Source organism: Rhineura floridana, chromosome 1, assembly GCF_030035675.1.
Source record: "Rhineura floridana isolate rRhiFlo1 chromosome 1, rRhiFlo1.hap2, whole genome shotgun sequence".
Taxonomy (NCBI): Eukaryota; Metazoa; Chordata; class Lepidosauria; order Squamata; family Rhineuridae; genus Rhineura; species Rhineura floridana.
Genome location: NC_084480.1, coordinates 129,169,821 through 129,458,178, shown reverse-complemented (window position 1 = coordinate 129,458,178; position 288,358 = coordinate 129,169,821). Strand labels below are relative to the sequence as shown.

The following is a 288,358-nucleotide window of genomic DNA, read 5'->3' as shown; positions in this document are numbered from 1 at the left end:
CCCCCGGGGTCAGTGTTGGACTATGACCTGGGAGACCAGGGTTCAAATCCCCACACAGCCATGAAGCTCCCTTGGTGAACTTGGTCCACTCACTGCCTCTCAGCCTCAGAGGAAGGCAATGGTAAAACCACCTCTGAACACTGTTTATCATGAAAACCCTATTCATAGGGTTGACATAAGTCGGGATCGCCTTGAAGGCAGTCCATTTCCATTTTCAAACATGATTGCACAGTAATAAATCCCATTGAACTCAAAAAGTATGCAAACGATCAAACGTATCCCCCCTTCTCCTCCTTCCTATCCCCTCCCCCCTGCCCCTCCCCCTCCCCTCCCCCTCCCCCTCCCCTCCCCCTCCCCCTTTCTTTGCTCCTCCCCCTTTCTTTGGTCCTCCCTCTCCATCCCCATCCCCTTCTAATACCCTCCTTCCCCTCCCCCTTCCTCCCCCCTCCCCTTTCTCCTCAGGTCAGTTTTACCTATCTTAAGCATGATTGCACAGAAGTAAATACCATTTAACTCTATAAGCATGCAAATGATCAAACCTGCCCTCTCCTCCCCCTACCTTTGCCCCCCTCCAATATGCTCCTTCCCCTTCCCCCTCCCCTTCCTCCTCCCCCGTGGTCAGTTTTTCCTATCCTAAGCATGATTGCATACGAGTAAATCCCATTGAACTCAATAAGCATGCAAATGATCAGACCTGCTTTCCCCCTCCTTCCCCTCTCTGAGTGAGTGGTGGCAACACCTGCAATCAGCCCAAATAACAGAAAGAAGACATGTGCTGTGCTGATCTTGTTTTAGCCGGGAGGAAGCAACATTATTAAGACAGTTGATATAGTTCAGATGGTCACTTTAAATATGTCTGATTTACTTTGCAATTTTAGTGAAGTTTCCTATAGGAAATCATTTTCTTTTGTTTCTGTTTCTGTGAATATGTGAAGTACAGCAACACTGCAAAATTTGCACTAAAGAAACTCCAAACAATTGTGGAATAATGGCACTGACGTCTGCAGAATAGTCTCCAGTGGACCTCAGGAGTGTCTCAATTTGCACAAGATAAAACAGTGGGAGGCGAAATATATTCTAGCAAAATGCTAGGTGTGCTCTATGTTTTTAATTGACCGTGCCCACCTTGCCTTAAATAAAGTGGTTTAAACATAGCAGGCTGAAAACATGCATCCTCTTTTTTCCAACAGCTAAGAGTCATTGCTGAAGTAGCAACATATTGGAATCAGTCTGATTTTACATCAAACTGGAGGTTTCCGGTTCCAGCCTCGATCACGGCAAGTAATCTGTTCGCCTCTCTCCACCCTTTACCCAAATAATTCTAGAGAATAACTCTAAACAGCCCTGAAGATTTCTAAAAACCTGCCGACTCTAAGGACTCCTTATCAAGGTCATAAAACAAAACAAGTGACAGCTCTTAATGTTTCCTTTCCTCCCCTGCTATACTGTGCATTCCTGAGACGCCTTGCAAGCCTAGGTGGTTTTAATTTACAGTTGGGGGAACCGCCGTGAATATTGGAACGCTGGCCGTTAATCTTTCAAACAGTATCTGTTTTATGTCCAGTAATACCACAGATAACAAGCTTCCCTACTCTAACTGACTACTTTGGCTTATTCAAGGGGCATGGTGCACACAAGAAGAAAGTGCAAAGACTTAGGGCTTGATCTTGATTCTCAAGCTATTCACGAACCCTCTAACCCTGCTTCGCAAGCAAACATCACCCAATTTTTTGCCCCTAAACAATGCAACACTCAACCTGAAATGCTGTCTCAGTTTCCTCTTCCACTGTCAGAGCCAGAGTCCGTGTGGCAATGGTCTCTGGCCCATAAATCTGTCCCCCTGGACTTAAAGGAGGATCCACCCCTGACAAGCCTAGCAGCAGAAATAGAGGCCGCAGAACTACGTCTCGCAGGCTCAGCCGCAGAGCACCCTCGAGATGATGTTGTAGCGTCCCTAGCTGGCATAAAAAGCCAGGTCAACATTGACTCAGACAAGGCAGTGGGAAATGATTTTCACCATCTTTCCTCAAACATGGACACCTCCCTCATGGGTTGGACATTACTGTTGTTGGAGGAGCTTGATCGCATCAAAACATACCTGGAGGAAACAAATAGTTTATTAACTACCCTGGTAAAGGTAAATGGACCATCAAGCGTAAGAGGAGCGATCAGAGGGGTTTCCCCTCAGACGCCCCCAACCCAAACTAATGCCGACCGTGTGAGCAAAATGCCCTGTGGCCACCATACTACAGAAGGAGTGTTCCAAAAGACTGGCCCCCTGGAGGCCCGAGGGAAAAAAAAACCCGGAAAGAAAAAAACAAAAAAAAAAAACAAAAAGAAAACCAAGAACATTAAAAATCCCAAATTTCCTCGTTACAAAAAAATGGACTTTAGACCCCTTTTCTCACTACTTACCACAATGGTTCATCAAATCCAGGGAACACAAATAACAGAATCAATGCCTGCCCCGACTCCAGAAGAGACAACAAATGGAATAAATCACATGCTTCCAATCCTGACCATAGAGTCAGCCCCACTGCCAGGTCCTCTTCCATCATGTCAACATCATCACCCCGTGACGTTGACGACAGCGGATTTTCCAACAGATACCAGCCAGAAAGATCATGTTAGCACAAATTGGAATCTTATTTTAAACTAAAAAAAACTGGTTTTTGAACAATCTGCGAAACACATGAGTAGCCCACCGCAGCTTACCTCTAAACAACACCTTGCAGACTTGATGGAAACTATCTTCCCAGGTTGGTTTCCTCTGGAAGCTATAACTCAGGTTGTCCCTCTAGCTAGTAATAACATCTGGGCACACTCTATAATTACTTTCTCAGACTCTAATCATGCCAAAATAGTTCATGACTGCAGAGAGAGCCTCCTAAACCAAGGTATCACAGTAAGGAGACTCTTTACAAACATGGCCCCACCCCAACGTCTAAGGTCAGCGTGTATGGGACCAATTTTCAAGCGCCTTGCGACACTCTTATGAGTCCCCTAGGAACACAGAGAACCAGTACTCGACCATCGTCTGCCGCTGCATACTCTTTTGTCCCAGAAGAAATTCGGCTGATTGAAGTCTTTAAAGAATTGCCAAATAACGACCAGAAGGACATAATCTCAAGACTCGATCACCTTAAATTCTATCTAAATGACACGCAGAAGGGCAGCAGCCCAGCAAGCGATGCTGGAAAATTCTCATATTTGGCTGTCGAACAGGACTTTAGACCTCCCCAGGAAGGATTAAGTATTGATGGTATATCTTGGATAACGGTGGACTCTTTAAACCCTGATGATTCATCTACATCTGCCGTCCTACCAATGAGGCCCACTTCTTTGAGCCCTCCTCAAGGCCCCACATCAGCTGACATGGCAGCTCGGCCCATGACCCCGACGCGGGCTCTCCCTGTGGTCAGCCCACCATATTGACCAAGTGTGACCTCAGCTCAACTCAACCCCACCTATGGGGGGTCCTCTCTACATTCAGTCCAGCGTGCCCGCAGCCAGTCATCTTCCTCCTTGAATTTACTCTCATGGAACATCGCCGGCTGGAGGAATAAGACAAATGACCAAGAGTTCATAGATTATCTTCACCGCTTTGAAATCCTCTGCCTACAAGAGACCTGGCTTCTGGATTCCGCCCCTCTTATTTTACATGGGTACAAAGTATGGGAAAAACCAGTTAAAAAGTTCTGTGCCAAAGGCAGAGCGAGTGGAGGATTAGCAACCTTGGTCACAACAACCATGGATAGCCGTGTAGCCTTGCCAACCGGCACACCTCCTGATGTTTGTTTGCCACTAATCTTTTATCTCCCTGGGTTACCCCCCATTATATGCCTCAATGTATATCTCCCTCCTAATCTATATTGTCGCACAGCCCCTATGTGGCTGGAAATGGAAAATTACATCGAAGGCTTGTTAAGTCGATACCCTCAACATCAGATGCTTATTTGTGGCGATTTTAACACCAGGATGGGTACATCTGCTCTGGATTCTAGTTCTCCCCACTGGCCCCTTCCTCTTTACTCAACACCACCAATGAGACAGTCATGGGATAAAACTGCCAACAGGAATGGGCAAGCCCTTGCATACTGGCTAGTTAACTTCCAGCTGATGTGCCTCAATGGCTCAGCGCTTGATGCCTCCAGGGTTTTTTTTACTTACATCTCCGACAAAGGGGTGAGCGTTGTGGACTACGTTTTGGGTTCCCTTCTCCTGGCGCCACTGATAAAGGAATTTACAGTTGACCCGAGACCAGATAGTGACCATCTACAGCTCAGGCTATCTCTCTTTAACAATCACTCCCTCACGCATGCGCCTCCAAATCCCCAGGTGGGCTGTCTCTTTGGTTCTACCCGCCTTAAATGGTCTACATGAAACATACATGAAATATACGGCCAGATTGCAGGAGATTTAAAAACTCATGTAACCACCTACGCCCAAAAAATAAGCAAGCCAAACCAAGATCATGGTATGATGCCGAATGCAGAACAAAGAAAAAAGAAATCCACGCCCACATTAGAATAGTACTACGTGACCCTTCACCTGGGACGGTAGAGTCCCTGATACAAACAAAAAAACAATATAAAGCTATGCTCCGGGATAAGAAACAAGCTTTCATTGCCGATAATTGGAGTGCCCTTGGCCTCGCTCTTTTCCAGAACAACGATGTAGATTTTTGGAAAATAATTCAAGAGGGGCTACATCAAAACTCCTATGTCAACATTCCTCCTATCCTCTCGGATGTCTGGGTGACACACTTTCATGCCATCTTTGACTCCCTTACTCCCTCTCATCATGGTCCCATTGATAATATACCACTCGATCCTCTCCCGATTTGGCCCCCGGTCACCTGCCTTGAGATCGAAGAGTTAATTGCAACTCTTCGCCCAGGCAAGGCCCCAGGGGAGGACATGCTCTCCCCGGAGATTTTTACGGTAGATCCCTCTTGGTGGACTCCCATTTTAGCTACCCTTTTCTCTGCAATTAATTCCACTGCTAACATCCCGAAAGGGTGGCGTACTAGTATCGTGTCCCAATATACAAAAAGGGCGATCCAACCGACCCTTGGAATTATAGGCCGATTAGCCTTCTTGATGTATCTTCTAAATTATACGCCCGTTACCTATTGAATAAACTAAGGTCATGGGACACCTGCAATAATGTAATCCAGGAAGAACAAGCAGGTTTTAGGCCAGGAAGAAGCACAATAGACCAAGTCTATACTTTATACCACCTAATTAGCAAGTCAGCATTGGCCCCACTGAATTCCCTATATATGGCCTTTGTGGATTTTTCAATGGCGTTTGACTCAATAGACAAAAACCTCCTTTGGACCAAGTTAGGTCAAACTAATTTGGAGAAGAGGCTTCTATGGCTTATTAGGTCATTGCATCTGGACAATTTCTTCCAAGTACGTTTAGGACTGAATGGAGCGCTGTCACACCTGATTCCTGTGGCCAGGGGAGTAAAACAGGGCTGTATATTGGCCCCTTTCTTATTTAATTTTTACCTGAATGGGTTAGTTCCTGCTCTATCTTCCCCAGCCTATTTCCCTCCTGCCATTGGTACCAGGAAAATTTCTATTCTGTTATAACCCCGCTGTTGTATCAGCTCCACTGGTTGCCCATTTGTTTCCGGGCACAATTCAAGGTGCTGGTTTTGACCTATAAAGCCTTATACGGCTTAGGTCCAGGCTATCTGTCAGAGCGCCTCTCCCTCTATGAACCTGCTCGGACTTTAAGATCCTCCAGCGAGACTCTACTTATTACCCCTTCCTTCCTGCAAGTTCATCTTGCAGAGACACAGAATAGGGCTTTTTCGGTGGCCGCCCCTAGACTGTGGAACTCTCTCCCTATTGAGGTCCGGTTGGCTTCCTCATTATCAAATTTTCGTGCACAGGTGAAGACCGTTCTATTTAGACGGGCTTTTAACCAATGTAGTTAGTTTTAACCTATGTTTATTTAATTCCATTTTAAATTGCTTAAACTGAATATCATGTTTATTAATTATTGCTGTTTTAATGTTTTAATGTAAGCCGCCCTGAGTTCCTCGGAAAAAGGGCGGGGTATAAATATTTTAAATAAATAAATAAATAAATAAATAAATAAATAAATATGCTGACGACCTCGTATTATTGTCCATAACAGAAATAGGCATGAAAAGATCATTAATGAGGTTGGCTGAGTATTGCAAGGAACATTCCCTTGTGATAAATCATTCTAAAACTAAAGTTATGATATGTGGGAAGAATAGGAGGTCTACCCCCAGATGGCTAATAAATTATCAGCGACTAGAGCAAGTCCACTCTTTTAAATACCTTGGCCTCCACCTCAGCCGTAACACCTCCTGGAAGAAGCACCTCGACGAAACCAAACTCCTGAGTGCCAGAACCTGCGCCCAAATCCGCAGATTCTTTTACTCTTGTGGGGGACAGTTGGTCAAACCCATGTTGAAAATTTACCAGGCCAAGGTTCTTCCGAAGATCCTATATGGAGCAGAGCTATGGGGTCAGGCGGTTAAGCCGAAGCTTGAGGTAATCCAAAATTCCTTAATGAGGCAGCTAACTGGTCTCCCCCCTGGTGTGCCCTCGGCCCACCTGACAGCCGAGTTAGGCCTCCCTTCCTTGGCAGCCAAAGTCGACCTGGCCACTTTGAGATTCTGGCATAAAACTCTACAAATGGACGATACTTCCATAGCCAGGCTCTGTTGGCAGGATCAGTCCAGCGTACAGAGACTAGCCCAATGCTGCCCAGCTTTATTGGCTACATACGAACTCACTTGGGACGACCTTTTAACCCTCACCCCTACTGCACTTCGGAATCTAGTCTTTGATTTTGATGCGAATCAAGACAGAGCCACAATTGCCGTATCCCCTTTTTCCCCATGGTTTCCACACCTTAAGCCTAACCATGCTGTTTCCCACTATTTCGAGACAATTACGCAAGCTCCACTCTGGAAAGCCTTCACGGAACTTCGGTTCCAAACAATGCCATCAGCCTACCTGGAAGGGAGATATAGGAAAATACCCCACTGACAGCGGCTTTGTATTTTAGGCTGTGGGGTGGTCGAGGACTTAATGCATTATTTATTATCCTGTCCATTATATGACGACCCAAGAAGGAAATTTTTAGCGCAAATCATAAACTCAAATGGGGGAAGGTCCCCCGTGAACCCGGTGCATATCCTCTTGGGAGACACGGATAGATACATCACTTCGGCTGTAGCCAACTTTGCCTACGCAGCTAGGAAACTAAGAGCTGCATATGTTAAGTCCATCTCGAGTTAACTTTGGAAAGAGTTAGGGGCCTTATATCGTGTTATCCTGTGTATGTTTTAATAATCTGTGTTTTATGTATTTTATGGTTTTATCTTACTTGCATGCCATTGCAATGGCCTAAGGCTGTAATGCAATAAACTATTGATGATGATGATGATACATCAAACTGCAGTTTCAGATTCAACTGTTAATGCACCCAAAATAGAAATAGAACACTGGATTTCACACTGGATTGGCCCATGTATCCCAATCTAGTTGCTGACCATTGCCTTACTCTACATGAAATCCCACCATGGCAAAAAAAAAAAAAAAAAAAGCATTAGGAATGTATTGATTGACTTTTTATTCACAACTATTTCTTTTCTTTACAGGACATATTTCTTGGCAGCATTTTTAGAGCCATAGAATCGCATCCTGAGATCTGAGGCTGACATGTTGTCAACAGGATTGATTCACCTTTTCCCACTCACTCATTTACTCACTTGCTCCTATACAGACATACCCCGCTTTAACGTTCGCAATGGGACAGGAGAGTATACTTTAAGTGAAAATAAACTTTAAGTCAGTGGTTCCCAACCTTTATGAGCACGGGACCCCCTTTATAAGCTGAAACTTTTTTGTGACCCCCTCCCCCCAGGAAGGAAGGCTGGCTGCCAGTAAGGAAGGGGGAAAGCAGCCTTTCTTTGCAGGCTTGCTTCTTTTTGCTTCACAAAAAGCCCTCTCCTCTCATTCTAAGTAAGGGTGTTGCCAGTAGCGGCAGTGCAAGGAGACAGGAATCAGTGATAGTAATCCCCTCTTCTTCCTGGTAGCTCCACCCTCAGCCTCCTTTGGCGTCTGCCATGTATTTTATAGGCAGATGCCTGCCCTTAGTGCACCTGAAAGATGCTCTGGAGCTTCAGAAAAGGCCTCCCCTCTTGTTTGGAGCACGGGGGAGGTGTCATCTGCAGCGCCAGTGGAAAGCAGACAGTGTCGAGGGAGTGAAGACTTTTTTAAAAAAATTAATAAATAATTCATTTCTTTACTGTTCACGGCCCCCTCTGGATTAGTTCATGGCCCCCCTGGGGGTCCCGGCCCCCAGGTTGGGAACCACTGCTTTAAGTGAAGCAATTGTCTTCACTTATACTGCACACAATCACCACTAAATGGCAGCAGCGTCATGCCAATAAAGTGTACATTATTGCGAAGTGCGCGAACGTTAAGCGGGGTATGGGGACATATGGAGCATGTACGTTATAGCGAGGCAACGTTAAGTGAAGCGACATTAAGCGGGGTATGCCTGGTACTCTCTTTATGTGTTCCCAGTACAATCCTATGCATGTTTACTCAGATGCAAGCTCTATTCTGTGGCATAAGATCAGAGGAGTAGTCGTCCAGGGATTTTTGAAGCAGGGTCCCAGCAAGGTCTCTATGTCTCCAGCATCCTATGAGCCAATCATCATGAAAGGGAAGTGTGTTAGCCATTCAAAGTGTCTTCCTTGTCCTTTCCTACTGACTGGAGCCAATCAGAGTGAAAGGAAGTGTCAGCCGCTGACTTTTCAGTAGCTAACATTCTTCCCTTTCATGATGATTGGCTCCTAAGGACATCTGTTGTTGTGGGAGAAGAATTAAGAAGGATCTAATTCTCAATCCAGCAGGAAAAAGAATGGGAGGGAGCGTGGCTGTAACTATCATGAAGAGACCCTGTACTTCTGAATTTGCCACTCTACTACTGCATAAGATTACAGCTGTGCAGTGCAATCTTGAACATGTCTAATGAGATGAAAGCCCGACTGAATTCAGTAGGACTTGCTCCCAGGTAAGTGTATAGCATTGCAGCCTTAGAGCACAATCCTAACCATGTCTGCCCTGAAGGAAGTCCTGAATTCAATGCTGTAAGCCCCAGGTGAGCAGCGTAAGGAAAACAGCCTAAGTCATTTCACTCACTTTATGAAAGTGATCATTCTCCTCTTCATCCTACTGATTTACCCACATATTTCATTCACACTCACTTTGGCTCAACCGCACCGTACATTTAAAGCAGTATTAGGTCATTTTGACAGCCATGGCTTCCCCCAAAGAATCCTGGGAATTGTAGTTCACTAAGGGTGCTGAGAGTTGTCAGGAGACCCCTATTCCCTCACAGAACAACAATCCCAAAAGTGGTTTGACAACCAATCCCTCTTCTTAGGGAACTCTGGGAATTGTAGCTCTGAGAGGGGAATAGCAATCTCCCAACAACTCTCAGCACTCTTAACAAACTACAGTTCCCAAGATTCTTTGGGGGAAGTCATGGCTGTTTAAAGTAGTTGCCTATAACTAGTAGTAGTTGCCTGCCATTACTCATTTTACTCACTTTTCTTTCTTTTCTTTCTTCTCATTTTACTTGCTTACTTTATTCGCTCTACTAACTTGCTTATGCACTATACTTTTTATTTGCCTTTCTCATTTACTGAGACAGATAATGTTTTCACTGAACTTAGCCAAAAGGCTGAGTTACGTGCTTTTTTAATTTAACCACTTTATTTTTTTCCTTGCAGATTTTCCTTGTTCACTTGCTTGTTGAATCACTAATTTTGTTTACTATGTATTTCACCTTTGAATATGTGTCACTGTCTCACCTTGTCTCTTCACCTAACCAACTGAACTGAATCAACACCTGGACAGCACCTGGATGACAAAATGTCTGAATCATCTTGGCTAATTTTTGTTCAGGTTTCATACCTTTCTACAAATATTTTGAAGGTGACATTTCACCTCCTGAAATAAAATCACTTGCATATTATTATTATTATTATTATTATTATTATTATTATTATTATTATTATTATTATTATTATTTACCAGTCCTTTCCAGGCGGGTTACAAGAGTTTTAAAATGCATCATTAAAAACAGTTAAAAACAACCTAAAATCACAACATCACAAAAAATAGGGTGGATCATAAAAATATACATCTCAAATGTCAAAGGCCACCTAAACATAATGCATATTCTATATGCAGCATTTTCAGTTATAAAGTATTTCTTTCCCTACATTGATATAAATACATTTTTTGTGAAAGACGAGAAATACCATTTTAAATACAATGATAGGAAATCATGCACTTTGAAAACTTCATCACAGGTAATAACATTTCTTTTAATGGCCTTCTTTGGATATATGGCTAAAAATGGTTTAACATCACATGGCTGAACTTAAAAAGTGTTTAATGTTATATGAATGAACCTGGGGCTTGTGAGCTCCCCTCTCATCCTCTAACGTTGCCTCTCTGTACCTTTCCTAGATTTACAATACTGTTTTTGAGACACTGCAATCAGAAAGGTACACAGTATTCCAAGGGTGTTTGCACCACTTATTTGTATAAAGGCATTATGATATCAGCGGGGAACAGGTGCGCACAGACAAAGAAACCCTTTTAAATGCAGGCTTCCTAATCCCCCCCCCCGGGGAAAATAACTGCTTTGGGAAGGTTCCTCTATGCACGTCTCTGAGGGTTAATGGGAAAAGAACCCCCTTTCCCCCTCCCGGTGGGAGGTATGACTTCTCCGTCACACAGCGTTGCAGGGAAAGAATGGGATCAGCTTTGCTTTTGCTGCATGTGCCTCTTCCCAGAGAACAGGCCCATGCAGCGAAAACCACCAGGATCTGCTGTGAACCTGCAACAGCATAGAACTGAACCCTGCCCTCCCAGCCATCAGCTGGCATCATAGGTAATATCAACTGATTGACAGGTCAGCATGGTTTGGGGAAAGTGGCCTCATGGGCCTGACTGGACCTCCTGGCAGGCCAAGACTGACCCATAGACGAGAGGTTTCCTACCCCTGCCCTAAAGAGAAAACTACCAGCATCAGTGACAGATTTTAATCGGATAAAAGGTTTTTTGGGAAAGTTAGCCAGCATTGCAGTCCTGATCCAGATTGGGAGCCCTGTAGCTGCTTTTTACAAAATGGTAAAGAGACTGGAAATCCAAATGTGGATTTTGTTTGGCACTAAAGCTCTGTCCCGTCCCCCCCGATGACCTTTTTATTTTTTTTATTTTTTTCAATAATTTTTATTCAGATTTTCATAAAACATACAAGACAAAATCATAAAACATTCAAAGACAAAAAACAAAATCAAAAATAGTTAAACAAAAAGAAAAAAACAAAAAAAAAACAAAAATAAAAAATAAAGAGTAAAATATTGACTTCCCATTTGTCAAAGATCAAATCAGTTATAAGTCTATAATATATAACAATCCTGTCTCTTAAGTCATATTATAAAATCACTTTCCTCCAGTAGTTATCTTACTTAATCATCAAATCTCATAAACATTACTTTATTCTTTCCACAAAAAGTCAAAGAGAGGTTTCAATTCTTTAAGAAATATATCTATCAATTTTTTTTCCAGATAAGCATATCGATTAATCCATCTCATTACTAATTATGATAATCTTATTGTCATAACCATAGTCAAAATAAACATTTCAATTAATCCATCACATCAGAATCTGTTAGGTTCAGTAATTTCAGTAGCCATTGTTCTATTATCCCTATTAGTTCCATTTTCCATCTTCCATCTTCAGTAGTCTTGTTAAGTCCAGTAATTTCAGTATCCAATCTTCCATTATCAGTATTCCATAATAATCTTGCTGTCAAAGCCATAGTCATATAGTAAGAGTCTGATGGGAATTACCTCTATCCCAAATATTTTCTTGCCATCCATTCTGAATAGGTTGCTGAAATACTGCTGTAAAATCATATCTCTGTTCTTTTTTTCAAAATACACTGGGTCATCTCTTGAAAGTTTTTCCATTGTCACATGGCTGCAGTTAATTCCATAGATTTTCTCTATATTGGGCTCCATCACATCATTCCAGTCCAGAAGATTATCCATGCCATTGATAACTTTATCTCTAGAATCTTCATTAATTTCTTCAGAGATAACATTGAGTTCCAAACAATAGATTTTATTTCTAAAGTCCATAGACTCCAAATCTTGTTCCTGTTCCACGTTTGTTCCAATCTCCGGGATCTCCTCTCTCACAGGGACCCCTGTTCCAGTCTCCAGGGTCTCCTCTCTCACAGGGACCCCTGTTCCAGTCTCCAGGGTCTCCTCTCTCACAAGGACCCCTATGTCTTTAATCTCCTGTGTCTCCAAACAATAGATTTTGTTTCTAAAGTCCATAGACTCCAAATCTTTTTCCTGTTCCACGTTTGTTCCAATCTCCGGGGTCTCCTCTCTCACAGGGACCCCTTCCAGGGTCACCTCTCTCACAGGGACCCCTATATCTTTAATCTCCTGCTTCATTTTACTCAATTCAATTTTCAGCTCCTTACAACCCTGTCGCAGGTTTTGTTTCGTTATCTCAATCTCATCCATTATTTTCTGAAACATAGTTATTTCCAGCTTCTCAGCCACTTTCTTAATTGCCATTTTAAAAGAAAAATATAGGAAAACCACTTCTTATTTCAGCAACAATTGGGTTAATACTCCAAACTTGGTGACATCACAGTATAAACAGAGCAGACAGCCTTATCTCTCCATGCTTAAGTAAACAAAATGCAGTTCCCAGGATCGAAACAATTAATGGCGGTCGTCAGGAAACAGATTCGTCAAAATAAAATAGACCAAAAAGAGAGTAGTCTCAGACAATATAATATTCTTCAAAATAAAAATCTGGAATAGAAATCCCTCTTCTGTGTATATCTTTAGAATGCAAATCCAGGACAGCTTTTTGCAACAAAAACAGAGATAAGCTATTAATTAGTGAGTAGCAGAGAGAAGTTATGGCTCCCCAGTGAGATGTCAAAAACCGATCAATCTGGCAAATCTCTTTTAAACAGCAACAATTTAAGTCAAGTAAAAGAAAAATATAGAAAGAAAGAAGGGTGCTTGCCTGTTAGTGCGTTCTCTCTTAGAAGATAAGATGAACGTTCGCTTTATCAGATAGAGCTTGTTGTTGAAAATCCGTCCCACCTTCGTCGGCTGGACCTCGTCCCATAAATTAATGAGATCTGGTCGTCCCAACAAAAATAGGCTTTGAGGTTAATCTCTTCGTTTCTCCCTACCCGGGAGAAGTTTAATCAGTCAAAAAAAAAAAAAAAATCTGACTGATATATCTGAATAAGCTTCTTTTGAGGCAGGAGCCCGTCTCAAAAGCAGGCACAGGCTAAGTCACCCTTCCCGGAAGTCAGCCGATGACCTTTTTATTGAGTATGCATCCTGATTTGTTCGCAGGGAGACGATGTTGGCTATTGAATGAACATTCATTCTGATTTGTTTGTGGGGAGATTAGATGATGTTGTGTCAAAGCACGTGTTATCCCACATTTTCTGGTGCATTTTCCTATCACTTTCCTTATTACTGAAAGTCAGATCTTTGGAAAAGTGGGTTTGTTATGCAAGACCTCCCAGTCACCTTTACTTGCACAACCTGAATTTGCCAGTGTGTGATCGAATCCCACCCCAAAATAGTGACAGTCTGGAAGAGCCCTGTGCTTCCTGATGTCTCTACTGTACACAGAGTAATATTGTTAAAGATTCAGGATCAATGTACTCTACTAACAGAACATATTTCTTGACATTCCTGGAGTCACAAAACCACTACAATCCCTGTAGTCTTCATCTACGACCTGGCAAAACAAACTGCACAACCTCAAAGAGTTATTTTTCACTCGTCACCCTGCCATTGCCCCAGAAACATTTTAAGAAAGATGCTCTTTGCGAGGCTAGTTTACATTACGCAGACACTTGTCCAGTAGTGAGTGCAATGAGATCAGCCCCTAACAAAGGTCACAAGCCAGCTGCAAAGCTTTGAGTCACTAAGGAAACCTCTGCCAAGTCAAAAATGAGACCTCAAAGCAACACAAGTGTGATGTCTTTTTATAGCCATCCCAAACTTTCCTGAATTGCTCTGCACTATCACGAAAGTGAACTCTTAACACGCTTCATTTTCTTGGAACATATAAAGCTGAGACAGACCATTGCTGCTATTGCTCTTCTCTGATTGCAGACGTCTCTTGGGTCTGAGGCCTTTCCCTTTACCCGCCACCTGGCCCTTTCCGCTGAAGATGTCAGGGGTTGAACCTGAGACTTTCTGCATGCAAAACAGGGGCTCTCTACCACTGAACTATGGTGACTATTCCCTGCTTCTAGTATTCAGAGGTATACCACCTGGGGCAGCGGCTCTCCAAAGACCAAGGCCTTTCCTAGCCCTGACACCCAAGATCTTTACAAGTGGAGATGCTGAGGATAGAGCCTGGGATTTATGCCTGCAGAGCATGTGCTCTGCCTCTAAACTATGCCCCACTTTTCCAGCACATTATCATATTATAATCATATACAGGAATCCCGCAGAACACTTCTGCCTCTCAACTCATCCCTGCATTGCTCAGAGCGTGGTGCTGTTGAACTTTTTTTTTTCTATCTACAGCGTTGCTTTCCAGTCTCCAGCAGTATTAGCATTTTGTCTTTCACCTACCAATTAATTCCTTAGTAAGGCTAAACCTATGCTCATAGTTTTACCCTCTCTAGTTGCTGGAATTACCAGCTAAGCATTCTGTACCAACACTGCCATCTGCTGGTTGACTTTGTGATCTACAATGGATTTGCTCAAATGGGCAGCACCCGGTGTGCAAGAGATTTGCTGTTATTAAGAAGCCCAGATTTATTTTGAACTTCTGACTGATATGGTCCCAGATACAACCACTGATGCAAGCCTCAGTTTCATCAGTTCATGTGGCTTTTTAGGCAGGTCCCAGAATCACCATGGGAGACATTTTGAAAGATAGATTAGGATTTTCAGGAATGACTTGACAAGTGAAGGTCCTGGGTTGGGTTTGTTTGCACATCTGTCTTTAATCAAGAACTAAGTGTTGATTGATATTATCACTGAGTCTATGGCTGGCTGCTTTTCTCTGATATGTGTTTCCATTTGTTAATGGAGAATGGGTGGTCTTCCATGGGCTCAGGTCATGTTTAGATGCACCATCACTCAACTCACTTGTGGGGACACACCCAGCGATGATGGAACCTCATATGACCCATTAGCTATGAGAAAGCTAAGAATCTAGTGTGAGGATTAGCCAGCCACAAGGTGAAGTGATTGTGCAAATCAGTCCAATGAAACAGCTGAATCCTAAAACTCTGGTTCTGCATTAATTCTTTTAGCTGCACCTGAGTCCCCTTCAAAATTACTAACAAGTTGTTCTCCCTAATAAACACTGACTAGGAAAACTGGTCTTGTATTATGAAGCCTTACACCTTTGGGGATCCAGTGGTAAACCAGGGATGAGAAACTGATGTTTTTTCATCTGCAATTCCCATCATTCTTGACTATTAGCCATGCTGCCTGGGGCTGATGGGAGTTGAAGTTCAACAATATCAGGAGAGCTATAGGTTCCCCACCCCAGTTGGTTATCCTAGGTTCCATCCTATCACCCCATCACCCTTAATGCAACATATTATTTGACAAATTGTGTTATATAGATAACTTGTGATGAGTCCAAAATGTCTGATGAAGGAATAACCTCAGATTAATACAGTGTTCTGCCTACAAGTGGATTTTACAAAATAAATTAGAATCCATTATGTGCAAGTTTCTGAAATCTGCAGAGTTCTGCGCATGTAGTTGTAATCTCTTTCTGGCAAATATCAGTCCAGTTCCAGCATGATGTGAGAGAGCTCTCTCCATTGCAGAGCCCTCTGTACTTCACTTCACACAGGTCATGTGATTGAGCTGAAAGGGGGTTGGAATAGGTGTCTCCCTTTGCCCCACCCCAAGAATGCTTCCTTTGTGGACTTGCACTGACATAAGCTTAGCCAGGGTGAGGGAGTTACACTGGCATATCTCAGATTTAGCTGGCTGCAGCACTGCAAACAGGGCCTCCCCTGCTGATCTTAACACCTGTACAGCTCAGCGTGGAGGAGGTGTAACTTCGGCTATTTGGAGCCCAAGTCATTTAAGGCTTCATATGTCAGCATCAGCACCTTAAACTGGGGGCCATGCTGAAATGGCAAGCCATGCAGATCTTTCAAGGCCAGTGTAATATGTGTCCAGCCAGAGATACCACATGCAGTCTCACTGCTGCATTCTGCACTAATTGCAGCTTTTGAACCATCTTCAAGGGCAACCCCAGAGGCATCGTCTCTGTTATCTCTTTGGCGCCTTTTGAAAACTTTCCTCTTTCAACAAGCCTTTTAAATTGAGACCTATCCCAGTCTGCGACTGTGTTGGAATTGCTTTTTAATATGTTTTTTTTAAAACAATATGTTTTTTAACCCTTTTAAAAAGATGATTTAAAAGCTTTTTTAAAAAAATGTTTTTAAAGTTGTTTTGGTGTATTTTAAGGTCTGTTTTTATGATGTTTTGATGTGTTTTTAGCACTTCTGTTTGCCGCCCAGGGCTCCTGCTGGAAGAAAGGGCAGGATATAAATCAAATAGTAAATAAATAACCCTACGTAGAGTGCACTGCAGCAGTCCCATCTGCAAGTTACCAGAGGTATTCAGGAAGGATTGCAGGGGGTGAACCACCTGGAGCTGCAAGCAGGCATATTTAGCTACCAAGGGATCAAGGAGTACCTCCATACCACATACCTCTTTCTTCCAAGGGAGCGCAACCCCATCCAGAACTTGCCATCTCCCTACTTCCCAGACTTGAGAACCTCCAACACACAGTAACACCATCTTGTCTGGATTCAGTTTCAGTTATTAGTCCACATCCAGCCCACTTCCTTTTCCAGTCCAATCTTCTGATGACATATTCCATTCCCATATGGCAATGTTCATAGATATATGTCTTCTGGAGGTGTGGGTGTATTAATTGGGGTGCCCCAAAAGCCCAGGGGTATAAACATCATAGTTATTCATTCTCACATATATTGGCTATTATTGGCATGTTTGAATGTGTCTGACACCCGAAAAAAGCTGGATGTGATTCTAAGCCATGTGCATTATTTGGGGAGATCCAATGTTTACTTTGGGCTGCATATTATCATGACATGTGCTCTTGGGAACCTGAGTGTGTGAATTTGCCACCCTCATGTCCCATGAAACACACCTCCTTGAGAGGAGGGGATCTTTTGCTAGGGATAAAACAAGCGCTTTGCCTTGAAATGTGCCTAAATGGTGTATCTATTTAACCCAAGAAATGCAGTTCCAAACGAGAAAGAGTAGAAAAGCATTACAGAATTACTTGGGTGCGTGGCAGCATTAATCATTAATATCCTAACCCATTAATAACTTTAAACTAAAGAAATTAAAGGACCCTATTACTATAAGAGGTGAAAGGTAGGAGAGATTACCTATCCTATGCCCGGAGTGGGCGGTTGAATACAGCTGAAGCTATGTGGAAGAGCTCTGATCCAAAACCAGGAAGGAATCTCTTGGTCTCAAGGTTTTGCACCGAGACCCAGAGTCTCCCCGGTTCTGTCCCTGCAGTCCTTGATGCATTCCTTGAGAGCGTCATACATGTGTGTGGGAGCTCTGATGTTCCTCGGTCCCCCTTCTTCTTTCTTCCTTTTCTACTAGATTCAAGCCTCGGTTTTAAAAGACTTGTTCCTCTCTCTCCCTCCTGCCAAGGAGGATGCTGAAAGTCTGGTGATTTTGTGTGTGTGTGTGTGTGTATCAAAATGTATATTTCTGACCCTGAAAAACTAAGGCTCCTAACGAACAATGGGATTCACTGTGGGTGAGGGAAATCTGCTACAGGAAGAGATAACATTTATGTAGAACATTTATGCAGTTAGTTACTTTTGTGTCTCAACAGCTGTCCTTGTTACCCTTCGCACAAAACCTCTGGAACGCATCACCAGCCATATCATTAGGTGGGGTGTGTGAGAGTGGGGGTGGGAGTTATAGTTCCTGGCCTTGCACCTCCTGGGTTCCACTTGAACCAAAATGGGGTTAGCCAAGCAATCGTAACACTCCCCCCATTGAAAGACATCTGTACATACTTATACAGATGTCCTTTCACATCTCAGACACCACAGTCTTGGCCCCGGGCTCTAATCCTGACTTCCATTTGGTGTAACTGTGCCATTTGGGACATGATCCATCTCACAAGGACCATTAAGACAAAGACCAGAATTATTTGAATTTTTAAAATCACCACAATGGGGTGCATTATAAGAGTTAAACCTCCTTTGGTGCCTTCTCCCGAGCCAAACAGAGAATCCCACCATTGATGTGCCCCTATCTTTTTAATCTTAGCTGCAATATTAGTGATTGCATGACGATCATGTGTTATCTGGAGTGTGGCTTGCTCTCCCATTTGTTTAACTGCTTCTAATTGTTTCTGTAACATAGGATGAGAAAGTAACTTCTGGAGATCAGCTAGGCCATAACCTAATGCAATGGGTTTGAGGTGTTGAAACAAATCTGGATTAACTAATATTCTCTGGATGGTCCATACAGGGACTTTAAATGAAAAATCACATCCTACTATTTCCTCAATACTACAAAAACATCTATTGATATATCTTAGCATGTTGTTGTTGTTATGTGCCTTCAAGTCGATTATGACTTATGGCGACCCTATGAATGAGCGACCTCCAGTAGCATCTGTCATGAACCACCAGATCTTGTAAGTTCAGGTCTGTGGCTTCCTTTATGGAATCAATCCATCTCTTGTTTGGTCTTCCTCTTTTTCTACTCCCTTCTGTTTTTCCCAGCATTATTGTCTTTTCTAGGGAATCATGACTTCTCATGATGTGTCCAAAATATGATAATCTCAGTTTCATCATTTTAGCTTCTAGTGATAGTTCTGGTTTAATTTGTTCTGACACCCAATTATTTGTCTTTTTTGCAGTCCATGGTATACGCAAAGCTTTCCTCCAACACCACATTTCAAATGAGTGGATTTTTCTCTTATCTGCTTTTTTCACTGTCCAACTTTCACATCCATACATAGAGATCGGGAATACCATGGTGTGAATGATCCTGACTTTAGTGTTCAGTGATACATCTTTGCATCTGAGGACCTTTTCTAGTTCTCTCATAGCTGCCCTCCCCAGTCCTAGCCTTCTTCTGATTTCTTGACTATTGTCTCCATTTTGGTTTATGACTGTGCCAAGGTATTGATAATCCTTGACTAGATCAATGTCATTGTCAACTTTAAAGCTACATAAATCTTCTGTTGTCATTACATTAGTCTTTTTGACGTTCAGCTGTAGTCCTGCTTTTGTGCTTTCCTCTTTAACTTTCATCAGCATTCGTTTCAAATCATTACTGGTTTCTGCTAGTAGTATGGTATCGTCTGCATATCTTAAATTATTGATATTTCTCTCTCCAATTTTCACACCTCCTTCATCTTGATCTAATCCCACTTTCTGTATGATATGTTCTGCATATAGATTAAACAAATAGGGTGATAAAATACACCCGTCTCACACCCTTTCCGATGGGAAATCAGTCGGTTTCTCCATATTCTGTCCTTACAGTAGCCTCTTGTCCAGAGTATAGGTTGCACATCAGGACAATCAGATGCTGTGGCACCCCCATTCTTTTTAAAGCATTCCATAATTTTTCATGATCTACACAGTCAAAGGCTTTGCTGTAATCTATAAAGCACAGGGTGATTTTCTTCTGAAATGCCTTGGTCCGTTCCATTATCCAACATATGTTTGCGATATGATCTCTGGTGCCTCTTCCCTTTCTAAATCCAGCTTGGACGTCCGACATTTCTCACTCCATATATGGTAAGAGCCTTTGTTGTAGAATCTTGAGCATTCCTTTACTTGCATGTGATATTAAGGCAATAGTTTGATAATTACTGCATTCCCTGGGCTCCCCTTTCTTTGGAACTGGGATATATGTTGAATGCTTCTAGGCTATGGGCCATTGTTTAGTTTTCCATATTTCTTGACAAATTTTTCTCAAAATTTGGACAGATTCAGTCTCATTAGCTTGTAGCAACTCTATTGGTATGCCATCTGTTCCTGGTGATTTGTTTCTTCCAAGTGTTTTAAGAGCAGCTTTCACCTCACATTCTAAAATTTCTGGTTCTTCATCATACGGTTCCTCCATGAATGAATCTGTCATCCTGGCATCTCTTTTATAGTGTTCTTCAGTGTATTGCTTCCATCTTCCTTTTATTTCATCTCGGTCAGTCAGTGTGTTTCCCTGTTGATTATTCAACATTCCTACTCTTGGTTTAAATTTCCCTTTCATTTCTCTAATCTTTTGGAATAGGGCTCTTGTTCTGCCCTTTTTGTTATCCTATTTCTATACAGTAACTATGTAATAGTTCTCTTTGCCCCTATGTACTAGTCGCTGTATTGTTGCATTTAGGTTTCTGGCTCTGTTTCTATCTCCTTTTCCTTTTGCTTTCCTTCTCTCTTTAACCATTTTAAGAGTTTTTTCAGTCATTCATTGAGTTCTTTTTCTCTTTTTAACTAGAGGTATTGTCTTTTTGCATTCTTCCCTGATAATGTCTCTGACTTCACTCCATAGTTCTTCTGGTTCTCTGTCACCTAACTTTTAACTCATATTATTAATGTATAATTCATATCCATGTTTATATGCAATGACCATTATTGAGTGCCTCATGCCCAATCAAATTTTGGGCTAGATGAAATGATATAGCTTGTTGTAGAAGCCCCTCTCCTGAAGCTAAGGGTGTATGATTTTGGGTAGCCCAAAGCTTATTGTTGGGTGCACACACTCCGTTCCTGCCTCATTTCTATATACATTAGCTAGTATTGACATGGGGGCACCATGCTTGACAGTGGCTTGTATTGTCAACAGGTCACTTCCTGTTTGGAGTATAGCCTCTCCCCTTCTCAGAACTCAGGAACATAAGAACATATGAGGAGCCTGCTGGATCAGGCAGCATCCTGTTCTCACAGTGGCCAACCAGAAGCCCATGGGAAATAAGCACTCAAGCAGGACCTGAGTGCAAAGAGCACTCTCCCTTCCTGCGTTTTTCAGCAGCTGGTATTCAGAAGCATATTGCCTCCGACTGTGGAGGCAGAGCATAGCCATCATGGCTAGTAGCCACGGATAGCCTTATTCTCCATGAATTTGTCTAATCCTTTTTAAAAGCCATCCAAGTTGATGACCATCACTGCCTCTTGTAGGAGTGAATTCCATAGTTTAACTCTGTGCTGTGTGAAGAAGTACTTTGTTTTGTCCACTCCTGAATCTTCCAACATTCAGCTTCACTGGATGTCTGTGAGTTCTGGTGATATGAAAGATGGAGAAAAACTTTTCTCTATCCACTTTCTCCATGCCATGTATCATTTTATATATTTCTTTTTATGTCACCTCTTACTTGCCTTTTCTCTAACCTTAAAAGCCCCAAATGCTTCAACCTTTTCTCATAGGGGAGTCGCTTCATCCCTTGATCACTTTGGTTGTTCTTTTCTGCAACCTTTTCCAGCTCTACAATAACTTTTTTGAGGTGAGGTGACAAGAACTTTTATTTATTTATTATTATTATTATTATTATTATTATTATTATTATTATTGCCATTTATAGGCCTCTTACTATCTAAAAGATCTCAAAGCAGTTTACAATAGAATACACAAGGTACAATAAAAACATATCAAATTAATTTACAAAGCAAAATACATAAACAATATCCATTGTTTATGTACAGTATGTACATTGTTTATGTACTGTACACAGTAGTCCCATTGCAGCCTCACCATAGCTTTAATTGCATTATTTATTTATTTCTTACATTTATATACCACCTTTCCTCCAGCAAGCTCAAAGTGGTCTACATGGTTCTCCCCTCTCCATTTTATCCTCACAACAACCCTGTGAGGTAGGTTAGGCTGAGAGACAGTGACTGGCCTAAGGTCACCCAGTGAGCTTCATGGCTGAGTAGGGACGCGAACCCTGATCTCCCATGATATCAGCAGTTTTATTTTCATTACTGTTCCTAACAATCCATAGCGTGATATTTGTCTTTTTCACAGCTGCCACACCCTGGGTTGACATCTTCATCAAAGAGGTCTCAGCAATAAAATGGAGCCATTAAAGATCCCACAGGAGAGTGGTCCATATGCCCACCTAATAACTGGAGATGAAAAAGATCCATTTGCATTGAGACAGAGATGGCAACTTTTATATGCTAGTCTGATAGTCCTTGAAAAAAATGAATTCTTTTGTAGGAATTCTAACTTTTGCATGCATTTTGTTTTGCTGTCTTTATTGGGCTATAATGTAAGAAAGAGGTTATGTTTGAGTTTGGAGGGGTTTTTTTCTGAGGGATTCTTTTATGGTTACAGCTTACATATTTGCATGAAACTACCATTGGAGGGCAGCAAGAACCCAGTACTTGATCCTCATTGCTGGCTACAGGGTTGGTTGGTTGGCTGGTTTTAAGACTCCAAACCTGGTCTAGTATCTTTGAATGCTTCTTAGAATTACTGAGTCAGTGAACAATTTTAGAATGAATTAAGATTTCAAGCCTGCCTATATCTGAATGAGCATTAATCGATTAATTAATATTTTACACACAAATAGGAATTTATTAAGCCCCAGTATAGTACAGGCCACACTATATGCAGTACAATGATTTCTTAGTAAACGTAACAGCCCCAATTTTTTGCTCAGTGCCTGAATAAAAAGTGTATTTGCAAGCTATTTAGGAACACTTCCCTACAAGCAATCCCCACTGAACATAGTGGGATTTACACCTGAGTAAAAAAAAATGCATAGGATTGCACTGCACAAGGCATACAAGGATATGTCATGTCTGTTGTTTGCCTCAGAATCAGACAACTGCTAGCTGTCATCTGAACAAATCCACTTATTAACTTTAATAGCATTTAAAAATGACATCTGTCATCTAAACACACACCATTCAATAGCTATGTCTAAATAGGTAGCACTCCAGTCTTAAAATGTACTATTAAAACGTTTATGGACCCTCATAAACCAGTGATGATTGTTGTAATCCTTACCTGTTGTTCAGCTGTTAATCTCATGTGATCCACTACCTCATTCTGTCTTTGTCAATCAACTCAAAGAAAGAAAAAAAGAAAGAAAGAAAGAAAGAAAGAAAAAAAGAAAGAAAGAAAGAAAGAAAGAAAGAAAGAAAGAAAGAAAGAAAGAAAGAAAGAAAGAAAGAAAGAAAGAAAGAAAGAAAGAAAAAGAAAAATCCAACCCTGATCCCACTTTAATCCCATATGAAACATTTTTGGCAAGAGATGTCGATACCCATCACTATACAGCGGGACTATAGGTCTGCAGACTCAGTGGCTGTATAAGATTCAGTGCTAACTGCCAGAAACAACACTCGTGCCCTACAGCGTTAAATGCCCATAATATCAACCATGTATAAGAAGAAGACCTGCCCTGGGAGTGAGTACTTGAGCATCTGGGTGCTTGCTTGCTCACTCCTCTGTGTTGTTGTCTCTCAAGACAGCTGAGGTTCCTGGTAAGTGCTGCAAGGACTGCACCCTGACACCCTGCCTGACCCTGAATCCAGAGAGAGGCTGCAGTCAATAGTGCTAGAAAAAAAAGTATGTTAGTCAAAACTGCCTACAAAAATATGTTTATTAGGAGAAATTTGCACTAAAATGCTGGAGAATTTTCATAAGGATTTTTCACTCGCAAATTGCTGCAGAAATGCAGAGAACTGAATTTAAGACTGGGGAAAAAAGAGAAGATTGACAGCTCTTTCCTTCCCTGTTCCCTGCCTAGCATGAGTGGCAGCACTGCGGATGTGGCCCCAGTTCTCTGTTATGCCTTGCCAGGCAGCGGCCAACATTTGGATTGCACTGTACATGGTGAAGTACGAGCATTCCATCCATTCTCATATTAGGTATTCTCTTCTTTACTTCACCGAGAGCCAGTGTGGTGTACTGGTTAAGGTGCTGGACTACGACCTGGGAGACCAGGGTTGGAATCCCCACACAGCCATGAAGCTCACTGGGTGACCTTGGGCCAGTCACTGCCTCTCAGCCTCAGAGGAAGGCAAAGGTAAACCCTCTCTGAATATACCGCTTACCATGAAAACCCTATTCATAGGGTCACCCATAAGTCGGAATTGACTTGAAGGCAGTCCATTTCCATTTCCATTTCTTTACTTCATCACTTCCAAAAGATAGCCCAGTATCAAATTAAGCCCTGTATATATAGGTGCTGATGATGAACAGCCTATATACATATATATGTGTGTGTGAGTGTGTGGGCACAGGTACATATATAAGCTAGTATATGATAACTTGAATTTAATTAGGAAAAGACCATATCCATTATTAGAAAGGCCTTATTTTCTTCTTCATTCTCTATTTCCTTTTGCACAGAGTTGCTCTGATCATTTAATCTCTTTGCTGGCCGGAAGATTGCTCAAAACAGCGTTTTATTCTACTCTTATGTTTCGTCTAGGCATTTTGGCCTGACTTAAGCCGCTTGTAGAGCTACAACAAACAATTTTGTGCACACTCCTTCCGCCGCCTGCTCCTTACCTTTGCTAAGAGCCCTCGCGTCCCGCCTTCGTTTTTCCTGCTCGAGCCCTTCGGAGAGACGGAGAAAGGGAAGAGAACACGAGGAGCCGCTGCCGCCGACAACACTGTTTGCCGTGGCCGTCTGGGACGCACAGGACGGGTGAATACCAGCCCTGCAGGGTCCCATCCCAGCTCATACCACTTTGGCGGCGGCCCCACTGGCGCTTTCCGCCTGTGCTTCCCATCGCGGTCCTCCAGCCTTGGCGGCCTTGGGGCGCCTTCGGCTTGGGCGGAGTAGCTGGCTGGCTGGCTGGGGTGTGGAGTGGCGGGCCTGGGCCGCGGCTCGGGTGCGGCGGCGCCACCCGCGTCGCACATTTCGTTCTCCTGTGGCCCTTAGGGCCTCGCCCGCAGTGGAGGAGCAGGGAAGGGCCGCAGTACCATCAGCGCAGCACAGTACGCCCTCCGCGAGCTGCTTCGGAGGAGGAGCGGGACACGGGAGAAGGACGACAAGGCGCTTCGGCCTCAATGAGAAAGAGGAGCTACTGGGCATGTCGGGAAGGCAGCGACGAGTGGAGATAGTGCTGCTGTGTAGACCAGGAGAGAGCCGTTCTGGAGGCTCAGGAGCAGCAGGAGACGAGAGGCCCACCGGCTGCAAGCGAGCCAACCCCACCTCGTGGAGCAAGAGAGGGCTGCTCTTGCTAGATCCGCAGCTCAGGCCCAACTCGAGATCTGCGAGTGGGAGCTGCAACTGAACTTGTAGCATCCCTCCGCATGCTGCCTGCACCTCCAATTGCCCTACGCTGTGTATAAGGACAGCGACCGGGCTGCGTTTAACATCTTTAAAAAGCAGCAGAGTTTGTTGGTTTTGGGCTATTTTGGTGTTGTTTTAAGGGTGGGGGGGCCTGCCTGATTGGCGGACAAGGAGTGGGGCATGTGCAGACCGGAGGGGGGTACCATGGGGAGGGTGGGGAGCCATGATATTAAAAGGCTAGGTGGCAGATCCTGGAGAGGTGCGGGTGGCAGGCCATATCAGTTGAGGGGAACAAGGGATAGATGCATAATATCCATCCCCTGTTCCAGGCCTGTCCAAAACCAGAAGATAACTGGGGGACGCAGGACTCCATCCGACCTCCGACTGCTGTTGTGTAACGCCAGGTCTGTGGCGCATAAGACAACGCTCATCCATGATATGATCCTGGATGAGGGCGCAGACCTGGTATGTATTACAGAGACCTGGCTGGATGAGGCCTCAGCTCCTATGCTTGAGGCCATGTGCCCAGCCGGTTTCCAATACACACAGCAGCCGTGGGTGGGTAGGCGGGGAGGGGGAGTGACAGTAATCTATCAGGGGTCCTTGGTTTTCACCAGACCCCCTCTCCATGAGACCAAGTTTGTTGACTGCATGTACTGGAGGTTGGGCACAAAGGGCAGTTTAGGGATTCTACTTGTGTACCGCCCACCCCGCTGCACAGCAGACTCCCTGACCGAGGTGCTTGAGGTGATCGCGGGTGTACAGATGCTCTCCCCCAACCTATTGGTTTTGGGGGACTTCAACGTGCACGCCGAGACCGTCCTCACTGGAACCCCTCGGGATTTCATGGAAACCATGACTTCCTGGGAACTGCACCTTAGTAATACAGGGCCCACCCATGTAGCCGGTCATGCTCTTGACCTTGTGTTTGTCTCAGGAGGGGAGGGAAGTGCTCTGAAAATGGGGGCGGTTTTCTCTAACCCCGTGTCATGGTCAGATCACTATCTGGTGAATATAGACCTCTCAATGCCACACACCCTCCGTAGGGGACAAGGACCTATTAGGATGGTCCGCCCCAGACGCCTGATGGATCCTATAGGATTCCTGAATGCGCTGAGGGATTTGGAGCCTGCTGAAGGATGCCCGGTCAAAGCCCTGGTGATGGAGTGGAATAGGGAGATCACTAGGGCAGTAGACCGGGTGGCTCCGAAACGTCCTCTCCCCCTGAATAGAACTCAGATAGCACCCTGGTATACACCACAGTTGCGGGGTCTGAGACAGGAGGTGAGACGACTAGAGCGCCGGTGGCGGAAATCTCGCTCTGAAGATGATCGGACACTGGTTAGAGCAGCAATAGCTGCCTACGAGGTGGCAACAAAGGCAACAAAGAGGGAATTCTTTGCTGCCTCTATTGCATCTGCAGAGTGTTGTCCCAGGAGGTTGTTCCAAGTGGTCCGAAGCCTGGTCAGTCCAGTTGCCCAGGAACCCATGGAGCAATCTAAAGCCTCTTGTGACATATTTGCTAAACACTTTGCTGATAAAATTGAGCGCCTGAAGAGCACGATTCCGTACGCCGTGGACACAGGAAGTGAGCCAGAGTCGGCCAGTTGCATTCCGGTCTGGTGGGATCGATTTCAGCCTCTTCCTTCTGAGGAAGTGGACAAGGTGCTCTCTACTGTGAAGCCAACCATCTGTCTATTGGACCCTTGCCCATCATGGCTCATTATGAGCTGCAAAGAGAGGCTGAACGAAAGGATCAAGGCAGTGTTAAATGCATCCTTGGAAGAGGGTGCATTGCCATCAGCCCTCAAGGAGGCAGTAATAAAGCCCATCTTGAAAAAGTCCTCCTTGGATCCTCAAGAGTTAAATAACTTCCGCCCAGTCTCTAATTTACCATTCTTGGGCAAGGTGATTTGAACGAGTGGTGGCCAAACAGTTACAGACGCACTTGGATGAAGCAGATTATCTAGACCCATTCCAATCGGGCTTCAGGACTGGACATGGAACTGAAACAGCCTTGGTCGCCCTGGTGGATGATATGTGGAGGGCGTTGGATAGGGGAGAATACACCTTCCTTGTCCTCCTGGATCTCTCAGCGGCTTTCGATACTGTCGACCATGGTATCCTTTTAGATCGCCTGGAGGGATTAGGAATAGGGGGCACAGTTTTATGGTGACTCCGTTCCTATCTTTCAGACAGGCATCAACGGGTGGCATTGGGGGATGAGGTTTCAGACCCTTGGCCTCTCAATTGTGGAGTGCCACAGGGTTCTATCCTCTCCCCCATGCTATTCAACATCTATGTAAAGCCGCTGGGGGCCATCATCAGGAGATTTGGGCTGCAGTGTCACCAATATGCAGATGACACTCAGCTCTATCTCTCGTTTAAGTCCTCACCAGAGTTGGCTGTGGATACCGTGTCCAAGTGCCTGGAATCCGTAAGTGGATGGATGGGAAGGAATAGACTGAAGCTAAACCCTGATAAGACCGAGGTATTGCTCGTGGGAGATAATAGAAGGTTAGGAGATATAGACCTGGTGTTCAATGGGGTAAGATTACCCCTGAAGGACCAGGTCCGCAGCCTTGGGGTCGTTCTTGACTCCCAGCTGTCCATGAAGGCTCAGGTTTCGGCAGTGAGCCGGGCAGCTTGGTATCAACTCCATCTGATACGGAGGCTGCAACCCTACCTTCCTGCCCATCTGCTCCCACGGGTGATACATGCCCTGGTCTCCTCTCACCTAGACTACTGTAATGCGCTCTATGTGGGGTTACCCTTGAAAACGGTCCGGAAATTACAGCTGGTACAGAATGCGGCGTCACGCTTGATTAAGAACAGCCGTCGCTGTGATCATATCACCCCGGTGTTAGTGGATCTACACTGGTTACCAGTTGTTTACTGGGCCCAATTCAAGGTGTTGGTATTGACCTTTAAAACCCTATACGGCCCAGTTTAACTGAAGAAGCACCTCCAGCATCACTAATTATGCCGCCTGACAAGATCAGCCACACAAGACCTTCTCTCGGTCCCACCAGCTAAAACAGCTAGGTTGGTGCAGACCAGAGAGAGGGCATTTTCGATTGTGGCCCCCACCCTCTGGAATTTCCTTCCTTTCGACCTTCGCCATGCCCCCTCCTTGATAGGTTTCTGCCGAGCCTTGAAGACCTGGCTGTTCAGGCAGGCCTACGGGATCGCTGGGGTGGGTTAGTTTTTAACATTGTTGCTTAAATGTATGAGGGGTGATTAGTTTAATTATTGAGTGTGGTTGTATTGGTTTTATATTGTATTTTTATTTTATTATGTTGATGTACGTCGCCTAGAGTGGCCGTTAATTCGGCCAGATAGGCGACTCACAAATAAAATTTTATTATTATTATTTTATTATATTACACTAACATAACAGAGCCAAAATAGCCTCAAAGAGAAAATATGTATCTTAAACCTCACAGCGCTATGATTACCATTTTGTTGTTGTTATGTGCCTTCAAATTGATTACAGTTTATGGCGATCCTATGAATCAGTGACCTCCAACAGCATCTGTCATGAACCACCCTGTTCAGATCTTGTATGTTCAGGTCTGTGGCTTCCTTTATGGAATCAATCCGTCTCTTGTTTGGTCTCTTCTTTTTCTACTCCCTTCTGTTTTTCCCAGCATTATGGTCTTTTCTAGTGAATCATGTCTTCTCATTATGTGTCCAAAGGATGATAACCTCTGTTTCATCATTTTAGCTTCTAATCATAGTTCTGGTTTAATTTGTTCTAACACCAATTATCTGTCTTTTTTGCAGTCCATGGTATGTGCAAACTTTCCTCCAACACCACATTTCAAATAAGTTGATTTTTCTCTTATCCACTTTTTTCACTGTCCAGCTTTCACATCCATACATAAAGATCAGGAATATCATGGTCTAAATGATCCTGACTTTAGTGTTAAGTGATACATTTTTCATACTTCATCTTGATCTAATCCCGCTTTCCGTATATGTTCTGCGTATAGACTAAACAAATAGGTTGCTAAAATACATCCCTGTCTCACACCCTTTCCGATGGGGAACCATTCGGTTTCTCCATATTCTGTCCTTACAGTAGCCTCTTGTCCAGAGTATAGGACAATCAGATGCTGTGGCACCCGCATTCCTTTTAAAACATTCCACAGTTTTTCATGATCTACACAGTCAAAGGCTTTGCTGTAATCTATAAAGCACAGGGTGATTTTCTTCTGAAATGCCTTGGTCCGTTCCATTATGCAACATATGTTTGCGATATGATCTCTGGTGCCTCTTCCCTTTCTAAATCCAGCTTGGATGTCTGGCATTTCTCGCTCCATATATGGTAAGAGCTCTTGTAGAATCTTGAGCATTACTTTACTTGCATGGGATATTAAGACAATAGTTCAATAATTACTGCATTCCCTGGGCTCCCCTTTCTTTAGAATTGGGATGTATGTTGAACGCTTCCAGTCTGTGGCCCATTGTTTTCTTTTCCATGTTTGTTGACAAATTTTTGTCAAACTTTGGACAGATTCAGTCTCAGTAGCTTGTAGCAACTCTATTGGTATGCCATCTGTTCCTAATGATTTGCTTCTTCCAAGTATTTTAAGAGCAGCTTTCACCTCACATTCTAAAATTTCTGGTTCTTTATCGTACGGTTCCTCCATGAATGAATCTGTCATCCTGGCATGTCTTTTATAGTGTTCTTCAGTGTATTGCTTCCATCTTCCTTTTATTTCATCTTGGTCAGTCAGTGTGTTCCCCTGTTGATTATTTAGCATCCCTACTCTTGGTTTAAATTTCCCTTTCATTTCTCTAAACGTTTGGAATAGGGCTCTTGTCTGACCCTTTTTGTTGTCCTCTTCTATTTCTGTACAATAACTATTGTAATAGTTCTCTTTGTCCCTACGTACTAGTCGCTGTATGGTTGCATTTAGGTTTCTGACTGTGTTTCTATCTCCTTTTGCTTTTGCTTTCCTTCTCTCTTTAACCATTTTAAGAGTTTCTTCAGTCATCCGTTGAGGTCTTTCTCTCTTTTTAACTAGAGGTTTTGTCTTTTTGCATTCTTCCCTGATAATGTCTCTGAGTTCACTCAGTAGTTCTTCTGGTTCTCTGTCAACTAAGTTAAAAGCCTCAAATCTGTTCCTTATTTGATCTTTATATTCTTATATTGTTATTTAAATTGTATTTTGGCATTATGATTGCTTTGTTGTTCTTCTTTAGCTTTACTCTGGTTTTCGATATTACCAGTTCATGATCTGTACCACAGTCTGCTCCTGGTCTTGTTTTCGCAGAAAGTATGGAACTTCTCCATCTGCTGCTACCAATTATATAATCAATTTGATTCCTATATCGACCATTTGGTGATGTCCACGTGTAAGTCGTCTTTTCAGTTGCTCAAAAAATGGGTTTACAAGAAACAAATTATTGGCTTCACAGAATTCAATAAGTCTTTCTCCTGCTTCATTTCTATCTCCTAAGCCCCATTTTCCCACAATTCCTAGTTCTTTTCTGTTCCCTACTTTTGCATTCCAGTCCCCCATGATTATCAGCACATCTTGATTTGGTGTGTGATCAATTTCTTCCTGTACTTCTGTGTACAATCTCTCCAATTCCTCTTCATCTGAGTTTGCCATTGGAGCGTAGACTTGGATGATGGTTATGTTAATAGGTTTCCTGTTAAATCTCATTGATATCACTCACTCAGACCTTACGTTATAGCTCCTAATTGCTTTTGCTATATCATTTCTCACTATTAAAGCAACCCCGTTTCTTCTTAATTTCTCATTTCCTGCATAAAATATTTTATAGTTGCCTGATTGAAAATGTCCCATTTCCTCCCATTTTAACTCACTCATGCCAAGCATTGTAGTGTTGATACATTTAATTTCTTGCTTGACAATTTCTAACTTTCCCTAGTTCATGCTCCTTCCATTCCATGTTCCTATTGTGAAAGGAGAGTCCGGAGTTGTACGACACACACATCTGTGAGCATCAGCCTCTCGGCTTCCTTTCGGCTTTGACCCAGCTGCGTCATTAGGCACAGTGCTATTTGTACTTGTCCCTTGTTCTTCCCCAGTAGCTTGGTGAGTGACTTCTGACCTGGGGGTCTCATCTTCCAGCACTATGTTGTGTTGCATTTTGGATACTCTGTTCATAGGGTTTTTGTGGTAAGAGGTATTCAGAGGTGGTTTACCATTGCCTTCCTCTGAGTTTGGATGCATCTTAGTCAGGTGTCTCAGCTTTGACCATTCCACCTTGGTTGCCCCTGCTAGAAGTCTAGCCTCTTGGTCTAGACTCCTGACAGCATTGCTCTCAACTTCTTCAACACTCTCAAACCCCCTCGCCATATTAAGGTGTACATCTGAGAGGGGGTGATTACCATTTACTCTCAGCTATTAAAGTTGCTCCTCATCAATTCATTGCTGAGAAGTAAGAGTAATCAACAGGACTGGTGCTCTCCTGTTGTTGCTAGATTCCAACTCCCATCAGCCCCAGCCAGCATTGCCAATGGTCAGGGATGATGGGGCTTGTGATCCAGCAACAACTGGAGGGCACCCTGGCCTAAAGGTTTAGTTAATTAATCTACTGTTTATACCAACTAAGGCTGCAATCCAACAGATGTCTACTCAGAAGTAAACTACATTGGGTTCAATAGGACTTACTCCCAGGTAAGTGTGTATTGGATTGCAGTCTAAAGCTCATAGGCCTAATTCCAATCCCACCCACCATTCTTGGCTTCATAGTTTTCTGTATGTGGTTTGACAGACTACAACTGATGGTGATTTTATTTTTCAAGCCAAAGCATTTTGAGGTGGTTTCTTGATACAAGAAATATAACAACAAATCTGTGTGAAATGCCTGGCTCCTTATCCACTAGAGCAAGGGTTCCCAAACTGTGGTCCGTGGACCACCAATCACTCACAAGCTTCATTCAGGTGGTCTATGACATGTCTGTAAAAATACAATTAAAAATCATAAAGCATTTAACACAGTGAGGTACAATGGCTATAACAGGCAGAAAAAGCATTAAGTGGTCTGCCAAGACCTTCAGCAGTTTTCAGGTGGTCCATGGGGAAAAATGTTTGGGAACCACTATTCCAGAAAACAAAATGACTTTGAAGTTGATGACAGAATTTTGACAAGACAGTGGGTCTAGCTCTGAGGAAAACTCAAGTACTTCAGCCACAGATGTGTGGTTTACTTAAAATAGGGGCCTGGATACCCATGTAAGGCCAAATGTTTCTTCTGTTGATCAAGGAAGACATAATGTCAGCAAAAGCAGCGTGAAGCCAAGAGACTAGGGTAATCCCCCTGAAATACTGTTTGATGGTTATGAAACAAATAAGTGTCCAGTCGCCAATATTTGGTTAAAGTTCCAATTATGGTTCTTCTTTGAACGGGTTTCTCACTAACATTATCAGTCTAAATCAGATTCTAAATCAGATTCTAAATCTCTAATAAAATCACAGCGCACGGGGCTGGTTCCATAGAGCAGGAACCAAAGGCCAGCAAAGGATGACTGAATCTTTCTCCATTCAAGCACAATCTCTGCATGGAGAAATCAACCACGTGAGGGGGAAGGTTAGGCTAGAACCCTTCTCCCTAATATGCTAGTTTTTTTATGTGGAGGGATGAATGACTGGTTGGTTTTGCAATGGAATAACATTCTATCAAGTGATTTTCCCCACCTGCAACAACCTAGATGTGGTGTAGTGGTTAAAGTGTTGGACTGGGACCTGGGAGACCAGGGTCTGAATCCCTACTCAGCCATGAAGCTCACAGGGTGACCTTGGGCCAGTCACTGTCTCTCAGCCTAACCTACCTCACAGAGTTGCTGTGAGGATAAAATGGGGAGGGGGAGAACCATGCTTGAATGCCACCTTGAGCTCCTTGGAGGAAAAATGGGATATAAATGTAATAAATTCATTGGTGATCCCGTGGCTGAGTAAGATTGTCTTCCAAGATAATTTGGTTGGAAGACGCCTGTACGTGAATTTGTTTTATGTGGGGAGATTGGTGCAGAACAATCAATACACAAGTCTTTTGTCTGCTGCAGCCTTCATCAGCCTTCACAGCTGTTGTAACATATACATGGTTATCTTCTGCCTGTTCTGCCATTGAGGACATTCTTGCATCGTTCTTTGTCTGGTTCCTCTCCCTTGACCTTACCACCATGAGTGACCCTGCTGGGAGCACATGACTCCCGATGTCACCGCTCATAGGGTTCATTGGAATACACAAGCCCACTCAACTACAAGGTGACAATACAGCCAGATGTGTAAATATGTCAATTTCAGTTTCTTATTTTTCCTGTCTTAAGTTCAGTTCTCCACATTTCCACATCAGGTTGCAATTTTAAAAAAATTCTCATGAAAATTCATCAGCATTTTTGTCTAAATTTCTCCTACTATACACATATTATATGCAGTTTTCCCTAATATACACATTCCTGCAAAGTGGTTTCCCTAATTCAATGCATTTTCCCATGTTATTTTCACTAATATATGCATTTTAATGCAAACTTTCATATACACCTATTTGTACACATTACCTGGCTGGTGAACCACACACACTGCAAAATTTGTATAAGTATGAGTTTCAAGGGTTGGCTGTCTTTTAGTTTGCATATTGTGTCAGAAAGTGTGAATTTGGTAAGGTCACCTTTAAATGCAAACTGAATGAAATTTCTTCCCCATCCCTAAATACAACCCAGACAAAGGGGTTTTGCCACCTCAGTGAAGCCCTATTTGGGTGTTGTAAAAAGCAAATCATGTTGGGGCTGTGGAGCTGAGCACAGTGGTCCCCACCCCACCCCCAATGTTGCTGCATTCAGCAGCAAAGTCTGAAAGGGGGCTTGTAAGCATGCTTAAAACTCTTCCCACAATTTTGGGAACCCTGCAGAATGAGGGCTCCTAATCATAGACCCTGGATGACTATGCCACTGATTAGCATTTTCAAGCCAGCACAACTCCAGTCCCCTTCAGGCCTTACAGTTGAATGTAACAAGGCTGGGAGTGGAATGGAGGGTGCGTGTGCATGCAGCCCCATCCTTTCAATGCATTTTGCTTTTTTAAAAACACCTGAATAGGGCTGGAGAACTAGGCTAATCGCAGCAACTGAACTCTGTGATCCTGCGGAAGTGGGGTGATGGCAACCACTGGACACAACACTACAGGCAAAAATGTCTAATAGTGATAATCTGCCTCTGAAACCCATTCCTGAAATAGCATCACCATGACTCACCCAAGGCCCAAACTGCTCAAGCACCAGTAGTAATGAAGTCAAGACAATCTTGGCCTGGCAACGTGCATCAGAAACCAGACACCAAACAGACAACATAGCAACAGCAAAGGAAGCCAGAGCAGCTGCGTGCTCAGCAGAAGAAAAAATGTTATTTTACAAAGTTCTTTTTTTAAAAAAACATAAAATAAATTTGAGGAGAGAAGACAAGTTACTTGCCGTTTTGTAAACATAAAGCAGGCTTGTTCTGGTTGCCTGACTGTCACATGCAAGGAGTAATTCAATTATTTCTTCACGTTTAAAGACATGACCATGCTAAACAGGCTTAGCATCTACGCAGTGAGACAAATGCTGGGGGCCCTGGAGGGCCCAACCCTGTTGAGGATGGTCTCTCTGTAGCCATTTATTTTTAAATTAAACCGTCTCTCTTTTTAATTACTTTTTTTAAAGGACCAAATGCTCTGAATAGAAGCACTGGGCAAGGTGGCTTCAACCTCCCATCACCATCTTAATATCCCCAGAATATCTCTAGGCCCCGAGGCATCCTGAGGATATTATGATGGCGGCAACCGCTGCAGCCACTTCACTCGGTGCTTCTCTTCAGAGTGTCAGGCTTCACGCCACTGCCCACTGCTGCCCACCCCACCACCACTACCTAATAAATCACTGTAAGGGGCCACCAGGGTGGCCCTTACCCAGGGTCCCCTCAAATCTGGTCCCAGCTTTGAACTTAAAGAAGGTCTGTGCATGAATTGGCATAGTTGCTATTGCCTGACACCCAGGAGAGCAATGTGGAGGCTGGTCCTTTAGGGCAAATGTGGCACAGCCCCACTAACCTCAGTCTGCCCTCAGCCAGCCCCCACCTGTCTGCCTCTACTTATAACCAGTCCAAGGGTGCCACCACCTGTCAGCTTCCTCAGTCTCAGTGTTGCCCTTGTAGAACTCAGCTGGGAGGAAGGTGGGGAAAAATTAGCATTAGTTGGCTCTGCCTGCCATTGGCACTGTCTCCACCTACTGTTGGCCTCCCTGCCCTACCAGTCCCAATGGGGACCAGCCACCAATGATTACAATGACTGTCATCTCATCAGTGAAAAATATGGTGAACTGGCTGTGGATGGAGGAGATGCACAGAGTCCTGTGGCACCTTAAAGCCTAACAAATGGATGGCATTCACTTTCGTGGACTGCAGTTGACGGAACCTTATGCCATCATGAATTTATTTGACTTTAACTGTGCCGCAGGACTCTTTGTTGGTTTTGCTAGAAGAGGCTAACATGGCTACCCCTCTTGAATCTGTACAACAATAAATGTGTCTGTTATCCCAGCCTCCCAAATCATTCATCTGGAAGCCTTTTAATTTAGTCTACTTTCTACAACAGTGGCAATCCTATGCACTTTTTTCTTGTTCTTTAGGGTGTCTATTTCTATGCCACACACTCTGCCAAAAATAAAATAAAATAATGCACCCAACCCGAGATGGCAAATGACAATCAACAACTCAATATATAAAAACCATTTAAACCATACTAATAAAACACCCGTCAGTTCAGTGAGATAGAAACTCAGTAAAACTGATTTATTAAATTTCAATATAAAACAACAACAACAACATCAATACAGGGCAGCTAAAATCATCATTCCAGAAGTAAAGGGTTCAAACACGTTCAGCAATCAGGAACTGTTTTTGTTAAATGAAGACCTTTATTCCCTGAGGTAGGAATCATAAGAACGTAGGAAGCTGCCTTCTACCATTGATCTATCTAGCTCAGTATTGTCTATACTGACTGGCAGTGACTGTCCACTCCAGGATTTTACATGTAGGTCTTCCCAAGCCCTCCTTGGAGATGCTAGGGACTGAACCTGGGACTTGCTGCACGCAAAGTAGGCTCTCTAGTACTGAACTAGGGGTCTTCCCTTTGATCCTGTGGTTCTTGACACTTTCACTTGATTCTGAAAGGTCCCATAGTACCTTGATGAGTATGGAGTGCTTAGCCTGTGCTTCAGCTGAACAAACCTACCTAGATATGGAGACACAGAACAAGGTCTCATCCACAGATTCGGGAAGAACATATGGCAGCAAGTTTGTGTGTGGATAATGTCCTTATATGGTCTGGTCCTGGGATAGCCAACAAGGTGCCCTCCAGATGTTGCTGGACTACAAGTCACATCATCCCCAACCACTGGTCATGCTGGCTGGGACTGATGGGAGTTGGAGTCTAACAACATATGGAGGGCATTATGTAGACTACCTCTGGTCAAGTCAGTAGGTGGTATGGGATTGGACTAGTTGTATCAGGGTAGAGTGTGCGTCTGTTCTTGTTTGAGGGAGATAATAAAGTTCTTGTCTAGCTCCCTGATTGGCATGACCTCTATGCCACAACAGCTTAAGAGTAAGCCCCACTGAAATTAATGGGCTTTATTTCTCAATAAACATGTTTAGGATTGGCCTGCATATATAAACATCAATTTTTAATTCCAAGGATCCTGGTAAATGGATGAAGCCAGGTGGCTGAACCTCAGACAGTTCAGGGCCAGAACTAACAGCAAAAGAGTTTTGGTTTCTTCCTTGAGTTGATGCTGGCAGACACTGAGGGTTGAACATCTGCTTGAATGAGCAAAGATGTGTACAGATGCAAGAGCAATCCCCACACCTGCCACTGCCAAATTGCTACTCTGTTCAACCACTGCCAACTCTGCCTCCTTTGGCTCAAAAGAACCTGTGTGGAGGGAGGCAGCAGGTACAGAAGAAGGCAGAGTATAGACTTGCTGTCTGTCATATTTATGCAGCTGTGCGTGCATAGAAACTGGGGGGGGGGCTGAGCTCAACAACCTTGCTCCTGTGTAGCATGGGCATCATCAAGGATGGGGAACCTGTGGCCTTCTGGATGTTGTTAGACTACAGTCACCATCATCTCTGACTCTTGGTCTTGCTAGGAAAGGATGGTGGGAACTGGAGTTCAACAACATCTGGAAGTAGTGGAGACTGGTGGCTCCAATGTCAATGGGGCAGTGAATCTACTCCAGGTTTTAGTCTGATCTTTCAAGGAACTCTCTATTAGATCCTAGCACCTTGGACAGCTAATTGAAGGTTGGGCCTAAAACCTGGAGCGGATTCACTGTCCCACTCACATTGGAGCCCCTCCACTGTCTGGAGGGCTACCAGTTCCTCATCCCTGGGCTACACAGATCAGCCTTGTGTGCACTAAGTGAAACTGCTGCTGTTACTCTAAAAAATATATTTTGACAACCAGCCCCAAATCTCTACCTTTAAAAAACAAAAACCCAGTTCTGGAAACTGGCTCTTAAGAAAACAAATCAACACATAGATGGGCTAGGTTTTTCTTTTGTTTTTTTCTGGCCAGGTGGCAACTCTAATGGCAGGACGTGGCTTAAAATGCAAAATAGCATATTACTCTGCTGGTGCCAAAAGCTTCTGGTTCATTAATGTGACCATGAAGAAAGATTAACTAACTATAAATGTATGGAAATATTGATCAGTATAATTGATGTTTTAGAAAACTAGAACTTGTGGCTAACTGAAATTCATTGTCTGTACTTGTGAGTGTATGATCTTGGCAACACTGACACATGACTTAACTTTAAAAGACAATTATTCTTATTAGCTTATCACATTTGTATCTTGCTCTTTCTTCTTCTAAGGAGCTCAGGGCAGGGTGTATGGGCTTTCCCATTTTATCCTCACAAAAACCTTGTGAGGTAGGTGAAGCTTAGAGACAGTGATTAGCATAAGGAAATCAAATAAGCTTTGTGGCTTACGTGAGTTCTTTGGCCTTCCCACTTCAAGTTTGACATCATCCACTATATCACACTGTCTGTCTTGTTGACTTACATAAAAAGCCCATTCATTTCCAAACCTATGGGGATAAGATTGCAGTAAAGTATGTGAAATCGCTTGTCTTGTGTCTCGTTTGGATGCCTAGCAGGAGGGTATAAAATAATTGTACAAAATATTATCATTTTGTACTTCATGAGCAGAGGCAGCTGTTCTCTTACATGTCAGCAGCTTGCACGCATATGCCCAAAGCATTCCTCCACTGATTAATCGCCACTGATTAAAACATGGCAGCCCTTAATTCTTGTGCATTGCATGCACTTAGGGCTGCTGTGCTGCAGCCAAAGTATATAGAATTCTAAATATTGGCTTTACTTTTTCTTATTATTACAAAAAGGATTTCATCAGTTTAAGAGCACAAGCTACAGGTCAGAGTTCAAGACTCCCCTCACCAGGACCTCACTTTAGGCAAGCTATTATCTCTCTGCATTAAGGTGGGTTTGCTTTGCTATAGCATAATAAATAAATGAAATCTCCTGGTTCAGATGCAGTGAACTTCTGAATACTAGGGGTTGGTGCCAAAAGATGAGAGGGAGCTGTTACCTTCATTCTTCTGCAGGGCATCTGGCTGGACATAATTGGAAAGAGGACAGACCCTTAGATTGGTCCAGCAGGGGTCTTCCTTTGTGGTATATATATATTTATTTGTACAGTGTACATGGCATGGCTCTTTACCAAGTTCCATTATAAGCAAATGTAGACAGGTCCCTGCCCCCAAGGAGCTTACAATCAAAACTAGACCATGAAGACAACAGCAGAGGAAGACCAGGGAGAAGTACGGGTAGTGAGGAATGAATGTGGACCACATCAGTTACATGTGCTTAAAACATCATTGCAGTTGGGAATGAAGATCAAGGGGACAAGCAACCCAAGCAGGTTTGTAAGCGATATTCATAAAAGTCCAAGCAAAGCAGTACAGTCTGCACCCCATGATCCCTTTCAGTGCTAGATATGCACAAGATGCACATGGGCTTACTTTTAGTTGCACCTTAGTGTGATGCTGCAAGAGATCTTGGGACACACCTCTCAATGTTGTGATTATGGGGAGGCAAATACCCCTTGAACTGCCTCAACTCAGCCTCCCCCATGTGACATATGGGAATAATAACATTAACCTACTCTACAAGGTTTAATATAAGGATTGCTTATGTAAGTACTCAGAAAAAGCACTGTATAGATATTAGATATCATTGCCATTATTTTTGAATTAAATATCTGAAATAAATTAATTAAACCTATGTTTCTAGAGATAACTTCAAAACATGAGACACAGTCTTCTTGGTATCTCTTCTGGGTAAACCCCACTGAAATGAATTGACCAAAGCTGCACAAGAAGACAACAGCTGAGTTCTTGTACAAATCCTATTTAATTTTGTGGGCTTGGCACAGGTGAGATTCTTAGAGAAACCCAAAGACTCCAAAGTTAACATTCAAGCAAAATGGATATGGGCTTTATGTCATGAATTTAAGAATGTTGCTCATGATTTGAGAGTAATCAGAAGGGCCCAATCACTGTTAAAAAAAGAGGGGATATACATTCCTGTTTTTAAAAAGGCAACAAAAATATATGTTATTATGTGAACAGTAAATGGATTTGATGCAAATTATGAAGCCAGTCAATCATAAGTTTACACAAATCATGAACAAGTCAAACTGTAAACATGTCAGGGAAACAGAAAAATCCAAAAACCCACATTTGGCACACAGAATGGTTTAAACTATGCTGAATGCTATACAGGCATGCTTCTTTCCATTTTAAGAGTCTAGCAATAAGAACACACTGTTAGAATTCATGTGTGGTTTACCAGCCTAGGCAGCAGCATGACTCAGGACAATTTCTGAGGTTGGTTTTCTTAAGATGCTTAGAAATGATGATGATGGTTTTTATGTCCCATCTTTCCTCCAAGGAGCTTAAGGTGAAGTATATGGTTCTCCTTCTCCCCATTTTATCCTCGCAACAACCCTGTGAGGTATGTTAGGCTGAAAGACAAACGGTAACCGGTCCAAGATCACCCAGTGAGCTTCATGGCCAAGCAGGGATGTGAACCTTGGTCTCCTAGGTCCTCGTTCAACACTCTAGCCACCACACCACACTGGCTGTCATAAGCATATCATTTATCCAAAAATGTTCATTTTAAAACATATTTTTGCTCAAAACACAAATGTCTAAACATATTTTTAAATGCCTTTTTGAGCTCTCTTTTGCCTTTATTCTCCATTGTTTTTCTGTACTGAGCTTAGTCTGAGACAGAAGCTCAACACAGACATTATAAAACTGTTGCAACCATTCTAAGTACTGTAACAGAGCAACTCTGTTGCACATCTTCTCAGATGTAAGTTGTACTGAACTCGGTGGTTCTTAGTCCTAGCTAAGGGTGTGTAAGATTGCAGCCTCACTTTAATTATATAAGTTAGTTTACTATTAGTTAGAGATTGTCACTCTCAGACACATATCTATATTTGGCCCACTATTATACTGAATTTCATTAGAAAACATCAGAAATAATAAGCTTTGAAACTAGTTAGGAAACTGAGTTCCTTGTGGACCTTCATAATAACTGGGTCACAAAAAGTCATCTCACTGCACACGCATACCAACCCACACCCTCACAGCTCTTTATCTTAAGGAGGGTCTGTCACTATTTTTGCAACAACCAAGGTAGCAGAGAGGTCAACAGAAATATTAATCTTGTTTTCCCTTTCAAGCACTGAAAAGCTTTCAGAAATGTCTGGACTGGTACTGAAACAATATTTTAACCCCCCCCCCTTTCAAAATGGTATTTTGCCATTTCAAAGTGATCCTCATGCAGTCACCCCACTCCCAAATTAACTGAAGCCATATGGCACAACAGGAATTGCCATGTTTAGGCACCAAGTATGAAGATGTGAAGAGCAACCCTTAGCAATTCTGGTACCAGGGAAGTGAGTCACAAACTCATTTGCATTTTAGGAATTACAGTACATAATTTCTCTGGGGTGCTGTTTTGAAATAGATTCAACATCGTATTTGCAACCCAGCACAAACAGAAATTTTAAGGTCTGTTGCAGCTTTGAAAACAAAGCACATATTTTTTAGTAAAGCTCCAAATAAATGCACTTTATATTGTTGCTGAAAATAACTAATCTTTCCCATGTAAGAACAAGCTTGCAGTTTTGTAATTTTCAATTGCATACAAGAGCATCTGCAAAATATTTCAGGAGGGGGGAGATATATGAATTGTTACCACAGGTCATTGGCAACCCACCCCACCCACATTACATTTAGAATTCTATTTCGAATGTCTCCTGTGGATGTCCTTGATTGCATGAACAGAAAATGGGAGGTCACTGGTTAGTTTGATGACCAGTTTAATTAAAATGTCTTTCAAAAATCCCAACTGGCATAGGTTCTGTTTTTGAAGTTCAGGCCTTGTGAATACACAGAAGTCTGACTTTATGTGTTTTTTGTTCATTCCACTAGGATCTCTAAGGGCCAAACTACATGCAAATACATTTTAAACTTCTCGTGGCTGCTTTATGGGGAGAAAACACTTTGAGGAGACTCAGTTTAGAGTGGAGAAGCAGCATGAGGGAGGAGGGGGTGTTTTAATCCTTCCTCCATTTAACATTTTCCCAGTGCTCTCCTCCACCCCACCCCCCAGTTGCCCCCCACTTCCCCGCGGAAGGATTCCAGATTTCATCTTTTGTTTCTGACACTATTTGGCATATACACATTTAACCATGTTCATAGTTGCCCTCAGATAGTTGGTCTGCTGCAATATCCTGCTGTACCTATCTTACCACTCCATGTGTCTCTCACTCACTCACTCACTCACACTCACTCACACACACACACACACACGCACGCACACACTTTACAAATTGGAAGGGATCAAAAGCCTATTGAATCTAGCACCTGTCACAGTGCAGAGCCTTTCACCCATCCCCAGAAATGTTTTCGTTCTAGTTTGCTACATTACTCCTATGGCAGCATCAGAACTAACTGTTTGAGCCCTGCTCCCCACTCCTTTCCTGCACTGCTGGGGTATTTGAAAAGTTCCAGCAGCCGTTCCCAACTTTGAGTCCCTGGGTATTGTCCTGCAACCCCAGCCGGAGGATCAATGGTCAGGGATGGTGGGAGTTGTAGTCCAACCACATCAAGAGACCCTAGGTTGGGGAAAGCTGCTCCAAACTATACAGGAGGGGGTTCACACTAGGTCTTTCCCTATGCAGGAATTAACCCAGTTTCCAGATGATTGATGCTAATGTAGGAAGCCCCCATAGCACAGGCTTCTCCTACGGTGGCTTGGAACTTCTCACATTACCCCTAGTGACACAGAAAGGAGTGTGGCAGCTTCCACAACTCAAGAATCCACACTTACTTATTTTTGTTTGTTATTGATTTATATCCCACTTTTTCCCCCAAGGTGGCATACATGGTTCTCCCTCTGTCCATGTTATCCTCACAACAACCCTGCAAGGTCGATTGAGAGATGGTGACTGGCCCAAGGTCACCCAGTGGGCTTCATGGATGAGTGGGGATTTGAACCCTGGTCTTCTAGATTTCAACCGTGGTCTCCCACCATATCCTAGTCCAACACACTAGCCACCACACTGGCTTAGACACTGGCTCAGTTTCTAAACATCATGTAATACTGTTCTCTTATAAGTTCCAAACTTTTTTGATTGGAAGTAGTTGTCATTGGATCTAGTAAAACTTGCTTCCAAGTAAGTGAGCTTTGAAACACACTCTTTAAAGTTTCTTCCAGATGGAGGATGTTTCTGTTGTCACCACACTGATTTATTGCACCCAATACATGTAAGAGAATCTGGAATTTAATAAGCCTTTAGGAACAATATGATTTGTTAGTATGTTGTTTGTGGGGGAACTCAGTGCATTTTGAAGGAGTTAGAAAATCAAGTATTCACAGTCTGTTATTTAGATACATTGTCCAGTAAATTATGATCATTATTTTGCCATATCATTGTCTTCTCCAACCTCTAGTTTGGCTTTTTCCCCAGAATGTGTAAAACTCAAAAATATTACTATACAAAAATCTTATATTAAACAGTTATATACCTAAACATGTGTAACTAAATCCATTGTGATTGAGTGACATTTAGCAAAACATCACTGATATCCTATAGACACCAATCCTAATGTCAAACTACAAGTGATGGTAGTAGATCTCTGTGATTAAACCTCATTCTAATGCAATCGCTCACTAAACAGAGGTTGGGACTTTATTTATTAAAAGTATTTTTGGCCACCTTTCAGAGTAAGTACCCTTACAAGGCAGCTTGCAAAACAGAAAATATAAAACCATAAACATTTATAAAATAAAATGAAAACAACAATTTTAGACAAAACAAACTAACATCAGATGAAACAGTATCTATTTATTATTTATTTATTGAATGTCAGTCACTTTTCTACACATATATGTGCACTCAAAGCAACTTAATAAAAAATTAAAACAAAAATAAAGTAAAAGATTAAAAAAATTAAAAATGTCATTATGCCCAGCTAAAATTAAAATAATTTAACTCAAAGCATCCTAAAACCAATTTTTAAAAAACCAAGCTGGAGTAGAGGACTTTTTAAAAGCCCATTTAAAAAAAATTGAATTAAAGGTACCTTGGAGGGAAGAGTTCCAGTGGTGTGGAGCCATCACTGAAAAGGCCCTCTATCTTGTGAATGCCAACTTTAATGATGCTACTGATGGGCATATGAGAATGGCCTCTGCAGGTGATCCCAATACACAGACAACTTCATATGGGTGAAGGCAGTTCTTCCAGTAACTTGGTCCCAAACCAATTAGGGCTTTAAAGGTCAAAACCAGCAATTAAAATTGGGCACAGAAACATACTAGCAACCAGCACAATTGATACAATATTGGTGTCACATATCCTGACCTTCTGGTTCCTACCAACATTTAGGTACCTATATTTTGTACCAGCTGAAGTTTCTGAAATATCTTAACAGCAGCCCCCCCAAGTAGTCTACTCTAGTCTAGTCTAGTGCATGAGTAAATGAAGCAAGATATATAAAGAGCAAAAGGAGTGCATGGACGAGGGGTACAGAACTCCCCATCCACCTACCACTTACTTCCCTGCAGTATCTCTCTTGCCAAGTTCATTTCTGGTAGCACAGCCAGGCTGCAAGAAAAGTGGCATAATGGGACAGTGTGCAACAGGTAAGCCATAGATAAGGGGAGGGTTTGGTACCTACTGCTCCTTCTCTCATAAGACTTTCATCCCCCACTTTCAATGTGAATGGGGCAGATCTAGGTTTAAAACAAGCACAGACCTTCTGCCTTGGGTATTCCACCCATGCTGAACTAATACAAGCAGGGCCGGCACCAGAGGGTGGCCAGGCCAGGCCCTAGCCAAGGGCTCCTTTGGCCCAGAGTAGCCCCTGAAGGGCCCCTCCTTAGGGTGGGAGGGTAGCACTCCAGTTCAGCAATCTGCAGCAGCATCGACTCCCAACCCTGCCGCAGATCGCAGAGAGGGAGATCCCAGGCACCTCCCCATACAGACCGTGTGGGCTTCAATAAGCCCACATGCACGCCCCACCTACCTCTCCCATTGCTGGGAATGGTGTGCACGCTGCGCACGCATGCCTACCATCAACCAAGATGGCGGTAGAGGCTTCCCTAAGGGGCTGATGCCCATCACCATCATGGTTGCTGGCAGGCATGTGCACAAGTGTAGCACGCATGCATGCCATCAACTAAGATGGTGGCGGGTGCATCAGCCCCCTTAGGGAAGCTCCTGCAACTATCTTGGTTGATGGCATTCATGTGCACACAGTGCGCAAGCAGTTAACGTGAGGTGATAGAAGTTGGGTGGGTGTGGGTGTAGAGTGCTGCAGGTCCAGGGCAGTCTGGTGCCCTATGGCCCAGTCATGCCTGGTGCAGGCCCTGAACACAAATCACGGAAGTATTGTTTGAAATAGTGATCAACAAGGCAATGAGCACATTTCCAAACACAATCAAGAAGGACTATGATTTGTTGCAGGCTTCTATCATTCTTTTATACACCAATTACTCCCTATAAAAAAAAATAGTTCTCCCTCATCTCTTTTAACTGCCTTGGTGTTTTCTTTGTTTCAGATCCATGCCTTTGTGACACTGTAGTTGTCAATTTCAGCAGAATTCCTCATTCCTTAATCCTTCAGAATTACGTACACTGTTTTACAATTCAATCTATTTTTAAAGGATAAATTGCCTTTAGCCTAACTAATCATGCATATACATATAAATTACATTTTGTCTTATGGCCTACTGAGCCATCAGCCTTTTGACATAGAGTCCTATTGGGCTGAAGAGGGAAGCACTGAATGTATGATGACAGTAGGATCAGGGAGACAGGAATCCTGTCATTCAGCAAAATATGAATTTTTATTAATCTCTGTATGAGAAGGCTTAACGTATAATTGTCTCCTAGATTTTTAGCTTCACACATGTGCAGAGGTTGCTGAGATTAAAATAAACCACCACATTTTCAGTTAGTAGTTCTCAGCACTAGCTTGTCATGTTTTGACAGTAAGAAATTGCAGAACTTGTAAGTTATAATGAGTGAAACTGTTTAATAATGTGGCACATTTGTTTCATCTGACTAATAAATGGCCCAATAGTCTGGAAACTTCTGTGCAACTGCCACTAATATGAACAGTAGTTGTACAAAAGCATATTAAGGCTGGGTACAGATGGCAGTTTTTCCAGAGACCTGGAGGCTGTATTGTAGAGCTGTCATTGTTTGTGGACATTAATTTTTTGTGTGTCATGCCATAGTGAAACTTGTTCTATGGGTTTTCTTAATGCATTAAACAGAAAAAGGGGTCCAGACCAGAAGCATGATCAGTGAGTACTGTTGCAATGGAGATATGCACATTTTGGTGTGATTTTTCATAGTTGCCTATCGATGCGCATGTATAGCGCAAACACTGCATTTTCCTGCATAATCTTTTGGAAAGATTAAGCATTTTGTTGTTTTAGAATGTGTGAAAGGATGGATGCTTATCCACATACATGCTCATATGACCCTTTAAAAAGATGTAAAATTTTCTATAGAAATTACCTAGACCAAAAGCTGTTTATAATCTGGTCTAGTCAATTTCACCATTCCATTACCTGCTTGGGACTAAAGGAAGTGGCTGCATTTAGGAAAACTAAGTCAGGCTTCCCTTCCCTCAAGAATCCATCCTCTCACTGTATGTACAAGGCTTCTTCATGCTAGCTAGGGCCAATGAGAGTTATAGTCCAAAACATCTGGAGGGCACTAGGTTAAGGCTGGTATATACAGTTAAGCAAGTTATCAATGAGACGCTTAGGTTTCAGATGGAGATTTTTTTGCAAGTGATGGATGCAATGAACCCGCATCCCCAACACTTTAAAGTTACACAGGGACAGTGGCAACTCCCAAGTGTGTCACTGCTAACGCAAATAGATAGAGATAAGGAATGTGGATAAACAGTTATTAGCAGTGGGAGAACAGTGACCACAACACCAACCCTTTGCACTAGTAGACGGGAAGTCCTACTTTGTGATAGTGTGCCCACTCTGCTATCTCCCATAAAAGTTGTGGATATGCTAATTTACCCATCTCAAATTTATTTATTTATTTATTTTATTTAATTTATATACCGCCCTAAGCCCGAAGGCTCTCTGGGCGGTGTACAAAAAGATAAAAAAACAAGCAATGTATAAATACAATAAATACAATAAATCAAGAAAACAAAACAAACAAACAATAAAAGAACCAAACAACATCCAAAATACAAATAATGATGAAAATGCTATTAAAACACACTTTAAAATGCCTGGAAGTATAAAAAGGTTTTCACCTGGCGCCAAAAATTTGGCACTGCACACTCCCAGTCACTGGAAAAAAGTGTTGACTGGAAACAGATTCATAGTAATTCTGCATGGGGAAGCCCTGCCCTTTGATCACAACTTAGGCTGCAATCCAGTACATGTCTGCTCAGAAGTAAGCTCCATTGGATTCAATGGGACTTACTCCCAGGTAAGTGTGTATTGGACTGGAGCCTTAGATACTCCAGAGTGGGTTGCAGAGGTGAAAAGAATGTACTTTGCACTTACTCAGAGGCATGTGTTGTAATAATAAAAAACAGAATGCCTCCGAGCATGTTCTTTCTTTGCCAGGCCTGAGTGCTGGCGTGGCATGCAGGTTCCAGGCAAAGGTCCATAAATGTTGAAAGAAAAAAGAAAAGGGACCCTGGTTCAAATATAACTTTTTAAAAATAAAAGTTAAAATCCTTAAATATGCAGTAAGAGCTGCAATGATGGTTAAAACCTTTTGGGCTGATCATTGAACTGAACTGGACTTCTAGAAAACCCTGAACTTCTGGGAAAATATAACTACCTTATGGGATATCGGGAAACAGAAGAGAATGATAGGAGATTCATAGAAGTCGAAGGTGGAATTCCTCCCAGCACACTATCCCAGCCACACACCCCTCCAGAGTCTCCTGCTGTGCCTGATTGTTGTACAAAGTGTTTCCAATTACCGCAGCACTCCTGGTATCTGGATCCGTCCACAAATCCTCTTAACTCCCCGCCCCTCCTCCTCCTCTCGTCCCCCTCCCTCTCTCCGTCCGGTGCTGCCTGCCAGACATATGGGATCAATCAGAGCTTAAGCCTCGGTGCCGATGTGTTTGCGTTGGGAATGTTGACAGCCTGGCAGACACCGAAGGGGCTCTGGTGACAAGGAATCTGAAGTCAGCAACAACTTCAGCAAAAAGAGAGAGAGGGGGTGGGGGAGGAGAGGCAGTCGTATCTCTCGACTCTGCCCCCCTTTTCCTTTCAAACACTTCAGGGAAGGGCTGGGGGGGCGGCGGCGGCGAGCGAGCGAGCGAGGGAAGGGTTTTATTTCTAGCAGAGCAAGTCTCCGAACTGAGGCGACACAGACGCTCTCGAAAGCGTGCAGGGAGCCTCTCCACGTGCGCACCAAAAGAGAGAGCCGCTGGTTTTGAGCGCGCAGCTCAGCTGCTTGGGGGGAAAGGCCACAGTAAAAGGGGGGGAAGTGTGTCAGGGACGTCAGGTTGGAACTAAGGGGGAGGTAACAAGAGGACTCCTTGCCGTTAGGCGGGTGGGTGCTCCGAGGGATGTGGCCCCTCCTAGGTGTGTACTTGTGGGGCGGCGTGTCCCTGGTGTGGGGCTGGACGCCTTTGCAGCCCATCAGCTTTTATCGCCCCCTGAATTTGAGCTCCTTAGCGGCGGTGGCGTCGTCTTCTTCCGGACCCGCCGTCGGGGCGGCGCTGCAGTCGCCGGGGTCGGCGACGGAGAGCAAAGTGGATAAACTCGGGCGGGTTTTCAAGCGGCAGGTGAGGAGGCTGCGGGACAAGAGCGGGCGCCTGGAGCTGGTCTTCCTGGTGGACGAGTCGTCGAGCGTGGGCCAGGCCAACTTCCTCAGCGAGCTGCGCTTCGTCAAGAAGCTGCTCTCCGACTTCCCGGTGGTGCCCACGGCCACGCGCGTCACCATTGTCACCTTCTCGTCCAAGAACAACGTGGTGCCCCGCGTGGACTACATCTCCCCTCCGGCCCGGCCGCAGCAACAGCAGCACAAGTGCGCCCTGCTCAGCCGTGAGATCCCGGCCATCGGCTACCGAGGGGGCGGCACCTACACCAAGGGCGCTTTCCAGCAGGCGGCGGTGAGTGAGTGATAAATTGCGCCAGGGTGCGTGCCGTATCGTAACGCCTCTTCAGTCAATCCGAAGCAGCCGGGCTCTCCCCTTGATTCGGAACTCACAGTCCTTTGAAGGCCTGTTTTGGAGAGCTGATGTGGTATGGTGAAGTGTGAAGGACTAGGACTCTGGAGCCCTCGGTTCAAATGTCTCCTTAGCCTTAATTCATTGTGTGACCTTGGCTAAGTCACTTTATTTCAGTCTAAGCAAGAATAAGGCTGCAATCCAATACATGTCTGTTTAGAAGTAAAAGTAGTTCTTGTAAACCGCCCAGAGAGCTTTGGCTATGGGGCAGTATATAAATACAATAAATAAATAAACAAGCAAACTCTATTGGGTTCAATGGGACTTACTCCCAGGTAAGTGTGTATAGGATGGCAGCCTTAGTGTATTGTTTTCCTAAATGCACCTCCCTCACAGGCTTGTTGAGAGGATAAAGCAGATAGGGGAAGAGTCATGTACAGCACTCCTTAGAGTAGGTAGAGCATCTGCTCAGCATGCAGAAGTTCCAGGTTCAATCCGTGGCATCACCAGGTAGGGCTGGAAGAGACTCCTGCCTGAACACCTAGAGAGGCACTGCCAGTTAATGCAAACAGTGCTGAACTTGATGGGTCAGTGGTCTGACTCTGCAGCTTCCTATCCTCCTGTGAAAGGGAGGATAAAGATTTGATCCTTAAATGTTCATTGAAGAGTGGGTAAGAAAAATCCCTCCCTTGAACTATTGTTGAGTCTGACACATTCACAGGCATACATGGACTGTTCTTAACTACCATGTTCTTGTGGCTGGTCTCCACTTGCCTGTTCATCACTTGACAACAAAAGTATCAAAGGATGGCTTGCATGTTTGAATGGGTCATCTATTATCTTCTTACGTCTTTCTTTTATGCTAAAAGCAGTGGGTATGGGGCTTGTTTTTACTGGGGCCACAAAGCTAGGGAAATCAGTCCCCCCTCTCCATGCACACCACACACTAGCTGTGAAGAAAAAGAAAGACAGGTACAATGTAGGTACCTGTCTTTTTTTCTTCCCCTGTGGTTAATACCAGTTTTGGAAGGGCAATTTCCTTTGAGGAAATGTTGCCAGTAGAAAGGATTTTACACACACACATCCCCTTTCTCCTTTGCCCCTTCTCCACAGCCCCTTTCTGGATAACAGGCTACAGGTCATTATGTGTAGCTCTAGGGTAATATGTATTGGCCCTCAGGTGCTTGTCATAAAGTGTAGAGAAATGATAATGTACGTGCATGTGTGAACCAGGGGTAGTATTCAACATAGTGCTAAGCAAATCCTTGTGCAAGAGGGATGACTTTTCTCTCCCCCCCCCAATTCATTCTGGAAGTCCCTCCAACAATCCAGAGCAGATCTGGGGACTGTACAGGGTGTGCAAGACAGGAGAAAGCGGGAGGCGAGTCCTGTTGCACAATTGGAAGACATTATGTTTGTGCAAGGATTCAGCTGAATACCACCTCAGGCTCTGAAGTCTGGCAGCTGAATGTGTGAACTGACCATGTTAAAGTCAAGTGATGAACATTCATGTCTACATCCAAGGTGTAGTCGTCCAGGGTCTTGGGGGTCTTTTTTTGGGAGTAGAGTAACAGCAGAGTCCCTATGTCTCCAGCATCCTATGAGGCAATCAGCATGAAAGGGAAGCATGTTAGCCACTGAGAAGAGTCTTCTAGCATGCTTCCTACTGATTGAAGCCAATCGGAGTGAAAGTAGATGAGTCGGCTACTGAGAAGACTCTTCTCAGCATCTAACACTCTCCCTTTTTGTGCTTATTAGTTCCTAGGCATATATGTATTGTTGTGGGAGAAGGAACTAACAAGGATCTCTGTCTCAGCCCAGCAGCAAAAAAAAAAAAAAAGGGAGGGGGAAACGTGGCTGTGACTAACGTGAAGGGACCCAGCACTTCTGAATTTGCCACTACGCAACTGTCTGCATCAAACCTGAGGCCTCAAATCTTGAGGGCAAGTTTGGTTAAGGATTAACTAATTGCCCATTGAGCATGTTTCAAGGGATGACACCTTTGAGTACCTTTTGTGAACATTGTTAACACAGGACAGAAACTAGAAGACATAAATTTTAAATTCTTTGTGCACAGAAGCCAATGGAAGATTTGCATTCAGATTAGATTATGTTTTCACACTCTCACTTGCACTATATGTGTGGATGTCAGAAATGCAGGATAGAATGTGGAAGAGTTAGACATTTTCAGTGCTAAAAATATTGTTCAGTATTGTACCAATAGCTTGCAGAAACTTTCCCAAGTTGCTCACACTTAGACAAAATACTCACAAGTACTGTAAACCCATTTATACTCCAAAATACCTGATTTCCACTTTTGTACCCATAGTTACACTCCCAAAGATGAATTACAGTAAGGCATAGTATTGAAGCCACCACATATGTTCTGAGGTGTTTTTTTGGGTGGGTGGGTGGGTGGGTTAAAGTCTTCCCGGGACTGTAAACACTGAAATAGTCACAATCATCATGAGTTTGGCTTTGAAATTATCATACATTTGGCTTTGAAATTAATTTGAAATTATGAGGAGAAATATCTAAGGATACATCTTGTTAGCTTCTGAGCCTCAAAGATGTCAAATTGTCACATTTTACTGCATTAAAGAGAGGTACATGTTTCAGCATGTAACAATTCTTTCTATGTGTATATGCATTTCTCTTGCCTAATGTGTTAATGACACCAATAATTGCACAAACTATATACCAAACACTTGGTAAGCCTTTATTTATTGTGGAAAGGTTTTATATGTATATAAAGAATGAAGAGTCTTGTGGCATCTTAAAGGCTAACAAATTTATTATCCCATAAGATAAATACACAGTATATACTGTAGAAGATCTCTGGAAATCTGTTTGGTAGTTGTCACGTGCCGAAGTGTGGAATGCGGCAACGTGAGAAGAGTTCTGAAAAAGTTATTTAAAATATGTCTCTTTATTTAGGTATTTGTACACCACCTTTCATAAAAAATCCCAAGGTGGTGCACAACAGAAAAAAAAATTGACTAAATAAATGAAAACATTAAAACAGTGAGGGGGGGTCAGTCTTGATGTTCTTTTACCACCTCATAATTGTAGAGTAAAGCTAATGCTTCTGTCTTTGCTCTGTGAGGTAGAAATTATTCATAGTCTCTTGCTTTGGGGCATTAAAATTACCATATTTTTATTGAATTGAATTGAAACTTTATTTTTACCCCGCCCTTTTTCCAAACTGGAACTCAGGGCAGCTTACAAATAAAACTATGTGTAGTTAAAAACATAGAAAAATTAAAATGCAATTAAACTATGCACAACCTAAAAACCATAAAAGGCACTTAAAAATCTAAAAACAATTTAAAATAATACAGATAATAATATAAAACATTAAAACAAGCCTTGTAAAGCCCAATCCAAAACACCTTCTATCCCAAAAGCCTGTCGGAATAAAAAAGTCTTTACTTGCCGACGGAAGGATGGCAAGGAGGGGGCCATTCGTGCCTCCCCAGGAAGGGAGTTCCAAAACTTAGGAGCAGCCATCGAGAAGGCCCTATCTTGTGTCCCGACCAATCGCACTTGCGAGGGTGTTGGGACTGAGAGAAGGGCCTCTCCTGAAGATCTCAGGGCCCGGGCAGGCTCATATAGGGAGATACGGTCTGACAGATAGCCTGGACATGGGCCGTATAGGGCTTTAAAGGTCAAAACCAGCACTTTGAATTGTGACCGGAAACAAATTCTATTTTTATGCTGTAACTTTTTTAAAAAAACACCCTATATAATATAACATGCTATCTGTCCTACACAAATAAATTTATTATTAATATAGGGCTTTCATATCTCATTGAAATCAAGTAGCATAGCCCAGCTGCAGTCTTACACCTGGGAGTAAATCCCATTGAACTCAATGGGGCTTATTTCTGAGCAGACATGGATTTCACTGTTAGAATGCTTAATGTTGCATGGGTCATGTCTAGGGAGTTTTATATGCAAAAGGTAAGGTATTTGTTTATGTAAATGTACAAACATTTTTATTTAAATAGGAATAGATAAAAGATACTGGCTATTCTTAAGAATATTATTTATTTATTATTTAATTTGTATCCCGCCCTTCCTCCCAGCAGGAGCCCAGGGCAGTAAACAAAGCGCTAAAAACCACTTTAAAACATCATAAAAACAGATCTTAAAATACATTAAAACAAAACAGCGTTAAAAACGTTTAAAAAAAACTTTTTAAAAGGGTTAAAAACATTATTAAAAAAGATATTAAGCAATTCTAACACAGATGCAGACTGGGATAGGTCTCAACCTAAAAGGCTTGTTGAAAGAGGAAAGTCTTCAAAAGGCGCCAAAAAGATAGTAGAGATGGCACAGGGTAGGTGCCGCCACACTAAAGGTCCGTTTCCTATATTGTGCAGAATGAACCTCCTGATAAGATGGTATCTGCAGGAGGCCCTCACCTGCAGAGTGCAGTGATCGACTGGGTATATAAGGGGTAAAATGGTCTTTCAGGTATCCTGGTCCCGAGCTATATAGGGCTTTGTACACCAAAACTAGAATCTTGAACCTTGAATTTTTTTTATATAAATTTATGTTTAAATTATGCATTTCCCGAACATCAAATGCAAAATAATTTCTGGCTTGAGCATAGATTTACTTGTAAAATGTCTCATTTGCTTTCTACCCTATACTAACAAAATTCACAAGTAAATTCACAAATTGCAGATGAGTATAGCTGGAATCCTATGCATACTTGGTAGGAAATAAGTCCCATTGAAGACTGTGGGACTTAATTATAACTCAACAAAGCACTCGACACCACTACTTTGTTTGCTCATTTCTCTTAGGTTGCAATCCTGTGCACGCTTTTCTAGTAAGTTCCATTGAACACTGTGATTCTTTTTTTTGAGCAAACATGCATAGGATTCTGCTGTTAGCATTCATACATGTTCAGAATTTTTCATTTTTTTCATATACCTCTGCAGTTCTTAGCACAAAGTGATGCATTAAATCTGTGAAGTGGCCTCTAATTTGCTGTGTTAAAACAAACAAACATAAAAAGGGTTCTTTTTTTCCCAACACATGGGACTAAGTCCCATTGAATTCAATGGGGCTTATTTCTAAGTAAAGAGAAGAGTCACACATTTATTATGACATAACCTTATGCCACAATAAATTTGTTAGCTTGTTGCAGTTAAAATAATTAAATCTAACATGGATACTCCTCTGGAAGTAACTTTTAATAACCTTTGTATCTTCAGTATTTTTAATTGCATGTTCTGTTCCTAAGAATCAATCATTTTTTCATAGAACTGCATTCTTTACTATCAACCTACTCCTAAGCACATGCAGTAAAAGTCACTTTAATTGAAACCATGTGGGTGCCCCAAGACATTATGCTGCCTGAGGTGAAGGTCAAGATGGCGGCAGCAGGGTTGGTGGGGAGGCAGAACTTCTCCCACTTCCCATCACTGCAGCTTACCTGGGAGGGTGTGGGGTCAGATGGGCAAAGTGCAAATGTACTGGTGGAGCAAGGCTGGCACTCCCACTGGTGCATTAGCACCACACAGCCCTCACCACCACCTCAAACCTCTCCTCAGTAAACTGCAATGATGCTGGTGACAGGAGGTCAGATAAGCACTGTCAGCCACTACTACAAGATGGTGTTCTCTCCCATACTATATACAGAAACTGATTGGCCTGGCAGTGGAATATTATTTCAACACTTGTGATGAGAAAGTATTCTCCGCTGCACCTGAGCAGTGAGCAAAGTTGTGGGACAGAGGAAGGATAAGATGTGTAACCTACACAGTTCTCTCCTCCAACATATGGGAGTGGCTGGGGGGAGGGAAGACTTAGGAGGAAGAACCTTGGGGCTGCCTTTGCTATGCTGCCTGAGCTGCTTGCCTCACCTTGTGTATGGTAGGGCCGGCCCATTTCTCAGTCCTCTTCCCACTTCAGTTCCTTGTAACCACCCCCCTCCCTGCACATGCCAAAGACGCTTCTGTGTGCGCATGGGGAGGTTGAGGATTTCTCCTTCTGGCTGAAGTTTCTCACACCACACTGAATGCCATTGTCGGGACACCATTTACTTTTTAGGATAACTTTTGGGTCAGGGGTGGGGAATGGTGGAGGAACTAAGTGGGAGGTGGACTTAGAAGTCTTGGTCCTTGTGTAGAGCAATGCGATTGACTCTTTAAGAATCCCATCCAGTGTAAACCGAAGAAAAGCCACAGTCCAAAGAAGAGAAAAAAACTGTATGGGCAGCCAGAACTTTGCTTCCTGGTTTTATAGCAGAGATTTTGCGCTGCTGAAGAAAGAAACCAACTTAAAGCAGAATGCAAGCTTGTCTCTTTGGCAGTAGGAGCTGCCATGTAAAATCAGGAAGCAAGGCTTCAGCTCTTTGCTAAATTCTCTTCCGAAAGCACATATGTATCTTTGATCCTGGCCAAAGGCAGATTTATCTAAATACCTTTTGAATCAAGTTAGGTCTACTAGATGTTCTTTGCCCAGTGTGGTTAGGGTTAAGAAATTGATTTAAATGCATGTGAAGCACCAATTGTATGTGATATATTATAAAAAAAATGGAAAATGGACTGCCTTCAAGTTGATTTTGACTTCTGGCTACCCTACAAATAGGGTTTTCATGGTAAGCGGTATTCAGAGGGGGTTTACCATTGCCTCCCTCCGAGACTAGTCCTCCCCAGTTGGCTAGGGCCTGCTCAGCTTGCCACAGCTGCACAAGCCAGCCCCTTCCTTGTCCGCAACTGCCAGCTGGGGGGCAACTGGGCTTCTTGGGACTATGCAGCTTGCCCACGGCTGCACAGGTGGCAGGGCACGTAACCCCTGAGCCACTCACTGTGGGGTGATCTTTAGCTGGCCCTTTACACCCAGGAGACACGAGCGGGGATTTGAACTCACAGACTCTGGACTCCCAGCCAGGCTCTCTTCCCCACTGTGCTATATCAGCTGTATATATTATCAAAGGGTATGGTATAATCTCTAGGACATTTTGTCCCTGACTCCTTTTAAAAGTTCATTTTAATTAGAATTTCATGAACACATTTCCAAAATCACTTTGAACATCAATATAAACAACAACAATTGGAGTATATTATATTTAGACATAGACATATCCTCAGCAATGGAATAGTATTTCCAGAAGTATATAATCTATTCATTTCATCCTGACACCTGTGGGCATAGATCTGTCTAAAAGGATCTTTGACAACCTGGAGGAATTTCCACTGATTTCAGTATTACAGAGCTTAACACACTGGTCCAAATCCAAAGCAAATTAGGCACACTAAAGTCCCACTGAAGTTAAATGGACATAAATTAGTCATAACTAACTTGACATATTGATTTCAGGGGGACAGTCGGAGTAATTCGAACTATAGGGAAGACTGCAAGGCATAGGTTGGCTTAATTTGCATAAATTATCCTATTAACTGGCATAAATTATCCTATTCCAAATAGTTCAGGAGCTCTGGGAGTGGCTACTGTCAGCTGAGCTTGCTGGTGACTGTGGGCCTGAGTTTTGAGGATTGGGCCCTAGGTCACTTGACTAAGCTGAACAGGGTGTGCCCTGTCCTGTTGCCGCCATTCCCCCAGAACACATCTTTTTGGGACTGACCCCAGCATAAATTCCACCAGTTTGAGTTCTGCCAGCTGAGTCCTGGTTGAGCCAGCAGTGTCCCCACTGTGTTGGGGTGAGGGACTTATACAACCGTAGCCCTGGCTTAGCTGGGAAAGGCCAAGATTGCAGAATCCGAACTCTGTCATCCTGGCAGATCTTTGTTTTGGATTGTGCTTGTTAAGCACAACTAATTTTGTCTTGATTGGGCCACAGTTTTTTTTTAAAGATCTGCTTAATATGATTTGTTAGCATGGTACAATTACTCCCAGTTTAATACATTGATCCACTAAAATGAGGGTGCTAGAATCATCATCTTCTTGGAATGATATATTGTGTGCCATATATTGATTCAGCCAGACATAATTCTTTCTTAATTTTTAATATATCTAGGCATTTTGCTAAGGATCTCTATATTTTGAATCTTCTCAGCAGACAAATTACAATTTAGAGACTAAGCATACTATACTGTCCTAGCAGGGATTATAAAAGACTCCTTTTATGTTAAAATGCCATTACTGGAATGAATAGAGGAATTTGCACTTCAGGGTAACAATCACCTTTCTTCTCTTCCTGCGAACTATTATGCCTCTGTCCTCTATTTTTAAAGTCTATTGTATTATACCTATGTTTTTAACTAATGTCCTTGTGGTTCTTTTGTGGTATTTCTTTACTAACTTTAATAATGCACCAATCTTTACTTCCTTTCCTAAATTTAAAAACAATTATTTCATTATGTTACACAAAAAGACTCAAATCCTTTATCAAAATGCTCTCAGAAATATACCTGAAATCTTTATGAAAGTGCATTACAGAACACTGAAATAAACTATTGTGTGCCATAAGCCACCTCTGGAACAAAAAGGGAGACTAATGTGGTAGTACCTTTGAGTATTGTTGTCATAATCCATTGACTTCCAGTGCACTCCTACACATCAAACTATGTCCCACTGAGTTTAATGGAGCTTCTGCTGCAAACGATCCTATTCTTGGCATGCAGAGTTTAGAGCACAGATTCTATATTTTGGATATCTTTCATTTTATAAAGCTGGGGCTGGCAACTTGAATAGTTACTGATAGTGACTGGCCCAAGATTACCCAGTAGCTTCATGGCGGAATGGGGCTTTAAACCCAGGTTTCCTGAGTCAAGTCAATACTCTGCCCACTACACTACTACTTCGAGCTGGGGGGATGGCTGGTTAGGATGGCTGGATAAAAAAAAGGACAGGGCTCCTACACCTTTTAATAATTGTGAAGCAGAGAGATTTCATTGGGGTACCTTGCATGACAAGCTGCACTTGCTGAAATGCCCTGTTCTGCGCAACAACAACAACAACAACAACAATTATTATTATTATTATTATTATTATTCCTTCGCTTAATGTCAAAATAGGCTTTCAACTATTTTGCAATAGGGACAAGGGGAGTAGACCTATTCACACAATGCTGTGTTTTGATTTTATTAGAGGAGGGCAAAAAATGTCACATGCTGCCGTTACAGCTGTGTTTCCTAGCTGAAATTAACAATATAAGGTTGTTCCTGGATCTGGTAGTAGTACAAGAAATTTGGAGAAAGACAAGTATTTTGGGTGACTAAATGCCCAAATTCAATATTTGTAAGGTGGTACCAAGGATATGAAAATTAATTAAATGCAACTGAGTTTACAGGCTAGTCACTGCTCTGTGGTTTACAATACAGTTAGAATCTAGTTTTCAGTTATCCACTTTTGCTCTAAAATATTATTTTAATTTGAAGACTCCTTGGTCTTTCAAGAAATCTTTCGCTATCTTCTCTCTGGGGTGTACAATTACTCGCTATGATAGAAGAAACAAAGGCAGTCATATTACTGTTGGTAGCTGAGCCAAAGGAAGGAATGCAATTAGTTATCTTACTAAGTGGTGTGAGAAAGAAAAATAGCTGAGTTTTTCCTAGTGGAGTTAAGAAAAACATTTACTGAAAAAACAGACCTTGAACTGACAGGTTAATAAATTACAAGATGTTAAGGTACCTAATTGCATGGTTAATTATAAGAGAGTTAAAGGAATTTTTTGAATTGTCTGTGATTAAATTTCAAACCTTGGTTCAGCATTTAAATAATATTTTACTATTATCTATGGGGCATATTTATTCTAAATCCTTCTACTGTGGGGTGTGTTTTCTGCCAATTGTAAGAGACAGAAGACTTAGCCTAGCAGACTCAATATTATGTTAGCAACTACATTATCTTGTATGTCATTATCACACTGTAGATATTCAGTTACAAAAATATCTTGCCCATACTACCACAATGTAAGTATATTCATTAATGCCTCTTAATTAGAGAGACTCTAACATGTATCCTTTGTTATTGTGGGCATGTCTTTTTGAATAATCACGTGCTTTTCTTACCCTTGGAACAGTCTCTCCCCTTGGAACAGTCTCTCACATTTCATGTTGCTGACATACCCTTGAAAAAAATGACATGAAATACAGGAAAAGGGGGAGTGGTGTTCTCCAGATGTGTAAGATGGTGGTAGATAATCTCAGTAGGAAAGTTTATATCAGCAATGGTGAACCTGTGACCCTCTAGATTTTATGCAACTCCAGCTTCGATCACTTCTAGCCAGTGTAGCCAGTGACAAGGTATGATGGGAGTTGTAGTCCAGCAAAATCTGGAGGCTCACAGACTCCCCATCCCTGGTTAGTACCCAGCCAGTCACTAGACCTATGATCTGCAAACAAATGGTGCATTATCAGCATGGGTGTTAAAATTATTTTGTTATTTTAACATTTTTGTTTAAAACATTCTACAGTAAATGGCTTTTGTATTTGATATATCCAAGGACTAACTGCTCATCTTTCCTCTCAGTCCTTCTCTCCCTTTGTTGCTTTCTATTTCTGTTGAAAGTACCATTATACACAACCCTGTTTTATTTCTTATTTTTCTGTTTCTTGCCTCTCTCTCTACCCCACCTCTGTATTCAATCAGTTTTCAAGTCATGTAACTTCTCCCTGTGGGCCATTTCTTTCAGCTTCCTCAACCAAAACACTGCCTCATGCTTTGGATGACTTCCACCATGATAGCTGCAACTTTATTCTGGCTAGCCTTCCGCACTCTTCTCACCTCTATCCAGAACTCACCTCTCCACTGCCAAATAATTCACTTCTCTCAGTAGTCACATCATCTGATGGTCTCCTTAAAAACCTGATGCTTGGCATCTCATCTTCTCCTACATCCAGCACAAACTCCTCTTCCTTACCTTCCAGGCTCCTCACAGTTTTACCTGACCCTGCCTTTCTGCCATCTTCCAACATGTCCCTACAAATTACCCTTACTTCTGCAATTCTGCCATTTTCAGTAAATGCCTTACTTTCTCTGCTGCCTTTTGTGCCTGGAATTGCCTCCCTACCCTTTCTGACTGTCTGATCCATTCTCAAAGCCAGGGGCGTCACTAGGGCAGTGCGGTAGGTGCGGGCCGCACCGGGTGACACCACCAGATGGGGGTGACACCCAGAGCCACCCCCCCAGGCACTGCCTAGGCACCGACGAGAGCCTTCGCGTGGTGCGCCGGCTGCCTTCCTCGGCTGTTAGAAGGTGGAAGTGGCGGCAGCGAGGCGGCGGTGCACTCCCGGGCCCTGTCATTCGGCCGCGCGCTTGTAGAGGGTGTGTGCGAGCTGTGCGCGCGCGATCGCTCACAGTCTCAGAGAGAAGGCACTGCGGGCCACACCGGGTGACACCAACCCTAGTGACACCACTGCTCAAAACTCAGATTTTCCTTGAAGTCTTTGGCTTAATCTCATGCCTGGTTTAACTTCAGCTGCATTCAAGATTGAATCATAAACTTGGAAGGGTCTTCACAGGTCATCTAATGCAACTCCCTACCAATGCAGAAAACCTGTATAGTTCTTGGGTCAAGGGAAGTACTTGAGAGGAGGGAGAGGAGCAAAAGAAAAGGAGGAAGGCCTAGAGGGGAAGGGGGAGTTGGGCTCCTGGTATAATGAGACATAAATAAAGCTGTCCTAGTTTGAGCTTATCTCAGGTGCTTGGAGTTGTTTCTAAGAAAGGCAGTCTTATTAGGTGATAACACATGGTGACAGTTCAATGGATTCCTGACACCCACAGCTTGGTGAAGGAAAAGATAAAGGAAAAGAAAAATAGCCACGGAGCTTCATTTCCTTGAGGCCAAGGTGGCGGACCTGGAAAAGCTGAGAGAGGCAGAGAGGTGTGTGGAGGAGGCCTTCAGGGACGTTATAGCTGTGTCCCACTCCAACGATGATAGCTCTCCTGCTATCATGGACAACGATGGTCTCGGGGAAGGAGAGCATCCAGCTGAGGAAGAGGGAAACGATCCCTTAGAAGGGACCCATTCCTTGGGGGATGAGCAGCTATCCTCTCGTGCCGAGGATATATCTCCAGGGGGTGGAGGGATCCTTGTAGTGGGTGATTCGATCATTAGGAACATAGACAGTGGGGTGTGTGATGGGCGTGTAGACCGCAAGGTGTTTTGCCTGCCTGGTGCGAAGGTTGCGGATATCGCCCGTCGTTTAGATAGTTTGGTAGACAGTGCTGGGAAGGAGTCAGTGGTCGTGGTGCACGTTGGCACCAACGACATGGGGAAATGCAGCCGTGAGGTCCTGGAAGCAAAATTTAGGTTGCTAGGTAGGATGCTGAAAGCCAGGACCTCCAAGGTGGCTTTCTCTGAAATGCTACCGGTTCCACGCGCAGGACCAGCCAGACAGGCCCAGCTTCGCAGTCTCAATGTGTGGATGAGACGATGGTGTCGGATGGAAGGGTTTGGATTTGTTAGGCACTGGGGAACATTTTGGGACAAGCCGGGCCTGTACAAAAGGGACGGGCTCCACTTGAACCAGAATGGAACCAGACTGCTGGCACTTAAAATTAAAAAGGTGGCAGAGCAGCTTTTAAACTGACTGAGGGGGGAAACCCGACAGGAGCTGAGAAAGGTCCAGTTCGGAATAAACCTCCCCCCTGGGATAAAAACCAAAGAAATGATGAAATTTTAAAAGGGGTAGGCCTAGAAGTAGGCATTGTGAGAGCAGGGGCACAGGATATAAATTCAGAAGAGCAAAATTACCACAGGCCTAACCACAAGTGCCAAAGACACTTGAAGAGAGATACTGCTTACAAGTGCCTGTACGCTAATGCTAGGAGCCTCCGAACCAAGATGGGAGAACTGGAGTGCTTGGTCTTAGAGGAGAGCTTTGATATAGTGAGCATAACGGAGACCTGGTGGAATGGAGAAAACCAGTGGGATACGGTTATCCCTGGATATAAACTATATCGGAAGGACAGGGAAGGACATATTGGTGGCGGAGTCGCTCTATACGTGAAAGAAGGCATTGAATCCAGCAAGCTCGAAACCCCAAAAGAGGCAGACTCCTCCACAGAATCGTTGTGGGTGGTGATACCATGCCCCAGGAGGGACTTAATACTGGGAACGATCTATCGTCCCCCTGATCAAAATGCTCAGGGAGACCTTGAGATGAGATATGAAATTGAGGAAGCATCCAAACTAGGAAATGTGGTAGTAATGGGTGACTTCAACTACCCGGACATAGACTGGCTGCATATGTGTTCCAGTCATGACAAAGAAGCAAAATTTCTAGATATTCTAAATGACTATTCCCTAGACCAGTTGGTCATGGAACCGACCAGAGGGACGGCAACCCTGGACTTAATCCTCAGTGGGGACCAGGACCTGGTGCAAGATGTAAGTGTTGTTGAACCGATTGGGAGCAGTGACCACAGTGCTATTAAATTAAACATACATGTAACTGGCCAATTGCCAAGAAAATCCAACACGGTCACATTTGACTTCAAAAGAGGAAACTTCACAAAAATGAGGGGATTGGTAAAAAGAAAGCTGAAAAACAAAGTCCAGAGGGTCACATCACTCGAAAATGCTTGGAAGTTGTTTAAAAACACTATATTAGAAGCTCAACTGGAGTGCATACCGCAGATCAGAAAAGGTACCGCCAGGGCCAAGAAGATGCCAGCATGGTTAACGAGCAAAGTCAAGGAAGCTCTTAGAGGCAAAAAGTCTTCCTTCAAAAAATGGAAGTCTTGTCCAAATGAAGAAAATAAAAAAGAACACAAACTCTGGCAAAAGAAATGCAAGAAGACAATAAGGGATGCTAAAAAAGAATTTGAGGAGCACATTGCTAAGAACATAAAAACCAACAACAAAAAATTCTATAAATACATTCAAAGCAGGAGACCATCTAGGGAGACGATTGGACCCTTGGATGATAAGGGAGTCAAAGGTGTACTAAAGGACGATAAGGAGATTGCAGAGAAGCTAAATGAATTCTTTGCATCTGTCTTCACAGTGGAAGATATAGGGCAGATCCCTGAACCTGAACTAACATTTGCAGGAAGGGATTCTGAGGAACTGAGACAAATAGTGGTAACGAGAGAGGAAGTTCTAAGCTTAATGGACAATATAAAAACTGACAAATCACCGGGCCCGGATGGCATCCACCCGAGAGTTCTCAAAGAACTCAAAGGTGAAATTGCTGATCTGCTAACTAAAATATGTAACTTGTCCCTTGGGTCCTCCTCCGTGTCTGAGGACTGGAAAGTGGCAAATGTAACGCCAATCTTCAAAAAGGGATCCAGAGGGGATCCCGGAAATTACAGGCCAGTTAGCTTAACTTCTGTCCCTGGAAAACTGGTAGAAAGTATTATTAAAGCTAGATTAACTAAGCACATAGAAGAACAAGCCTTGCTGAAGCAGAGCCAGCATGGCTTCTGCAAGGGAAAGTCCTGTCTCAGTAACCTATTAGAATTCTTTGAGAGTGTCAACAAGCATATAGATAGAGGTGATCCAGTGGACATAGTGTACTTAGACTTTCAAAAAGCGTTTGACAAGGTACCTCACCAAAGGCTTCTGAGGAAGCTTAGCAGTCATGGAATAAGAGGAGAGGTCCTCTTGTGGATAAGAAATTGGTTAAGAAGCAGAAAGCAGAGAGTAGGAATAAACGGACAGTTCTCCCAATGGAGGGCTGTAGAAAGTGGAGTCCCTCAAGGATCGGTATTGGGACCTGTACTTTTCAACTTGTTCATTAATGACCTAGAATTAGGAGTGAGCAGTGAAGTGGCCAAGTTTGCTGATGACACTAAATTGTTCAGGGTTGTTAAAACAAAAAGGGATTGCGAAGAGCTCCAAAAAGACCTCTCCAAACTGAGTGAATGGGCAGAAAAATGGCAAATGCAATTCAATATAAACAAGTGTAAAATTATGCATATTGGAGCAAAAAATCTGAATTTCACATATACGCTCATGGGGTCTGAACTGGTGGTGACCGACCAGGAGAGAGACCTCGGGGTTGTAGTGGACAGCACGATGAAAATGTCGACCCAGTGTGCGGCAGCTGTGAAAAAGGCAAATTCCATGCTAGCGATAATTAGGAAAGGTATTGAAAATAAAACAGCCGATATCATAATGCCATTGTATAAATCTATGGTGCGGCCGCATTTGGAATACTGTGTACAGTTCTGGTCGCCTCATCTCAAAAAGGATATTATAGAGTTGGAAAAGCTTCAGAAGAGGGCAACCAGAATGATCAAGGGGATGGAGCGACTCCCTTACGAGGAAAGGTTGCAGCATTTGGGGCTTTTTAGTTTAGAGAAAAGGCGGGTCAGAGGAGACATGATAGAAGTGTATAAAATTATGCATGGCATTGAGAAAGTGGATAGAGAAAGGTTCTTCTCCCTCTCTCATAATACTAGAACTCGTGGACATTCAAAGAAGCTGAATGTTGGAAGATTCAGGACAGACAAAAGGAAGTACTTCTTTACTCAGCGCATAGTTAAACTATGGAATTTGCTCCCACAAGATGCAGTAATGGCCACCAGCTTGGACGGCTTTAAAAGAAGATTAGACAAATTCATGGAGGACAGGGCTATCAATGGCTACTAGCCATGATGGCTGTGCTGTGCCACCCTAGTCAGAGGCAGCATGCTTCTGAAAACCAGTTGCCGGAAGCCTCAGGAGGGGAGAGTGTTCTTGCACTCGGGTCCTGCTTGCGGGCTTCCCCCAGGCACCTGGTTGGCCACTGTGAGAACAGGATGCTGGACTAGATGGGCCACTGGCCTGATCCAGCAGGCTCTTCTTATGTTCTTATGTTCTTGGATCTGCTGCATCCTGCTAAGATTGGAGGTGAGAGAGAACATCACTGTCTGTGGCAAAAGCGAAATGACAGCAGCTTCTTTTCAGGTTCCGTCTCCTGAGCCTTTTGCATTTGTAACCCCAATAGAGTGGCCTAGATGGAGGTACAGGTTTGAGCATTTCAGGATGGCCTCGGGACTAAATACTGTAATAAACCTGAAGAACAGCAAATGAATACCCTGATTTACTTAATGGGAGACCAAGCAGATTATATTCTGCTTTCATTCCAGATGATCTAAAAAATATGACATCGTGATGGGAAGATTTGGGAGGCATTTTGTTGTGAGACTCAACGTAATATATGAGAGAGCTAAGTTTAATTCATGTGGGCAAAAGGAGGGAGAGCCTGTTGATGACTTTATTACCTCTCTGTACTCACTAGCCGAACATTGTGAATATGGCGTGCTGTACCATGAAATGATCAGGGACAGGATTGTTGTGGAAGTACAGATCTCAAACTGTCTGAACGCTTACAGTTGGATGAGGGGCTAACCCTGGAAAAAGCAGTGAATATAGTGAGGCAACAGGAGAGTGTGAAGAAACAGCAATTGGACATCCATGGGGGCAACAGCATCCATCAAGTGGATAGAATTCAGACCCAGAGGGAGCAAATGAAGGACCCATGGGATAGTCCAAAAGGTTAGTACTCCAAGCCATGAGGACAGATGCCTGTGGTGTAAAGGGAAGAGACAGAGAAAGGACAATTGACCAGCTATTGCCATAATTGCAATAAAAAGGGATACTTTGCAAAGGCATGTTTTGCAGACTCAATTGTGAGACAAATTTCAACACACCAAGTTGGCTTCCTGGGGTCCCTGACAGCATCACACAACCAGAACTAAAACCTGGATGGCACAAATCAAGGTCGATGGACAACTATAGAGTTTAAACTGGATCCAGGAGCAGATGTTATAGCAATCCCATTAACTCTATTTAAATCAAAGTTCAAGGAAAGCCTCTTTGCATCTGACAAAACTCTTAGTGGACCTTCAAAAAAAGACTTGACAACTGTGGGAATGTTCAGCACTGTTTTGCAGAGTAAGGGCACTCACAGAAAAGAAATAATTTATGTGGTAAATGGACTTGAACGTCCCTTGTTGGGACTCAGAGCATGTCAAGACTTAGGATTAGTCAAATGCCTGGAACAAGTTGTATCAACCACAAAATCAAGGATAAACCTGTATGCAGACTACCACACACTTTTCCAGGGGCTGGGTCTGATGAACGCTCCATATGAGATCCAGCTGAAAGAGGATCCAAAACCCTTTTCTGTCAGTGTGCCACAACGTGTGCCCATTCCACTTCTGGACAAAGTCAGGCAGAAACTGGAGGAAATGATGGAAACAGGAGTTATTGAGCCAGTTGATGAGCCCGCTGATTGGTGTGCTCCTGTAGTGGTTATTAAGAAGCCCAGTGGAGATGTGCGCATTTGCGTGGACTTCACCCAGTTGATTAAAAGTGTGAAAAGAGAATTGCATCCAATTCCAAGTGTGAAACAGACCCTTGGGCAGTTGGGGGAAGCAAAATTTGTCTCTAAACTGGACACAAACAGTGAATTTTGGCAAATCTCATTAGCACAATATTCCATGAAATTAACAACATTTGTGACTTCTTTTGGGTGATATTGCTTCAAGCAACTGCCCTTCAGGATCACCTCAGCTCTAGAGCACTTTCAGAAGAGGATGAGCTATCTCTTCAGGCGTTGAGGGAGTGCTATGCCACATGCATTACTGGGATTGCTATGGAACAACATGATGTAAGATTACGACAGGCCCTACAGCAACAGGCAGAGGCAAATGTCACTCTTAACCATGAAAAATGTGAGTTCGGGGTTCAACAAGTGTGCTTCCTAGGGCATGTTGTTGATGGTGATGGGATACATCCAGACCCTGAGAAGATCACAGCAATTAGAAAATTCCAGTTCCCAAGTCTACCACAGAGGTCCGTCAATTTCTGGGTATGGTTAACTTTTTGGGGTGATTTTTGCTCTGCCTATCCGATCTTACTGGCCCGCTTAATCAACTGTTAAAAGTGGACAGTGTGTTTGTCTGGAGCCCATGTCAAGAATAATCCTTTGAAACAATCAAAGAGGCCCTGATGACAGTGCTTGTTTTAGTGACATTTGACCCTTTGAAAAAAAAACTGTTGTTTCTGCCCATGCTTCATCCTATGGCTTGGGAGCTGTACTGCTACAATTCCAGGACCATGGGGACATCTGTCCAGTTGCCTTTGCTTCAAGGATCTTGTCAGCATCAGAAAAATGATATGCTCAAATTGAAAAGAAGGCTTTGGTCATCACCTGGGCATATGAACTCAACTGGACTTTGTTACAGGACTACATTTAATGGTTGAGACAGACTACAAACCCCTTGTTCCCAGTTTCACTACTAAGAGATTGGGTGATCTGATCCCTTAGTTACAAAGGTTCTGGATGAGAATGATGAGATACACCTTTGATATTACTTATGTACCAGGGAAGGAATTGACTGTTGCAGATGCACTTTCTAGACATCCTCTGGTGGAATGTGGAAATGGGGAACTAGAACAGGAAGTTGTGGAATATATCCAGTCCATTGTGGCAGGCCTTCCAACCTCAGACACACTCTTGCAGGAAACCTGGAAGGCCCAACAGACTGATCCCATTTTATTACTTAAAAAAGGTATTTATTAGATTTTGTGTGAGATTGCACAGTACAGTGCAGAGGGATGGCCAGAGAAATGCTTACTTGACTGGGAGTATCTGAAAATCTGGCAGGTGTGCAATGATATTACTGTTCAAGATGGACTGTTAATGAGGGGGGCTTGCCTGGTCATCCCAATGAAGTTGCGAGAAGAAATCCTTTCCAGAATCCATACTGGACATCAGGGTATAGTTAAGTGTGAGGCTTGGCAAGGGAATCAGTTTGGTGGTCAGGACTCTCAACAAAAATAGAAGAGATGGTGAAGAGATGCCAGGTTTGCATTCAGGAGGGTGGCACCTGCCATGAACCATTGATGCCCTTGGAATTTCCCAAGAGGCCCTGGCAAAAAGTTGCACTGGATCTGTTTCATTGCCAGGAAACTGATACCTTCTGCTCACAAACTATTATTCCCAGTTCCCTGAAATAGACAATTTATCCACTCTGAATTCCCATACAATTATCCAACATTGCAAGTACATATTTGCCAGAAATGGGGTCCCAGAGCTGGTCAGGAGTGACAATAGACCTCAGTTTTTCCCTCTTAAGACTTCAGAATTCCAGAGATTTGTGGAAGAATATGGGTTTCAGCACTAGACATCTAATCCCAGGTTCCCTCAAAGCAATGGGTTTGTGGAAGCAGCTGTTAAAATAGTAAAGATGCAATTGAAAAAGAATGCTGACCCATGTAAGCCACAGATCGAATATAGGACCTGTTCTCTCACAAATGGATGCAGCTCATCAGAGTTGCTTATGAGCCACCTTATCAGAATGTTACCAATGGTTCCACAGCAGTTGCTTCCCCAACAGGTGGATATGGAGGAAACTGACTAACTGGGAAAGAAGGCAGAGACAAAAAAGATCTATGATAACTGCCATGAAGTCCAACCCCATGATGAAATTGAGCCTGGTGAAGTAGTTTGGGTTTGTGATAAAAGAAACTGGGGGAAGGTAACTGAAAAGGCTCATACTCCAAGAACATATTGGGTAGTTATCCCAAAGGGTAAGCTTAGAAGGTACAGCTTCTATTTGGCAAGTTCCTATAGAAACATTCCCCCTGAGTCTCATGAAGCCAGGCTACAGCATAGTCCACTGTCAGAGGATGAGGAGACTCATCCATTGGTACATGGTCAACTGCATGAGGAAGAACCATAGAGACCTTGTGAACTGGAATCTCCAACACCATCATACTGAACCAGGAGTGTTTGGGAAGTTAGGCCCCCACAGCAGATGGATTTGTAAATCTGGAAGGTGCCAAAGGAGAGGAACCAAATTAGAACTTAAAAGAAAAGGAGGGTGATGTGCATTTAATTCCTGGATCAAGGGGAAGTACTTGAGAGAGGAGAGAGGAGCAAAAGGAAAAGAGGGAGACATAAATAAAGCTGTTCTAGTTTGAGTTTCTCAGGTCCTTGGAGTTGTTTCTAGGAAAGGCAGCCTTATTAGATAACAACACAAAACCTATTGGTACAGCAAAAATGTGTCTGCACTGGCTCATATTTGTCATTGGTCCCTTCTCCTTCCTCTCTTAACGTCCCCACTGTCAACATTTAGGGTGTAAGCTCTGTGTGTCTAAGACCCTATCTGGGGAATTGTAGTAGTTGTTGTTGTTATGAAACACGGTAAAGCTCCATCTGCATTGTTGGTGCTGTATAAAGAATTGTTGCCAGATCATCTTATTCATGTTGCCAGTAGCTGCAATTATAGGAAACTGACTCTTTGAGGTTCACAAGACATATAGAGAGGGAGCATGGACTGGTAAAGAGTAGGGTAACAATCAGGAATGTGAGATATAAGAAAGACAGTGAGAATTATAATTATTATATTGTATTTATTTATTTATTTATTGTATTTATATACCGCCCCATAGCCGAAGCTCTCTGGGCGGTTTACAGTAATGAAAAACATTAAAAACAAATATACAAATTTAAAACACATCTTTTAAAACACAATTTAAAACACAATTTAAAAATTTAAAACAATTTAGAAACACATGCTAAAATGCCTGGGAGAAGAGGAAAGTCTTGACCTGGTACCGAAAAGATAACAGTGTGGGCGCCAGGCGCACCTCGTCAGGAAAATCATTCCATAATTTGGGGGCCACCACTGAGAAGGCCCTTGTTGCCATCCTCCAAGCTTCCCTTGGAGTAGGCACCTGGAGGAGGGCCTTGGATGTTGATCTTGAGCGTAGTGTACGGGTGGGTTCATATCGGGAGAGGCGTTCCACCAGGTATTGTGGTCCCAAGCCATGTAATCTGATACTTTAAAGAAATGGGATATAAATATATTTATAGATAGGGCATACTGTAGTACTGGCACAGCTACCAGGATGTCAAATGGGATTAACTGAATGTGGAATGCTGTCCATGTTAGTGGCAGGCACGGACAATTCCACGGTACTTAGGAAGTATGTCTTTGCTAGAGTGAAGTATGCAAAGTGTATAATCCACTGCATTTTTATTAAACATCCATTTTGTTGTACTGGACAGCCCATATTATGACAAACCTTAGACAGCTCCTACATTGTTCATTGATTTTAAAGATTCTTTATTGATTCTTTATTCAATGTAACAGATACCTAGCAAATCTAGGGATAATAAAATTGCATGATAGCAAATGGCATAGAGCAGTGCTAGGAAGCGAGTGTTCATTCTTTCAATGGAAATGGTTTTCTTCTACTCCAGAACTGCTGCATCCATTGTTTCTTTCCCCTTGCCATATGCAAAAAAAGCTGGAGTAGCTGCTCAGCTGAAGGAGAACCAGACTAGGAGTAACAATTCTGTGCCATAGCTGAGCTTGGCTCCTCCCATCATCATGGGCCTAAGAAAATTGGCTAGCTGCCTCAGTAAAGCCAGAACCCCTTCCTCCATCTTGGGCCTAAGAGCATGGGCTGCCAGTCCACCTGAGAGAACTTCTGAAAGAAGCACAGACCCAGGCCAGGAACAACACCAGCATCATTAGGCCTGTGCTTTAACTGGACTAGGCTCCTCCCACCGTCTTGGTCCTTAACAGAATTGATGTGATGTAAGCTATTGCTTGATCAATGTTTGAGATTTTATATTCAGACCTTAGTGTCAGCCACTTCAAATAGTATTTAGAAAAGCAGGTTATATGCAAAAATAGTATAGCTAACCGGATAATAATTTGTATGTTCTGTTTTTTAAAAAATATTGTTTCTATTTTAATTTCTGAGATCAGACGTAATTTTGGACTGCAGGCTTGCTAGGCAATGTCACTTTTAAGTTGCTTTATTAATTCAAGTTGCTTGAATGTCATATCTGTATGACTACATTTTAAAGCAGGGGTGGGAGACCTGTTGCCCTCCAGATGTACTTGGACTGCAACTAGCATAACTAATGGTCGGGTGATGGGATCTGTAGTCCAACATCTGGAGATTCCTCATTCCCGTTTTAAAGCTCAGTTCTTTCTGGGGCAGATTGGGTGGCTATGGGAGTAAATGTGATGCATCTTACTTCATTGATTACTTTTTCTGTCCCGTGAGGGCAAGTAGCACACACGTGGTTGAGAATTCTTGTTCACGTGCATCAAAGAATAGCGGTCTAAGTACAGAGGCTGCTCAGTATTTGCATTAGTTCTTTTCCTTGGAAAGTAAAACTATATAGAATATAGAATCTATTCAGATTTATTGGCAAGTATAGGGCTCTCTGGTATAACAAAAAGGAATAACTAAAAACGTATATTATTCTGTACTTCTTGTGACCTTTTCATAGTGCAATATCAAACTTGTTTAATGAATGTTAGAAGACATTCATCACACCCAAGCCCATGCATCTGCTTTATATGTTTTGGACACAGTGGTTTCAGCTGCAATATTGCAATTCTTGGAATGAAACCACAGTCTGTTGTTTTCCTTCAACGCCCACACCCCCATCCACCTTGTGGGTCCATTATTTGGAGCCTGTGGAGACATGCCAGGACTGTCTGACTCTTCTACAGCTGGAGCTAAATTGGAATTTTCTGCTGAGGAAGTAACTAAACATGTGAACATGACCTGAAAGTTTAAAAATGTAGGACCTGAAAGTTTAAACATATAGGACATATATGTAATCTCCATTGCTTGTGATAGGAATAGTTTGATCCATTAATTAATTGAATTGAATTGAATTGATTGGATTTCTTAGTCGCCCATCTGGCTGGCCATCCAGCCACTCTGGGCGACGTACAAAATGAACAAAATAACACAAAATGACACACCAATACAATAACATTAAAATCTAAAAGCGATAATGATAAAATCTAACCCACCCCAAAGGCCTGCCTGAAGAGCCAGGTCTTCACGGCCCGGCGGAAACTCATTGTAGAGGGGGCCTGGCGGAGATCATTTGGAAGGGAGTTCCATAGGGTGGGGGCCACAATTGAAAAAGCCCTCTCTCTAGTCCTCCCCAGTCTAGCTGTTTAGACTGGTGGGATAGAGAGAAGGTCTTCTGAGGCCAATCTTGTTAGGCGGCATAGCTGATGATCCAACAGCAAGGTTGCCCACAAGTTACTCCTAAAGTTGACTTCTGGGCAAATTTTAGGATAAAGTGACGCTGTGTGTTAGATTTTGGAGGAGTTTAGAGTTGGGGCCAAAGCAGACAAGCAGAACTATGTTTAAACCTAGGTCTGTCTGGGAGCAGGAGGTGGCCTGATTTTTACAGCAGAAAGGGTGTACAATCAGAAGGGGTGGAATTCTTCCCTTCCTCATGGCATTATTGCCCCACATTCTGACTTCCCAGTGCTTTTCTCCACAGCTGAGTGCCATCACTGGAAATGAACTCAGATGGGACAAAAGTATTTGTGCGTGCAGCCCTCTTCAAGAATTCTACTTGTCTGTACACTCCAATGAACAAGTGGAGAGAATGGGGACGAGCAAGCTAACTCAGTCACCCTCCATGAGCTGGAGGGCAAACTTCTGAAAGCAACTCATGAAGGTTCTGTGCACAATTTAGATCTGGGTTCTAAATAGCACAGGAAGCCTCCACAAGTACAGGAAGCTCCCCATTTCAAAGGTTTGCCCTCCAACTTGCGAAGGGGACAGAGCTTAGTTTATCTGCACTCTCTGCTAATGTTTTGGTTTTACATATGTATGTTCCCCAGATTTTTTCCACATACATATGTCAATCATAGTTGTATTAAATCTAGTTACCCCATAATACAGTGCAGTTGTTCAAAGGGCAGATCTAACTCTATTAATTAACTAATTTAACTAAACTAATGTAATCGACTTCATTTGATACCACTGGGTAGCCTACTGTGATGCTCTTATATCATCTATTGCAACATTTACAAGTTAGAGCTTTTGAAGTACTGAAGTACTGATTTGTACTCCACTGAATGGTGAATGTCAGAATATTGTGCCTGCGTTTTCTTTTTATCAATGTGTGCCTTTGCTTCTCATTATAAGCTGTCTGTAAGACTAGTTGATGAACTCATAGCATATGTATTGTGGTTGAATCTGAGTGTGCAAAGTGTGAGTCAGTAGTACTTGGCTTTTTTTAACTACACTGTCTGCTGAAAGATTGTTGATCTTGCGGTGTTAATCCTGGGTGGTCCTGCAAAAGCTAAATGGTCTAAGTAAAAGGGAATGTACCCTGGCTGAAAAGACCATGAGTAGGTCATCAGAGTGCTAGTTCTTGGGCTTGAAATGTTTTTTTTCCTTCTAGGAAATACTACTTCATTCCCGTGCAAATGCTTCCAAGGTGATATTCCTTATTACGGATGGATATTCCAATGGAGGAGATCCCAGGCCCATTGCAGCATCTTTGCGTGAATTCGGTGTAGAGATCTTCACATTTGGGATCTGGCAAGGCAACATCCGAGAGCTGAATGACATGGCTTCTCACCCAAAGGAGGAACATTGCTACTTGCTTCACAGTTTTGCAGAGTTTGAGGCTTTAGCTCGCAGAGCCCTCCATGAAGGTATTGCCTCCAGTTCTGTCTTTTGTTTAATTTATTTTCTGATAAAACAGAAAACATCGTGCTCTGTATGGAACACATTTGTGACCTTTATAGATACTGTCATTTAAAAAAATGCATTGAAATTTTATTTATTTGAATTATACATTCATCATGAGGTCCTGAGTCAAATAGCTGTTTAAATAAAAAACTAGGCACTGAAGGAAACCATCTTCTTGAATGTACAAATGCAGCACAGCTAAATCCAAACTAACAAAAAACAAGGGTGAGACTTGTGAATGCCATGACACTTCTAAAAATAAGAGTAGCTTTAAGTCTGGGATGCCTAACTTCTTTTGGTCCGAGGTCCATATTGATGGTCAAGCACCATTCTGAGGGCCACATTCCAGCACTGGGTGTGACCAATGCACATTTGTGCAGGTGTGTGTCACTAGACTAATTTCCTGGCAGATGGCTCATTGTTGCTTACTGGGAGAGAGAGGGGGTTGGGTGAGCTGGTGAGAAGGTTAGTGTGGTGCAAATGCACCTACAGGAGCACCAGATTGGCTCTGCCAGTACATTTACACTGCACCAACTGCCTCACCCATCTCCCTCCAAGTAAGCAACTGTGACCTACCTGCCGAGGAGCTAGTGTAGCGGCACCACCCCATTCAGTGAGCCACTTCTGCACACATACATTCACTACACATACAAAATCAACACACATACAGGCACACAGTAACCTCTTTTTTATCACACATACATACACACATGCAGTCATACACATACATTCACTTACACATGCACATGCAAGGGCACCTCTCTCCCTCTCTGTCACACTCACACACACACCACTCTCTCTCTCTCTCTCTGAGACAGCATTTTAGAGAGACAGAGTTAGTGTCCCCCTCGTGTCACATACCATCTCCACAGTGCTTCTGATCAACACTGGAAAAGTTCTTAGTTTTGTTTTTTTTTATTAAAACAGGAGTGGTAAATGTGTGATCTGCATCTGGCCTGCAAAGCCTGCATCAACCTCTCCCTTGATCTTCAGGGAGCTCCTGAGATCCCTTAGACAGCATTCCAGAGAGACAGAGACAGTGTTCACCCCTCACCCATTGAAGCACTGCAGTGGGGAGGAGTGGAAATGCCTCCTGCTTGTCAGAGAATGACCTCTGAAGAGCCAAGGACGGCATTTCCACTTCTCCCATTGCAGTGCTGCAATGGATGGGGGGGGTAAACACTGTCTCTATCTCTCTGGAATGCTGTCTCTGGGATCTCAGGTATTGTTTCCTGAAGATCAAAGGAGAGGAGAGAATGCTGCCTCCTGATCTTCCAGGAACCTTTCTTCCCAGATTAGCAAAGTCATGGGGAGGAAAGCCTCCAATTTATTTCCAAAAGTGTATCTTCTCCCTCTGCCGCCTAAGGACTATTTATTTATTTATTTGTGGTTTTTATTTATTTATTATCAATCAATCAATCAATGGCCTATGGCTAAACGCAAATAAAGCAATTGATTGATTGATTGATATTTATTTATTAAGATTATCACGCCCTTCCTCCTGGTGTTGATCAGAAGCATGATGGAGACTGTGTAGAAAAGAATGTGATGAGTGTGAGAAAATCAAAATCACATCTGCTAGCCCTGCCCTTGACCTCTGCATGTTCTGGGGTTGTTTGCACATGGAGCCCCCTCGCTGGATCGTCACCTTGTGAGTGGGCTTGCATGTTCCAGTGAACCCTGTGAGCGATGCCGTCGGGAGTCATGCACTCCCAGAAGGGTCACCCATGGCGGTAAGGTCAAGGGAGAGGAACCAGACAAAGAACGATCCAAGAAAGTCCTCAACGGCAGAACAGGCGGAGGATAACTATGTGTACATTACAACGGCTGTGAAGGCGGATGAAGGCTGCAGCAGATAAAAGACTTCCAGTCACTGTGGTATCCATGCCATTGGATCAAAGCCTTTTTCTGTCAAGATTGTGTGTTAATCATCATGTGCCGATCTCCCCACATAAAACAAATTCACGCACAGGCATCTTCCAACCAAACCAAGCCAAACCAAATGTCCCTTGGCAAATGGCATTGGGGGCAGGACTGTGAAATCTGGAAGCCCCTAGTCATGGACTGGCATGTGGGTGGTGGATACAGACTCAGTCATCCTGACTCAAGGATCGAGGCAGTTGAGTAGTTCGGCAGCTATATCCATGACTGAGCAGTCCTATTCAGGAACCACTCTGCTCACCCTGTATGGGAAGGGGGCTAGAAAAGGTGCCCTAAACATAGTCTGCCTCATCTCTCTCCCTGACTGGATTACTGCATCCAGTGGGGTCACCACTTAGTGGTCGCAAAAGACAATTGATTTTTGGAACATGGAATATACGGACATTACTGGACAATACAGACAGTGAACGTCCTGAACGCAGGACTGCCATCATTGTGAGGGAGTTGAGACATTTTAATATTGACATAGCAGCACTCCAAGAAACCCGAAGAGCAGGAGAAGGACAACTGAAGGAAGAAAAAGGAGGTTATATAGAAGAATTACTCAGTGGATTTGGTTCATATAAATTAACACACAGGCGTAGGGTCTTAAAGGCTGAGGAGGAAATGCATCAGTGGATCAATGGAAAATTGATCGACCTCTTCTTACCCTGCCACCAAATTCCTGCTTTGCAGCCAGTTAAAGATTTGTCTCAATAAGATTTGAGCAAGGAACATGGCTTAAATTTTTAAAAAATCCTTAGGATTTGTTTTAGTTTTGCACCCTAAATGAAAATTCTGCTAATTAAAAAAATATTTTCACTATAGTTATGAGCATTATCTCTAATTTGTTTATTTCTTTGCTTGGAATCCCCCTCATCTCCCCCAAACCCTCTGTGTGGTTTCAGATTTGCCTTCTGGTAGTTACATTCAAGAAGACATATCTTACTGCTCTTATCTTTGCGATGGGAGTGAAAATTGCTGTGATGTCATGGCAAGCTGCAAATGTGGTACCCACACGGGGCAGTTTGAGTGCATCTGTGAAAAAGGATACTATGGTAAAGGGCTGCAGCATGAATGTACAGGTCAGTATCTGTTTTCTTCTTTTGTGCAAATATGACTGGATATCTCTCTTCTGTTTGGGCAACTTTTTTCAAAGATTCAGGGGCTTCTTCTGCCAATAATATAAAATGTGCTATTATGTATAAACAGGTTGAATGAATGGTTTTATTTGCTCTTCACATGCAAAGGATGGCTGAAAAGGTCTTAAGTGCAAACCCATGTATTTTAGCCAGCCGAGTGCTTGATAACGTCCTTGTTTTTGAAGTTCCAGGTAGGCAGCAGCCAGGCTCAAAGTTTTCATATAATAAAAAACTTAGGAATTTATATGTAGGTATTTTAAAAGACTTGTCATACACACACACACACTCATCAGGGGCTGGAATTGGCTGTGGGTTCCTATTGAGAACATGCTGAAGGAGATGGTGATGTTATCTGACTCAGATGGCGGGCTATCGCAAAACTTTCTCTGCAACCTGGTCAGAAATGGTAGAAAACTTGAATCTATATCAAGCAACAGCCTCTGAGAATGGAGCATCCTACTGGACATGAGCCAGGGGTTTTAGAGTGTGAAAGAAAGACACCTGAAAACATATTCTGAGGTCTGAGAGATGCACTCAAACTCAGGAGCTGAAGACAACGACAGTGGACCTACAATAGGGCCCAAAGTAGCATGTCTTGGTAAGAAAGATGTAGAAATTTCAGCAGGAACTATCTGAGGGTGGTCCATTGCAATACAACCCATAAAAGAGGAACTAGCAGGAATGTCCACTAAATTGGCAGACGTTACAGCCGTGGTTAACAAAGAGACAAATGTGGGCCTGAACCAAGCTGGCCATTAAAGCCCTTTTGTACTCACAAGTTAATATCTGACTCTGTCTGGAGGATTGTAGCTGCGACCAAAATATTCATGTGAGAGAGATCCAGGAATTATTGGAAAAACAAGACTTTTCTTCTTTGTGGAGTGGTTAAAGAGCTTATTTCCTGTCTTAAATCTAACAATCCAAGACATAGAGAGGGTCCTTTGGACCTTAAAGCTGAAGTTGATAGCAGGGGAGAGGCCTTGGGACATAATCATGTGGTTTGCCCACTATGCCATGAAAGCTCCCCACTCCAGCTAGAATGAGAGAAATTTCATTGAATGTTATGCATAGATGATGGTACCTGTCCCCTCACACCATGAGCAAAATTTACTAGAACATGCAATCCTGACTGAGTGCTGGGGCGGGGGTGGAGAGAAACATATTTCATATGTTGTGGATCTGCCCATTAATTCAAGAATTTTGAGATACAATTTTCAAGGAAACAGATTCAATCAATTCAATTTATTGTACTAGCCAAAGGCCATGACAAATACATTAAAAACATAAAAACATACAGAGCTATGTAAAAGTATACAGAGAACAAATTGTTGCAACCGATAAAATACAAGAATTTCAGAGTTACCATCAGCGAGCTCAGTTTAAGACTCTGAATCTCCCAAACAATTGTAGCAATTTTATCTAGTTCTTTCTTTCTAATCTTTTTCGCAGCAAGAGCAAAAAGAGTCACTTTGTATGTCACGTAACCATTATTATCGCTCAGGAGGAATTGTACTGATTCAGGAAACAGATTCATCAAACAACACCGCATGATTTTAATCACCTTTCTTTCCATATATGATGGAGAGGGGAAAGATGTACTTCATAAAAGTTTGCTTGCCTTGTTATTTATAGTGGCCAAGCTTACCATAGAACAGAGTTAAGTTACAATTATAAATTACATAAACATAAATTTTCCACAGTATAAAATAAACAGTGTGAATACATGTAAGGAAAACATTTTTATTTTCTTTTGTGTAAACTTACCATAGTCAAGAACTGGAAGGCACATATGTTTATTTGAGGACTGGTATCAACAAATTTTGTCAATAGCCCTAATAGAAAAACTAATTAAACAAGTGAGAGCAGTGAGAGATCAAACAACAGAGGACAATTTTCACAATTGTTTTATTTCATATATAACAAAGAAAGAACATGACTGCCAGCCACCATTGACACATGGACTCTTAAGGAAGGATACTCTGGGGTCATTGTGCAATTAAATTGGACTATCTGAAGTAAACGCAGAGAAGCAGTTCCTTGATAGCCTTGATAATGTACCAGATATTGTGAACTGTGACCTCACAGTTCCAGTTTATTTTACCTCTTGAAAATAAATTAAAAATATTTTAAAAGTGATTTTAAAAGGTAGGGGGAAGGAGTGCATGCTCAGTTAAAAAAATGGATTTGCTGCTTTTGGTATAAACTTTTCAGCAACTCTTTGTTAGTCTAACAATGTAGCCAAATCACTATCAAGACACAATTTTTAAATTCAGCTTGGCTTAACAATTGATGCCTTGTGTTAGTTAATTTTTTATTGTGTTTTGACTGAGCACTAAACTAGGGCTTTTACCATACCTCGGTGGTAGAACATATGCCTCAGGTTCCATCCTTGGCTTTTCCAATTAAAAGGATTGGGTAGCAGCTGACTGTGATCCTCAAGAGCCTTTACAGGTCAGAGTAGACAATACTGGGCTGGGTGGACAAATCGGGTGATATCCAATTGTGGTGTCCCACTTGCACCACAGACTTTTCCTTGCACAAGCAAGATTTACCCTTCCTCTCCTCCCCCACTGCAGCCTCTTGCACGCCCCAAAATCTGATCCAGAAGGCTAAATGTCCCATTGCATCCACTGGATCTTGCCCATAGTTTGCTGGGGCATAAGACACCTCCCTAAGTCAAAATAATGAGGAAAGCCAGATTCAGTGAAGATGAAAAGGGGTCAGGGTGATGGGAATGAATAAAAGAATACTAGGAAAGGACATCACAACAGGGTGTGCATATTGTCCTAGAATCCTACTTTCTTGTCAATAACCTTTGACAGAAAAGCTTCCTCAACAGCTTCCAGGAATGTTGGCCATTTATAAGCATATATAGCATGTAGTCTTTGCAGAAGTGTGAGTGTCTGTGAATGTATTCCAGAGACTCTTCTTTGCAGAAAGAGATTGCTATACATAGTTCTTTGAAGAGTTTAGTTGGCTGTTTTCACTAATTGTAATGACGCATCTGCCCTAGCTTAGGCTCTAGAGCAGCCTTTCCCAACCAGTGTGCCTCCAGATGTTGTTGGACCACAATTCCCATCTTTCCTGACCATTGGCAATGCTGGCTGAGGCTGATGGGAGTTGTGGTCCAACAACATCTGGAGGCACACTGGTTGGGAAAGGCTGCTCTAGAGTAAAGATGGCTGATTTATGCAAATCAAATTTTCTAATGTGAAATTTGTGCATTTATCTGAGTTTACAAGTAAAATGATATTTGGACTCGTTGCAACTCTGGATACTACTATAGTCAAAGCATATTAATCGTTATGTTCAGCACAGTCTGTGACTATTATCTGTTTTTGAATATGCACAATATAAAACCATAAGGTTTTATGACTCCATTTGGCAGTTGGTTATTTTTTGGTTATTTTGTAAAAATATCAGCAATGCATCAACAACCAGACATTTTTAAAAGGTGGCATATATTACCTGATGCATGTGAATGTCTACCATCTGCTGCACATGTGCTTATTGGGTGGGGAACTCAGTTGAAGCTGTGCACAACACATCATAACATTTGCCCTGAGGGATTTTGTTTTTCCTTGTAAACATAACTTAATCTTAAGTCTTGCTTCATTTCTTTTTTAAAAAATTTAAAAAGCGTAAAAGACCACATGTGTCCCTTGCAAGTGAAGAAAATAGAAAACTGTTTCGAAACCTTGTTTTTTTAGAGTTTGGCTCTCTTTTTTTAAACATTTCCCAGCTAAACATATCTGCAGATTTGTAAAGCATGAGGAATTTGTAGAGTATACACGGACTCCTTTCCATCCAAAGTATAATGAACGGGGGGGGGGTGCTGCAGGCAAGTTTAGAATGAAGAATTTTATGGTTAGTGGTGTTTTAACAGTGCTATGTTTGGTTTTTAAGTTACTAAAATTTATTGCAAAGTATGCTAATATACTGTGGCTGAGATCAAAGAACTTGTTGGGCACAAGCCTACTGGGTTTATTTCTTCAACCACAGAGTCTCCCCTCTTTCCAATCTCTCTCCATCACAGAAGTGGGGAAGCTGTGTCCTCCAGTTGTTGCTGGACTACAGCTCCCATCATCCATGACCATTAGCCATGCTGGGGTTGATGAAAGTTAATGTCCTACAACATCTGGAGGGCCACAGGTTCCCCACTCCTGATTGTAGCCAAGTTTTCTGATTATTGCATCTGTATAATATACAAGGTTGTCTTGTTTATACTTTTCCTATTCAAGTATACAAAAGTGAAATGTGTGACGTGTCCTAGGTTGCATACACGCTTTATTCTAGAATCATTGGAGACTGAGCACTTGTTTCTTCTACATAGTCCACACACAATCTATATCTGTTGTAACTTTATGCCCCTGAAAAGTGTTTGACAAACTGGTTTCTTTCTGAAAATAAAAGCTCATTGCAGATTGATTCTGCATTAGCCTGCAGTGTGTCCATTTGAAAACAAATGAAAAAGATGTAGGCAGTCATGGCAATGGTGGGTGTATCAACACCTGTCCAATGACATTGTGGGTGGGGGTATACCAAGATCTCAATCACTATGTCCTCCTTCATTCACATGGGGCATGCACAGGGAGGAAAAGGTGTGGATAACCTAATCAAGGGGAGGGTTTTCAAATGTGTATCAAGGAACCACACCCACCATTAGGGACAGCAGGATGTAGAATCAATCTAGATTGAAAGCAGCATGTTGAGAACAAGCATGAACAATTCCAGATTGAGAAAAACTACATGTATCCACTATAAGTGGGTTAGTGCGTACACAGGCCTAAGGAGCAGCTCTAGAAGATCACAAGCGCTGAGGCGATAGTTCTTCAGATTAGTAGAATTTAAAAACTTATGTAAGTGAAAACCAGCATCTGTGATTATGTATTCAGAGGCATAATATGTGTGCTGTGACTGGTTCACCATTAAGGGAAGAATCATTGATTTCCTCATTAGTTGAAGTTTTTGATCACTTTTTTATGGTAACCCCCAAAGAACAATACAGTAGTCTATTTTTGAAATTACAACCACCTGAATGATAGGTTCTAGGACTGGATGAGATAGAAATGGTTGTAGTTTCCATATCAGTTGTAAGTAACTAATAAAAATGGAGTAGGGCTGCATGTGTTCTGTGCTTGCCCAGTCACAGAATACACACAAAGACATTATTTTGTACTGGGTATAGAATTCAGGATCTTGAACCTCAGAAGGGGGACAAAGTTGGATTTTCAGTTATTGGGATAGGGCTTCAGAATTCCACACAACTCTTCTGTGTAGGATTAATGTGAAATTTATATGTATATGTGGTTATCAGTAGTGGCTGATATGCTGGGGCGGAACTATCCTCATAACACTGGGGTCACTGGAGTTTCCCTGGACCATGATGGGGCAAGGCTGTGCTGACAGTAGCACTGCATGGATGCCTATCCCACCCCAGTGTTGTCCAGGTAATTTGCAGTAATGCCAGTGTCAGGAAGGCAGCTCTGCATCTCTGTCCCACCAAACCAGACACTAGTGGTTATGTATATATGGAAATGTATATGTATACTTGCTAGAGATGGAAATATATGTTCTCTTGGTTTCTCATTTTTCTTATCTTTAATTCACATTTCTGCAGCAATTTGCGATTTTTTTTAAAAAAAATCCTTATGAAAATTTGCCAGCATGAATTTCTCCTAATAAACACATTTTTGTAGGCAGTTTTGACTAATGTACACATTTTGCAAGGCATTTCTCATCATATAATACACTTTTTGCATGTTTTCACTCATATATTCATTTTCATGCATTTTCTCCTAACATATGCATTTTTGTAAAGATTGGTTGGCAAACTACATCGCAACATTCAAGTAAGTGCATATTTTGAAGGATGGCTGTGTTTTGGTTCACATATTGTTTCAGAAAGTATGAATTCTATAGATTCAGCTTAAAATGCAAACTGACTCAAAATTCTCACTCATCCCTAATACTTGCACAGGGCAGTTGTGGTCAGTTATTGCAGTCTGGTGTGCCCCAAAACCAGGGCCAGCGCCAGACATGCCAGGGCCCTTGGGCACCAGCTTGCCCTGGCGTGCATGTGCATGTGCACACATACACGCATGCGCACGCCCAGGGCCAGCCCCAGACACGCTGGAGCCCTTGGGCAAAAGTCTGCCCCAGGCCCCAGCGCACCCCTTCCGCGATTCGCGTGTGGCGAGAGCTTCGGGGCTCTGCCATTCCCTTGCTTAGCTTACCTTGTTCTGCGGTTGTGCATGCAGCGGTGCCCTTAAGAAAGATGGTGGCTGAGGTTTCCCTAAGGAGCTGAAGCCTCTGCCGCCATCTTGATTCATGGCAGGGATGCGAGCGGGCAGCATGCTTGCGTGCCATCAGCGAAGATGGCGGCAGAGGCTTCAGCCTCTTAGGAAAACCTCAGCCACCATCTTTCTTAAGGGCACCACTGCGTGAGCAACTGCAGAACAAAGTAAGTTAAGGAAGGGAATGGCGGAGCACCGAAGCTCTCGCCGTGCGATCCACGGCAGCGATCCTGCTGTGAATTGTGGAAGAGGAGCAGAGGGGCCCCTCAGGGGCTCCTGTAGCCTCAGGGGCCCTCGGGCCAGTGCCCCACCTGGCCGCCCCTTGGAACCGGCCCTGCCCAAAACCTCCATATGTAATTGCTTCATGTTTTGCATGCTAATTTCACATTAATTCCTGTATGGAATTGGTCTTCCATGTGGATTTTTATAATGTGTGAAGCAGTCACCTGAGCATGGGAAGAAAAGGTAGTCTTCAGCTGCAGCTCTCTTCTCAAGAACTCATTTTAAAGACACCAAATGAGTTGTTTGTACTAGTTAATAAGGGGAGAAATTGATAGCTGAACTTATTCTGGTGTCTCCACACATTGTTTTGGGGATATAGAAGTCTGTAACTTTTCTCTCACACGCAAATTGGCTGATTGAGCTTTTTGCTATTACGAAGAGATTTTAAAGTTTGCTAAAATAAAACAGAGATGGTCTCTTAAAAAGATTTGCTGGGGTGAGTCTGATGGGTGAGTGCATGTACCTGGATAGAAACCAGTAATTATCTTGAACTTTTGATGACTTTTACAGTGCTTCTTTTTTGTAATATGGTAAAGTATCAAATAATATTCCAGTATCTTATCCAAAGTGTCATCATCTAGCTACTTTGCTGCATGGAAATTGTTTTTCTTGCTTCTTTGTTTTTGTTCCAGGGTGGCTTATGATCTAGATTGTTAGTAATAACCCTTTTTATGTCTGGCCTGGTTTCCAAGAAGAGATTCTAGAATTTTATTTCTTATAAAACCAGATAATGATGGGACACTCACTTTCTATTGTATGCTTCTCATTCTCTATCATAAAAATGCCACCCTGGGCCCCTATTTGGAGGAAGGGTGGAATATACATTTAATAAATAAATACTTCTAAATAGTTACTTGTCGGATTTGCCTCTGATAAATATTAGTGTTTGTGTGTTTAGGTAACATGGTTATCATATGCATATTAAATTAAGATGAATAAACTATAAATCAATATAAGACCAATGTGGATTTTTGCGGTAGGGAATGCTAGACAATTGAGCAGGCTAATTCTCATTTTTACCTAGTGACCCATTTTTTCCAGAAACTTAACTTTAAAACAACTAGTAAACACCAGGCAAGTGAAACCCTTTTAATGTTCTGAAGCTATAGGTTGAAGATAGTAAACTAATCTTTCCAATTTTTAGAATATTGGAAGCAAAAATGTCCTCCCAAATCCTGTTAGAATGGCTTTGTTGACTTTGAAAGCTTCTTGAAAAGAATGTTTAGGTCTGTCTTGGCTATCCTTAAGAGCACCCCACAATCATTCAAGATCTGCTTCTACAATTTTATTTTTTGTGAAGATCTATGATCAGAACAAATTGTATGTAACCTACTCTTTGGAACAGCTTTAAATTATAGTGTGAGCATGAGCCACTAAATATGATAATATGTAAAAAATATATATTTGTTGCCATAAAATTTTAAGCCTTTTATTGTACAGGTACAATATGTTATCCTTTTCCCTTTAATTTTTTAGATAAAGTATTTTCTTATAATAGAAGTAACTTTATGATTGGTTTTTTGCTAAAGAATCAAAATGTCAGAGAGCATGAAGAACAGCCCACAAAAATGGGCCCTATTTATCTAATATCTATATTCAAGAGTTATTAGCAAGAGTGTGGAGGGCTGCATTGCTCCTTATCCAAGGTAAGAACCAGACCAGCCTCGCTGTGACCCTCGCTGCCCATGCTGTGCTGTAATGTTACCATGTAGCATAAAGAGCTTGCTGCTCAAAGTGGGTAGAGTAGGGTTGCCAGATCAGAAGCATCCCAAACCCTGAGAATTCACGGGTGGACCCTAGTGATGTCATGGGGTGGGCCCTAGTGATGTCATTAAGCATGATACATTAAGCATCAACCACAGTTGCTTGGAGCATACCACTCAAACAAAAAAAAATTCTCTGATTGGAAATTAAGATAGACATCTTAGCTAAATGAGGGTGTTTCCAGGTCCAGCTGAACTGATGGCATCATTCCTTCTCACCTACTTAGAGAGCCTGAGTAAGGAGCATTTAATCTAGTCTAGTTGCTTCTGGCAAGAAGGTTTTTGTGCCCTCAGGCCAGTACAGTCCAGTCACCAGAGGCCATTGTAGGAAGAAGGCTATTGAGTCCAACCTCCTGCTCAATGCAGGAATCCAAATTAAAGCTTACCCGACAGGTGGCTGTCCAGCTGCCTCTTGAGTGCCTCCAGTGTTGGAGAGCCCACCACCTCCCTAGGTAATTGGTTCCATTGTCGTACTGCTCTAACAGTTAGGACGTTTTTCCTGATGTTCAGTTGAAATCCGGTTTCCTGTGAGTCCATTATTCCGTGCCCTGCACTCTCCAACAATTAAGAAGAGATTGTGGCCCTCCTCTGTGTGGCAACCTTTCATGTACTTGAAGAGTGCTATCATTATCTCCCCTCAGTCTTCTCTTCTCAAGGCCAAACATGCCCAGTTCTTTCAGTCTCTCATCGGGCTTTGTTTTCAGTCCCCTGATATCCTCGTTGCCCTCCTCTAAACCCATTCCAATTTGTCTGGAACCCAGAAACCCTTTTTTCCTTGATGGAATTGTTTGCCCTTGTGCCTTTAAAATTTCCTCTTTTAGAAACTCCCACCCATCTTGTACTCCTTTTCTCATTAGGGTTGCTTTCCATAGAACCTTACCTACCATTGTTCTGAGTTTATTAAAACTGGCTTTCCTGAAGTCCAGGATACACATATGGCTGTTCTCAGCCTTTGCTTCCTTTAAAATCAAGAACTCTAGTATAGCGTGGTCACTTTCCCACAGAGTTCTCATAACTACCACTTCATCCACCAGATGGCTAGAATCAAGTCAAGGATAGCTGATCCTCTAGTTGCTTCCTCCACTTTCTGTAGGAGAAAGATATCTCCAACATAAGTCAGAAATTTCTTAGTGGGCCGTGTTTGGCAGAATTTATCTCCCAACAGATATTGGTGTAAGTGAAGTCCCCCATTACTACTACATCATGCCTCCTGGAAACATTGGCAGTTTGCTTTACAAAGGTTTCATCCTCATCTTCTCCTTGATTGGGTGGCCTGTAGTAGACTCCAACTACCATGTTCCTTTTATTCCTTGCCCCTCCCCCCGCTGGATCGTCACCTTGCAGTGGTGAGTGGGCTTGCGTGTTCCAATGAACCCTGTGAGCGATGCCATCGGGAGTCATGTACTCCCAGAAGGGTCACCCATGGCGGTAAGGTCAAGGGAGAGGAACCAGACAAAGAATGATCCAAGAAAGTCCTCAATGGCAGAACAGGCGGAGGATAACAATGTGTATGTTACCACTGCTGTGAAGGCGGATGAAGGCTGCAGCAGATAAAAGACTACCAATCGTTGTGGTATCCATGCCACTGGATCAAAGCCTTTTTCTGTCAAGCTTGTGTGTTGATCGTCATGCACCGATCTCCCCACATAAAACAAATTCATGCACAGGCGTCTTCCAACCAAACCAAACCAAAAGTCCCATGGCGATCGGTGAATGGCAACGGGGGCAGCACTGTGAATTCCGGAAGCTCCTACTCATAGATTGGCACATGGGCGGTGGATACAGACTCAGTCATCCTGGCTCAAGGATCGAGGCAGTTGAGTAGTTCGGCAGCTGTATCTATGACTGAGCAGTCCTATTCAGGATCCATCCTGCTCACCCTGTATGGGAAGGGGTCTAGAAAAGGTGCCCTAAACATAGTCTGACTCATCTCTCTCCCTGACAGGATTACCGCGTCCAGTGGGGTCACCACTTAGCGGTCGCAAAAGACAAATGAACTTTGGAACGTGGAATATATGGGCATTGCTGGACAATACAGACAGTGAACGTCCTGAACGCAGGACTGCCATCATTTCAAGGGAGTTGAGACATTTTGATATTGGCATAGCAGCATTCCAAGAAACTCAAAGAGCAGGAGAAGGACAATTGAAGGAAGAAAAAGGAGCTTATACCTCCTTCTGGAAAGGGCTGCCTGAACAAGAACGACAAATACATGGAGTAGGCTTTGCTATTAAAAATGATCTTGTGAAGCTCTTGTCAGAAGTTCCTACTGGCATTAATGAATGACTCTCAACTCTCTGATTAAAACTCGCCAAAAACCAGCAGGCAACTATTCTAAGTGCTTATGCACCAACATTAGATGCTGATGAAGACATCAAGGAAAACTTTTATACCCAACTGGACACCATCTTATCAGAGATACCTAAGGAGGATAAAATTATCTTCCTGGGTGATTTCAATGAAAGAGTTGGGTGTGATTTCGATTTATGGCCAGGAACCATTGGGAAAGAAGGAGTTGGCAATAGCAACCTGAATGGAATTCTACTGACTAAATGTGCAGAGCATAATCTTGTTATCACAAACACACTCTTTCACCAGAAAGATAAATTTAAGACATCATGGAAGCACCCTCGGTCGAAGTACTGGCATCTCCTGGATTACATAATTGTCCGTGCCAGAGATCATTGTGATGTACTCCTCACCAGGGCCATGACGAGTGCTGATGACTGCTGGACAGATCACCGATTAATTCAATACACTATGGCCATTAATATTGTTCCTCAACTTAGGCTGTAAGGAAGAAAACCAAGGCGTAAAATGAACTTCCACGCCCTTCAAGATCCTATTAAGCGAGTTTCCTTTCAAACAACTCTCAAGAAACATCTACCTATGGAACTCCCTGAAAACGTTGAGGAACACTGGATTAAACTGAAGACTTCCATTATTGCAGCATGTGAATAAACTATTGGATACCAAACTAAGAAACATCAGGACTGGTTTGATGAGAATGATAGTGAGATTGAACATATCATTGACAAGAAAAGGAAAGCCTTCCAGATTTGGCAGAAAGACATTAACTGTGCTGCTAAGAAAAACATCTATGCCAGTGCAAAGGCTGAGGTCCAAAGAAGAACTGGAGAACTTAAGAAAGCCTGGTGGATAAAGAAAGTTCAAGAAATCCAGCATCTTTGCAGATGCTCATGATACACAGGGCTTTTTTTAATGCCACAAAGGCCATCTACGGACCAACAAATTATGGCACAAATCCCTTACGTTCAATAAATGGTACCAAACTTCTAAAGGACAAAGAGTCTATTGCACTCCTTAATCGTAACTCTGTTGTGGCTGATGAGGTCTTCTCGCAAATATTACAACAACAAATTAGAGATGAGCTTGCAGTATCCCCTAATTTGGATGAAGTCAGTAAAGCCATCAATCAAATGAAGAACAACAAAGCTAATTGACCTGATGGGATTCCTACTGAAGTCTAAAGAAGGTGGGCTTGAATTTACAGAACAACTCCATAAGATCATCAAAAAAATCTGGATGAGGGAGGAGATCCTGGAAGGGTGATAGAACAGATTGTGGAAACTATTGAGGTATCTTTCTTCTTGCTACCGCAGATAAAAGCCTTGCAAGGATCTTCGCAAATCGCCTCCTGCCGATCTCAGAGGATGTCCTCCCCGAATCTCAAAATGGTTTCTGCCCTTCCAGGGGGACAGTGGACATGATCTTCACTGCACAACAGTGTCAAGAAAAATGCCGGGAGCAGAATCAACGTTTATATATGGTGTTTATTGATCTGACTAAGGCCTTTGATACTGTGAATTGAACTGCTCTCTGGACCATCCTTCTGAAAACTGGATGCCCGGATACATTTGTAAATATTTTGTGACCCCCTTCATGACAACAGGACAGTGACAATTTTGGATAACAATGGCTTTCAGAGCAATCGATTCCAGGTGTGACGCTGGAGAACGTTGATCACTTCCCCTATCTTGGCAGCCATCTCTCTGTAAAAGCTGACATTGATGCTGAAATTCAACATCATCTGAGCTCTCCGAGTGCCGCATTCTCCCGAATGAAGCGTAGAGTGTTCGAGGACCGGGATATTTCCAGGGAGACCAAAATGCTTATTTACAAAGCCATTGTACTACTGACCTTACTGTACGCCTGTGAAACATGGATCATTTATAAACGCCACTCCCAACTTCATGAAAGATTCCACCAACGCTGCCTCCGGAAAATTCTGCAAATTACTTGGGAAGATAGGCGGACTAATGTTAGCATATTGGAAGATGCAAAGACCACCAGTGTTGAAACAATGATCCTTCAACATCAACTTTGCTGGACCGGACATGTTTTTCAAATGCCTGATCACCATCTTCCAAAGCAGCTACCTTACTCCCAACTTAAGGATGGAAAACGGAATATTGGTGGACAGCAAAAGAGGTTTAAAGATGTTCTCAAAGCTAATCTAAAAAAATGTAACATAAGCATTGGAAACTGGGAAGCGTTGGCCCATGAGCGTCCCAATTGGAGGCCAGCTATTATCAAAGGTGCTATGGACTTTGAAGAAGCACGAGTACAGGGCGAAAGGGACAAACAAGCTAAGCGGAAAGCACATCAAGCAAATCCTCATCGTGACCATCTTCCATCTGGAAACTTATGTCCTCACTGTGGGAGGCTGTGTGGATCCAGAATTGGCCTCCACAGTCACGTACGGACCCATGGTTAAAGACCTTACCCGGGAAGACAATCTTACTTGGCCATGAGTGATCACCAATGATTCCTTGCCCCATTTATTGTAATCCAGATATTCTCTGTGGAGATACCAAGGTCATCCTCCAGTATTTCTGTGCAGGGATATATATATTTAACATATAGAGCGACTCCACCTCCCTTTCTATTGTTTCTGTTCTTTTTGAACAAGTTATGTCCTTCAGTTGCTGTATTCCAGTCATGGGACTCATCCCACCAAATTTCAGTTATACCTATCACTTTGTATTTACTCTCCTGTATTAAGAGTACACAGCTGGTATAGCACAGTGGGGAGGAAAGCCTGGCTGGGAGTTCAGAGTCTGTGAGTTCTAATCCCCACTCGTGTCTCCTGGGTGTAAAGGGCCGGCTAAAGATCACCCCACAGTGAGTGGCTCAGGGGTTGCGTGCTCTGCCACCTGTGCAGCCGTGGGCAAGCTGCATAGTCCCAAGGAGCCCAGTTGCCCACCAGCTGGCAGTTGCGGACAAGGAAGGGGCTGGCTTGTGCAGCTGTGGCAAGCTGAGCAGTCCCTAGCCAGCTGGGGAGGACTAGGAGGGAGTCAACGGTGAACCCCCTCTGAATACCGCTTACCATGAAAACCCTATTCAGAGGGTAGCCATAAGTCGGGATCGACTTGAAGGCAGTCCATTTCCATTAATAGTTCAAGTTCATCCTGTTTGTTTCCCATACTCTGGCCATTAGTAGAGACATTAAAGACCATATGATTTACAGCCTAGCTTCCCTCCTACATTTTTATGAAGACTATTAGGGACCCATTAGAGCCATTCCCTCAGTTCCTCTTACTGTGCACAAGCCTTTGTTAGTCGTTACTGCCAAGTTTACATCTCCCTCCCCCTTAAGGATCAGTTTAAAGCTCTCCTGATGAATTTCTCCATGCTGTGGCCAAACACATTTTTCCCAGTCTTTGTGAGGTGCAACCCATCACTTGCCAGCAGTCCATCTTCCAGGAAGCATAGCCTGTGGTCCTAGAATCCAAATCTCTTGTGTGGACACCACCTTCGTATCCAGTCATTCAACTGTATTTTTCTTTCCCTTTCTACTCCTTTTCTAAGTACCAGAAGGATGGTTGTGAAAACTATTCTGGACCCAAAGTCCTTGAGTTTCCTTCCGAGTGCTTCAAAGTCTGACTTGATTTCTTCATAGCTCCGCTTGGCAGTATCGTTCGTTCCCACATGGATGAGAAGAGATATCTGTCAGTAGGCTTTATGAGTGATGGCAACCTTTTTGTCACATCTTTAATCTATCCTGCAGGGAGGCAGCACACTTGGCGAGTCCATGGATCTTCTCGTCATACTTGGGTTTCAATTCCACACAGTAGGAAGTCTCCCATGACTACTATTCTTCTCTTCTTCTTGTCATAGGGCATGGTGTCATTACCTCTGATTGACTGAGCTTCAGCCTCTCGCTTGCTGTCACGTGGGGTCTCCTGTAATTCTTCCCCTGCAGACTGTCCTCTAGTCTCATCCTGAAGTGCCTGGAAGCGGTTCTGTAGTTCCACCGGTGAAGGGTGTCTTCTCGCTCTTCTTCTCCTGTCACCCTTTTCCATGGAGTTTCCTCCACTTCACTGTTGCTGTCCACAATAGTCCCCTCTTCTCCTTCAACATGCTGCTGTTCTTCCATCCCATTGTCCTTCTCTTTGCTGTTGCTGTTCCAGCATTCTATCTAAGAACTCTTCATCTTCTCTTATACTCTTCAGTGTGGCCGCCCACTGTTCCAGGCCCCTCGTCTTTTCTTCCAATATCACCACCAGCTTGAAGTTGTTGCACGTGTATGCCATGTTGTTCTCTGGCAAGAAAGCAAATGTTGAACACACCTTGCAGGTCACCACCACTGGAGTGTCTTTCCTGTCCATAGTACTACCTTTTGTTTCTTCTTTCTGCTTGTATTGGAATGGCCTGTGTTTTGTCCTGTCCTCTTTCAGGGTACATAGGAGAGTCCCACTGGTATGTGGTGCACCATAGAAGGGAAAAAATATTTTTAGGTACCTCGCCTGCTGAATTCCTCTGACAAACTCCTGTTAGCTAGCTCTGTTCACTTGCTCCCTGAGAGCTGGCTTGCTTGTATTTCCTCTGAACCAGCTGACACAGCTCCCTCTGCTCTGCTCAGCTAGGAGTCAGGAAACAGAATGAAAACTCCCAGCAGACACAGCTGCTCCTAGTTACACTCAGCAGCTATCAGGCCCTCAACCAGCAGCTATCAGGCCACACTGCTTCCAGTCAAGCTGCTATGGAGCCCTTCAGAGCAGATGGTCAGAGCACACCATACACTCAGAGCACATGGCTTCAGAGCCATTGTTGACTTTGTCTGTCTCTTCCTCTCTACACCTCCTCTGCTAAACCCCTGTTTCCTTCCTCCTTGAGAGCTGGATCTCTTGTATCTCCTCTGGACCAGCTGATACAGCTCTCCCTGTTAGGAGTCAGGAAACAGAACCTGATATATTTACATCAGATGACACATTTTTGCCTGCCAGGTTTGAAATCAAATAGTACGGGCAAAAGCACAGTCCTGCGCTTCACAAGCACCAACAATCTCAGGCCTTGCAAAGTGCCATGCATAGGGCTTCGCAGGCCCCAACAATCAGTTGATAGTTGGCACTTTTGAAGGGCTGTGCACAGCATTTTGCAGGCCAGAAAGCACATACAAGAGACAGTATGTTTCAGCTGTACTGTCAGGGGGATTTACATACAGCAGGAAAGGCTGTAGTTGAATTCACTATGGGATTGGGATTTTATTCAAGATAGTTACTAAACTGTGACCATAATAATATATATGTTGTTCAACAATGTGTTTACTTAGCCTTGCAGCTGATGTAGCTCCATATTGTTTTAAATCATGAAAAAGATCAGAAATAGGCTTCAGTAGTCTGTCTTTACAATACTGAATGAATCTCCCTGCACACAAGCCTGCATCTCTTATTAACTGATCTATTTTATATTCTATAAAAAGAGGTCTCACTTTAAACTAATAAAATAGAGAGTTTTTGGAATAAAATAAGAATGAAAAAGAACATAATTGGGATAACATGCTGGGACAAATGTTTCATTCAAATCAATAGGGTTTCTTTCTAAGGAAATGTGTTGATTTATAGCCCAATCCTATGCATGTTTCTTCAAAAGATGCCCCACTGGATTCAGTGGGGTATGCTCCTCCATAACTGTGCAAAGAACTTCAGCCCTAGAATGTTACACTTTTTTGAATCAATTAAAGCTTAATTTTCCACAATCTCACCCTAGCCAGCTGTCTGATTCTTAGGTGGGGAATCTTTTTCATCTTTTTCAGCCCAAGGACCGCACTCTCTGATGGGTGGAATCATCCAGGGGCTTCTTGACAGTAGTGGTCAGGGCCAGAGGCAACAAGTCACAGACTAGTAGATCTTACCTTTGTATAATAGGCTACATTCCAACCATGCAAAAGTCAGAAGTTTCTAAAAAGTGACACATACCTCTCTCCATCTAGATAACCCAGAGGCATTATCACAGTTCATTCCAGCCAGGCAAAAGCAGTTGAGGAGGGTGTGGAGAAGGGCTGGTGAGGCTGTGACCCTGGGAAGAGGTGTGCCTGGGGGAATTCCCAGGGGCCAGACAGAGAGGCCTGGAGGGCTGCATTAAGACCCTAAGCCTGAGGTTCCTCACCCCGCTCTCATTTCTTCTGGTTTCTACAAGTTCCTTGTGTCATCTGTTTCCTTCTTAATGTGAGTCTGATCTACATAGCAACCTTGCCCTTAAGCTTTCCAAACTCTTTCATTTAGCACACTTTCCCAATTTGGAGTGTTTAGTTATTGAGAGCCATAGAAAATTGGTCTGAAATAAAGGAAGATTGTTCTTTAGTTATTAGTGGAGGTTGGTGGAGTGTTGTTCGCTGTCCAGGAAATAGCCAATAGTACCATTCACTGCAATATCTACAATCTGCAATCATTACAAATATTTGTTGCCCTCGCTCACATTATTGCAATATTGGCAAATGTATGTATATTCAGTTAATAACATGGTAAATTGTACTCGTTGATTGAAACTATTCGGCATGCAATGTTAAGCTCCACAAATACCCAAACGATACAGCCCTTGCAGGCCTTTAGTGCAGCTCATGCTATGCCCGCTGCCAAATCCCCCTGACTCACATTGAATTTTGCTGGTGGGTGGGTGGAATAGACCATGATTATGATGGAGAAGACGGTATTTGGAAGAGTCATCCCCATGCATCTTTTCCCCCATATAAATCATACTCCCTGCAGACTACAAACAACTAGCGGGCTGGGGCAGTATGATTGTGATGGGGAGGAAGGTACTTGGAGAGACTCACTCTCCTCATGCAACTTCTGCCTTATCAGAATCATGTGTGAGAGAGAATGAGTACATGTGAGAGAATGAGTATGTTTTTATGCATGAATAAAAAGAAATAATAAGAGTGAGTGTGAGAGAGTGTGTGTTTGAATAAGTGGAAATACATTTTTGAATCGCTCTGGCCACCATTGGTACCAGCCACACTCACTGGCGTGTAGCCCGAAATGGGCCATCCTCTACCACATGTGTCCTGTGGGAAGGGAAGGTTGCTCACTTTTGTTTTACTGGATTAGTTGCCTTTTAGATGAGACAACTGGACATTTGAAGTGCTTTCTGTTATGAACTGGGCCTTTTAGCAGTACCTCTTGGAGCAAAACATCCAGAAGCGTTTTCCAGCTAGGCTGCCCCCCCCCTTTTAAAGCTCTCCTGTCATATACACTTTTTTTCTTGGACAGAGCACTTTGCTTAAAGGTATGACTTCAGGTAGTGCCTTTCTGTGTCTGCTTTAAGACACTGTTTTAGTGATCATTGTGGAAAATTGTTTTTTCCCATAAATTGATAGCCTTCCAGGTTCTTAAATAGTCTGACTTCAGCTGTACCTCAAAGAAGAATAGAAATGCTCTGGAAATGTGGCATATTTACAGCATAGAAGTATTAATTATCTCACTAGCGTTACTAATTGGAAGCAAATGTAGATTAAAGTGGGTTTTTAGCTTAATGTCACTAGCTAGGAAATTGTGAATATTGAGTTTTTAAAGCCTGTTAAATCAACATTTGATTCATAAAGATATTCATAAATTGTGCAGTAAGAAACATGTTTTTACTCTTCCATTTCTACAGATAATAAGCATTTTTGGCAAAACAAATAACTCTCCTAGTCTCAGCAGCTAAGTTTAATGATCCAACACAGCAGCTATTTGTTGTCTTGTAACCACAGAGTTGTATCAAATTGGTGTCCCTCCAATGATGGGAGGCTGTTTGATATAGGAGACCCTTCTGGGAGCAGAACAGAGACCAAGGTGATCTCTGCATTTTTTTCCTCTGCCCCTGCGGCATCCCTGTCACCTTTCATGCTGTTCTGAACAATTCCCCAATCTCCTGAACAGATTTTGATAGGTGTGAAGGTCTGAGAAGGGAGGGAGAATTGCTGAAGATGGCATCAGCCCCTGTTCCACTGACAAAAGGCTCTGCTGGATTAAAGAATCTTCTCTGTTATCTAATTGGATAGAAATCATAAAGACACAGAAATGTAGCAATCTATCTTGTACCGCGTCAGACCAATGTTCCATGAAGCTCAAGTGTTATCTATACTGACAGGCAGTGGCTCTCTTGGGTTTCGTATAGGTAATCTTTCACAACTATATCTGGAGATGCCAGGGATTGAACCTGGGATCTTTGCATGCAAAGCATGTGCTCTACCATTGAGCTATGGACCTATCCCACAGTGGGGAAGACAATGAGTGTTGAACCCACAAAGCAATATTACTGTTTGGCCACATTCTGTTCTTCATTTCTTGGAACAGATAAAGACTCTGATATGGTGAGGCAATATGAAGCAGTAAAAGTGTTCTCTCTCACATATGCAATTCATAGTGATGTTTATGGGAATATTTTTTCCATATCAGATCCATCCCCATCTGTTCTTTAAGATCAGCAGGAGCCTAGGGTGGCAAACAAAAGCACTGAAAACACTTTAAAACATCATAAAAACAGACTTTAAAATACATTAAAACAAAACATCTTTAAAAACATTTTTAAAAAGCTTTGAAGACATATTTTTTTAAAAAAATTAAAAACATTGTTTTTTTAAAAAGGTTTAAAAACATATTAAAAAGCAGTTCTAGCACAGACGCAGACTGGGATAAGGTCTCAGCTTAAAAGGCTTGTTGAAAGAGCTGACTTTATCAAATTTGCAATTTCTGCAGCACTATGAGAACTGAAACACAGCCATTCTTCAAAATTCACATCTGAATTTTGAGATGTGGTTCAATACATGCATATATTGGGGGAAAGTGTACACAAAATGCACATACTGGTGAAAATAACATACAAAAATGCATTATATTATAATGCATTTATAATTATATATTATATTATATATTATAATTCTATATTATAATTTCTAACACCTTGGCTCCTACTGGGAGGAAGTGTGGGATATAAATCAAATAATAAATAAATAAATATTAATATAAATTGTTTGCAAAAATGTGTACATTAGTTAAAACTGCATACAAAATGTGGTTATTAGGAGAAATTCGCATTAAAATGCTGAAGAATTTTCATGAGGATTTTTATTTAAACATTTGCAGATTGCTGTAGAAATGCTAAGAACCAAATTTAAGATTAGAAAAATGAGAAACTGAGAGAACAAAAATTTACAGATCATTCCATCCCTAGTCTTGCATACTCTAGTTTTTATTGTTTTTAGTTAGAATCCCTATGTTCTGGCATTTTATTTTGTATATTTTTTGAAAACAACAATGTGGTATACTCCTCTACCAGGTAATCTGAGTTAGGTGAGCATGTGTTTGCACTCTCTTTTAAAATATAAGAAATGTCTTGCAGGATCAGACCAAGGTTCACTTAGTACAGCAGTAGCCTTTTTTTCTAGTTTATTTGTTCATATACATCCTGCTTTTCCTCCAAGGAGCTCAAGGTGGCATACTTGGTTCTATCCCTCTCTCCATTTTATCGTCACAACAACCCTGTGTGATAAGTTAGGCTGAGACAGAGAGCTTCATGGCCAAGTGGGGATTTGGACCTCTCATCCCAACTTTTTAACTACCTTGACAGCACAGTTCTAATCACTTCGCTAGCTGCATTCTCCAGCAATGTTTTCCCCCATGGCCAGGAGGAAGTAAATTCTATTCAGCCAAGGGCTTTTCTTTCTTTTTTTACAATAATTTTTATTCAAATTTTCATAAAACATAGAAAACAAAATCATAAAACATTCAAAGACAAAAAACAAAACAAAACAAAAATGATTAAACAAAAAATAAAAATAAAATGTTGACTTCCCATTTGTCACATATCAAATCAGTTATAGGTCTACAATATATAACAATCCTGTCTCTTAAATCATATTATAAAATCACTTTCCTCCAGTAGTTATCTTAATTAATCATCAAATCTCATAAACATTACTTTATTCTTTCCACAAAAAGTCAAAGAGAGGTTTCAATTCTTTAAGAAATATATCTATCAATTTTTCTCCAAATAAACATGTCAATTAATCCATCTCGTTAATAATTATAATAATCTTATTGTCATAACCATAGTCCAAATAAACATTTCGATTAATCCATCTCATCAGAATCTGTTAGGTCCAATAATTTCAATAGCCATTATTCCATTATCCCTATTAGTTCCATCTTCCATCTTCAATAGTCCTGTTAAGTCCAGTAATTTCAGTGTCCAATCTTCCATTATCAGTATTCCATAATAATCTTGCTGTTGTAGCCATAGTCATATAATAAGAGTCTGATGGGAATTTCCTCTATCCCAAATATTTTCTTGCCATCCATTCTGAATAAGTTGCTGAAATACTGTTGTAAAGTCATATCTGTGTTCTTCTTTTTTACAAAATGCACTGGCTCATCTCTTAAGAGTTTTTCCATTGTCACATGGCTGCAGTTAATTCCATAGATTTTCTCTATATCAAGCTCCATCACATCATTCCAGTCCAGAAGATTATCCAAGCCATTGATAACTTTATCTCTAATATCTTCATTAATTTCTTCAGAGATAACGTTAAATTCCAAACAGTAGATTTTATTTCTAAAATCCATAAACTCCAGATCTTTTTCCAATTCCACATTTGTTCCAATCTCCAGGACTTGTATCTTCCCTTTATTTTTTCTTTTCTCATCTCTGATCTCATTCTCCTCTCTCACAGGATCCCCTAATTCTTTAAGCTCCTGCGTCATTTTGCTCAGTTCAATTTTCAGCTCCTTACTACCCTGTCGCAGGGTTTGTTTCGTTATCTCAATCTCATCCATTATTTTCTGAAACATAATTACTTCCAGATTCTCAGCCACTTTCTTGATTGCCATTTTTAAAACCACGAAAACAAAGCAAAACAAAAATAAAGAAGAACCACTTCTTATTTCAGCAACAATTGGGTTAATATTCCAGGCTTGATGACATCACAGTATAAACAGAGCAACCTGCCTTATCTCTCTATGTTCAAGAATGCAAAACAAATTTAGTTCCCAGCATCAAAACAGTTAGTGGCGTCGTGAAGAAGCAGATTCGTCAAAATAAAATAGACCAAAAAGAGAATAGTCCCAGACAATATAATATTCCTCGGAATAGAAATCAGGAATAGAAATCCCTCTTCTGTTTATTATCTTTAGAATGCACTTCCAGGACAGCTTTTTGCGACAGAAACAGAGATAAGCTGTTAATTTCGTGAATAACAGAGAAGAGCTATATCTCACCCAGAAGTTGTCCAAAGCCGATCAATCTGACAAATCTCCTTTTGCTGCAACAATTTAAACCAAGTAAAAAAAATAATAGAAAGAAGGGTGCTTGCCTGTTAGTCCGTTCTCTCTTTAAAGAAAAGATAAACGTATCGCTTAAGCAGATAGAGCTTGTTAGGAAGTCCGTCCGGCATTGTTGGCTGGACCTTATCTCATAAATTAATGAAATCCAGTCCTCCCAACAAAAACAGGCTTTTGAGGTTGATCTCTACGTTTCTCCCTGCCCGGGAGAAATTTCATCAGTCAAAAAAAAAATGTTCTGACTGATTTATATCTGAATAAGCTTCTTTTGAGGCGGGAGCCCGTCCCAAAAGCAGGCACAAGCGAAGTCACCCTTCCCGGAAGTCAGCCAAGGGCTTTTCTAATGTAATTGAAAGCCTCCTGTTTTCGAGTTGAACCTACTACTTCCTGTTGATCCAGGCTAGGGGATTATAGTGCAGTCCTAACCATGTCTACTCAGAAGTAAGTTCTATTGAATTCAGTGGGGCTTATCCCCAGATCAGTGGGGTTTAAGATGGCAGCCTCAGTGGTTAATGGCCTCTGATTTGCCCCATGAATAAGCCACTCTGAATTGCCCCAGTGTGAGTTTATCTTCCCATGGAGGGAGGGCTTTTATTTCTGGTATCTTCATTTTTTCAATGTAAAGGCACAGGAGCTCTGAAAAACCTTAGCAGTTCTTGCAGTTGTACTAATTACACACAAAGTTGCCACAGGAGGACTTTTCAGAAAACACTGGGAATGAAATAGGCTAACGATGGTAGCATGTGGCTGCTCCATAAATAGGGAGTGAACCAAGATGGCAATTCCAGAGAAAGAGCTAGTGTGGAAGCAACCATAGTTATGGGATGACTCGCAGCGCTTAGGATCCCTTGCAGTTGTGCTGGAAGCTTTAAGCATTGCAATAGATCGCACAATCAGACTTTCAGGATTTGAATAGGAACCTGATTTGCACAAAGAGGCACCAGTGGAACATAGGAAACTGCCTTGTACTTATTCAGATCATTGGTCTGTCTAGCTCAGTATTGTCTACACTGCCTGGCAGCAGCTCTTCAGGATTTCAGACAGAGGTCTCTCCCAGCCCTACCTGGAGATGGCAGGGATTGAACCTGGGACCTGCTGCATTGTAAGGCAGATGCTCTGCCACTGGCTTGTGGTGTAGTTTTGCTTCATTCAAGTAAAAACATCAATTTGCATGTAATCCTCTGTTCTTGGAACTTTTCTTCTTTTTATCTGTTGGAAGACATACTGAAAAACAAGAATTGTATAGAAATTGTAAAAAGCAGTTGCAAATAATGTTGAGTTACTTTATGAGTGTTTGAAAATGTAAGTTTTAACATTTGCCTAGGTGAATTATTTATTTATTAGATGTAGTCAAAATGAAATTATTCAAAATGAAAATATGACAGGCACAGTAAGCTGTGCTGTGAAATGTCTAGCTTCTCTAGGATTTCCTTGATTGCATAATTGTGCTCCTCAACAAAAATATTTATATTGCTTTGAACCAGCATTCCCAGTCACTAGAGACACACAGTGCATGAAACAGCTGACATAATGCTGGAGAACATGTGCCATTTAAAATGTTTATTTACTTATCAGCCATGGGTCAGATGGTTTAAGTTAACTTGACAGAGCTGAGGCACACATGTTCAGGCAATAGAATACATAGAACATAAAGGGATGCTTACTCCTTTTGTTTTTAATGTATTATGAAAGAATGCAGTTTTATTTTTCTTTCCCAGTCCTTGTCTATATGTCTGTATATGAACATGCCGTTCTAATTTTATAATTTCCTCTAAAAGTTCACAGTTAAAGCTAGCATAAAATGGGAAAGCACATCCATAAATTTCTCAAACCAATGCTTCTTCTAAATAGAAAATTGCAACACTTTCCCCCCTTCATTTAAATAAACAATTTGGAAAATGTGAAATTCAGAAGCAAAATATTTTCCAAACTTTTTGAAAATCTACTCATTGAGACTTGGAGAGAACTAGCTGCGTAACTGACCTACAAAATTGGGCCTACACTCTTGAACTGATTAGGGAATATGTCATTTAGATCAGTGACAGTAAAGATTCAACAGGAAATGCAATGGGAAGGACCTCAGAGATTAAAAGTTGTTTTAATGCAGTGATAATTTTGTCAGCTGTACTGATACGGTGGTCTCTTGATTACCACCAGTCAAATGGGCATTGTACCTCTGAAAGTATGGATTGTGGGTGATCTATCTCTGATTCACAGCACTAATAATCCCCAAATCTATTTCTGTGGAAGCACTCATTTGCTTCTAGTAAGCCTAATGCTTGAAAATAAGGGATGCCAGTTTTGTGAAATGTTAGTTCAATCTCCCATAGTTTTAGCCTTTTCAGTTTCAATGAAATTACATAGTAGCCATGTTATGGTGATTCAAATAAAGTGCCAGATGTCCAGGCTGGATTTAGAAAGGGAAGAGGTACCAGAGATCATATCGCAAACATGTCGGATAATGGAACGAACCAAGGAATTTCAGAAGGAAATCACCCTGTGCTGTATAGATTACAGCAAAGCCTTTGACTGTGTAGATCATGAAAAACTATGGAATGCTTTAAAAGAAATAGGGGTGCTACAGCAACTGATTGTCCTGATGCACAATCTATACTCTGGACAAGAGGCTACTGTAAGGACAGCATATGGAGAAACCGATTGGTTCCCAGTCGGAAAGGGTGTGAGACAGGGGTGCATTTTATCACCCTATTTGTTTAATCTATATGCAGAACATATCATACGGAAAGCATAAGAACATAAGAAGTGCCTGCTGGATCAGGCCAGTGGCCCATCTAGTCCAGCATCCTGTTCTCACAGTGGCCAACCAGGCGCCTGGGGGAAGCCAGGATTGGACCAAGCAGGATTGGACCAAGACGAAGGAGGCGTGAAAATTGGAGGGAGAAATATCAATAATTTAAGATATGCAGATGATACCATACTACTAGCAGAAACCAGTAATGATTTGAAACGAATGCTGTTGAAAGTTAAAGAGGAAAGCACAAAAGCAGGACTACAGCTGAACGTCAAGAAGACTAAAGTAATGACAACAGAAGATTTATGTAACTTCAAAATCGACAACGAGAACATTGAGCTTGTCAAGGATTATCAATACCTTGGCACAGTCATTAACCAAAATGGAGACAATAGTCAAGAAATCAGAGGAAGGCTAGGACTGGGGAGGGCAGCTATGAGAGAACTAGAAAAGATCCTCAGATGCAAAGATGTATCACTGAACACTAAAGTTAGGATCATTCAGATCATGGTATTCCCGATATCTATGCATGGATGTGAAAGTTAGACAGTGAAAAAAGCGGATAGGAGAAATATCAACTCATTTGTTGGATGACAGCTTTGCACATATCATGGACTGCGAAAAAGACAAATAATTGGGTGTTAGAACAAATTAAACCAGAACTATCACCAGAAGCTAAAATGATGAAACTGAGGTTATCATCCTTTGGACACATAATGGGAAGGCATGATTCCCTAGAAAAGACAATAGTGTTGGGAAAAACAGAAGGGAGCAGAAAAAGAGGAAGACCAAAAGAGATAGATTGATTCCATAAAGGAAGCCACAGACCTGAACTTACAAGATCTGAACAGGGTGCTTTATAAGAGATGCTAATGGAGGTAACTGATTCATAGGGTCGCTATAAGTCGTAATCGACTTGAAGCCATATAACAACAAATGCCTGCCATCAACCAAGATGGAAGCAGAGGCTTCCCCTGCTGCCATCTTGGTTGCTGGCAGGCATGTGCACACATGCTTACATAATTCACAGGAACGGGAGAGGTAGGTGAGGCATGCGAGCAGGCTTATTGAAGCCCGTACTGACTGTATTGGAAGGGTTGCCTGGGAGCTCCCTCTCCGTGATCAACAGCAGGAGTGCTATCCTCTCATCTTAAGGAGGGGCCCTCAGCCAAGGCCTGACCTAGCCACCCTCTGGCACCATCCCTGCTTCTATCTATAACTAGCTGCCACTTTTGCATAGTTATAGTAAAAGGATTGTTTTTTCAACTTTTATCTTAATGATTTACAATTTATATTTTAACACCTAGAGTTATATATTTTTTCTTTTACTCTGAGGTAAGCACTGAACAAAATGGGTATGCAGAAATTGAGCTGCATAATAAATAATGTTATTTATTTATTTATTTATTATTTAATTTATATCCCGCCCTTCCTCCCAGCAGGAGCCCAGGGCGGCAAACAAAACCACTAAAAATACTTTAAAACATCATAAAAACAGACCTTAAAATACATTAAAACAAAAAAACTTTAAAAACATTCTTTAAAAAAGCTTTAAAAACATCTTAAATAAAAAGGGTTAAAAAAACATTGTTTGGGGGGGGGAAGTTAAACATATTAAAAGCATTTCCAACACAGACGCAGACTGGGATAAGTCTTAACTTAAAAGGCTTGTTGAAAGAGGAAAGTCTTCAATAGGTGCCGAAAAGATAACAGAGATGGTGCCTGCCTAATATTTAAGGGGAGGGAATTCCACAGGGTAGGTGCCACCACACTAAAGATCCGTTTCCTATGTTGTGCAGAACGGACCTCCTGATAAGATGGTATCTGCAGCAGGCCCTCACCTGCAGAGAGCAGTGATCGACTGGGTATATAAGGGGTAAGATGGTCTTTCAGGTATCCTGGTCCCAAACTGTATAGGGCTTTGTACACCAAAACTAGAACCTTGAACTTGGCCCAGTAGCAAATGGGCAGCCAGTGCAATTCTTTCAGCAGCAGGGTGACATGTTGGTGATACCCTGCCGCCGCATTATGCACCAGTTGCAACTTCCGGACCAACCTCAAGGGCAGCCCCACATAGAGCACATTACAGTAATCCAGCTTGGCGGTTACCAGTGCGTGGACAACAGTGGTCAGGCTATCCCAGTCCAGAAACGGCTGCAGCTATCTTACCAGCCGAAGCTGGTAAAAGGCACTCCTAGCCATGAAGGTCACCTGGGCCTCTATCGACAAAGATGGATCTAAGAGCAACCCCAGACTATGGATCTGCTCTTTTAGAGGGAGTATGACCATATCCAAAGCAGGCAACTATTATCCAAACTTGGGAACCACCAACCCACAGCGCCTCTGTGTTGCTAGGATTCAGACTCAGTTTATTGGCCCTCATCCAGCCCACCACCAAGTCGAGGCAGCAGTCTAGGGCTTGCACGGCCTCTCCCGATTCAGATGTTATAGAGAAATAGACCATACTGCTGACACCTTGCCCCAAATCTCCTGATGACCACCCGAAGGGCTTTATATAGATGTTAAACAGCATGGGGGACAAGATGGTACCCTGTGGCACTCCACAGCACAACTGTCAGGGGGCTGAAAGACAATCACCAATGCTATTCTCTGAAAGCGACCAGTGTCTCCAATACCCATCTCACCAAGTCAGCCCTGAAGGATAGCATGGTCAATGGTATCAAAAGCCGCTGAGAAATCAGGTATGAATAATAGGGTCGCACTCCTCCTGTCCTTCTTCTGATAAAGGTCATCCATCAGTGCAACCAAGGCCAATTCAGTCCCATAACCAGGCCTGAACCCAGACTGGGATGGATTAAGATAATCTGTTTCATCCAAGAGTACTTGCAATTGCTGTGCCACAACTCTCTCCATCACCTTCCCAAAAAAGGGGGTATTTGAACCAGTCGGTAGTTGTCACAAACCAATGGGTCCAGGATGGGCTTTTTCAGGAGTGGTCAGATCACTGCCTCTTTCAAGTGGCTGGAACCACTTCCTCCTGCAATGATGCATTGACCACACTCTGAATCCACTCGGTCAACCCCCCTTTGCAAGCTTTATAAGCCAAGAAGGGCAAGGGTTCTAGAGGACATGATGCTGGCCACATCATCGCAAGCACCTTGTCTATGTCATCAGGCTGCATCAACTGAAACCTTTCCCAAGAAATTGCAGCAGACGTTGCACTGGGCACCTCATTGGGGACTACAGTAGATATGGAGGGGGCATCAAGACTGCTACGGAGGTGAGCAACTTTACCCTCAAAGTGCCTTGCAAACAATTCACAGTGTGCCTCTGAAGGGTGTAAAACTCCATTTCCTGGAGTTGATGTCAACAGACTCCTGACAATACCAAAAAGCTCCACTGGATGGTTACTTGAGGATGCGATGGAGGCAGAGAAGTGGGCCTTCTTCGTCGCCCTCACCACCACACAGTAGCATGGTTATGATGTTTTACTTGTGCCCGATCAGCCTCACAGCACATCTTTCGCCACTTGCACTCTAGCCAGTTGCTTCATTGCCCTTAGCTCACTGGTGTACCAAGGTGCAAACCGGGCTCCACAATGCCAGAGAGGGTGCTCGGGGGCAACCGTGTCAAGAGCCCGACCCACCTCACTGTTCCACAGTGTGACAAGGGCTTCAAAAGGGTCACCTGTTCTATCTACTGGGAACTCCCCCGGGGCATTCAGGAATCCTGTGGATTCCATTAGGCTCTGGGGGCAGACCATCTTAATCTGTCCACCACCCCTGCAGGGAAGGATCGGAGGCATAAGTTTAAACTTCACCAGGAAGTGGTCTGACCACCCTCCCTATCTCCAGACCACCCCTTCCTCCATCTGGAGCAAAAACCAAGTCGAGGGTGTGCCCTGCCGTATGTGTTGGGCCAGGACAGCTTGAGACCATGAAGTCCCGAGCTGGAACACTAGAGGCAGCCTCAGCATGCCAGAGCTTGGAAAAGTTACTTTTTTGAACTACAACTCCCATCAGCCCAATCCAGTGGCCATGCTGGCTGGGGCTGATGGGAGTTGTAGTTCAAAAAAGTAACTTTTCCAAACTCTGGCATGGACATAATGTTCATGACACATTATGTTGAAACTACTTATAAGTGAATAATAATTGTATTTTATTCTACCCTATGACCCAACAGGCCTACCTATTGCTCTCCAGACATTTTGGACTGCAGCTGCCGTCAGCCCCAGCCAGAATGGCCAATGGTCAGGGATGCTTGGAGTTGTAGTCCAACATGACCTTGAGGTCATCAGGTTGAGAAGGTTGCAATAGGCCCTCAGAGTGGCTTTGGACTTTGTAATTTGAACATTCAGTCTGACTAGGCCTTCTGTAGAATGCTGCAAAGCAATGTAATCTCTCTAATATAATAGGTATAAAGCCAAATTTGAGCCCTGTATGTAGTTTGTAGTTTCATAATACAGTAACGTTATTGCTGCACACAGTTTCTTAACAATAAAAAATAGCAGTGTCTGAAATAAATGCAGAGCATCTGTTGATTGTAATGGGAAGTGTGCAAGAGTTATAGTACATGCTGGGATTTAGCATTTTCCTGATCCCTACAGACATGTTAGATGTTTCATTTGAAGTGCTGTACAATATGTATATATTAAATATTTAACTAGATTCACGAGTTGCATAGTTCTGCAATCCTAGTAACCTTCTCTCTGATCATTCCTTCATCATTATTTATTCTGTTTTATCCTGTGCTTTATTCTGTTCATGCCATCTATAGAGTGGGGACTGATAGGATACAAAAACAACAAAGGCTTGCTTTCCCCAATTTTTAAAAAAAGATTTTTTCAAAAACATTTGTAAGATGTTCTGGAGATCACTTGCAATATTAAGAATGTATCAAAGTTTTCTTTATTGAATTACTCCCTTTTCATATGTAGTATAAGAAATACCCCTTTTCAGAATGAAAACGGAAGCCTTTTAAAGCCAAAAGTCATGCACATGTCATTTAAGAACATAAGAACATAAGAAGAGCCTGCTGGATCAGGCCAGTGGCCCATCTAGTCCAGCATCCTGTTCTCACAGAGGCCAACCAGGTGCCTGGGGGAAGCCCACAAGCAGGACCTGAGTGCAAGAACACTCTCCCCTCCTGAGGCTTCCGGCAACCGGTTTTTAGAAGCATTTGAAGGGGAGGGGGTCAAATATTTCAGTGAAAAGAGGAGTCTCAGCAAGGTTTAGGTACCTCTTCTTAGATTCTTTGGATATATTCAGGATTCATGGGCAAAATAACAAAATATTTTAATACAATTTATTGTAGTTACTTTTTATACCCCATAATAACTATGGCAATATCATCAACACAGGTAAAAACAGACACCCTTTCTTTATGGCAATGCATTTGTACTTTTTGTGTGCATACCTAGAAAATTGGTCCACAATTCTTTATTGCAACAGCTGGTTAAAACATGAGATCTCCTGAGAAATAATTGCATGTGGTTAAAAATGCTGGGATAGAAATAGAGGTGGTGGCACCCCTGCCAAAAGCAATGCAAAACTGAAGTCAAAACCTGGGACTCATGGGCTGTATTCGCAGTCACACATAACCATGCCTGGTGAATGGTCACCTAGTTGCTCCCACTTTGCATTTCCCTTGGCATGAGCAGGATAAACCAAGAAGGCTTGGCTTCCTGTTATGTTCAAACCAGGGACTGGGGTTTGTTACTCCCGAATAAGCCACAATCTGTAAACTCATAACAAACCACAACTTAAGGTTAACTAGCAATTGTAGCTTGTTAGGAAACAAGAAAGAATGATCCTTGGTGCAGACATAACAGGAAGCCAAGACTTCCTAGTTTGTTTTTCCTGCTAGCACCAGGGAGGAGTGAAGTGGGCTACCAGAAGCCAGTGAATATGGTACACGTTTGGCTCACAGAGTTGTGTTTTCACATTTCAAGAAATAGCTTGTATACCTGGACCAGTTCATGGCATTCACTGTTCGTTGGCAATCGCTGACTCTGTATCAACATGCCACAAATACATTGTGTCACATTCTAAGTTCACGTTCATGTACGACAACTTGGAATTGAAATGTAAACATGAAAATGCTAAAAAGTTAGAATTGCTGGACTTTTTTCCCAAGGTTATGCCTCCTATTTACAGAAGTACAACTGAAGCATGAAGTCAGGCTTCTTTGTACAGTCCAGCTGCTTGAAATGTGTATTTGCTTCAAAGCCAAATATTACAGAATATTGGTCCACTTTACCATTTTCTAATTTCTAATTTTATTGAAGACACTATGTTATGTAGAATTTTTCACTTTCTGATTTAGTGCTATAGTTCAATGTGGCTTTGAATTGCTTTTTGTTCCTGAAACCTCCAAAGAGAAACAGAAAGCTAAGTAATAGTGTGTGGTTGCTTAAAATAACATTGAGAGTTTACAAAAGCAGTTATCAAGGGAGTATAAATATACTTTTACAATTCTTCCATGTCCTCTCATTGACCCCATTGACTGTACTTGGGATGAGTGTTCCTTTATCTGTCTTGTAAAAGGGGTGCTGGGGGAAGGAACCAGGTTCAGTTTCAAAGAAAACAAACCACCAAGTGATTTCAAGGAACTTGTCAGCAGGCATATAGGCCATAATTCCATAAATGAACCACTCATGCACTCAAGAACTCAAGTACTGTATAGCGTGGTCACTTTCTCACAGAGTTCCTGTAACTGCCACTTCATCCACCAAGTCATATCTATTGGCTAGAATCAAGTCAAGGATAGCTGATCCTCTAGTTGCTTCCTCCACTTTCTGTAGGAGGAAGTTATCTCCAACACAAGTCAAGAATTTCTTGGATGGGCTGTGTTTGGCAGAATTTGTCTCCCAACAGATATCGCTGTAATTGAAGTCCCTCATTACTACTACATCATGCCTCCTGGAAACATTGGCAATTTGCTTTGCAAAGGTTTCATCCTCATCTTCTCCTTGATTGGGTGGTCTGTAGTAGACTCCAACTACCATGTTCCTTTTATTCCTTGCCCCATTTATTGTAATCCAGATACTCTCAGTGGAGCTACCAAGGTCATCCTCCTGTGTTTCTGTGCAGGGATATATATTTTTAACATATAGAGTGGCTCTGCCTCCCTTTCTATTCTTTCTGTTCTTTTTGAACAAGTTATGTCCTTCAATTGCTGTACTCCAGTTACGGGACTCATCCCGCCAAATTTCAGTTATACTTATCAAGTTGTATTTACTCTCCTGTATTAAGAGTTCATGTTCGTCTTGTTTGTTTCCCATACTCTGGGCATTAGTAAAGGGATATTAAAGACCATGTGATTTACAGCCTAGCTTTCTTCCTACATTTTTATGAAGACTATTACTGGGCCCCATTAGAGCCTTCCCCTCAGTTCCTCTTACTGTGCACAAGCCTTTGTTAGTTGTTACAGCCAAGTTTACGCCTCCCTCCCCCTTAGGATTCAGTTTAAAGCTCTCCTGATGAATCTCTCCATGCTGTGGCCAAACACATTCTTCCCAATCCTTGTGAGGTGCAACCCATCACTTGCCAGCAGTCCATCTTCCAGAAAGCATAGCTCATGGTCCCAGAATACAAATCTCTCTCATGGGCACCAATTTCGTAGCCAGTGATTCATCCGGAGTATTTTTCTTTCCCTTTCCACTCCTCTCCTAAGTACCAGAAAGGTGGACGAGAAAATTATCTGTGCCCCAAAGTCCTTGAGTTTCCTTCAGAGTGCTTCAAAGTCTGACGTGATTTCTTTGTCGCTCTGCTTAGCAGTATCGTTCGTTCCCACATGGATGAGAAGAACGGGATATCTGTCAGTAGGCTTTATGAATGATGGCAACCTTTTCATCACATCTTTAATCTATCCTTCAGGGAGGCAGCACACTTGGCACGTCCATGGATCTTCTCATCATACTTGGGTTTCAATTCCACACAGTAGGAAGTCTCCCATGACTACTGCTCTTCTTCTTGTTGTAGGGCATGGTTTCATTACTTCTGGTTGACTGAGCTTCAGCCTCTCGCTTGCTGTCACGTGGGGTCTCCTGTAATTCTTCCCCTGCAGACTGTCCTCTAGTCTCATCCTCAAGTGCCTGGAAGTGGTTCTGTAGTTCCACTGCTGAAGGGTGTCTTCTCGCTGTTCTTCTCCTGTCACCCTTTTCCATGGAATTTCCTCTGCTTCATTGTTTCTGTCCACAACAGTCTTCTCTTCTGCTTCAACATGCTGTTGTTCTTCCATCTCCTGTACTTCTTTGTTGTTTTTGTTCCAGCACTCTATCAAAGAACTCTTCATCTTCTCTTATACTCCTTATTGTGGCCATCTGCCGTTCCAGATCCTTCTCTTTTTTTTCCACCAGCGCCACCAGCTTGCAGTTGTTGCATGTGTATGCCATGTTATTCTTGGGCAAGAAAACATATGTTGAACACACTTTGCAGGTCACCACCACTGGAGTGTCTTTCCTGTCCATAGTCTCTACTGCCTTTTGTTTCTTTCCGCTTGTATTGGAATGGCCTGTGCTTTGTCCTGACCTCCTTCAGGGTAAATAGGAGAGTTCCACTGATATTTAGTTTACAGCAATATAATATAATATAATATAATATAATATAATATAATATAATATAATATAATATAATATAATATATGACTAAAACCCTATGCTGGAAACACACAACACTGAGTGTGTCCAGAGGCCACAGAGTGTTTTTTGCAGGGATGATGCCGGAAGAAAAACAGGAAGAGGGAATAGAAATGAAGTGTCCTGGTGAACAGGAGCGTTCCCCACGGCAATGTTTTGTTGCAAGTCCAATTCTGAATGTAATGTGGGCACCATAATTTGAATACTTTGCTATGAGTTCTCAAGAATCTTTTGTAAACCTATGACAGGTCAGTTATAAAACACCTAAACATTAAGGGTCAGTTTAGGAGTTTATGCCTTTTGATTCTGGATCCATTAATCTGGAATACTACCATTTTTATATTAATAATTACAATCAGATGATTGTATTAAAAGTGAGTTCTACTTAGAGTAGGCCTATTGAAATGAATAAACCTAAGTTAGTCATGGCTATTCACTTCAATGGGTCTACTCTGAGTAGGGGTAGCATTGAATACTGCCCATAGTTTCTCCTTTCTGGTATGCAGTGAAAAAGTGAAATTGGCCCTAGAATTTAGAGCCATTCTTCCCTGACTTCCATTAATTATGCATTAAAGAGGGTTAGCTGAATTGTGTTAAGAAGTAACTAATGCATGTTAAGTAAACTTCCTTAGATGAAAGCTTGCTGCCTCTGCCTTTAAATTAGTGTAAATCAGATAGAGACATCTGGAAGTAAAAATACTGATTTTTGTTTTGTTCTCTGATAGGAAATAAGGGTGTAAAAAGTTGTCAATATTGAGGCCACAAGATACTATTATTTTTATTGTAATAGTTGTGTATTGTTTAGATTTTTATTTTCATGTGTAAAAGGTTTTTTTTTAGAGAGATTACTTCTCTGCTCAGTGCTATTTGTTATTGTTGCCTTTTTATTTTGTAACTCACCGAGCCTTCTTGGTAGAGCAGCAGAAGAATAGGTTATGCTTCCTCCCCTCCTTGCAACTCGGTGTGGAGATTTGATCTGGTGACACCACTCCCAGAAAGAACTCAGCCCATGCTGTAGGTCTCCTGAAGTTTTTCAGTGTGCAGGTTTATTCTGTGCACGTTTGTAGGCTTCTAAAGATCTATAGCAGTGCAAAAGAGATCATGAACTCCTTAATCTTACTAGTTATTAGCATCTGTGGAGGAATTCACTCTGAGGCAATTTGCAGAGAAGCAGATCTAAAGTTTATTCTGAATACAGCGCTGGGGAATTGCATAGAAACCTAGAAATCTAATACAGACCCTGAATGTCAATGTCTAATGCAAGCATTTGTTGTGTTTCAGTAGTAGAACCTAACAAAGAGAAACTTACATTCATACATTTGGTACAAGTGTATAGCTAAAGCAAGAACCAAAGGGATTGCTTTGATCCTCAGTCTCTTATCAGTAGATTACCATGGCAACCATGTTAGGGAGTTGGTGTCATCTGGCAGAAGTTGCACCTAGAAAGTTGATACTTCAAGGATGAGAGAACTAACAGAGACAGGCCAGTGTAGTTAATTGTGCTGGTTTGCTTGTTTTTTCCCTAGCTTTGCAGTTTATTGCTTTCTTCTTGCATACACTGACCTTCTGTATACAGCCACAACAAGAACCAAAGATTTAGGTACCCATAATCCTCTGCTTCCATACATCAGGTATGGAAAATTCGATGTAAGGCTTATTTCCCCATGTAATTAAGTTCACTGAATAAATGCATTTTTAATATGTAGTTTCTAGTATTTTAACTTCTTAAATGAGTTCTGTATACATTGCCTATCTCTTTGCACTGGAGCAGTTTATACAAATGTTACTGAGAAAAGGATAAGGGCAGCACTTTGTGGATGTAGCAGGTAAGAAACCTGGCCAGATGACAGAATCAAGTAGAAAAATAAAGCTGTATGCTTAAGATATCTTGCCCTCCACTTTGGTAAGTAGAAGACAGGAGCACCGAAAGATTACCGTAACATGAACATACGAAGCACACATTTTAGTAAGGTTTCACTTGAAAGGCTGTATTTTTGCTGAAGTGCATCATAAACATAATGCTATAGCAAGGGAGGCTAACCTGTGGCCTTCCAGATGTTGCTGGACTTCAACTCCCATCAGCCCCTCACAGCATCAGCAGTAGTCAAGGATGATGTGAATTGGAGTCCAGCAACATCTGGAGGTCTAAAAGTCAGCTTTCCCAATGCTATAGACTGTGGATAAAGGGTTGGTGAACTATGGCATTGCACCATATTTTGGTAACCTGATCCTGACTTGAATTTTATTCTTCTTACTTTGCTTTTTAGCCTGCCCATCAGGGACCTACAAGCCTGAAGGTTCTCCAGGTGGAATAAGCACCTGCATCTCATGTCCTGATGAGAATCACACCTCTCTACCAGGAAGTACGTCTGTCGAAGACTGTGTATGCAAGGAAGGATATCGCTCTAGGAGCCAGACTTGTGAAGGTAATCTGTTCCTAAAAGAAACAAGTCAAACAAAATTTAACATCATAGTGAATCATTCTTTAAACTAGCAGGTATGGTTTCTTGGTTTGTTTGTTTTCCAAATTCCCTACAAAAAATCCTTTACAAACTAATTTATCTGACAAGGATCCCCTTCATATCTCCGTAAAACCCATGTACCTTAGAGAGAAATCATGACAGAATGCACTCACAGTTCATTTCAAGTGCTAGTCAAACCTAGAATGCTGAATACACATTGAATACTGTCTTAAATAGGAAAACTGCCTGGATTGTTATAACTGTGTAGGGTTTTTTTTGGCTTGTATATGAATTTCGTTGAAAAATGGCAGTAGTGCAAATTAATAAAGGTAATGTTTTATTTTATTTTGAAATATCCTACTTAGGAATGACATGGAAAGACAACAAGGGTGTAATCCTACACACGCTTACCCGAGCTAAAGCTTCATTGACACAATGGGGTTTACTTCTGTAAGACATGTATAGGATTTCACTGCAAGTCATTATAACCCATTTCTAATTATTATTTATTCTAATTAGTGGTTCACTGCCCTCAACTGTACCCTCCTGAAAATGGCTATTTTATTCAGAATGTCTGCAACAATTATTTTGATGCTGCATGTGGAATCCGATGTAAAACAGGATTTGACCTCGTGGGAAGCAGCATACGTCTTTGCCAGGAAAATGGCTTATGGTCTGGTTCAGAAACAACATGCAGAGGTAGGAAGCTTTTAATATGAACTTAATAGCTGCCTGTCTGATGCTGGCTTGGTTTCAATGTTATTCTCTCCCAATCTCTGTCCTATATGATGGAAGAAAGGGAAGATTGCACTTTCCTGCTTTGTCTACTGGGCATACCTATCCCTTCGCAACATGGGCCAGAGTACCTTAAGAACCACCTGATTCCTTATAAACCTGCATGATCGCTGAGTCTTTGGGAGAGTTATTGTTAGTGGTTTCCCATGAATCAGATGCACGGCCTGTATCCACTAGGAGCCGTGTGTGCAATATCACGTGCCCAATTCTGTGGCTGAGATAGACAGGCCCCCTCCCTGTTCAACTTACAGTGCTTGGTAAAGACCTTTTTATTTCAGCAGGCATTCTAAGTCAGTTTTTAACTAATGCTTATGTCTCTATTGTATTGTTTTTGCAGCCTTATTATATACACCAATTAGAAACTACAGTTTATAAATTGTTGGAATAAAAAAAAATCGAATATCCATGTGTGAATGAAATGCTTGAATACATGTAAAATCCAATGTATGTAGGCTTGAACAGTGAAACTGATGTCATAGATAAAATTCAGGAATCAGTTACATGATCTGGTCCTACTACTGTTAAATTTAATGCATGTACATTTTAGCCAGACGTTACAAACGCATGTGGCCACCCAGCATGCTCAGAGACAGGACAGGCATTCCAGATGGGCAAGGAGAAAAAGCACCCTCTGCTTCCTCCACCATGAGTTTGGGATACAGCAATATCTGAACAGTGTTCAAATATCTAACTGGGCAGTGGAAATTATTGTTGTTTAATTCAGGGATATTTTAAAACATATGTTTTCTGTTTTTTATTTTGTTTTTGTTGGCTGCAAAAACAGAACATAGACTATTCAAATATTTTTTTAAAAAAGTGTAAATGATTGTATACCTCAAGTGAAATATGATATATATGCCCATTTCATCTTTTAATGTTAATTGATAGAATTTTTTAAAAGCAGAAAATTAAAGGTATTGTTTTTACTGAGAAACTAACCGATAGCAATCAATTCTGCATTTATCTAATCTTTCATGTCTTTCCACAAATTCTGCTGTCAAAATTTGAATTGAATATATAACTAACTCCTTATATTACTCAGCAAATTCTGGCAGTCTTATTGATATCAGAAATGTTTTGTAGAATTTGATGGTGTTCATCACAGATTTTTTTTATGCTATTGTTACACTCATTCTGTATTTTTAAAAAAATAAATCATGCCAGACTGTCTTCTTTAATTCAATCTGTAAATGCTAGAAGAACAGGTTATAGTGTGTCCTCAAGCAAATATGCATGCACAGCAATATCCAGGACCTGTATGTAAGCATCATGTAACAGAAAATCAAGCCAGATAATACTGCAAATTAATAATTGGCTGGCTGATATGTTTGGGTAGCTGCTACTTTTTCTTTCCGCATGTGCTACACCTGGAAATCATATTTTCTGCTTATTGACTTGAGAGGTGGGTGATTTGGTTTAGGGAGAAATGGGTTGGTAAAGATTTCACATGTTTTTACTCTTAGGGAAATACTGGTTTTAAATGGCAAATGGAGCTAACCCAGTGTCTTGTGCTGTGGTCTTCATATTCTGTAGTTCTGTTTGAAGGGTCTGGAAGATATCTGTTTTGATTAATTTCTGTTTGTTTTCTGCCAATGTATGTGGTTCTTAATAGAGCTATTTTCAACTTAAGCATGATCTCTGGGCGGTATTCTCCATTCATACACAAATAAGGCATGTTGTAAGCAAATGGGAGATCAAAGGAGCAGTTTTGTGGGCCATGACTTTAATCCCAATGCTAAACCACAAGTCCAGGTCTGGATGACACGCTAAACCAAATTGTGACGTAGCACAACACAACAGCAAAATGACCAGGGAGGAGCAAAGTGGCCTCAGGCTCCTCTCCCACAGCTTCATGGTTTGCCCTAGCATGACGTGCGAACCAGGCCAATAATTAGACTCGTGTGCTTGTGCACACACGTTCAGGTGTGTGCGTGTGTTTGGAGAGAAGAAGGAAAAAGCAGGAAAACTGAAGGGTGTCTCTGAATTGGATCTCATTTCACTTCAGCATTCATGAGGACCGAGACAAACTGTTCTGATTTTGGCTTACTACATCGATCTGTGCAGAAAGCTTGAAATACTAGCACAAATGCACTATATGTTTTTTTAAAAAATCCACTGCAGAGTTTCTCCCACTTAATCTCTTTTCCTTTGGGTGCGGAAAGAGTAATTGATTCAGCAAAGTGAGAAGAATAATTTCCAGCACATGCAGATATTTGGCATCTAATCTTTATGATAGATGAAATAGCCACAGGCCCTTGGCTTGAAGAAACAACAGTCAAAAGAGAATAGACAGTTATGGCCCTTTGTAATCTGTTGGATGTACTGGGTATTGTTCCACAGGATCTTATAAAGGCATTATAATTACCCTGGGAGGTGTTGAAGGTGGGTAGAATCTGATGATCACCCTTAAATCTGCCATAGATTTTTATAACCTGGCACCAAAGCCCGAACATATAATCCAAGAATTCTAGATGCTTTTCCTTTTTCTTATGAAGGTGTGATCCAGAAATAAGCAAGCCTGCCAAATTAAACATAGAGGACCATGCTTCTTAAAACATATTTAATACATTTTCTATAGGCTTTAAATACACACACAGAGAGAGACAGAGAGAGAGTGAGAGTGGTGCACAGATATGAGATGGATATTTGGGTTGCCACTTGGTTTTCTCTTCTTTTGCTCAATCGTTTAAAAGTTCTTAGCAAATCTTCATATAATACACTCCCTGAATATGAAAAGCTGCTGCTGCTGTTGGAGCAATGGCTGTGAGTAATAGATATGCAACCATGTGTTTGTACATCTGACTTAACTTGATTGGTATCTCAGAGGATGTAATTTGCTTATTAGTTTTAGAAAGGTCTGAATTTCTCTAGATGAATACAGCTGCATGCTTGCACTACTGTAAGTTCATATTTGACAGTCTCTTGATGAAATAGATAAATAAAGTATGTCAAATATTCTTAGCCTTGTAATTTTATTTAAAGGAAGGCTTAAAGTTGCTTCATAGGATCCCTTCAGACATTGCCTCATGGATTCCTTCTAGGATGTGGCAGAAAACAGGTTTTGAAAGCTTCTCCCTCACTATAGATAGCCTCCTTTGAAAGTATCCCAAGAACACAATGTATTAAATGTTGTAAGTCAAAGACTATCATTTGATGCATCCTTTTTGTGTCTTGTCATTTTCCAGTGGGATCCTGTGGCAGATGCTCTTGGAGGAAGGGCTTGCAAAGAATTGCTAAACTGTCTTTGTAGTTTTAAACTGCAAGGAAGAGTAGAAGCAGGGGAGAGAAGAGCTTACACTAGAGCTAGGTAAAAGAAGGTGACTAGGAAGAGCTGAAAAGAAGAGGGGCTTGAAAATTTTCCTGAAATACTTAATATGGTAGAGAGTGGGATAATGAGGACTGAGGGAAAGGATGAAAAAGGAAAGATGGAATTTGGTCTCATTACCCTGGTATTAGAATAGAGGGGTGTAAGTGGGCTTGTGAAAGGCATTTGAAGGTAAGATGTTTGTCCTGTTTGGTTTTCTGAGATTCCCAAGTGAATAATGGCTAATAGACAGAGAGTTAGAGATAAGCTCTTGAGCTATATAGTGCTGTTACTGTCCAACTCAGAAGAAGATAATAACATGTTTATAGCTTCAGGTTCCAAGAAATGCCTGTTTGTTTGTTTGTTTTTCTTGCTTAGGGTTGCATTTGTTCAAGGCTTGAGATCAGTCACAGAAATTAGGGTTTTAAGTGGCAGGAGCTCTTGTGTCCTTAAATTTACAGACCAAAACCTCTAGATGACTTTTGTAAATGAGCCAAGGTTACAAGCCATTTGGACTTGGCAGAAAGCTGTTCCTGCCCCGATTAGACCCCTATGCATGGATAACCCTTGTTTGCTGAGTCATCTTAAGGAAATATTGTTGGGTTCAGCTTCTTGCTACCTAATATTCTGTTTCTAATTGTGACAATCCTGGATGCCCATTTGATGGGTCAGATCTCAAAATATTCCTGTGTGTGCATTTTCTGATCCTTAAAATGTATGCAATCCAACAAACCAAATCTGAACACACTTTTGAAAGTCTTGGCACCTATTGTTGCATATAGTTTCATTTGCAGGAGAGGGCATGATTACCAAGAGAAATGAACACTATGTGCTTGTCTTGTTCAGCTGTTTTCCAGAAAAAAGTGTTAATATACTTGTTTCAACTTCTGCAGTTCGCACATGCCCCAAACTCTTGACCCCTCAGAATGGACATGTTAACTGCTCACTAAATGAGATCTCATATAAGACTGTGTGCTTGGTGACATGCAATGAGGGCTATGAAGTGGAAGGTAACTCCAAGCTCACCTGTCAAGGCAACTCACAGTGGGATGGGAAAGAACCAAAGTGTGTGGGTATGTTTTTATTATAATGCTGTCCGTTGTCACACTACTTATAACAAACATTTATCACTTTAATGAACAAAATGCTTACCACAAAACTATCAACAGTTGCAAAAACAACCAAAACATCCCCTAGATACAAAGGAATGCAAAACATAAATGCACATGTTTTAGTTAACTGTACTTGCTTCAACCAAGTTTGTTCACAGTTTTTACACAGCTTGTCATCCAACTTGTTAGATCTATTTCATTTGATTCTCCAACAACTATTTTTTAAAAAGTCTGGATTACATAGCTAAGGCATGAGAACAATAGGCAGGTGGACGCTTATTAGAACTGTAAAATTCAGAAACAAACAAGTGGTTTGCAGTTTCCAGAAATGCAGGCGAAAACTTGAAAAACATACTATATATATTGTGAAGGCTCAGAAGCGGAAACAAGGTAAAATTAATTCTTGAAATTTAAAGGTTTTGTACGTTTCAATTAACAAGTTCAGAATATTAAAAGAAAATAAAACCCCAGAATTAGTGAAAAGTACTAGGTATTGTACATTAAGTCCATATGCCTAAAATAATATTGAGTCTTAACTCTTAGGGCATGTGGCCACTTTCATTGTCTCATTAGCACTAAACAAACAGCACAATTGATTTAAATGCAATGTCTTTCATTCCTGTTGTTCTTCCTGGCAGCAATCTGATAATTGCTGGACTTCAGATTTATCTATAGAACTTGCTACGTCCTGTGCGGCTGCAGTCAACCACTTAGCCACACTTGCAAAAACTTTTTTCACTTGTTCAACTAATGAGCATATGAGATGTGTCAAAAGATGAGTGTATTTGACATAAAGCAGCATTTAATGCTATTGGCTGACAGAATATTAAACATGTTGTTTTTGTCCATTGATATTCATGTGCTTTCCTCCTCTAGAACTGCATTGCCCTGTCTTCCAGAAACCAAAAGATGTGACCGTTCATCCACGTGTCTGTGGCCTTGAGCCATCCAAGTATGGAACTGTGTGCAGGTTCAGTTGTCCCAATGGATTCCTTTTGTCTGGGATTAGAGAAGAGCTAAGGTGTTTAACCACTGGGAGGTGGAGTGAAAATGTCCAGAGGGCTTTCTGTAAAGGTAAGGATTTTGATAATATTTTCGTCTTACTAAAAACACAAGGGAAAAATTTTGCACAGAGAGATTAGTGAGATAATGAGTGCTAAGTTTGAGATTGGAGGAACCAAAATTGAGATAATTGCTTAAAAACACTGTATTAGTACAAATAAGAAGCTATTTTCTCATATCTGAAATAAATGTGGAGGTTTGGAAATATTTATAATGCCCCATAATCTACCATTATTTGGGGAAATAAACTGAAAGTATGAAAGCTAGAAGTATGAAAGCTAGAAGTAGTTAAGCCTCATCAATGCACAATATGAATATCAGCGGAAAAATGTGGCTTTACAATAGCACTTTTTCAGCTAAAAGATTAGCTACATAAATATTTTGGCTCCAACACTGGCTTTCTGCAGACTTAGGGGAGGGCTGTCAGAGTTAGGGGTGAGTGGCACTGCTTTGGTGCTTGGGGAGTGTTACTCGAGCCTGCGGAGCCTTCAGTGTGGGGTCCCAGAGCATTCAGTTCTATTCTGCATGCTATTTAGCATCTACATGAAACCACTAAGTGCGGTCAACTGGAGTTTTGGAATGTGTTGTCAGCAATATGGTGATGATACGCAGCTCTATCTCTTCTTTACATCTGCAGTTGTGGCAGTCAATGTGCTAGACTGATGTCTGGCCTTGGCAATGGATTGGATCATATAATAATAGAAACATAGAATAGTAAAGTTGGAAGAGGCCTACAAGGCCATCGAGTCCAACCCCCTGCTCTATGCAAGACCCATGAGAGAGCCAACAAACTGAAACTTCATCCAGACAAGACTGAGACACTGTTAGTGGGTGGTTCCCTAGACCAGATGTGCAGGTCATGGCCTGCTGTGTTACCCTCTCTATGAAGGGGCAGATGCATAACTTGGGGGTACTTCTAGATGCACTACTGTCACTTGAGGCCCAGTGGCTTCGTTGGTGCGATGTGCCTTCCATCAGGTTTGGCTTGTGACCCAGCTACATCCTTATCTGGACAGGGGTAGCCTAACTTCTGTTGTCTATGCTCTGGTAACCTCTAGGTTAGATTACTACAATGCATAATATGTGGGGCTGCCTTTGAAGGTTGTTCAGAAACTGCAGTTGGTTGAAACTTTTTTTTTTTATAGAAACTTTATTTTTACCCCGCCCTTTTTCCAAACTGGAACTCAGTTGGTGCAGAATTCAGCACCAGATTGCTGATCAGGGCAACATAACGCCATTTCTGGCATGAGGGAGGTGTGGAGGGTGGTGATACGAGAATGGGTCATTACAGTGGTGGCTTCCCATTTGTGGAATGCTCTCCGCAGGGAGGCACACCTGGTGCCCTCACTACCTGTTTTTAGGCGCCAAGCAAAAACATTGTGTATTGATTGTGTTTATGTGTTTTGTGAGTATTTTAGAATGTTTTCATTGTTTTTAAAACTGTTTTTAATGTTCGTTTTTTTGTTTCATTTTGGAAAAAAGTGATTAATATAATAAAATGATGATGATGATGATAATAATAATAACATTTTCTGATCTCATACCATGATTTGGGAGTGCTTCATGGGTTGGCAAGCTCTCTCCTCTCTCCTTTCCTTTTAATCATTAACCATTATGTAAGATTGCATTTGGAGCAGGGTTATACATTTAGAGCAGGGTAAATTATAATCATGATTAGCTTTTAAACCAACTTGAAACCAGGAGTTGAAGCCCTATTGTACAGTGTCAGTATGGTAGAGTGGCTCAAGAGAGGGCAGTTTCTGATTTTTACTGATTTTAATATTGTATATTTAAATTCTTGCTCTGGGACCTCATGGTGAGGGTAAGAAAATATTAATATTGTTATTATATGCTGAAGCCCATTGATTTCACTGGGTGTAAATGCACTAAATTCTGTGGATTGTGGCCATGCAGAAATGCAGAGAGTTGCAATCAAAGTATTTCATCCTGGCATAAACATCACCAGTTCTGGGACAAAGGATTATGATTATCAAGCATATTATACCAGTATTATACAACAACTTACGGCAAAAAATGGAGAATGCCAATATCCCTTTTTCTGGAAGGAGACAGCAGTGATTTGTGATAGCCTTTCAGTCCCATGTTTTGCTACAACCTCTTAAGCATCCAGATCTGGTCTTGATGCAGAAAGGATGCTTAGCTTAATGGGCCACACAATGTGACTCAATATGATTATTATTCTGCTCTAGTTTTCTTAGGAGAAAATTGTAAACAAAATGGAACAAGAAACATTTAATCAAAGATCTCACTGATTAGTTTAAAATCGGTCCCACCACTATAATTGTAACAGCCATAACTTGTCTGGGAAGAAGGGTGGAATAGAAATCTCATAAATCATCATCACCACTACCACCACAATGACCATTACTTCTTGGCCCTCATTGTCCCCTTAGGGTAGGGATAGGAAGGATTCTGTTGAATTCAGATTTAGCACCAGATTTTTCAGTGGTCTGCATCTTTGCAGAGCAATCATGTTAGCTCTGAACTTCAGTGACTTTCCCCCAACACAGTTTTTCCTCCTTGAATATTCCCTTGAATATATTGTTCTTTTACTGTGTTTACACACAGCACAGTAGTATCTCTCCCTCTCTCTCCCTCTCTCTCTCTCTCTGCCACCCCCTACCACTCAAATAATCCAAACTCTACACAGGAGGGAAAAAGCCATGTCTCACCCACATTAACTATAGGAGGGTGGGTGCACTGAAAACTGCTTTCCTCTTTTCCTTTCCAAAAGAAAAATAGCCAGTCTCTGTGTGCTCGCTAACATGAAAACTAACTGGATATCTGGAGGGCATCAGGTTTGGGAAGGCTGCTCTAAACCTAGCAACAAAATGTACCTTGGCTCTCCTTAGCCTACCCTCTTTCTTAGTTGTAGTGGTGCACAATCCCTTTAGTCCCTACATGCCATTTTGCCCTGTATGGGAGGGATAATACCTTACTGGCAGAGCATATGCTTTGTATGGGAAGGTCCCAGGTTCCATCCCTGATGTCTCCTGTTTTTTTTTTAAAAAAAGGATCTTGGGTACAGAGCAAAGAAGGACCTGTGTCTGAGACCTTGAAGAGCCACTTCCGATCAAAATCCACCATACTTAACTAGATATACCAGTGGTGTGTCTGACTTGGTATCAGGCAGCTTCAAGTGTGCTTTCTTCTAGGCTCCTCCTTTCTTCAACTGCATATCTTCCTGATCCATTATTTCCTTTGGTCTTGCTTTTCAGGCCACTGCCTACTCCTTTCAGCCACCCTAATTCTTGAGTAGCCTCTCCAGAACTCTTCTCCTCAAAGCATGCAGCCTCTTCTTGTCTTATGAACTGTGCAGTTTCTTCGCAGCTCTTTCTTTTGTTGATTAGCCTCCCTTTGATTCAATTCCTTACCTTCCCAACTGTTTTCCTGAAGCCTCCACTATATTCCTTTTCTCAGGTTGTTGTTGTTTTATCTGTCCTTTGTCTGCTCTGCACCCTTTCTTCAGCCTCCTTGGCTGTTGCCTCCCAATCCCCTAGCTTCCTTGCCTCCTGGGACCTTTTCTCAGTTCTCAGCCATCCCATGTCAGGTTTTAAATACCAGCCAGACTGAGAACTTTCCCTTCTCTTACAGAAGCTCTGTTCCTTAGGCAACTAAACAATCTGGGCTGTTTTCAACTAACTTTTGGTGTTTCGGGTTAGTGCAATGGGGATCCTCCTTTCTTTCCTCTGTATGTGCCTCATGCTATCCCCAAATCTGCTCTGGAGGATTGGGGGAAACCCTGAACAGATGAAGGGGAGTGCACGTGGGGAAGAGAGAGGATTGTTCTATTACACAAGGAGAAATCCTTGCACATTGAATACAACCCTCTGAGCCACCACTCCTGTTAAGCCAGTCAATATTGATACTCTCGTCACAAGCACAAAATACTCTTAAATTAAATTCATATGTGTTCTTTCTCTGCTGCTTGTGGAAATATGATTGCTAGACTCACATATCATTATAGGTGTTGCTAGATGTTTTGAATCATACATATATAGTGGTGGTATTGAACATGAAGTTAATGTAAGGACTTCAAGGCGTGAACCACTTCAGAGTTGAATGATGTTGTTCTTGCCTAAATAAAATGGAGAGTTAGGCTGAGAGACAGTGACTGGCCCAAGGTTACCCAATAAGTTTCATGATCTAGTGGGGATTTGAACTATGGTGTTCCAGGTCCTGCTGCAACACTCTAACCACTATACCATACTGTCTTTTTTAAAATGGAGAATCAGCCACTGACTGTCTCTGAGCAGAATCTTGCTCATTGAAGTTATGTTTCAAGTCACGTAATGTTCCTGCAGGATTTTTTTTAAAAAAAACACCTGTTGATTAATATGAAGATAGTAATTACTAAGTAATTTTTGACAATAGTAGGCTTTTATAAAGAGATACCAACAGTTTTTGTCAGCATTGTGTTTCAAAAGTAAATGAATGTAAAATGGTGGATTCTATAACCCTGCTGAATTTTATTATTGTAAACTAGTGATTGATTATTCAACAGATAGCAGGGAAAGATTTAATATCTGGAGGGAAATAAAAGTGTATGTGCTTGTGTGTGCATTTTAAATAAAACAGGATATCTACATACTGTTTCATTAAAATCAAATGTTTGGATGCGAGTATCAAAAACCTCTGTTCACATTCGTAACTATGGATTGTGGGTAGTTTTTCAATTTGAGACAAAAAATTCTGTATTCAATGTGGATGAAGAAATGTTGCTGCCTTAGATTGCAAGTCATTGTATCCTTGATCTATGCCATTCTTCTTGGAACAGCATTTTAAACACATGTTCAAAACAAGTTCTTTTCTGATACAGACATTGAAGCACCCAAAATTAGCTGCCCTGATGACATTGAAACTTCTACCCTTGAACATCAAAACTCTGCAAATATTAGCTGGCACGTTCCAGATACAGATGATAATTCTAGAGATGAGGTAAGCAAAAATCAGGATTTTTTGTCTTGATGCAAACTTTTTTTCTTTGGTCATATCATATGAACTACTTAGATTGTGGGTATGAAGTGACCTAAACTCTCAAAATCAGCTATATAAGTGTAAAGTATTATTCATTGGCCCAGGCATAACTGACTATCTTTTAGGTCCTAGTAAATGTGCTCATGCTGCACCTTCCCTACGTGGTAGTTGAAGAGGTCTGCTGGTGTTAGAGTTGCCAGATCAAAAGCATCTTAAACCCTGAGATTTCGGGGGCATGCCCTAGTGGTGTCATGGGGCAGGCCCTAGTGATGTCATAGGGGGCAGGCCCTAGTGATGTCATTAAGCATCATACATTAAGCATCAAACACAGTTGCTTGGAGCATACCATTCAAAAAAAAAAATTCTGATTGGAAATTAAGAGAGAAATCTTAGCTAAATGATGGTATTTCCAGGCCCAGCTGAAGTGATGGGATCATTCCTTCTCACCAGCTTAGAGAGCTTGGGTAAGGAACATTTAAACTAGCCTACTTGCTTCTGGCAAAAAGGGTTTATGAATGAACTTCACTCACCCAATCCAAAATTCAGAATCATGCCACTTTGAGCTGTTTTGCAACTGTTTTATACTTGTTTTATGGTTATTGGATTTTTAAGGGATTTATTCCTTGTTGTGAGCTGCCTTGGTTTCCAACTCTACCTCACAGGGTTGTTGGAAATATTCTATATACATACACACTGGAGATGTAAAAATACATACATCCCATATAATAGTTAATTGTCAAAACCAGTTGGCCATTGCAGAACTTTTTTAAAAAAAAAAATTAGTTTCCTGCTGAATAAAAGCAATGACAAGTTAGCCCTGCCTAACTGCTTTTAAAAAAAAGCAATGGGGGGGGCAGGGCCGGTTCTAAAGGGCGGCCAGGTTGGGCACTGGCCTGAGGGCCCCAGAGCTACAGGAGCCCTGAGGGGCCCCTGAGGGGCCCTCCGCCCCCCCATAATCTGCGCCCCCCCACTTACCTGTCAGACGGCTTTTTAGTATTGCCCTTAATGAAGATGGCAGCCGCAGCTTCCCTAAGGTACTGAAGCCGCTGCCGCCATCTTAGTTGATGGCAGAGATGTGTGCGAGTAGCACGCACGTGTGCAATCAACAAAGATGGCGGTGGAGGCTTCATTCCCCTTAGGGAAGCCACTGCCGCCATCTTCATTAAGGGCAGTGCTAAAACAGACCTTCATTAAGGGCAATGCTAATGCCCAGACAGGTAGGGGGGCGCAGGGGGGGCCACGGGGGGTGGGGCAAGCTGATGCCCAAGGGCCCCCGCATGCCTGGAGCCGGCCCTGGGGGGGGTGAGTGAGAGAAAGATTGACAACACAATCCTTTTATATGTTCACTCAAAGGTCTCAAAGATTTTCCGCACAATCCTAACCATGTCTACTCAAAAGTAAGTCCTACTGAATTCAGTGGGGTTAACTCCCAGGGATGTGTAATTAGCATTGCAGCTTTACTCCCAGAAAAGCTTCATATTGGGAAGGTTTTCAAAACAGGCTATGAATAAGACAAATAAATTGCCCTCTTCAACAGTCCAGTAAAATTTAAACTTGTTTGATTCCTTAATTAGAAAAGTATAGCACGGCAGCATTTACACTTTTTAAAACTTCTGTTCAAAAATTATTTGAAAGATAAAATGTATAATATGCCATTGTTGCAAGTAATTGAAAAACCTGCATGTACACTTTTATTATAATTATAACTAAAATTGTTTACTGTGTAGGCCCACCAAGATCCTGCAGTGATCTTCTTTTGTAGTACAATCTGTACAGAGAAAGTACTCTTTATGCTGTTGAAAGCTATGTATTTACTGAATTCCTGAAGTGAAACAAGCAGGAAAAGGAAACTGTTCTCAGAACTTGAAGTGGGGTTTAGATATTGCCTGGGGGTCAGCAGATCTTGTCAGTCACAACCCTGACTTAATTATTGGCTAAAAACCTGACAGGGCAAGGATTAGGGAAGCAGGTACTAAAAGAAGTTGGGGGGTGGGGCGGCTGACATTTTAGTTTATATCTTTTGAACCAGACCACCTAGAAACTTAATTTGTTTAAAAAATAAAAGCTAATAGTCCAGAGATTAGTGTGACTCACCCGGAGACCCAGAGAGGACCCCCAAAAACTGGAGTCTTCAGGCGAAAACCAGAGACCTGACAACCCTAGCTGGTGTGCCCCAGGAATTTTGAGGGAAACTTCAGAGAGAACCAAAATACATCAACAAATGATAAAACAACATGATAATATTTTCACTGTTATTGGTGTGTATATGTGGAAATTTCCAAATTTTGGTGAGTTCTTACTAAAAATAAATAAATAGTAGCATGGATTTGCTTCACCAGTCTACATAGGATTTATTGCCCTGTGTGTGTGCAGGAGGGTTCAGTGCATGAATGGCATAGCATGTCTTTTTATTTATGTTCAGCAGGATCTTGTGGGATTTCCAGTGGGAGTTTAGTGTGGAGGAACATCTTAGCCTTTTCTCATTAACTCTGCAGGGAAAATAAACCCTTAACTCCCCTCCCCCGATGGCTAAAAGCAGTTGAGGGGATAGCAGTTAACTAACAGAAAGGAAGGGTTCAAATTTCCCCCTTCTTGGTGCCATCCTCCTACTGTAGATGCAGTCTGAGCAGCTGCATTAAGTAAAGTAAAACAAAAACTACATGCAGTGTGGTTGACACCATGCAGCACTTGAGTATAAGTACTCAGGATGCTCAAAAGTAAAGCACCAGTATTTTCAGAGTAATCGAAGTTGAGACTGCTATTGAAAAGAAAGGAAGGCAGAGCAAAAGTTGATGTGAAGAAAACATTTGGAATTGACAATGAGGTGGTACATTCATAAATACAGATTTAAACCCAAAAGCTAAAATATAAATGCACAAAGGACAAATGCATTCAGTTTCGTATATGACTATGCTGGTAATTCTATTGGACAGAACTGGACCTGATTCTTTTTTTTCCCCTTAAAAAAAAACCTGCATGTTGATTCAGCCAACCAGTTTCAAGTTCCTTTGCATAATCATTTTAGCTCTGAAAGTAGCTACTGATAACTATTTCCTAGCATTTAATTTTAGTCTTGCCTCAGAATTATTTCATGTCCTATATGCCTCTAAAAAGTTTGTTCCCATTGCAGGTTTCAATCCATGTTACTCCAGCTTTTATACCACCTTACCTTTTTCCAGTTGGAGAAGTTGACATCACATATACGGCAACTGACAGAACTGGCAACCAAGCAAGCTGCACTTTCAGCATCAAAGTTATTGGTGAGTTCTACTGAGAAATTATACACAATCCAACAGAGAAAGTCTACACATCCCAACAAGGACTCTAGCAGCTTAGCAAATATGGAAATGGACTGCCTTCAAGTCGATCCTGACTTATGGCGACCGTATGAATAGGGTTTTCATGGTAAGCAGTATTCAGAGGGTATTTACCATTGCCTTCCTCTGAGGCTGAGAGGCAGTGACTGGCCCAAGGTCACCCAGTGAGCTTCATGGCTGTGTGAGGATTCGAACCCTGGTCTCCCAGGTCGTAGTCCAACACTGTAACCACTATGCCACACTGGCTCTCACAGCAGCTTAGTAGAATAAATCAAAAGAGAGAGAGGGTCTTACATGAGTTCTGAATGGATGTTCAGGCTTGCGTTTTGGTGAGTTTTTACGGCAAGGCACTTTCACATTTGTGGGGTGCTGTCTTGTGTTAGTGATAAATGGTAGAGAGTTGTTCGGGAAACCTTTCTCCCTTTTAAATAATGACACAGCCAAGAAGCTATCCACATGGGGTTGCCTTTAAAAATAGCTCAGAAATTTTGGTCTAAATTGGTGTAAAATGTGGCAGCAGCCTGACTGTTGTCTGATGATTAGGGCATGTAATTCTGATCCCATTTCAATTTCCTTGGTTACCTGTTTGCTTTCAGGCTCAGTTTTAATGTGCTGGCTTGGCCTTTAAAGCCATAAATTGTCTTGAACCTGGTTACCTTAAAGACAATCTGTCCTCATTTAGACCTACTTGCCTTGAAGACCCTGTTCTCTGTGCCACCATCTTGGGCCATTAGGCAACTGAGCATTACAGACAAACAGGGTTTTCTCAGTGGTGGTGCCATGGCTTCAGCCCATTTCGGACAAAAATGACTTAGCCACGGTGCTGCATGCTGTGGTAACTTCCAGACTGTATTATTGCAATGTGCTGTACATGGGGCTGTCCTTGAAGACAACTCGGAAACTTCAACTGGTCAAAAATGCAATAGCCAGATTACTGGCTGGGGCTGCTTTTAGATCTCATATAACCCGTTTTAAAAACAGCTGCATTGGTTGTCATTTGGTTTCCGGGCCCAATTCAAGGTGCTCATGTTAGTTTTAAATTCCTAAACAACTTAGGCCCCAAATACCTGAAAGACCACCTCCTTCCCTACAGAATCTCTCAGGTGTTGACATCAGCAGAGGGGGCCATTTGGTAGTTCTTCCACCCTCAGAAGATGGGGGGGGAATGGCCCAGGTGAGGGCAATCTCTGTGGTGGCGCCTAAATTGTGGAACTTCCTCCCCACTGAGGTGTGGCAGGCACCTTCATTGTAAAATTTTACTCAAAGACCTCTTTACCCTGGGCATTGACACCTGAGATGTATATTTTTAGGACCACCCTATTTTTGATTTTAGGTTGTTTTTAATTGTCTTTAATGCCATGTTTTAAAATTGTTGTAACCTGCCCTGGGACCTCTGGGTGAAGGGCGGGTAATAGATGAAGACAATGATGATGATAATAGTTCTGAAATTGCCTTCTGGTGGAAATTTGCTGTCTTTTTGACAGAACTTGAAATAATTCTTATTTCAGGAGGCATTTAATGTATAGCTGTGCTGCTTTTTTTAATTTGATAGCTGCTTCTACATTTGCTTTTTGTAATTGTTTCTGGTTGATGTAAGGTGCCCTGCATGTTTTATGAACAGAAGAGTGGGGTAAAAGAAGATGCCTCCCTCTTCCTCTTTGATCTCATCTCCCACTCTCAACCCTGCCATCTCAAAAGTAGAATCCTGCTTGCCCCAGCAAGCCCACACAGTAAGGGAAAGTGAGAGTACATTCTTAATGTTTATATAAAGGTCCCAGATTCAGTCCTTTGCATTTGCATTTGCATTTTATTTATTTATTTATTATTTGATTTATATCCCACCCTTCCTCCCAACAGGAGCCCAGGGTTGCAAACAAAAGCACTAAAAACACTTTAAAACATCATAAAAACAGACATTAAAATACATTAAACCAGAACAACTTTAAAAACATTTTTTTAAAAAAGTTTGGAAGAGATCTTAAAAAAAGGTTTAAAAGCATATTAAAAAGCAGTTCCAAAACAGAAGCAGACTGTGATAAGGTCTCAACTTAAAAGGCTTGTTGAAAGAGAAAGCTCTTCAGTAGGCACCGAAAAGATTACAGAGATGGCGCCTGTCTAAGGGGAAATAATTCCGATGGGTAGGTGCCACTACACTAAAGGTCCATTTCCTGTGTTGTGCAGAACGGACCTCCTGATAAGATGATATCTTCAGGAGGCCCTCACCTGCAGAGTGCAGTGATCAACTGGGTATATAAGGGATAAGAGGGTCTTTCAGGTATCCTGGCCCCAAGCTGTATAGGGCTTTGTACACCAAAACAACCTTGAACTTGGTCCGGTAGCGAACGGGCAGCTAGTGCAATTCTTTCAGCAGTGGGGTGACACGTTGGCAGTACCCTGCCCCAGTGAGCACTCTTGCTGCTGCATATTGCACCAGCTGCAGCTTCCAGACCAACTTCAAGGGCAGACCCACATAAAGAGCATTACAGTAATCCAGCCTGGAGGTTACCAGTGCATGGACAACAGTGGTCAGGCTATCCCAGTCCAGAAACGGCTGCAGCTGCCTTACCAGCCGAAGCTGGTAAAAGGCACTCCTAGCCACTGAGGTCACCTGAGCCCCTAATGACAAAGATGGATCCAGGAGCACCCCCAGACTATGAACCTGCTCTTTCAGAGGGAGTATGACCCCATCCAAAGCAGGCAACTGACCAATTATCCGAACTCGGGAACCACCAACCCACAGCGCCTCCGTCTTGCCAGGATTCAGACTCAGTTTATTGGCCCTCAGCCAGCCTACCACCTAGTCCACGCACTGGTCCAGGGCTTGCACGGCCTCTCCCGATTCAGATGTTACAGAGAAATAGAGCTGGGTATCATCAGCATACCGCTGACACCTCCCCCCAAATCTCCTGATGACCGCTCCCAAGGGCTTTATATAGATGTTAAAAAGCATGGGGGACAAGATGGTACCCGGTGGCAAGCACCTTGTCTACGACATCAGGCTGCATCAACTGAAACCATTCCCAAGAAGTTGCAGAAGACGTTGCACTGGACACCTCATTGGGGACTACGGTAAATGTGGATGGGGCATCAAGACTGCTATGGAGGCGAGTAACTTTACCCTCAAAGTGCCTTGCAAACAATTCACAGTGGACCTCCAAAGGATCTAAAACTCCATTTCCTGGAGTTGATGTCAACAGACTCCTGACAATATGGAAAAGCTCCACTGGACGGTTACTTGAGGATGCGATGGAGGCAGAGAAGTGGGCCTTCTTCACCGCCCTCACCACCACACAGTAGGCACGGTTATGATGTTCTACTCGTGCCCGATCAGCCTCACAGCATGTATTTCACCACTTGTGCTCTAGCTATCGTCCAGCCTGTTTCATTGCCCTTAGCTCACTGGTGTACCAGTTAAAAGATCTTTTGTTATGGCATTGAGAAATAACCCATACTAGGGAGAGATGCTGCCTGTCATTCAAAGCAGCCAATGCTAGATTAGAGGGACTGACTCAGTAAAATCAGGCTCATATAGGAGAGGAGGCTTTTGATATTAACAGTGAAATTGACAAAGTACCCTTTAGAACTTTTGATGGGGAAATGTGTGCCATCTTTCCAGCACTGGACGTACATGCCCAGTCTCCCCTTTTTAAAAGGAACTTACAGCAGCTTGATAACACCACTGGAAAACAAGGGTTTCTTCTCTGGTATAAAGCATTTCCCTCTCATTTGTCAGTCCTTGTTGGCCAGGTGTAAAGGACAGTTGTGGCTCACTTTGTAGGATTTTGTGGATAAGGTCTTGTAAGATTGCAGTGAGACATAAGTGAGGATGTGGCTTCATGGCTATGTTGAGATCCTAGTTGTTAGATATGGAAAGGAATCTGGCAGTGGTCCAGCTGCTTATGTTTCTGCAGAGAAGACCCAATATCCACGCTGTTAAAGCACTCTTCAGATTCTTATCAGAATAATCTTATTAAATGCACATGTCTGAAGTTTAAAGCTCACATCAGTGAACTTATATTCTCCATTAATTTCATGGGGCTTCTTGCCAGTGCACATATGCCTAGGATCTTCAGACATGGCCTGCACAGTATCTGGTAGTTGAGAGCCAGCGGGGAACCACTAAATGTCTGTTTTAGTGGAATTTCAGCTCTTTAAATGCTTTTATTGCAGTCTTAAACATGATGTATCCATGCTGCATTTATTGACACAAAATGGTTTATGTTTCCTCTTCTAATGATTCTCAAGTCTATGGGGAGCTCTTATCTCAAACTTGCATGGCATCTCAAGAGTTTGACTTGATGTTCTTGTTTTTTTTCTGCTGCTGCTTTTTGATTAAGTTTCTTTCTGTGCCTTCACATTATTTAGACAATGAACCCCCGGTAATTGATAAATGCAGATCACCACTGCCAGTTCAGGGAGCTGAGAAGGAGTACAGAATAACGTGGGATGAACCACAGTTTTCTGATAACTCAGGTAAGCTATTATGACAGGAAAAAAATATATGTGAAAATGCCCCAAGAAATCATTTTACAGGTTTCTGTGATGGGGATTGTTAGTTTGGTTTATGATGCATTTTGGCCATTAGACTTAGAGCACATTTCTAATCATGATAAGTATTAAAAAATGAAGGTTCTCAAGATAAAGCCTTTCTTATGCAGTAGTAATTGATAAAGAATGAATGCTACTTTATGGCTTTTATTCTCACCCTTGCTACCATAAGAATAGAACATTTGGGATAATAGCTTGCATGTTGCCTGGATTCCACTGGTGGGGGAATCCTCTGGGCAGAGTTCTGTTCATGAGTCACTCCCACCAGCAAAAGGAGTGGAAGGTGACTTTCATCAGTGCCTCCCTCCTGCTGGAGTCTTGTGTGCTCCCTGAAAATCTGCTCCAGAGAACTGAGGGACTCTCCAGTGTAACATCAGAGGGGGCTGCAGAGGGAAGGGGAAATTTTCAAAACTTTTCTCCCCCTTCTGGCAGGATCCTCCATTAGATCTTGGTTCCATGATTCAGTGGAAGGAGCCCTTCTGTTTGCAATCTCCTACTTAAGATACAAGTAGTTATAATTTAGTACTAGTTAACCTAGTACTAAAATAGCATAATAAAACATTCTTAGAAGAGTAGAATTTCCCATTATTTTAATACACAGAGCAGTGATTTTAATCCATGATAGTTTACATATTTTCATTCAAATGATAAATAAGCAATTATTACAGTGATGGTGGTTTATTATTGTTGTGTTTATTATTAGACACATCAGTTCTACTCAATTCACACAGAATAGCATAGGATTGTGGGAAATGGACTATAAATATGGTTTGGAAGAGTGGGAGAAGTCATTTCATCCACACAACATAGTGGATGAAATGACCTCTTCTGCTCTTCCAAACCATGCTTATACATTCCCACATTCCTATGCTATTCTTGTGAATCTATTAAATTAGAGGCTTGGTGAAATCATATTAAGGCTGGGGTGTGCATAATGTTCCCTCCAAAACCATTTTCCAGTGCTCCATAGATTTCATTGGGATTGAGCAAAACCAGAATCCTAGTGGATTGTACTTCAGGGACTTAAAGCCCAGAACAATGATTTGGGGGTCCAGGCTTGTAGGTTGGTAGAGCTACAGGTTTGTAGAGCAGAAGCACTGGAATGGCTTCTACTTCCTTTTTCCCCTCTCTGGTTATTCTAGGAGCAGCCATAAAAATAACTAAAAGTCACTCATCTGGAGATCTCTTTCCCAAAGGAGAAACAGTGGTTCAGTATACAGCCACCGACTCATCTGGAAATAACAGGACCTGTGAGCTCCACATAGTCATCAGAGGTTTGTTTTGCTGGTGCTTACATTTAAAATAACTTCCACAATTTAGGAACTTCCAAAATTCTCTGAATTTCTCTTCAGCTCTCAGAATTCCAAATTTTTAATTCATCTGCTGTTGCTGCTGCTGCTGCTTCCAGTTTCTGAATTATGCACAGAGTGTAGTCTGCCAGAGTTTTAAGTTCCTTTGGTTAATTTGTATCTTTTCTCTCCATGAGCAAAAAACAATATTGATATGATCATATGTACAGCTGTATCCAGAGGTTTGTGTGGGGTGCTTTACCAATGTGCAGGTGTCCTTGTGCACATCAGTAAAACACTGCACAAAAAGGCTCTTGCTGCAATAATATATATGATCACATCAAGATTCCTTTATTGCAGTGTTTAGAAATGAGCATATACACACTGATAACACAAAGGGAGAGGGACATGAAAGTTGTGGGAAGTTTCATATGGTATTAATTTTGGAAATCAAACTGAAATTCAGGAGGAGTTAAACTGAGAGAAGACACAGAACAATAAAAGGTGCAGGTGGGGAAATTAGCAGGAAATCTGCTAATCCTTGTGGACCACAGGTTCAATATCCAGAATCAGGAAGATTTGCATTTTACACACAGAGAGGAAGCATGAAAGCTTTTCTCAGGTTTCTTTCTTTTTTCAGGCTCTCCTTGTGAAATTCCCTTCACCCCAGTAAATGGGGATTTTGTATGCACAGAAGATGAAAGAGGTGTTAACTGCACGTTACGCTGCATGGATGGCTATGACTTCACATCAGGTTCCAGTGAAAACTATTATTGTTCCTATGAAGATGGTATCTGGAATCCGCCTTATTCTACTGAGTGGCCAGACTGTTCTTGTAAGGTTTATTATATATCTTTCAAGCATCTGGTGTGTTCTTTGTCTAAGCGATAAAGGAATAGGAACTGTGCATTATAGCTACACAAATAGCTTTGGTTCATCGGTCCAAAGCACATGAATCAATAGCCATTTGGGTTGCAACTGCCAGAACATTTGGTTAATAATCAGAAGTGTAGAAGTGCATGTTACACCATATTTATTTATTTATTATTTGATTTATATTCCGCCCTTCCTCCCAGCAGGAGCCCAGGGCGGCAAACAAAAGCACTAAAAACACTTTAAAACATCATAAAAACAGACTTTAAAATACATTAAAACAAAACATCTTTAAAAAGATTTTTTAAAAAAGCTTTCAAGACTTTTTTTTTAAAAGGTTAAAAACATTGGGTTTTTTAAAAAAAGTTTAAAAAACATATTAAAAAGCAATTCCAACGCAGATGCAGACTGGGGTAAGGTCTCAATTTAAAAGGCTTGTTGAAAGAGGAAACTCTTCAATAGGTGCTGAAAAGATAACAGAGATGGCTCCTGTCTAATATTTAAGGGGAGGGAATTCCACAGAGTAGGTGTAGGCACATTAAAGGTCTGTTTCCTATGTTGTGCAGAACAGACCTCCTGACAAGATGGTATCTGCAGGAGGCCCTCACCTGCAGAGCGCAGTGATTGACTGGGTATATAAGGGGTAAGATGGTCTTTCAGGTATCCTGATCCCAAGCTGTATAGGGCTTTGTACACCAAAACTAGAACCTTGAACTTGGCCCAGTAGCAAATGGGCAGCCAATGCCCATATTGGATAGTGTTGTACAGTTGAAATACTGTATACATCTAGTGCCATACAGAGCTCCATTTTAAACTGAGTCATAAAAGCTGCTCCATGTTCTAAACAGTTTTCATGTCACAGTGAGTTACTGCATTCCTTTTTTGAATAGTGTTGCCGTGGCCTGGATAAATCAGCTATATCAGAACATTTTGCAATTGTATACAAGTTCCTTGGCATGTGGGACTGTAACTCTGGGAATTGGGGAGTAAGTTGAAGGGGCTTCCATGCTATATACCTTCCCTCCCTCCCTCCCTTTTTATTCTCCTAAAGCTATTACTGAAGCTACAATTTCTAGTTTCTACATGGTTCTACCACCAATTTGTAATAATAATAATTGTTTTTATAGTGTATTTTAAACAGTATCTTATTATTGTTATATTTTGATGTTGCTTGGTTTTTGTTGCTTGTTGTTTTGATTTTTGATTCTGTTATATTTACTGTATTTATATATCTTGCTTGTTTTATCTTTTATGTACACCGCCCAGAGAGCCTTTTTGGCTTAGGGCGGTATATAAATAAAATAAAATAAATAAAAATAAATAATAAAAATTTGTGCCATCAACAACCCTTAGATTCCTAGCTGTCCAAAGAAATGCTATGTAACATTTTTGAAATCAACGCTAGGACCATTGCAGGTGTCATTTTAGTGCAGGCCATGGGATCAAGTGCAGTCTCACCTCCTCCCTTCCCTCTTGTGCCTCCCTAATCTCTGGTTATTGAACATCGGCACCAGTCTTACGCAATTCTCATTTATCTGTATCTGAACTTCTGATTATCCAAATATCTGGAACATCTTAGAAGTCATTTGAACAAAAGCTGATACTCCTTCTTATGCAACCCAGGCTTCAGTCTATGGCCTCAATCTCCTTGTCGTAATGAAACTGGTGGTACTTTTCTCCAAGTAACCACAGCTAGGATTGAAGTATTAACTATTGAGAAATGTTTGGAATTGTTTTTGTCTGAATAATAAAAAAGACGATGCTGTGTTATTTAACAGAGATTCCAGGCACCTGGGAGAATTTTTATCTCGCCTTCCTGCTGACCTCTTCAGTGACACACACAGGGGAGGAACTGGATTAGATCTGTAGTGATTAAGTAAATACTGAAATGTCAGCAAGATACTTTTCTTCATCAATTGTTCAAAATAGAACTCCTAATTTGAGGCACATTTATCTGGAATAAAGTCTTCTAGATTTCATGTTGGGGTTTTTTTTATTTTAATAAATGCATTTACCCATTCCTGCCTCCCAGGAAGTATGTTTAGGATTGCAGACTCCTTCATACTGGCCTGGTTCGCATGTCATGGTAAGTCAGAGTGTGGCTTACCATAATTGCAGGGACATCCTGGCTCCTGGGGAGGAGCTTGCACCCACGTTGCTCTTCCTCCTGGGTTTTTTAGGTTAGGGTTTAGCTTAGTCATCCAAACCCAGATTGTACCATGACCTGTAACCATAGGACAAGCCTTAGCTACAAATCACGGCTAAAACGTTGGCTGCCATGGTGTCCTGACCTAAAAAGCCCAGGGAATGAAAAAGCGGCTGCAATGCCCATGTTCATGTGTTGTTTGGCTTAGCATGATGTGTGAACACACCAAAATGTGTTGTTGGAATAACCAGTTGCTATCCATATACACTTGCTGAGAGTAGTCAGATACATTTTGTCATAACAGTTATGATCCTTACTTTCTTAAACCTCTTGCTTATGCAAATTGCACCAGGACGTTCTCCATTTTAATGTAACATATCTTAACATAATCTAGTACAAACCAGGCTAACATATTTTCCAGACAGTCTCCCTCCCTGCTGAACTACACGCACCTGGTGAATACTTGTATTTTAGCAGACCTTTTAGTAAGTGTTTTTGATTCTGTGGTTAATTTTAACTGATTTTATCTTTTGACTTTGTTGTAGCCTTGTTGTACACTGTTTAGAAATGATGATGTAGAGCAGTATATAAATTGTTAAATAAAGAATCTTTCCCACAATTTTTCAGTGAATCGCTTGGCAAATCATGGTTTCAAATCTTTTGAGATGCTGTACAAAGCAACACGATGTGATGACAGCAACCTTCTTAAAAATTTTGTGGAGGCTTTTCAGAGTGCACTTGGTAAAATGGTATGTTACTAATACATCATATATTTTTTAAAAAATAATCATTTAATAAATGAATTGCTTGTCCCCAAAATGTTGAGCATGGAATGTGTGAAGCAGAAAAAAAAATTAATTTCAGAAGTAAAGTTTCTCTTCTATAGCTCAAATAAGTTTAATTATTATAATAGTTCATACCTTTTTAATAAAATACATTTATATTCCCAAATCAAGCTTGTTTATTTCTGATTTGGAATAAAGTATTTAAATTACTTGATACTAGGGAAGTTAAAGCTTTGTATCTAAAGTACAGAAGCAGGTATGTTGAATAAATGTTTTTGTCTTACTTTTAAATTTTGGTTTACAGGTTCCGTCGTTTTGCAGTGATGTTGAAGACATTGACTGCAGACTGGAGGATTTGCCACAGAAACATTGCTTAGAATATAATTATGACTATGAAAATGGCTTTGCAATTGGTAGGTTAATTATTTTGTTATTCACTAGCTCTAAATCTGCTGTGTAACCAAAATAGGAAGGGAATTTACAGTAATCTTGAAGGATGTATTTGTCCAGCTATCAAATCTAGATAAATGCATGTGTCAGCCCTGGATAAAGAAAGCTTCAGAGAGTGTGGAGGTGATTCAGAGTGGAGAAATGGTGGGTGGGAAAAGGGTTAGACACATATACACATCAACAAGTGTTTATTCACTTCAAATTCCCACTTTCCTGAAGCTGCTTTTCTTACTTATTTAACAAACTTTGTATACTACTTGATTGTAAAAAACCTCTAAGTGTTTTGGAGAATAGCATTGGTGCTCTTTTACATTTGTTTGAGTGTAATATATAGTAAGGCCTATGTATGATTACCTGTGCCATGTGTTAAGGTTGGGATCTAATATTTGCATCCATGTGAGAAGTGTAAGGTCAGATTTCTACATGCATTTTCATTCTCTTCTTTTAACAGTTTAGCAATGTTTTATGTGTATACTGGCATCCATGGGAGTTGTTGCTTTATTATCATTGTGATATTTTCTCTTTATACTAATGACTGCCAGGTCCTGGTGGCTGGGGTGCAGCAAATCGGCTAGATTATTCATATGACGACTTCCTAGAAGCAGTTCCTGAAGAAGAACAATTTAAACCACTGTCTGGTTCTGTGGCACACTCTCGGGTTAAAAGACACAAAAAAATGAATGTGCCTACATCAGATCACAAAATAAAGTTAATTTTTAATATCACTGGTAAGGAAGATCCTCCTTTTTATTATTTTAAAACTATTTATGAACTGAAATATTTCATACTGTGCATGATACAAAAATAGAGATTTTTGAGCGAGCGTTGAGTTGCATTTTTTTATTGCCACTATATGTAGGAGTTGTGCCTAACAATGTGTATACTGCAGGATTTCCTTATACTCTCTTGCTCTATGTGCTCTTATGGTACATTGTGGTAGCCCTCCAAAGCCTTTGTGTATGTGTGTAAGGTTTGTTTGTTTTTTCCTAATCCCAGCTAGTGTACCATTGCCTGATGAACGAAATGATACATTGGAATCAGAAAACCAACAACGCCTTCTAAAAACACTTGAGACTATCACAAACAGGCTGAAAAGGACTCTCAATAAGGATCCAATGTATTCTTTTCAGTTTTCTTCTGAACTGCTTGTGGCGGACACCAACTCGCTGGAAGCCAAAAAGTCCTTCCTCTTTTGCAGGCCAGGCTCGGTTTTAAGAGGCCGGATGTGTGGTAAGCAAAATTAATTTATAAGTCTTGCTTTATTCCATACTTTTGGGTTTTTTAAAGGAATCTAACCCTTTTCAAAAGGTTACTGAGATAGCATCATGGAATCTTAATAATTGAGGCTTTCAGTTTATGCTCTTTCTGCTTTAAAAGGAATAATGTGAAACCGGCAAATTCCCTTAATTTCTGGGCATGGACTTAGACTTGGATGATTCAGTGCTATGTCCTATGTACCATTTCATAGTACAGTAGGATTTTATTTTCAGTGCTGCTTTGTGTGATCTCAAACATTTATTGTCTGTATTGTGGCACATCCTCAGGTCAACTGAAATTGATGAGTTCCTCATTCTTCAGCCTAGTTCATGTGGATTTTCTACACGTAGAAAATTTTGTATGGAAGAGTTTTCAGCTATGTAAACCCCCACCTGCAATCTGATTGGTCTGTCTGGACACAGGTTTTCTTTGCCTCCTGTTGCTTGTGAGACCTGGTAAACAGCTAGTGTGGACAAGATCTTCATTACATGTTTCATGTTATGACTTTTATTTCATCTTATTAAATCATAGTTAACTGCCCGCTGGGAACTTATTACTCTCTGGAACACCATGCATGTGAGAGTTGCTGGATTGGATCTTACCAAGATGAGGAAGGGCAGCTAGAATGTAAGAATTGCCCATCTGCTAGCTACACTGAATATCTCCATGCGAGAAGTGCATCAGAATGTAAAGGTGAGATGTTAGCAGTCATGTAATGCCTTTTTTTTTTTAAATCAACTAAAGGCTGTTTTTCATTTTGACACTTGAACACTTCTAAGTGTGTGTGTGTGTGTGTGTGTGTTGTTTTTAATCATATTTATAAGCTGTTTTAAATGGTCAGAGAAACTATAACTAAATATTTTAAAATAAAGGTCTCATATCCATATCTAGAAGAGTGCAGCAAAATGCTAAATTTGTATTGTTATTTTAGAAATGTATAATAATGGTGCATAGAGGAAGAGGAGAGACTTGCGTATTACAGCTTACCATGTTCTGTGCTGTTTGCTACTACTTTATTTATAAAACGACAGCAACTGATAAGAAATGTGTGAGATAGAAACTTCAATAATTCCCTACACTTCAGAGAATGAAGTGTCCTGTTTCACAAACAAAATAGAAATAACACATGATGATGGAGCTGAGAGTACTGAACTGCATTTTCACATATGGAGAAGAACCACTTGGCTGAAGCTGACTGCTGGTTGCTGGAAAAAGAAAACTAATGCAAACAAAAACCATTACGTAAAACAAAAAACATTATTCCTTTGTTGTAGTCCCATAATAAGTTGCAAAATTGCAAAGGCAGTATTAAAAATTCAACCTTTTTGTAGAAGTTAATATAGACGCTTCTTAATATATTTATTCCATAACATCCTTCAACCAAATGTTTCCAAGGCAGCTCACAACAATGGGTGATAACCAGCATTGTATGAGCAGAAGTCCACTCATGCAGCAGGACCTCCCCTTCCCCTCCACCCCTGTACCCTTCCCAAATCAGCTTAGAAGTGTCCCCCAACTTCTGGAGCAGATTTTGGGGGCACATGATGGCTACAGGGAGGAGGAAAAGAAGGGAAATCATAGAATAGTAGAGTTGGATGGGCCTATAAGACTATTGAGGCCAACCTCCTGTTCAATGAAGGAATCCAAGTTTTCAATTAATATTTCATTTTAAATTAATGTTCTTTTTTAAAACAAACAAACAAACTTTGGTTCTCAAACTAGAATGCATGAAAACATAACACCCACTCACCAGCAGAAACCTGCAGGAAGATCTGCTGCACCAGCAAAAAATCATTTTTAGGTACCCACAGTTGCATATCATTCAATAAAAATAACAATAAAATCTTCAAAATTGTTAGAAGAGCAAGCATAAAACAAATGATAAAAAACAACAGTAAGAACAGCTGATTAAAACAATTTTAACTTCAAGTCAGTTTAAGTGGCTCACGACCTTTTATCTTTTCCTCAACTATTTATCCAATGTCATTGGTCTTTTCAGTGGAGTCTTCACATCAACCGCACAGTGCCAATCTTCAAGTGGGCTTCTTTATTCTGTGGGTGACATTTTGCGTAAATGCTCAGCTGTCACAGTAAGCACATTTGTACTGGTGGCAGATGCTCTCTGTTAATTGTATTTGGCAAACGGTTGTGGTATGTAGATCCTTTGGACTTATAAATGGTCAGTTACAGTTTGTTTTAGAGGTTTTTCTGCCCTTGGTTTACTAGGTTATTGGCTATTGGCCTTGATGCATATTTGAAGCTAGGTATTGCTTAATTCTGATGTATTGTTCTTGCATAACTAGCTCAGTGCAAACCAGGAACCTATTCTCCGAATGGCCTTGAGATCTGTGAATCATGTGCTCTTGGCAAATATCAGCCTATAGCTGGATCTAAGCACTGTATTTCTTGCCCAGAAAACATGTCAACGGTCAAAAGAGGAGCCATGGAGATATCAGCATGTGGAGGTTTGTGACATCTACATTCCGGGAAACAGCATGTTGCTAAACTGTGCAGTATAACTTTCCTGATCTTTGCATAACTGAAATATTTTTGAATAGCACTGTGCACTGTATTGTTAATCTATTCTGTTTGTGAAGCCCTTAATTTTCAGAACAAAGTAAAAGATGGGGTTGAACTGAATCCATACTTTTTGAGCTAAGAAGTAAACCACTTTTTGGAGAGGTGTGTAATTTTTTTGCCAGTGGCAAATATATCATGGTGATTTCTAGCAGATAACACCAGTACTATAGCAGATCACTCCTATGTGTCATTGGTGCCTTTTTTCACTTTTTACGATAAAAGAAACTTGGGGGGAAGTTAGCATTTTATCTATGTTGCTTCCTGCCAGGCCTGCACAAATTATGACCCACCATCCAAGTAAGGTGACCCACCAGTAGTCTGATAAATCTCCTGCTTGGGTCTCCATTCAATTTAATAAAATGTGCCAGATGTCTAGACTGGCCTTGAATTCTGAATATTCTTATCTTCTTCCATCTTACACAAACTCCATCTTACTCCAATATTTTATAAAAGGACTATTTAAAGATGGTATAGCAGTTGCTGAAAGAGTTTTGTTTGCACTTCGTAGTACCTTGTCCATCTGGAGAATTCTCTCGTTCTGGTTTAATGCCCTGCCACCCCTGCCCCAGGGACTATTATCAGCCTGACCCAGGAAAGTCCTACTGCCTGTCCTGTCCATTTTATGGGACTACTACAGTGACTGGTGCCAGGTCTATAATGGACTGTTCAAGTAAGTTACCTTCTTTGAAAGATATGAAAATCTGGCAGTAGCAGATAGAGTCTCTCTCTCTCTCTCTCTCTCTCTCTCTCTCTCACTCACTCACTCACTCACTCTCACACTCACTCACTCACTCACTCACTCACTCTCTCTCTCTCTCTCTCTCTCTCTCTCCACACACACACACACATTTTTACTAATGGTTGTATCCAAGAAAAAGCTAGGTGTTGTTTTTACTAGAAAAGGGTACAGTGGGGAATCAGCTGCCCAGGTTGTGTAACACTTTTTCACATAGGGCAGAAATAAAGGGGGTAAGACAACAATGAACAGAAAAGGGTCTCTTCATAAGGCTTCAGGGTATTCATGACCATCCTGTGACCAGATGGATTAGCAGCCTTCTCCCTTAGAAGTATGGCTAAAGTTAACAGTAATTGGCCTGCATTATTCTCTAAGACCATTTCTCTCATAGCCTCTACCCAGCTGATAGGCTGGGCAGGCACTAGCAAATTATGAGTCGCTGCTGCCTGCCCCCCAGGCCAAATAATTTGGATTATTGTTTAATAGGCTGCTCACAAACGTTTCAGCCTGTTTTTCTTTCACATGTTCTTTCCCCTATTGCCATTATAGGCATAGTCCATATTTTCTCTGGCATTCATCAGCAGTGGTTTTAAATATTTAGGAAATAGTTTCAATTCAGTGCAAGTTAATGTATAAAACCAGGATGTGGATGGCAGGGATGTGTTATAAATTTACTGGGAAATCTAGCAGGAATTAAGGCAATTAAAGAGCCATGGCTCCATCATGGCCTCTTCTTATTTAGATCAGTGGTTCCCAACCTTTATGAGCACGGGACCCCCTTTATAAGCTGAAATGTTTTTGTGACCCCCTCCCCCCAGGGAGGCAGGCTGGCTGCCAGGAAGGAAGGGGGAAAGCAGCCTTTCTTTGCAGGCTTGCTTCTTTTTGCTTCACAAAAAGCCCTCTCCTCTCATTCTAAGTAAGGGTGTTGCCAGTAGCGGCAGTGCAAGGAGACAGGAATCAGTGATAGTAATCCCCTCTTCTTCTGGTAGCTCCACCCTCAGCCTCCTTTGGCATCTACCATGTATTTTGTAGGCAGATGCCTGCCCTTAGTGTGCCTGAAAGACGCTCTGGCGCTTCAGAAAAGGCCTCCCCTCTCGTTTGGAGCAAAGGGGAGGTGTCATCTGCAGCGGCAGTGGAAAGCAGACAGTGTAGAAGGAGTGAAGACTTTTTTAAAAAATTAATAAATAATTCATTTCTTTACCGTTCACGGCCCCCTCTGGATTACTTCGCGACCCCCTGGGGGTCCTGGCCCCCAGATTGGGAACCACTGATTTAGATAATGCCAAATCTCTGTAGTGGCACATGACCCATTCATTTTGACCTTGAGATTGATGAAGTTATTTGCAAACTAAGATGCTCAGCCTCCCAACTGAAATATTATCTTAAGTTTGGGTGTTGAACTAAGGCCAAACTAGAAGTAACAGTAACAGATCCATGTATCTGAACACAGATCTTTCCAAAATCACATAGACTGAGAAAAAGAGGCATGCATGTAAGAATGGAAACTTCTCTCCATTCTTAGCTTACCTCCAGAAGGATGCTAGTCTGCAAGAAAAGTGCTTGGGGAGAGGTACTGTGGGGAAGTAAGCAGCTAGTGTGGGTAAGGATGCTTGAGGATCCTATTTAGTCCATGTTTTTAACTAGACCAACCTGCTTCCCAGACCGATACTTAGATCAGAACACAGTTATCCTTTGGTGTTCACGCTTCTTTGAATTTTTCAATACAGTTCTTGGCACAAACAAATTGTAAGATATATACAAAAATGTATATTTTTGGATGAAATGCATACAAACATTTGTTTTTAGGATAAAATGGATATAGAATACTTTGGTTTTTTTGGTGAAAGGATACATCTTAATAAATACAGATTTTCATGTTTTTTAAATCAGGATTGTATTCAATGCTGCATAAGTAGAGTTCTATTACAGGACTTCCCTTTTTTCTCCTCTGCCGCTGTGCTGCTGGAGCAGATTTTGAGGGTACACAGGGGGCTGCAGGGGAGAGGACAGGAGGGTTATGTTGTGCAAGTTACGTTGTGCAAGTAGAAGTCTGTTGCGTGAGCAGAATAGCAGCACTGGATACAACCCTCACAGATTGATGTGGAAACAAGATAGAATGGATTTATGAATAAACAAATGTGAAACTGACCCAAACCACAAATAGTACTATTCAACTGTATTTATGGGAGGAGGCTGTTTCATCTTGTGTGGCCTTTAATAACCTGTTAGTTCCATGATCTACGCTTCAACTCAAATACAACAATGGTTTGAGTCTAGCCAACTAGCCGAGTCTAGCCAAGGCAGTGTCACACATTTGCAGTTGCCAGGGTCTCATGCTGTAATTGAGTATCTATAGCCCCACACAAACTAAAGGTGATCCTTTTTCCATTGCTGTATCATTGATTGTGTCACAACCTTGACCCGGAAGACCTTGTCAGTGGAATTTTTACAGCTGCTTTCATGTCAATCCCATTTAGGTTTTGGCTCTACTTTCTCTGCAGCAGAAGAGAGTGTAGCACTGCCAGTCTCTCCGGAAAATATCAGGAACAAATACCAAATCAGCAGCCAGGCAAGAACAAACAAGCATAATTGTCTAAAGTCAGCATAAGTATTAAAAATGAAAACATATTGCATGAATACTAAATTATTGTTGTCTCCTGTAATATTATTGTTTTTTATTTCATTTATATCCCACCTTTCTCCAAGAGAGTTCAAGGCTACATCTTAAATTATATTTTATTGTATATTTGTAATGTAGCTTGTAAATTGCTCTGGGAAGATTTTTTTCCTTGAAAAGTTGTACACAAATCTATTACATGAAAATAGTTTAAAAAATAGAATACATGGCTCTTCCCCAACCCCATTTTATCCTCAGAACACCTCTGTGAATTAGGTTAAGCTGAGACAGAGTGGTTGGTCCAGGGTTACCCAGTGAGATTCATAGCTAAGTGAAGTTTTGAATCTGGGTCTCCCCTGTTCAGCTCCTTTAACCATTGAACTATACTTGCTCTCTACAATTCTGGTTACAATTTGAAATTGCAGAGATGAGCCAAAACTACATGCAAATACATGTGGGTTTTTTTTCAGTGATACTGTTCCTTGTGCTGTTTTGTTCTATTTCTTTACACTCATTGTCCTCAAAATCCTTTTCCATCATTGCCATTTAATCCAATTGGATGGTGAAAACCCAGGTGCCACAGGTGTCACAATGCCGCATCCATCCATTAGTAAAAGTTGCTGAAGGTGTGCATAGGAACAACAGAGCAATTCTCACTGCCCAATCAGTGTATCATGAATTTCCACCGAAGCAGGTGAAAATATTTCAGGCCTTGCAAAATGCTAGATTTATCCCAAAATCCAAATTGGTTAATGCCCTACAAAGCCCTCAAGCACATGAAAGAATAATCTTATGTGACTAAATGGGACTTACTTACGATCATGAAGTTCATTTAATTATTTAAATAACTACACTGGCTTATATATGGAGGGCTGCTGGGAAGGATGAACCAGTTTGCTGCTTGCATGGTTTTCTTTGCTTGCATTTTTGCTTTCTTTATAAATTGTGTTATTTCCATTCACGAACAGGTATTCCATGAGTGTTTCCTGGAACCATGTAAAAATGGAACTTGCAAGCAAGTTCGTAGTGGGTATATTTGCATATGCTTCCCTGGATATGAAGGTAAATAATAGTATTGATGGACATATTTTACAACACATTTTGATGAACACATTAATTAGATATAAATAATTGAGAATGGAAGGAGAAAATGCATTAGTGTTGTTTTTTGAGCTCTTACATTGATGACTCCAGTACAGCTAAAGTTATTTTTGATTAAAACCTACTTAAAGCAATGAAAAGTGGTAGTCATGACTAACTTAGTGTTAAAAGGATGCACAGCTGATCTTCTGGATGTATACTCAGAAGTGGGTCCCACCAAGGTTATTGGTGCTTATTCCCAGGTAAGTTGTATAGTGGAGAATCTCTGGCCCTTCAGATGCTGCTGGACTACAGCTTCCATCATCCCCGACTATTGGCTGTGCTGGCTGTGGGGCTGATGAGAACAATAGTCCAAAAACATTTGGAGGGCACCAGGATCTTCATCCCTGATGCATAGGGGTTGCTGGCATAGGCTGCAATAGACTGGAGTAAATGATAATAAATTCAGTGGGAACCACTTCTGATAAGACACAGATAGGACCAGGCTGCACATATTCTGTAACGTTAGCCAGATAGTGTGAATTGTTCTCATATCGCCTATTTTAATATTACATTTAAATAGCATCTTGTTTTAGTAGAGAAAAATATTTATTTAAATTTCATTTATGAATCGCTTCCCATGAAGCATCTTGAAGAGATTTAACAATAAAAGCATGCATAAAAATAATGTCTAATAAATGCAGATACAGACTGGGATAAAAATCTCCACTTAAAAAAATGTAGGTCTTAAAACAGTTGCTGGAAACATGTCACCTGTCTGATATGTAACTGGAGGGACATATAATGCTTTGATACATTTAGCAATCCAGGCAAATGGCAATATAAACCACATTTTATATTTATTGTATATTTATTTGGAGTTTTAGTTTGATGCTTCTTTTTTTTTTTCCCCTTAGTAATCCAAATATATTTCTTTTCTTTCGGGTTGTATTTAGGCTTAAAATGTGAAACAGATATTGATGAGTGCAAGTCATCCCCCTGTTTCAACAAAGGGATTTGCAAGGATGGCAATGCAACATTCATTTGCCAGTGCCAGCCAGGCTACACAGGTGACAAATTATGAACTAAGACACCAATTCCAGGTTGCATACTTTAAAAAACAACTGTGGATCATATTTGCTTCATCTTTGCCTTCTAAGGATTTTCTTTTTACAAAATTGAACCTCTTCGGTTGACTGATGAATATACTTTCAGTCATCTTTAATATATGTTTTATTGTTGCAATGCAGAGGATGTAAACAATGCATGTTTAAAATGTTTTGAGTAAACAAAATGATCTCCGTAATTGACTGTGGCTCATTTAAGTGTCAGAGGCTTCAACCTGAAGCATATTTATCTCAAAACATGTCCCATTGTAATTGTTTATTGCGTTTAATACCTTGCTTTTCCTTTCAAAAGGTTAGAGTAACTTATGTATGGTTTCTTGTATCCTAGCAGCTGTTGGGAACAGACTTGCTTAGCTTCAGTAGCAGACCTGTGTCATAATAAGTAGAAATAGTTGGGCTTGTGCTGACAGTCTTTAGTACTTGTATTTGGGGAGGCAGGGAACCGCTGGTGGAAAAATCTTGAAGTTTTATTTTAGAATTCATTCTTCTTGCATATGAAGCTGCCTTTTACTGTGTCGGACCAGTACTGACTAGCTACTCTGACTGTTAATGGCTCTCCAGGGCCTCAGGTACAGCTCTTACTCAGTTCTTCTACTCTGTGATACTTTTAGCTAGACATGACAAGGCTTGAACCCGGTACCTTCTTCATACAAAAGCATGTGATCTACCATATAGTTGTGGTCCTTCACCTGATGGAATCGCTATGCTTACTACTTTTTATGGGTTTAACATACCAGGATTGCCACTCTTGAACAGGTACTAGGAATAAATATGAGCAAGATTTACAGAGTGATTTGGCAAAAAATAAAATACACCGAATCCAGAATAAAATTCTTAGTGTGTAATGATGTGGTAAATGAAAGTTCAGATGAAGCATTGGTAGGTAATCACAAGACACACATTAGACTAAATGGAAGGAGCATGTCTTGCAAAAGCTAGCAATGTTCTCGTTTCTTATGGAAAGAGGAGAACTGCACCTAGGTTGTAAATGACTCTCTGGCCTGTTCCTCTCTAGGCCTCCCAGCATCCAGCATTTTTGTGGGGTAGCCTGTACGCTGGGAGTCTGGAGAACAATGGGTTACTGGATACTATACGTGACATGTGGGAGATACTCACCTTATGAAGTATGCCTGAACACATTGCCGTGAGATTGCAGTGCAGCATCACGCCTAGCAAAGGCCTCAAGGGGAAGTAAAGTGAGAAACCAATGGGAATTTGTTCTGTATGAGTGGGAGGGAATGGATCATGCCACCATTTGGTCAATGTGGTACACAGTTAGAATTTCAAGACTTGAATACATAAGTGTGGGAGTTGATCAGCAATGTATCACCACTGATTGGCCAGAAACAGGGATGGAGGAGAAATTAGATTCAGTTCACATTTAAAGCCAAAACTATCAACTTTGCACTTTCCAAAACAATATGAAAACTGAAACGCAGCCCTCCTTCAAAATTCGCACTGACTCAAATTTTGCAATGCAATTTGCCAACCAAAAAATGTTTACAAAAATGTATACGTTAGGGGAAAGTGTGCATAAGAATGAATATATGAGTGAAAATAACGCAAAAATGCATTACATGATGAGATATGGCTTGCAAAAATGTGTACATTAATCAAAACTGACTTTAAAATGTGTTTCTTAGGAGAAATTAGTGCTAAAATGCTGGAGAATTTTCATGAGGTTTTTAAAAAAAAAAAATCACAAATTGCTGCAGAAATGTGGAGAATTGAATTTAAGATTGGAAAAGTGAGAAACGGAGAGAACCAAATTTAACAGATCTTTCCATCCTTACCCAGAACACAAAGAGATATGCAGCTAATGCCAAATGCATGCTTGAGGGGAATTTGTTGCTGTGTTTGTCAAACAGCAGATCACTCCACATGTTAGACGGCAATTTGCTTTTCAAAAGCTGTTGTGATATAGCGTGATGGTATACTGTTAACCTTTCAACATGCAAGTCCTTGTGTTCTGATGGCAGCTCTACAGATCCTTTCAAGACACACATGTTGTGTACATCTGTAATAATATATGGGCACCTGACTTTTTCACGGCTGAGCCTGTACTGCCGAAATAAAATAAATACAACTTCCATGTGGAGACAAAAGCTGCATCTTTTGAATTTGTGCCTGTTGTGCAGCTATTACATCTGAACTGCTGCACTAGCTCAAATAAAGTCCTCTTGCAGAAAACAAAGAAGTAATCTTAAAGCTATTTCCTAAAGTTTATGTTGTTGCATGCCATAGAGCAGCTCTGCATAACTTGTGACTAACCAATTCAAATGCAGTCCATCAGGGGCTCAATAAAATCTCCTGTTTTTAAAATCTCCTGTTTCCCCCCCTTCATTGGCACTGCAAAAGCAAGAAGATTGTAAAATTCCTAGTGATGCTGGATAACAGTACACATTTGGCTTAATTTGGGGTGTCCGAGATTAGGAAGGCTTGCCACAGAGTAATGGCCATATTGACCCACTATGAAACTTGGAAACTCTTGGTGTGGAAGGAAAAACATGAGGGATCACATAATACACAAAAAAGTGGCAAACAAAATGTGAGTGCTTATGCCTCATGAGTAGGTTTAAAAACTATTATTGACCACCTCCTGGGAGTATATGCTCAGTCTTTTTAGGATTGCATGTGTCTGACCTTGTGAGGACATTTGTGTAAGCTGCTAACATGCTCTGTAATCATTATTCCTTGAAGGCTTACAGTGTGAAGAAAATATAAATGAATGCAGTTCAAATCCATGCCTGAATGAAGCCGTTTGCATTGATGGGATCAATTCTTACCAGTGTTCATGTGCAGAAGGGTTCACAGGTAAAACATTAACAGTTGCCGACTTCTTTTCCCCCAGGCAGGAATGCATGGGAGTCAAGACTTCTGATGCCCCTTCCAGTGGGATCCCAGTCCATTCCTGCCTTTGTCCTAGGTTGGATCCTTTGCCTTAGCTCTCTTGTGAGTCTTTGCTGCAGTGTCTCTTTTCTTGCCTTCCTTCTGGTTCTGTTTTTTCTGTTTAACTCCTTTTTGGATTCTTTCTGTTTTTTCTCCAAAAAAACCCCAACCTTTTTCTTTCGGCGGCCCCAGTTGGAGGTTGGGGAGGGTCTTTTCTCTTGGTATTTCCCCCTCTCCCCTTCTAGTCTTCTCGGCATTGCAGCTCCTTACCCCCCTTGCTGCTTCTTTTTTCCTCTCCCGCGGATTGAGCCTGGGCTTGATCGTGGACTTGGGCCAGAGATCACCAGCTGGTGCCATGGCCAGCTGCTTGCCCGCCCTGGCAGCTTCCAATCTGGAGCTCGTGGCTGTGGCTCTGGTCCTGTCTCTCCCCCAATTGCAGCTCTGATCACGCACCCCCGCTGATTACTGCGGCCCTGGTTCAGGATTCACCAGCAGCTGGACTATCCCTACAGATTCTGCGCTTGGGTTCCTAGATGAGGCTGGTCTTCTCTCTGACCACCATTTTGGCTTCTTGGCATTCTCTCCCTCCCAGTTGCCATTTTTCCTTGCCTTTTTCCCGCTATTGCAGCTCTCCGACCCCCATTTTGTTCTAGTTTCTTCCTGCCATTATTAGTTCCTTGTTTTTTCATTCAGTTTGGGCAAAGTCCTAGTTTTGCTCTCAAATAAAAAAAAATTAATTGTTCTTTCCTTAACTGTCCTGTCTTTGGAAGTGGCATCTGCGCCTGTGGCATCTGCGCCTCTCCTCCTCTGACAAGGCAAAACAAAATGACACATTTTTATTTTTGGTTTCTTGGCTGCCTTAGAGTTCAAACCATTCCCCACCACCACTTGGGAGGGGTTAAATTTGCTTGGCTGCAATCGGCTGCAATTAGAGGTCTGACCACTCCTCTCTACTGTGCGGTTCATTTTGGCCTTGCTAATCCACTTCACCCCCCTACCTGTGCATGTGTTGATTAATTGGGGCTCTATCCAGCTGATGCCTGGTACCGCTCCCCTCTACCATGTTCGTGTAACCGTGGTGGGGTCATCACAGGATACTCCTTTCAACATGCCTACTGAACAACAGCAGCAATCTGATATACAGCAGCAGTCATCCCAGCAGCAGCAGCCACAGCAGCCACCTCAGCAGCCATCCACCTCGGCTGCATCTAAGTCACACAAGCACAACGTTTCCAAGACCTCTAAGCATTCAAAATGCTCTACAAAGTCAGTGCTCTCAGCCAAGCAGAAGGCTTCACGGAGGGCTCGCTATGTCAGCACCCCAACTCCTGAGGTGACTCTTCGTAGGCTTTGATGCAGGAGAAGCTTCACAACCAACACTGGCTAGAGGCACTTTTTCAATCACCTGTGGACTGCTCCGATGAGGAACTCGAGGGGTTTCCGGATCAGACTTCTGGGAAGACTCCTGCACCTGCTCACCGCCAGTTGGCCTCCAAGGCTCTGCATACAGCCCACACCTCTACTCAGCCCCCTACTCAATCTCTACAGTCTTCTGACCCACAGGCATTTCTGGATCCTCTGTCACCTTATGCTCCCCTGCAAGGGCTTCTTCTGGATCAGGCCTTCCTTTCTCAGTTCAGGGAGGCTCTGCTGGGGTCTTTGTCAACTGATCTTCAGAGACCTCTGGTGTCTGCACCCCAGCTTCTTACACTATCTCCTAATTTCTGTGGTGTTCCTCAGGGCAGGGCCCAACATCCCACTGACACAGAGGTCGAAGCACTGGATCCCTTCATCACACCTGCAGAGGTGGCTGCTGAATGGAGTGGTGAGTCAGGTGGAGAGGCGGACCTTTCACATTGTCTTTTTCAGGCCTCTGATTACCATGTGGTATTCCGCAAGGCCCTGGCTATGTTGGGGTTGGACAGTTCAGAACCTAAGCCCTCTCCCATCCCTGTCAAGGACACCAGAGTGTTAAAAGCCCCCAAGTCTACTGTCCTCACTTTTCCAGTTCCAGACCCCCTTGACAGACTGGCTTGTGAGGAATGGGACCATCCTCTACAAACCTGGCACATGATGGCCTCTGCTACTAAGTTCTATTCCTTAGCTCCAGCTTTTATGGATTTCTTGAAAGTCCCTGCTGTGGATGAGCCCACTGCAAATCTAGTTTCCAAATCCCTTCTCCCCAAAGAAGGGAATTCTCAATTCAAGGATGCCTCTGAGTGCAGGCTGGACTTTACATTCAGAAAGACCCATGATGCCACCGCATATTCAATCCAGGCCTCCTGCCCTGCCTTCTTGATTACTAGGGCCTCCATGATGTGGTTGGATGAACTTCTGGAGGACCCACAGCCCGATCCAGTTTGGTTCCAAAAGACTCTAGTCAAGCTACACAAGGCTGCTGTGTTTGTGGCAGATGTGACACTAGATGCTATGCAGTTTGCGGCCAGAGCTATGTCCACTGGGAAGGTGGCTCGTGAGGCATTTGGCTACACCACTGGGATGCTGACAACACTGTGCAGATTAACCTTTCCACAGCTCCTTATTCCAGATCCATGCTCTTTGGGAATGAAGCCCTCAAGGCTATTCTAGTACATCTAAGGATAAGAGCAAGCCAGTGTTGGCCACTACTAAGAGAGAGGACCGTTGAGCTGTGCACAGGTCTTCTTTGTACCCCTACCAGCAGTCCTTTCAGGCCCCACGGTCCAGCAGTAAGGGCTGGGACTTTTGCCCCGCTCAAGGCTATTGGAACAAGCAGAGCTTCCCCATGTCCTCTCAATACCAATTCTCTGCACGTCAGAGGCACCCCCCAGCTCCTAGTTGGGGTGGATGCCAACAATGTCATTACTGACGCCATTCCTATTATGGGCAGGCTTCTGCACTTTGCCAACACTTGCAGACACATAACCATGATGCCTGGGTGACAAGACTCTGTTTTTCACGGCTTTTCCATAGAATTTCAGGAACTCCCTCCCCACAGATTCCTTCCCCCACTGTCCAAATTGCCAGAAAGGCTCTCCATGATGGCAGAAGTCGTACGTCACCTGCTCTCCATAAAAGCAATAGAACCAGTGGACCCCGAGGATTGCTACTCAGGTGTTTTACTTCATGGTCAAAAAAGACCACTTGTGGAGGGCAATTTTAGACCTCAAGTTCTTCAATACCTATCTCAGACGCTGGCATTTCAACATGGAGTCCCTTGCATCCATCGTGGAGGCCCTCCATGAAGAGGAATTCCTCACCTCCGTCTACCTAAAGGAGGCTTATCTTCATGTCCCCATCCTGCCTGTCCAGTGGGGCTTTCTGTGGTTTGCTTATGGCCAACACCATTTCCAGTACCAGGCCTTACCGTTCGGTCTCTCCTCAGCCCCAAGAATGTTTATGAAGCTGGTAGTGACCCTGGTAGCACACCTCTGGCTCCAGGGTATACACATATATCCCTACCTGGATGACTTGTTGGTAAGGGCGCCTACCAGGGCACAGGCGCAGGAGCATGTGTGTCGCACGCTAGCAGCTTTGAGACACCATGGCTTCCTTGCCAACCTGGACAAGAGCCACCTGTATCCAGTGCAAAGTATTTAGCATTTCGGGGCCATCTTGGACACAGTTCACACAATGGTTTTTCTGTCTCCAGAAAGAATAAGGAATACCATCCACACTGCTCAGCCACCTTCAGTCGCGGAGAGTGGCGGATGTCATGGTTCTTGCCAAGGCACTGGGGCTGTTTGTCTCTGCCATCCACATTATTCCCTGGGCTCGGCACCACACCTGACCTCTCCAGTGGGCCCTCTTACCATTTCAACTGGACATTGCCAACTCCAGGCGCAGAAAGCTACCACTTTCCCCACACCTGCAGGTGTCTCTCCATCGGTGGATGCTGAGAGCCAAACTAAGAATTATTATTATTATTATTATTATTACTCTTTATTTTTACCCCACTCTTTTCCCAAAACTGGAACTCAGGGCGGCTTACAAATAAAAACTACACATAGGTAAAAAACATACAAAAATATACAATTAAAATAGAATTAAACTATTTGTAACATTAAAACCATGAAACATACACTTAAAATACTAAGACAATTTAAAACATTAAGAATAGGACCATAGAACAATACAACAGACCTTATGAGGTCCTATCTTAAACATCTTCTAGTCCAAAAGTCTGTCAGAATAAAAAAGTCTTTGCCTGCCGACGGAAGGATAGCAAGGAAGAGGCCATTCGTGCTTCCCTAGGAAGAGAGTTCCAGAACCTGGGGGCAGCCACCAAGAAGGCCCTATCTCGCGTCCCCACCAATCGCGCTTGCGAAGGTGTTGGGACTGAGAGAAGGGCCTCTCCTGAGGATCTCAACGCCCGGGCAGGCTCATATGGGGAGATACCGTCTGACAAATACCCTGGACCTAGGCCGTATAGAGCTTTATAGGTCAAAACCAGCACTTTGAATTGTGACCAGAAACAAACTGGCAGCCAGTGGAGCTGTTGCAACAAGGGGGTTGTATGGTCCCTGTAACCAGCTCCAGTTAGCACTCTGGCTGCAGCTCTTTGTACCAGTTTAAGTTTCCGAACAGTCTTCAAAGGCAGCCCCACATAGAGCACTTTACAGTAATCTAAACGGGATGTAACTAAGGCATGCATCACTGTAGTCAAATCAAGAACATAAGAAGAGCCTGCTGGATCAGGCCAGTGGCTCATCTAGGCCAGCATCCTGTTCTCACAGTGGCCAACCAGGTGCCTTGGGGAAGCCTGCAAGCAGGAAGCTGATGAGGGGCACTCCATTCTGGGAACCCAAGAGGATGCTAATCACAACAGATGCCAGTCTGCTGGCATGGGGTGCCCACTGCAACTCCCTATTTATTCAGGGAACTTGGACCACAGCAGAACAATGCCTGAGTATCAACCTGCTGGAGCTACGAGCGGTGCAGCTAGCTCTCCTGCATTTTTATCAGAAGTTTCCACTGATGAACGTCTTCATCCAGACTGACAATGTCAGTGTGAAGGCACATTTAAACCCTGCACATGTTCAAGGGTGCTACAAGTGGAATTGAACTACATCTTCAATTGGGCCGAGTGTCACCTACTTTCCCTGAGGGCTGAGAACCTCAGTGGAGAACTAAACATCGCTGCAGACTGGCTCATCAGACAACAGGTTCGGCCTTGGGAGTGGAGACGCCATCCCAAAGTGTTCCTTCAGCTGCATCACTGGTTCGGACCCTTCACAGTGGACCGCTTTGCCTCACCTTGGAATGCACAGCTCCCACGTTTCTTTGCAAGGTACCATCAAGCGGGATCAGAGGCAGATGATGCCCTATCAGCTTCATGGCCAAAGGGGATCCTTGACACTTTCCTTCCGGTCCCTTTGCTGGGACGGACCATCCAGAAGTTTTGTCAAGAACATGCTCAGGTGATTCTGTTGGCACCCTTTTGGCCACGCAGGCCATGGTTCTCAGAGCTACGAACCCTCTCTGTTCAAGATCCGTGGCATCTCCCTCTGTGACTGGATCTTCTCTCCCAGGGGTTGATATTCCATCCAGATCACAAGTGGTTGAGTATGACAGCCTGGACATTGAGAGGCGTCACCTGACACTTTCAGGGCTGTCTCATTGCAACTATATTGGCTTCCCGACGTCTCTCTACTATTCATGTTTACCAAGGGATGTGGTCAGCCTTCACCAAGTGGTACCCTAAGCAGCAGGTTCGTCCATCCAGCTGTACAGTTCACCACCTACTGGATTTCCTCCATGAGGGACTTTCCATGTGGTTGTGGCCAAATACCCTGTGCAGACAGGCCTCAGCCATCTCATCCATCTTGTCAGTGTGTCCTGGCCAGACTCCTCTCAGATCTCATCCCCTGGTCAAGCGCTTTCTGAAGGGGGCATCTCTTCTCTCACCACCGGTAGCTCATCGATTCCCATCCTGGAGTCTTCGTAAGGTCCTACAGACTCTGCAGCGTCCCCTGTTTGAGCCCCTGTGATCCATTCCACTGTACCTGCTATCCTTCAAAGTGCTTTTTCCGCAGAGTTTCCGATCTGGAAGCCTTATCCACTGCCAGTCAGCTATGTATTTTTCACAAGCTCAATAGTGCTATGCACAGTTCCCTCCTTCTATCCTAAGGTATCTTCTGTCTTCCATTGCAGTCAGGACATTGTGTTACCTTCCTTCTGCCCTCGTCCAAGCGATCTGCTTGAAAAAGCCTGGCACTTTCTGGATGTTTGTCAAGCCGTTAAGGTGTACCTACCCAGGACCAGGGGCATTCGCCTGACGGAATCTCTGTTCGTCTCTTTTCATCTGAGGACATTGGGCAAAAAAGTTTCCAGTTCAATGCTGTCACGTTGGCTGCGGGCCTGTATCACCCAGGCCTATGTCCCTTAATGTTCAGGTACACCAGAACATCACAGCTCATTCCACTAGGTCAGCGGCCACTACAGCTTCCTTTGCAACCAATGCCCCCATTTTTAATATCTGTAGAGCTGCGGTTTGGTCTACTCCAAACTCGTTAATTAGACACTACAAAGTTAGATGGTTATACATCTGCAGATTCCTCCTTTGGTAGGTGCATTTTACAGCAGGTATTGTCTTCCTTGGCAGCCTGAGCCCACGCTACTAGGACTGCTTTGGTACATCCCTCCTAATGGCATGCTACCTAGGGAAAACAGACAGTTGGTCTCACCTGAAAGGTGGTTTTACCAGATATCATGCCATCAGGACCGTCCCTTGTTGGAGGGGCTGCCTATTTTCTGGGATGAGATATGAGTTACCTATGTTTTTTTCTGTAGTTTTTTCACTGTAGTTAAGGCTATTTTCTAAAGTTTCTGTTTAATTGGTAGTCAAGTGGAGTTTTCCAGTTTCTCCTTCTGACTAACTTTTATTCTGAGTTGTTATTCCAAGTTAACTGTAGATCCTGAATGCCAGTCGTCCAGAATGGACTGGGATCCCATTAGATGGGGCATCAGAAGTCTTGACTCCCGTGCATTCCTGCCTTGGACACTAGGTGGTACTAATACCCTCCTGATGGCATGATACCTGGGAAAACCACCTTTAAGGTGATACCAACAGTCTGTTTTAATGGTCCTTGTTCTCCTATGCTTTTAACAACAGCTTTATATACAAACATTAGCAGGAGACAATAACATACCAGGCCATTTTTGTCTTGTTCATTTGGAGGCCCTACTTCACATATATCTACTGAAATACAGCCTCAATGCATTCTGTACTTAACTGCCTGCAGAATCTTGAAAGAACTGGAAATATATCATTTTAGATTTTTGTAGTCCCTTGACATAAATGGCAGCTCTGTTATGTGAAAAAAATTAAGGTTTTAAATATTAATTTAATATGCTAGCAAAATGTATTCCTGCATCTTCTACATAACTTTACCTAATGTATTATGCTGATGAAGAAAAGACTGGTTAATATTGTGTTTAATGTAACTAATTAATCTGTTGAGGTTTTTTTCAGTTTTGAAAATATTCGTTAGTTTCTTTTCATCTCTATTCTTTTTAATATGTCAGAATTTCTGAAATCTACAAACTGTCTGATGATAATTTCATGCTTCTATTTTTTTCCTAATTGTCTAAAGTTTCACTTGATGCCTTTCTTCTCAGGTACTCATTGTGAAGCAGAGATAAATGAATGTCTTTCAAACCCCTGTTTAAACAAAGCTACCTGTGAAGATCGGATTGGAGGTTTCCACTGCGAGTGCCCTTCTGGGTTTATTGGTGCCCTTTGTGAAAAAAACATTAATGAATGTCTCAGTAGACCTTGTAAAAATGGAGCCACATGCAAAGATGGTATCAATAGCTATAGGTAAAAAACTATAAGCATGAACCTCATTTACAGTGCATTTCTATACATGATTACTCAAGTATAAGTCCTGCTGTGTGTAATGGTGCTTACTCTGATTGGAAGCCCATGGCCCTCAAGATGATGTTGGACAACTCCCATCAGTTCCAGCCAGAATGGCAAATGGTCAGAGATGATGGGATTTGTAGTCCAATAACATTTGGAGGCCACAGTTTCTCTATCCCTGGGCTAAATCATTTGAAGAGCCCAGTGCAAATCCATGGTGGGCCAGACCTGGACACTTTAGGCCTTGGATTCACAGGGAACAGACTCCTTATCATCTGTGTTTTAAAAAATCTGAGAGTAACAGAATGCCAGCAGTATTAGTTTAGATGTTTTAGTTAACTGTTGCTTTTTTCCCCCAACTTGTCATCTGCTCAGGTGACTTTGAACTCTTATCGCTTCTGTTTTGGTCCCTCATTTACTTGAATCACCAGCATTATATTGTAAGCATACCTGATTTTAGTTATTTGAACTGCTGTAATAGTGTGTTTGGTTTTTGATCACAGATGTCACTGTGTCACAGGATACACGGGGCCACAGTGTGAAGTGAACATCAATGAGTGTGAATCCAATCCATGTGCAAACCAAGCAACCTGTTTGGATGCCTTGAACTCGTACGTTTGTAAATGTCCCCCTGGCTTTACAGGCAGCAGGTGTGAAACAGGTACACAGGACCAAAGTATGAGCAAAAGCAGTGCTCAGCAAAGTTTCATGACAATCCTTGTGGAGGCTTGACTAGATGGCTGCCATGAATGTAGCAAATTTTGCAAAGGGCAGTGTAAATGGTCATAATGGTAATTAAAAAGAGGAATACTTAGCATATGGGAAAATGTTTAGAATTCTTACCTTTCCCCAAAGTGCAGTTTCATTTTTTATGAAATTACAGAACTTCATTAAGTTTGGATTTCCTCCAAATGCTTGGGGTTACATCCAACCAGTCATTGCCCGAGCAGAACCATTTCTGAGCACACAACAGAAGTTCCCCACCCTCTCCATCCCCCAGGGTTTCCCCCAGTGCTCTAGAGCAGATTTTTGGGGTGCATGGGGAAAAGAGATAGGGGAAATCCCATGGAAGTAGATCCTCTCATTCAATGTATTCAGTTCTTGTTATGTAGGAAGGATTTTCTTCGTACACTTATTTATGTTATGCTGGTGTGCTATAGCACACACATGTAAAGTAGCTTTTGTCTTGCAATCAAACATGCTGTACCTGCACTTTGTGGAAAAGTTGACTCTGTCGTTAACGTTTTTGCTCCCTAACAAATTTCTCTTCACCAAAGCTTTGCAATTTGCATACCATTACACTTCCTCTACCCATCAGTGTAGCACCTTGAATGGAAAAGTATGTTCTGATCTGCTGCCATTAAATACTTTGACACCTTTACAGGTCAATGGGAATTTTTTTAATTGTAACTATATTTTTCCTTAGGATTGCAGCTGGGAAAGGAAGGGTTACGTCTCCCCTCCCTACAGTCTCCCTGCAGAGATGTAGTTGCTAGCTATGCATGTAGCATAATGTCTAGTTTGATCCTGAGAGAGACTGCGCTGTTCATCTCCTAAATGTAAGATGAACTGATTACAAGTTCAAAGCAGATACTTGTCTACAGTTGGGATTAACTTTCTAAATTTATGACCTGCTACTTTAGGCTCATAGTCCTTTAAAAAGGAGAATGTCTTGGGACTCAGTGGGGTTGTGGGTTAGGGTGCTTCTATACAGGAGCTTTTGACAGGGACCAGGTATCTTGGGATTGCCTTAGGATCGACCTCCATAGTCCATTAACATGGGAAACGTGTGGAAAGGCCCCTCCAAGTCCTCTCTTGCTCAGTTTGAAGACAACCATATTTCCATGCAAGCCACTGAAACAGAGAAACTTTTTTCTGTCTGTTGCAGAACAGTCTTCCAGATTTAACCTGGATTTTGAAGTATCTGGGATCTATGGCTATGTTATGCTGGACAGTGTCCTTCCCTCGCTAAGCGAAATCACCTGTGCATTCTGGATGAAATCCACAGATACAACTAATTATGGGACTCCAATTTCTTATGCAGTAGAAAATGGAAGTGACAATGCATTTCTGCTTACAGATTACAATGGGTATGTGTGAAGTAGCAACAGTACTATCTTGCAATCTAGACCATCTTCAGTATAACAGCTTAGCTTCAGGGTATCTTAGGGACCGCCTGAACCCTTATATCCCAACTCGATCACTGGGATCTTCTGCAGGAGCCGCTCTTGTTGTCTTCCGAGTTGGTGAGGCTCATTTAATATCAACACAAAATTGAGCCTTTGGTGTCATCGGCCTAGTTCTCTGGAAGGCTATGCCAACAGAGATATAGTAGGCACCTTCTGTTTTAACTTTTAAGTGCCTGGTGAAAACCTTTCTGTTTTATCAGGCTTGTGCAGACAATTAAGAATGTGCTTTTTCAGCAACAATTGACATTTGTTTTTATTGTATTTTTAATGTTTTTTTTAATTCTGTGGTGCTTATTCTTGTTTTAAACATGTTGTAAACAACGTTGATGTTTTGATGAAACAGCAGTATACAAATATTTTTATAAATAAATAATAAATAAATAATAAGTACAATCTTCAGTGTAATTTGCTGCACACACAAACTAAGCTTTTCTCAGGTAATCAGGCTCTCTAATGAAGTTGACATGAACAAACAGTAAGGGCTTCTCTATTAATGAAACACATTCCCCAGGTGTGGTTGGGCTATTTGATAAAAAGTGAAATAGAGATCCAGCACTAAAGCAACAGCAACATTTCTGTCAGTACGGGTGAAACCATGGGCAAATTTTTATCATGCCTTGATGGACAATTCAGTAGATTTACCAAGGAGACAGATAAAATGACTTTACAGGTTTATAATTCTGGTTCTAGAATATAATTTATCTGAGTTTATAGATATGGTCCAAAATTATTTTTAAAAATAAAACCAGTAACTTATAAGGTTTTCTAGCTTTGTTGTCTTTTGTATTTAAACTCAAGCTAACACTTTGTTCATACTGTTGGGATATACTGGTTCAGGCATTACTGTCTTCATAAGTCTGTGTCCCTGGGCACAGCTGAATAATGCACTTCATTCATTCATTCATTAACTCTCCCTCTTTCTCTTAATTAATGTAGATGGGTTCTTTATGTCAATGGGAAGGAGAGTATTACGGATTGCCCATCTGTGAATGATGGCAATTGGCATCATATTGCTGTCACCTGGACAAGCATTGATGGAGCCTGGAGAGTGTACATTGATGGAAAGTTATCTGATGGAGGCAGTGGCTTATCTATAGGATCAGAAATCCCCGGTATGGGTCCTTTCACATTTAGCTGATTATATTACTTATTATGCATTTTGATTGAGAGGGTTTTTTCGGGCTTTCCAATTACAGTGTAAAAGATGGGGCCCAATTCAGCTATTTCTAGGCACTCTACATAAATCAAAATAAAGAGACAGATGCTCTACATATAAATATAAGAAACTGCCTTAATATAAAATGAGATCATTGCTCAGCCTGGTCTAGCTCTGTCTACCCCAGCTGGCACAGAGCATGTGCCCTAACACTAAGCAACAGGACTTCTATTAACATGATTCCCTTACTTTGCACTTTAGGGCCAGTTAGGTTGATGAGACTCTGGTATAGTGTAGTGCAGGTAAACATTGAAAGGGTGACCATCTGAAGCAACTGTGGATGTGGAATTTGACTGTGGGACAGGGGCAAGGATGTATGGCTGCCACCTGCCTGCATGGGAATCTAAAGATTTTGTTGTTGTTACTTTAAAAGAAAAACATGATCAGCTACAAGGGGCAGAAGTTCAGAGTGCTATGAACAAACCTGTCTCCCTTCCCATGCTTTTTTTTATTAAAAAAAATTGCAAAGATCATTCACTCAGGCCTGATTTGTGGCTTGAGAGCTGCTGGTTCAATATCACTGCAAGACAGGAAACAGATGGGATAGGCTTGAGGATATGGCTACTTGCATGCCAATACTGCCCATTTCTCGGCTGTGTGAAGTGGCTCCCATGCTACAGAGTTAATATATGATTTGGGCTGTGCTATCCTCTTCTGGTCACACACATATTGGAGGGGAATAGTGTTTGTCACCCGCCCCAAATGGTGGTGACAATCCCATCAACTGTATTCCAGATTGCAGCCCATTTACTTTATGCCACACAGTTCAGTGGGTGCCTTTGCGAACCAAGTCCACTCTAATCTGCATAGCTCCACCTCTTAGCTCTGCCTCCTCAGCAGTCTGTCTAGTTGGCTGAAGTCGCTAATAGAGTAATGGTAAGTTGCATTCCAGTTTTCATTAATTAGGTGCACTAGCTGCTTCTTTTGCTGTTTTCCTTTTTGAATAGGTGGCGGTGCATTAGTGCTTGGACAGGAGCAAGACCAAAGAGGAGAAGGATTTAATCCAGCTGAGTCTTTTGTTGGCTCAATTAGCCAACTCAACATTTGGGGTTATGTTCTGTCCCAGGAACAGGTACTGTATATAACATTTAATTTGGTTTCTTTTAAGTTTGCCAGAGTATTGTCAGAGGAATTAAAATATATTAAAAAATCCCATATTCTGGATCTGGTCCCTTGCTCTGTCTCTCATCAACTGTCAGAAAAGTTCAGAACTGTTTTCTGTGTGTATATGTCTCTGTGAATAATAATGAGCCAAGCCTCCCCCAGGCCCACTCATCCCACTGTGGCATTTTATATTAACCACAGTTTACCGTGTCATCCAAATCTTAAACTGTGCTTAATCTTACCAGTGGAAACAATCCCAATTTATAAACCATGGCTTGAAGTGCCTCAATACTCTTTTTGTGTTTGCTGTAGCAGACTAATGTGGCTACCCCTCTGGGGTGGAGAAAATCTCCAGCCTTACTTTAAGCAAGAAATTTCCCTGAGAGTGTGTCTTGCTGTTTTGTATTAGGAGGCTGGAAGTTCTTTATAATTTAACTCTTTGTGTGTTTATGTATCCCTGTGGATCATACATCACTTTAAACAAGTTCTTAGTTGGAAGCTATTAGTAGTATGTTGTAGACTTGGTTAGAGTGCTAGAATTATCATATAACTGTTTTCCCCAGGTATCATGCCATCATGTGGGTTGTAGCACTTCCTAGCATCCAAAGGCAAGAATGCAAGGAGTCAAGACCCAAGCTTCTCCATCTGGTCCCACTTCAGTTCATTCTTGCCTTCATCCGAGGCTGTTCCCTTTATCCTTGTCTTCCTTCGTGTAGTGAGTTTTGGGTCTGTGTGCTTAGGATTGTGTGGGGAGTTAGTGGTGTGTGGAGTTGTGTGAGAGCGTTTGGTTTTGTGGGGGTGATTTTTTCTTTCTATTGGGTCCTGCTGAAGCTGGGCAGTTTCCCAGCCCCAGCAGCCCTCTCCTCCTCCTTCATGGGGCTCGCGGATGCAGCCCCACAGATCTCACCTTTTGACCTCCAGCCCTCCCCTCCTCCTTTGCGGGACTCATGGCTGCAGCCCTGCAGATCCTTCAATTTGCTCCTAGACCCACCTTGATTACCTTGGGGGGCTCATGGCTGCAGCCCCGCAGGTCTCCTGGCCTGAACCCAGACCCAGCTTTCTTCCTTGTGGGGTCCTTCTGGCTGCAGCCCTGGAGGTCCTTTAGCATTTCCCTCTCTAACCGGAGCTCCAGCCAGCAATTGGGGTGGTGGCGCAGCATTGTGTTTCCGCCACACCATCTCAATCCGACATGAGGACCAAGGCACCAAAGCACAAGGCCTCCAAGCACCTCTCCTCCAAGATCCATTCTAAGGCTGCTGCCAAAACCAAGCACTCCTCTATGCAGCTGGCTGCCAGGCGGGCATGATATGTGTCTCTTCCAAGCTCGCTGGAAGAGTCTATTATTGCTGTGGACGAGGCTTGTTTAGCAGCCCCTGCTGTAGGTCAAGAGAGACTGGCAGCCCTATTTCACTCTCCAGCTGTGTCATCAAAGGGGGACTTAGATGGGTTTCCAGTGCAGCCTTCCATTGCTCACCAACCTCCTGCGCTTGCACTGCCAGTTCACCAGTCGCTGGTTTTGCTTTCCACTGCTGTTGAGTCCCCTGGAACTGCTAGGATGGGACCCTCCTCAGCATCCATTTGCCAGGTTGATGCTGCTGTCATGTCTCTGGCTCAGCAGGTACATCTAACGACTACAGAGCCCCAATGTCCTTCTCTGCCAACCATACAAGTACCCTTGCTGGGGTTACAGTTGACTTCTGAATTTGTTTCTCAACTGAAAGATGAGCAAGTTCAACTGCCGGTGCAGTCACAGGGCCATTTGTTTCCAAATTCTCAAGTCCTGCCTCAACTTCACAACAGGACCATTACTCTTCATGGCCATTCAGATGAAGGTCAAGTGGTGTCTCTGAATCCCTTTGATGTTGCCAGAGGCAGAGCTATAGGCGATGTTGTAGACCCAGTGGACCCCTCCATTCCACTTGAAGCTGAAGGGGATGATTGGAGTGGCGAATCAGAGGTGGAGGAGGATACCTCTCACCATCTCTTTGACTCAGCTGATTTTTTGCCACTTTTTTTGCAGAACACTGGAAACCTTGGGCCTCCAGTGTGCTCCATTTGAACCTACTCCTGCAGTTAAGGGCACCATGGTTCTGAGAACTCCAAAGTCTGTGGTACATTCTCTTCCTCCTTCTGGACCTTTTTGACAAGTTGGCAAAGGAGGAGTGGACTCGCCCTCTGCATGACAGACAGGATTCAGCCTTGGCTAATAAACACTATTCCTTGGCTACAGACTTTATGAATTATCTGTAGATTCCGGCAGTGGACAAGCCAATTTCAGGTTAGGTTTGATTACCAAGTCTCTTCTCCCTAAAGAAGGGGACTCCCAAATTAAGGATCCATCTGGAGACTGGATTTTGCACTTAATAAGAACCATGATGCAATGGCATATTCTCTCCGTGCTTCTTGCATAGTGACCATACTCGCTAGAGCTTCCATGATGTGGTTGGACTAGCTCCTGGATGACCCCAATTCTGACCCTGCCAAGATCAGAAAGGCTCTGGTGAAGCTCCACAAGTCAGCAGCATTTGCGGCCGATGCCACCCTGGATGTGACATGGTTTGCTGCACATGCTGTGTTGGTAGGTATGGTAGCATGGAGGACTATCTGGCTCCAGCATTGGGATGCTGATACTACGGCCTGAGTCATCCTCTCAACAGCGCCTTAAATGGGCACAATGCTATTTGAAGAAGAGGCTCTCAAATCCATTTGGGTAGATCCTAAGGATAAACAGAAGCCAGTCTTAGCCACAAATAAAAAAGGACCAGAGGCTGTTTAGAAGATTTGCCGCATACCATTCCTTTCAGCCATTTTGAGGAACATGACCTTGGGGGAGGGGGCATGATTTTTGATCCTCCAAAGACTCTTGGTCCAAGCAGTGCTTCCAAGGTCATTCTCAACATCAAAGCAGGCCAGGTCCCTCTTCCTTCTCTTCTGGAAAGGGAGGCTGTCAACAGAGGCAATACTGACACCATTCCTGTTGCAGACAGATTGCTCCATTTTGCAACAAATTAGCAATGCATGACAATGGACTCTTGGGTAAAAGACCTCATGTCTTACGGCTACACAATAGAGCTTTGGCTACTTTCCCTGAACAGGTTTCTCCCCTACCCCCTGCCACACTCTCCAGGGAGATGGAGTGTAATGGAGGAAACCATATGGCATCTTCAGGACATAGCAGTCATAGAACCAGTGCCACCAGCTGAATGTAATGCGGGGTCTACTCTGTTCTGTTTGCAGTTCCCAAGAGAGAACTTTCATGGAGGGCTGTTCTAGACCTCAAGTTTGTGAACAGGTTTGGGAGATATTGTCACTTCAAAATAGAGTCCCTAGCCTCGATCATAGAGGCCATACAGGAAGGGGACTTCCTGGCATCCATTGATCTCAATGAGGCGTATCTCCATGTTCCCATCTGCCCTGCCCACAGATACTTCCTGAGGTTTACATTCGGCCAGCACCATTTTCAATGCCAGGCCCTGCCATTTGGTCTCATCTGCTCCGAGAGTGTTCACAAAGGTGATGGTCACTCTGGTCGCTCACCTCTGCCTCCAGGGTATCCACATTCATCATATCTGGGCAACCTGCTGGTCTGGGCAGAATCCATGGACCAGGCTGTAATTCATGTTTGTCGCACTCTCACAGCCCTGAGGGACCACGGGGTTTTAGTCAACTTGAAAAAAGTCATCTATCTCCTTCTCAACACCTTCAGCACCTAGGAGCTATTATTTTTATTTATTTATTTATTTATTATTTAATTTGTATCCCGCCCTTCCTCCCAGCAGGAGCCCAGGGCGGCAAACAAAGCGCTAAAAACACTTTAAAACATAATAAAAACAGATCTTAAAATACATTAAAACAAAACAGCATTAAAAACATTTTAAAACAGACAACTTTTTAAAAGGGTTAAAAACGTTATTAAACAACATATTAAGCTATTCTCGACACAGCTCAATTCATGGTCTTCCTATTGCTGGAGCAGATCTCAGCAATCAAGGACATGGCATGGCTCCTGATGCACCCCACAGCGGCCAACGTTATGTTACAGGCAAAAGCCCTGGGCACGCTCGTATCAACAATTCATATTGTCCCTTGGGCTCAACATCACATTCGTCCACTCCAATGGGCCTTATTGCTGTTTCAGTCTGATATTGCCAGCTCCATGCACTGGGAGATTCGTCTTTTCCCTTCACTGCGGTCTTCCTTCCAGTGATGGTCTTCAACTTGGAATCTCCAGAGTGGGTCTCCATTCCAAGAGCTGGACAGGACTGTAATTACAATGGGTGCCAGTTTGATTGGCTGGGGAGCCCTGTCATCGGCCCACCTTCTCTGTGTACTTCATAAAGACAACCTTTTTACAACCTGATCCATCCTTCCAACCCAAAGTAAAACTCTGTGTTTCACTGTAACCAGGACATTGTGCTTCCATCCTTTTGTCTTAATTCCGTTCATCTGCTCGAAAGAGCCTTGCATTCTCTAGACGTACTTAGAGCCCTCAAAATCTACCTGTTCCATACCCAAGACATATAGCTAACTGAATTCTTGTTTGTATCCCTTCACCCAAGAACCTTGAGGGGGGGAGTGGCAAAATCCACCTTATCTTGTTGGTTGCGCACCTGCATTGCTCTGGCCTACAAGTCTTTCAAGCTTCCGGTGCCTCACAATATCACAGCACATTCTACATGGTTTGCAGCTACTGTGGCTGTATTTGCAACTAATGCACCTCTTGCAGATATTTGCAGGGTAGCTGTATGGTCTATTCCATACTCATTGATCAGGCACTATAAGATAGACTGCTATGCCTCTGCTGATGCTTCATTTGGGAGGCATGTTCTGCAACAGGTTGTTTATCATGTTTAGACAGCAGGTAACCCTCCCTACTGCTTTGGTACATCCCATGTGATGGCATGCTACCTGGGGAAAACGGATTGTTGGTCTCATCTGAAAGGTGGTTTCCCCAGGTATCATGCCATCATGGCCCTCCCTGATGAAGACTGCCAGGGTGTAATATTTTGTTGCAATTTTTAATACATGTATTTAGTGGTAAGTTTATAATGTTTATTGAGTCAAGACCTTTGTGTTCTGGGTGTTGCTGCTCCTTTCTTTGTGCAATTACTCTTTTCCTTGCTGTTCTGCCTGTTCTGTATATTACTGCTGTCAATTTGTCTCACTTCGGCCTCGTCTTGAATGAACTCACTCTTTGCATTCTTGCATTCAGATGCTAAGCGGTGCTATAATCCATGTGATGGCATGATACCTGGGAAAACCACCTTTCAGGTGAGACCAACGGTCTATTTTAATGTTATATTGGCTCTTCTAAGACCTCTCTTATTCCCTGGTAAAAATGTTCTGAGCCAGCTCTTACACTGCATTTTCTAAAATGGATATTAATACCCATTAGTGTCTTTTTTTGTACCTGGTAGATGTTTCAGGAAACTAAATTTCTTTTGCATGCATTAACACATTATGTGGTTTTTTCCCCCTTGAAATAAATATCTCTCGGGATCACTGGAGATCCTGCATTCAAATAAAGATAGGTTGCTCAGCTTGATCATAGTCTGATCATTGTGGTGAGAAGGGACAGAGATAATTAACTAATCAACAAGCTTCAATCTGTCCCTTTCTTTGGAATTTGAATTACAAGCTTCTATCTGTTTTGAATTTTCAGGTGAAATCCTTGGCTACTTCTTGTCCGGATGACCTCCAAAAGGGCAATGTATTGGCCTGGCCAGATTTCCTTCCTGGGGTTGTTGGAAGAGTGAAGATAGATTCCAAGAGCATATTCTGTGCTGGTCAGAACTTCTGCCTCTTAAAAGCATTGCTATAATATAATGCAGTGGTTTTCAAACTCTGTCCAGGAAAATCCTGGCATACATTGGAAGCTTATCAGAGGTGCCTCATTGGCTTTATTTGCATGTAATGCTCAGCCAGACTATGGCTTAGCACAAATGTGCTGGGTCCCAGAGAGGAAATCACTGTTGCTTTGCTCCTCCTCCTCCTCCAGTCCTGTTGCTACTACCCTATGGTGAGCTAAGCTGTGGTTCAGCTTAGTGTGCCATCCGAAACTGGGCTTATAGTTTGCCTGGAGGAGACAAGCCACAAGCTTCAGTTCAGACAACAAGCTAAACTAAACCATGGCTTAGCTCATGGCAGCAACAAGATCGGGGAGGTGAAGTCAATCTTCTCTCTGGGAGTCCACACATTTGCGGTAAAGCAGGGATAAGGAACCCTTTCAGCCCGGAGGACCAAACCTTTTATCTCCCTGACCCTGGGGGCTGCTCACCCGTCAATCACCTGACATCATTGTGCCAAGATTGACAGGTAGGCATCCCTCCCCACCTGTCACATTTATCTCTGAGATATATCTATAGCTGATTGGGACTTCAGACCACTATGCAAGACTTACAAATAGCCATTTATGGAGTTTTAAAATGCTTCTGAAGCTTGGAGTTACTGCCTATCAGCTGAGCACAGGAAGTGGAAAGTGCTTTGTGCAGTGCTCCGAAGTGCCTGACAACCAGCTGATTGTTTGGTACTTGGGAAGCACTGTAGTTGGGGTTTGGCAGGCACTGCTGTTTGGTGTCATATATGATAGGTGTAGGCCAAAATAGACTTGCGGGCAAAATGGGGAAGCCTGGTGGGCTTGATTGGGCCCACAGGTCAGAGGTTCCCCATCCCTGTGCTAATACATTGTTTGGCTTAAGGTTACGTGTGAACCTGGTCGGTGAAACAATCAGGAACAGCAGACATAGTTTCCTGAAAAATAGCTTGCTTACCACTGCTGATATTCCCATGCAAGGTATATGCTAGCATGTGCTCCCAGTTCATGGGGTTTAATGATGAAGCCTAATAATGGCCAGCATTCGTGCAAACAGAAGGAGAGCCACACGCCACAGCAGAAGAATGGAGAAGAGGTGAATCCATTAGGGGCAAGGAGAATTTATTAAGAAATTGATCATCAGATTCCCATGATGTTTCAAACATCTGTGTTCTTCCTCTGAGGAAAGTTTAAGCATCTTAGTAATAGAGTAGTTGAAATAATCAGCATTTTAATTTAATTTAATTTACTCCTTAGCAAAGCATCTTGTAAATAATTCTCTATATTCAATATTTTTGTAGTTAAGTATTTATTTTTTATTTATTTATTTTAAAAGTTTATATCCCGCTTCAGTTCCAAAGAATTCTAATCGGCAAAAACAATAACATAATATAAACACCTTATACAATATACAATATACACCTTATACAATATACATAAACAGCTAGTTGAGTACATAAATGTTGAACAAGATTATCTGTTTCATATAAGCTTTATAGGAAATAGGTCTGGGTTGCACAAAATGCTAGACCATGGTTTGTTTAAATGTGGCTTGTTTAACAAGCCATGATTTAACCACGTATTGTCCCACAGATGACCAAACAGGTTATGGCTGGTTTCAAAAAAGGTTGGTTGGTTTCCCAGTTGCTCTTGCTTTGTGCTTTTATAGCTTAACAAAAAAGAGTGGGGTGGCCAAACAAACCATGGTTAAGGAAGGGTGCTGGGTCCATGTCTGCATGTAGCACCAAGCCATAGTTTAAAAAAGTAAAGGTTTGAAGGCTGGCAACAAACCATGGGTTCTTTAGATCAAGGTTTATTGACAGTAAACAAGCCATATTTGTGCAGACAAACTGTTTTCATGAACTGTGGTTTAATAAAACATGGATCTGCATTATGTGTGAACCAGGCCATTGAATTACACCCGTGCTGGTTTTCCTTGTTGTATTTCTATCTGCTTTCATATCATAAAAACACACACCAGGAATCCTGATAAACAATATGGAATCCTGATAAACAATATGGAATCTGTTAGTAAATCTTCTTGTGCCTCTTAGTTTCACCTTTTCTTCATTTTTCAGCACCCCTCATAAAGGCTGTGCATCACAGACAATAAGCCAGAACCTTCTGTAATGTACAAATGCCCCATAGTATACAACTTAGTGCAGCAAGAGGTTTCTGAAAGCAGAAAAATTGAAAATCAGTGGTATTTTCAGTGGTATTTATTGGTGTTCCTTATGAGGCATAAAACGTATGATACAATTATCCCTCTGGCTTGCACAGATACAATTGATCATTTAATGACTGGAACATTCAGTCTTCATTCTTCAAATTCCAGTGTTGTGTAATAAACGTTCATTGGGACCTCAAGCAAAATATTTATGGTTTCCTGGATTCATATGTTGAAAGAGTAAAGTTTAGGATTGGGTCAAATGGGAGAGATTTCCAGTGATTCATTGGAACTGAAATTTAAATCTCTTTTGGCTCCCTATTGTGTTGTTTTGTTTGTGTTTTACTTGTAAAAATGGTTTTAAGATTAGCATTGAAATAGAGAATGCCTTATGATTTTCTTAAAGTGAGCCTGGAAAACATTTAAATATGTCTCCCAGATCTCCTTGCATAGTAGCAAAGACTAGAGTGATTAGAGTAGAGTATTGGGAATTAAAGTTTGAGAATGTCTGTAACTGTTATGCTTCTAGGTCTTAAAACCCATGCATCTACTCTCTGTATCACAAATATACAAATGAAGGGTAAATAGATGAAGTATAATCCCCTCAGAGCCTTGCACACCTGAATAATAAAATAATGATGTGGCAGTAGTGTGATGAACTTCAACTACTTAATGGAGATGTTGATTTAATTTTAATAGCCGGCGCTAAATGTTATTTATCTACATTTATCTGAACTGTTTTTTGCATTTTTCTTTGTTATCAGATTGCCAACCTTTAGAAGGCTCCATACTGCACCTGAGAACTTCGTCAACTGCTTTAAAGCCAGGATCAAACGTTTCCCTCTTTTGTGACCCAGGTTTCCACATAGAAGGGAATTCTGTCCAGCAATGTCTAAATTTAGGACAGTGGACACAACCTCTTCCACATTGTGAAAGTAAGTGGATACTCTTAGCAGTTTTAACTTTAGGAGATACTGCAGTACTTTAGATGGAAGATTCTAGGTCTAAACCAGCAGTCACTGGTAAGCAAGCCACTTAGTCCCTTCTAATGCTGTTGTGATAAAATCTAAATGGTTTAAGTTAGGTTGGTATAACAGACTAGTTGCATATGTATACATCTGGCTTGCAAATGCAGTCCACATAAATTACAAGCCCACCAAAAGATGTACTAGCCCACCTGCCTATGCCAACCTGTGTTAGCCATTTGCGTCACATAGGGATGAGACAGAAACTAGATTCCATTTGCACTTAAAGGCAAATTTACCAAATTTTCACTTTCCAAAACATTATGCAAACCGAAACACAGCTGTCCTTCAGATTTGCACTTATTTAAATGTTATGATGCAGCCCTCTGACCATGGTTTACAAAAATGCATATATTAGAGGAAAGTGTGCATAAAAATGAATATATTAGTGAAAATAACATACAAATGCATTCTATTATGGGAAATTGCTTGCAAAAATGTGTACATTAGTCAAAACTGAGTATAAAAATGTTATTAGGAGAAACCTGCAGTAAAATTGATGAATTTTCATGAGAAATGTGAAGAGCCAAATTTAAGATAGGAAAAATAAGAGAACTGAAATGGACAGATCCTTCCATCCCTAGTATTACATATGGCTTAAATGAAGAAAAAAAATGTAATTTTTATTTACAAAAGCTTTATCTCCCTTCTGTGTTCATGAGGTGCTGTCTTCATCTGCGATGGCACCTTCTTCACGGTCTGTATGCAGGTCCAGCTTCTGATTCCACCAGGAGGAAGGACTTTCCAAGATTGCTTTTTATTAATGTTTACTGAACTGTTTGTTTTGATAGTTGTAAACTAGAATGTTATTGTTATATATATCAATGGATTTATCCCAAGTGTCTTGGGAATCTAATTGTTGGAAGGTGGATGGGTGGCTGTCCTTTGGGCTGGCTATCCCCAGTGGACCCCCAGCAGTGCTGGCAGGGTCCTGGTGGTGCCGTGGCTCAGCCGTGGCGGGGGACTTCTGCTGGCGGAGCCTGGGGTCTGCTGCATCTAACTCTCCCCAGCCCGGTGAAAATATGAGTTAAATTGTGCCCCAAGTCTAGAAAACAAATTCTTAGGATAACTACTAGAAATAAAAACATCTATCTAAAAATGCCCTTCATCCTTCATTTTATGAAATGTTGTACTGGATTGGAAATAGGATGACACATAGTTATGAGAACACTATTAAAATGATAGGACCTGGCAACATTCTAGTTACAGTTAAACATTAGGGTCATGGAAACATACAGAAGTACACACATTGTGCTAATGCACTCTTTTTCAAGATGTTGGCTGTCTCCTCTTGTCTCACTTTGCATTCATGCCATTGCAAGCTACTTTTTGAATTCATTCAAGAAGCAGTCATTGTGGTGGCTTGGCGGGGCTGCATTTTCAAAAGTGATAAGTAAAAAAGATCCCTTTCACATACTTCTCTAAACTATTGACTTCTGTAGACTAAACACAAGTCTGAATTAAATTCTCTCCAGGAGTAACAATTTTAAATCATGACAACTGTATCAAGAACAGAGTAAGTGAAGATGACTCATCTCCCAATACTTTTATAAATATATTGTCTGGCTGCAGGGATTAGTTGTGGAGAGCCTCAACTGTTAGAAAATGGATTCTACTCTGCTGAGGACTTCTTTGCTGGAAGCACCATCACCTATCAGTGCAACAGTGGCTATTACTTATTGGGAGACTCAAGGATGCTTTGTACAGACAGCGGAAGCTGGAGTGTCATTTCACCATCTTGCCTTGGTGAGTTCATGAGCACATTTGACCACATTGTTAATACAATGAAAAATTCCTTGCTCACCTCTCTACCCCCTTGTTCCTGTTGACTCTATGAACTAAGCTTGGCTGGATAAGAATGTAGATCAGATCCCAAAGAATGACTTTAGGCACGTTTGAGATCTTGCATCCATCAGTGGAATTTTTTAAACCTATTTTCCCTTCAAAGAGTAGACCCCTCCCATGCCATATTGCAAACTGTTTTTTGAAAATCCCCTCCATATCAAAGGTAATTTGCTGTACAGCATGAAGAACTGCTGTTCAAGATACATAAGCCCCAAGCCCCTTCAGGGACACAGAACTGTGGATGTAGATCTTTGGGTCTTCGCTATGTGACTCACCATTCTTTCCCTTCCAAATATGTTGGTTTATACATTTTAATAAACCATTCAGCTTACATAATGTACAAGGCATTGCTTACAATACCAAGAGAACATGTTTGCATTTTTGTCATCACACAACATCTGTTTCACTTAGTAGTTTCTGATAAGTTTTGTTATGTCTTTACAGAGCAACAGTGTATGTAAAGAAAGAAATGTTTTTAATACCTCTTGGCGATATGAAAGTTACTGTATTTGTACAATACAACTAAGACAGATTGAGAGTCCCTGAGGCAGTAGCAATTTCTGGATCACCAAGGGTATTAGTATGACTAATTAGTATTATGATTAATAATAATTTAGCACCATCAGTGAATGTGGCATTTTGTTGAGAAACAAGCAAAAGATGTGTCATCATTGCCTTGCAATCTAAATTTAAATCAGGCTGGGGGTAGGAAAGAAAAAACAACAGAGGGAGGGAAGGAAAAGAGAGGCAAAGATAGGAGAAATAAGAGCAAATGCAGACATATGTTTTCATTTCAGTTGGAGATGAGCCACACAGAAGGGTTGGGGTATGGAGAAAGAAATTGCACCACTTTGGTGTCCTGGGAGGAAATTCCAGGCAAAGAGACAGCAAGGGAGAATGGGAAGAGATCAGGAAATCTTCGGGATGTCTTTGGATGGGAAATTTAACAAGGAAAGTCACAAGCAGAGACAGAGCAGAACATGAGAGCAGAAAGACAGAAAACTGTTATTCATAGCAACCCCCTCTTCTATTTGTTTTGTAGATGTTGATGAATGTGCAGTTGGCTCGGACTGTGACTCACATGCCTCCTGCCTTAACACAAATGGGTCCTACATATGCACCTGCATTCACCCTTATACTGGAGATGGCAAGAAATGTGCAGGTAAAGGGGAAGGAACATAAAGTAGAGGGGGAGGGGTTACTAAAGGAGACTTGTCTAGCCTGAATATGGTAAACATATCAGAATTATATTTTTGCTGTATTTCAATTCAATTTGCTGAGGTCCCAAGATACCTCCCTCACACAGTGAATAGTAAAAATCAACATGAATCTGAATTGAGACATAGTGGAGTTTTTCTTGACTAATGTCATTTTTTCCCAAGAAGCACATATTGCTCTCAAAAAGTATGTTTATCATCAATTTGTTTAGCAGCAGCAGCAAGATGATGATTTTAACAAAACAAATATATAGCTCTCTTGAAACTAATCAAGATTTTTTAAAGACACTGCTTATTTAAGTATATACACTTTGGCAACAATCTGTATACTTTTAGATCAATAACATGAGGAAACTGCTAAAGAGAAGAAAATCAGGATGCAATTACACTTTACTAGAAACATGGGACTGCTGCTGAAAATGGCAGCTTCTTGAACAGTTCCTTCCCTCTACTTCCGTAACGGGTACTAGAGTTTACCTGTGTCTTGATTTCATCACCAGGGATGAATAAATCCAGTTTCCATGTGCACCTAAAATGCCCAGTTTCCATGTGCACCTAGAAATTAAGCCTGACATCTGGTTCCAGGATTTATTTATTTTATTTACTTATTTCATAATCTGTACCCTCTAAACTAGTTCACAGCATATTGAAAAACCCAGGATTTATTATAACTTAATTCTGTAGAATCACAGCTATTTCACAACCAGGTTAAGACATTTTCATTAGTCCAGGCATGCATTTTGTATGAAGGTTTGGTTGTCTCCAGTCTCCTTCATAGTTTTATAGTTTTACTTCGTCACAGTTTCCTTTTTATATTAACTTTGTTACTTTTACTATATTGCATTCATATGAACAATTTTTATTAAGGCCTGTTGTACACCACCCTGAAATCTTTTTTGGATGAAGGATGTCCTAGAAATATTTTAAGTAAATAAACTAAATATCTAGAAATATTATATCAGGAGTAATTCATACTGATAATATGAAACAGTATATATACTGTTTATATGGAAGACTAAAATAGCAGCAGTTAAACACAGAGCACTAAAATGTCAGGAAAAAACAGCTTGAACAGAAAAGTCTTCAAGGCCCATTTAAAAACCAATAGGTAAGGTTATACTTAGTATGCCTAGGAAGGGAGCTCCATGAACATGGGGCCAGCAACAAAAGGGCCCTGTTTCTAATGCCTACCATTCTTACTAATTGATGATGAGCCCACAAGCAGAGCTCATAGGCCAGTCTTAAGGCCCAGGCAGATCCTTCAAATAATTTTAGAAGAAGTCAGGAAGATTGTTTCTTTGCCTCCCCTGTGCCCTGCTCTGTGGGCGTGCTGCCTCCTCTAACTTCCTTAGTCCCTCATCTCAACTTCTGCGGGAAGGGCTTCCAAGTCAGACACAATTATTTCCAAGTTGGCTTCAGTCCAGTCAACCTTTCAGTTGAGCATTGCCTGGAAGAAAAGTAGAGTGGGGGAAAGACCAGAATACGTTAGCCAGGAACAGGGTATTTCTACCTGTTGGCATGCTTCAAAATTGGCACCTAAAAAATAAGGCTGGCTCTTCATTTTTACCAAAAAAATTGTACCCAGCTTATCATGCTGTACGTTCCTCCAGCCCACCAGCAACAGCTGATAATGTGGAAAAGAGAAAAGTACAGTGTGTTGATGTCAGGACATAGGTACGTTTTTTGCACCATGTTAATAGAAAGGGAGAACTTGGCAGAGTGCTGCTATTATTGGTGGCAGCCCCAAGTTCATTGTAACATAGTTCTGTTCTCAACATGGAAAAGTAAAATAGGGTAGAGACACACTTACTGTTCTGCCACTTCTAGTGCATCTCCACCTCTCTTTTCAGAAAATGGGGGTACATGACGCCAGTCAAACTCCATCCCTTTTTACTGTAAAACCTGGTGGGATCAGTTCAAGTGTGTTTTTTTAATTCAGCTTCAGACAGATTTTGCAACGGATTGGCAGATCAACCTGTTGTCCCTACAGGTGTGCCCAATGCAAACACTTTGCTATAGGCATCTAGTGTGCTCACAGCCATAGAAAGATCAGTGTCTTTTTCACTAAGTTTCTCTCAAAACTTACTTCATCACAGCTAAGCATTTCCATTTTTAAAAAAATAAATAAATACTTGAAATAATACTATTTCCCTAGCAAAGCAAATATAGTCAAGACACAGTTAAGTAGGAACCCTGTTTCCATTTCTGTAGGTTCATTCCATGGAAGAGAGCTGCAACACATACGCAGAAAAAGAAATGTTTAAATGGATGTGCCTCAAGATGGATTGCTTGCAGCATTGGCCACTTTTCCACAAAACACTAAAACAAATTTTGTATGTTTGTGCACAAGCTGTGTGCTGGATACATGCAGCTTAAGCATTATTCTAAACCTGGGCTCATGGTTTGTTGCTCCCCACAGTCTGAAGGCAGGCTTTCCAATGATGGTTTGTTTGGAAGAAACAAACTACAAGCACTGGTTCAGATGTAAAGCTAAGCCAGGTGCTCTGTGGTTTTGTTTCTCTGCTGACTAAGGGAGGAGCAAAGCAGGAGCATTCGAGATACATGCACTAGCACATTGTGGTTAAAACAAGCCACACAGCTTGGCTTAGCATTACATGCCACCATGACCATCATTTTGCTTTGTTGCAAAAATTAAACCCCAAGTTATATCCATGGTGCAATGGCAAAAAAGGGGTTGGCATGTGACCAGAATTTTGGCTTCCAGGTTTATATCCCAGTGCGTTGCACACTAGACAATTTAGAAGCAAATAAAATAAAAATAAAAAATGAAATATTGTTGGACCTGGAAAGGAAACAAATTTCTCTAAGTGGAAGGTGACCCAACTGCAGTATTGGTGAAGCCTCTGCAAAGAAAAAATGTGGTTAGAAATGTTCATTGAAGTGTTTTGTTTTTAAGTGTTTTATTTGTATATTCCCATGCTTTTGTGACTGGGCCTGTTTTCTTCCCAAGGTGCCTGCTTAAATGTTGCATGATTTGTTTTCATTTTTAAGCACATGAGCCACACCTGATGTCAGTAAGCTCTGTTTTACCTTGTGTCTGATTCCAAAGAACCAGTAAAATGCAAACGCCCAGGAGATCCTGAACATGGCCATTCGCATGGTGTAAACTACAGTGTTGGTAGTGAAATCAGTTTCTCATGTGATAAGGGCTACCAGCTGAAAGGAGTGAATAAAGTTACTTGTTTAGAGTTGGGAGAATGGAATCACCTGATACCATACTGTGAAGGTATTTTCTGCATGCATACTTTTCTGCTGTCCTGGGCTCCTGCTGGGAAGAAGGGCGGGATATAAATCAAATGACTGAATGAATGAAAGAAAATGTCAGGCACTTGAATGGCTGGTTGACTGGAATTTATTTATTTACTTATTTATTAGCAAGATTTATATACTGCTTAATAAAAAAAATTCTGAGTGGTTTATATAAGTTATCCTTGGAAAAAACCCCAAAGGTTACTATTTTTAGTTGATAAACCTCCTTTCACAGATGCCGGTACAGGTTGCTTACTTGAGGATATAACCGTGATGGGGGAGCCTTCTTGATCTCTTCAGATGGGGTTATTCAGTTAATCTCTGTGATGGCATTGAGGGGGCAGCTATGGAATGCCCTCTCCCGGGAAGTAAACCTGGCGCTGACACTTTGGCTCCAGGTTAAGACCTACCTATCTGCCTCAGCTTTTTTGAGTTGCTAGCATTAGTTTCTGTTTTTGTAAGGAGCTGGGGTTGCTCCCTAAGGTGTTTTTATGATTGAGCGTCTGTTGGTTTTAAGTATGTTTATTTGCTGTATCTGTTTCTTGGGTTGTTTTTTAATTGATCTGTAACTTGTCTTAAGATCATAAGATGAAGGGCAGGGTAAAAGTATACTAAGTAAATACATGAATAAAATGTTAAGGGCATAACTATATTACTGGCTTAAGATGATTGAGCAGTCATTCCCCCTAACAAAGGAATCCTGGGAACCCAGAGTCCTGTGAGAAGAGAATTTTCAGCACATTCACCAAACTACAATTCCCAGGATTCTTTGCTTGTGTGTGTATCAGTTTGTAGTGTAGATGTGACCTGAGAGGGTGTGAGATGCAGTGACTTTCTCTGTTGTACCTTCTTTGCAGAGTTTAGTGGCAGGATCCAGAAGTGCAGCAGAGGTGGAACTTATTTTGCATCTCTGCCCGTCATCCAATGCTTTCTGTTCCGCACTGAACCTATGTGTCCCTCTTGCTGTGACAGTATAAGAGCTAAGATTTTTCTGTCCTTCTACTATCCCAAAATAAAGGAAAGGAAAGCCTTACTAGATGTTAATATGAAGTGTTACATTTACACAAAACTAACAGTACAATTCTGTGCATGTCTACTGATTCGTTCACTGAGTTAAATTATGTTATTTAATCAGGATATTTTTTTAATCTTGTTTTTTTACCTAAGCTGTTTCCTGTGGCACACCAGTTGTTCCAGAAAATGGTGGCATCACTGGCTCAAATTTTACTTATGGTAGCAAAATAATCTACAGGTAGGAGGATTATTCTATGTTCTGTATTGAGAAAAGATAAAACTAAACTAAACTGCACATCAAAGAAATTGCTGAAAGAATTCTAGTCCTAAATGTGAAGTTGCCTGTTTCATGAGTTGCTTACTTCAGGATATAACCAAGATGAGGGAGCCTTTTTGGTCTCTCTTCTCTTCAGATGGGGTTATTAATTAATCTCCGTGATGGCACTGAGGGGGCAGCTGTGCAATACCCTCTCCTGGAAAGTAAACCTGGCACATTTGGGGGTTTGGGAGAGGGCAGGGTTTGGAAAAGGGCATTTGTTGTTGCTAAGAATAATGATGATGAAGAAGAAGAAAATGTAATATTAATATGGGGTTCACTGAGGTTTTGTACAAGCTAGAAAATGACTGTTGTGTGATGCAATACATATAGCTGCCAATTGGTATGAAATACTTTAAATGCTAGTCATAAATGGCAGGCACTGTTAAAATACAAATATGCTGCATTTGACACAAAAAGAGGCAGAATATGTTTTAACTGCACTACATATGATTATGTAATGTGTATATTGTTTTTGAATTGCATGCGCTATGTATGATTAATGCATTTATTATTTATTCCCTGCTAATATTGAGCTAACAGAGATGGTGGGAAAGAGCCATGTTCTTGTCCATATTTTTATTTGCTGTCTTGTCTAAATACAGGTGCAATAAAGGATACATTTTAGTAGGTGAAGAAGAAACAGTGTGTCTTGCCAGTGGCACATGGAATCATTCTTCTCCATTGTGTGAATTAGTAAAATGTCCCCTCCCAAAGGAAATAAGCAATGGAAAATATATAATGAGTGGCGTGACGTACCTTTCTAATATATCATACATCTGTGACATAGGCTATAGGTAATCAAGAAACCAAGATGCATTTAGTGTATTTTGTGATTTTGTTAAAAATGTAGAAATGATCTGAGTGGAAGTGCATATGCAAAATGATTCATCTGGATTTTAAAAAAATCTTTAATATGTTCTGTGTTTTATGTAAAATGTTGATGCTTCAGGAAAGGCCATATAGAATTATCTTGCTAACCTTTAATTCATTCTTCTTAGCACTAATCTTAAGTATGTTTAAAAAGCTTCACTAGGCAAAATCTCCAAATTACCTTATGACCAAAAAAGTTCTTATTTGTACCTTAAAGCCCACTAAAGGCTTAATAGCCTGTAATTAATTTAAAAAAAACTCTAGATAACTCAAAATTTTCCATTAAATATAGTGACTGAGAGCGGCTTGGATGTTACACTGGTATGAAGGGAACAGAAAATGCATATTTAGACTGTGATTGCAGAATTTATATCACATTTAACATGAGACATATTCCTTCTTCCACCTTGAATTAAAAATTTGGAAACTGAATTTGATCTAGATATTTTATATTTTTTGTTTATTTACGGACCATTACAGCCATATCTCTGCAGTTGGAATGCCTATCTACCTTTGTCAAATTTAAGGAAAAATCCTTATCAATGGCTACCAACTGTATAGCAGCAAACACCCACCACTACAATATCTGTTTCATGTACTCTCTTTTTTAAGTAATGTAAATCTTTTTCAAATAAAATATGTGCCATACCCCTCTTCAGTACTGGAGCAAAATGCTGAAAACCTAACCACAGTTCAGCTCACTTTCTATACCATGAAAAAAGGGTGTGTGGGATGTCACTGCTAGAGGTGGTGGTGGGAGTCTGCTGAATCAAGCCAGTGGCCCATCTAGTCCAGCATTCTGTTCTCACAGTGGCCAGTCAGATGCCTATGGGAAGCCCAGAAGCAGGATCAGAGTGCAGTCATACTCTCCCCATCTACAATTTCCAGAAACTGGCATTCAGAGGTATATTGCCTCTGACAATGGTGGTAGAACATTGTGGCTAGTAGCCATCAATAGCCTTATCTGCCATAAGATTAAGAATTACATTTGTCTAACCCTCTTTTAAAGCTATCCAAGTTGGTGAACATGGCTGCCTCTTGTGGGAGCAAATGTAATAGTTTAACTCTGCGCTGTGCGATGAAGTGCTTTCTTTTGTCTGTCCTGCATATTCCAACATTCAGCTTCCTTGGATGCCCACGAGTTCTTGTGTTATGAGAGACCAAGAAGAGCTTTTTTCTATCCACTTTTTCAACACCCTGCATCATTTTATACACCTCTATCATGTCTCCTCTTGCTCACCTTTTCTCTAAACTAAAAAGCCCCAAATGTTGTAACCTTTCCTCATAGGGGAATTGCTCCATCCCTTTAATTGTGTGTATGTGTGTATCCGCTGGATGTTGCATAATATACAAAAGCAAGTGTCCCCCTTTTTTAAAGGATTTTGTATCTGGCAAAGCTATACCTGTGGGAACCTTTAAACATGTTCCCTTGAACTGATAGTTGATTAAAGTTCAACATTTTCAAGGAAAGAAATGAGAGTTCTTTCTTTGATCTTATCATCTCCCATCATTTCCTCAAATCACTGTATGTTTGTATGTTTGTTTCATAGTCTTCAAGGAGCTTCCATACTTGTGTGTGAAGATTCGGCTAACTGGAGCAGCTTCCCTCCAGACTGTGAAATTGTTTCTTGTGGTCTGCCTCCTGTTATTAAAGATGCTGTTGTTACTGGAAGCAACTTTACCTTTGGAAACACCATCACCTATATGTGTAAGGAAGGGTATGTAAATGAGCTCTACTAGATTGGAATTCTTAAATAATACAAGTTGCCATCCTGTAAAGCAGGGGTGGGCAACCTGGGGCTCTTCAGCTACTGTTGGACTCCAGCTCCCATCAGCCCCAGTCAGCATGGCCAGTGGTCAGGGATGATGGGAGTTATAGGCCAACAGCATCTGGAGGACCACAGGTTTCCCATTCCCCTTATAATGTGTGGTGATTACTGGGAAACTCCTATATCACATCACTGAAAGGTAGTCTAGAGCAGGGGTGGGAAGCCTCAGGCCTGGTGGGCTAAATGCAGCCCTCTAGGCTTCTCTGTCTGGCTCCCAGACCTCTCCCCAGGCCACACCCTTCACTGACCCTCTTTTGCATCCTGAATGGTTTTGCCTGACTGAAAAGTGTCCTTGGACTCTGATAATGCATCTTGCTTGTATGCATGAGGATGTGGGGTTGTGAGTATGTATAGGGACTAGTCTACTGTACAAAAGCAACCATTTATATTGATTGTTTCACCTCCTTTTGCCTCTGGCTCCATCTACCAAGTGGCCCCTAGAAGGTTGCCTAGAAGAGAATGTGGCCCTCAGGCTGAAAAAGGTCTAGAGGATTCATTAATATTCATCCAATAAAACCTCAGCTACACTTAAATAGGAAAGATTATGTTTAAAGTTCATGAACAAATTTTTTTAGACCTAGCAATGCCATAAATATTTGACAAGTAAGTAACATGCATGATAAATGATACAGCCAAAACAAAGATAGCACTCATAAGTAGGTGGTTCTGCTTCCCCGCGTGATTGCACCCAATGAATTTTATTGGGGGGCGGAAATATTCCAGACATGTCAAAATGTTGTTGTAGCTGTAGCTTGTTTTATCTAGGGGCCCAGTGCATTTTTACAACTTTTTTTTTTACATAATGCGTACGTATTTATTTCAAGGCTCTTGTCAGACAGTAGAAGTCCATTGCATTATTAAGTCTAATGTTGCTATTCTTTTCCAATCCATAGCTACACATTAATTGGCCCTGAAACTGTGGAATGCTTGGCAAATGGCAAATGGAGCATGAATCACCAGCAGTGTGTTGCTGTTTCCTGTGATGAACCACCCCCTGTGGAACATGCTTCTCCGGAGAGTGGCCATCGGCTCTTTGGTGATGTAGCTATCTACTACTGTTCTGATGGGTACAGTTTATCTGGCAATTCCCAGTTACTATGTAATGCCCTGGGGAAATGGGTGCCCCCAGCTGGCAAACACATTCCAGAATGCATAGCTGACTTCTGTGAGAGACCAGTGTCTGTGTCATACAGCATCTTGGAAGCATCAAACAAGGCCAGATTTGTAGCTGGATCAGTTGTGAGCTTCAAGTGCATGGAGGGCTTTGTCTTGAACACTTCTGCTAGGATTGAATGTGTCCGGGGAGGCCAGTGGAAACCTTCCCCATCGACTATACAGTGTATTCCTGTTCGCTGTGGAGAACCACCAAGCATTAGAAATGGCTATGCGATTGGCACAAATTACAGCTTTGGGGCAATTGTGGCTTACAGCTGCGATAAGGGATACTATATTAAAGGAGAAAAGAAGAGGACATGTGAAGCAACAGGAACTTGGAGTGATACTATGCCTACTTGTCATCCAGTGTCCTGTGGAGAACCACCCAAACTTGCAAATGGAGTTATTGAGGTACTGCAAAGGCCTTGAACATATGCAACATTAACATTTGGAAGGTCCATTTGGTTAAAAATGCAGGCAAATGAACTTGAAAAATAATTAAAAACAGAATAGTTGATTATGGGAATGCATTAGTGTCAGAATTAGACTTCTAAAAATCAGATATGTGCAACTTAATCTGGTAAGTGCACTGCTTTTAAGGACACTGAGAAATCCAGAAAACATTTCACTGGCTGAGTTTTCTAAAACTCTTCCTGTACAGATGGTGGGCAGATTTGTACTGATACCAAGATGTATCTAATAACAGTGTTTTGTTTTCATTCATCCTCCATAAAAATGCTGGACACTGTTCTGGTGTACACACATGTAAATACACCTTTCACTTGAAATTTGTATGCTGTTGATAATGTATTCAGTATTTAGATTTTGGTGTTTCTGTTCATCTAGTCCAAAGAAATTGACTACAGAGCCAATGCATCTCATTAAGGCAAAAGCCTGGATTTGCTAGAATCTTTAAATATTTAAATGAATGAAATTAAAGTAGTTGTTCTTGCAATCAAACCCTTAACATTTTTGAATTATCAAAACTGTTATCCACTAGGTTTGTTACATTTTATGAGATGTAACATTTGCCCTGGCCCATTTTACAGGTTGCAACAGGACGTTTCTTTGGGAGTGAAGTGAGATATCGGTGCAATGCTGGTTACCAGCTGAATGGAAGTTCAACATTCTTTTGCCAAGCCAACCGCCAGTGGCATAGTGAAGCACCTCCCTCCTGCCTGCTCCTCAGCTGTGGAAAACCACCTCCTCTCCAGCATGGATTTAGCAAGGGAGAGAGTTTTAAAGTGGGAGCCAAGGTCAGGTTTTCTTGTGAGGAAGGCTATGTGCTGATAGGAGATGACTCCTGGACATGTCAGAACTCTGGAATGTGGACCAAAAAACAAAACCCCAAATGCGTCCCAACAAAGTGCTCAGAGCCACCGTTAATTGAGAATCAACTTGTCATGAAGGAGATGGCTGAACAAGTAGGTGTGGTGCAGTTTTCCTGCAAAGAGGGCTTCGTTTTGCATGGTGCCTCTGTACTTAAATGTTTGACTTCACAACAGTGGAATGATTCTTTCCCCGTCTGCCAAGTGGTACTGTGCCATAGGCCTCCTTACATTCCATTTGGGGATCCTGTGGTGTCTTCTCTCCATTTTGGCAGCAGAGTGAGCTACATGTGCATGGATGGATTTTTGCTGAAGGGAATTTCTACCATCAGTTGCCAAGCAGATGGTACATGGAGTTTCCCGCTGCCAGAATGTATTCCGGTGGAGTGCCCGCAGCCAGAGGAAGTTCAGAATGGCATTGTAGATGTGCAAGGCCTTACCTACCTCAGCACTGCACTATATAATTGTAAACCAGGCTTTGAGTTAGTGGGAAACATGACAATTCTTTGTGGAGAGGATGGCCATTGGCTTGGAAGGAAGCCTGTTTGCAAGCCTATTGAGTGTTCCAAGCCCAAGGACATTCAGAATGGCCAATATTCGTATGTTGACCTGCACTACAGACAGACCGTTACCTACTCATGTGACAGAGGATTCCAGCTTGAAGGGAAGAGTGTCATGAGCTGCTTAGAAACAAGGGAGTGGGATGCAGAAGTTCCATCTTGTAGAGCTATCAACTGTGATCCTCCACAGCCCATTGAGAATGGCTTTGTAGAAGGTGCAGATTACAGCTATGGTGCCATGGTAATATACAGCTGTATCCCAGGGTTCCAGCTCTCAGGTCTTGCTATGCAGACCTGTGAAGAATCAGGATGGTCTAGTGTTAGCCCAGTGTGCCTCCCAACAGATTGTGGCCTTCCTCCCCATATAGACTTTGGCGGATATGTAACTATTAGCAGCGATGAAAAGCTTTTTGACCATGAAAGAATGTTAGAAGAGGGGTTCCATACTGCTAGCCCACCTCTTTACTCTCTAATACTTGATAACCAAAAAGACATGCAAAGTTCTTCAAAGGCCGTTAATACTCTGCCATTCTCAGGCTACTTATATGGGACTACAGTATTGTATAGTTGCTACCCTGGCTATGAACTCTTGGGGAATTCCAAGCTAGCTTGCCAAGAGGATGGAATATGGAATGGCAGTGCTCCTATATGCATTTCCATACAGTGTGAATTTCTATCACCTCCAGAAAATGGCTTTGTACATTTCAGTGAGAACACCCTTGGTAGTTCAGTGAAGTATACCTGTAAACTAGGGTACATGCTGATTGGCTCAGACACAAGGCATTGTATGTCCAACAGGCAATGGAGTAATACAGCACCAACCTGTGAGATAGTTTCATGCACAGTGCCTAGCAGGCCCATGAATGGCACAGTAAAAGGGGAAGCTTATACTTATGGGAGTGTGATCCAATACGATTGTGACCCTGGGTTTCAGTTAAATGGTTCAGATAAGAGAACATGCCAAGCTGATCAAAAGTGGGATGGAAATGAGCCAATCTGCATTCCCATTTCCTGTGGCCAAATCCTCAATTTAGAGAATGGCCAAGTGATAGGAGAAGAATATACGTTCCAAAAATATATTGAGTACAGCTGTGAAGAAGGTTTCCTGCTGGAAGGGGACCAGAAGAGAGTCTGTCTTGCAGATGGAAGCTGGAGTGGGAGCTCTCCGCTTTGCAGAATGATCCAGTGTGCTGCCCCACTGACGATGCTTCATGGGCAAATTGCCGGGTCAGAATTTGGCTTTGGGAAGAGAATCGAGTATCACTGTGATGAAGGGTACATCCTGCGTGGTACATCTGTACTTATCTGTCAGGCTAATGGTAACTGGGATAGAGAAGCTCCATTCTGTGAGCCTGTCAACTGTGGGCCTCCTGATGACATCTCTCATGGCTTTCTGAACGGTTCAGCCTTCAGTTATGGGAAATATACAGAGTATGTCTGCTTCCCTGGTTATGAGTTACAGGGAAACCCAATGAGGCAGTGTATGTCTAATGGTCTGTGGAGTGGAAGAACCCCCTCTTGCCTCCCTTGTGAATGCCCTGTGCCAGTGATAAAGAATGGGGTAGTTAAAGGTAACAATTTTGGATGCGGTAAAAGCGCAGAGTTCCTGTGCCTGGAAGGTTTCAAACTGCTAGGACCTACAGAAATCACCTGTGAAGGTGCCGGCAGATGGAGCTCTGGATTTCCACACTGTGGGCAGATCTCATGCGGCTCTCCACCAGCAATCCCCAATGCATTCATCAATGGGAGCAGCTCTGTGGACCAGAATACCATAATTTATCATTGCGAACAGGGCTATGTGATACAAGGGAGCTCAGAATTGACATGTACAGACAAAGGAGTCTGGAGCAAGCCATATCCAAGCTGCACCTTACTGACTTGTGGACCACCACCGTCTGTGCTTCATGCAGTTGCAGTTGGAGAGTCACAAGCTTATGGGAGTAAAGTCCAGTACAGGTAGGAAGAACTTCTACATCTGTCTAAAAGTGTCTTTCTAAGAGTGCCTAATATTACATACAATACATGCGTACATACATATATTTAATAGGTGCTTCCCTGTGGTTGGCATACAGGAGGCTTCGAGGACAGTGATAAGTTAGCATCTCCTTCCACCCAGGATAGGCAGGGTCACATGATCAAGACAGAATTACACAGCCAGCCCCATATGCCCCTCCTAGTAGGGATGGAAAGATCTGTCAGTTTCGGTTCTCTCTCATTTTTCCAGTCTTAAATTCAATTCTCCACATTTCTGCTGCAATCTGCTGGGTTTTTTTAATTGACAATTCTCCAGCATTTTAGTGCATGTTATTATATATACATTTTTGTATGCATTGCTTGGTGAACTGCATCTCAAAATTTGAATAAGTAACAAATTTTGAAGGTTAGTTGTGTTTCAATTCTCATATTGTTTCGGAAAGTGCAAATTTGGTAGATTCTCGCCCATCCCTACTCTCCAGTTCCTTTTCCTACCTCATTTAGGACAGGGCATCCGTCCAGCTTCTGCTGCAATTCTGTCTAAAGGACTTTCTCTGTTGCTATTGTTTTCATCCAGCTTCTTCTTTCCTTTTCCCTATTTACTTTTCATCATTTTCTTGCCTTGTTTTAAAAACAAACAAAAAGACCTCTTGCCTCTCAGTCTGTTGTCTGTTCTTCTCCTGCTTCAACAGGAAAAGTCTGTAGTCTGCAAGAAAAAGGCAAATGCCGTATCAGAGTACTAAGATCTAAATCACGGACTGCATCTCTGGCAAAAGGACTCCCATTTCTAGAGAGAGACAGGAATCATGGCCCCAGAAGCCTCTTTTCATTCTAGAGCTTCTCCCCTCCCCTCCCTAGTGCCTTGTCCAGTCAGAAAGCTATAGCGAAGGCTGTGATCTTCACATACATACAAGTGGTCTCCTATATGAAGATTATTATTGTTTATTTATAAATTACATTTATACATTGCTTTCCACAGGAAAATATCTTAGAGCAATTTGCAAATAGGTAAAAAGCAAACCAGCATGACTTAAAACCAAATATATACAAAAAATAGAAACAATAGAACAAAATTCCTAAAAGTGTTCATCCAACAATAACTATAAGAAGGATGTATCTCCACCCCACTAAAAGATGAACACCATAAATTATAAAACAGTACAGTCTAAATTAACAACCAAAAGCTTGGGTAAACAGTAATAGCAGGGGCACATCTTGTTTTTTGTGGGCGAGGGGAGTGGTTCCCACCTTTTCCTCAGAGCACCAAATGTTATGGGCATTACCTTGGATGGACAATCTTATTGTGCTGCCCTCCACTAACCACCATGGGCATCTGCAGGGGGACCAAGGGGGGAGTTGCCCCCCCTGCATGAACCATAATCCCCAGATTCTCATATTTTATTTTTTAAAAGAGAAAGTTCCTGGCATTTGTTGAACGCGACATACGAGACAAAATGTGCAAGCACTAAATTTTTTAATTTTTTTTGAGAAACTTGCCTTCCCCACATTCAGTGTTTTACTTTGCCCTTTTTCCAAGAAAAAAATCCTGCAGACACCTGTGCTAGCCACCAGAGGGCTCCTGCTTCTGAGGAGCAACATGCCTCGGTCTGAGACCTGGATAATGCAAATAACGGAGGGCCAATGCAGCCGGCTCCCATTCCTCCCTCACTGTAGGTGGGATTGTTAAGCCATCAGACACATGTGGCCTTAGCAGACATGCCTTAGGATTTATTTCAGCAGATCAGAGTATGTAAGATGTTCTATCGCTTGTGACAAGAGTGTGTGTTGTATGTTACAGATGTCTGGAGGGTTACATGATGGAGACAGAAATGGATACATGTACCTGTCAGGAAGATGGACACTGGTCTTCTAATAGTATTTCCTGTTGCCTCAGAAAATGCCCCCTGCCCACAAATATAACCAATGTAATTATTTCTGGCAATGAATTCACTGTGAATAAGAGCATAGCCTTATCATGTCAAGAAGGGTATCTTTTGATTGGAAAAAGCATTTCCACATGCCAGGTAAAGATTTATCTTCCATGTGCTGTTTTAGCTTGAAAGTCCTTGTCTGAATATTCATATCTGTTCTTACTGAAGTCATTCCAAAAAGGCAAAAATTTCTTCTGTTTACACACCATATTGTTATCCTGCTAAATGTAAACCTAGCTGTACTGTTCTTTTAAAAATTGATCAATCTGAAAATAATCCTCCCCATAACCTCTTTATAACAGCACCATATTTGGCTGATAGCACAATCCTATACATGTCAGCTCTGAAGTAAGTTCCTGTGTTGTCATGTGAACTATTCCTGGGGATGTGTATATACGCTTGCTAGATGTTACTTTTAGATCAAGTTAATTCTGTTATTAGAACGGCCGGGCATTCCACACTATATCAACAACATTTGGCTCATTGGGATTGTGCCAAATTATCCTTATAGGAAGATAAGGCTATTAGTGGCTGCTACCTGAATACCAGTTGCTGGGAATCACAAGTGGGAGAGCATTGTTGCACTCAGAACCTGTTTGTGGGCTTCCCATAAGCACTTGCTTGTCCACTGTGAGAACAGGATGCTGAACTAGATGAGCCTTTGGCTCTTATGTGTCATAGCCACAAATTTTGTTGAAATTTTGCAGAGACATTCTACAGAAATGTATCCACAGCCATTTTTTAAAAAATCTTATCAATGGGGGCAAAGCCACATCCCTCTGAAAATGTGTTCAGTATCACATTTGTCATTAAACTAGTGCACATTCTTTTTGCTCATGAGATGAGATGCAGTTTTTGGAGGGGTGTGACCCCAGCGCTCGTGAGTGAGAGATGATGATAATGATGGTTTTGCTGTAGATATGTTTCAACATGTATAATTACTGCAAATTGTAGAATGAATTGATTACTATGACGTAAATATCATTTGTTAATTTGGCATGGAATGGCCTAGACAGTTTTTGTCTTCAGAATTCTGAATATTTAAAATAAAAAATGTGATTAATTAAGAAGAAGCACTTGCTCCTACATAAAGAACGGCTGAGCAGAAGTTATTTACCCTTATTATTCAAATTGTATTTGCTATGTGAAATAACACCTTTCTGCTAGCCACCAGATATTTTGCTTTTCACTTGTCTTACTCAAAAAATACAAATTGCAATCCAGGGAATTGCAGTACATGCATACCTTCACCCCATTCTAAAGCCCTGTATGCATTCTGTTTCGCATACAGAGTCTCTGCACTTCTGTAAAATTATGCATATGCATTGCAGAGTTGCTGCTTCTACAAAAGATGCAAATATGTGCCCCTTCAATGAAAAAAACAGAGAAGCTGTTGGCACCAGGGAAGCCATCAATGGGCATCACATTGCCTGTTGGAAATCAGTGGCTGGGGTTTTGCACCAAATTGCAAGCGGCTTTTGAAACTCATGAGTATTTTTATAGCAATTTTCAATTAACACTGGGGCACTGCTCTATTGAAAAGGAAAACAAAAGCCTTACTCTGACATACTATCCTTGCATGCATGTTAAGAAGTTAGCTATCCTTAAAGCTGTTTATACTTCATATATGTTGTTGATAGTTAAATTGCTTTAATGTTGCTTAGCAAGCCAATGAGATACTTTCCCCCCTCTTTCTAGAATAATGGTAACTGGATGCCATTATTTTCAAGTGATATCTGTGCACCTGTGTCCTGTGGAGAGCCTGAAGCTCCAGAATATGGAATAACAATTGGCAACAGATACAGTTACAGAGACAAGGTCCTTTATAAATGCAGTTCTGGTTATGAGCTGGAAGTAAGTCCATTAAATCTCTTCTACATTCTAGAAGCTAGCATGTTAGATCTAGATCAGGAAGTTAATCCAGATCCCTTGCACTAGTTATTCTTTGTTAGGATAGTTTCTCACACTGTCATTTGATCTTGGGTAGAGGAACCTGAGAATAAAATGCAGATGTGCCACATCTGTTATGAAGGGTATACATGTATCTTATGTGCCAATTTTCTCATTAAAATACAGGAAGTAGCAAGCCTATTTTTTAAAGAATTAAGAGCCAAATTGTGTGCATGCACCTTTCAAAACTGGGGCAGCATATGTGTATTTTGTACTTGGATAACTGAACCCAAGTAGAATTACCGTTTGGGAACCTTCTGTTAGTTATAGCTGAGTCTGCAAACAGGAACTATGGCTGGATATGTAACACATTGAGATGCAAATGAGCTGGTAGTTCTGAGATGAGAGAATGGACTGTAGCACTTCAGACTGTAGGTAGAAAAAACAACAACCCTGCAAGTAGGGAACTAGCATATTAGGGAAAGGGCTAGGTCACCTTTCATCCTGATGTGCTAATTTTCTACTTGTTCAGAGTTATTTACATAAGGAAGCATTGGAAAATAATATTCCCCACTTGCAGTTTGAAAGTGATACAGTCTGCTCTGCCTCCTCAGGATTCTGTCATCTCTTTCTGTTGCTTGTGCAGATCAGTCCATTAACAATGTATGCTATGGGGCTGCCTTAATGATTCTACCTACTCTAACACACCAAAAATGCTGTACATTTACTGTTAGTAATAAAAATGTAATACTTTGGGAGAGGGTTTATTTATCATTGTGTATGCTCCCCTTGTATAAACAAACTTCCAATAATAATAAAAACTCACTATAATAATAAAATATAAAATACATTGAAACTCAGTGACAAAAGATGAATACAGCAGTATCAAGAAGAAAAGCTGACAGACTAGTTTAGATGACACAAGTGGGATCTGCAACAAAATGTTACAGTGGAGAGTACTCCCATTCATGATTTTAGTCAGCCAGACCATACTCTTTTCCAGAATACTCCATTCCTTCTCCCACATACTCAATATTCCATGCCCATTGCTCAGTCCTCATTGAGCTGTTTGGGGGGTACTCCACTCTTCATTTTTTCCGTAAAGATTTTTGCACGTACTCAAACCTTGGGGTTCCTCCCAAACTTGCTGATCTCTCTCTCTTTTTAGGATAAGCACTCAAAGAATGAGTTCACTATATTAATATATAGGGTGTTGGAAGGCCTGGCACCCAAAAGACATAAAAATTTGGCACCAGGTGAGCCTCCTGCATTCTGCATGTGGGGTGCCAAAACTGAAAAGGCTGCCTCTCTATCCACTAACCATCTCTCTTCAGAAGGGACCAGTTATCATAACACACGGACAGGCTCACAAGAGAATACTTTCTTTTCCATAGCGCTTTTATACTACTGTTATTCCTTGACTTGTATCTAGTGGCAGCTTGGTACAATCAGTCTTACTTTCCCTTCCTATCCCTCTGCAGTTCCAGAGGCTGGTGTCCTCCTGAACAGTGTGGGCTTTGTAATATGGGGTTTCAGTGAGAGAGATGAATCTCCTAAGTGGCAGAACCTTGTGCAAATTTAACCCCATTGGTATAAGATTCCTCCACTTGATTTCAGATATGAGAAAAAATGATGTATATTTGCTGCTGTTTTCTGAATTGTTCTCTTTGCCTGGTAGGGTGATGCAGAACGTATTTGTCAAGCAGATGAACTCTGGAGTGGAGCAACACCAGTATGCAGAAGTGAGCATTCATTTTATCAGATGTCAAACACAGTTTGAATATGGCTTTTTAAAGAAAAATAGGAATATATTATGTTGCTTTTGCCAGGGAAGCTCAGTTTCTTTCGAATATCAGTTAAATATCATTTAATTCTAAGAGAGAAGAATAAATGACAGAATTTGTAGGAGTATCTTGTAATTGGCTCTGGTACCTACTTTTTAGAAAGTTCCAGTTTTCAAATCTCAGATTGTATAAATCACTGGAATTTCAACTGATCACCTTACCCAGCAATTTTCTGGAGTCACACATGGGATAAAATACAGACATGAAGCTCACCTTGCTACCCATTTACATTGTTGGTAGGCTTTATGAATCCTTTCAAATATTGTTGGACTACAACCCCAGTCATCCATTATGACTGGCTATGTGGACTGGGCGAATGGGAATTGTAGTCCACTACATATGGAGGGCACCACATTGCCTACCCTGCTTTATACTACCCACAAAAGCTGCAGAATTTACTCAGTGGGAGAGGCAGCAATATAATCAGGAGTCTGCATAATCAGGTGACTGCCAAAAAATATTATATCCAGGCATTCAGCACATACCTCCAAGTTAGATACCTCCTTGTAGTATTTGGTGGTTTTTACATTTATTTTATTTTGTGGTTAGGGGTTTTTTTGCCCTTAACAAAGGCTGAGTCTGAACTTCAGTATCTTAAAACATATTAAAATGAGGCTTAATTGCATGGGACATAAACCATCCCCATTCCATAAGGCGGGGTGGGGATCCTGTGGCCCTCCAGATGTTGCTGATCATCTCTGCCCATTGGCCATGTTGGCTAGGACTGATGGTCATTGAAGTTCAGCAACATCTGAAGAGCCACAGGTTACCCATCTCTGCCATAGGGCATAATTTAACATCATTTGTCTACTGGATGTAATATTTTTTTTTGGAAGCCAGTCACTTTGATGCAGAGCCCTAAGTGCATCACTGCCTCCTCCACAAATGAATTCTGCAGCTTTTGTGGACAGTGGAAAGCAGCCAGCTGTGTATTGGGTTGGATGTAGTGTTATACATCTTGCCATTATCTTGAATGAGTTCCTTTCGGTTCCATACTGAGATGCCGTGATGCTGACCCAATCATGCTCCCAGTTATTAATCAGCTGCAAACACATTCATGAGGATCATCCACAAACCCATTCATATCAGAGAAGTAAACAAAGCTAAGAAGTATGTGTGTTGGTTAGCTTCTTTCTGTAAATAAACAAGAATAAAAAGATCATGTGTGTGTTCACATTCAGAGATATCCTGTGGCCCTCCCGAAGTGGTAGATAATGGATCTGTTATCAGCAAAGATTTTTTGTTTGGAGATGAAGTTCTGTACAATTGTGATCCAGGATATGAGTTACAAGGGCCAGCTCGAAGGATCTGCCACGTTAACAAGAAGTGGAGCCCCTCAGCCCCTGCATGTGTGAGTAAGTAAAGATCAGTGCTTATGGACAACAGTTTTTCAACAGAGATGTATAGCACGTTAGCTAAATGGCAGTGGAAGCATATAGCCCTCTCCTGCCAGTGGCTACCAAAAGTAAAGCTATGCTGACAGTCATGCAACAAGGGAGATGGGAAATATATCTCTTAGTTTTTTTAAAAAAAATATTATAACTATTATTTTGTATATTATTTATTGCATTTATGAATCACCTTCCTCCAAATGGAGCACAGGGCAATGTACAACAAAAGATAAAACAACAAAATACATCAAATAACCAAAAATAGCTATGCAATAACAGAGTCATTTTCCATAGGAGGTGGGCCATCACTGTGGGAAATAGTTCCACCTATCGTGCGAAGGCAAGAATGTTTTTGAAGTCAAGACTAGGGACGTCATGCCCCTCCCACTCTCCAGTTCATTCTTGCCTTCGTACGAACAAGATTGGAATTTCACATAGCATTTAGCTAAGTCTCGTATTTGTTTGTCTATTTGTCTTTAAAGCCTTTTTTCCGTTTTTGTGTCTAGCATACTGAGGGTCCCCTTTGAGACCGCGGCTGCGGCTCTCTTCGCCCTTTCCTCAGAGCTATTCCATTTATTTTATTTCCTTGACTGGGGGCTCCCTCTGAGACCGCGGTTGCGGATCTCTTTGTTTTGGCAGTTTCAAGCCCCCTCCCCCCCCCCGGCTCTGTCGTATCCGTAGCCAGGGGGCTCCCTCAGTGACCGCGGCTGCGGTTCTCTTTTTTGATCGCTTTTGAGCGCTTTTGACCCTCTCTCCCCCCCCTGATCTGTTGCCGCGGCTGCGGCTTATCCGATCTCAGCGGGAGCTTGCAGCTGCGGCTCCCGCTGTTACTCCTTTGCCTCAGATCGCCCTCGCTACGTGGCTTAAATCCCACTGCAAAGGGCTTTACAGACCGCGACGGCGGCTCTCTCTGCGGCGGCTGCCGTTTTTTCCCCTACCTGCTTCCTTCCGGGGATTTTCCAGAGCCGCTACTGCGGTTTTCGGCGAGACCGTGCTGGGCAGCCCTTCCCCCAGTTCACTTCCGACGGCCGCCATTGCTTCTTCCCTCTCCGCCATTTTTTCCCGCTCTTTTTTTCCGGGCGCCATTTTTTCCTTTTGATTTTGAATTTCCCGCCCTTTTTGTTCTCCTTATTATCGGATACCTCCCCTGCAGGCTATCTATCCGTACGTTTGTGTATATGTGCTGCTGACAAATTTACACGGCTGATTTACACACATTACTGTGGCTGTAATCATAGTGGCTGAATTATATTATCAAGGCTGGAGCTCCAATCCTAGTGGGCTGGATTGTATTATCAAGGCTGGAGCTTTAATCCTAGTGGCTGGATTACATTATCAAGGCTGGAGCTTTAATCCTAGTGGCTGGATTATATTATCAAGGCTGGAGCTTTATATCAGTGGCTGACTTGTACTAAACCTGATTTATATTGTATATCCTGCCCCCTCTGGGGCCGTGAACAAGCCAATAACCCAGCCTACAGCACTAATCTGAGTGTGCCAACTCTAAAACAGCCTATATTATATTAACGCTGAGACCTCAGTGCATTCTGCCCCCTCTGTGGCAGTGCATTTCGCCATCTGCCAGTGTATCCTACCCCCTCCGTGGTAGTACGCTATGCCAGTTCGGGTCTTTACATCCTGCCCCCTCCGTGGCAGTGTACTGCACCCAGGTTTATATAAGATGGCAGAACAGCCAGGCATGTCACTATCAACACACATGGTGCCAGATCAGCCAGACATGCCACAATCAGCCAAGCCACAACATCATAACACGTCTAAGACCAGACATGCCAAAGCACTGGCTAAGACAAAACATCTTTCCAGCCATAGTAAACCAAAGCGCCCTCGTTATGTCTCTGTGCCAACCACCACCACAGCACAGACACACGTAAGTGATATTTTCCATTCTCCTGCTACTGCCTCTGACGAGGAAGAGTTTGTTGGCTTTCCCGCTCACTGTTCGCCTAACGAACCTACCGCTGGCTTACCGCCTCAGACATCTGTTCCAACAGTTCACCAGGCACATACATCTCCCACATCTGGTCTGCAGCTGTCTCCTGATTTCCTCTCCCAACTCCAAGCCATGCTGGCTTTTTTCACACGAATGCAGTCACTACCACAAGTTCCTGCCATACCCCCACTCAACATGGACCAACGTGCGTGCCATGAAGCTCATCCTTCCTGCTCACCAGATCCCTTTGATGTAGCCAGAGGCAGATGTACGGACGAAGCCTCGTATGCGGAGGAGTCAACTTTCACTGACCATGTTGAAGGAGACGACTGGAGCGACTATTCAGATCATGAGGAGGATACATCGTATCGCTTGTTCAATACCTCAGATTATCAACCGCTAGCACGTAGGGTACTTCATACCCTTGGTCTCCAGACTGCGCCTTCAACTTCGTCCGCCCCAGCTATCAAAGGAGCCAAGGTCCTCAAATCCCCTGCACCTACTGAACACTACATCCCGGTGCCGGACCCAATTGCCAAATTAGCCTCCGAAGAATGGGCCCACCCACTCAAAGCTCGACGCTTCAAGAACCTGGCTGACAGACTTTACGCCCTAGCCCCAGACTTTGCCACCAAGTTAGATGTCCCTGGCATAGATGAACCAATCGCTCGCCTTGTTTCACGATCTCTTTTGCCCAGGGAAGGGGAATCCCACCTAAAAGATACTACTGAGCGTCGAATAGACTTCGCCCTCCGCAAGAATCACGAGGCCACTGCCCTAGCCATGCGTGCCTCCGCTTCAGCCTCCATCTTCTCCAGAGCATCTATGATGTGGATGGATGACCTTCTAGAGGATGCTAACCCTGATCCTGTCGCCTTCAAAAGAGCACTATTGAAATTACGTAAGACAGCAGCTTTTGTGGCCGATGCCACTTTGGATGCCACCCAATTAGGGGCACGAGCCATGACGACTCAAATAGTCGCTCGTCGCACCCTCTGGCTTCGCCACTGGCAAGCTGATTCAGCGGCCAGACTGAACCTGTCCAAGGCTCCTTACTCCGGATCTCTACTCTTCGGTGAGGAAGCTCTAAAGGCAGTTCTGGTTGATCCAAAAGATGCCCACAAACCGGTTCTGGCCACAGTCAAGAACGTCGACCACAGGCCCTTCAGGCGATTTTCCTCCTTTCGTTCCAACCAGTCCTTTCGAGGAACACGGCCAGGAGGACGAGGCCGCGACTTCAGACCCTATGACCCCAACGCATTCAGGGGCTCCTGGAACCGACGCTTCCAAGGCAGAGGTCAGTACCAAGGGCGCAGGGGCAACTCATCATCCTCATATAAGGGAGGCCCCCGCCTACTCAAGTAGTATTAACGTCCTCCCCATAGGCGGCAGATTACTTAATTTTGGAGATCGATGGCTACGCCTTACTACGGTCTCCTGGATCAGGGACCTTTTCACTCATGGCTATAACATAGAGTTCTGGGCAACCCCACCAGACAGATTCCATCCTTCTCCTTGCCCAAGGGCACCAGCCAGGCACAACATCATGCAGACAGCTATACATCACCTCATGGACATAGCGGCGATAGAGCCAGTTCCCACAACTGAGAGGTCGGAAGGGGTGTACTCCCTCCTATTTGCTGTGCCAAAACGAGATTTATCTTGGAGGGCGGTATTGGACCTCAAGTTTGTCAACCGTTTTGTAACATACCGCAGGTTCAAAATGGAATCTCTCCATTCCATTACCGAGAGTCTGCATGAAGGAGACTTCCTGGCTTCTATCGACCTTAAGGAAGCGTATCTCCATGTGCCCATTTGCATAGCCCACAGAAAGTTTCTTCGGTTTGCCTTTGGCCACCAACATTTTCGATATAGAGCGATGCCATTTGGCCTCTCCTCTGCTCCAAGAGTATTTACCAAGGTGCTACTCATCCTAGTGGCTTACCTTCGGACCCAAGGGGTTCATATCTACCCATATTTGGATGATCTGCTAATACGGTCCAAGTCTGAAGAGCTGGCTCATCATCATTTAATGATCACCCTCAATGTTTTGCAGACCTACGGCTGGCTTGTCAACTTCGACAAAAGCCATCTCCAACCAACCCAACGCCTACTACATCTTGGGGCAATGTTGGACACCCTGCAGGCAATGGTCTTCCTGGCTCCAGATCGCATCACTGCCATCACAAGCATCGCAATGTCCCTGATGCAACAAACATCCGCAGACATCATGCTTCTCGCCAGAGCGCTCGGGATGTTTATCTCCACAATCCACATTGTGCCCTGGGCTCGAGCCCACACTCGGCCCCTTCAGTGGACTCTGTTGCCTTTTCAAAAAGACATTGCCAGCTCCAACCATCGCAAAGTTCGTTTGAGCCCCACTCTGTGCCTCTCCTTCCGCTGGTGGACCAAGGTTCAACACCTCTCCAAGGGCACGTCGTTCAGAGAACCCCGCAGAACCATCGTGACCACAGACGCCAGCCTCATAGGTTGGGGAGCCCACTGTAACTCCCAGTACGTTCAGGGGGTTTGGCCCAACGCAGAGCAATCTCGAAGCATCAACTGGCTGGAACTAAAGGCTGTCCACTTGGCTTTATGTCATTTTCAGTCTCTGTTCCCTTTGCATCATGTGCTCATTCGAACAGACAACACGTGTGTAAAATCACATTTGAACAGACAGGGGGGCACCAGGTCTCGTCCTCTGCAGGACTTAGCCTCCCTCATCTTTGTCTGGGCAGAACAACATCTACAATCCCTGAAAGCAGAGCACCTCAGAGGGATTTGGAATGTGACAGCAGACTGGCTCAGCAGACAACAGGTCTTTCCGGGAGAATGGAAACTTCATCCAGCCATGTTCCATCGTCTCCAGTGTCGGTTCGGCGCCCTCTCAGTCGACCTGTTTGCTTCCAGTCGCAATTGCCAGCTTCCCAGGTACTTTGCCCGATACCTGGACTCAACAGCAGAAGCAGTGGATGCTCTGACAACACCGTGGCCAGACGGTCTATTGTACGCCTTTCCTCCCATACCATTGTTAGCCAAAACCTTGAGGAAGGCACGAACCGAAAGGGCACAGCTGGTTCTGATAGCACCATTTTGGCCACGCCGACCGTGGTTCTCAGATCTTCTGGCAATGTCAATGATGGATCCTTGGACACTTCCAGTAACGCCAGACCTCCTATCCCAGGGTCCAGTACTGCACCAGGACCCTACTTGGCTCAATCTAACAGCGTGGCGTTTGAACGGAGACATTTGAGGTCAGCTGGACTGTCTGACGCTGTGATTGATATTATTTTGGCCTCGAGAAGACCATCTACCACTTGCATTTATCAACATACCTGGGTGGCTTTCTCCAAGTGGTGTCAGTCCCACCACCACGATCCATCCCAGGCCAATGTGCACCAGGTGCTCCAATTTCTCCATAGTGGCTTTATGATGGGACTTCGACCCAACACTCTACGTCGACATGCGTCTACTCTGTCATCCATTCTCTCAGTGTCCTCTCCTGGAGATCATATTTCCTCACATCCGTTCATCAAACGTTTTTTGAGGGGAGTCGCCCTACGCTCTCCGGCTGTTGTCCACCGGTTCCCCTCATGGAGTTTGCCGAAAGTTCTGCAGGCTTTGCAACGCCCTCCGTTTGAACCCATCAGGCTGTGCCCCTACGTATACTGTCCTTCAAGGTCCTGTTTCTGATCGCAATCACTTCTGCCAGACGCGTTTCGGAGTTGGGCGCATTGTCTTCTGCTCGACACCTCTGCGTCTTCCATAAGGACTCTGTTGTGCTGAAGACTGATCCTTCCTTCCGTCCCAAGGTCGATTCAGTTTTTCATTGCAACCAGGACATTGTGTTGCCTTCCTTTTGCCCGGATCCTACCCATCCTCTTGAAAAGGCTTGGCATTCGTTAGATGTCCGGAGGGCTCTCAAGACCTACCTGTCTAGGACCCAAGAGATTCGACGAACGGAGTCTCTGTTTGTATCCTTTCATCCAAGGTCTATGGGGCATAAAGTATCCAATTCTACCTTATCCCGTTGGTTAAAGGCATGCATTACTTTAGCATATGAGTCCCTGAAGCTGTCAGTTCCAGCTAGTATAACGGCTCATTCTACCAGGTCAGCTGCCACCTCGGCTGCTTTTGCCACTAATGCTCCTGTTGCTGATATTTGTAGGGCTGCAGTCTGGTCTTCCCCACACTCATTTATAAGGCATTATAAAATTGATCGTTATGCCTCTGCTGATGCATCTTTTGGCAGACGAGTGTTGCAACAGGTTCTTAATGAGGATTAACATGTGGGTGGTCCCTCCCTATATGGGTTGCTTTGGTACATCCCACAGTGATGGCCCACCTCCTATGGAAAATGTACCATTGGTCTCACCTGAAAGGTGATTTTCATAGGAGTGGGCCATCACGACCCTCCCAGTTGGAGGATGACTAGAGATTTTATCAATGGGTTACATGTTATTGTTACGCTATTATATTTAAATGTAAGAGTGAAGTCAAGACTTTTACCTCTGTTATGTTATGTAGTTATGTTAGAGTCATGTTGTTATGCATGTGACTATTATGTTATTTTCCTGGCGGGCCTGTTGGCCTTGTTCTTGTATTTTTAGATATCTCTTTTTAGACTCGCTGCGAATGAACTGGAGAGTGGGAGGGGCATGACGTCCCTAGTCTTGACTTCAAAAACATTCTTGCCTTCGCACGATAGGTGGAACTATTTCCCACAGTGATGGCCCACTCCTATGAAAATCACCTTTCAGGTGAGACCAATGGTACATTTCTTTTTATTTGATTCAGTTTATGAATTTAAAGTATCTCAAAGTGATTTCACAAAAGGCAATTCCATGTGTAAAACAATATAGTTCCACATATAAAAACCACTGAAAACAATTCCATGTATAAAACAATACCAACAATTAAAAAAAATTCCATATTGAAACTGAAAATAATTTCAAAGTTTGGCTTAGCATACTGTTCATACTTGGGCTCATGGTTAAGCTCTTTCCTTACTAATCATAAGCTTTCATCTTCTAGGCATAATATGTGAACCACCTCCAACAGTGGAAAATGCATTGTCTATAGTCGCAGAAAATACATATAGAAGTAATGTATCATTTGTATGCAATTTTGGATATCACCTGCTTGGACCTGAGAATATCACCTGCTTGGCCAATGGATCCTGGAGTAAACCCCTCCCATCCTGTGAAGGTGATTATTGGGTTGTGTTTTGTGTTTCTAAGTTGTTCTGCTAGTTTTCTTCTGTCCAGAGACATTGGTGATCCAGTGTGAGTTTGCACACTGTTCTCTTATTTCAAACTAGTGAGAGGAATAGAATATCTTCACAGAAATCTACGTCTATAAAGGGTGATTGGAGAAGTGTTGGGTGAGCCCTGATAGACACACAGAAGGCTGACCGTTCTACTGATCCTTCTGTTGTTATATGATTGATTGGAAAATAATTGTCTTCACTAACATATCATTTTTTTAGAAACCAGATGTGAAAATCCAGAATTTATTGAGAATGGGAACGCTCTCTATGGAAACAACACTGTCGGCAGCAGGGCTGCATATTATTGCAACCGAGGTTACAGCTTGGAAGGGGAGCCTATTGCAGAGTGCACAGAAGCTGGAACATGGAGCCACCCCATACCTCTGTGTAAACGTAAGTTCCTTTTTAATAATGGCTTTACTTTAAATCATCCAAAAGCTGGAGTCTCCGTGAAGCTTATCCAGATTTACCCAGCATAAATAAAAAAAGTATCTAATGATGTTCTACATTCCTTTAAAGAATTGTACCACATTATATGTTGCTGCATGTTTGAATCTGGGTACAGATATACAGAGTAGCCACTAACAGGCTTGTTTTATTATCCTGTAGTCTATGTGTAATCCTGTACATTTTATCTGTCTAATGCTCCTGACCATTTTGGCATAGCCTTTCCATAATCAATAGGGATAGAAGAATTTGTCAGTTTTGGTTCTCTCAGTTTCTCATTTTTCCAATCTTAAATTCAGTTCTCCACATTTCTGCAATTTGCAATTTTTTAAAATTTTGTTTGTTGTTTACCCATTCAAGTAAAATGATCAATACAGCATCAAAATAGTTAAAATACAGGAATATAAAAGTACAGCATAAAAGAAGTATCAGTTGACAGTTAAGAAAAAAGAATCCTCTTAGAACTCCTTTGGGCAGAAAGGAGGAACTTGGCCACTGTCTCTGTTCTAGACTTGTTAGAATCAGCCAAGAAATATTTCAGAAACCAGTCCAGCAACCTACCAGGAAAGTTCCTCATAATAGGGCCAAGTAATCTATTACAATCCTCCCTATAAAAGTTACATACAAAAAACATGTAATACAGTGATTCTTCATCACAGGGACACAGCCAATCTGCATAAGGGGCACCTTGGTACCGCCCTTCCAGTAGAGCAGAAGAGAAACAATTAAACCTGGCTCTGGAAAAGTCATGGCGATACTTAGGGATAGTTAAATTCTCCAAATAATTAGCGTGTTTGGGACATATCTTACATGCATTTGATACAGAAAATTGAAAATCAATATCCTTAATTCTTTGATCTAAAATGAATGTAATAGTCCTGAAGTCTTGTGTGTGAATGAAATAAAAAGAAAAACCTAATGCAATTTAACAACAAAAAAATTAAACCAAGAACTGGTATAAATATCGTTCAAAAGAAGATTTAAATATCCTAAAGAATGATCGCTAAAAACAACCTTGAGCCAATATCTAAAAGCAAGGGACCATTCAGTGGAAACAAGGCCGGCCTCAAGTCGTAAACCCACAGCTGTAACACACCTTGGCATTTCAAGTAAAGATCTCAGGAATTTTGAGAGGACACTTTCCACAACTGGATTAAATCCCTGGATCCAAATTGGAACACTGTACAATAACTGGGGCAGAATTTTAGCCTTAAATACCTGAATGGCTGCTGGAATATATTGGGCCCCCTTTGTATAGAAAAAGAGAAAGACTGTCTTGGTAGTATTCTCAGCTACCTGCACTGTATATTTTCTGTGGGTAGCCCAAGAAAGAGTAGAAAAAAATGCAATACCCATGTATTTAAATTGCTTGACTTGATCTATATGTTGCCCGTCAATTATCCACTTATTTGACTGAACACGCCTAGAAAAAACCATAATCTTAGTTTTACTAAAATTGATTGTTAGAAAATTATCCTTATAATAGGCCATAAAAACACGTAGTAAACACTTAAGTCCTATTTTTGATAGGGACATAAGCACAGCATCATCCGCATATAATAATAGAGCATTTGGTCTCTGCCAACTTTGGGGGATGAAAATCAGATGCTAAACAATATCCAGTCAAATCATTTAGGTAAAGATTGAATAAAGAAGGGGCTAATATGCAACCTTGATGAACTAACTCCCTTAGTAACAGAAATAGCATTTGTCAGATTACCTTCTAATCCACACCTTACTCAAAGTGAAGTGCGTTGATAGAGACATTTAATAAGATAAAACAATCTCTTATCAATAGAAGAATGAAGCAATTTAGCCCACAATTTATCTCTTGGGATTGAATCAAAAGCAGACTTCAAATCTATGAATGCAGTAAACAATCCATTTCCAAATGAATTCATATATTTCTCGGCCAAATGATTTAAGACTACACAATGATCGATAGTAGATCTACCCTTTCTGAAGCCTGCCTGTTCATTTCCCAAAATATCCTCATCCTCTATCCAAGAGGCAAGCCACAAATTCAAATAACTAACATAAAACTTACCCACTATCGATAACAGACTGATAGGTCTAGTTTGATGGATCTTCCCTGTCCCCTTTTTTAAAGATTGGTATCATGATGGCCTCTAGCCATGCTAAAGGAAAAAGACCAGTATTGTTAATATGCGTAGACTTGCCAAGAGGTGAGCCCACCAGGCTATATTTGCCTTCAAGATTTCAAGGACTGTTAAATTGGTTCCCGGAGCCTTTCCTGATCTGAGATGGATAATGAGAGATTTTATATCAGACTGTGTAACTGGAGACCTTGTTAGCAAATTGTTAAGATCTTTAAAAAAAAGAACCAACTGTTGAGTGTTCCCTAACTTCCACAAACATTTCAGAAAAGTACCGCTCCCAAATGTCAGCAGGGATATTACAGCTAACTGAGCTTGATGTGGTGCCCAAGGCACCAGTACCAAAGCCCAAAAAAGTTTAGAGTTGTTATTTAATGAAGAATCAATCAGTGCCTTCCACCCATTTTGGATTCCTTGTTTTTTCTTTTGGGTTAGCAGTAATTATTATTATTGTTGTTGTTGTTGTTGTTGTTATTATCCCACTCTTTTTCCAAGGACTGGAACTCAAGGCGGCTTCCAAATATAAAAGTACATATAACTTATAAGCATACAAAAAAGCTACATTAGACTACAATTAAACTATGCACAATCATAAAACCATTTAAATATACAATTGGAGTAATTCAAACTCAATTTAAAATAGTATAGATAAAACAGTAAAACAATACAACACCCTCTTCAACCCCATCCTTAGGAACCAACAATTCCAAAAGCCTTTCGGAATAAAAAAGTTTTCACCTGCTGACGGAAGGAGCTTTACGTTGCTTTTTAAGCAGATATTTTTGGGCTAGGACTTTAAAATTTTCCTTCCTATATTGAATATACACATCTCTCAGTTGTTTTTTTACTACCTGGCACTCCTTGTCGAACCACTTAGGGACACTGTTGTACTATATAGGTCTAGAGGTGAACTGTTTCAGACTTAAAACAGGTTTCAGAAGGGAAATCAGTAACAGGTAAGAATTTAGAGCAGAAGAAATTTCTGTAGTTCTGAAGATGGAACTTTTCAGTTCTTCCCCCTCAGGAGAGTTTAATAAACTAATAACCTTAGTATTTATTTCTTCAGACCAATATAGTCTCTTATGCCTAAGTTTTAAAAATTACAATAGTAAGACTAAGGAGTAAATGATCAATATCAAGCCTATCTCCTATCAAAAAGTCTTTAACCAGGCTAGAAAGAGAATGGGAAATCAACACATAATCAACCGCACTACTTCCATGCCCAGATACATATGTAAATTCAGCACAATCATCGAAAATATGATTTCCATTCATGATTGAGAGCGCGAGTCGCCCCAGCATTTGTGTCAAGCATATACCACCAAAATTCACTTTAAGATATTTGGTGCTTCTGTCATAGCTAAAGATGTAATTCTTCATATCAATTTCCTCCCAAATACCAGATGAAAAAAGTATGTTATTATTAGGTTGAATTCTTGCATTAAAACCCCCCATTAAGATTATATGACCTCTAGGAGATTTAGATTCTAATTCTATAATATATGACTCCAGCTCTTCCCAAACCTGTTTTATACCAATCCTAGTGTGAAGAGGGGGGGATATAAACATTAACGAGCAAAAGGGACAGAGATCTAAACTCAAGTAAAAAACACATTGCAATTTTTCCACAAGGCCGTGGCTGGTTGGTGAAAACATATCTCACTGGTTCTGAAAGAACTTGACTGTCCCCTGGTCCATTTCTGAGCACAATTCAAAGTGCTGGTGGTTACCTTTAAAGCCCTGTATGGCTGAAGGAATGCCTGCTTCCATAGCAACCTGCTTTAAGGTCATATTTAGGGCCGTCTGCTGGTGGTGGGAGCATCTGGGGGTCAAGCAGGTAGGGACACAGCCTCTGAGTGGAGGCAACTTGTTTGTGGTATTCCTCCCCAAAGAGGCCCACCAGGTTCTGGTATTGTTATCCTTTTAGTGCCAGGCAAAGGCATTTTCCCTCTACCAGGCATTTTAATGTATTTTTCTTTTCTTAGTGCTGTTTTATTTGTGCATTTATCTTGGTTTTTGTAAACTATTCTGGAAACTTTGCTAAAGGGTGGTATCTAAATCTTTTAAGTTAATTAATTTTTATATTCTTCCGGAGCTGATTTTGTTCCTAGGGGGAAAAGCCTGTCTCTTTTTTTCCCAGTGGGCTCACAGGAAGTTTGGGGTTAGGTGCGATTTCCCTCAGCCACCTGGCTCATATTGCAGCTGTTTTTAAGTCTTAAAAATGTCTTCAGGAGATCTGCTTTTGCATCAGCAAAAGGCGAATTCCATGCACGGTGCCACCTCTCTTGTTGGCAGGAAAGGTGAGGCCATTTCTTGTTGACATATACAGCACCTTGCAAAAGTACTCGGACCCCTGACCAATGCTGTGATATTACATGATGTTCACTAGTTTTCCCAGACACCCTTTTTTTTCAACAAAATGCAGCTGCAGAATTTTCAGTCTTCAGCAGAAACCCTGTGCAAAAAGAGAGGCAATCTTAACTCTTTTGCCTCTGGTGTTTTTTCTTTTAAAAACTGCTTCCTCTTCAAGCTGCTGTTTCCCTTTCAGGGAAAAAGATGCAGGTACCAATATATTTTCTGTTTTCACTTACAGAGGGAAAAACAGCTGGAGGGATTTTTAGCAGAGAAAGGGCTATTACAGGAGAAAGGTGAAGGAGCTCTTCCCTGCTCCTGTCTTTTGCTGCAGATTTTCTTAAAATATAGCTGCATTTTGTTGAGAAAGAAAGAAAAGCATTTGAGGAAGACTGTATGGAACTGACAATTGCAGGTAGTTTACGTTAAATAATGGAGTAAACAGAAATATTATTTCCTATGGCAGTGTAATTTAATTAAGTAAGGAAAGAAGTTTGATGTCAGTTTTTTTTAAATACCTATCTTTTTTTTTCTCTTCATATGATTAAACAGCAAATCCATGCCCTATGCCTTTTATCATCCCAGAAAATGCTCTCTTATCAGAGACAACTTTTTATGTTGGGCAAAAAGTCTTTATAAAATGCAGACAGGGCTATCAACTTCGAGGGCAATCTGTCATTACCTGTAATTCTGATGAGGCATGGACTCCAACTAGAGCTAAATGTGAAAGTAAGTACGGTAAATGAAAAGTACTTTCGACTGAAAATGGCTTTCACTATCAAGCTAGTCTTTGCAATGAAGCCAGAACACAGAACCAAGTAAAAGATTTTGTAGGCTACTCTGTATTGATTCCTGTTTGCATAATAAAAGTGCTGATTATCAATTATCAATTGGTGTCAATAGTGATCTGAGTGACAGCCTGTGATGGCTCAGCTTTGCATTTTGGTTATTATGCAAGTGAAATTAATATTGTTTTGTATCCTCTTGTATCATTGGAACCTGGTCTTGGTCTCTACACTTCCATCAGGACCATAATCTTCCTTATTAGGGCCAGATTTGACATATATATAAAGGGCCAGCCCAGCCCAACGAACAGTAGAAATAGTTGCCAGAAGTGGCAGAACTCCAGGAGCTCTGGGCTAAAGTTCTGTATTACAGGGGTGGGAAACCTCCAGCCTGCAGGCCTAGTAAGGGGCTTCAAAAGTGCCATGTCCCACCTGTCAAATTTGTCGTGTGGCAAGTAGGGGAGATAAGGATCTGGCCCACTGACTAGATCCAATTTCCCAGTCTTACTCTATAGGAAAGATTCCTGCCTCCCAGATTTGTGGAGCAATGGCTGCATACACACCAAACGTTTAAATCACCCTCCAAAAGAATAATTGGAACTGTTATTTGTTAAGGGTGCTGGGAATTCTAGGTCTTTGAGGGGTAAACTATAGTTCCCAGAATTCTTGGGCTGGGAATGTGATTTAAAGGTCTGGTGTGTATGCAGCCAATATTAGTCAGAGCCTGGCATAGATTCAAGTGTTCATCTGTCTCCCATTGTGCTGAATGCATCCTCCTTTATCTTCATTCCCTCCCCTTCACTTCTTTCAGTTTTATAGAATAGGAAAAGGGAACTGTAACTGAAAAATCATTGAGGATAAAACAAAATCCCCCCCCCCGCCTCCATACACAACAAGATGTCAGGTTGGTTGATTTCTGCCTAGACAAAAAAATAGTATGTCAGACATGCTTGTATGTTCACACGCTGAAGTCTTTGCGCAGATTCAAAGATTGTATTTAGAGTTACCAGTGACTGTTTTTCCAGCTCTCAAGCCCTGAATATGTTTTTCAGTGTCAAATTGTGAACCAGTTTACCATTTAATCACAGCTTTGTTACTGTTTCTGTGTAGAGATATCTTGTGGGCCACCTCCTCATGTAGAAAATGCTTTGGTCCGTGGAACATTTTATCAATATGGAGACGTGGTGACCTACTCGTGCTATAGCGGGTACATGCTGGAGGGCTCCCTTAGAAGTGTTTGTTTAGAGAATGCAACCTGGACGACACCACCAGCTTGCAAAGGTAAACAGGCATTTGCTATAACAACTGTGTAAGGGAGGGGCATTCTGCACATGTAGCTGTTGTGTTATAGCTGTCCTCTGAAAAGAATTTCCCATATGATTTCCCTATCTAATACAGTCATTATTATTAATAATAATAATAGTGTTGCATAGTTTGGCCTAGGCTCTGAAACCAGATTGTTAGACATTGCTTTACTAGATATGTCACTCCAGCCTAAAACTTCCCCCCCTTCACTGTTGTGTTGCTTATTCCTTAAAATGAAAAGGGGGAGAACCATTTGAGGTCCTTGGATGAAAAGTGTGATATAAACTTAATAATAGAATAATTTCCCCCCTCTATTTAGCTATGGGTCTAGCTAAAACTGGGAGCTGCCACTGTACCTCCAAACCAATGTCTAAGTTACACCTAAAGCAACATGTAATATGACATTATGTGTGTGTTCCTTTCCATCCTTGCCTAATTGGCTGGCTGGGTGGCTGCAGCTAACACACAGCTTGATTACATGATGTCACATGTTGTTTTCACCTAGACATTACTGGAAGCTGGGAAGAAGATGTATGGAACTGCAGTCATGTTTCAGTTTTGTCAGGATAGCTCAGGAAAATCACCATGGCACTCCAGCTCAGTGTGTCTCAAATGTTTGGGGCAGGGGGCAGCTTCCAGACCAGTATTCCTCTTCCTTATGTACACACACAAACACCCAACAAACCCATGCCAACCACCAGTTTGGTTGCTGAGTGCGTGGAGATTCTTGGACACAACTGCTTATATATCCTGCTGCGGTACCCAAGAATCTGTGGATCAGGGTGAAGAGACTAACTAATGTATGGCTCTATCAACTTTGGTGAAACTGCTTCATCAGATGCACAAAAGCCCATGACAGTATACCATGGTTAATACATCTAGATATGTGTATTCCAAATTGTGTTTGCTAGAACATACTAAAACAGCTACCCCCCTGGAATTCAGCAATCTGCTACCCGCATCCTTTCACCCTCCCTCCACTTCCTTGCCTAGGAACAGGGCTTGCTTGGCTGTTTTCAGACAGGAACTGAGCAGCTGCTTCCTCCAGCTGCTGCTTGCATGGTGCTTGTTTTGGTTTGAGAGAATGTGAAAACGGCCACCCTCTGCTTGTCTTCCAGCAGTTCTGTCCCAGAGTAGCACCACTTCCAACCCCTGCAGGTGATTTGTTGTCTTCTCCCTTTGCAAGGAATTCCAAACCAGTTGTAGGAACCAGGTTCTACAATAAACGAAATGGTTCAGCTCATCAGAATGGTTGAGCATCTTACATTTAGCATATATCCAAATATACACATCTAGCCCACCATTTATTAGTATCCCAGAAATGCAAACTATGAATCCCAAAGTTAACTCTTGCCATCATTGTTGTTGCTCTGAAATAGTTAGATGCTTAGAAGAGTATTTTTTAAAAAAAAATTTAAAAAAATTTAACCATTAATCTAGAGGAGATTGGTAACGGGGAGGGTGTATGGCACATGTGTAGTTCCTGCACAGGGTGAGAGCCTGTGCAGTGAACTGAACAATAGGAGAAAGTTGCCAGATGCCTGCAGAGTGACAGTCTGTAAGTGGCAGAAGGCTGGCCCTCCCTGGGTGTGAGACGGGGGGGGGAGTAGATGTGCCCTGTGTAAAAGATATTGAATGGGTCTGACAGTTCCCAATTCTTGCAGAAGCCTACTGGGATAATTGGCTCAGGTAGGTTTTGATGGTGGGGTCTTGTTGGGTCCATATCAGGTGTTAAGGAGAAGTCTTAGTAAGGAGGAATATGGGTGATGCCACCCCAATTTCAGTGATCATGGGTAGAGGCAGGTATGCCCATGGGGAGGTGGTGAACTACCACAGAAGACAAGGGTAAGGCTATCTATGCCTTGTTCCTCGCTCCCACTCCTCTCATAGATGGGTTCCTCGCTGCTCATCTGCTGTGCCCACTGGGCTGTGTGTGCTGCTGTTTAATGCCAGATTGGTGCACAATAAGACCACACTCATCCATGATTCGATCATGGATGCAAGTGCCGATTTGGTGTGCATTACTGAGACCTGGGTGGGTGAGCTGGGAGGAGTTGATTTGACCCAGCTTTGTCCACCTGGATACTCGGTGCAACACCAGCACAGGCTGCAGGGACTGGGGGGGGGGTTGCTGTGGTCTAGAGAACTTCCTTCTCTATCGCCAGGAAACCACTCTGTCTTGGAGCTGGCTGTGAGGGCCTTCTCTTGATGTTGGGCCAAGGAGACAGGAAACTAGGGTTGCTGCTGGCATACTGTCCACCCTGCTGCTCGGCAGTTTTTCTGATCGAGCTGGCAGAGGCCATCTCTGCTGTGGTATTGGAGGAGCCCAGAACAATAGTGCTGGGTAATTTCAATGTCCATGCTGAGGCTGCCTCTAGTGTTCTGGCTTGGGATTTCATGGCCTCCATGACAACCATGGGGCTGTCTCAAGTTGTCACCGGCCCGACTCATAGGGCAGGGCACATTCTCGACTTGGATTTTGCTCCACACCCTTGACTTGGATTTTGCTCCAGATGGAGGAAGGGGTGGTCTGGAGATGGGGGGGGGATGTCATCCCACTGTCATGGTCAGACCACTTCCTGGTGAAGTTTGGACTTATGGCTCCGATCCTTCCCTGCAGCTATGGTGGACAGATGAAGATGGTCCGTCCCCGGAGACTAATGGAATCCACAGGATTCTTGAATGCCCTGGTGGAGTTCCCAGTGTATAGAGCAGGTGACCCTGTTGAAGCCCTTGTCACACTGTGGAACAGCGAGGTGCATCGGGCTCTTGACACGGTTGCCCCTGAGCCCCCTCACCGGCATTGTGGACCCTGGTTTGTGCCTTGGTACACCAGTGAGCTAAGGGCAATGAAACAGGCTGGATGAAGGCTAGAATGCAAGTGGCAAAAGACGTGCTGTGAGGCTGATCGGGCACACGTAAAACATCATTACTGTGCGGCAGTGAGGGCAACAATGAAGGCCTACTTATCTGCCACTATCAAATCCTCAAGTAGCCATCCAGTGGAACTTTTCCATATTGTTAGGGTCTGTTGACATCAGCTCCAGGAAACTGAGTTTTAGGCCCTTCAGAGGCCCACTGTGAATTGTCTGCAAGGCACTTTGAGAGTAAAGTTTTTCGCCTCCATAGCAAATTTGATGCCCCATTCACATCTGCTGTAGTCCCCATTGAGGTGTCCAGTGTGACATCTTCTTTGGAATGGTTTCAGTTGATGCTGATGACGTGGACAAGGTGCTTGTGACGGTGCACCAGCAACGTGTCCTCTCGACCCTTGCCCTTCTTGGCTTATTAAAGCTTGCTGAGGGGAGTTGACCGAGTGGATCCAGGGTGTGGTCAACTAATCATTGTGGGAGGGAGTGGTTCCAGCTGCTCTGAAAGAGGCAGTGATCTGACCGCTCCTGAAAAAGCCCACCCTGGACCCATTGGTTTGTGACAACTACTGACCAGTTCTAAATACCCCCTTCCTAGGGAAGGTGATTGAGAGGGTTGTGGTGCAGCAATTGCAAGTACTCTTGGATGAAACAGATTATCTTGACCCATTCCAATCTGGGTTCAGGCCTGGTTATGGGACTGAATTTTCCTTGGTCGCCCTGATGGATGACCTTTATCGGGAGAAGGACAGGGGAGTGTGACCCTGTTATTCTTACTTGATCTCTCGGTGGCTTTTGATACCATTGACCAGGTTATCCTTCTGGGCCGACTTGGTGAGATGGGTATTGGAGACACTGTTTTACAGTGGTTCCAATCCTATCTCCAGGGTTGTTTTCAGAGAACAGGATTGGGTGATTGTCTTTCGGTACCCTGGCATTGTGCTGTGGGGTGCCGCAGGGTACTGTCTTGGCCCCCATGCTGTTTAAATCTATATGAAGCCCTTGGGAGTGGTCATCAAGAGATCTGGGGCAAGGTGTCAGCAGTACGCTGATGATACCCAGCTCTGTTTCTCTGTAACATCTGAATCAGGAAAGGCTGTGCAAGCCCTGGACTTGGTGGTGGGCTGGCTGAGGGCCAATAAACTGAGTCTGAATCCTGGCAAGACGGAGGCGCTGTGGGTTGGTGGTTCCCGAGTTTGGATAATTGGTCAGTTGCCTGCTTTGGATGGGGTCGTACTCCCTCTGAAAGAGCAGGTCCGTAGTCTGGGCGTGCTCCTCTATTCATCTTTTTCGCTCGAGGCCCAGGTGCCTTTTACCAGCTTCGGCTGGTAAGTCAGTTGCGCCTGTTTCTGGACTGGGATAGCCTGACCACTGTTGCCCATACACTGGTAATCTCCAGGCTGGATTACTGTAATGCACTCTATGTGGGGCTGCCCTTGAGGTTGATCCAGAAGCTGCAGTTGGTGCAAAATCCGGCAGTGCATCTGCTCATTGGGCAGGGAACCAACATGTCACCCCTCTTCTGATAGAATTGCACTGGCTACCTGTTAGCTACTGGGCTAAGTTCAAGGTTCTAGTTTTGGTGTACAAAGCCCTATACAGTTTGGGACCAGGAAACCTGAAAGACTGTCTTATCCCTTATATACCCAGTCGATCACTGCGCTCTGCAGGTGAGGGCCTCCTGCAGATACCATCTTATCAGGAGGTCCTTTCCACACAACATAGGAAATGGACCTTTAGTGTAGTAGCACCTATCCTGTGTAATTATCTCCCCTTAAATATTAGACAGGTACCATCTCTGTTATCTTTTTGCTGCCTGCTGAAGACTTTCCTCTTTCAACAAGCCTTTTAAGCTGTCCCAGTCTGCGTCCGTGTTGGAATTCCTTTTTACTATGTCTTTAAACCTTTCTCTTTTATAAAATATGTTTTTAAAGCTTTTTTAAAGAAATGTTTTTAAATATGTTTTATTTTAATGTATTTTAAGTCTGTTTTTATGATGTTTTAAAATGTTTATAGTGCTTTTGTTTACCGCCCTGGGCTCCTATTGAGAGGAAGGGTGGGATATAAATCTAATAATAATAAAATAAATAAATAAATAATCTCACAGCCATTTTGTCTAATAGACATTTTAGGGAGTTCTGAATGAAACACTGAAGAACAAGAGACAAGCCTGAAGTGAGGGACCCATTTGCTTTCCACATTTTAATCTTGCCCTAGCCTTTCCCTGTCATCATCCATATGTTTGGAATGTTGCTATATTGCTCCTGTATTTGCAAGCTGACATATATAAGCAGGTTCTCTGGCATAATTATTTAATTTTATGCATATTGGGCAATTTTCTCATGAGGATGAAGGATCAGCAACAAAAAAAGCATGCACCATGTGCTTCAAGTGATGCTGTGGCATCTCTAGTTGCTATACCAACATTACTGCATTTACTGCATGTAAAATAGGAAGACCTGTAACCAGAAAACTTTCATGACTTCAACACAAAAATATTTTTGCATGCACCCTAGGGATAGGTGAGAATTCTGCTAAATTCGGATTTAGCACCAGATTTTTCAATGGTCCGCCTATCCTCCATCTTTGTGGAGAGATCCTGTTTACTCCAAACTTCAGTGGCTTTCCTCCAACACTGGTTTCCCCCCCCCGTTGAATATTCCCTCAAATATATTGTTCTTTTACTGTTTTCTCTCTCTCTCACACACACACACACTCACACACACACACTCACACACACACACTCCAATCCAATCTTCCAAGCAGGAGGGAAAAAGCCTGAAAAAAGTCTCACCCACATTAACTCGGGGGGGGGGGGCACTGAAAGCTGCTTTCCTCTTTTCCTTTCCTTTGCTTGCTAACATGAAAACTGACCAGCTTCAGTCACAGTGGGGAAACTGCTTTCCTTTCCTTTATCAATATTTTTTTTCAAATTACCAATTATTTTCTTTCAAAATCTATTTGGAAAGAAAATATCTATATTAATATCAATATTTTTGGAGAAGGGGAAAATCAGACCAGTAAAAGCAGCAGAAAGCAGACAAAGAATGAACACGAATCAATAACTGTCTGTTAGGTTGATGGAATCCTTTTGAAGTAGCACCTGCTAATGGATCCCATCGCTAGTGCACCATGATCTCTGAGCAGTGTGAAGCTTCCAGGGGTGCCAGTGCTTATCCAGGGTTTGGTTTTCTTGGAAAGAAGGTCAGCAGAGACAGGTGTCTTTATGATATATGGTTTATTTACACATATTCATAGCCTGAGTGTAAGGTGGAGGGGTTCTCCACATTAACAGTCCATTAGATCTTGCTCTGCATCACCCATAGCTTTCCTATAACAATATGGGTCAGTAGGGTTACAACATGTGATGAGAAGGTGATTGGTGAAAACTCCACACACAGAGTAATCCTATGCATGTTTAGTCAGAAGTAAGTCTACTGAATTCAGTGGGGCTTACTCCCAAGTAAGTGTATAGTACCACTGTAGATCTCATTGCAGGCTTTTACTGTGCTGGGATAGGTACAAAGAAAGAGCTAACAAGGATGAGGCCTGAGCATCACCACAATCCATCTGCATTCTACAATTTGGGAGTATGTAGGATTATCCAGCAAACATTGAGCATGTACAAAATAAATTATAGTAATCTTTTTTTGCATAATTAACAACTCTGTATCTGTTAATATTGGGCATTGTTCATCCAAAAAATGGGTAATAGAAAAAGGACTAAAGGTGTAAGTGGCAGAAAAGGTCTGTGTTTTCCTGATTCATGTCACAGAAAGCTTTTTTTTTTTAATTTTAGAAGTGTATTATAAATAATGTAGGCTATTTGCATAACAAAAACACCTCCACCACTGAAGCCTTTCAGCTACATCAGAAGCTGCATGAAAGCAGTCAGCATCTATGATTCACATGGATCGTCTAAAGCTTTAGCTTCAATAGGAGTATTAAGAAATACCCCAGCTCTGCGAAAATAATATATTCTAACCCAATTAATGACATATTATTTAATATGAATGTTATAAATAAAAACATAGTTTTCTTTCTTAAGTGCAAGTACTTTAATCTAGGAATGATTCTGAGCAAAGATTATGTGCCAAATTCGTACTACTATTTAGCTCAATATAAATCAGAAGTTGTACAGTGGGTTCATAAAAGTAAGGCTGTGTATACATCAGACATTTAAAGCATATATAAAACAAATTATGTTCACCAAAGAATCCTGGGAGGTGGAGTTTAAGGATGCTGGGAAGTTTAGGTCTGTGAGGGATAAACTACAGTTCCCAGGATTCTTGCAGGGTTGTTGTAAGGATGAAATGGAGACGGGGGGAGCCATGCATACCACTTTGAGCTCCTTGGAGGAGAGGTGGTATAAAAATGCAATAAATACTGTAAATAAACAAATTCTTTTGGGGGTGTCATGTGCTTTAAATACTCTTTAAGTGCTTGAAATGTATGGAGTGTGTGCAGCGTGAGACTTAGGGTGCAATCCAACTCACTTTTGCGCCAGGCTGGGGTGAGTTGGATGCTGCAGATTCCTGGCTGTGCCAGCAGCAGCTGTTCACCACAGCTGAGCCCTGGTGCTGCTAGGAGCCTGCCAGCACTATCTGGTGGAAGCTCTGAAAATAGGGCTTTCTGGGGGCATGGTGGGGGAGGAGTCACAAGGGGGACTTATACAAGATCCTCCTCACTTTCAGAGCCCTCCCTCAGGTCCCGATCCACCTGGAAATTCTCCCTAGTCCGAATCAGAGTAGGACCCTTGCTAGAAAAAACTATATAGTACGCAACAGTTCAACTGCAATTTTTCAGGCAAACATCAGGAGTTCTTAGTTTTGGCACGGGTGTAAGTTTGGTTACAAGGTTGTTTTTTTTAATAAACTACTGAAAATGATTGAAGTAAGTCAAACATTGTACCCACCAGAGGGCAGCATTGTATATGCATGTGCACCTGTATACATATTTATGGCATGTTTCAGCAAATGTAGGACCTGCTGTTCCTAATTGCTCTAAGCACTGCACCTACATTATTTCAGTAATCCTGAACTGAACCTACAACAGCTCTGTAAAAGAAGCCAGTATTATTCCCACTGTGGTGTAGTGGTTAGAGCAGGCTGGCTTGATATTTGTTGGACTACATCTCCCATCAGCCCCTGCCAGATTGGTCAATGGTCAGGGATGATGGGAGTTGTAGTTCATTAACATGTGGAGCATACCACATCAGCTACCACAGGTTAGAGTATTGTTCTAGGGCCTGGGAGACCCTACTTAGCCATGAAACTCACTGGGTAACTTTGGGCCAGTCACCTTCTCTCAGCCTAACAAACATCACAGGGTTGTTGTGATGATAAAATGGGGAGAGGAAAACAAAGTACCCTACCTTGAGCTCCTTGTGGGAAAAGAAGGATATAAATGTAATAAATGGGAAAGAATTCTGTATTGAGAGGGGAGCTCAGGCTGATACTGTAACCTGACAAAGTGAATTCAGTGGCTGAGGACTTTCTGGCTACTAATTTAGGGTCTCAGCCAATATACTATTCCAGACGTAATCCTTACAAGCAGGGAAAGTTTTATATGTCTGTGCTGCTTAGACATCTCCTAGTACTAAGAATGCTTTGAATTCAGTTTAGAACAATCTGTTTTAACTGCCTCATGTTCTCTACCTTGATGCTGTTCCCCTTTCCAGCTATTTGTCGGTTCCCATGCCAGAATGGAGGCATCTGTGAGCAACCAAATGTGTGCTCTTGCCCAGAGGGTTGGATGGGGCGTCTCTGTGAAGAGCGTATGTACATTTTTTATTTATCTAACCATACTACATTGGCTTACTACCTTTGTTTGTCTGAGGAGTTCTGAGTGTCATTCTTGTCTGGGAAGGGTGGCTTATGTTAGTCTTGACAGTGAGAAAATGAGAGGCTACCCTGGCTACCCAGTTGAAACTTCATACCTGGTTGGGATTTTGAACATGTGTTTCCATAGGCAGTTACTCTCTGCCCATGCCACACTGGGTGTCTCATTTATACTACACTAGCTATACCGGTCGAGTTAATTAGTCAAAAGTAATTTGACTAAGAAGCACTAAATAAAAAGTAACTCAGATCAGCAAACTGAAAGCATAATTTTGTTTAGATGTACAGGATTAAAGCACTGAACTTAAAAATAGCATGGATCAGTCTACTTCTAGTTCACAAGTGTTCATTCATAAGGCCCTTTCAACCTTATAGCATCTTTTTTCTGCATTTTTATAAAAGCATTAAAATTTGCAGTTTGTCCTATTTTTCACATACTTTGTACATACTTTAACCTAAAATATACATTTTTGTATGCAGTTTGGCATGCTGTTTGCGCAAAACAATTGTATGGAAAAGTTCAGAGAAGTGCAAAATTTGAAGGATAAATGTGTATTAGTCTGGGAAGTGTGAAACAGATTGATTCGCTTAGAAAAGTGGACCAGATGAAATCCTTGCGGATCCCTGTTTAGAAATTATGGAGGCACAGCAGCCAAAGTGGTGAGCACACTTGACTAAATTCCCAAACATTGTAGGCCCAATTAAAAAGCTTCCTTTTTAAAAATCATCTTCCATGGCACTGAAAGCATAGTGCTTGAGCTTTGAAAAAAGAAGCAGCACAGGCATTATTGAGAATTTCTAGGCATGTACAGGCATACCAGGAAATAGGAAGTGGGGGCAGGTTTTTCTGTGTATGCCGAGTACTGCTTTCTCTTGTCTTCGTGCCTCAAAGAGCACGCATACAGTCTCCAGATCAAATTCTGAGCACCTCTTACCACCCAAGCTTCAGGCATGTTGCCTACTTTGGCATTCCCCACCCTCCTCAATCATCTTGCATTTTGCTGATCAAACATTTGGTAGGCACTTTGAGTGTTAACATTTTTAGCCGGGCTTTTACTTTTGAAAAAGTGTTCTGAGGAGTGGGAAAGTGGCGTTATGGTTATCACAAGGACAATCTATTCAGCAGTCTCCAAATCCAACTTCCGTTGCAAGCCAGAAAAACAGGTTTCCCCTGAACTTGATTCTGGGGTGAAATTCCTTGTAAACATACAAGGAGCATGAGGTGCACATTTACCCTCATTTGCTAGTATTTTTGTAACCAGGGGTGAACTGATTATGCACAAAAGATAAAAGGGTCTAAAAACTTGAACCTGAATTTGCACTTCAGAGAATGAAACACAAGCAGTTGAAAGAGAGCAGTCAGGTGCATCCAGTGTTCCAGCTGCAAAAGCAAATGGAGATGACATGCCCTCATTCAAGGATTCATCTGCTATATTGTACTGGAAATGCAATGAGCCTTTCCCCCCTACACATACAAATGTATGCCTTCATTTTTACTGTTAAATGTAACAATTTCCATTAAAACAATTCTCAATATTTAGAAGCCATTTGGTGTTTGCAATCCAAATAAAGCAGGCAAATTTCTTCAGACTTCAATAATCTGTTCTAACCACATGATTTGCCTTTTCTAATGGGAGTTTCTAAAGTGCGATTCTAGGTCTCTTTTGTGCTTAAGCATTTCAGCCAGAGGTGAGGCAGACACACACCTCCTTGCAGAGTCTGGCCTTTCACTTGATGTGTCACAGCTCATTTCCTTACCTTACTGTTGGCAGAGATGGTAAACCTATTTAGGGACTACTTTTATGCTCCTGGTCGTTTTAATCTGCACTCCAATTCACATCCCAATTCCCTTTTATACTCAAAAGAAGAGACAGCTGTCTAGATCCATCTAAGTTCACATTTTCTTTTTTCCTTTGCTCAAAATCGTAATAACATCCTTGGAGGGAGGTTAAGACCTGCCTTATATAATGTCATCATGGTTCGTTAAGGGGCTAATGTTGAGGATGCTGCAGCAGCTGAGATTTCATGGTACCTCTAATTCAAAAGAGTGAAAGGTTGCCAATGAAAGGGCAATTCTGAATTGTAAAAAGACAACACAATATATCAAAGTGACGTAGAGTAGTAGCTAGTCAACACTAGCATGTTGTCGCTTATTTATTCATATAGCATGTGTGTTACAGCTTACATATATATGCATCAATACAAACATACACACCTCTTCACCCTGACTTTTGGCACTTGAGAGATACATATTTTAAAACCCTCTCTAGTTGTGAATGTAACTAGTTTTAAACTGATTTTAATAATGTATTTTATATTGTGATTCACCCTGGGACCTACTGGTGAAGGTGGGTAATACATTTAATAATAATTAGTAGTAGTAAAGGTGATGGTGGTAGTGGTGGTGGTGGTAGTAGTAGTATATACATAACTACTTTACTAAAGGTTGGTGTGGCTCTAAACCAACAGCAACCAGCTGGGAAACACCACTGTCACAAGCTAAGACGTTGTGCATTTGAATCAGCCTAAGATGTTTTCTTATGGAATGCTTTAAAAGAAATGGGGGTGCCACAGCATCTGATTGTCCTGATGCGCAACCTATACTCTGGACAAGAGGCTACTGTAAGGACAGAATATGGAGAAACCTATTAGTTTTCCATAGGAGGTATGCCATCAAGCGGGTAACAGCTCCACCTATCGTCCGAAGGCAAGAATGTTTCTGAAGTCAAGACTAGGGGCGTCAGGCCCCTCCCGCTCCCCAGTTCATTCTTGCCTTCGTCTGTACAAGATATATTGCCATAGTGTCTAGATAAGTTATTTGTATGGTATGACAGAGTGCGGAGGATTTTCCTTTGTTGTGTGTATACTCACCTTGTTCCCTTCCCTCTGTCTTGTCTAATCATTGTGTGTCGCCGTTACTGGGGATTTTCGCGGGGGAGTTTTTTCGCCCTTGCCTGGGCCGTTCCTTTTTCCCCCAGCTTTTCTCCTAACGGCTTTTTAGAGAGACCGCGGCGGCAGTTCTCTTTCTCTTAGGCAGTGGTCGCACAGGAGCTTGCGACTGCAGCTCCCTGCTTACCCTGCCGTTTTTTTGCGGGCCCAGCCTTTGCCTTAACGGCTTTTTCAAGACCCCGCGGCTGCGGGTCTCTCTGTCCTCAGCGGCGGTCGAACGGGAGCTTGCGTCTGCAGCTCCCTGATTTACCCCGCCATCCCTTTTGTGACCAGTTTTAGGCTATGGCCTTTTTGAGACGCCGCGGCTGCGGTTCTGTCTGACTCAGGCGACGGTCTCAGTATTTACGGAGCTTGCGGCAGCAGCAGCTCCAAGAGCCTGCGGCTGCGGCTCTCCTCCCTCGTCTGAGGACCTTAGTCGTTGGACTGCTCTGCCTTCCCGACCATTTCGTGGCTTTAGATCTCGCCGCGGCGGTCTCTGCAGTCTGCAGCTTGACCCTTATATCGACTCTGTTAGCGGAGTATTCCTTGCCTTATTCTACAACCGCAACTAAGTTCTCAGCCCCGCGGTTTGTAGAACGTCTTACGGCCGCCCCATTTTTGAATTTAAATTTCATTGCTCCTGCCTCGTTCTACAGTTGTTATTGTACAACGTACCCGCCATTTTGATTGATAATTTTCCCGCTCTTACCACGGGCGCCATTTTGTTTGCTCTCTTTTTCCCTTATTGTTTGGTCTCTCCCGATTTAACAGCGGACCTAGCTCTAAGAGCTGTGGCTAGCAGTTATATTAAAGTCTCAACGCTACCTTCCCTGTGTGTGTGTGCATGCTGCAGATAGACTTATAGTACACAGAAATCTCTCCTGTTCCAAGACTGTGGCTGTTAACCAGGTTGCCCCAATTGTACATTCTGCCCCACTCGCGGCCGTGTACTAAGCCTTGGGAGTGTGCACCGCTGCTTGATCTGTACATTCTGCCCCATCTGTGGCCGTGTACCAAGCCTGTTGATACTGTGCCAAGCTATCTGGACGTGCATTCTGCCCCATCTGTGGCCGTGTACTAAGACTGTTCATAGTGTACATTCTGCCCCATCGTGGCAGTGTACTTAGCCATCAGCCAGTGCATTCTGCCCCAGTCGTGTGCCGTGTACTGCGCCTGTTCGGGTCTGTGCATTCTGCCCCAGTCGTGTGCCGTGTACTGCTACCCTTTAAAATATATGATGGCAGAACAGCCAGAGACAACTCAGGCAACCAAGCCGAAACAACAGCCAGAGACAAACCAGACGACCAAGCCTAAACCACCTAAGGCGGTCAAACATAAGCACTCTAAAGCGGTTGCCAAAACTAAGCACCTTTCCAGCCACAGCACAACTAAAAGGCCCTGCTATGTCTCTGTTCCAGTTCCAGAGGGGTCAACCCATGCACAGTTAACTACTCTTTTTCATTCTCCTGCTGCTTCCTCTGATGAGGAGGACTTTCCTGGTTTTCCCGAACAACCAACGGTCACCCAACCCGGCGCTTATTCTTATTCACTGCCTGTGGGCCCATCCGCACTTCCGCTTACCCAAGAGCAACCGTCTACATCTCCGGGACTGCAGCTGTCCCATGAGTTCATTTCACAACTTCAGGGCATGCTGTCGTTTTTCACTCAGAGACAGTCACCATCACAAGTTCCCGCTATTCCCCACCATAGCGGGGACCAATTTGTACACAGTGAGATGAACTCATCCTGCTCTCCTAATCCGTTTGACATTGCCAGGGGCAGGTTTGTTGATGACATCTCTTGTGAGGAGGACTCCGCATTCACGCTGCAAGATGAAGGAGACGCATGGAGTGACCATTCTGAACATGAGCAGGATACAACTTATCGCCTCTTCAATGCCTCAGATTACCAGCCCCTTGCGCGCAGAGTGTTGAACACCCTTGGCCTTCAATCCACGCCAACTGCAGCTACCACTCCTGCTTTAAAGGGGGCCAGGGTCTTGAAATCCCCCCCCAGCAGAAAACTATCTTCCTGTGCCAGATCCCATCGCTAAACTGGCCAAAGATGAATGGTCTCACCCTTTACAAGCACGCCGATTTAATAACATTGCAGACAGACTTTATCCTTTGGCCTTGGACTTTACTACCAAACTGGCCGTCCCTGGCATAGACAAGCCAATTTCCAGCTTAGTTTCCAGATCCCTTTTGCCAAGAGAAGGAGGATCTCATTTAAACGATGCCACTGAGCGGAGACTGGACTTTGCCTTACGCAAGACTCATGAGGCCATTGCCTTTTCTATGCGTGCATCTACATCAGCCTCTATTTTCGCCAGGGCAGCGATGATGTGGTTGGACGACCTCATCGACGATTCCAATCCAGATCCTGTTTCCCTGCGAAGATCGCTAATAAAATTGTGCAAAACAGCAGCTTTCATAGCCGACGCCACGGTGGCTCAGGTTGTGGCCCGACGGACCCTCTGGCTTCGTCACTGGCAGGCTGACTCGACTGCCAGAGTTAATCTATCACGGGCACCTTATGCCGGGTCATTACTTTTCGGCGAGGAGGCACTAAAGGCAGTGCTTGTTGACCCTAAGGACACTCAAAAGCCTGTCTTGGCCACCGTCAGAAACGTCGAGCGCAGACCTTTTCGACGTTTCACTTCGTACTGCACGTCTCAGCCCTTTCGAGGAACACGGCCCGGGGGACGAGGCTGCGAGTTCCCAACATATGATTTCCGCTCCTCCAGAGGAGGCTGGAATAGACGCTTCCCGGGTAGAGGTCAGTACCAGGGCCGCAGAGGCTCCTCAACGTACTCATACAGGGGAGGGTCTCGCCAGCGCAGACAGTACTAATCCAATACCAGTTGGGGGCAGACTGCTTCTGTTCGGCGAACATTGGCTACGCCTGACTCAGGTTTCCTGGATCAGAGATCTTTTTTGTTATGGATATGCAATTGAGTTTTGGACTATACCTCCAGACAAGTTTCATCCCTCCCCTTGTCCCAGGGCACCAGCCAGGCACTGCATCATGCAGACTGCGATACGTCACCTCTTAGACATAGCGGCGATAGAGCCAGTCCCCACTGCTGAGAGGTCGGAAGGGGTGTACTCCCTCCTATTTGCCGTGCCCAAACGAGATCTCTCATGGAGGGCAGTATTGGACCTCAAGTTCATTAACCGTTTTGTAAAGTATCACAGGTTCAAAATGGAATCCCTCGATTCCATCACAGACAGCCTGCACGAAGGTGACTTCCTGGCTTCTATCAACCTAAAGGAAGCGTATCTCCATGTACCTATTTGCATAGCCCACAGAAAATTTCTTCGTTTTGCCTTCAGCACCCAGCACTTCCAATATCAAGCGATGCCATTCGGCCTCTCATCTGCCCCGAGAGTATTTACCAAGGTGCTACTTATACTAGTGGCCTACCTCAGGCTTCAAGGGGTCCATATCTACCCCTATCTGGACGATCTTCTAATAAGGGCGAGTTCTAGGGAGCTGGCTCATCGTCATCTAACGCTCACGCTCCATGTCTTACAGGCCCACGGTTGGCTAGTCAACTTCGACAAAAGCCATCTACAACCAACTCAACGTCTACAGCATCTAGGGACAATGTTGGACACCCTGCAAGCGACTGTGTTCCTGTCCCCAGATTGCATAACTGCCATCACAGACATCGCAAGATCTCTGATGCACAAAACATCTGCAGACGTCATGCTTCTCGCCAGGGCTCTCGGAATGTTGGTGTCCACCATCCATATTGTGCCATGGGCTCGAGCTCATACTCGCCAGCTACAGTGGGCCTTGCTGCCATTCCAGCACGACATTGCCAGTTCAAACCATCGAGCAATCCCCTTGAGACCCACACTACGCTTGTCATTCCACTGGTGGACAAGGGTACAACATCTCACCCAGGGCACTCCGTTCAGAGAACCCCACAGGACTGTCATTACCACAGATGCCAGTCTCCTGGGCTGGTGAGCTCACTGCAACTCCCAGTTCGTTCAGGGAGTTTGGAACACAGCAGAGCAAACTCAGAGCATCAACTGGCTGGAGCTAAAGGCTGTCTACTTTGCTCTGCTCCATTTTCAGTCTCTGTTCCCCTTGGACCATGTTCTCATTCGAACAGACAACACGTGTGCCAAATCACATTTAAACAGACGGGGGAACGAGGCCCCGTTCCCTGCAGAATTTAGCTCACCTCATCTTCGACTGGGCAGAACAAAATCTACAATCCCTGAAAGCAGAACATCTCAGGGGAATTTGGAATGTGACAGCAGACTGGTTCAGCAGACAACAAGTCTTCCCAGGAGAATGGAAACTTCATCCGACTGTTTTCCATCTTCTCCAGAGTCGGTTCGGCGCATTCTCAGTCGACCTGTTCGCCTCCAGTTGCAATTGCCAGCTACCCATGTACTTCGCACGATACCTGGACACGACAGCGGAAGCGGTGGATGCTTTGTCACTACCGTGGCCAGCTGGCCTATTGTACGCCTTCCCTCCAATTCCACTGTTAGCCAGAACCTTGAGGAAGGCGCAACGCTAGCGGGCACAGCTGGTTCTGATAGCACCATATTGGCCCCGTCGACCGTGGTTCTCGGATCTCCTTACAATGTCGGTGATGGATCCTTGGCCACTTCCAGTCAGGCCAGACCTCCTATCCCAGGGCCCTGTATGGCATCAGGACCCCACTTGGCTCAACCTAACAGCGTGGCTTTTGAACGGGGACATTTGAGATTGGCAGGCCTGTCTGATGCTGTTATTGACATTATCCTAGCCTCGAGACGACCATCCACCACCCGTATATATCAACATACTTGGGTGGCATTTTCCAGGTGGTGTCAGACTCAGCACCTAGATCCTTCACAGGCTACAATACAGCAAGTGCTGCAATATCTTCATAGGGGCCTCATGATGGGACTCAGACCCAACACATTGCGTCGACATGCATCCACTCTGTCGTCTGTTCTTTCAGTGTCTTCTACTGGTGCCCCAATTGCCTCACATCCGTTCATCAAACGCTTCCTCAGGGGCACTGCTCTACGCTCACCAGCTGTAGCTCACCGTTTTCCCTCATGGAGTTTGTCAAAGGTGCTGCAGGCCTTACAACGACCTCCGTTTGAGCCCCTCAGGACTGTGCCTTTACGTCTGTTGTCATTCAAGGTCCTGTTCCTGATCGCGATCACTTCTGCGAGACGTGTTTCGGAACTGGGCGCATTGTCTTCTGCCCGTCACCTCTGTGTCTTTCACAAGGACTCTGTTGTGCTGAGAACTGATCCTTCCTTCCGTCCCAAGATCAATTCAGTGTTCCACTGCAACCAGGACATTGTTCTGCCATCATTTTGTCCGAATCCCACTCATCCTCTCGAGAAGGCTTGGCATTCGTTGTCTAGGACTCAGGATATACGACAGACCGAGTCTTTGTTTGTATCCTTTCATCCAAGGTCTATGGGGCATAAAGTAACTAATTCCACCTTATCCCGCTGGTTGTGGGCATGTATTACCTTAGCCTATGAGTCCCTCAAGCTTCCAATTCCACCTAGCATTACCGCTCATTCCACCAGGTCAGCGGCCACTATGGCTGCTTTTGCTACCAATGCTCCTGTTGCCGATATTTGCAGAGCTGCTGTTTGGTCTACCCCACATCATTTATAAGGCATTATAAAATAGACCGTTATGCCTCTGCCGATGCCTCTTTTGGCAGACGAGTGTTGCAACAGGTTCTTAATGAGGATTAGGTTGTGGGTGGTCCCTCCCTGTTATGGGCTGCTTTGGTACATCCTGCTTGATGGCATACCTCCTATGGAAAATGGACCATTGGTCTCACCTGAAGGGTGATTTTCATAGGAGGTATGCCATCATGACCCTCCCAGTTGGAGGAAACCTGGATGACTAGATAGTCTTGGGGATTGTTTTATATATTCCTGTTATGTTTTATATTTAATGTTTTAGAAATTTTATATATACCTATTACGCTATTTTGTTACTTTTATTAGTGAAGTCAAGACTCCTATTACGGTTACGTTAGAGTTATATTAGTATGAATGTTGCTATTATGTTATGTTCTTGCCGGTAGGCCCGTTGGCCTTTTTTCCTGTATCTTTAGATATCTCTCCCTGGACTAGCTGTGAATGAACTGGAGAGTGGGAGGGGCCTGACGCCCCTAGTCTTGACTTCAGAAACATTCTTGCCTTCGGACGATAGGTGGAGCTGTTACCCGCTTGATGGCATACCTCCTATGAAAATCACCCTTCAGGTGAGACCAATGGTCCATTCCCCATCGGAAAGGGTGTGAGACAGGGGTGTATTTTATCACCCTATTTGTTTAATCTGTACGCAGAACATATCATATGGAAAGCGGGATTGGACCAAGATGAAGGAGGTGTGAAAATTGGAGGGAGAAACATCAATAATTTAAGATATGCAGACAATACCATACTCTTAGCAGAAACCAGTAATGATTTGAAATGAATGCTGATGAAAGTTGAAGAGGAAAGCACAAACGCAGGACTACAGCTGAACGTCAAAAAGACTCAAGTAATAACAGAAGATTTATGTAACTGTAAAGTTGACAATGAGGACATTGAACATATCAAGGATTATCAATACCTCAGCACAGTCATTAACCAAAATGGAGACAATAGTCAAGAAATCAGAAGAAGGCTAGGACTGGGTAGGGCAGCTGTGACAGAACTAGAAAAGGTCCTCAAATGCAAAGATGTGTCACTGAACACCAAAGTCAGGATCATTCAGACCATGGTATTCCCGATCTCTATGTATGGATGTGAAAGTTGGACAGTGAAAAAGGCGGATAAGAGAAAAATCAACTCATTTGAAATGTGGTGCTGGAGGAGAGCTTTGCGCATACCATGGACTGCGAAAAAGACAAATAATTGGGTGTTAGAACAAATTAAACCAGAACTGTCACTAGAAGCTAAAATGATGAAACTGAGGTTATCCTACTTTGGACACCTAATGAGAAGACATGATTCACTAGAAAAGACAATAATGCTGGGAAAAACAGAAGGGAGTAGAAAAAGAGGAAGGCCAAACAGGAGATGGATTTATTCCATAAAGGAAGCCACAGACGTGAACTGACAAGATCTGAACAGGGTGGTTCATGACAGATGCTCTTGGAGGTCGCTGATTCATAGGGTCGCCATAAGTCGTAATAGACCTGAAGGCAGATAACAACAAGAAGAAGAAGATGTTTTCTATGAAGGAATCCCATCTGTGCATAAATTTATTCTGTCTGTTAACCATTCTGGTGGTATATTTAGCGAATGCATTCAGATATTTAAGCCTTTTTCTTCCTTTTTTTGCCATTATATTTTGTTCCCCCACTTCCCTCTCTACTGCCATGCTGCTGGCTGATCTGCAGTATAAACCCATTTGTAACTAATTCACCAATCCACAAAATCTCCTTTTTTCCACTGAGTGCAAAATTTTACACTGCTGTAGCATTATACTAACGAAATTTTGGTTTTATGGTGAAATGTTTGTCTCTGTAGATAATAAAAAATAGCTTGGGCATTGTAGTTTAAATCATTCCACTCCTTGGGGTGTGCACTCTGTTGTAATATGCATGAATTTATTTTTTTCTGATTTTTGTTTGTCTCCCCTCTTCCCTTTAGCAATCTGTATCCTGCATTGTCTGAATGGAGGTCGCTGTGTAGCTCCATACAGGTGTGATTGCCCAGCAGGATGGACTGGATCACGATGCCATCAGGGTAAGCCTCTTTAACCGTGTGCCTCCCACAATCTAGCAGCAACATCTAGCAAAGCAAGAGACGTCTGTTACAATGATATGCAGTTGTTCCTGGGAAACTTTGAAGGACAATATTGCAATCTTATTTTGTAAATAAATGTTTTTCTTGGTCTGGCAATGCCAGTTTTCTAGCAAGGATGTTTCCACAGATACTCTTATCAACTTTAATATTAACAAAGACCACTTAACTCTAAAATCTGTGTACAATGTTACCCAGTTGATACAGTATATCAAATCGCACTGCTGTGTGCATCAAAAAAAATTTTACATTTACCTTCAAAAATATATATTTTTTTATCATTGTCCATTGTAAGGTCATATGTCCTTCAAGGCTGTTTTTCGGGAACATATGTAAGGTTTTTTTTTAATATAGAGATGTCACAAGAAAACTACTATTCCCATCATTCCTGGGAGAAAACACCAGTAGCTGGGGTGATGCAAGTTGTAATTATTAGAATCATAGAATAGTAAAGTTGGAAGGGGCCTATGAGGCCATTGAGTCCAACCCCCTGCTCAATGCAGGAATACAACTTAAAGCATCCCCAACAGGTGGCTGCCCAACTGCTTCTTGAATGCCTCCACTGTTGGAGAGCCCACCACCTCCCTAGGTAATTGGTTCCATTGTCACATGGCTCTAACAGTTAGGAAGCTTTTCCTGATGTTCAGTCGGAATCTGGCTTCCTATAACTTGAGCCCACTATTCTGTGTCCTGCACTCTGGGACAATAGAGAAAAGATCCTAGCCCTTCTCTGTGTGACATACTTTCAAGAACTTGAAGAGAGCTATCATATCTCCACTCAGTATTATCTTCTCAAGGCCAAACATGCCCGGTTTTTTCAGTCTCTCTTCATAGGGCTTTGTTTCCAGTCTCTGGATCATCCTTATTGCCCTCTTCTGAACTAGTTCCAGATTGTCTGCATCCTTCTTAAAGTGTGGTGTCCAGAAATGGACGCAGTACTCAAGATGAAGCCTAACCAGTGCTGAATAGAGGAAAACTAGTACATCACGTGATTTGGAAATTATACTTCTGTTTAATGCAGCCTAAAATAGCATTTGCCTTTTTTGCAGCCACATCACACTGTTGGCTCATATTCAGCTTGTGATCAACAACAATCTCAAGATTGTAGTATTGCTGAGCCAGTTATCCCCCATCTTATACCTGTGCACTTGGTTTCTTTTTCCTATGTCTAGAACTTCGCTCTTATCCCTGTTAAATTTCATTCTGTTGTTTTCAGCTCGATGCTCCAGCCTATCAAGATCACTTTGATTTTTTTTTCTGTCCTTCAGGGTATTGGCTATCCCTCCCAATTTTGTGTCATCTGCAAATTTGATAAGCATTTCTCACATGTCCAAGTTATTAATAAAAATGTTGAAGAGCACTGGGCCCAAACAGGGTGGCAAACAAAAGCACTAAAGACACTGTGAATCATCATAAAAACAGACTAAAATATATTAAAACAACACATCTTTAAAAACATTTTGAAAACATAGATAGATAGATAGATAGATAGATAGATAGATAGATAGATAGATAGATAGATAGATAGATAGATAGATAGATAGATAGATATAAAAGATTCATCTGGAAGGTTTTGTTCATTTTGGTCATTTCTGGATAATTAAATAACTAACACAGTGAAACCATTGCTGTTTGGGCACTTTTCCTACCGAGTCAAAATTCTGAAGCAGATTATAAAGTGGTCAGTCTGTAAGTACCTTGAAAACAATGCAGCGATTACCAGAACCCAACATGGATTTATCATGTCTTTTCTAGTGAATCATGTCTTCTCATGATGTGTCCAAAGTATGATAACCTCAGTTTCATCATTTTAGCTAGTCTGTGTTTAGTCTCCCTTGTACCTATAGAAGAAGAGTTGGTTAAAGCACGTATGTTTGTTTCTAGTAACAAAAAAGCTGTTTTTTCCTCTCATAGTCCCTTAATGTCTATACATTGAAACAGGTGCATTTAAGTTCTATCCAAATCTGCACTATATTGTTGGTTCCCAAGAAACAAAACAGGATGAAATGGCAGGGATTCTGGAATTTCTTAGGGAAGACAGATATCTCCTTGAAGTTTAAGGCTGTCTCTGTCATGGTTTCTGACATACTTTTTTGAACAAACAGTTTGAGGAAATGGTGGATGGGCGATTGCTTTTTTTTCCCCAGTGGCAAAAAGAGAATTTAGCCAATGATGTGAAACAGTAGAGAGGAAGGCTGAGGCCTATGAGGCATGAAGGAAATGTACGCATGGGAAGGAAGGAGCAGGAATAGAGAAGCAGAGCTGTGAAGGGCAGAATAGTCCCTTCCACTGGCTATTGAAAGTTGCTCCCCAGAGCTCCACTTGTACCATTTGGCTTTTAAATGTTTTGTTATCTACCTTGAGGACTAGAAGCATACATCTTAAACAAAACAGAAAACGCTGAAGTTCTCAGAATGTACTGAATTTTTTTAAAAGACACCTGTTTGCTTTTATAATTGTGTCCATGCAGTAAAACCAGCTGAAACTTGTTCACAGTTAATATTTTTTATATATGAGCAATTTTACTAGCTATAAATTATACTATATATAATATAAGCTGGGGTGGCTAAACTGTGGCCACTCAGCTGCTGTTGGACTAGAACTCCCATCAGCCCCAGCCAGCATGGCCCTTCTGGCTGGAGCTGATGAGAGCTGTAGCCCAACAGCATCGGGAGAGCCACAGGTTGGCCACCATTTATGCAAACAAACGGTAATGTGCATTTCTGGCCTTCTAATACAGCTGTCTGTCAATCTCCATGCTTAAATGGTGGGAAATGCATACGACCAAATCGGTGCCACTGCACTTCACCTTGGACTGGACATGACTGCTCTAGGTAAGTTTACAGTTTCTCATATCAATAGTTTTGATTTGAGAGGAAAATGTTTTCCCCAATTCTTCTCTCTCTGCCCTTTGAAAGATATATACACAACCACTTACAACAGGGGCATGGAGAGAACCTCAGGCCTTGGGGCCAAATGGGGCCTCCTGCCTCTCTATCTGACCTGATCTGAATTCTTCCCCAGGCTGCTCCCCCTCCCCAGGCCCACTCTTCAGTGGCCCAGAAGGGAATGTGGCCCTTGAGCTGAATAAAGATTCCACAACCTTAACTAAACTTACAATGTGACCTGCCATCACAGTTATCTTTTGAGTAGTGCAATGGACCCACTTTAATCTATGTCACATTGATAATTTCAATAGTAGTGCATGCTAGCCTCAGTCCAATTTATATATACCCACTGCAGCATAACGGTACTCATGTGACTCTCTAAAAGCCAGCCAAATTATCAGCAATGGCATCAATCATTTGTTTGGGGAGAGCAGGGGAAAGGTAAATCCAACCCCCTGAACACATGCAGTCCAACATATATATTATGAACAGTTTATCAGCACTATTGCAAATAATCTGATAGGAGCTGTGAATGTACTCTTGTTTTTCCAAGAGTGTATGGCCCTAGCTCAGAAATGGGGAACCTTGTGGCCCTCCAGATGTTGTTGGACTCCAACCTCCACCAGCCCAAGACAACATGGCCAATGTCAAGGGATGATGGGAGCTGTAGTCCAACAATAGCTGGAGAGCTACAGGTTCCTCATCCCTGCCCTAGCTGAATCAGGGCAGACATCTTCCTGATACAGTACATCCTGCTTTCTTCTCATGCTTAATGATCTGCAATTAACAATTAACCCCTTTTTGTCTCTTTGCTTGTGTGCCAATCTAGGAAAAGGAAAACTGGATCCCACCACTTTTAACATTAGAGCAACCACTATGAACATTCCAGTTCTGATCCAGTGAGCCCTGGTAGTACAGCCATTGTAAAAAATTATGTGTTTGAGTTTTTTTTAATTTTGTATTATATTTTCTTATATTTTTTATATTTTGAAAGGAATCACCTTTTTCACATGCAGAAGTATTATCATTTATGCTGTATATGCTGCTGTCAATGCACACAAATGTACAAACAGTGTTATCCCAAGAAACTTGCAGTAGTATTAATTGTTGCAAATCTTTGAGCATACTTTGTGCTCCATTGTTCCCTCCCCTTCCAAATAAAAGTTTCAAAAATAGTTTTTCATATAGTATTGGAAGGCTACTATTTGAAAGAGACAAGCCTACCACCACCCCTTGGCAGCATAGAATGAATTATACCAGTCTTTGAGACTTGATCATAATGATAATAAATAGGAGACCTAATTTTGTATATGCACCATTGGATGGATACAGATTTCCGTACATAGGAGGGCTGCCCCCAAGGGAAAGTGGACTGATAATAGGGAACTCCTGTGAGAGGGAAGGTGGTGGTAGGGAACTGAAGTGTCTTGTAGTTTTTTTAAATATATATATATATATATATATATATATATATATATATATTATTAAAGCAGTTGTACTGTGAAGCAGGCCCTCTCAATGGTCCAGAGAAACCTGGGACACTTTCAACGTTTGAGGCCCTGGCCATAATAAAAATAAAAAATGGCAACACATGAAAACAAAATAGGGCACAAAAAAAGAGAGTGACTGGTTTGTTTGTATAATCAGCTGATATGAAAGGACATGTTCATCAGGGTCTAATTGTGTGCCATCAGAACCTATATGTTTTTATTAATATTTATGAACATTTTAAACTCTTTGATATGACAAAATCTATACCAGTTCTAAGTTGAAAAAGTGTCATATTGTGGTCCAGTGTAAATAAAAAGCAAATTGCAAAACTTATCAAATGCCAAAAAATTAACAAGTGTCTAAATTTGAGCCCCCCTTTGAGCTTGAGGCCCAAGCCAAATGAGCCTCCTAATGTGATTAGTCCTGCTGTGAAGTGACACCTGGTTATTTTACTGTAGATGTATTGCTTATATATTTAAAACGCACAATGTTCTTTTCGGGTTTGGTTGCTATTGAGTTCAAAATTAAATAAGCAAAACAGTAGTTGCCCTTTTCATAAAACAAATGGAAATCAGGCTTCTTATTTGCCTATTACTAGTTTGCAGTTCACCCTCCCCACCTGAGTGAGGGAAATAGTTTTCCATTTCCACTCAGAGCTAGTAACTAGTAGGCAGTTGCCCTGGGTCAAAATGGGATACTTCTTTTCCAAGTGCTACTGCTTAATATATTTATCTCTGAAAGTGTGTTTACTGTTACGTCCCAGTTCAAATTATCTTAACAGTTACCCTAGTGATCCAAAACAATACAAAGGACTTGTGGTTAAGTACTGTAACAGTCATTACCAGAGAGCTCAACCACAAAGATTTAGTCACTGCTAAAATTAAAAGATGATCAGGAACAAAGAGGGAAGGACAGCGTTTCTACTAGTGCTAATTCTGCTGTATATATATATTACTATATCACTACTTTCCAGCCTGAATGTTTTCCATATAACAATGGGAGCTTCTTTTACACTACCCCCTCTCTACAAAATCTCTACATTTACTTATTCTGGAGAATTTAGACACATAACTCCCAGACCATTGTATTACAATGTATTCTCTACAGGCCTGTAATTCCCCACCCCCAAGTGCTCATTTGTGGCAATTTATTTTTGGCTTCAAAAATCATTGCAGCTTACTCCTTGGATGTAAAGGTGGGGGGAGCATTGCTAACTTCCCTTCTGCAGAGGAGTATTCCATGACACATAGACTGATGTGACTGGTAACTTTTCCTTTCCCACACTTTTCTGCTTCTATGGCTGCATGTACACTACACATTTAAAGCACATCCCCCCCCCAATAATCCTGGGCACTGTAGTCTATTCTTCACAGAGCTATAGTTCCCAGCACCCTGAACAAACTACAGTTCCTAGGATTTGGCGCGCGCATGTGTGTGTATGTATGTGTGGTTTGAACGTGTTTTAAATTGTGTATGCAGACCCATATTGCATTGCTTGCTCATACTTCTGCCATTAGCTTTTACACAACACAACTTACCCTGCCATCAGTATTTGCAGTTAGGATTCAAAGACTCACAGCAGCACAGCACAAAAATAATTAATTATTTATAAACATCTTAAAGCATAGTTGTCCATAAGTGACAAACTTTTATGGTGGTGGTCAACTGCTGCTTTTGTAAGTTTCTTTGGAAAAGTGTGGGTGGGAACAATGGCTGCATACATTAAAGAGTTTTTAGGAGGTTTGTATTAGGGCTATGCATAATCTATGTTAAATAAAATGATCAGATTGTGAATCTGCCCATGTTTCTGTTTTTTAAAAAACTTTTGCAGAGCTTCACTACAAATGTTAACAGATGGATGTGAAAAAGGGGGATGAGATTATTGCCCATCTGTAATGTACTAGAAATACTCACCAGCACTGTGCTACCCACTTAAATATTTGTAGTGTGGACAGATGCGGATGTTAGCAGAGAAAATAGCTCAGTGTCTGGAACCACAGTTATAATTCCACTTCCACCTGACTAGCTAGTACTAAAAGGCTGTAACATGGAAGCGCCGAGTGTGTCTGATATAGCTTTTAGTAAGCTACATTCCAAAAGAGAAGGAAATAATTGTTGTCATGTATAATCTCACTGTTCATTAATCCACAGCCCTTTCTGGACACAGGCAGGCTCTCCCTCTCATGCATATGCTCACACACATACAGGGATTTTATTTTTAGGATTTTGCAAGAGAAATGGCTATTTAAAAGAAAAAGACAACGCACTGTAATCCTTTTACCTAGAAACTTTAAAAATTAAGATTATAAGATGACAAAAGAATAAAAATGTATTTCTAAGATACATTTACTGCTATCTAGTTTTGAGCAGAAAGCAAAATATTAGTCTCAGCTGCTAAGAGAGAGCTATTTGTTTATTATAATAACAGCTATTTGTTTGTTATAATAACAGCATTGTGAATAAACTATACACAAGTCCAGTAAAGTTAGTTTTGCACAGTTTTTTAAAAAGTTATCTGCTCCTGTTATGGCAGCAGCAGGCAACAATCTCCAGAACATAATGCATGTGGAAACTGAGATGCACACAACCTAATTCACACTGTGCTGGAAAACACATCACTAACACTAATGATAAGCTTATCTTCATTCAGTGACTTTTAACAGGGCTTACAATTCTGCAAGACTTACAGTGTGATACATGCAGAGCTTGGAAGATTACTTTTAAAAAGGAATAAATTACAATTACTGTTACATGGCCCCAAAAAGGAATAAATTACCATTACAATTGTTCTGAAAGGAATTGATTAATTTACCATTACTCAAAAGTAGTCACACAATTACACTTAAGTTACTTTTTTTTAAAAATAGAGTGCCTACAAGGTGCTGGCATTGTCTGCTGCACACCTAAGATGCCTAAAACAACATTAAAAATACACACACAGAGAGGTAGTAGAATAATTATTTTTATCTATAAGACAGCTGTGGTGGTCTCTCCGCTGGTAAGGGAGGTGGGGAGGGAGGCAGAGGCCACTACTCAGATCTTTGCACGTCAAACCAAGTGCAACCCCCCCTCAGCCAGCAAGCATAATCTCTCTCACTTAACCACCTCCCAGACCCTGCCCTGCCACCAACTAAGGGTCACCCACCTAAGCAAACATTTTCCCCTAAGATGCAAAAATGTTTAAACACTGCAAATCCAGCAACGTAGCCAGGGAGGGTGGCAGAGGCCGCTTTGCGTGCCAAGTGCAAAGACAGTACACACGTACACACACACACAGTTCTTTATCTCCATTCTGCTGCTGCTTCCTTCTCCTTTATCCATGTTCTTGCCCTCTGGCTCCTTTTTCCTTACACTCCATTCGTCTCCACCACCATCCAATTGTTAAAGTAAACAATTGTTTTCTCCACACCACCCGTCTCGCTCTCCACCTCTTCCCTCGTCACCTCCTACCCACCCACAGAGCATGAGGGAAGAGTGACACTGCACAGAAGCCCAGTTTGAGGCACATGATTTTCATCCACAAATCAGAGGAGCAGAAGACTTCCCCTGCTCCCTCCCCCCAGTAATGCCCCCAAATAATGCTGGAAACATTATAATTACTCCTCAAAAGAAATAAAATTACTCCTCGTTCTATTACAATCAAAATGTAAAGGAATTACCTGCTCTTTCCTCAAAAAAGTAATGCATTACAAGTAATTCGTTTTTTGTAACTTATTACTTCCATGCTCTGGATACATGCAGGCCAAACCCTATGCATGTTTATTCAGAAGTAAGTCCCACTGAGTTCAATGAGGAGTTTCATCCAAGTGAGTGTATATAAGATTTCCACCTTAGAAAACAGTCATGAAATAGGTAGAATAGGAAATTAAAACTGTTGTTTCTTCACTTGCTGTAAAATTGCCCTGTTTTCTATTGTGTTCAAGTATTCTGTGTGTTTTTTATCTTGATGACATCCTGAATCATACCTTCCCCTAAAAAGGGTGTATTGTGAGAGCTAAAACACTTTTTATCTGGGATGTGGGGGCAGGGCTGGCACCAGGCATGACTGGGCCCTTGAGCACCAGCCTGCCCTGGGCCTACAGCACCTGCCCGCACCTACCTTTCCCGTTGGGGTGAATGCTGCTGCGCTGTGCGCATGCCTGACATCAACCAAGATGGCGATTGAGGCTTCCCTAAGGGGCTGATGCCTCCGCTGCCATCGTGGTTGATGGCACTCATGTGCACAGTGCAGCCAGCATTCACCCCAATGGGAGAGGTTGGTGGGGCTTGCAGGCAGGCGTTGCAGGCCTGCACAGTTGTGGGGGGGTGCCTGGGAGCTCCTTTCTGTGATCCGCAGCAGCGTTGGGAGCTGACACGGATCACGGAAAGGGACTGCTACCCACCCACCCTAAGGAGGAGCCCTGCAGGGGTCCTTGGCCAGGGCCCAACCTGGCCACCCTCTGGCACCAGCCCTGTTGGGGAATATTGGAGAGGGATAATAAAGCCTGGCCTATTTTTTAGTTCTAGTGGCTCATACATTTTCCAGTCTATATGGTGAACAAACAGGGTTCAAAAGTTAATGACTCCAAAAGAACCCTTAAGAACAGCACTGCTGGTATGATGTAGTGCCTAGAGGTAAAAGGCCGGATGGTAAAATTAGATGTTTGCCATACTAAATTCTCAGATGAATTCCCTTTTTAAAAACAAAAACAAAAAAAACTTTTTAAATGCAAGTAATGTATTGTCATATATGTCACTGCTTGTTATCTGTTTGAACAATTTCTGTGTGATGCACTTTACATTGTAAATAAAGCTGCACCCCATTTATTTTCTGTAATGCTAATTTGTATTTCTTTTCATTAATGCCTAGTGACCGCTTTGTTATGAAACCAACAAAAGGGGATCTGTTTGTTAGCCTAGGCTAGGGGTGGGTAACTTCAGGCCTAGGGGCCAAATGTGGCCCTTCAGGCCTATTTGGTCCTAAGAGCTCCCCCCAGGCCACACCCCTCACTGTCCCTGCTTCACACTCCAAGTGTTTATGGCTGGCTGGAATGTGTCCTTGAACTATGATGATGCCTCTTCTCTACATGGAGGGTACAGAGGGTGTGTGTGTCTAAACCAGTTTACTGTACACAGGTAACATTTACATTAGTTGCTCCACCCACTAGTTGCTCCGCCTGCCAGTACCAAGTGACCCTCTGAAGGTTGCCCAGAAGGAAATGCAGCCCTCAGGCTGAAAAAGATTCCCAAATCCTGAAGGTAGAAGCTACTTCAAGTTGTTCTAGCCCATGAACTTTCACTAGGTGTCCTTACACAAGCTGCTGTGGCTTAGCCCCCACCCCCCACATATGTAATGTAGAGATAACCCTTTTACAGAGCTGTGGTACAATTACCAAGATGATGTTTGTTGAGTCTTGAACACCCTAAAGCACTATAGACATGCTGGATATTATTATCACTGACGGCGCCATGTACACTCACGATACAATTGTTTAGGGAAAAACTACTAAATGTTCTGAGTGGTAATGCTGTATACTAATAGTGAACTCAGTCTCTGAGTGCCAATCCTTATGTAGCCAAAACCACCATCCATGCACAAGAGGGAGGAAGGTATTGGCAGACTCGTGGAACCCCAGGATTTGCAGCACTATATATACAAAAAATTGGGTGAAGTCAGAAAAAATAGTCCAATAAGGACAGCATGGTTAGTGGCCATAGAATCCTCACAGAGGGTAGAGACACACTTACTATTCTGCCAGCTCCAATGTGTCTTTCCACCTCTCTTTTCTGAAAATGGGGGCACACAACACTAGTCACCCTTTTTTTACTGTAAAACCTGGTGGGATCAGCTCGAGAGAGTTTTATTTTTTTAAATTCAGCTTCAAAGAGATTTCACAACTGATTGGCAAATCAATCCATTGCCTCTCCAGGTGTGGATAAGGCTATTAATGGCTACTAGCTAATCAAATGCAGTATACCTTAGAAAACCAGTTGCTGCAGAAGGGGAGAGTGATCTTGCACTTAGGTCCTGCTTGTGGGCTTCCCATGGGCATCTGGTTGGCCCATGTGAGAACAGGAGGCTGGACTAGATGGACCACTGGCTTGATCCAGCATGCTCTTCTCATGACCAATGGAAAAGTTTTGCTGTAGGCGACTGGTGTGCCTACAGCCTAAGATGAAAAAAACTGAAAACCAGGTAGGGAATGGAATAGGGTATCCTAGAAGATAGGGTGGCTGGCAGGAACCCTGAGCAAGAGCACTCCATGTTGCAGTATTAATTTGCAGGTCCCAGCACCCTACAGCTAAAATAAGCAATCAAAGCAAGGCAGTATTTTTGTCAGTCTCGGCACCTGCAAACGTGTTTAGGATAGAGCACAGTGACCAATGTGGTGATATGCTATCATGAACTGTTGCACCAGGTGATTTTGTACACTTCCTTAGAACAGCATAGTTGATTCTGTTGCACTGTGGCAGGAATCACCACTCTATTGAAGATGCCAAGCTGTGGTTTTAACAGAGAAATGATTCCCTTCCAGACTACCTGAGCTGTCCTTGTAATTGACATGGGTTTGTTCTCAGCTGACTTTTCAACATTAAAAAATCCCAAAACTCTCTTACTGAAACATTTTCACTTTCTAGACCTATTACACACACACATATCTGTCACATGCAAACTTGACAAACACTTTCAAAAAGTGAATCATGGTCATATGCGAGGGGGCCTGAGTCAAATTAACTACAGAGCATTGTATACCGTGGGTTTGGCTGAACATCATGCGTTTATCTGGAGTCTGGTTTCAGTACTTTAACCTCCATACAAACAGCAGCAGTGTGACACAGAAACAGATGATGTTTGGCAGGTGTTGTCAAAATGGAAGAAGATGCTCGTCCCAAATACACACCACCACCTTGAGGCACTTGCTCATCAGAGCTGGATTAAAATGATTACCACCATCAGTAGGACATCAAGCACTGAACCTCCCCAGCAGTAATTACAGAAACCATTAAATAGGGTGTGTGATGTTCACCCTCCATAGCACATGCCTATAACCATTTAATGGTGCAGGAGGGCTGGCCACACCTAGGCATGCTTCTTTTTCAACTGCTGCCAGAACCTTAATGAGTTGCTTTTCTAAGTACAAGAGTATTGCTGCACCTGATAGGGTCTCAAAGGAGTACCTTGCAATCCCCCCTTTTGAAGGGGGAGGAGAATGGTGGAGCCCGATTCAATGGGTCACTCTAGAAATGTCCACTAAGGGGCTAGGAAAAATGTAAATCTCATTTTACTCAGACCCCAAGTTGAAGAGAGACTACTTGAGAGCGGCAAAACAAAAAGGAAGAGCCTCAACAATGGCTGCATGGTGGGCCTGCAGGGGACACAGGAACTGGGGGAAGGGGTTAGTATTGGAGGGGAGGGAAACTGGGAAACTAGAAGCAGAGATTGGGAAGTTCATTTTTAAAAGGAACTAGTTCAAGTTTGACATGTCCAAAAAGAACTAATGCCAGTTCACATTCGTTCCTTTACAAAATGAACTACTTAGGTTCACGTTCAATTCAAGTTGATCCTCGACAATCTTTTTCAACATTCAGAATGTTACAAGCTGCTATGCTGAAGTATAAAATATACTTAAGAACACAGCATTATTGCTAGCAGTATTATACTATCCTTATTAGCTTTAGGTGATTAACCAGCATATTACAGAATCACAGCACATCATTTCATCACGTAAGAACAGCTAACAAGCTGCCAACGTGTTCATGTGGTACCTTTAAGCAAAGAGTAGGTTACTGTGGAAGTAAATTCAGTTGCTTATCCCATACATTTTGTTTGGTGTGCTTGCACACTTAAGGGGCGGGCGGGGGGCATCCCAGGTCATTCAGAATAACATCATTGCAAAAGTTACTCATTTGTCTTGTGAACGTTTAGTTCATTTTCTACCATGAAGCTTGTTTGAAAGCCTTGTGTATTGCCTCCATTTCCTGAAGTGGAAGGTTTTGGATTTCCCCAGACAATGACATGTTAAATGGTATCAACCACATACATGAAAATGTTGTAAATTAACTGTTTTCATTGTAATCAAATTATGAAACCAGAGCTAGAGAAAACACCTCTTAAGAGGAACTATCTTTTCTGAAAATCAACTGTCATCCTTGATTTACTTCAAACTAGAGTGTAATAGTCTGAAACATACACTGTATCACTACCCATTCAGAAGCCACATCTCTCTTAAACTAAATACTAGCTCTTTTGCAACCTAATGATACAATCGGGCAAATCACAGGGTGCAGCTGTTACTAGACTGCTCAGACTGCAGACAGAGGTGCCTGTCAGAAAAAAAGTTCTGCCTAGTCCTTCTCTTTGATATGCTAATTTTCCACATTATGGTATTGTATTAATGTGGCATAACCTCAAACATGAAATTAATTCCCAACCTGAGAGCAACAGTTGTACAGTTGAAGTGGTACATGAAGAGGTTACACCGTGTGATTCTACTATGTGTATAGCTTGATTTAAGGCCACTACATATACCACTATCTAGTATGGAGGTAGCTACTCCATAGCGTCTTCCCACAACATCATGGAACATTTGAAAACAGGAGCTGCATGGGAGTTTTTGGACTAAAACTCCCATCATTCCTTCCTATTGGCCATGCTGCCTGGGGTTGATGGGAATTGCAGTCAACAACATCTGGAAGGTACCAAGTTGGCTACCTCTGGGTTAGCCCAAACATACAGGCCTTTCACATCCAATAATAGCCTGGGTGGATGGAAAAACACTTGGTTGGGAAGGATACCTGTGAATGCGCTGCTGACATGGTTCTGGCTTTCAATTTTATCGTGGTGGTGTGGGAAGAAGCCTTTGCTAACATGAAGAGGGTTGTGAAATCATTACCAAGCAAGCAACATATGCCAGTGACCTGGATTGCCAAACTTATTAGAAAAAGGGCCAGGCCTGCTCTTGAGCTTTTAAAGAAGTCCAGTCTGCAGACATCAGTAGGTGAAGTTTTTCACAGCATGGAGATCAACAGGATCATCTGATCATGGCTGCAAATCAAGCCACTGTTAAAGAAACAGAACAAGCCATCCTGGGCTCCTCTGGGAGGAAGGGCAGGAAACAAATTTAACAAACAAATAAATAAATAAATTAGTAAAAAGAAAGTTGTCTGGCCTAGAGATCTCCAGTCAGATTCTAGAAACCTTACTTCCAGGCTAGGGATGGAAAGATCTATCAGCTTTGGTTCTCCACATTTCTGCAGCAATTTGCTTATATATATATATATATATATATCCCCCCTGAAAATTCATCATTTTAGTACGTCTTTCTCCTAATATATGCAGTTTTCACTGTTTACATTTTTGCAAGCAATTTCTCCTAATATAATGCATTTTTGCATGTTATTTTCACTAACATATGCATTTTATGCCCACATTCCCCGAATATATTGTTGCATGCATCCCCAATCTCTGAGCAGTGAGATTTCAGAGGTCCCTCGCTCATCCTGGGCTTGGTTTCCTTTGGGAAGAAGATCAGCAGAGACTGTTGTATCTTTATGAAATATGGTTCATTTATTTACACACATTCCAACCTGAGCTTAGGATGGAGGGGTTCAAGGCATCAGCAGTCCAATATCCAGCTTTTCCATCTGAGTTACAGGAGGCATCTTAAAGCCATGGTGCAGAGAGCCAATCTGCCTGCCTGCCTTCAGTCCCCAGCCTTTCTCTAGACCACTCTAAACACACTCAAACCACAAACCTCTGCTAGCCGCCAGGAGTGGGGGAGGCTCTCTTGAAGAGTTTAAATGACAAAAGGATCTTCCTGGCCCATTCACCAGTTGCTGGGCACCTAATAGACCCATTAACAGCCTGGCCACTCTATTAGCTTAACAAAAGAAACTCCAGCAGAGCCAGCCCCTCACCCCAAGGCACATGATTCCAAATCAGAGGCTGGAAGGGGACTCACAGGGATCATCCATTCCAACCCCCAAACACACAACACTATAAATTTTTGTAAACATTGCTTGGTTGGAGAACTGCTTCACAAAATTTGAATAAATGCAAATTTCAAAGGATGGCTGTGTTTGGGGTTTTGTATTGTTTCGGAAGGGCGAATTGAGTCAAATGTCTTGCCCATCCCTATTCTAGGCAGTTCTTATCATCACATGGTTTAAGCTAAGAGTTTGACATCACTCCCCCTTCTCCATCTCCTCACCCTCCCTATGTAGAGGATTAGTATTACCTCTGAACATGTACTACCTAGTGCAAGAAAGCAGCTGCATAGGTACTTACCACACTCGGAAGACTCACTTTTGCTCTGTTCAACCCAAGACAGGAAAATTCACTCCCCCTGGCTGACCAATGCACTGATGCACCTCAACAACCGTCATGTAACTATACCTGGTTTAAGGAAAGGAAAAAAAAAAGTCACACACCAAAACTAGAAGGCTGCTCTGGTTGTGGAGAAATCCAATGGCATGCTTGTTCCAAATGGTCCTGTCTTTCTTTTCAAACTACATTTCCACAACATGTTACCATATTAAACCAGCACAAAACAGGTTTGTGTCAGCACAATGAAACCCTTATCTGACTAGAGCTGTGCCCCCTGGAAATAAAACTCTTTGACACTGAAAAACAAATAATACAAATACTAAAATGGGGCGTGTTGTTGCTTTTGATAATAAGAATAAGGAAAAATACTTCTGGGGGAGTTACAGTCTCTGTAAACAACCCACAGGTTTCATTCTGACACCTGATAAATGTGCTGTGAGGCACAGCGTTTCCATATTGGCTGACTCAAATTACCAGTGAATAAGACACACTAGATAGAACTGCAGTGCTTCCTTTGGGGAAAATTGCAACAGAGACCTAGCTCTCATCAACCTGGCAAACCTATGTCAGGCTGCACTTCTTGAGACTGCAAGGGAGCCTCCCATGTTTGAATGTGTTTAGGGTGAATATAAAAAACAAACAAACCACACCTTCCACATAGAAACTTACATGTTAGGTAGTAGGCTTTAATTCTTCTCCTTAATATTCTATCTGGAGAAGGTTTTGTTTTGTTTTGTTTTGTTTTGTAAATGGAGGTGCAAAAAGGCCACACCTGTAGTCTCAAGTGGTATAGTCCAGGACAGGAGGCACAAGTTCACTGCCTCAGTGAGCCTCCTAGGTCATAGAATCACAGTCCTAGAAGGTATTTGTTTGACCTACAAATACTCAGTCCAGTACTGTGAACCAACCTTCAAAATGATATAGGCTGCATACACACTAGAGTTGCCAGATGTCGTTTTTGTCCACAGACTCTGGATTTTTGGGGTGCTCTCCGGGTCTCTGGGTGAATCACCTTAATATCCGGACTCTAAGCTTTCTTTTTTCTTTTCTTTTTTTAAAATAAGTTTCTAGGTGGTCTGCTTCATGAGATACACACAAAAATGTCAACCGCCCCCCCCACAACTTCAGTTAAATGAGCTCATAGCTAGCTACTCTAATCCCGCCCTTTCAGGTTTGTAGCCAATAAGTGAAGTCGGGGTTGTGATTGACAAGGTGGTACCCAGACCCCCTTGCAAGTCAGAAAACTTGTTTTTTCCTGCTTATCTGAACATCTCATAAATTGAATAAATATATAGCTTTCAGTCTTTTTCGCTCTTATGTACAGGAGTCAAACAAGTTTAAATTTTCCTGGGAGGTTGAAGAGGGCAACGTTTTGAACCTTCCCAATATCCAGCGTTAATCCAATACTTGCTTTTTGGGAAGTAAAATTGCAATGCTAATCCCACATACCCGGAGTAAACCCCATTGAATTCAATAGGACTTACTTTTGAGTAGACATGGTTAGGATTGTGCTGTAAATTGATGGGACTTTTGAATGAACATAGCAAGAAACTGTGTTTGTGTTGTAAATCTTTCTCTCCCCCTCCAATGCTACTTTTAAAAGCAATTAGGCAGGGCTTACTTAGGTATCACTGTTTTTATTATGTAGGAACTAATACTGATTTTTTAAAAAAATGTTCTGCAGTAACCAACTGGTTTTGACAATAAACTATTATATGGGGTGTATATATATTTACATCTCGTGTGTGTGTGTGTGTGTGTGTGTGTGTGTGTGCTGTCTTTCCAACAAACCTGTGAGGTAGGGTTGCAGATTAGAAAACAAGGCAGCTCACAATAAGAAATAAATCCCTTTAAAATCCATTAAACATAAAAACAAGTATAAACAAGTATAAACAAGCAAAACAGCTTAAAGTGGCATGAATCTGAATTTTGGGTAGGGTGAATGAAGTTCCTTAGTGGGGAGAAAAGCCTGGCTGGGAGTCCAGAGTCTATGAGTTCAAATCCCTGTTCGTATCTCCTGGGTGTCAAGGGCCAGCCAAAGATCACCCCCACAGTGAGTGGCTCAGGGGTTACGTGCCCTGCCACCTGTGCAGCCGTGGGCAAGCTGCATAGTCCCAAGGAGCCCAGTTGCCCCCTAGCTGGCAGTTGCAGACAAGGAAGGGGCTGGCTTGTGTAGCTGTGGCAAGCTGAGCAGGCCCTAGCCAACTGGGGAGGACTTAGCCTCAGAGGGAGGCAATGGTAAACCCCCTCTGAATACTGCTTACCATGAAAACTCTATTCATAAGGTAGCCATAAGTCGGGATCGACTTGAAGACAGTCCATTTCCATTTCATCACTTGAAGCTGCAGTTCTGTGCACGCTTCCCTGTTTGAGTAAGCCCCCTTGAATACATTGAGACTTGCTTCTGAGTAAACAAACGTAGGATTGCACTATAAATATCTTTACAGGTTGTGTAAATAATAAACATATTTCATAATCATGCTTATATCAATATTTCTTCATACTATGTCCCAATAAGTATCTGATTTCACACTATGGTTGTACATGATTATTTCCTCTACATTTTCAGCGTGCCCTTCTTTCTTGGGGTGGTCATGGTTCCCCTCTGTTGTTTTCATCCTGAGGGGCAGATTAGGCTGAGAGATGGTGAGTAGCTCACCACCCTTAACAAACTACAGTTCCCATGATTCTGTGGTGTGAGTCATGTGTGTCAAATATGTGTTGAAAGTGCTTTAAACGTATGGTGTGGATCTGCACAAGTTATGATGTGCATTCACTAGTGAATTGAAATGAACAATTTTAAAATATCTTTTCTTAAAACAGGGGAAGGGTTGTAGCTCAGTGGTAGGACAAATGCTTTGCATGCAAAGGTCCAAAATTCAAATTCTGGAAAAGACTATTGCCTGGAATCCTGGAGAGCCAATGCTAGTCCATGTCATCAGTACTCAGCTAGGTGGCACCAAATGGCCTGAGTCGGTATAAGGCAGATTCCTTTGATCCTAAAAAAGGAAATACAACAAAGGGCCACAGTGACTCTATATTTTTATTTATTTATTTATTTATTTCTTTGATTCATTATTTGATTTATATCCCGCCCTTCCTCCCAGCAGGAGCCCATACATTTTATTTATGTATTTTATTTGTAAAAAATCTCAAGTTTACAGAAAGAATTAAAACAATAACATTATAGGCAAAAACAGTTAAAGTCAGGTATTTAAAAATATTTAAAATAATAAAAAATAATAAAACCAACAATAAAAACAGATAAAAAACATAATAGCTTCTACATGCCTGGGTAGGGTAGGCGATAGCTGAAAAGACTACAATGAAGCCATCTGCCTAAGTCAATAGGCAGGAAGTTCCAAAGTGTAGGTGCCGCCACACTAAAGGACTGATTTCTTACAAGAGCAGAACAAGTACTATGTGGCACCAGTAACATGGAAAGCACACCTTGAACTTGACCTGGTAGCAATTTGGCAACCAGTGCAGATTTCCGAACAGACGTATTATGTGCTGATAGGGTCTCACTCATGTCTGTAATTGTGCCACAGCATTCTGTATGAACTTTAGCCCCCAGGTCAGGTTGTGCTGCATAGGGATTTCTGTGACCTTGGTTGACTGGCTGACAGGATTTTTTTGGTTTTGGTTTTTGGTGAGGAATCCTGACTGGTTGTGGGATGCTGAGTTTTCTGCTTTACTCATAGGAATCTTGATGTGGTTGATATGGGATTGCATTTAGGAAATCATTACTGTCTTTTCTTTTTCTTTTTCTATTTGCATTTCATTTACCTTTAACCTCACTCCCTTTCATCCATAGAAGCAACAACAGTGATTCCCTACGTTCCGCTCAACCCCCTTAAACCCACTGATGATGCACCTTGTTGGTTGCATGATGGTTTGTTTCTTGCCCAATAGCAGTAAAAGAGAATTCACATACTGGACAGCATGGCTGCAATTGTTGTTGTTCCGAAGCTGCTACCTGTGAAGGTAGACCTGGGCTCCTGCTGGGAGGAAGGGTGGGATATAAATCAAATAATAAATAAATAAAATAAATAAATAGACCAAACCATGTGTGTTTTCTCTCTGTCATTTATTATTCACTGGAATTTGGTTGGCTGTCAAAGTGAGTTTATAGCAGCCCACAGGGGAGACAGAAAAGGGTAGAGAATCTTCTTACTCTTACTCATTTCTCAGAACTCTTTCTGAAGTGAAGGGTCAAATCTGTAAAGAAATTTGAAGCAGCCATGTTAAAAGGTAGGGGCAGGGCATTCCAGCCCGGGGGTTGCCAACCCTACTTGGATATGGATATCTTTGCAGAGGATCCCTAGACAAGCTTTACCAACAACACAATCCAAACCATATCTATAAGTCAGTCCTACTGAGTTCTATGGGGCTTAGTCCCTTAGTAACTGTGTTTAGAATTGCAGCCTTTGGGGGCATCCATATTTACTCCCGAGAGCTCCCATCTAACATTTCTACAACATTAGGCTCCTTTTTTCCTACAGTGGCCTTCTGGTGACTGGCCTAGCCTAAGGACATTTAAACCCCTTTTCCCAGAAGTAAGTTGGCTAGATTAAATGTTCCCTACCCAGGATCCATCTTTTATTATTTATTTATTTATTGCATTTTTATACCTCCTCATAGCTGAAGCTCTCTGGGCAGTTTACAACAATTAAAAACATTAAAAACAAGCATACAAATTTAAACCATACCAAATTAAAACCCATAAAAACTGATAGGCAAGTTAAAACACATGCTGTTAAATGCTGTTAAAAATGCCTGGGAGAAGAGGAAAGTCTTGACCTGGCACCAAAAAGGTAACTGTGTTGGTGCCAGGCGCACCTCATCGAGGAGATCATTCCATAATTTGGGGGCCACCACTAAGAAGGCCCTTTCCCTTGTTGCCAGCCTCCCAGCTTCCCTCCGAGTAGGCACCCAGAGGAAGGCCTTGGATGTTGAGCGTAGTGTATGGGTGGGTTCGTGTCGGGAGAGGCATTCCATCAGGTATTGTGGTCCTAAGTCGTGTAAGGCTTTATAGGTTAAAACCAGCACCTTGAATCGAGCTCGGAAACATACAGGCAGCCAAAGCAAGTGGGCCAGAATCGGCTTTATATGTTCGAACAGTCTGGTCCCTGTTGCCAATCTGGCCGCTGCATTTTGCACAAGCTGCAGCTTCCAAACCATCTTCAAAGGCAGACCCATATACAGGGCATTGCAGTAATCTAATTTGGAGGTTACCAGAGCATGGACAACTGAAGCCAGGTTATCCCTGTCCAGATAGGGGCATAGCTGGGCCACCAACTGGAGTTGTTAGAAGGCACTCCGTGCCACCGAGGCTACCTGAGCCTCAAGTGACAGAGATGGTTCTAGGAGAACCCCCAAGCTATGTACCTGCTCCTTCAGAGGGAGTGCAACCCCATTGAGGACAGGTTGGACATCCACCAGAAGAACCACCCACTAGCAGCATCTGAGTTTTGTCTGGATTGAGCCTGTTTATTAACCCTCATCCAGTCCATTTAACAGCCAGGCACTGGTTCAGCACATTGACAGACTCACCTGAAGAGGATGAGAAGGAGAAATAGAGCTGTGTGTCATCAGCATACTGATGGCAAAGCACTCCAAAACTCCAGATGACCGCACCCAACGGTTTCATGTAGATGTTCAACAGCATGGGGGACAGGGTTGACCCCTGTGGAACCCCACACTGGAGAATCCATGGGGCTGAGCAATGTTCCCCAACCACCACCTTCTGGAGCTGACCCGCCAAGTAGGAGCGGAACCACTGCCATGCAGTCCTTCCCACTCCCAACTCAGCCAGTCGTCCCAGAAGGTTACCATGGTCGATGGTATCGAAAGCCACTGAGAGATCAAGGAGAATCAACAGACTCACACTCCCCCTGTCTCTCTCCTGACAGAACCAGGCCTGAAACCCGACTGAAATGGATCCAGATAATCGGGCTCATCCAAGAGTGTCTGGAGCTGGCCTGCAACCACTCGTTCAAGGACCTTGCCCAGGAAAGGAACATTTGCCATAGGCCTATAGTTATTAAGATTTTCTGGGTCCATGAAGGCTCTCTTCAGGAGTGATCTCACTACCACCTCTTTCAGGCAGCCAGGGACCACTCCCTCTCGCAGAGAGGCATTAATCACTTCCTTGGCCCAGCTGGCTGTTCCATCCCTGCTAGTTTTTATTAGCCAAGAAGGGCAAGGATTCAGCACAGAAGTGGTTGCATGAACCTGTCCAAGCACCTTGTCAACATCCTCAAGCTGTACCAACTGAAACTCATCCAAGAAATCAGGACAAGGCTGTGCTCTGGATACCTCACTTGATTCACCTGTTATAACACTGAAGTCTAAGTCCTGGTGGATGCTAAAGATTTTACCCTGGAAGTGCCTAGCAAATTCATTACAGCGGGCCTCAGATGGTTCTACCATGTCCTTGGGGCCAGCATGTAATAGCCCCCGGACAATTCTGAAGAGCTCCACTGGGCAGGAGACTGAATATTTGATAGTGGCAGCAAAGTATTGTTTTATTTTAGCTAAGATTTCTATCTCAATTTCCAATCAGAGAAATGTTTTTGACTGAATTGTATGTGCCAAGCAACTGTGGTTGATGCTTAATGTATCATACTTAATGACATCACTTGGGCCCACCCCGTGACATCACTCGGGCCCACCCTGTGACATCACTCAGGCCTGCCCCCGAAATCTCAGAATTTGGGATGCTTCTGACTTAGCAACCCTAATACAAACCATCATTTAAAGCACATTATGACTCCCAATGAATCCTAGGAACTGTAGTTTACTCCTCACCGAGCTACAGTTCCCAGCACTTTAACAAACTATAGTTCCTAGGATTCCTTGGGGAAATAATGTGCTTAAATGTATGGTGTGTACACAGCCACAGTGCAAGACAGAATTGCAAAGGGTGAAGAGCAGCACTGGTCTTCTGTGCCATATCACAACACACTGGTTCTCTCCAGACTGACCACTCAAAAGTTTCTTTTTCTTGAGCACAAATATGATGAAAGCCCCATCCCAGAGAGGTCACACGGTTCTGATTTTTCCAGGGTTCCTAATCACACGGGAGCCTTCACTGGCGCGAAAGGCTCCCCTCTGCAAATGTTCACCTTAAACACATGAGGGGCTGTCAAGAACCACAGGGGTGGGGCTAAAAGCACAGCCCCACTGTATCCACATCCTTCTTTGGGTGAGTGATGCCTGAATAGAGGTAACTGTTGTGATGATGCAATGGCAACATTAAATGGCAACATAGAAAAGCATTACCTAGTCAAAGACAACAGCTATGATTCCCTTACTGCCCTTTAACAAAACAGGTAAATCTTTAAAAACCAGTCACATGAGCAACCATTTCAAGCCCCTTGTCGGTGCTTCTGTACCTGTATCAGATGTTGCTGAACAGGGAATTTCCGCCTGTGCAGCTTTTCTCACCCTTGCATGACAAGGAGCAGCTGCCAAGATTTCCACCTCTATGAAGTCATGAGAGGCACAAGACCCTCCTTTCCACCAGGTCATCCAAGTTCATATGCATCCCAAATCATGGGAGCAAGCATCAGGCAGTGAGGCCTTCTGAACGTGCCTTTTCTGGTGAGACCTGGAGAAAAAAAAACTGCAACAGAGCCAGCCTGGGGCATTTTTTTTTTTTTTGCCAGAGGCAAATGACAAAATGAAACCCAGCCACCCACCTCATTCCATGCACAGAATCCAGCCAGATTGACAGCTGAATCTTACTGCAACCCTAACAAATAGGATAGGTCCCTTCAGCACACCCAAGGGCAGCAGGGTTGCTTAGGGAGCTCAGCATCGAATGGGGAGGCTGCTGCCACCTGAAATGGCTGTCTCATTCTACCCAATGGTAGGCCCAGCCCTGTGTACATAACGGAGTCCCAGAGCGTAGTCTGAAGGCACATGATGCAGTAGCCCTGCTGAAGGTAAGCAAGTCTAGACATGGTCAATGACTGGAAAGGAGACTGACTGGGACCTAGAGATGGAAGGATCTATCAGTTTTGCTTCTCTCGGCTTCTCGTTTTCCCCGTCTTAAATTCAGTTGTCTACATTTTTGCAGCAATGTGCAATTATTGTTATTATTTAAAAGCCTCATGAAAATTCATAAGCGTTTTAGTGAGGATTTCTCCTAATAAGAACATTTTTGTATGCAGCTTTGATTAATGTACACATCTTTTTGCAATCAGTTTTCCCAAATATAATGCATTTTATATTTTCTTTTCAGTAATATGTTCATTTTAACGCACACTTTCCCTTACTATATGCACTTTGTAAGCATTGTCTGGCTGGAAAACTGCACTGCAAAATCTGGATAAGTGTGAATTTGGAAGGATGGTTGTGCTTCAGTTCTCATGCTGTTGCAGAAAGTGCAAATTTGATAGGTCCATTTTTAAATGCAACCTGAATTTAAGTTCGCCCCTATCCCTACAGGGAATTCTGTGTACACCACATGGCATGGAAGAATGTGTGATTCCAATCAAAGTTGGGTCAAGAGCCAGCAACCTGCAGTTTCTGTCCTCCGGGTGGGCATCAGCTTATGTGGAACCATTTGGGGAAAGGTTATCTTTATTTATTTATTTATTTTGTTTCATTTATAAACCGCCCATAGCAAGTAGCTCTCTGGGCGGTGTACAAAAAGGTTAAAGTACAAAAATAACACATTAAAATCAGATTACAAACGATAATACAATCAACAAAACAAAATAATATATTAAACAAAATATAAAAGTTTAAAAGTCATGAACATTAAACATTAAAATGCCTGGGAGCATAGCCAGATCTTAACCTGGCGCCGGAATGATAGTAACGTAGGCGCCAGGCGTACCTCTTCGGGGAGGCTGTTCCACAATTCGGGGGCCACTACAGAAAAGGCCCTAGATCTAGTAACTGTCCTCCGGGCTTCTCGGTGAGTTGGTACCCGGAGGAGGGCCTTAGATGCTGAGCGAAGTGACCGGGTAGGTTCGTAGCAGGAGAGGCGTTCCACAAGGTATTGCGGTCCCACACCATATAAGGCTTTATAGGTCAAAACCAGCAACTTGAATCTGGCCCGGAAACAGATAGGTAGCCAGTGCAAACGGGCCAGAACAGGTGTTATATGCGCGGACCGGCTGGTCCTCGTCAATAGTCTGGCTGCTGCGTTTTGCACTAGCTGAAGTTTCTGAACTGTCTTCAAGGGCAGCCCTACGTAGAGCGCATTACAGTAATCCAATCTAGAAGTTACCAGAGCATGAACAACTGAGGCGAGGTCGTCCCTGTCCAGATAGGGGCGTAGCTGGGCTACCAGCCGAAGGTGGTAGAACGTGTTCCGTGCCACTGAGGCCACTTGAGCCTCGAGAGACAAGGAAGGATCGAAAAGAACCCCCAAACTACGAACCTGTTCCTTCAAGGGGAGTGTAACCCCATCTAGAACAGGATAAACATCCACCATCTGGGCAGGGAAGGCACTCACCAACAGTGTCTCAGTCTTGTCTGGATTGAGTCTCAGTTTATTAGCTCTCATCCAGTCCATTTAACAGCCAGGCAACGGTTCAGCACATCAACAGCCTCACCTGAAGAAGATGAAAAGGAGAAATAGAGCTGCGTGTCATCAGCATACTGATGACAACACACTCCAAAACTCCTGATGACCGCACCGGGAGGCTGCATGTAGATGTTAAAAAGCATGGGGGACAAAACCGACCCCTGAGGGACTCCACAATGGAGAGTCCAGGGTGTCGAGCAATGTTCCCCAAGTACTACCTTCTGGCGACGATCCGCCAAGTAGGAGCGGAGACACTGCCAAACAGTGCCCCCAACTCCCAACTCCGCGAGTCTTCCCAGAAGGATACCATGGTCGATGGTATCAAACGCCGCTGAGAGATCAAGGAGAATCAACAGAGTCACACTCCCTCTGTCCCTCTCCCGACAAAGGTCATCATACAGGGCGACCAAGGCTGTTTCAGTGCCAAAACCGGGCCTAAAACCGGATTGAAACGGATCCAGATAATCGGTTTCATCCAAGAGCACCTGGAGCTGGCCGGCAACCACCCGCTCCAAAACCTTGCCCAAAAAGGGGACATTCGCCACCGGTCTATAATTGTTCAAGTTATCTGGGTCCAAGGAAGGTTTCTTTAACAGAGGTCTCACTACTGCCTCCTTGAGGCTACTAGGGACTACTCCCTCCCTCAAGGAGGCATTTATCACTTCCTTGGCCCAGCCGGTGGTACCAGCCCTGCTAGCCTTCACTAGCCAAGATGGACAAGGATCCAGAGCAGACGTGGTCGCCCGGACCATTCCAAGCACCTTGTCCACTTCCTCAAGCTGCACCAACTGAAACTCATCCAATAATGAAGGGCAAGACCGCGTTCTGGACACTTCAATGGATTCATCTGTCATAACATCGGAGTCTAAGTCCCTACGGATGCATGCGATTTTATTTTGGAAGTGCCCCGCAATGTCGTTGCAGCGGGCTTCAGATGTTTCTATGGTATATTGAGGACCAGAATGTAAAAGCCCTCGTACAACCCTAAAAAGCTCCACTGGACGGCAAAGAGATGTCCTAATAGAGGCAGCAAAATAAGACTTTTTCGCCGCCCTTACTGCTTTTATATACAGCTTAGTGGAGGCACTTACCAAAGCATAACTGCATCCGTCTGGAGTTCGTCTCCATCTGCACTCCAGCCTCCTTCTCTCTTGCTTCATCACTCTCAGCTCCGGGGTATACCACGGAGCTGTATGAGCTCTACACTGAAGGGGGCGCGCAGGAGCGATCGTGTCAATAGCCCGGGCCATCTCCGTATTCCACAGTTCGACCAGGGCCTCGGCAGGAGCGCCAGTACTATCAGCTGGAAAAACTCCCAGAGCCTTCTGAAAACCCACAGGATCCATAAGCCTCCGGGAGCGGACCAACTTAATAGGTCCCCCACCTTTGCAGAGGGAAAGGGTCGCTGTGAGTCTAAAGCTCAGCAAGCGGTGATCTGTCCATGACAATGGAGTAGATGAAAAACACCCCACCACCAGATCACCATCTCCATGACCAGTGGCGAAGATCAAATCAAGGGTGTGACCTGACACATGTGTTGGGCCCGTGGCAAATTGAGACAGCCCCATGGTTGTCATGGAGGCCATGAAGTCCTGAGCCGCTCCAGATAAGACAGTCTCGGCATGAATGTTGATATTCCCCAGCACCACAAGTCTGGGGGACCTCAACAGTACCTCCAAGACTATCTCTGTCAGCTCAGCTAGGGAAGCTGTTGAGCAGCAAGGTGGGCGGTACACCAACAGGATTCCCAGTCTGTCTCCTTGGCCCAGCACAAGGTGGAGGCACTCTAGACCAGTCGCCATCTGGACAGGGTGCTTGGTGAGAGAAAAAGAACTCCTATAGACCACAGCAACCCCGCCTCCCCGGCCCTCAGATCTACCACAGTGCTGCACCATATACCCAGGTGGGCAAAGCTGGGAAAGAGCAACTCCTCCCTGCTCACCCACCCAGGTCTCGGTTATACAAGCCAGGTCGGCACCCTCATCCACAATTAAATCGTGGACAAGGGAGATTTTATTATATACCGACCTGGCATTCAAAAGCAGCACCTGGAGATCCAAGGACTGGCTGATAGAACAACCAACAGTCCTGTGGCTATGAGGAGAACCGGAACAAGGCACAGACACAACTTGTCTGGGACGAGTTCCCCTTACCTGGCACGTTCTCCTCCTAACACCATACCTCCCATTACCCGTCACTACGCTAATTGGGGCCCCCGAAAGCTCCCCCATTAGGCACAAAGTATGCTCTCCCACCCTCTGTTTGTTAGTGAAGTGATGGAACCCAGAATTTGACTAAATGCCATTCAATGAGGCACATTGAATGAGGTTTTAATATTCTGGACTGTACCATTTCAGACTTGGGGGAGGGGGGGAGAGTCACATTTTTGAATGCTTCCTAACCAAAACAAACAACCAAATTGTCCCTACATTTAGAAAAATTGCACATCAGGAAGAAAGTCTCATCATAGCTCTCTCCTAGATGTGCCAGTTAACTACATGGAAGGCCTTTTTATGGGGGGGGGTATATTCAAGAAAACATCCCCTCACCTACATTCTGACATGGGATGATCTAGAATTCTGCCACCTCATTCTATGTTATTGGTAGAATTACTGCTATCTCTCACCGATCTGCCACACCCACATTCCAGCACTGTTCCTGCTCTGGAGCCTTCAATAGTACTGTATAGCCTTGATTGCCAAATTAGACATTTAAGAGAGCCTGTTCTGACTCGTATTGACACAAATGGAACTCCAAGTGCTCCACTCTCACATATTGTACAGCTACAGCAAATGTTAGGTGATAGTATCTGCCCTGTTCAGTTGCTCAATAGGAGTTCTATTCATGATACTACATCTTCTAAATGAATCAGTCAAAAGCAATGAAGCCGGCTGGACAGAACAATTCCTCCAGCCTCATCATCACTCAGCCCATAAATAGCATGCGAGGCCTTATATATAACTATGTGGAGACTCAAGAGTTTCAGTCTACAATCCAGAAACTGGCATGAACAGCCAGTTATGCAGGTATTCAATATTGGCCTTAAAAAAAAGAGGCAAGGACAGGTAGTTTTCCAGGATGCTTCCCTGTGAAGGAATTAAACTGTTCAGCCATTTGGGGTTTTGTTCTTAGCTGTAAAATGGCAGTTTTCTGTTTTGATGTGCTTTTCCGTGTTTTTTCCATATACTAATTGTGCTTATGATTAACTGCTCAAAAGAATCTCTGTCCCCCTTCCCCATGCACACAAAATATCATTATAACAATTGTTTGCTGGTTTTCAAAATCTTTAGCAAAACATCTTCATTTGTTGTTGGTTAAACCTTAGCCTGATGCCTTGATTTTTCACCCCATGCCTAATTTCCTTTCCACACTACCCAGTACAGTGAGTTGTCTGGGTCAGTAAGAAAGCCCACGGGAGAACAAAATCAAGGTTACAGCAGTATTTCAGTGAAGGTATCCAGGAAATAAAAACTTCCACTTGCTGGCAGTAATGAAGATCACAGCAGGGGTTTAGCTTACCTGGCTTGCTGTCCTCCGTTTCACAGTACAGGTTACACACTCAATTGATTTTCTCCTTTAGCCCCATCTATATTAGTGATAGTGAGAATATTTCAAAATGAGTGAGAAATAAGAATTGCAGCTGGAAAATACAAAGAGTATTTGAAAGATGCCATGTGAAAATGCCCCTGGAAACAATGGGGCTTATAGTGGACTGGGCCTGGCTTCAGTCTTTTCATCCTTTTACTAGGGTTGCTGTGGTCCACTGCTATATTCTAAATTCACAGACCGAGAGTGCATATGCAGGATCTCTTAAAATAGGATGAGGGTGAATTTTTAGTAGGGTGTGAAGACTGAGGAGTTTAGTTTGAATACACACTCTTGCTTAAGATCATCAGGATGTAAAACATGCCTTGCCAGATCAAGTCAAGGTGAACTTCACCATACTGACTCAGTCAGCTGTCACAGCTTGGAAACATCAGTTGATAACAAACAACTTAGTACTTGTGATATCACAGTTTCCCATCACTACTCCAGCATTCTTTGCATGACTCCCAGCATGCAGAAGTTGATCCATTAGATTTTGGATCATGGTCCTCCAGTAGATCACGATCTACTCCCCCCCAGCACATTATATTTCTATGAGTTAATGCAACTGGTACTAACCAGGACTCTATGTACTCAGTGCTAAAAAATTGAAATCCTGGGCCCAAACATGCCAAATTATGCACCAATAAAATATTAATGTTGCAACCTGTTCTTATTATGCAAATCTGCACGATTCTATCTTAAATTGTTCTGCTTTTTTTAAAAACTGACTTACATAATTGATTCTAGTCTTACTAGCCATGTCAGAAAGTATGCAAGACTCTGAAGGCCCATTCACAATCACTGGAAATAGTATTCAGTTATCTGTCTAGCTTCTGAGATTCCAGTAGGCAACATCTACACACTTCCAATTTATGTTCACAGTGTAAGGTCTAGCAATTTGCCTTTCAAAACAAAACAAAAAAAGCTGAAATTCCCAGGAAGCCAAATTCTTCATCCAGTAATATTCTACAGTCTTGTAAAATGTTAGAATCTACTAGTCCCTGGCAGAAAGTTATCATTATAATTTGAAACACTTGGAGGCATTTAAACAACAGGGAATGACTGGCACTAGTCACTGAAAGAAGAAATGTGCTAAGCAGATCACTATCCGCAGAAGAATATTAAAAGTTTCAGTGCATTTACTGTGTGACCTATGGTGATTTGTTTACTGCAAGCTACAATGTGAGAAAACGAGCATAAAAAAAATAGGCAAAATTGAGTACCATTGATTTCAATGCTTAAATTTCGCATATTGAAATCAATGGGAGTTAAAAGTCAATGGGATATATCTCTTCTTCCCTTCCCTCTATAAAAACCCTAAGGTTTTTATTTGACATGCTGTAACAAATATTAATTATGGGGGGAAATTTAATTGCCAAGTATAAGTATATTATAACATGAAGGTGTTGAACAGCACTGTATAAAATATATGTTAATTTTATTTTAAAAAGTAATAGGAAGAAAGCAAAGAATGGGAATAAATTAACAGTGATCAGAACAAAGAGAAGTAAGAAAGTGAATAGAGATAACTTTTTCTCCTCTCATAATAGTATAACTCAGGGCCAACCAATGAAATTGATTAGCAGAAAATTCAGGACAGACAAAACAGCTGTATTCTTCACACAACATCTAATTTATTTATGGAATTTCCTACCTCAAGATGCCATGGCAGACATGAGCTTAGATGGCACTGACAGGCAATTCATAGAGGAGAGGTCAGTCAATGGGTATTAGTCATGATGGCTGCAATTGGACCATCATGTTCAGTGGCAATTAGCCATTCCAGAATACTATTTAGGGCTGCTTTTGTGCTTTCCAGTGGCACCTCACTGGTCACTATGGAAAAAAGGATATTGGAAAGATGGACCTTCGGTCTTTCCCCACAGGGCTGTTACGCTTCTAGTTTGACATCCACATCTGCTCAATAACATGATGGCTTTAATTTCAACAGCTATATGAAAATGGAAATGGACTGCCTTCAAGTCGATCCCAACTTATGGCTACCCTATGAATAGGGTTTTCATGGTAAGCAGTATTCCGAGGGGGTTTCTCTAGTCTTCCATCACCTCAGTTTACCAGTGCCTGAACTGACATAGAGCTAACAGCTTCAAGAGCTCAAACAAGATGCTCCTAGTTAAAGCTCAGTATTGATCCATCCAGTTTAAGGTCCTATTCATTTTGTTTCTTTATTATTTTACCTAATTCCCTCAAACTTTCTTACTAATGCAGCCCAAGAAACTGGATGGAGTTTTCCACAACAACCCTAAATGTTGTCGGTGTGTGTGTGTTAATTATTATTCTAGTCAGATTCCTCATACCTAGAAAACTAACTTGTTTTTGAAGGTTCAGCCCATCCTTCATTAAAGTTACAAAACCTTTGTTTATTTCCAATTACAAGGCCCTGATTTGCTGGAGGGATGGGAACGCTGGGAACTATAATAATCTTTTGAGTGATGCCCACTTTCAAAGCACCTTCTTTCAGATCTTATGCCACATGTGGTTTGTGATTTAAGTTCTGAATATTTACTTCAAGGGAAGGCATAAGCCTTTTATATATAAAGAGCACATTGCATAAACAAACAAGTCAGGTACTTTCAAATCTCTATTTGCAAATATCATCGGATTTTTCAGCCATTTTGGAAAGGCGGTGACCAACAACAGAGGCCATGTTACAGGCTGAAGTAGGCCTGGGCCTGGATAAACCTCTATGCTAATCATGCTAAGGAACAGGTACCCAGATAAACTGGGGTGAGGTATCTGTGTGCTACGTATTATAACTACCTTGAGCGTCTTTAAATGGAAAGGCTATGCATACTTTCAAAAATAATAAATGTAAAAATATATTCACCTGTAAAGGCATCACTACACTTCATCGGGAGCTGGTGTGGGAATGTCATTTCCCAGACTGCCATTTTTACATATTTTTGCAAATGCTTAACAGGGCATCGTGCTACCATAACACAAGGAAGCTGTTCCCATTCTATTCTAGTAACACTTGATTCAAACTTCAGTGTGAACAGCACAGGGAAATAACATAACTCTGGACTCTTTTTTAAAGAGGAGTAATACCATACTGCATTGCTTTTTGGTGTGAAAACTTTACAGGAGTACAACCCACATTTCCTTTATTTTGTTTCTCTCTAGCAAGAGAGTATTGCTGTTGGTACAGTAGAGGAAAGGCAGATTCTGGGATATCCCACATAACTTCACTGAATATGATCCTCCTTCGGAGAAATTAATCAACACAATCCTTTTATTTAAAAATGTGTGGTGAATTATTAAGAAATAAGCATGTTCTTCCTTATTACACCCTATAGCAGCCTTTGCCAACCTGGTGACCTCCAAATGTTTTGGACTACAACTTTCATTAGCCCCATCTAGCATGGCTGTGGAGGTTAGGCTGATGGGAATTATAGTCAAAAACATCCAGAGAGCAGGTTGGCAAAGGCTGCTATAGGGTGTAATCAAGGTGTAATTGGTAAACTGCCCTACAGAAGTTCCTGACACTGTCCGTTCATATAAATATGAATGTAGCCTTAATTCTGATCACATGCACAATTGTTATCAATTAGTACTTTGGGAAACCTCAAAACTGTGTCATAGAATCATAGAATAGTAGAGTTGGAAGGGGCCTGTAAGGCCATCAAGTCCAACCCCCTGCTCAATGCAGGAATCCAAATCAAAGCATTCCCGACAGATGGCTGTCCAGCTGTCTCTTGAATGCCTCCAGTGTCAGAGAGCCCACTACCTTCCTAGGTAATTGGTTCCATTGTCGTATGGCTCTAACAGTTAGGAAGTTTTTCCTGGCGTTTAGTTGAAATCTGGCTTCCTGCAACTTGAGCCCATTATTTTGTGTCCTGCACTCTGGGAAGATCGACAAGATATCCCGGCTCTCCTCTGTGTGACAACCTTTCATGTACTTGAAGAGTGCTATCATATCTTCCCTCAGTCTTCTCTTCTCCAGGCTAAACATGCCCAGTTTTTCCAGTCTCTTCTCATAGGGCTTTGTTTCCAGTCCCCTGATCATCCTTGTTGCCCTCCTCTGAACCTGTTTGTTTGTCTGCATTCTCCTTGAAGTGCGGAGACCTGAACTGGATGCAGTACTCAATATGAGGCCTAACCAGTGCTGAATAGAGGGAAACTAATATTTCGAGCGATTTGGAAACTATACTTCTGTTAATGCAGCCTAATATAGCATTTGCCTTTTTTGTAGCCACATCGCACTGTTGGCTCATATTCAGCTTGTGATCAACGACAATTCCAAGTTCCTTCTCACATGTCATATTCCTGAGCCAAGTATCTTATAACTGTGCATTTGGTTTCTTTTTCCTAAGTGTAGAACTTTGCATTTATCCCTGTTGAATTTCATTCTGTTGTTTTCAGCCCAATGCTCCAGCCTATCAAAGTCCCTTTTAATTTTATTTCTGTCTTCCAGCGTATTAGCTGTGTCCCTCAATTTTGTATCATCTGCACATTTGATAAGCATGCTGTGTACCTCCTCATCCAAGTTGTTAATAAAAATGTTGAAGATTGCTGGGCCCAGGACCGAGCCCTGTGGTACCCCACTCGTTACTTCCACCCAGTTTGAGAAGGAACCATTGATAAGCACTCTTTGAGTACAATTCTGGAGCCAACTGTGGATCCACCTGATAGTTGTTCCATCCAGCCCACATTTAGCTAGTTTGCTAATCAGAATATCATGGGGCACTTTGTCAAAAGCTTTGCTGAAGTCGAGATATATTATGTCCACAGCATTTCCACAGTCTACAAGGGAGGTTACCCGATCAAAAAACGAGAGAAGGTTAGTTTGGCAGGATTTGTTCTTCATAAATCTATGTTGGCTCCTAGTAATCACTGCATTGTTTTCAAGGTGCTTACAGATTGACTGCTTTATAATCTGCTCCAGAGTTTTTCCAGGGATTGATGTTAGGCTGACTGGTCTGTAGTTCCTGGTTGCTCCTTCTTGCCCTTTTTGAAGATAGGGACAACATTAGCTCTCCTCCAGTCATCCGGCACTTCACCAGTCCTCCATGATTTCGCAAAGATAATAGAGAGCGGTTCTGAGAGTTCTTCAGCCAGTTCCTTCCATACTCTAGGATGCAGTTTATCGGGCCCTGCCAATTTGAACTCGTTCAAAGTGATTAGGTATTCCTTGACCATTTGTCTATCAGTCTCAAGCTCCAATCGAGCCCGTTCTACTTCACGTTTCCCGGGAGGATCATAGACCCTTTTTTGGGAGAAGACTGAGCCAAAGTAGGAATTGAGCACTTCTGCCTTTTCTTTGTCATCTGCTATCATTTTCCATCCTCATTGAGTAGCTGTGTCACCATTTATTTTCTCTGTCTTTTACTATGGACATACCTGAAGAAAGCTTTTTGGTTGCTTTTAGCATCTCTCACTTACCTCAGCTCATTCTCAGCTTTAGCCTTCCTGATGCCATCCCTGCAATTCCATGATACCTGCCTGTACTCTTCCTTTGTGGCCTGGCCTTCTTTCCACTTCCTGTATGTGTACTTTTTTGTTTTCAGATAATCTCTAAGGTTTTTGTGAAGCCACATTGGCTTCTTCTGCTGTTTTCCCCCTTTTTTCCTTGTTGGAATTGCTTGCCTTTGAGCTTTTAGAATTTCCTTTTTTAGAAACTCCCACCCATCTTGGACTCCTTTTCTCATTAGAGTCACTTGCCATGGAATTGTACTTACAATTGTTCTGAGTTTATTAAAATCAGCTTTCCTGAAGTCCAGGGTGCGCGTATGGCTACTCTCAGCTTTTGCTTCTGTTAAAATCAAGAATTCAAGTATGGTGTGGTCACTTTCACCCAGAGTTCCCGTAACTGCCATTTCATCCACCAAATCATCTCTATTAGTTAGAATCAAGTCCAGGATAGCTGATCCTCTGGTTACTTTCTCCACTTTCTGTAGGAGAAAGTTATCTCCAACACAAGTCAGAAATTTCTTGGAGGGGCCATATTTGGCAGAATTTGTCTCCCAACAGATATTGGGAAAATTGAAGTCCCCCATTACTACTACATCATGCTTCCTTGAAACATTGGCAATTTGCTTTTCAAAAGTTACATTCTTGTCTTCTCCTTGATTGGGTGGTCAATAGTAGACTCCAAGCACCACATTCCTTTTATTCCTTGCCCTATTAATTTTAATCCAGATACTCTCGGTGGAGGTACCAAGCTCATCTTCCTGTATTTCTGTGCAGGGATATATATTTTTTACATATAGCACGACTCCACTTTCCTTTTTATTCCTTCTGTTCTTCTTGAACAAGTTGTATCCTTCAATTGCTGTATTCCAGTCATGGGAGTCATCCCACCAAGTTTCAGTTGTACCTATCAAGTCGTAATTACCCTCCTGTATTAAGAGTTCAAGTTCATCCTGTTTGTTTCCCATGCTCTGTGCGTTAGTATACAGACATCGAAAACCATGTGATTTATGGCTTGGCTTCCTTACTACGTTTCTGAGGACTGTTACTGGGCCCTATTAGAGCCAATCTCTCTGTTCCCATTACTGTGCACAAGCCTTTATCAATTGTTACCACCAAGTTTACGTCTCCCTCCCCCTTACGATTCAGTTTAGAGCCCTCCTGATGAACTTTTCCATGCTATGGCCAAACACATTCTTCCCAGTTCTTGTGAGATGCAACCCATCACTTGCCAGCAGTCCATCTTCCAGGAAGCATAGCCCGTGGTCCCAGAATCCAGATCTCTCACATCAGCACCACCTTCATAGCCATTCATTCACACTGAGTATTTTTCTTTCTCTTTCTACTCCTCTTCGAAGTACTGGAAGGATGGATGAAAAAACTATCTGGGCCCCAAAGTCCTTGGGTTTCCTTCCCAGAGCTTCAAAGTCTGATGTGATTTCTTCATAGTTCCATTTGGCAGTATCATTTGTTCCCACATGGATGAGGAGAAAGGGATACCTGTCTGTGGGCTTGATGAGTGATGGCAACCCTTCCGTCACATCTCTAATCCATCCTCCTGGTAGATAGCATACCTGGCGAGTCCACAGATCTTCTTGGCATACTTGGGTTTCGATCCCATGCAGTAGGGAGTCTCCCACTACTAGTACTCTTCTTTTGTTGTGGGGCATGGTTTCATTGCCCCTGCTTGATTGAGCTTCAGCCTCTTGCTCGTTGTCGCACAGAGTCTCCTGTAATTCTCATCATTTCATCTTGTGATCCTCTGTAGCAAGGGTGGGGAACCTTTTTAGCCTAGTGAGCCAGATCTTTTATCTTCCCCGCCCCACACCTCAGGCCAACTTTGACAGGTGAGCAGGACCATACACCTGCCAATAATCTGAAGTAATAATGATGTCAGGAGCTGGATAAAGAATTTGAACTGCATGGGCAGAGAAAAGGAAACAGATCTCCATTGCTCCTGAGGAAGGATTACTCCGAAACACGTTGAGCCTTAATAAACCTACCAAGCACCAGAGCCTGCCTCTCTTTTCTGTCCATATCATTAAAACTGCAAGAAGAGAATCCTATAGATATGCTAATACAGGGGCAAATTTGGCCCACAAGAGGATCAGATATGCCCCTTGAGCCCATTTTCCCCAAACCACGCCTACTTGCTCCACCTCTGATGTAATATGTAGCACCAGGTGTGGGACAGGTAGAGACACAGCTGCCAGTGCACAACCAGGAGCCTTAAAGTGCACTCCCGATAGGGCATCGGCAAGCGAAAGCAGGCTTTGGCTCTACTGAAGCCTGTTGGATTGGCTATGTTAGCGAGTTCCCTGTAGGGAACTCCTTTGCATTGACCATACCTGCAGAAAGCAGAGAACCTAACAGTATCAGTTCAGTGCTACAGCGGTGACAAATCCATACGAAGCAGCTCAATAATGCATGCATTCAAATCCAGATTCACATCTCCGTGCTTCTCCTTTGCATTTCTGACACTGGAGGGTTCAATTCTTGGTTCCCCATCACCACCACCGCTGCTGGAAGTAGCAGGGGGAGCTTGGGAAGCCCACAAGGGGTTTTGACAGTGAGCAGGACAACCCACATGCCAATCATAAGAACATCCTAGGGGTGGGAGAACCGTAGGCCAGGGGCTACTCTGGGCTACTGTCATGTAGAGCTAGAAAGAGATAGAGGTTCAACTGCTTCTCTGTGCCAAAACCAAAGTTACAATTATGAGGGCCTCCCCTAGAAACCTAATAGGGAAGAAAGATCAATTGGACTGTTGATGCTGTGAGCCCCTCCATCTTATGTACGTATGTGTAAATAAAACCAGATATCAAAAAGACACCACAGTCTCCAGTGACCTTCATTCCAAGGAAACCAAAACCTGGGTAAGCACTGGACCCATACAATCATAGAGTTGGGAGGAGCCTATTAGGACATTGAGTCCAACCCCCTGCTCAATGCAGGATTCCAAATTAAAGCATACCCAACAGATGGCTGTCCAGCTGCCTCTTGAATGTCTCCAGTGTTGGAGAGCCCACCACCTCCCTAGGTCATTGGTTCCATTGTTGTACTGCTCTAAAAGTTAGGAAGTTTTTCCTGATGTTTAGCCGATCTGGCTTCCTGTATCTTGAGCTCATTTTTCCGTGTCCTGCATTCTGGGATGATCGAGAAGAGATCCTGGCCCTTCTCTGTGTGGCAACCTTTCAAGTACTTGAAATCATCCCTCAGTCTCTTCTCAAGGCTAAACATGCCCAGTTCTTTCAGTCTCTCCTCAAAGGGCTTTGTTTCCAGTCCCTTGATCATCCTTATTGCCCTCTTCTGAACACATTCCAGTTTGTTTGCTTCCTTCTTAAACTGTGGTGTCCAGAACCGGATGCAGTACTCAAGATGAGGCCTAACCATTGCCGAATAGAGGGGAACCAATACTTCACGCAATTTGGAAACTATACCTCTGTTAATGCAGACTAAAATAGCATTTGCTTTTTATGCAGCCACATCACACTGTTGGCTCATGTTGGAGTCTCTCACTGTTGGGAGATTGAGGTGCATGTAACAATATTATGATTTCATTATCCTTGTTTAACTCAAACACTTTGGACCTTATTTTGTCATGATTTATTTGTATCCTGATTTTCTTCCATCATGGATCACAAGGTGGCATATATATGGTTCCCAAGCAGTCACCCATCAGACACTGATCAGATCCAGATCTCCTTGGCTTCTGCAAAGTAGTGGACTTGTGCCTTCAGACCCTACCCTTCAGACCATTATTATCTGTCAATTTATCTAAGACAATTTGGAGTCTTGGACAGTACAATAATGGGCAGTTGCCAATCCTAAAACCATACAGCAATAGCGAGATAGGCAAGGTGAGTCTAGGATGGTCCTGGAAGTGTCTTGTTAAAAAAGGGGAAGTCTTAAGGAAGATCATGGAGAAAAGGAAGGATATAGAGATTGGTACTGATTTAGATATAGATATCAATAGATATAGATATCTGCTTGATATAGAGAATGATATTGATTTCAGTGGAGGGAATTAATAATAATAATAAATTTTAATTTCTGTGTCGCCTATCTGGCCTATGGCCACTCTAGGCGACGTACAACAGTTAAAACACAGCATAATAAAATACAATAGTACAATATAAAAACAGTATAAAACAATACAGCATACAATACAGTAGGAGGCAATTCAATCTAGTAATTAACCCTCCCCGGAAATCCCAAAGGCCTGTTGAAAGAGCCAGGTCTTTAAGGCTTTACGAAATGTATTTAGGGAAGAGGCGTGCCGTAGATCTTGTGGGAGGGAGTTCCAGAGGGTGGGGGCCGCCACTGAGAATGCCCTCTCTCTAGTACCCGCCAATCTGGCTGTTTTTGTCGGCGGGATTGAGAGAAGGCCCTGTGTGGCTGATCTTGTCGGGTGGCATAATTGGTGGCGTTGCAGGCGCTCCGTAAGATAAACTGGGCCGAGACCGTATAGAGATTTAAAGGTTAATACCAACACCTTGAATTGGGCCCGGAAAACAACTGGAAGCCAGTGTAGATCGAACAACACTGGTGTGATGTGATCCCGGCGGCAACTGTTCGTAAGTAGTCGAGCCACCGCATTTTGTATAAGTTGTAGTTTCCGGACCGTTTTCAAGGGTAACCCCACGTAGAGCGCATTACAGTAATCCAAACGAGAGGTGACCAGGGCATGTACTACCATTGGGAGCTGATAAACAGGAAGGTAGGGTTGCAGCCTTCGTATGAGGTGTAGTTGATACCAGGCTGCCCGGCTCACTGCCGAAATCTGAGCCTCCATGGACAGCCTGGAATCAAGTACAACCCCAAGGCTGCGGACCTGGTCCTTCAGGGGTAAACTCACCCCATTGAACTTCAAGTCAACTTCTCCCAACCTTCCTTTGTCCCCCACCAGCAGCACCTCGGTCTTATCAGGGTTCAGTTTCAGCTTGTTCCTTCCCATCCATCCGCTCACGGATTCCAGGCACTTGGACAAGGTCTCCACAGCCGACTCTGGTGAAGATTTAAACGAGAGATAGAGCTGAGTGTCATCTGCATATTGATGACACTGCAGCCCAAATCTCCTAATGATTGCCCCCAGCGGCTTCATATAGATGTTAAATAGCATGGGAGAGAGGATAGAACCCTGTGGCACACCACAATTGAGAGGCCAAGGGTCTGAAACCTCCTCCCCCAATGCTACCTGTTGAAACCTATCGGAGAGGAAGGAATGGAACCACTGCAATACAGTACCTCCAATTCCCAATCCCTCCAGGCGATGTAAAAGGATACTGTGGTCGACAGTATCAAAAGCCGCTGAGAGATCGAGGAGGACAAGAAAGGAGAATTCTCCCCTATCTAATGCCCTCCTCAAATCATCTACCAGAGCGACCAAGGCTGTTTCAGTTCCGTGACCAGTCCTGAAACCCGATTGGTATGGATCCAAGTAATCCGTTTCATCCGTTTCATTGACCCACATATGTAATTCTTTTGTGGTGCTGCAGATCCTGGACTGGGTGTAATTGGGAGCAGTGGAGTAAAATGGTGGAACAAACCAACCCACCAAGCCATCATTTAACTCAGGCCAGCAGTTGTTGTTATGGCTGCCCCCTCTCCTTCTCCTAACTCCCCCCATCATGTCTAGTATTATAAAATAGCGATATATACAAGTTGTAGTGGAAACTTGCAACCTAGTGGCAACATGGCAAGTATTTTGTAACAGTAGACATGAGTGTTAGAGGAGTTGGAGACCTGGGGCTGTTGGTCTGAGCAGCAGCCAAGCCATGTGGGGTTTTGGAATGACATGTTACAGACTGATGTCACCATCTAGGGCTTATCCACATGGGAGCATTACTTCATACTAAAGACACTGTTTTTATCTCTTGTTTGCACTGTCCACAGTAAGGTCTCAATGCCAGTTGCAAACACAGTGTTTTCCATTCACACCGAGGGGAAGGATCAATCCTGCAGGTTTGTAATGACCACACCCTCTAATTTAACACTTCCACTCCCTCTGGTTCCTTGGCAACCAAGCAAGCTGCAGGGGATTCCTTTAAAAAAAATCAGAAGTGTGAATATCTGTGTTTTCCCTGGTAGGATACAGCTGAATACAAATCTTTCTTTGAGCAGTATTATGCTTGTGCGCACAAGTTAGGGGAAAAAAGAAAATAAAGGCACCGTTTGCAGCAACATAAAAATGGTAGGAGAATGGGGAGAGAGCAGCCAGAAGTCCTCATGAAACAAAATGAATGAAGGGAGGAGGAGGGAGTGGGTGTGGAGAGGGAAATGATTGACACACACACCTAAAAGCATCAGAGCACAGCGTCTGTAAGCACTAGAGATACAGAGTGAAAACGTTTTTTCCTTCCCTTTTCGTATTATCAGAGGGTTGGGTTAGTATGGATTTATGGGGGGAAACTGCGTGATAGCTTCTGTTTGCCAGTAATGTCATATGAACTATGCAAATTAAAAGGGGATCTGAGTAGCACCAAATACACACTAAACCACTGTTTAGATGAGACCCTAATGAAACCTGTTTCATGCTTACTGCTTGTGGATGCTATCAGTTAACATGAGGACACCACCATGATGGGGCTGATAGCATTGTGAGGGAAACCACTCTCTTTAAGATAGGCTAGTCGTTACCTCTTCCAATTGGTCAAAAGGCATGGCTGACAACATAGACCTCAGGTATGATCAGCAGTCTTGGGTATTTGTACATTGCACACTCCTGATTCTAAACTAGGCCATAGAAAAGACAGCAAATAATTGTTTGGTAGCTTTACATTACGTGGGCCAAACCTCATGCCAGTACAAAATATTCTGTTGAAATGTGATTCACACTATCTTTATATATCCTCTGAGAAAGCCGCCTATCTCAATTATCTGCTGACAAGAGACATGTTGAAACACACAGTTGTTTAGGAACACCCTGTGTAAACAAGATTTCCAAGTGCAAAACCTGAGGTAAATGCTGTCTGGTGAGTCATGACCACCACCTGACATGCTGACCAGTATTTTGTTGTCATGTACATTGATTGCACCTTGTTCCTTTACATTTTGTGTTATATTGGGCAAATAGATGGTGGCTGTGCATGGGATAGAGGTGTAGCCTGCTGCCATCATGATAACCCCTATCCTATGCACACGTTCATTGAATGCATGGAGCCTCTGCTGGACTTCTGGAAAGGGTTAGGGGAATGAAGCCAACCTGGAAGATTTATAGCAAACGGTAGCATCAAATTTGCTCTCTTATTCCCAGGATCAGGCAGTGTTGACTAGGGATGGGCGAGAATTTCAATTCAGTTCGCATTTCAAGCCAAACCTATCAAATTCACACTTTCCAAAACAATATGAAAACAGAAACACAGCCATCCTTCAAAATTTGCATTTATTTGCATTTTGTGATGCAGTTTTCTAACCAACTAGAGTTAACAAAAATGCATATATTAATGAGAAAGTGTGCATAAAATATACATATGAGTGAAAATAGCATGTAAAATGCATTATATGATGAGAAATGGCTTACAAAAGAGTGCATTAGTCAACACTGCATACGCAAATCTGTTTAGTAGGAGATATTCACACTAAAATACTGGAGAATTATGAGGATCTTTTTTAGAAAAAACTTTTGCAAATTGCAAATTGCTGCAGAAATGCAGAGAACTGAGTTTAAGAAAATGAGTGAACTGAGAGCACTGAAACTGACAGATCTTTCCATCCATAGTGTTGGCTGTGGTACCGATATTCCAGCTCTCAAACTGTCTACAGCTCTCTCCTCCAACCTGCAGTCCTTGCCTGTTTCCAGCCTTCTGGTTTTCAGCTTCACCTTGTTTGACAGTTAGAAACGCCGTTGAGAAGTGGTGGAAATTTCTGCAGCTCTTGGCTTCATTTCACAGAGCACTCAGCAAGCAATCATGCAGCCTAATCCCATGGAGCCCTAGGAAGAGCAGCCTGTCCCTCCTCCAGTAGCCTGTTGGGCAGGGAGGAACAGGGAGAAGAAGTGAGAAGAGGGACGTCAGAAAAAGAATGTTGACACTGGCCCTGTCCACATCCAGTTCCACCTTCTGGCAGCATGCGGCTCCCAATAGATTACCCCCAAGGACTCATGGCCCTTGACAGGAAAGAAAGGTAGCTCATCCCTGCAGTAAAGAGGGCATAATGATCCCTACCCCGTTACATCTAGAGCTGCCACCATCATACTGCTGCAGCTGCAACATGGCATGGAAGTAAAGGCTGGGAAAAGCTTTTGTAACTCAGTTTCTGCATGCTGTGTTGTGGAAGGGTCAGGAGCCTGGGACAAAAAAGAGAGGTGCCTTCTCCCAATGACAGACCAGGGGCCCCTCCATGAAAGGAAACCTTTTCCTTGACCAACCAGAAAGTGATGGTGCAGCTGACTATTAAAAGGGTTTCAGCTGACACAGTTCTCTTATGTCATAAAAGCATCCCGGCAACCTGATCTGACCTTGTATCACCTTCTGATGATAGATATTGAGAGAAGAAAATAGCTTGAAGAGAGCTCAATGGAGGAACCCACAACGCTACCGAATATACATAATCGGGCAAGTGTTTGAATTCATGCTGCTATAGAATTATCTTGATATTTGACTGAAAGTCAAGTACAGAACTGGAAGAAATTCAACTGAAGCTGGCCAAATCTACAGTAGTTGATGAATGAACATTTCTTTCTCTCCCCCCTCCCCCTTTCTGGACATGGTGATGGATGGGGCAGAATTATGTCTTTTAGCTATTTGCAAGGACCCTTATAATGCCAGTTTAACCAATACCATGTAAGCAGCTGATCCTGTATCTAGAAATTCCATCAAAATAACAGCAGTTATTCCTAAACCAGTGGTGAGCTCCCAACAGGCTGCACTGCCCAGCTTGCGTGATCCAGCTAGTCAAATGCAGACCACCAGCCACAAAGATCATAAAGAGCTCAACAGGCAATCCTATACATATCTAGTCAAAACTAAGTTCCCTTCAGTGAAGCTTCCTATGAGGAAGATGGCTTATAGGATTGCAGACCAAGAAAACTTCTGTCTTTGCTACATGATTCTCAACTCGCGTAGTAGGTCATCATAGATAAAAGATAAATATTTTTTAACCAGAACCACAGCAAATGGTTGGTTTTGGGATTTTGTCCAATCATGACCCTGTAGTTTTGTGTCCAATTTTGTAGGCAGATTTGTTGTGCAGCAGCACAAATCAACCTTAATTGTGCAGCCTGAATGTGCCAGTATGTGATTGAATCCCACCAAAAATAGCAACAGTCTCGATGCACCCCTAAACCAAGATCCAGAGCTGACTTTGTCTTTACAAATGGATGTGGGATAGTTGTATAAAACTGGTTGGAAGAACAGTTCACAAAATGAAAAGTTTTACAAATGAAGAATATTTGTGGAAAAGGCATATTTGACTTGTGATCCAAGTCATCCTCTGAAGAAATACGGAGATCAAATGCCTGGGTTTGTTTGTGACTCCTGCTGTGTAATAGGTGGGGAACCTCTTTCAGCCCAGGGGTCTCAATCTCTTAGGGAGGACATTCTGGGGACTGCATGCCAGTGATGGGTGGGGCCAGAGACAAAAGTGGGTGGAGCAACAGATAGGATTCTTATGCAGCTGGTTACGTAACCTACTCTAAGTCAGAGGTTTCTACATATACACGCAACTTTCCATCTATCCAGGCAGGTAAGGAGCATATTCCAGGGCATATTCCAGCCAGGCAAAAGCGTTTGGAGCAGGGCCAGTGAGAGATGTAGCCTGGTGAAGTGGTATGAGAGCCAGACAGAGAGGCCTGGGAAGTTGTGTTCAGCCCCTGGGCCAGAGGTTCCCGACCCCTGTGCTGTGTGATTGAAAGGTTTATTTACCTGCTGACTGTTTGTGCCCTTACTTTCCAAACAGAAAGAATTTGAGGAGCTTTTGAAGGATGCAGGAGCCAAACTTCTTGTCGTTGACTTTTCAGCAAAATGGTGTGGGCCTTGCAAAATGATCCGTACTTTTGTTCATGTAAGTCTCATGTTGCCATCATTACTGGCCCTCCCACGATGCAAGGAGAATATGTCATGCCATTACTGCTCTCAAATGACTTACCACATCCCTTAGGATCACTGGAAGCTGTCTTATACCAGCTCATATTTTTTTTGTCCATCTAATCCAGTGTTGTCTACTCTGACTGACCACTGCTCTCCAGGGTCTCTGGCAAAGGTCTTTCACATCTCCTTTATGCCTTTAACCTCTTCCCAGGCATCTGTGTGGTACCCACTGCTTCTCTTCCTTCCAGCTTTAGCTCAGAGTCAGAACACATCTCTTATATAAAGCCTTTGACTTGATCTTAGTCCTCACCCTCACCATATAAAAGCATTTGCTCATATTCATCCTTTTTTAACCTTGCTTTGTCTTCTGTCCCTCCCTCTGTTGTCCTCCCTTCCCTCCCCAATCTAACTGTAAATTGTAAACTTCTTGGGAGAGGGACCTTTATGTTATGATGTAAAGAGCATAAACATTGATGGTGCTATAATATCAGTATATTAAACTGATATTTACGTGAATGAAAAGAGTGACGCTCCATCCAGTGTAATTCAGATAAGTTTCCAAACATCCATTTAATTATCATTTCAGACAGTGCAAGTAATAAATGAGAGAGGCAGCTGGGCTGATAGTTCCAAAACAAAAAAGGACTCCTTTGAAAAATGGGTTATTCACCATTTACAACTTCTCATCAACTCTGATGTGTGACAAGCTGCACTTTCCACATTTCTCACTTCTGTTACAGGTGCAGGAGCATGTTCAGTAAAAATAAAAGAGAGAGATAGAGAAGTTGGCACTCCTGTATGCTGACATGGAGTCCTCACCCAAATCAATAGGATTCCATTCCATACAGATCAAGGAGACTATGCAAGTAATTAGGATGGTACTAACTACAGTGGTCGTAAACAGCCAAGTGATAGGCAGAAAATGAACAGCTAAAGAATTTCCCAGTGATGTGCAAAGGTGTACCTGTTGGATTTCTGTCTATCACACAGTTCGTAAAGGTACAGGGGGGGGAAACAGACTGTGGGCCCAGTACCCAGTACCAACCTGGTGTGAATTTGTCTGTTGTGCTTGTTCTTTTTAGCAGAGGACTATTTTGGCACTAAGAACACCTCACCATGTGTGATTGATAGCTACAGGCACTCAAGGGCTAATGAAGTCAAGACATCTGATATTTTTATGAAACAGCCAAATTGCTGTTTCAGTGGAGAGCAAGTTGCTAATGCTTCTTCCCCAGAACATCCTAAGATTGCAATGAAGGGTTTTTAGCAAAGCACTTAAAGTGGAAGGAGGTTTAGATTTGTTTGCTTTTAATGAATCAAAGCCAAAGATCCCTGGGTGGTTTTGCTGAAAGTTTTAAAAGGCAGCAATGGAAGCATGCTCAGAAGATAGCCAAACACATTGCCCGTATGCCTTTCTCTAGGTGTAAGCTAAACAAAACAAACAGTGTTGCTCATAGATCCGAGTCATTAAAGTGCAATTGCTGCCAAAGCCCAGTTTAAACACCAACAGCAGGAGTCTAGTGTAAAAACTGTGGGTAGAAACATATGTTACCTATGTCACGGAGTTGCTACTTACAACAGTAACTTTGTGCCAAGTTCTTTTGCTCTCCCCCTTAAAGGTGGATCCCTTACATAAAATATAAGTCATCACATTGTGTATGTCACCACCCCAAAACGCAGCCTCCAAAGTGCAGAGGATATATACGACAGGATGATATGACAGCATGGGACAAGTGATATTGCACTTCTAGAGGTAGAGAACTTGACACAGGGGTGCTGGTTTCTGTGGCAGCCCCATGTAGATCTGGCAACCTGGGTTCAAAGTAAAGTAGATCAGAGTACCACTAGGAAACTCTAGGCCTATCACTTTCTTGTTCCCAGCACCCTATCTCCTCCTGCACCACATAAATAATTGTTCCCTCTATTTCTGATGTTCAGGCTGTGAGTGTTGGTGCTTATATATCTAAAATGGATTCCTTAAGGAGGAAGGGCAAGAGAGCCAGTGTGCTGTAGTGGTTAAGAGTCTTGCACTGGGACCTGGGAGACCAGGGTTCAAATCCCTGCTCGTCCATGAAGCTCACTGAGTGACCTTGGGTCTGTCACGGTCTCTCAGCCTAATCTACCTCACAGGGTTGTTCTGAGGATAAAATGGGGAGGGGGAGAACCATGCTTGTACTCCACCTTGTGCTCCTTGGAGGAAAGATGGGATATAAATGCAATCATAAATAAAAAAATAGATTCAATAAATAAATAATACAATGGCACCACACACACACAGGAGGAGAGATATCGATAGGTTTGAGGGAACCTGAAGATTTTTGAAAGTACAACAAATATTTAGGGGGGGGGAACCTAAGTTAGAGGAACTCCAAAAACAGCCCAGTGAGCCAGAGAATTGAGCATGTTCAGTGAGCATTGAATGCTGACCGACTGGAGTGAAAGGGGGAATGGAATGGAGTGACTGGAACTCTGACACTGCTATATATTGCTGTAGCTCCCACTTTTATGCATAAAGTTATTGGAGGAAGAGTGAAGTAAGATTGCTATTACCTGCCCACAGCATTAGAGATGGTGAAACTCCTGAATATCTTCTGTCTGCCAGCTGTAAAAGACTGGATGGGACAGAAATCAGTTGAAGCATAATCCAGGCAAGAAGTACTGTTGGTGGGTGGACTGACTGAGTGCACACCATGTCTTGGATGGGGCTGTACCCCCCCTAAAACAGGCTGAGATTGGAGCTCCTGAGTGGAACTGATCCCTCTCAAAAGTGGGTCTTGCAGTCAGTGCTGAACTAAGGCTAATGGCAAGCCCCGCTAGGATTAGCTGCACTCAGGAGTGAGTCAGGAGTTACTGATGAGGAGGAGCAAGAGATCCTGAGTGCAGCCAGTCCCTGCCAAAAGCAACACTGCAGCTGGCACTGAATTTAAATTCAGTGTCAACTGCAAGACCCACTTTTGGCAAAGATCTTCCTTTGCAGCCCAGCTTCACTTTAAGCCAGTCTGAGTTCAAACATGTTCTCTTACATGTGTGGTTTCAAGCTGCATCTGCAAAGGAAGAAAGAATTGGGAACGAGTCCCTTTTGACTATTTTACTTGAGAGCTCAAATAAGTTAATTAATGAGAAAGTGGCAAAATTTCTGAACTTGGCTATTCTGACCAGACCATTCATGATCACTGAGTATATTCAGACTAATTGAGATGTATTTTTATCATCTGGTATGCTGTTTTTTCTTAGCCTGTTATTTCACTTAACACATGTTTAATATTATGAATCTGTATCTGTGGTCAGTTGACTGTAAATAAAGTTTGATTGATTGGAACGTCAGTCTGGGAACACACTCAAGAGTGTGCTCCTGGTTCTTCCATTCATAGTGGTGTTATCTGACATCATGGTGATGCCAGGTGATTGACAGGTAGGCAGCCCCACCCACCTGTGTAAAGTGGCCAATGGGGAGCTCAGATCCCTCCCATTGGTCAGATACTGTTCCCTATCCCTGTCCCAACAGATCAGGTTCATAGCTTAAGGGCTATGCCTTGACCCAGCACTTTTTTTAGATTCACAAAAGTGTCAGTGGTGATGGGTGCCCTTTTCCTACTTTAGCTGGTATGTAATAAAATTGGACCCTGCCATTTTCATTAAGTTCCTAGTGCCTCCATATCAGACTACTGTAATGCAACACTCTCTCTCAATTTGTTTTTGGCTCAAATTTAAGGTGCTGGTTTTAACCTTGAAAACCCTGAATGGCTTGGGACCTGGGTACCTTAAGGGCCACCTTCTTCCATATGTTCTTCCCCACATGCTCTGCTCAACAGGGGAGGCTTTGGTCCAGATTCCTCAGTCATATGAAATGTGCTGGGTAGGGGCCTTTTCTGTGGTGGCACCCAGCATGTGGACTGGTGACAGCCAGCAGTTCCCTACATTTAAGGTATTTGTTAAAAACATAGCTATTTAGGAAGGCATTTGGCTGTGCATTTTTTTTACATTATTTTAACACTGTTCCCTACGTGATTGTTTTGTTTATGTTACATTGTTGAAAATTTGATGATTTTATGTTATCAGGCAGTTGTGTTTTGTAAGCCACTTTGCATTCAATTGGTGAAACCGTGAGCTCTTTTGCAGGATTCCTGTACAAAGCACATTTGGAGACATTCTAAACTAATCACTTGAGTGAGAGAAAATTAACAAGGGGTTCAAATCAGTGTTAGTCAACTTTAACACACTGTGGGAGGAGGGCATGTCAACTACTCTCAGGAAGGATAGTTTTATTATAGAAGAATCTATACATGTCTTTCAGCAGGACAGGAAACATCTCACAATATAAAGAATTCTACACTGTCTGCATCTTATTTTCACTCAGATGCACATGTGCAAGCACACACTTCAGAGTCACTGTTATCCTAAAGGGCTCCCTATAGGTGCCATCGCAGCTGTTCTCATTTGCTGCTCAGCAACAGTTTTAACCAAGCAAAGGCTAATTAAGGATTTGAATTAAAATCTGTTAGCATCAAAAAAAAGCAATGGACAACAAGAAATCATCTGTTTCAGACCTCCTAATTTCACAAGATATGGGGTTATTACCAGATGCAAAGGGTAAGAGGACTCCTGTGCTGTGGACTGGGCAAAAGAGGAAATATGGGCAGGTGAAGCCTGTTGTGCAAAGGTAACACATATTCCTGATCTGTGGTACCCTTTTCTAGGCCAGGCAAGGGGAACTTGCAGCTCTTCAGATGATGTTGGGCTCCAGTTCCCATCAGCCCCTGCCAGCATGGCCAATGGTTAGGGATGAATGGGAGTTGTAGTTATGGAGTCTCCAGCCTGCGCTCAGCCTGTGAGCTTGCCTTGAAACCTTGCCTCCCCAGAACTTAGACTTTGTCCTACTTTGCTTCGTCTTGCTCTGCTTGTTCAAAACGCAACTTTTTGCCTTGATCAGAACTCCTGTTGTGCTGAGACTGTCACTTGCAACAGAACAACTTGCCTCCAGCTAGAAAATGTTGAAGAGGACCTGGCCTAGGGTGGCCAGGTGAAAAAGAGGGCTCATGCACCTTCAAGAGAAGTATAGAAGAAGGGATTTCAGCAGCTACACCTGTTAAAATGCCTTTTTCTTCATAATTATTACACGTGCAGGCTTCCTGCCCTCTCTTCCATCCGACCACCCTAAACCAGACTCAGTCCTCTCCTAGCCATGTTTACTTGGAAGTAAGTCATTTCAAATGAATGTATTATTAACTTTTCTTGGATTGCATCCAGTGAATCTTTATTTCTGTTGATTTCTGAGCGTAGTAAAGGTAAAGGTGTCCCTGCACTTACAGTGCGAGTAGTTTCTGACTCTTAGGGTGACGTCTTGCGACATTTACTAGGCAGACTGTATATATGGGGTGGGATTGCCAGTTCCTTCCCCGGCCTTTCTTTACCCCCCAGCATATGCCAGGTACTCGTTTTACTGACCATGGATGGATGGAAGGCTGAGTGGACCTTGACCCCTTTTACCGGAGATTTGACTTCCTCCCGTTGGAATCGAACTCCGGCCGTGAGCAGAGCTTCGGCTGCGTTACTGCCGCTTACCACTCTGCACCATGGAGGGTCATTCTGAGCGTAGTACCTTTACCTTTTTTCAAGCAGTCACAAGGCTGTTCTATTTTGGGAGGACAAGAGCTTAGGTGCATCCTCCCTCTCCCCTACAGATTCTCAGTACTCATAATCTGCACTATCTGTTGAGATGGAAGAGCTAGGAGACCTGGGTGAAGGATGTGACGGCAATCATAATGGTTTCCCTTTAGAGCAGTGGTTTTCAAGTTGGATTCCAAAGAACCCTGAGATTAACTGAAATATTATCAGGACTTCCTTAATGAGAAGAGCGGTAAAGCTGGCAAACTGTCGAAAAGACTATGTGCACTACCTGCAAAGTACAGCCACAGGGAGTGTTGGGTGTTTTCTAGGGCACATTCACTGATAGGTTTTATGCCATGATAAATTTCTTAGTCATCAAGATGCCGCAAAAACCTTTCTTGTATTCACTGGGAAGGTTCAGCTCACTGGATGTAATCCAGTAAAAGTTAGTCATGACTTCAGTCTTTTTGAAGTCAGTGTGGCTTATCTCCAAGTAATTACAGCTAGGATTGGGCTGCATCCCATTCATGTGGCCGACAATGAACTCCAAGACTCTTTCCAGTGAAAATAGAGTCTCATAGCATTCACTGGACACAGACCAAGAAAGATAGTCATGAATTAGTTTATTTGACATCAGTGTGGTTTACTACTTCCAAGTAAATATGATGAGGACTGGAATGTGTCCCATTCTATATTTTCCAACAGGACTTAGTTGGGACTACTTTTCTGGACTGTGTTTATGAGTGGGTAAAGCAGCAATAGCCCACTAAGGAAAAGAGGACACTGAGATTCAAAGAGGAAGAAGATCCTGTCTAGTTCCAGAATCGGGCCTGGTGAGCTGATTAATGGAAGGGAATGCCAATTTATTATTTTGCCTAGGGCAGGCGTTTCCAAACTGTAGTCTATGGACCATCAGTGGTCTGTGAGTTTCATTCAGGTGGTCTGCTGCATGTTTGCAGTAAATATTCATATTGATTGTTAATTGTATCTTGTTGCTTCTTTTATTTCTTATGCTTTATTGTATTTAAATTTGAATTCTATGGGAAATAAGAAATAAAAAGCAATAAAATACAATTAAAAATCATCACAGAGTGCATTACATTTGTTACAACAGGCGGAAAAATCATTAAGTGGTCCACCAAGATCATCAGTAATTTTCAAGTAGTCCACTGGAAATTAAGTTATTAATTTTTCTAGGGTATGGGTGGCTAACCTGTGTCCCTCCAGTTGAACATATGGAGAGCGAAAGGTTAGTCATCCCTGAACTAAACAGAGGAGAAAGCTAAACACAGTCACTCATTAAAAACCTAAAACGCTTGAGTAAACAGGTACGTCTTCACTTGGTGCTGAAATAACAACTGGTGCCTCGTGTACCTGTTGGGGGAGGGCATTCCACCAATGCGGTGCTGCGACAGAGGAAGCTCTATCATTTGTCACCACCACTGTACATGGAGATTCCCTTTCCCTGATCTTAACGCATCAGCTTGTATTAGTTTACAATGTCTAGTAATGCCATGACTGAACAAAAACGTTTATTTAATATTGTTGCTGCTGTTATTTATTAGACTGGCAGACCACCCTTCATTCCGAAGCATCGCAAGGCAACGTACATATAGCAAAACAATACAAAAACCCAATGCACATCAAAATTAAAATTCATTAAAACACCTTACAAGGATACATTACAAATAACAATTTTAAAAAGTCAGTGATTCAGCAGAGGCAAAACACAACCAACTAGCTCATCCCCAAAATGCTTGGGTGAAAAGATGTGTCTTGTGAACGCCGGGAAGATCTTAATGTGGGAGACAATTGCATGTCCACAGGAAAAGAGGTCTGCATACAGGGTGCCATCACAGAAAATGCCCTATGCCACCCCTCCACCTGCTGCAACGGGCTGCACCCATTGGTGGTACCAGGCTTCCCCTGCTGATCTCAAGTCCCAGGTTGGAACTTATAAAGAGTGGTGTTCCTCTAGGTATTTGGGTCCCAAGCCATTAAGGATGTTATATACTAAAGTTAACATCTTGAATTGGACCCAGTAGCAAACTGGCAGTCAGTGCAGTGCCTAGAGAACTGGTGTTATATGGTTCTGTCTAGTTGTACTGCTGAAAATCCTAGTGGCCATGTTCTGCATTAGCTGCAGCTTCTAGACCATATTTAGGGATAGTCCTATATAAAGTGCATTGCAATAGTCTAACCAGGAGGTTACTAAAGAGTGAAGAACTGTTGTCATGCTATCTTGGTCCAAGAAATAGCAAAAAGCCAGAGTTAGGAATAGACACTCCTAGCCACTGAAGCCACCTGCGCCTCAAATTACACCAATGGATCAAGACAATCCTCAGATTGCATCCCCAGACAATGGACTTGCTTCTCCATGGTGAGTGCAACCAGGGGTGTAGTCATCTAGGGTCTTTCTGGGGGTCTTAGACCCCTTACATTTTTAGGAGCAGGGTCCCAGCTGGGTCCCTATGTCTCCAGCCTCCTAAGAGCCAATCAGCATGAAGGGGGAGAGGGTTAGCCACTGATAAGAATCTTCTAACATGATTCCATGTCCTTTCCTGCTGATTGGGGCCAATCAGAGTGAAAGGAGGTGAGTCAGCCACTGAGAAGACTCTTCTTAGCAGCTAACACACTCCTCTTTTATGCTGATTGGCTCCTAGGAACATCTATTGTGGTGGGAGAAGGCATTAACAAGGATCTCATTCTCAACCCAGCAGCAACAAAAAGGAGGGGGAGGGGAGGGGGGTGGCCATGACTATTATGAAGGAACCCTCCACTTCTGAATTTGCCGCTACACCACTGAGTGCAACTCCATCCAGAAAAAGTCATTACTTAATTCTCAGACATGAGATCTGCTTGCCAGCAGCACCTCCATCTTGTCAGGATTCAGCTTGTTTACTGGCCTTCATCCAGCACCTGTACAGCCTCACCTGATCCAGATGGTATAGTAACAGAAATGAGTGTCGTCGTCATGTTGACACTACTGAGCTCCAAACTCCCAGATGACTTCAGATAACTGCTGAACAGCATGTGGGACAAGATGGAACCCTGTAAGACCCCATGTCTCAACTGCCAAGAGGCCGAGCAGAAGTCCTCTAATGCCACTTTCTAAAAGCAGGCCTGCAGGTAGGAGCAGGACCACTGTGACACAGTGCCTCTGACTCCCAACGTGCAGAGCCACTCCAGAAGGATACCATAGTTGATGGCATCGAAAGCCACAGAGAGGTCAAGGAGAATCAATAGGGCTATACTTTCCCTGTCTCTCCCCTGATAGAGGTCAACAACCAGGGCAACTAAGGTTATTTCAGTGCCAAACCCAGGCCTGAAGCCAGATGGAAATAGGTTTAGGTCAGGGATGAGGAATAAAAATACAGCTGGGAGTGTTCCTTCAAAGGGGCTTCCTGTAACATAGGGAATACTGCAGTCATCCCAATAGGGCTCCCTGACAATATCAGTCAGGAAGCCCTGCTTGCAAAGGAATTTTGTAGCTCGTCCATACCTGCTCCACACCTGTTGTCACATCTGATGTCAGATATGGGGCTTGTGGGCATGGTTTTTGGGGAATGGCTTCACAGGCCAAACTAGGATGTTTCAGGCCTAATTAGGTCTGCAGGCTAGAGGGTCCCCACTGATGGGCTAGATGATCTACTTTCTCCAAGCACACCTGAAGTTGTCTAGCCACCATCTTAATAACTTCCCCAAGTCTTCAGTTTCTGTCCCAAAATATTGGTGGTACAATTTTATACAGCAAATACAAGAGGAAGAAAACCATTACTTCCAAATAAAAAAGTTAAGAAAGAAAGAAAGACACACAAATCAATGAAGAATTATTCCTCAAACTGAAGGGCCCTTGAAACTTAAGCTAAAAATTATAGTAGTGATTCAGACCAGACCATTCATCTATGCTTGCCAACTAACAGATTTGTTCAATTTTGTTCTCAAGGAGTTGGCTGTTCGATATGAAAATGTACTATTCTGCATTGTTGATGTGGACTTGGCAGAGGTAAGCTACTAAAACCAGATGATGCCAAATGTTTCAGCTAGAGTGTTAGTACAAAGGTAGACCTTCATAAGAGCTGCCTTTCTAGATCAGGCCAGGAGGTCCATCTAATCCAGTATTTTGTTTCCAACAGGGGTGAGCAACCTTTTTTGTGCATCAAAATTTTATTCTTTTGGGGGCAATCTCTTTCTTTATAAAAACCATCACAACTTTGTGACTTTTTTTATTGATGGGTGACAACTTTATATTGTTAGCTATCACTAGACTGTATACACTTGGAACAATAATACAAATAGATAGCAAAAATGAACAAAGTGTACTGGGGGAAAATATCAACTTTCATTATTATGCCCATTTTTAAAAAATCCCATGCACAGGGAAGCATAAATGCACTTTTCAAACCTCTGAATAGCAATAAAATTACAATCACCCATCTATATATGCATCTGGTTAACCACTGTGAGAACAAGATGCTGGACAAGATGGGCCCTTGGCCTGATCCAGCAGGCTCTTCTTACGTTCTCATATAGACGAACATTTTATCTCATACTCAAAAATAGTCAAACTTCCCACTTTTATCCCTCCACACCTGCTCAGGCTTCTCGGTGGCTATTTGCATGCCAAAAAAACAAATGTGTGTGTTGATTGCATTCATAGATAGTGTCAAGTCTAGTTTGGCCCTTAGAATGTAAGCTTGTTGGGGCAAGGATTTACCCTCAAATACTTTGTAAAGCATCATATATATTGATGGTGCTATCTACTTCATAATAGTAGATGATGGTGGTACAATACAGAAAATTGTGCAGGAAAAGGTACCAGCCAGGGGAACAAAATGGCATCAAACTATCTGAACAAAGCAAATGTTTAGCAAGATGAGTTTCTATTTTGTTTTGGCAATTTGTTCAACAGTTTCAAATGTGATACTTCCAAACAGAATATCTAGATTTAGGGAGTATGTGGTGCAGCTCTGATGGATGTGGTATAAATCACCATGTTTTGATTTGTCTCTCATTTTTATTAGGGATATTTACAGAAGATGAGTGTCTAGCATATTTTAATTAGTTCCTTGACCATATGGCATATTGTTCAATCTCTCTTCGTCCCCAGGATGTGGCTGACCTTTGCAGTATTGTTGCCATGCCAACATTCCAATTCTACATGAACGGAGAAAAGGTAAGTGTGGCCTAGAAACACAGTTTACACCCTGGATATTGTCTGGGGCTGCCCCTAATCCTCCAGATTCTACCTTGGCTCTACTGGCTCTGCTCCCCAGTTCCACCTAGGAGATGGTTTGATTGAAAGTTATTGATCCTAACTTCAACCCATTTATTTTGCAAAATCGAGCAACCACTCGACTTCCTTCCATCCTGACCCAATGCTTGAATTAAGGGCAGAAAGAGCCTTGCCGCATTTTGTGATGCCTGTAGAAAGCAGGATCTGGTTAGCCCAAGACATTTGCTGCTTGAGGCAAAGGGCAAGATCGTGATTCCCTCCATCCCATTCCACATATTGATTGGACTAGCAGTAGAACCATATTTCAGCCTAGTGAGAGGACAGCATTCTCCTGGGAGCAGTAGGCTACCTTAGAGAGTGTAGAGCCGACCACATTTGTCTTCCAACAGCTCGTCACCACTCTCTATCCCACCCCAGCTCACTATGCCTAATGGTAGGGCTGGTCCTGAACAGAGAGTAGGGCTTGAGGATTTCATTAAGGGTCTCCTGCCTCTCTGTCCCATAATTTGAACTCTTTCCTCCTGACCACAGCTCTAGAGTTCAATCAGTAAATGCAGCTGCTGTTACTTTTCCTCCAAGTGGTCGAGCAAGCCACACTACTCAATATAATAAATTTGGCATGATAAAATAGAGAAAAAATAAACTTGGCATGATGTAAAGATAGTTCCAGAAGTTTATGTACAGCTATTTCTAGTTTCTGTGTAAAGCCAGCACCTTGAAAACAATACATTAACATTCTGACTGTTAGATAAATTCTATTCAATCTGGCTGGTGTTAAATACCACTGAATAATCAAATGGTATGATTAAAAATTTCCTCAAGGTTCATATAGATGATAAAGTGAGAGCCAGTGTGGTGTAGTGGTTAAGGTGTTGGACTACGACCTGGGAGACCAGGGTTCGAATCCCCACACAGCCATAAAGCTCACTGGGTGACCTTGGGCCAGTCACTGCCTCTCAGCCTCAGAGGGAGGCAATGGTAAACCCCCTCTGAATACCGCTTACCATGAAAACCCTATTCATAGGGTCGCCATAAGTCAGGATCGACTTGAAGGCAGTCCATGGCACTTGAGCAGAAAAAAATCAAACTATACTCCTCTTTGTAAGTTTCATACTCTGGGTTTTTCCACACATCATTATTCTTCTCAGTCTTGTCACACTTTGGGGTGAAATCCTATAGTCAGTGAGACAGTGTCTCAGGATCATTGGATTCTGTGAGTTTTCTTGGGTGGCATTCAATACTTAGGGTAGTACCCATTGAAGATGATCGCCATGACTAATTTACACTCATTACATTCAGTGGGTCTACTCTGAGTAGGACTTAGTTGAATACAACCCATTCTCTGTGGCTGGAGAGGGAGATCAATGGAGGGAGCAGGACCCAAAGTCCTCTCCTTCCACTGGAATGGGATAAAACGTATGGTAGCCTTGGAGCTGGCGTACTGATTTCCCTTCCTGTTGGGAGCAGCCTATGGAGGCCACCACCTTGATGAAGTTAAGCAGATCTAAGTCTGGTCAGTGCCTATGTAACTCTTTTAGGATACTTCTTAATGTTCTTACATATAATCAAAGTCCTTATTCAGGGTCTCTGAAGGGACTCACAGCAAAGGCTGTGACTATAATTCTTAAACATAAACCATTGACAGTGTTTTATCTACATCACATACAATGATTTTTCATACATATATCACTAACACAAAAATTGAAATAAAACAATAAATACAAAGTTATAGTCCTCCCCCCAAGTTCTTAGCTTGTTCCACCACACAGTCTCTCTCTCTCTCTTTCAATCTGGTAGGGTTGCCATATTGCCTGGTTAGCCAGGTTTTACCTGGATTCGTTGCATGCCACCTGGTGCCTGTTTAGCCCCTTAGGTGGCCCGGATTCTCAGCTTTAATTTTTAAAAAAATTAAGTTTCTAGGTGGTCAGGTTCTCGAGATATACATAAAAACGTCAGCCACCCCCCCCACTGTTAAATCTTTTTTTAAAACAAATCTGTACTTTATAGCACTTTGTAGCTCAGTCTAACCCCGCCCGTTCAGGATTGCAGCCAATCAGTGTGAAGCCAGTTTGGTTGACCTGGGCAGTGTCTAGAAAACCTCATTGCAATGCCAGAAAATGGTGGTTTCCCCCCACCCCCTGTTTATCTGAAAATCTCATAAATTGGGTAAGTATATACATTTCAGGTTTTTTCCCTCTTGTGTGCAGGAGTCAGATCCTGGGCAGTGTTTTCAAAACCTTCCCAATACTTGCTTTTGTGGGGGTAAAAGCATGCTAATCCCATATGCCCAGAGTAAATCCCATTGAATTCAATAGGACTTACTTTTGAGTAGACATGGTTATGAACGTGCTGTAAATTAATGGGACTTTTGAGTGAATGTAAAAAAGAATTGTGTTTGTGTTCTAACTATTTCTGTCCCCCCTCCAGTCCTATTTTAAAGCAAGTAGGCAGGTATTACAGTTTTTATTCTGTAGGAAACTAATACTGATTTTTTAAAAACTAATACTGGTTTTTCTGCAATGATCAACTGGTTTGACAATAAACTATTATATGGGCTGTATGTATTTATACATCTGCAGAGTGTGTGTGTGTGTGTGTGTGCGTGTGTGCATGTGTGCGTGCAGTCTTTCCAACAACCCTGTGAGGTAGGATTGGGAAACCAAGGCAACTCACAATAAGAAATAAATCCCTTTAAAATCCAATAACCATAAAGCAAGAATAAACAGTTGGAAAACAGCCTAAAGAGGCATGATTCTGAATTTTGGGTTGGGTGAATGAAGTTTATGTATTTATTATTTGATTTATATCCCGCCCTTCCTCCCAGTAGGAGCCCTGGGCGGCAAACAAAAGCACTAAAAGCACTTTGAAACATCATAAAAAACAGACTTTAAAATATATTAAAACATCTTTGAAAATATTTTTTAAAAGCTTTAAAAAAATCTTTTTTAAAAAAAGAAATGGCTTAAAAAATATTAAAAAGCAATTCCAACACAGACTCAGACTGGGATAAGGTCTCAGCTTAAAAGAACAAGTTGAAAGAACAAGTTCCTTATCACTTGAGGCTGTAGTTCTCTGTACACTTCCCAGTTTGAGTAAGCCCTATTGAATACATTGGGACTTGCTTCTGAGTAAACAAACATTGGATTGCATTATAAATATATTTACGGATTGTAAATCATAAACATATTTGATAGTCACATTTATATAAATATTTCTTCATACTGTGTCCCAATAAGTATTTGATTTCACACTATGGTTGTAGATGGTTTTTTCCTCTACATTTTAAGTGTGCCTTTCTTCCTGGGGGTGGTCATGGTTCTCCGTTGTTTTCATCCTGAGGGGAGGATAGGCTGAGAGATGGTGAGTAGCACATTTAAGGTCTCTTCACCTCCCCCCCTTTTTTATTTGTATGTATTTTATATTTCTCCATATCTTCCCCTGGCTGTTTTTATGTATTTTAAATATTTTTAGATGAAATAAATAGGAAATCATAATTGTGAACCTCCCTAAAAGCAATTTACCTGTCCTTATGTTTTGGCAAAGTGATGGTGTGAAGGCATGGTGGTAGAACAAGAGACCATGTCTGAGGCATGTTATAATGTGTTTGAGGACTTTGTCACACATTACTTTTTGAGACCTGTAGATTCATGTTGGAAAGAACACGTGCACGTATTGAATGGTGGCTTGGGTGCTGTTTTTTCAGTCTACACTGCATGTGTAGGGAAGGTGATACATCATCTGACAGCTAGCTTCATAACATGAGAATGAAAAACATTTGGATCACCATTCATTTGTTTACTTTTCTCACTATTGAGACCACTTCATATTTTACTTTTTCATACACAGAAATTTAATCTTTGTATAGGAAAAAGTATTTTGTAAAATGCAAAGGACAGTGGCTGCCCAGTCAGTATAACCACTGTACAAGATCTACTCAGCCACTGTAATTACCTTTTTGTTTTGAGTGCCCTTTCGTCTGGGTCTTGGTTCAGGTGTGTATCCAACTTTGATGTGCATATGGAAGGGGTGTGCAAGTAGTGCCCCCCCCCAAGTGTGGAGGCTTGGACGAACATTGTGTTATGGAAAACCAAAGACTGTGTGAAAGTACATATTTGGGAATGCCATCAGTGTAATCCTAAGCACACTTAATAAATAATGTCATATCAAACTTGCACGTCACAAAATATTTTACGGTCATGTCCATAAGCACCAGGAGTGTAGTTTCCCAGGGGGTCTTAGTCCCTCTGCTTTTTTGGGAGCAGGGTCCCTATATCTCCAAGCATCCTACAATCGGCATGAAAAGGGAATGTGTTAGTCACCGAGAATTTATTTATTTATTTATTTATTTATTTTATTTAATTTCTATACCGCCCACAGCCAAAAGGCTCTCTGGGCGGTGTACATAAGAGTAAAACAGCAACATAAAATACAAAAACATAGAAATAAATAGCAAACTCAACAGAACAAATAATTAAATAGCATTAAAATACAATTAAATACAATTAAAGTGTAGTTAAAACAAGCAACGACTCACATACATACACACACCAATCTCATTCACACCACACAGCATACATCCGGCGACAATGTCCCACGCCGAAGACTCTCCTCGCGCAGTGCAGCGGCAACAATGAAATAAGCTGGGACCTGGTCCTGCAGGGCGTGGCAGCTGTTAATAGCAGCAGTCCAGCAGGAAGGGTGGTGGTGGTGACAGCCAGGGGAAGCAGCACAGCAGCAGCAGATGACAAGGGGCTCTCCCTCCCTGGCAGCGCAATGTTCCTCTTCCTGCAGGCAGAAGGTCTCCCTTCTAAGAGTCTTCTAATATGCTGCCTTGACTTTCCTGCTGATTGGAGCCAATCAGAGTGAAAGGAGGTGAGTCAGCCACTGAGAAGACTCTTCTCAGTTGCTAACGCTCTCCACTTACATGCTGATTGGCTCCTAGAGATGTTTGTTGTTGTGAGAGAATGCATTAATAAAGATCTCATTTTTAATCCAGTAGCAAAAAAGGGTGTATGTGGCTGCAACTATCATGAAGGGACTCTGCATTTCTGAATTTTCTACTAAACCTGATAAATACCTATGTAACTTTGTGTCTGGAGACTTATTATTAAGAATCACTTTCCATAATTGTAAGGAGGTATGTCCACACGCAAGCATCCCAGGCACCTAAATGAGGGGTGAGAGCAGCATAGGGACATAAGCAGATGTCTTAGACCAGGGGTTCCCAAACTTTTCTTCTACATAGACCGCATGAAAATTGCTGAGAATCTGAAAGTATCTGAAAATTTAGTATGGGCATATGCAAGATAATTAACTCCCATTAGTGATAAGAGCGAGAATGTATGATTATTATTTTAATTAAAACAAGAGGCTTATCAGTACTTTGAAGAGGTGGTTGTTGTTATGTGCCTTCAAGTCGACTATGACTTATGGCGACCCTATGAATCAGTGACCTCCAAGAACATCTGTCATGTACCACCCTGTTCAGATCTTGTAAGTTCAGGTCTGTGGCTTCCTTTATGGAATCAATCCATCTCTTGTTTGGGCAATTTTCAGTGTCATTTATGAAAACAGTCTGTGCCATGCTAAGCATCCCTAACACCAATTTAGTTCACAGTTATGCAGCTTCAGGTCCATTATATAAGCAGCTTGTGTGTCACAATTGCAACCTAAGAATGAAGACATAACATTAGTGGATAAGTCTGAGAACAGTGTCACTATCTTCCAACAATGGTACAGTTTTTCCGATTGGTATGAGCTCTCTGGGGAAAAAAATTCTATTGATGGTTTTCAGCCATATGAATCAGGAAGAAGCAGGCTATAGTGCAGCTCAGGGGAACCTTCGGCCCTCTAGATGTTGCTGAACAAGAGCTGCCATCATCTTGGCCATTGGACATGCTTGCTGGGGCTGATGGGAGTTGTAGTTGAGCAACATCTGGAAGGCCAAAGCTTCCCCACATGTGCTGTGATGGATGCCAGTTTGTGACTGCTCACATCTCCAATTCCCAGTCACCAGCCACCTGATCTCGCCTGGAGAAAGCCCTCCGAGGAGGTGTATGGGCAGGTTTGTGTGAGGCAGGGTACTCTGCCCAAATTCCTGGCACTTCAATTCATTTTCTTTTCTTTTTGCTTGGTCATAGATTTTTGAAATAACTGGAGCGCATGCAAAGAAACTGGAAGAGAAGATTAAAGAGCTGATGTAATCCTTGAAGAAAGTTCCCCGCAGTCCCATGTTGTTGCCAACATATGCAGTAAAATAAAAATCCCATGGGTCACGGTCTTGTGCTGTAGGGTCCTTCAGTGTAGCTAGGTGGAACAGAACTGGCCTATCAAAAGCAAATCTGTAGGATTACGTGTGGTAGAATGACAGTCTTGTTACTCAGTCATCATATAAAGCAGGACTGAAACTCAGTGTCCCTCCCAACCCACTGGCTGCCACAACATGTGTCCAGTGTGAAATCACAGGGAGCAGCCACTCGAAGACAGGGTGGTTGGCACGTGGGAGAAGGTGTTCCCAGCATTATCCCCCAGGCTTTAGAATTCTCTCCCCTTGGCTTGGAGGCCTGTCGTTGCTCTTCCTCTTTCCTTCATAGGTTGGCCATGTGTCCTACTTAGGACAGCCCTCTGTTTAAAGGGCTGTCAGTCCTCTGATTGGAGACGTCCTCTACTGGAAGAACTTTCTGATCCAAGTTCAGTTGAAAGATAAAGGCAGGGGCCTTAAAGATGCCCATCAAGACTTTTACCTGGACAGCAAACTGAGCAGGCCCACAGATCATAGTCTTCAGTGAGATGCATTATATTTCTGTTTAAATGGTAATAATTGTTTCCAAGGAGTGCCAGTGTGGTGTAGGAGTGCCAGTGTGGTGTAGTGGTTAAGGTGTTGGACTACGACCTGGGATACCGGAGTCCAAATCCTCGCATAGCCATGAAGCTCACTGGGTGACGTTGGGCCAGTCACTGCCTCTCAGCCTCATGAAAATCCTATTCATAGGGTTGCCATAAGTCAGAATCGACTTGAAGGCAGTAGATTTTTTAAAATTGTTTCCAAGTGTCCATCTATGCATATAAATAAGCTTATGTCAATGTTATGCAGTTCTGTGCCCTCTTTCATCCTCTTTTTTTTATCAGTGCAAAAGTGGCCATCCCACTCTTGATTTTTCAGGAAGGCATTAGGTCTTCAGCTGAAGTCATGCTCTGTGTTTGGGAGTCAGGTGGGTGGGTACTTGAGACAGCCTTACAAGCTATCACGCTGGGGCTCTTTTCCCTGGCAGATTGGCCTGGTTCCCCTCATGTTTTGGAGGATTTTGAGAAGTGGAAGATAGAGGCCTTATTCACCTGTTATCCTCCTATACATTTTCCTAGTTTTATTTTTGTTGTTCTTTGCTCTTTTATCTACTCTTTTCCTGCTCATTTGGTTGCTTGGGCATATCTGCTATTTCATCTGTAAACCAC

At 42.4% G+C, this 288,358-nt stretch overlaps 2 protein-coding genes and 1 long non-coding RNA gene across 4 annotated transcripts; 2 read left to right on the top strand and 1 right to left on the bottom strand.

The window, feature by feature from the left end:
* Nucleotides 1-48,246: 48,246 nt before the first annotated feature.
* Nucleotides 48,247-235,872, top strand: SVEP1 (sushi, von Willebrand factor type A, EGF and pentraxin domain containing 1). Of its 2 annotated transcripts, XM_061631871.1 has the most exons (50): nt 48,247-49,135; nt 73,306-73,561; nt 76,427-76,603; nt 112,185-112,343; nt 112,899-113,078; nt 117,372-117,551; nt 118,467-118,664; nt 123,493-123,611; nt 126,781-126,910; nt 131,333-131,440; nt 132,658-132,789; nt 133,445-133,639; nt 136,451-136,572; nt 136,913-137,021; nt 137,601-137,786; nt 138,055-138,288; nt 138,847-139,008; nt 140,619-140,780; nt 141,404-141,565; nt 144,109-144,200; nt 145,217-145,310; nt 146,285-146,398; nt 149,156-149,269; nt 156,944-157,145; nt 157,691-157,848; nt 159,076-159,277; nt 160,313-160,488; nt 161,540-161,664; nt 167,359-167,482; nt 170,440-170,610; nt 172,273-172,446; nt 173,588-173,707; nt 176,833-177,009; nt 178,200-178,284; nt 178,968-179,159; nt 180,786-180,953; nt 181,958-182,630; nt 183,269-186,063; nt 187,880-188,105; nt 189,711-189,866; nt 191,581-191,644; nt 192,928-193,101; nt 200,123-200,296; nt 200,577-200,750; nt 205,826-206,002; nt 207,169-207,339; nt 215,914-216,009; nt 226,633-226,728; nt 229,526-229,619; nt 230,503-235,872. In XM_061631871.1, exons 1-50 carry the CDS (start codon nt 48,590-48,592, stop codon nt 230,531-230,533), a joined length of 11,106 nt encoding a protein of 3,701 aa, XP_061487855.1. In that variant the 5' UTR covers nt 48,247-48,589; the 3' UTR covers nt 230,534-235,872. The 2 variants fall into 2 exon arrangements, with proteins under 2 accessions (XP_061487855.1, XP_061487863.1); XM_061631879.1 differs by lacking the exon at nt 205,826-206,002.
* Nucleotides 228,490-243,809, bottom strand: LOC133387328 (uncharacterized). Its single transcript, XR_009763454.1, has 3 exons — nt 243,735-243,809; nt 241,432-241,539; nt 228,490-228,626 (listed from the first exon to the last, which is right to left on the bottom strand). It is a non-coding gene; the product is annotated as an uncharacterized LOC133387328 (long non-coding RNA).
* Nucleotides 243,810-268,551: 24,742 nt separating this feature from the next.
* On the top strand, nt 268,552-287,109 carry LOC133376809 (thioredoxin-like). Its single transcript, XM_061609603.1, has 5 exons — nt 268,552-268,590; nt 269,933-270,037; nt 279,617-279,676; nt 280,781-280,846; nt 287,047-287,109. The coding sequence occupies exons 1-5, from the start codon at nt 268,552-268,554 to the stop codon at nt 287,107-287,109; spliced, it is 333 nt and encodes a 110-aa protein (XP_061465587.1).
* The last annotated feature ends 1,249 nt before the right edge of the window (nt 287,110-288,358 follow it).

Bases quoted from the DNA above. Each gene is read 5' to 3' on its own strand.
- SVEP1 (XM_061631871.1), top strand. From the start codon at position 48,590: ATGTGGCCCCTCCTAGGTGTGTACTTGTGGGGCGGCGTGTCCCTGGTG. The intron at 161,665-167,358 runs GTACTGTATATA...TTGAATTTTCAG, and splicing joins ATGTTCTGTCCCAGGAACAG to GTGAAATCCTTGGCTACTTC. The intron at 170,611-172,272 runs GTAAGTGGATAC...GTCTGGCTGCAG, and splicing joins ACCTCTTCCACATTGTGAAA to GGATTAGTTGTGGAGAGCCT.
- LOC133376809 (XM_061609603.1), top strand. From the start codon at position 268,552: ATGGAGGAACCCACAACGCTACCGAATATACATAATCGG. The intron at 270,038-279,616 runs GTAAGTCTCATG...TTTGTTCTCAAG, and splicing joins TGATCCGTACTTTTGTTCAT to GAGTTGGCTGTTCGATATGA. The intron at 279,677-280,780 runs GTAAGCTACTAA...CTTCGTCCCCAG, and splicing joins TTGATGTGGACTTGGCAGAG to GATGTGGCTGACCTTTGCAG.